Here is a 280100-nt window from a genome sequence, read left to right as displayed (position 1 = left end):
ACTCCCAACGGATCTCCAGCCTGCTGCCCTCCAGTCCAGCCTTTGGACACTTGCCATGTTGGGCTTTGCAAAACCCGAACCTGCTCAGGTCTCATCCCTGTTTCTGTGGCTTCCCATTGCTCTTACAGAAAGAGCCAATTCCTTAAGCTGGACTTCGGTGTCCTGTAAAGTCTGGCCCCCTGACCCACAGGCCTTAGCCCACAGCCTCCACCCCTGAAGCCTCTGGGCTCCGGCCACACCGGCTTCTGCCAGTTTCTTCTATTCCTTAAACACTATCCTCCCTTGGGGTTTTTGCACCTGCAGCCCTTCCCCCTGCCCTCTTGCCTCCTGGCCCTCTCTTTCTTTGCCTGTTCTCCCGCTACACACCATTCAGAGCCCAGCTCAAGCTTCCCAGAGGACGTCTTCTTCAACGATGGAGATCCCCCAGAAGCTGACCCTGGGACCAGGATTCGTTAAGGAAGTGACTCCAGGGGAGACTTGTGAGGGAGTGAGGGCAGCAGGATAAGGACGGGAAAGGAGCCACACCAGGTGCCCTTCCCGGAAAGTTCCAGCTTCAGCCTGATCCCCAAGGGGCTCTGGAGTGTAGCTTCCAGCAAGGTTTGTTCTCCTTGGGGCAAGGCACTTCCGGCTGCACTGGGGAGCTGTAAACTCCCAGGTCCCTCTAGCTCTTAGTGTGTCCAGACAAAATGACGGTAGGGGTCCCAGGGCCGTCTTTGTGGGAGGCGTCAGGTGCCACCCTAGGAGCGATGCACGCAGAAGTGGGGGAAGGGCACCCCGATGGGTAAATGGTACGAGGGGATCTGGATGGAGCGACGACAGTGTCTGCTACCCCTTGCTTCCCTAAGCAGGTGGCCTAGAGTGGACATTGACTGACAGAGTGGTAATCACGATGAGGAGAGCTAACATTTATCAACTGCTCTGCACCCAGCGTTCTACTGAACGCTTGATACAATTAAAGTTGATACATTCTGTTTGGTCCAAACATGATCGCCCTCCAGATGGTGATTATTCTAATCCCATCAAGCCCTCTACTTCTATTAGTAGGCATTCTCTCAGGAAGAATTTTTTCTTCTTAACTTGTTTATTTACATCAGTGTGAGCCTGTGGATTCTTTTTTTGAGTGGTTTTTTTGAATTAGTTATAATCCTTCACTAACATCATTTATTTTGATGTTCAAATTGTCTCAGATTTGGCTACTGGGAGCATCTTCAGACAGGTTCCTGTGTGTTTTGTTTTTTTGACAATTCATCATCATTTTTGAGCCCTTCCTTATTTTCTGGAACAATTAGATATTCTGGTTTCATCTTATACTTTTACCTGTTCCAGCCCCGGAATCGTCTATTTCTTCAAGGATCCCTTGTTTCTTTCAGAGGAGAATGGCTGTTAGAAACTGAGACTCTGGCTCTAGGTGTGCTCATTGCTACCGGGATGTTATTGCTTCTAGATCCTCTCAGCAGACAAAGCTAGGAAATATATATGAGTGTGTGCGTGTGTGTGTGGAGAGAGACAGAGACAGACAAGAGAGAGAAAGAGGGAGAGATAAAGAAAAGAACAAAGCAAAAGTAGTAAAACGCCAACACTTGGGGAATCTGGGTGAAGGGGATATGGGAATTCTTTGTCCTGCTCTTATAACTTTTCTGAAATTATGTAAAATTAAAAAGTTAAAAGAAAACCACTGAGTGCCATTTAGGGCAGTGGTTAAGAACCGAGCACTGGAAGCGGATTATCTCCATCTGGATTTCAGTCCCAGCTCCTCCACCTCCTGGCTGTGTGACGCTGGGCATTATTTGACCTCTCTGTGCTTTAATTTTCTTATCTATAAACCAGGATAATGATCACAGTACATGCTCTGTTGAGAAAATCTTCTAGACATCTGGCACTTTCTGAGTCCTCAATAAATACGAGGTACTTAAAAATGCACCAACATCGAACAGTAGTGAGATTGGACATACAACTTCAGATTTCTAGCTTCCATGGAAAACCAGGAAGTCTGGTGTTTGTGGCCACAATCCCACAAGGCACTCGGCTGGAACCGGGTCCTTGCTGAGAGGCAGGGCTTGTGCCTCAGGCCCCACCACTCCTGACCCGGCCTTCACTAGCTTCTATTACCTGCCACACCTCATTTTCAAACTCCATTTTGCACCTCCTAGAAACTGACTCCATTTTCCCCTTAGTCTTTATGGAATCTCATGGGATTTCACTGACAAACTAAATGCACAAATCTCTGATTAGGGTAACTAACCTTTAGTGAGCATGGTGTAAACTCTTTCCTGTACCTTGTCTCATCAATTCCTCACACAGCCCTGCCAGGGAGATGGGAGTCCTCCCATGGTTCATAGGCTTGGAGACGTTGGGGAAGCCCAGTACACAGAGCCCCCATCTCTCTGACCCCACAGCCCTGCTCATTTCCCTACACTTTGTGATACTGAAGGAACCTAGAAATGGGTCAGTCAATTAATCCATCAGCAAGAATTTAGTAGAAGCCTATGGAACAACTTTGGTTGAAAGCCAAGGCTGCATTTATGATTCAGCCTATTTGTTGAGTTTCTCTGCTCTCCTGGATTGGAAGTTGACCCAAATGACATAATCACTTGTTGCCATCCATGGTTGTTCAGTCCCGCAGAACCTCCCTTTACCAGCAAAAAAAAAAATATTTGCATAACTCTGAATCATCAGGATGCCTCACACCTGGGCCTTCCAGGGAGCATCAAGTCCCAAGTACCTATGCTTTAGAACTGATTATGAGATTTGCACAGTGGATGCTTTTTCCTCTCAAATTTGTTTTGCTTTAGGGAAAAGAAATATGAGATACTCTCTGCTCATATTGAGCAGAAAGCTGAGGTGATGGGGAGAAAAGAGGTCCAGAAGTCAAAATTAATATTAAGTCAAGAGTTGACTGCATATACTTGAATGATAAATACTTTGCATTTTTCTTTTTAATAAGGCAATTTCCTCTTTCAGTTCATTTAGTGTTAATGCTTCTTCGGTTATATTTTGCCCAGATCTCTTTATACCAGGTGACATCTACTGGAAGCCAGTAGATGTCCTCTGGTGTGTGCCAACACCAGTTGATTTGTATGGCGGCTTGAAACACAGTATTGAGAAGGATTCGAAAGTTGAATCCAGACATAGCTGGAAGAGAATCACGATCAACAGGCAGTGTCTGCCAACAGTGCCTGAAGAGAGATTTACAACCTGTGTGGTGTATTTGCCCATCCTCTACACAATATATTCTGAATACCAAACTTATAGATATATAATGAGAATAGCTTACACTTATTAAGCACTAACTGTGTGCTTGGCACTGTATTAAGTATATTACATTGATTTTTTCCAGTGTTTTCATTAAATGTGCATATGTACCCTCTCACAAGACATGTGCAGGATGAAGTTTGGAGATATGTGGACAAATAATCTTCCTTACGTACTGCTAATGTGTACATTTATAATTATCTTCTGGTAATACTAGTTCTTTTAAAATTTCTAGTCATATTATTAAATCTGCTTTTTAAATAAGTAGATTTAAATTTTAAAGGGGAGATGATAGTAAGTGAATGATATTTCATGAGACGTACAAATTAGGCAACAACCATGAAACGGCACAAGAATAGCCAGAAACTTGGAATTGCTGGAATTTAGTAGCCCTATGATAAAGGTGTGAGTAGACTCGTCATTTTACAGATGAGGAAACTGAGGCTTGGAGATTAATAATAGGCTTAAGTTTTGTGGTACTAGTAAGCAATGGGGCCAGGATTTGAGCCAGGAAGTCAGAGGCTCAGGTGGCCCCCATGTTTCCCACCTCCTGGTAGCCACATCTTTGTGCAGCCCCTCCCCTTGAGCATGGTCAAGACCTGTGACTTGCTTCTAACCAATAGAATATGTCACAGGTGGTGGGATGTCACTCCCCTGATCATGTTATAGAAGATTGTAACATCTGACCTCCCAGGGGGCTCTCTCCTTTGCTGGGTTTGGTGAGTCAGCAGCTATGCTGGGAGGCCCACATGGCAACGAACGGAGGACAGCCTCCTGTTTAAAAGGAAAGCCCAAAAAGGAACCTAGCAAGTCCTGAACTAACCACCAGAACCAGCATCATTCACTGATTCATCCAATATCTACTAAATCTTTATCCATTAAATTGCATACTTGTTAAGGATAAAGGAATTCTGTTCTCATGTTACAAGAACTGTTCCTTAGTCCCACCTAGAAATTCTCTGTTCTCCACAATGTAATTCACTAGGGGAACAAGCTCATCCCACCTTTCAAGCTTGGATTTATTCATTCTTTTTTAATACCTAAATTGTAGGAAATTATCTGAGATCATTGTTCTCAAATACTTTTAAGATTTTTAATTCCAGATACATTTTTTTAATTGGCCCTGAGCTAACATCTGTTGCCAGTCTTCCTTGTTTTTGTTTTCCTCCCCAAAGCCCCAGCACATAGTTGTATATTCTAGTTGTAAGTCCTTCTAGTTCTTCTATGTGGGACACCACCTCAGCATGGCTTCATGAGTGGTGCAAGGTACTTGCCCAGGATCCAAACCAGTGAACACGGGGCCGCCAAAGTGAAGCATGCGACCTTAACTACTCGCCCAGAGGCTGGCCCCTCCAGATACATTTTGATTGCAGGAAAACCCCACATATGAGTTATCTCACTCTCATTGAAAATGGATAAATGAAAGCAAGGAAGAAAACCAGAAAGTGAATAAGAAGAGAGGCACGGATGTTTTTGAGACATCAATGAAGTGGACTCTGCTTTTTATTAAATAACAGAAGCAGACTATTAATTAAAAAGAGCAACTGAAATCATAAAGCCACAAAGATTAGCTCATGATTGCCTTCTAGAGGTACAGTGTTGGCTAGATCAGAGTGATAGAAACAGCAGAATAAAACAAATATATTGCCATTGTGTTCTTAATGAAATTCCTGAAACTAATTCCATCTTTTTTTTCTTCTTAGAGTTTCCGGAGAAAGATGCTGAGTTTGACTTTGGACAAGCATTAAATCAACCTGCCAGATCTTTCTGAGGTTCACTAGCAAGTGACCTGGAAAAAAAATTCCTATTAAGGCTTTAAAAGTCTACAGGTGCCGGAAGAGCTTAAAATAGGTAACTCATCAACCAGCCCAGAATGAACTTAGGATAAGCTTGTCTAGCATGTTCCTTGTTGGGACCAGAAAAAAAGTCAGAAAACAACTTCGTCTGAGGAAAGGACAATTCAGTTGTATAGGTCAAGATCAAACTTAGGTAATGAATGACTATGGTAATTACTGATGTTCTGGCAGATTTAATGAAATCACATTTTATCCCTAAATTTCTAAATGACTTTGATCAAGAGACCTTGGGGGCTCACAAAGTTACATTAGTCTTCTAAAATGAAATGGATAACTTGCCTTCTTTTCCTCTTTTCAGAAAAGCTTTGGATTATTGGTATCTTAAAGTTGGTTGTAAAACTCACTTATAGAACTAGACAGGTATGGATGGGATGGGCTACATAATTTGCAGGGTCTTGTATAAAACGAGAATGAGGAGAACCTCATTAAAAAAAATTAAGAATTTCAAGATATTGGCACAATACATTAAACCAAGTGCAGGGCCCTTTTAAGCATGGGACCCAGTGCCACCGCCCCAGGAAGACCCACACCCACGGAGCCAGCCCTGACGTGGGTGTAGAGGTGTTTGACCACCACATCCATTCCTCAAATGGTTGCAGGCTTATTCGGATTTTCTTTTTCTTCTCAGGGTCAGTTTATGTAATTTACATTTTTTTCCTAAAAAATGGTCAATCTCATTTAGATTTATAAACTTACTGGCACATAGTTGTTCAGTGTATTCTCTTACACTTTTAAAAATATCTACTATAATTGTAGGATTTAAAAGATTCTTATCATTATTTACTTGTATGCTCTCTGTATCTCAACTAAAACCTGTCTTTTGAAAGAACGAAGCTTTGGGTTTTTTTCTCCATTTCGTTAATTTATTCTTTCATTTCTATTATTTCTTTCTTCCTATCTTCTTTTTCTTTATTTTTCTTTTTCCTCTGACTTCTACAGCCTTAGAAATTAAAATAGAGCTTGGAATATTTCCCTTCAAAAGTCACCAGTTTTAAAAATATATTTTTATTTCCCAAATTTTAGGTACAAGTTTTGTGAATTGGGAAGGAGCAAGTGCGTGGTGAATGAGAGAAGACATGTTAGCAACCGGGATGTCACAGCTCCTCACGTCAAACTGTCCTCACACAGGGTGACACAGGTTTCACAGTGGTGCGGCCCTCTTCCAGGGGATAAATGCCACTAGCTTCACAACTGCTCACACTTGTGAATATCACTATAGAGCAACATTTTCCCTGTAAATAAAAACAAAAGAAAATAAATTTTTAAGAAATGACCCTTTTAAGATGCTTAATGAGAGTTACTAAATTCACAGCCATGAGTGGCGAATTTCCAATAAAACTTTATTTATAAAAAAAGGTGTCCAGGCTGTGGGCTGTTGTTTGCCAGTTTGTTTTTTTAAAATATTACCTTAAAATATTTATCTTAACTACTGAGTTTTTTGGAACTTCCTTAAATTTTGTCTCCAGGCTGAGAGCCTCACTCGCCTCACCCTGGTCCTGGCTCTGGTGGGCAGCAAAAGCTGCTCAGAAAGCTCCGGGAGGGGTAGGCTGGGAGATCAGAGATCAGCCCCACCCGCCCGGTAAATAATGTGATTCTAATGCCAACCGCAGCAAAATGCCAGAAGACCAGACATTGTGGCCTTTGGGTTTCATTCCCAATCTTTGAATGGCAAGGTTGTGGACTAGAAAAATAGAATTATTGGATCTGAAAAAAGACCTCATTATATAACAAAGCATTTATTTACCCAATAAGCATTCATAGGGCACGTACCACCAGCCACTCACTGTGCTAAGCATTTTACATATTAATCTCTTGTAATTCCCACGGCCACCTTATCACACAGGTGCTATTGGTATGCCAGACTTAAAAACTTGGTGCTTAGAAGGGTTACTTGGCTGGAAAGTGACAGCTCTAGCTTCAAACCCAAGTCTACCGATGGCTGAAGCTTCAAACTCCAGCCTAATCGAACGGCTTGTACTGTATTAACGGGCAAGACACGTCATTGCCCAGATCTTCATTTCTTCACAAAATGAAACAAGAATATCTTTTACCCTTCCTCTTTTCCTCCTTGGAGTACAGAAAGACAAGATGGAACCAGTTGGTACAGAAACCACGTAAGGTACTTAGTTATCTATTGGGGCATATAGTTTAGAAGACTTTATCTTATCCAGTTTCTATGGGGTGGGAATTCATGTGCCGCTTACCTGGGCAGCTCCGGCTTGGAATCTGCCATGAGGTTGGGGTCCAGGAGTTGGCTGGAGCTGCAGTCATCTGAGAGCTTGACTAAGGCTGGAGAACCCCCTCCCAAAATGGCTCTGCCGTGGGGCAGGCAGGTAGCTGGCCTTTGGTGGGGAACCTTAGTTCCTCACCACGTGGACGTCCCCACAGGCCTTCTTGAGGGTGCTCACAACACAGGTGAACTCCCCAGGTGGGGGGCAATCCAAGAAAGAGCAAGGCAGAAGCCACATTTATCTTTTGGACGTAAGCTTAGAAGTCACACGTGTCATTTCTGCAATATCCTATTGATTACACAGGTCTGCCCTGCTCTTATAGGAGGGGACTACACGAGGACTTAAATACCAGACGGTGAGAATCATTGGGGGCCATCCTGGAGACCGCTACCACTGTACTCTACCCAGAGAAGCTAATAATAATAATATCATGTACTAAGTGCTTACTATGCCAAGAATGTGCTCAGCACTCTACACACATTATTTCATTTTAAATGCACAGCAACAGCAACAAGTCATTACTATTACCAATCCCAGGGTGCAAGTGAATAAACAGGTTTTAACAAATTAAGAAATTTATTTGAAGTTATCTTCCTGGTAAACGAGAGCCTAGACGTGGACCTAGGATTGGATTGTAAAACCCAACGTCTTAAAAACTATATTTTATCACTTGACTTATTAATTTTTTTAACAGAATTATCTAGACCAACCTGGAAGATCAGGGTTTCTCAGCCTCCATGTTAGTGATATTTGGCAATACATAATTCTTTGTTGTGGGGGTACTGTCCTGTGCACTGTGGAATATTTCGTAGCATCCCTGGTCTCTACCTACCAGATGCCAATAGCACCCTCTCTCTGTTGTGCCAACCAAAGATGTCACCAGACATTGCCAAATGTCCCCTGGGGCAGGGGGATCACCCTGGTTGAGTACTACTGCTCTAGATCTTTCTCTCACTAGAATTTTTCTCTGTTGAGATATCATTTAGGTATATTGCAAAATTTCAAGTGTTAGATGCTAATTCTATTCATTGAAACGATCATTTTAAAAGGAGCATGCGTTCACTCCACAAACATTTATTTTCTCCCTAGAGACCTGTACACATACCTTTAAAAATGCCTACACTGGCAGTCCCGAGCTTTCCAAGATATGTAGGAATGAGTTATTAATTGTTGGAGATTAAAATCTGCACTATGGATTAGCAATGGAACAAAGAATTGGCTTGTCAAATAATTAGGCTGACCAAACGATGAACCACAGGAGCGATTGAGTTAATTGTAACAAAAGGTGCAGTCTACAGAATGCATTCCATTTACTCAAATCAGAAGGCATTTCACCTGTCTTTGAAGCGAAGTTAGGGAATGTATAAATTTCCATGCCCGTGTTGAAATTGCTTTGGCAATCTATTCATTACTAACGTAGTTTCCTTGCAGAGAAATTTCCCATGGATCTTGTATCAGCTCTCAGAAAGTCAGCTGAGAAAAATGACTTGTGATCATGATGTTACTGCTGAAACCATGTTATTGGTAACTCAGTTCTAGACAACGGCTTTGGGAAACACGTTTGTCTCAACAAGTTAATGAATTTTTATCCATTATTGAAAAATTAGGTGGTTGATTAACTGCATAGAAATGTTATGCCTACCACTAACGCTATTCATTTGAATATAGATAGATGGAAATCCCTCCAATCTCTATCAGTTCTGGCAACTTGTGGAAAGTTAAGGCAGCAAACAGAATAATAAGGGCTACGTGCTCAGTCTAGCTGTTGACTTAAATTTTGAACACCGTGAGAGCTGAGGTGCAGGCGGTCTTGTTCTCAGTTGCTTTGCCAGAACCTGGCTTGATATCTGGTACATGGTAAGTGCTCAAAAACCTTAGTTGAATAAATGAATGATCTTTAAAAGTTCATTAGCTTCATTTCCTAGAAGACTCACAAGAAATGTAATTCTGGAATGGATTTGAAATCCTGTTTCTTATCCTCCACCACGTTCCAAATAATCTTTTAACACCTTTTGATATAAATGCCTGAATCATCAACTCATTCTTTGACTTTGAGAGTTGATTAGCTTTTGCACTGGGGTTGAATTTAGATGCTTCTATCAAGCAGTCCCAACGTTTGACTCACAGCTTATCTGAGGGTGAGTGGCAAGCCTGCCAAAGTTGACCATATCGAAGAGGAATTTTCTATCACAGGTCTGAGCTTCTGGTATCCCGAATATGCATTCCAGGGCTCATCAAAAACACCAAATTCACTATCCCTCCAATCTGAACTGATTGCACGCTTGGCTTCGCACAAGTGTTAGCAACTCACCAAACTGGATGAAACAGTTCAAGGACGAGCTGCATTCTGTAGAAATAAAAAAAAAAAAAAAGAACAAGAACAAGGGCAGTAGTTGATAACGTATACTGAGAATTCGCAGTGCCCATGATACGGCTGAATGTGTTATAAGCATTATCTGACTCTAATCCTCACACCCATTGTGAGCTGTGATGTAGGATTATCTCCCTTGTTCAGATAAGGAGATCGAAGCTTAGAGAAGTTGAGAAATGGGTCACAGGTCATAGAGCTAATAAGTGATAGACATGGTCTTTGAACCAAATATTTTTTTGTTCCCAGAGCATGCTTATAACCACTATGATTTATGTCCTCAAATGAGTATCTAAAAAAAAAGAACATCAAAATAGTAAACACCACGTAAGTTGGAGTTGACATCTAAAAGGAATGGGGAGGCGAGCTGCCCTCGTGTGGTGTCCTCCCCTTCTGCACTGAGCAGGGAGGACCTGTGGGACCAATAGATACTATGAAACAAGGCTGGATGATTTCTAAAGCTTTCACCTTGCACTCTCTTGGATCACTCTTTCTGGGGGAAGCCAGCCACCATGTCACGAGGACCCTCAAGAAATCCTATGGAGAGGCCCATGTGACAAGGAACTAAGGCCTTTTGCAACAACCAGGACTAACTTACCAGGCATATGAGTGAGTCAACTTGGAAGTGAATCCTCCAACCCCAGGCCAGCCTTCTGATAACCTAGTGCTGGCCAACATCTTCACTGCAGTCTCATGAGAGGCCCTCAGCCAGAACTGCCCAACTAAGCTGTTCTGGATCCTTGATCTGCAAATACTGCGTAAAATAAAAAATGCTTCCTGTTTCAAGCCACAAAATTTGGGGTAATTTGTACAGGTGCCCAGCAATAGGTAACCAATACAAAAGAAAAAGGAGTTTTCAAGGGCGTGATTATAATGAGGAACCATGGCAACTCAGATGGATAAGGAGGGAAGTGAAGAAATGCAGGGTGTGCAAAAACGGTTGGGTGGCTACAGCGGAATAAAATCACAAGTCCTCCCCGTGGTCTGCATCATCAGGGCCCCGGTACTCTCGGACACAACCTCCTACCCTTCACCCTCCTGCTCACTAAGCACAGCCACACACTGATTCCCTTGAGCTATTGCTATCGCTCCTTCAATAAACCAAGGTCATTCCTGCCTGAAGACTTTTTGTAATTGCAATTCCTTTACCCAGGACACTCTTCCTCCGGATCGTAATATTGCTGGCTCCTTCTCATTCTTTAGGTCTCAGCACAAAAATCTCTTATTCAGAGAGGACTGCCTCATCTGGTGTTGCCATCCTCCTACTCCCACCAAGCTACTCTACAACATGACCCTATTCTCTTTCCTTCATATTCCTTAGCACTATCGACAATTATTTTATTTACTTGTTTGTTTATTCATTTAGCTCCTCAACAAGAATATAAGAGAAGAGGGACCCTATCTACCTTGCTCACTGCTGCATTCCCCAGCATCTTCAACAGCGCCCTGGCCATAGTGGGGTCGTAATAAATAGCTACTGAATGAATGGATGAATAAAAAGTGAATAGAGAGAAGAGCTAAGTACTGACAACAAGGAAATGGCAGTTACTCAGTAACTGAGAACACTGAGAAAGCAGCAGTTGAGAGACTGAACAAGGACACCTTCAGCCCTGGAGGATGCCAAACCTCCATTCATGACTCAACTCTGGGAGGGAGGCCAAGCACAGTGAAACCAGATCCTGGCTTCTGAGTGGAAATGGCACTTCAGCCACATTAACAAGGGTTCAGGTGTGTCAGAAAAGAGGTGGGAAGGAATCTTGTACTTGACCAGCCCTCCATCCCTACACTGTACCCAATCCTGTCTCCAGAAGCTTCAGAAGCTCCTACCTTTAGTTCATCATGACTTTTTTGGCCCTCTGCACATGGCCACATGGTAAAGTCAGTGTTATCTGAGGAGCTGTTCCTTCACTTTCATAGAATATTGCAACTTCAAAGAAAATTCCACCAAAACATGAGTGATCTTGTATCATCTGCTGCCACACACTGTCTTACGTTCCACCCTAATTGGTCACTCTGAATCTGATATTAACACATTATTGGCAACTAAAGCCACAGCAGCCTCTCCCCAATTCTGAATTTACAAGCTTTTGATACATGACACGCAAGCATTTTTAATCATTAAAGACAAACCCAGGAATAGTTTGGATTTTACGCCCAACTGCTTGTTGCTCAGTGGCTGCAACTGGGCAACTTCCGACTTTAAAGGGGGTGAAACCCAATTCCATGTCTGTTCGGATCACTATCCCCTCAAAGGAGATCTCACACATTGTGGGACTGCTAAATACGTGTGTGATGTCCTAACCTGGAAAATAAACTCTTGTTTAGAAAGGGAAACAGTAACAGCCTCTTTCTGATGAAAGGTGTAAGTTTGTGTTTTATAAACTGTTGCCAGAGCAATAATGAATTCGTCTTCATATTCGGGAACTGCGGTGATTAATAACCAGTAATTCTTATAAAAGGCTGATGTATGTGGCACCTTTACCAGCGCACAGGCAATGCGTGTGGCAATTGGAATGGCTTCATTTCATTAAACCTGAAACGCAACTCCTGGGATGGGTCCCAAGGATCACTTGAGTGGTCTAACCAACACTTAGCATTGGAAACTGAAAACAGCAAACACAAAAACGGTGGGTAAAGGAAATGAGGAAACATATCAATGATCATCTTCCAAGAAAAGATTTACAATGTTTATGGTGTTTTTTCTTTTTCATTTTGGTTACTTTTTTTCCTCTTATTACATGATGTAAGTAGTACTCGTTTATCTAAAAGAACTCTACTCAAACTCTTGTTTCCTTTTGATAATCGAGACCTATGCTCACATCTTGAAAATGGAGTCTTGACCAATTTTTCCAGCTTCAAAAATGGAACTGTCTTACTGAATCCTCCAGCTTTTCACTGGAAAAAAAAATCATAAAAGAGCTTCTTGTGGTTTTCACTGGAACATTAGGACCTTTGTTAGGCTGAGAAAGGCTCCAAGAACAAGAAAGATGCTGAGCAGGAGAAGAGGAAGAATAGAAAAATAGGAGAGAAGAAAATGAAGAATAGGAGAGCTGCTGAGCAGGAGAGGAGACTCACCAGGCAGAAGCAAAACAAACCAAGAAAGTTCCTGTGCTGAATGAGGGCGGATCCATTAACTGTGAGACGCCATGGAGCCATGGCTGCAGTAAAGACTCTTGAGAAAGTATGCCCTAGGTGGAGGGCTTCTCTGGGGTCACAACACCCTCATCCATCTCTCTGCCTCCCGAGCCAGATCCATCTCTGCCCTCCTCTATTTCTGAAAGGCTGACATCCCCCATCCTCCAGATCCTTTGCCAGTGGCTGCATTTGGGTTCAGCCAATGGGAGGCAGGTGTCAGCAAGATATCAGAGGATGGGAAGTGAGAGAGGCCAAAGTATGGTTTCTATCACCTCTCTGGCCACGTGTCCACCACTGACTTCATCCCACAAGACTACAGTTCCTTCAAGGCAGCCCCTCCTCCACTGCCTCAGCTCTCACTGGGCACCTGCAAGAAATATGTCCTCTTCCTGTCCCTTCAGGCCATAACCCTAGTCCTTAGCGCAGGTTGTATTTCAAAAAGATCTCTCAAATGGATGAAAGAAACAAATGTTTGTTTCTGATAACAGGGGGAGTACATACTATCATGTACTCCCAACATCAATTCATTTCCCCCTGAAAAAAAAAGAATTAATGCTGTTTTCTTAGAGAAGCAGATAAATGACATCATCATTACACACTAGCACCAAGCTAGCAAGCTAATTCTTTTTTTTTTAAAGGCAAAGCAATCTACCAGACAAAAGAAACTTAAGCCCGAATACCATTTCTAGAAACGACCTCTAAGAAGAAAGAAATGATTTTTGATAAGAAGGAAAAAAACACTTAGAAATAAAGCAAAGGAATGAACCAGAACCCCAAACCTAAAGGTGTCAACTAGATCTACTCCCCTACGAAGCTTCAGTGGAACCATAGGCCCTTTCTCTGAATCACGTACACAGACCATTATACTAACTCATTGCCCAAGCCAAGAAGAGGGGCAACCTGGAAAGCAAAACCAGCAGACTGTTGAATTCCTCTGCTGAACATCTTGTCACCAAAGTACAGAAACCAAGGGTCTTCAGGTGTACTGGGGAGATGTTTTCCCCCACACATTTTGGCCCATACCCCCGTTACAAACCCCCTAAGTTCAATTTTGGCCCAGTATCACCTTTCCTAACAAGGATTGTGATAAAATTACTGGATGAATTCATCAGGAACTTTGTGTACAGAAAAAAAAAAGTCAAAATGAGGCAAATAATGTCCTGTTGTGGATGGGGCCAAAATTCCTTCTTATGAGTACTTTCTTGCAAGATATATTACCTGCTTTCCCATAAGGCACACACTTAGCTAACACTGGATTTGAACTCCGGAGTTCACAGCATCACAGGAATATTTTGAGGAAGACAAATAAAAATAAATCTATTTTTAATCAATTAAATAAAATGTCCAATAGGCACAAGTGGTAGAGAAAATGGAGGAGAAATTTGAAGGAAAATAAGTTAACTACTTTGGGAAACAATTTTGTAAGACCAACTACCCCTCTCTATGTTGAAGACTTTAATGTGTCAGCAGAATAAGTATCTAAAGGCTTGAAAAGATTCTGATTTCACAGTGATACTGTTTCTCTTGAAGAAAAGGCTAATGAGATACTGCTGCACACAGGAACCCTTGAGGCCTACTTCCCAAAGCCAGTTATCATCCGCAGTAAACTGAGATTGTGGGGTCATGTCACTGTGTCCTGTACTAGCTCTTAAACTCAGACTGGGATAATCACAGAACCCTACATGAGAGTCCTGAAACACCCCAAGGAAGGAATGCACTGCGTATAAAACCGGCTCCTCCAAGGAAATCCAGGTAAGTACGTCACGTCAGGTCTCCAGAACGTCAAGATTCCTTGGCCTTTCCTTCTCTCTCTCCTTCAGGATGCCTGAGCCAACTCTGTAATATTCGTGTGGCGACAGGAATTCATTCTTGACCTAAACATGATCGGTTCACAAGATGAAATATGCGAGATGAACATCCCTGAGTTGTCTCATTCTTCTTTGCTACCAGCTTTGTAAACAACCACAGATAGCACGGCCCTTTCTAAAATGCGCCCCAGAGCGCTTACCTCCATGACCTCCTGCCACACTGCTCTCAGGTGGGTACCGCTGGGAAGACATTTTCCACCCCTTTCTCCTCAGACTGTTGTCTTTCACACAGATATCGGCAATAATTAGAACACGCACATCCATGCTTTCTGCAGCACAGAAATTAGAAGGCGCTAGTTTGAACTCTCATTTCTCTTTCTCCTTCCTTCGTCAAATGTCATAATCTTTCCAAAATCCAATGCTGCTGAAAGACATTATTACCAAGTTACATTTTTCACATTGTTAAAATGAAATGTGACCCTGTTTTCTCAAGGTAAAGATGTGCAGGTCATGAGTAGTTAAAGTTTGGCTTGACACACCGTACCAGCAACTTAAAAAAAATTACGCACACAAACGCACACATATGTATATGTGTGTGTATATATATATATTCTCCCCTTCCTTGATCCAAATTTCTGGACTTATTTATTAAGAAGAAAATAACCAAAATCACTAATAATACATTTTAATGCTAAAAATACAAAGAGCATAGTACATTACAAAATAGTTAAAAGCATCAAGTCAACATGAGTGGAGACAGTGTGATTTACCAGAAAACAGACATAAAAAGGCAGCACAGCCTCCTTGTGAAGCAGGTACTTTTATTCTCCCCATTTTACAGATGAGGAAGTCAAGGCACGGGCAGAAGAAACCTACCCGAATGTAAGCGACAGAGCTGGGGCTCAAACCCCGAAGGTAATGACTACAGACCCCAGGCACACACGTGATGACCCCACTCTAATGCCAGAAAGTGGTTCGTGTGAGGATTTATGGAGAAATTTCTATGTGCTTGGCCCTGTGCCTGGTGCAGGGGATGTAACATGGGAAGCAAAAGGAGATGCAGTCCCTGCCCCCATGGAGCTCCCAGTCTGGTGGGAGAGAAAGACGCTAATCAGACGTCACCTGATCAGGAGCGGTGCTGGAGCTGGAAGTGCCTTGAACGGTGGCGTGGTTCCAATTAGGGGTGAGAGTCTTTGGTCCTTAAGAGCTGCTCTTACAGAGACTCTCGGATATGTTGCCCTCTAAGGAGGACATTTCTAAGAGTATCTGATTTGCCCCAATTCATATATTACTTAAAGACACACTCTCCTCAGTTCAAAATTTCCCGTTCAAGACCTCAGTGCACACACACACTGGACCTCCTTTCCATTTCTCCTGTGGGATGCACAGCAGGGGAGACCTCCCTCCTTTCCCACGTCAAAAACAGCACAGCATCCAACCAGCCAGTTACAGAATGGACCACTTAAATTCATCAACCGTATCAAACCAAGTGTAGAACCTCGGAATGCAAACTCTGGAAGCCTTGCGAATGATCTAGCCTTAGAAGAACCTCGGGAGTGTGTTCGTTTATTGATGAGGCCATAAAACATATCCCTCTAAAGGTTATTTATCTCAACTAGCTGAGGACTAGGTTAGAATTAGCATCAGGTTTTCACAGGGCCTAAGAAAATGATTGAGACCTGGAAAAAATTGTTTCTAACGTATGAAAAAGAAACATCAAAATCACAAGTGATAGATGTTTAATTAAATGTCTACAAAACATGAAACTACGTCAACAATCGACTGTTACTCAGATTAGTGCATGCATATACATATGTGTGCATATGCGTATATGTGTCTACATACATGTGAGTGCATGCATATATAAAAGTGCGATTTACTGTGGGATCTGGTTGAAATTAAACCTGTCATGGTATATGTTAGAACATTCCAGATGTAAGACGAACCTGACTTTGAGGAAAAGGAATTTGTGAAAAATAGTCGGGGTGGTTGAAGATTAAACTGCATTGTGGATTAGGTTTCTGAAGAGCAACCCAAAGCAATTATTTACTCTTTGCTGTCCATTACACTTTTTAAATATTTCTTTTAATTAATTGTCTGAATGGAGCGGCCCATTTTTCATGGGAGTGGGTCACTGGAATTCATGCTCCAGGTATTTATCGCGCGCCTACAATGTTGAATGATGGTCACATTCCTCTTTAAGACTTAAGCCTAATCGACAGCTTCAAAACCCTCTTGGGTTCTGCTCTGGCACCAAGAGACGGAGACAGAATCAACAGTGTCTTCTTGCCTGACTCTTTGGCATGAGGGAACACGACTCGCCGGCCCGGTGAGGGGGAGGAATGTTGCCGGGTGAACCTGTTAACCTCACTCCTGAGTGATTCAGACCAGACCTGCCCAGTAGGTCTCCCAACTGGGCTGTGGCGCCCAATAAACAGGCAGTTTGCCTTTTGATGTGTCTAGACACAGGAATGATTCAGAAGGCCTCTCTCAGGAGCTCCTGTAAGCAGAGCTGAAAAGCTCAAGAGGAAGAAGGCTGCCTTCATGCTGCACAAAGCGGGCTCCTGAGACGACCGCTCTCCAGTCACTCACTCACTTTCTTCCCCTGAAGGAACCAGATGATGAATCATCCGCTTGAAGGAGCCTGTTCTTACCTTCCTACTAAACAAAAAGAAAACTTTCAAGCCTCATTAAAAAGATCCTTCTAGGGGCCAGCCCCGAGGCCCAGTGGTTGGGTTCTCGAGCTCCACTTTGGCAGCCCAGGGTTTCGCCGGTTCGGATCCTGGGTGCGGACATGGCACCGCTCATCAGTCCATGCTGAGGTGGCGTCCCACATGCCACAACTAGAAGGACCCACAACTAAAATATACAACTATGTACGGGGGAGGTGGGCTTTGGGAGAAAAAGGAAAAATAAAATCTTTAAAAAAAGTTCCTTCTAACAATATCTGTTTACCTGTGTATCTTGCCATGGGCCAGAAAAGACTTCAGGTCTTCTGACTATGACGAAAGTGGCTTTCATATGTAAACACACGTTTCCTTGTCTCTTCCAGGTGTTCTTCTACAACAGAGGTTCTTAACCTGGGGGTTAGGGAGTATACGCAGGGGAGATCCGTGGACCCCTGAAAGAACATCAGAACTTGGGAGAGTCCATAGCTGGGGGCTCGAAAGTTCAGAATGTGCCAGCTCCCTGAGCTGACTGAGCTGGTATAGCTCACATTCTCAAATTTGTACTCGGGGCCAGGCATTGTTCCAAATATTCATTTAATCCTCCCAACCAAGTAATGAGTTGCCATCACTATTTTCATTATCCCCATCTTACCAACCCCAAATTAACCAGCCAATAAAAGGGGCACCCCAGGAGTCCGACCAGGCACTCTGTTCTGTCATTCGTGTTCCTAACCACCATACCATACTGCCTCGCAGAAATGAAATAGAGGTAAAGCGACTATTTACTCCCGTCTTAGCTCTACCCAGTCTGAGTGGGAGACTATGAAGAAAAAGTGGAGCCAACAAAGAAGAAATGCTGAATTATCTGGGCTGTTTGTTGGCTAAACTACCAGGATATTTAGCAACCTTTCCTATGCTTTATAGGCACGGCTTATGTGAAAACTCATGAGCAAGAAGCGCCTGAACAATTCATCTGACAGCCCAGGAACTGTGTTTCTTTACTTGGATCTTGCATGTCCCCAAAAAGAGATACTGTACCTCTCCACCAAGTCATTTCATAGAAAACATATGCTTTATGGGGACACACGCCTAGTGATACGGGTCTTCATAGGCACAAACATACTCACGTTTAATGAGATAAACATTGTTCACGGTTCACCATTTCTCTCTCCCAATGTGATGTGGTAAGTAGGCTCAGGTTATGAACTTTGCCATGTTTATCCTGGTCACCGGCTCTGATGGAAGGAGTATGAGTTCTGGAATTAGATAGGTCTGTCTGCATCATTTAGTGGTTGGAAGCGAGATACCTGTAAGAACATTAGTAGTGGAGGTATTGTTAGCACTAGGAATACTTAACCATTACGGACCATTCACGTGCCAGATTCTATGCAATGAGCACATGCTTTGTTTCCTTTTATCTTACAACTTTCTGAGAGAAGTACTACAATTAGCTATGTTTTGCAGATAAGGAACAGTAGCAAACAGAAGTTGAGTAAGGTGACCAGAGCTACACAGACAGGAAAGTTCAGAGCCATGAAATGAACCGATGTGACTGCTCACAGTAGATATTTCCTCATTCTCTTGTGTCTTGGAAGTGTGTGTGTGTGTGCACGCACACATGTGTGTATAATTTGTAACCCGAATTTTGGTAGATGAAAACTGAGATTTCAGGGGCCAGCCCGGTGGCGTAGCAATTAAGCTTGCATACTCTACTTTTACAGCCCAGGGTTTGCGGGTTCAGATCCTGGGCATGGATCTACACACCGCTCATCAAGCCATGCTGTTGCGGCATCCCACATAGAAGAAATACAGGACTCACAACTAAGATATACAACTGTGTACTGGGGCTTTGGGGAGGGAAAAAACAATGAGGAAGATTGGCAACAGATGTTAGCTCAGGGCCAATCTTCCTCACCAAAAAGTACACCTTTTAAAAAAAAACAATTCATATTTCTATCCCCAATTATTTTACGACAATGTATTTTCCTACCCTAAATTGCTTGAAGCATAGAAACTGTTTTAGCATTCCTTGGAAGGACGACATTCGTTTAATGACTTTATTGATTAGTATTTTAAAGTAAACACATTTGTTTACTAAATAGGAAAAAACAGAATCTGGGGAAATTGCTTTCTCTTAAGTGAAGGGCTTCGCTTGAAACTGAAGTGTGTGGGTTTCCGACTCATCTCTGACTCATTTTCAGGGTTTGCATGGGAATCAGAGAGAAAGAACTTATAATCAAGCTGGGTGTTTCACTGCTGTTTTTCTTGTTGTTGCCTTGAAGATGCTCCAGCAGAATCGAGAAATAGATTCAACAGAGCATAAAAAATGGAATTAGCTTCCCAGTCAGCGTCTTGTTCCAAGCACAGAGGTGGAAACAGTTCCAGTGGCTGCTTTGGTTGGGGGAAGGAGTGGTGTTTGGGCATTAAAGATTCACCAGATTGTATTTTTGCTACTCTATTTCGGGGGTCTGTTGAGCAAAAGTCCTGCACTTTATGAACCCGGACTCTGAACATCCTCTCTCTAGTTTACTATAAAAGGAAGATTCTTTAATAAAAAATAGAGCTGGATGAGAGTTTCAAAAGTTCCTTAGTTCTTAACAGACTTCCTGGTGGTTCCTGAATTTCTGGCTGAACAAGCACAAACCAGTGAATGGTAGGGAGTAAACAAAAGTAAAACATTGTCTTTATGTAAGGTCCTTATTCAGAATGAAGAGGTAGGGAAATCATCACACCAAGGGTTCCTGACTTGAGTAAACAGTGCTGCCTTGGAAGAAAAAACACCTAACAGGAAGTGAGATGAGAACTACATTGTCAGGAAATGTGTGGGGTACTGGAAGATTCTTTGACCCAAGTCACAATCTGGCAGGTTTTGAGCCAAATGTGGACCTCAGAAATGCTTTGTTTGACTTGCATGGTGTGTTTTAAACTTTTGAATCGGTTGACAACTTTTAAAAATTGGGAGGTTGCATCCTCAAAATTGGGATTTTCACTGCTCTTTAAAAGTTTGATCTGTCTAGTGGGGGCCTGCTTCCTGCCTGGCATGCGGGCTACAGCTGTGACAGAAGCCCCTTAGAGCAGGCCAGGCCCTCTGTGAAACCAGTGTCTCTACCACGCCCTGTTACCGCCCACCTGGTGTAGCGCGCTCATTTAAATCCCTTGTCTCACCCGCTATGTATGTGCTATGGGCCATGGGCAAGTCCTTTATTTAACTCCCACCCGCACTTTATTTATCTCCAAAATGAAAAGAAACAAAAATTGAACAAGTAGAGGTCCCTTTAGTTTCCTTCAGCTGTAAAATTCTGTAAGAGAAGCACCTCCCTGCAATCATGACAGATCTCACCGGGAACAGCAGGAGGAAAGCTCAACATCACTTCCTTGGTAATTTCTGGGTTTGGGAATTTCTCCAGAGTGCTAAAATTCGCATGCCTGAGTTGTTTGTTCTCTTATTTCACTCTCTTATTCTTTCCCCTAAAAAATCAAAAATCTGTTCCCTGGATCCTGCTTTATCCCTCACATTCCTTTGCCTTTCTTCCTGGTGACATTTTCAGGTTCCCAGACTGACATTTCCAGCAACAGTCAGACTCAATTGACTGAGAAACCCTTTTTTGCTTACATGAGCTGTATCCCAAATTAACCTTCCAGCCCCATCACTGAAAGCATAGGGACTCTTGATTAAGGATAGTCCTACTAACGCCACCAGGGCACCGACAACACAGGCAGACACGATCTAGATGTTTTCCATTTAGAGCAGATCCCAAACTTATCACCACGTGGGGCTTGTCCAGCTTGCAGGTGTTTCATTTGGCCCATTTTGTATTTTTAAAAATTGTAATCCATTGCTAACATAAAACAATAAATGAGACATTTCACATAAAATCCAGATTTCTGGCCCGTGTTTAAATCAGAAGGTGTGTCTAATGTGGGCCCCTCCCGGCTCTTTCTCCCACTTCTACCACTTTTCTAGCTCTGTAAAGCCATGGAATCTGCTCTGCAACTTCCCGTTTGGATGTGAAATGCTGCTGTGCTTCAACAGTAGGGCGCAAATCCAGTTCATGTTGAACGCCCACATCACTTAAGTGAAAGCGCATTCTAGCATCATTCCCATTTTACAGATGGTGAAATGAGGTTTAGAGAAATGGAGTCCATTGCCCAAGGGACGTGCCTAGTAAGTAGACCAGCCAAGGCATATCTGACTCCAACGTCTGTTTACTTAACCTAATTAGAATACTTTGTTCTTTTCCTTTTTCTTTCTTCTTTTTTCTCTTTATCCTTCCTTCCTTCCTTTTTTTTTTTTTTTTTTTAAGAATAGTGTTTGCAGAAATAGTGACTTTATTCGAAAGAACATTTGGATTCCTGGTGTCTTTTCTAAACTTAGAAAATTCACCAATTTGTCAATAATGAGCCCTCATACTCTGTCCTCCCCCCGCTTCCCAACAGCGGTCTGGAGCTGAACAAGAGTTGTCCCCTGGAGAAGGGACGTGGCTTCTCCAGGCTGCTGTAATTCCCGCCACATCATTTTGACACCTGACTTGCTCCAGTCCCGCATGTTTCCAGAGCTTACTTCTCCATTAGGCACAGTGCCTGGGGTCCACAAAATGTCTTAACTTTAATTCATTTTAGAATCCGAAGGAGAAATAAATATAATAATAATGACTATTTAATAATAAATCCAAACTGGATTGCGTGTGTCTTTATGCCAATGCATAAATATAATTTCTTATATTTTTAAATCATTAAATATAATTTCTTATATTTTTTCATTGGAGGAAGTGGCCCATGAAGGCAAAAGTCCCTATGACTGGCAAAATCATGACTTCTAGAAGCAGGTAAGTTTGCAGCCCCTGGTTTAGCAGAGTTGCAGCTGTTTTCAGAGCTTCTACTGATGAAGTAGATTGATTAATTTTCATATGGAGATTAAGAACCAGAGTATCATGTGGATTTGAAGCCAGGCTCTGCAGCCTACAAGCCCTGTGACCTTGAACCAGTTACTTGGCCTCCTCATTGGCGAGGCAGGGATAAAATCACCACCTCCGTTTAGACTTGTTTGAGGAGAAAATGAGCTCCTACATGTAAAGCACATAGAATAGTGAATGCCACGTGAGGGCTTGCTCTTATTCTTCGTGTTGTTCTGGACTGAATGTCTGTGTTCCCCTCAAATTCTTGTGTGAAAGCCCTATCCTGCAATGTGATGGTATTTGGAAGTGGGGCCCTTGAGAGAAAATTAGGTTTAGATGAGGTCATGAGGGTGGGGCCCTCATGACGGGATAAGTGCCCCTATAAGAAGAGACTAGAGAGCGTGTTCTCTCACCGTCTGTCCCTACCACGTGAAGACACAGGGAGAAGGCAGCTGTCTGCAAGCCAGGAAGAAGGCCCTCACCAGATCCAGGCCCTGCTGGCCTCTGACCCCAGACTTCCAGCCTCCAGAACTATGAGAGGTGAATATGTGTTGTTTAAGCCTGCAGTCTATGGTCTTCTGTTATGGGAGCCCACGCAGATGAAAACGTACTTCCAAACACGAAAGAGTTCTCTTTAGCTGTTGATATTTGGTGGCAACTCCCTGACACTTATTTAACTCAGGGCTTCTTGGCCTTGACTCTACTGATGTTTGGATCAGACGTATGTGGGGTCTGTACTGTGCCACGTAGGATGTTCAGCAGCCTCCCTGGCCTCTCCCAACTAGATGCCAGAAGCATGCCCTCACATCCCCAGTCGTGACGACTGAAAGCGTCTCCAGACACTGGCACACATTCCCCGGGGGGCAAAATTGCCACTGTTGAGAACCGCTCATCTAACACATTGCGTGTCCTGGAATGTCGGCCTCCGCCATCCACATAGCTCAACGCCCCTCAAATCTGCTTCTTCACTTACCTGGAATCCAAAGAGAAGAAAAATTACCCCACTCATTAGATTTTGTTTGATTTTCCCAGCTGTGAGCAACAAGCACCCTCACTGATGTATGTTTTAACTGAAACCTCCATGAGCAAGCCTCCCCATCTTTATCGTGTGATTCGCCATTATTAAAAAGCAGTCTTCGTGAAGGGCTTGCTTTATAAGGACAAAGGGTCTGGTTCTATGTTTGCCCTTGAGAAGCCCCTCAGCAGTCCCATTGTCGGTGAGGAGTCACAGAACCTGGGGGACCCGGATGATCGTCCCCCACTGGCCCCCCACCCCCAACACAAACAGCCCTCCCCATCTAAACGTGTCCTAGGAGATACCATCCGATCAGAGCCGGCACTGCAGGCGCTCAAACCCTCAGTGAGAGAAACTACGGTCCCAGCGAGTGGGCTGCTCAGCTCATTTATTCCTCCCCGTGCAGCCTTAATAAAGTAAACCCAGGCAGTATAGCAGAGTGATTGAGGCCTCAGCCCCCCAGCTGGAACAAACAGGCAGATAGCCTTGACTCTTGCCCTCAACCTTCCAGTGGCTTCTCCATCAAGTTGGAACAAAATAACACGTACCCACAGGATGGCCCTAAGAGTTAAGGACAATTAGGCATGCCTTGCACTTAGCTCAGACCTTTGACTATGGCTAGTCATCATCATAAGGGTAGCAATAATAGTAACCAATATTTACTGAGCACTTACTACATGCTTGGCTCTGTTAATAGCTTTACATGCATGATGATGTTTAACCTGCACAACTGGCCTATGCAATAGGTACTGTTATTACCATGTTCATTTGATGAGAACCAGAAACCAACCCAGAGATGTTAAGTAATTTTCCCAAGGTCACACAGTCATTATGTGTTAGACCCAGAATTTGAATCTAGTGTTTGCTATCCTAATCATACTGCGATTTACTCATTTAATGTTCCTGAAAACTTCACAAAATGGATGCTATTAATAGCCCCATTTTACAGATGAGGAAACTGAGGCACGGAAAGTTTTGTTAACTTGTCCCAGGCCACCCAGGTCAGGCAGTCTCTTATCTGCTGTCCCGGGTGCCAGGCATTATACAGAGTCCTCTGTATACGGTTCCATTTGACCTTTGCAAACACTAGGAGCAAGGGATTATCACCCTATGATAGCAATCAGGACACTGAGACTCTAAGACACACGTAAATTGCTTCTGGCTACACAGTAATTCCACAGCGTCACTGAGATTCAAATCTGGCTCTGGCTGACCTCAGAGCTTGGGCTCTCAACTGTCACAAAACCCAGTGACCTCCTCCCCCTGTCCCAGTGGCCCAGATCTCAAGCAGTCACTTCTCTCCCTCTTTTCCATGTCTCTCTTTCCCATAAATCCCAAAAGTTAGAATCCTTTAGATCTGGCCTCAAACAGGGATGAAACTTTAATCTCAGGAACTCATTGAAAGGTCACAGTTCCCAGACAGGGAAGCTGGGGGTCTACCACTCACTGCCAGCTGGACTTTGTCACCCCACGACTCACTGCGAAGTCATTCGCTTCACATATTGCAAAACCAAATCAGACATTTTCTTAAATTCCTCTTAGGCATACAAACAATTTAAAAACTGCCCTCTCACCAAATACCTATTAAAGTCAAAAAGAACCATGTTCATTCATTTGGAAACTCTTCTGTATGTTTAGATGAGCATTATTGGCGCCAGAATAGCTAAGAGATTGATCAGTTATATTTGTAATTTTTTTTTAAATTTAATAGTTTTCCCCTAAAACTTAGAAAAGTTCAAGAAACTCCAGGGTTAATACACACTCAAATTCAGACTGTTTCATTTAGGGTTTGTTCAACAAGCAGAACCATGATGAGTGATACAGAAGTAGGATTTATTATAGGATTAGACCTTATATAATTGTGGGAGCTGAGTAAGGAGTCTTAAGTTCTGTCCCTTCTGGTTCTGGTGCTAGGCCTGAAGTCAGAAGAAGTGGCAGCTGGCAAGATGGGCATGAAATAGGGGACACAACTTAAAACCTCTACGATATACTAGAACTTTGTCTTTTCTCATTGTCTCTGATCGCAATGATGTGTGTAACTTGCAGAAGCAACTGATCGTCCTTACCATGGAGTTATACACCTGCCCGGACCAGGCTGCAAGGACCAGAGGAATTGTTCAGCGGGGACGAGAGAAGAGGCTGCCCCACAACAACGAGTTGAGCCAGCAGATCAGCAACAGCTTGCATGAGCTGCAGAAGTGTGGGCTCTATACAAACCTTCAGAGTACTTAAAAGGTGGCTGCTCCTTCACCTCCCTCCTCTAAATCACGTGCAAACTGCTCCCACAGGGAACTCCAGTCTGGAAATTTACAGGAAAGCAATTTTGGGGAAATGTCCTACCTTAGCTAAATTGATGAAGTGCAAATCCACCATCTGCCGGATGAATTTCTATCCTTGAAAATTAATAACAATAAAGCTAATGTATTGTTTCATCCATCCATCCATTCATTGGATCATTTAACAAATATTGAGCAGCCCTTATTAGGCACGGGGGAGACACAGTTGAACAAAATGAGGGCATAGTTCTCATGGAGTCCATTTCTTCTCTCATCTGGATACTGGTACCTCTGCTTCCCTTGGGCATAACTCCTCCCACCTCTTCAATTTCTCTACAAAGTTGCAAAAGTAATATTTTTAAAATATGGGTCATGTCACTCCTTGCTTTCAATCTCCGGGTGGCTTCCCATTCTACTCAGGCTAAAATTTGACGTCATTGCCATGGCCTAGAAACGCTCCATGGTCAGGCCCCGGCCACCTCTCAGTTTTCATTTCTTCCTAGTCCTGCTGGCGCCCTCCACTCGGCTCGCACCCACGCCAGCCAGCCTTCATGTTTTTCCTCAGTCACACCAAGCAGGTCCCTGCCTCCAGGTCAGCGTGCTCACTGTCCCCTCTGCCTGGACTGCTCTCCCCATGAGCCTCCAGCACTCATCCTCACGTCTTTCAAGCTCCACTCAGATGGCACCTCCTGAACAAGGTCCTCTCTGTCCCCCTGTGTAGAACCCTCCAGGACACTCTCTCTGCTTCCCAACTTCACGTCTCTTCACGACATTCATCACTACCTGCCTCCCCAGAGATTTGTCCACTGCTTGTCGTTGGTCTCCCCCACTGCAAAGGAGACTCCAGAAGGGCAGGAACTCTGTTTTATCCAGGGTGACTTTGTCCTTGTCTAACCCTCTGTCTCAATTCCTTGTTTTATTTCCTTCAGAGCACTTACCACAATCTGAATCCGCATATTTCTTCCTAGGATTCACTTGCTTGCTGCCCATTTCTCCCCACCAGAAGGCAAGCTCTGTGGAGGCCAGGAGCTGGCCTGCTGGGTTCCACAGCAGAGGCTGGCAGCCCCTCGGCTCTCTTCGGTAGGACTAGGGACAAGCCCTCCCTAAGACAGACTTACTCTGAAGCAATCTTTATGCTCAAGGAAACTATTGCTTTAAGTAGCATTTGGGGATGGGAGCAATTGCGGACATTTGAATATGGACTTTACTGATAATAGCATTGTATCAATGTTAAATTTTCAGAATTTGACGATTGCATATGCTTATATAACAGAATGAATGTCCTTATTCTTAGGTGACACTTGCGGAGGTTTTTAGGAGTAGAAGAGCATGATGTCTACAATTTACTCTCAAATGATTTAGCAGAAAAATAATGTATGTATATATTATATTAACATGGATTGTACGTATTACGTAATACACAGTGCACATTACAAAGAGAGAGAAAGCAGGTGTGGCAAAATGCCAACAATTTGAAGAATCTGCGTGAAAGGTAAAAAAGGTATTTATGGTGCTGTTCTCCCAATGTTTCTGTAGTCTGAGATTTTCAAAACAAAAAGTTGAAAAATTTTTTCAAAGCACCAAGATGGACGAACGGATAAAGAAAATGCAGTGTATACAATTTATGTACTTACAATGGAATATTATCGAGCTTTAAAAAAGAGGGTACCTTGCCATACATGACAACATGGATGAACCTTGGGAACATTATGCCAAGTGAAAGAAGCCAGACACAGAAGGGCAAATACTGCACGATCCACTTCTAGGAGGTGTCTGAAACAGTCAAACTCACAGAAGCAAAGACAAGAATGGTGGTGGCCAGGCGCCGGGGGAGCGGGAAATGGGGAGTTGCTAATCCGCAGGTATAAAATTTCAGTTATGCAAGATGAGTAAGTTCTAAAGATCTGCTGTACACCATTCTGCCTACAGATGACAACACTGTATTATCTACTTAAAAATCTGTTAAGAGGGTAGACTCATCTTAAGTGTTCTTACCACAATAAACTTTAAAAAAAATTTTGTTAAACCCAATCCACCACAAACTCACCCACAGAGAACTGTTTTGTGTTTCCACCTGGCTCCCCTGGAAGATAAGCTCTTTAAGGGATACGAAAGCCTTCCCGATCTTTGATGAGTCATTTCACTGTTTAAATTTCAGTTCACGGTTAGACAGTTCACATTTCACACACTGAGTTGGGAACTGACAAGATATTATACATGAAGTTATTGACCTGAGACTTACTGCCTATCTTTTAAGGCCCTGCTTCCCTTATTCGCTCACACGCACGCACGGAGTCACCCCGTTGGCTCTGCCCCCGTTGACACTGCTCTCATTCATGAACTCGGTGCCTCACCTGCCCTCGTCCACCTCCCTTTCCTTGGTGAAGTCACACTTTAACCGAAAGGTCACAAACGTCCTTGGGCCCTGTCAACCCTCCCTCAGGAGGTCAGGAGTAACTCCACAAGCCCCTGATTCCCTCAGTCTTATCTGCGCTGTTGCCTAGTTGAGGCCAGCAGCAGAAAGAGTGACAGGTGACAGGCAGGGATGCTGCGGACCATGCCTTTCGTTCTCGCGGACCAGCTCACCTCCCGGCCCTCTTTCTCTGCAGGTGGCGTGTGAAGGAGTCGGCTGCAGGGCGTTTACACCGACCAAGCAGGAGCCGTATTAAATAATTAACTTAACCCGGACCCCAGCTTGCACTTTACGACCTCTCCTCAGAACCCGGGCAAAACCAAGTTCTTACACTCGGAACTAAAACCTACAAACCCAGAACCTGTCACAGAAGGTTGGCAGCAGGAAGAAAATGCTGTCCGAAAAATGCATGTCTAAGCATAAGGTGCTCAGTGTGTTGAAACTATAAAACAGAAAGAGAGAAAGAGGAGAAAGAGCAGCCAACACAAGTAATAAAACATGGTTTTTAAAACACTTAAAGCACACAGAAAAGCATCCACTGCCCAGCTTTGTCAAATCTTAACTTTGGTCCTTCATGCCCCAATCCTTTTAGAAGAAATAAAATATTACAGATGCAATGGAATTTCCCTGACTTCTTTCAGCATATCTATCTAGCCCCATTTCTCCTTTCCCAGAGATAATGGCCATCTTGAATTCCTGAATTTGGTATTCATTATCTCTAAGCATGTTTTATATGATTGCTGTGCAGGAACCTATTCATAATCAATATATGGTATTGTTTGCAGGTTTCATTTGGCACGTATCTTTCTGCAATTTGCTTTTTACTCAACATTATGCATTTGAGATCTTACCTTGCTGATACTGAGGGCTCCAATACATTTATTTTAACTTCAGTATAATATCCCATGGAATGATTTTATCTCAATTTATTTACCCAACATCTTGTTGCTGGAAACTCACTTTGTTTCCACGTTTTACTATTTCATATCCTCCTGCCGCCAGCGTTCCCGCCCACGTCTCCTTGTGCACATGCGAGAGCTCCTCCAGGGCATCATGGAATTGTCAGGTCACAGGGACGCGCATCCTCATCTGTGCCAGATTGTGTCCAACTGCTCTCCAACACTTTATGGCTCCCACTAGTATCTTAAGAGAGTTCCCACTGCTGTACATTTCAATTTTATTTTATTCCAAATTTTTAGTCCACTTCAAACTCTTAATAGTCTTAATTCATTGGGGAAAAACTGTATAAATGTATGACTTAGAATAACTTTTATCCCTTATCCCACATACACATAATTGTATTTATATTTTATATAAAAGGTACCTACCTCTGAGATAAAATAATAGACTTCTAACATATGTCAACATAGTGATAATAACAATAATTTGGCCACCCCCATGGCCGAGTGATTAAGTTCGCACGCTCTGCTTCGGCGGCCCAGGGTTTCGCCAGTTCGAATCCCGGGCACAGACATGGCATCGCTCATTAAGCCATGCTGAGGTGGCGTCCCACATGCCGCAACTAGAAGGACCCACAACTAAAAATGCACAACTATATACTGGGGGGCTTTGGGAGAAAAAGGAAAAAATAAAATCTTAAAAAAATATATTTTTAAATAACAGCTAACATATATTGAGTATTGATATATATATAACATATATTGAGGATTTGGATTGTCTTCCTATAAACTGTGTAACTTTGGAAAATTTACTTAATTTCTCTGCCTCCGTTTCCTCACCTGTAAAAGGGAGGAAAATAACAGGACCTGTCTTGTAGGATGGAAGTGATAATGCAATGCAAGTAAGACAGAATAGCAATGTACACACGGTAAGCACTTTAATAATTATTAGTGATCACCTTTTTCCTCTTTAGTAGTTCTTAAATATTCATTTAAGAATATTATTAATAGAGACAATATTAAAATGAAATGCTGAAACTACTTTGCCGTCACACTGTCCTGTTCTAAGGGCTTCGAATAATTCTGAATGTTCGTCATCTCGATGTTTCTTAATCAGTGCAAACTGTGCTCACTTGAGTTTGGTTGATAGCCATCTTCATGAGTTATTCAGAACACCATTACCACTAAAATCCACAGGAACGAGTGGTGCAGCTAATGTGCATGCCCAGGCCAAAAGAGGGAGAAAGAACTGAACACTCGCATATGCCTCCAGAGATGAAAGGTAAAGAGGCTTTGCCTTATCAACAGCCTTAACTCATAACTAGAGAAATGTTGTTGCTGCCCTCTAAAGAACCAGCCATTCTACGTGAGCCAAACATCAGAATCGTGGAATTTCAGGTCTAGAAGAGCTTCAGAGATGGTAGAACACAAGGGTTCCAAAGCGACTTTCAAATGAGTTTGGGAAACACTGTCTACCACACCCCATCTGGAGATGGATCATGTACTTTGGCTCACTAAAGGCTCTGAGAAGTCTCATCATAATAATTTTAAAATCTGTTTAGGGGCCAGCCCAGTGGCATGGCACCAACACAGCACAGACCTCGTTCACCTTGGGGGGTCACTGATGTACAGAAACTTTATCTTACACAGGAGAAGACTGAGACCCAGAGGCAAGTGGGCACATGGCAGGCAGGATTCACCAACGCAGAGTTAGTGCTTTCTCCGTCATCCTACTTATTCCCCTTCTAGAGGATAAGAGCTACCGACTGAACCCTCCCCCATCCCACTGCCCAGAAAAAACAAGTCACATTTCTTACAGAACTCAGCAGGCGTGGTTCAAGACAATTGCTTCTTCCCTCCTCTCCTACACTAATGACGACATTATGGTCACCGTCTGTCGAACAGTTACTAAGCACTGGACTAAATGACTTAAATCATGAATTTAATTGGTACAGCCTAGAGGTTATTATCCCCATTTTGCAGATGAGCTAACTGAGATCTAATGAAAAGACCAGCAGAGCTGGCATCTGCCTCGTGGAAAGTCCTGCTCCCTCTACGTATGGCAGGAAACTGACTCAGCCTGTTTATTAGGGATGGTTAGGAAGGCTTACAAGAGTACCCTAGATGAGACAAAGAGCTGTACAATTGTTTATCAGTTATTCTACTAAGAAAAGAGAGTATCTTCTCAATTTACCGGTGAGATAAAGGCTCGGAGAGAGGAAGTCAATTCCAAGGTTTCACGCAAGTAGAAGGCACAGCGTGGCTCTTCCTCACAAGTTCTCCTCTTCCAGCACGACAGGCAGGACATCAGCTCTGTTAGTGCCATCTTCTCAGTCAGTTCTCAGCATCACACAGTGGAGGCAACTTGAGTTTAATGACGGGTCTACACCCGATCGTGGTGCCCACCATGTCCTAGCTGTGTGCCCTTGGGGAAGTTATGGAACCTCTTTGAGACTCAGTTTCCCCATCTGCCAAACAGGCAGCTAGCACAATGCTTGGCTCATAATTGACCTTCACTTGAGGGTAGTTGATTCTCCTTTTATGCACACGGAGTCCTTGCCTCACTGTCTTATACACTCAGCTCTGCCTGCAGTGCCCCGGCCAGCTGGCATCTCCACCTCAGCATGTGTGCACTGACAAAGGGAATGCTTTCGCATCATGAGCAATCTAGACAGTTCCAGGCTGGGGCACTCCACCACCCATGCCCTCGGTGACCACAGTGATCTGGAAAAAATGATTGCTCAAAAACCCTCAGTGACCCTGCCCAGGGATGTGGACACTCCCAGCTGCAGCACATCCATTATTGGGAAATCCTAGCTGGACTCGCAGCTCGGCACCTACAGAAGGAAAACAGACCGTCAACCACCATCCAAAGGTCGAAGGAAAGCTCAGCAGTTGTCAGGTGCTGATCCTGTTTCTTTAGGAGTCATCTGCCCGGAATTTTCAAAAAATCTGCTCACTTTCATCTTTCAAGCTCATCCAAGTGGTTAATGCCACAGTGTGTGACTGGTCTCATTTCCTCTCAATTCACTCAGCTTGAAGTTTGGTGTAAATCTGATCACATTTGTCACTTCTACATCCTTGAGTGACGTTCCACTCAACTTGGGTCTTTTAATTTCACTTGTTGTATAACCCCAAGGTTTGTCTTGGGGCTTTGTTGTAACTTTGATGAGAAGGAAAATGGGGGTAGAGGGAAAGAGGAATATTTATCGAGGGGCACCAATGGGTCTTTGTGCTAGGATGTATTCCAAGCAGTTAATCCTCACATTTATTCTTGGGGTAGGTATTATTATCCTGATTTTGCTCAGAGAAGTCAATTAAGGTACCCAAGAGCACAGCTAGTAAGCAAGGTTCCAGAGATTTGGCCCGAGGTCCATATAACATGAAGCCCAAGCTGTTTCACCAGCCGGCACAGTCAGTATCACAGGGAGTCAATGTGGACTGGATTCTTACGATCAATGATGATGATGATGATTGAAACAGTATGATGTGACCCTAGCAAATCATGACCCATGTGGTTCAATTCCAGAAAGGAGTCACAGTACAAGAAACAGAATCTGCCGTCAAAACATAATTTCATTATAACTCAAGATGTTTTACATAGATTTCTCCACAACAATGAGGGAATTCACAGTCCAGGGGGAAGACAGTTGTAAAATTCGATTCAGCCTCATAAATGCTACAATGTGGAACAGCGAGGATAGAGAGATTAATCCCATGTGGATGAAAACAGAAGACAGTCAAGCAAGACCCCACCTCATCTACCCCATCCTTCTCCACCTTGCTGACCTCATCTGTTGCATTCTTTGTAGTTCTCTTTGCATTCCCCTCTTGGTCACAAGGTGGCTGCAGAAGTCCAAGAAGTGCATCCTCTCAACAGCATCCCAAGCAGGAAGGAATGAAGGAGAAGGGCCTTCTTCCTATAATAGTCAGGAAAGAAAATCTTTCCCAGAAGCACCCAACGGACTTTCTCATATATCATACAGGCCAGACTGGGTCACGTGCCCACCCCCAGGCCAGTGAGCTGGAAGTCTTCTATTTGCCCCCAGATCTACATTCTGCTCTTCAACATCCTACATAGACCTGCTGCTCTTTTTCCATGTCAGCAGTTTTCACCTATGGACCATTTATTCTCACAAATCAGTGTCACCAGGATGATTTAGAATCTAAAGTCTGCATCAGTGGTTCTCAAAGTGTAGTCCCTGGACCAGCAGCCTCCAGCATCTGGAACCTTCTCAGAAATATAAATTCTGATTTGCTCCAAATCTACTGAATCATAAACTGTTTTAACAAGGCCCCCAGAAGATTCTGATGCGCCTTACAGCTAGGGAACCACAGCGTTAGATGGTGGCAGAAATTGTTCGTAGCCTGCTCAAGCCATCAGTGCCCACCCTCCTTGCTAGCAGAATCAGTGTTTAAGTTTCAGGTGAGAAACATTGTTCTCAACAAGTTCATTCAGGGCAGGAAATAGAAAGATCTTTTTCCTCCATTCTTTGGTCCTTTTTCTCCTTAGCAGCCTGCCCTGCGGGGATTCAGGGTCAGAATTGTTGCTGAAAAAGAAGTGGGGATGGCCAAGGGAAGAGAAGGGGAAAGAGAGGAGAAAGAAAGAGGAAGAGATTGTGCAGACTCTCCGGGATCTGGTGAAAATGCAAATTCCGGTCCAGCGTGTCTGGGTAATTCTGAGGCTGCGTTTTTAGCAACCCCCACTTTGCTGTCGAAACTGCCGGTCCGTGGATTCAGCGAGCGCCCCTCTTTCCCTGCTCACATTTGGAGTGAAACTGAGCCTGGCTGCTGCGAGGCACTGCTCCAGCCGTGTGATTCTCCAACCCCAGAGCATCAGACTCACTCGGAGGGCTTATGAAAACACAGACCGCTGGGCCCACCCCGCAGAATCGGAGTTCCTCCATCAGCCCTGGGAGGTGGGGCTGGCGAACTTGCATTTCCCACGAGTCCCCCAGAGGGCGCAAAAGATGCTGACATTTTGAGAACTGGTGCGCTAACGAGCAGAACGTTTTCTTTGATATTTCATAGCATTAAATAACAAAGATAGCCTTTATTTGTTCCAGATGCTAACGATTCCAAGTGTTGATAAGGGGGAAAAAAAAAGACAACTATTTATTGTTTCACAAAACCCCCGGCTGAAGGAGCGCCAAGCCTGGACCATCTAAAATATAATCCAACCTCACCACCTGCTGGTCATCTCAGGAACTGCAGGGGCTGTCCGACTGTCCTGTTTGCAAATGGCTGGCTGCGAATTAATCTTGGCAAACACAATGTGACACTAGACGCTAACCACCATTCTCCACACCTCTATTTCTGTAGGGAATAGACCAGATTTGTGTCGTTAAGAAATCAGTCCGCTGATTGTCACCTCAACGGCGCCTGGCACATAGAAATAAAAGTGAAAGCCGATATTTGCCATGTGCTGGGCATCTGCACTTGGGCAATTTATGCATGTGGACTGTTCTGCTCCCATGCTTCCTATGGGAAACTGAGGTGCAGGGAATTTAAGGAACCTGCTTAAAGTCACACAGCAAAAAGTGGTGGAGACAGAATTCAAATCAGGTAATCTGCCTCCAGAGCTCCCTGCTCTAAATCCCCATGCTACACACAAAATAGCTGGAGGAAGTGCCCACGAAGTACACTTTGGATAAATTAACTCACCCCTCTCAGAAATTTAGCATTAGCATATGCTTTAGATCCAAACTTTTCCATCCCCTTTGTTTTATAAAAAAGAAAACAACCTGGAGCACAGAGAAGTGAAGTGACTTGCATAAGGTCACACAGCAACTTGGTGACAGATCAGCAAGGTCTCTTGGGCTCCTTCGGCCACATCACACTTTCGGCAGCATTTACTGAAGGTGAATTGCCAGATCTCCAGCACTGAGTTGTGCCCCATGGGAAAAGCAGAATTGGAATATGCCCCCACTCCTGGACCATTATGGGCTCTGATTATATTTGGGGACTATGATTCTAGAAATAATGACTTAACTCATTAAAAAATATGTAATCAGGGGCTGGCCCCGTGGCTGAGTGGTTAAGTTTGCACACTCTGCTTAGGCAGCCAGGGTTTTGCCAGTTCAGATCCTAGGGGCGGACATGGCACTGCTCATCAGGCCACGCTGAGGCAGTGTCCCACATAGCACAACCAGAGTGACCCACAACTAGAATCTACAACTATGTACTGGGGAGAAGAAGAAGAAAAAAAAGAAGATTGGCAACCGATGTTAACTCAGGTGCCAATCTTAAAAAAAAGGAAAAACATATGTAATCAAGGGCCTATCACATTTTTTATTCCACCACTTAAAAAATTATTTTCTAGTCATTCAAGTAAACTATTAAAATTTCTGACATGTGCTACCTGGATTATTATTTACTCAATACATTTCCTATAATCCATTCATTTTGTGTTTATTTGTCCTTGTCCTAAGTAGCAATATCTGTCAAATCACGGGATAAGTTTATTGTTTGATTTATTCATGCAAAATACACTGAATTCGAGCCAGCCCTGATGGCCTAGTGGTTAAAGGTCTGTGCTCGCTTCTTCAGTGGGCCAGGTTTGCTTCCTGTCTTGGAACCACACCGCCCACTGTCAGTTGCCATGCGTGGCAGCGGCTCACATAGAAGAACTTACAACTAGGACGTACAGCCATGTACTGGGGCTTCGGGGAGGAAAAAGCAAAAGAAAAAAGAGGGAGATTGGCAAAAGATGATAGCTCAAGGTGAATCTTTTCCTGCAAATAAATAAATAATAAAAACAGACAGAATCAGTGTGTGTAATGCCTCTCCACCAGAGACATCCCACCATGTTTTGGGGAGAGGTGACTGAGTCCTCAGGAGCCCTGAGACCTGCATTCCTCTCTTGGCAATGATATCTGTGTGATGTGGGGCAGGTTATTAACCTCACTGAATCTCAAGTCATGAATTTGACACTTCATCATTTTCTTCGAGGTTGTAGACTTTTCTTTGGAAGAAGTGACTATGTTACCCACTTAACAGCTGGACACACAGAGGCTTATGAAAAAGTCGTTTTAATGAATTCCCTAAAGTCTTTGCACAATTCAAGAGGAATATGGGCATCTTCAAGTCTTGAAATCAGTAAGAGGTTTTCATTCTTATTTATTTTCTAGATATGTGGGTTGGGAGTTTATGCTGTTACAAAGGTGCCTACTTTTTCCATATCAGGAAACAACAAACTATGAATTCTTAATGCTGCTTCCTAAGAAGGAAATGGGCTCTGCCTAGATGAGGATGCTCCCCTCCGTGATTCACAAAGGACTGTTCTTTCGCTCCAAGAATAAATTGTTCATATGGAGAAAGCACTTAGAATTCATAAATTCTTCAATCTATTCAGGAGAAGGAAATTCAATTTGACTGTATTCTTTAGGCTTTTTATGCCAGAGATATAAAAGTAAGGCAGGCTTCCAATTTAGAGGAGGACCTCATGACCCAGGGCGTTTAAATAATTATACACAAACAGAAAAGCCGGAATTATTAAAGCAGATTCAGATTCGAGCTACAAAGCCCATTCAATGAGGGTATTGTTCCTCTTTCCTCGAGGGAAGGTTGAGTGAAAGTGGATGGTTCCAGACAAAATCAGGGGAGCACACTGCATTTCTTTCTCCCCACAGCCAGTTATGCAGAGGAATCACACACTTGCAAGCCAGTGGGGGGAGGAGGGAAACAATACTGCAATTGAAAGAACACTGTGTTTTGCACACATGCCTGCTTTAATAATATGCTTTGTGTTTCTGCCTGTACATACTATTTGATCTTCGCTGGTTGTGAATGCCCCCAGCAAATTAGCAAAGCTGCATTCTCAGCCCCCACGGAAATAGGAAGAAGTGGGAGCCTGACACAGCTCCCCTCTGCAAGGACTCTCACTCTGGATGCAACTGAAATTACCTAAGTAGCCTTAAAATAATAAAAAGGACTTCTGCCCGGGCCCAGCTGGGAGCTAGGAAATTTAATCCTGGGGAGGGCAGCTCGGGTGACTCCAGTGTGCAGCCAGGGCTCAGAACCACTGAGCTAAGAGACCGGTGGGCGGGACTGACAGCTCTCCATCACGAAGCAAGCTGGGCTCTTGCTGTCCTCAAGGAGATGCACTGTGGGAGGCAGCAGGGCATCGTGGTGAATGCTCAGGCATCAGAGGAGTGGTCCAGTTCCAATCTGACTCTGATTGGCTGGGTTTCTTCAGGCATCTTCTGTAACCCACCTGAACATCTCTGAACTTCTATTCTGTGAACTGAGGATAAGAACTTGATCTATTAACGATTCACAAAATCAATATTGTAGCTCAGAAGAAATATTTTTTAAACGGACCAGGATAGAGTATAGTAGAATATAATTGCAATAGAACGTATCACAAAGAGTAAGTATAGGCATTTTTTTCAGATGTGTGTATATCCGCGTGTGTGCACGCACACATTTCTGTGAACAGGGTGCTGATGAAAACTGAACGTCTTAATTGTAAGCGACCATCAGAAAAGTGTGAAAGCCTCGGTTCTCGCCTACAGGGTTTTTGTGAGGGTTAAATGAGAGAACGCTGTGGCGCGTGGCGCATGTGAAGTACTAAATGGGTTAGGTAGATCGACAGATTGATAAACTGATACAGACAGGCAGTCTGAAGCACAGTATGTCTCACTCAGTGCACAGACGGCAGAAACAGCCGGATGGAAGTGTGACCACATCAGCTGGGCTGCCGTTAGCGGCAGAATTGGAAGGTCTGAGCTTCTGAGAGAGTGTGGTTTCCAAGGGGACTTGAACCCTCGATTGACTCTCTAAGGTAGTGAATGGGAATTTGCTCCACCACATTCAGGTTCAAGAAATGTCACCGCTCTTCTTTTCTTCTTTATTAAATGACCAGCTGCAAACCTTCACCTACTTGATTGCTGAGAAATTCCATCTCAGTCCTGGTTATGGGGACTCTGCTCTTCTTATAATCGTACAACATTAGAAAATAATATTACAATAACTATTGTTTATGAACTTACTATGTGCCAGGCATGGTGTTAAGCACTTGAACATATTACACTGCTTAATCCTATTTGTGAGGTAGATACTATTATAATCCCTATTTTCCAGATGGGAAGCTGGGCCTTCAGCATCCCTAAGGATTCACCTTAAGGCTACATTGTTGTTTCCGCCTCCTACCTCTGTTCCTGTCCAGCTCTGCTTCTGTCTGCAGAACCCAGATGCTTCAAGTGGGCTCAGAGATGCTCCTCCTGGCAGATCTCTCCCCTGACCACAGGCTCAGGGTCTAGAACCTCATTGCTACTCTTAGAACCTCTACTGTCAGAAGCGAGATTCCACTGGTACCCACAGCTGCCCTGCAACTGGAACATGAGAGCGAGGGTGGTGCTGGTCTCTGGTACCCGCCAAAAGAAGGGTTGTCCCTTTCTCAGTATTGGGCCTCGCCCTCTGTCCACCAGGGTAGAATCACTTCCCTTTTCTCAACCACCAGCCCCAGCTTCCCTCCTCTGAGCCTCCAGGCACCTCCATCTCCCAAGAAAAACCTAAGTGTTGTCCTTTGAATGTTTAGAAACCCCTCTCTTTGATCTCGAGACACCAAAGCGTCATCTCTGGGAAGCGCAAACACTGAACTCATATAGTGTGGCTAATTTCTTGAGGGACCTCTCATGATTTTAAAACTCCTAAATTAAAAGTAAATATCTCAATGTTTGAGACACGTTATGATAACAAATAACTTGCAGAAGCAGGAGACCCCGTCGGGTCCCCCACTTCTTTGCAAACGGAATCCAGTTTGTTTTTCCAGACAGTCCTGCGTCCAGCCCCAGGGGGTGCGCCACGCTTGCTTCAAGCCAATTGCAGTGTGTGGCAACCCATTACAGTTTGCCAGTGATTTGTCTGCAGGTGAGTAATTAACCCAGTTGGCTCAGTTCCGACCAATAAGGAAAGGGACACTCTGTTAGGGATTCTTGGAAATATTTTCTGTCCTCCATCAGAGAGAGCCACACCAAGAAGATGTCCCTTCCTGCTTCAGATGTTGCCATGCCAGGAGGTGATACTTAGATCAGTTCAACCACCAGATCATAATCCCAAGGACTAAAGCCAGTGTTCCGAGGGTAGTTCAGTGGAAAGATGGAAAGTCATACCTTCCTTGATGACATTATTAAGCCATGCTGTCGTCCCTGGGGCTGCAAATCTGTGGACTTCTTAAGTAATAAATGTGTATTTATGGTTTAAACCACCATTTCTTGGGCATCTGCTCTTGTGGCCAAGAATATTCCCTTCTGATACATAAATATTTCAAAGATGGGAAATAAGTCATTAGAAGGAAAACTCTGGACAAACTTTAGGGTATCAACTTCCCTCACCTAACAGTGTCTCCATCTCTTCTGTCTTTGCTTATTTAGTTATTCAGACCTGATCTTCAACGAGCTTAGCCCCCAATGCTCCTTCAAGTTTAAAGACTTTGGGTAATATGATATTACTTATAAATGTGAAGTCTTTGGGTCCCTCTGTGTCTCTAACGATACTCTTCAAAGACTTTTTAGATAATTTCGCAGGTATTTATTGACCAATTAGAGTGTTCCAGAAGATGCTGGGCCATACAGGGACCAAGATGCCTGAGACATATTCCCAATCTTCATGGGGCTCACTGTCTAGCGGGGAGATAGGCACGGAAAGAAAAAGTCTCAAATACAACACGGCAAGTGAAGAAGATTCCAAGTGAGCAGGAGAGGTGCTCTTACTCAAAATGTTCTCATTCCCCTCAGGGAATTTTGGTATAAAGCAGAAATGGTCAGGGCCTGGCCGGGTGGCATAGCAGTTAAGTTCACAGGTTCTGCTTCAGCGGCCTGGGGTTCGCCAGTTTGGATCCCAGGTGCAGACCTACGCACCACTTGTCAAGCCATGCTGTGGCGGGCGTCCCACATATAAAGTAGAGGAAGATGGGCATGGATGTTAGCTCAGGGCCAGTCTTCCTCAGCAAAAAGAGGAGGTTGGTGGCAGATGTTAGCTCAGGGCTAATCTTCTTCCACCCACAAAAAAATAAATAAATAAAAATTAAAAATAATTTTTAAAAAAGTAGAAGTGGTCAGAAGTAAAAGGCATGTCCCATCCTTGATAATGTTAAAAGACCAATGAAACATTTTTCCAGGTGTCCCTGAGGCACAAGAGGGAAAGGGGAATGAGGAAAGACTTTGGATGAAAGGAAAGGGGTATGGGAGATTCCATGAGATCACTGAGACTTTAGCAAGTGACCTCAGAGCAGAAGCTTCTGCCCTTCTTGAAAAATCCCCCAAGGCAAGAACATTGAAAGCCTGCCTGCTAGCTTGAACTGGGGACAAGGGGAAAGTACGGGACTAACAGCCATAGATTATAAATAGATCCTTCTAGATTCTCATGTTTTCCCCCTATCATTTCATTCGCTGTTAGCTTGTTCACAACTAATTTGACAGCAAGTGTTTTTTAAAAGTTGGCCTGTGCTGAGTATTTGCCCCCTGAGGAATTAAACTGAATTTTCACCAGAGGGACAAGTCTATTTTGATCCTTATAGTTTACTGGGTTATTCATTATTTATTTCAGTTATCACTAACAGGCGCAAGTGGGTATGAGAACAAACACAACTGAGTCCTGGGAAGGAGAAAATTCAACAGTGGGAACAAAGGGTGCCCAGACCACAGAATAACCAACTCCCACACACTGTCATCTGCTGGGCGCATCCTTAGGGTGTTTTGCATGCTGCGTGTGCACAAATAAAAGAATCATATGTTTACAGAGGGTTTGGAGTAAAAGTTAATCCAGAGGTGAATAATAAGGTTTGTTTTACTGCGATCATTCTCTTATCTGAGCTTGGCAACATGCTTCCCCGAGAAAGACATGCTAGTTCTTGGATTGGAATGCAGCATGATACTCCTGTTGTTTTAGAAGATTTGCCCAATGATAATTGGAACTTTGAGTTGCTAGCTCAACAGTCAATCAGTAATGAAATTGGTCCCATAGGACCAGCTTTTCCAATGCCTTCCAATCCAGGCAGTTCGTTAGCCTCGCCTCTCCTGGGGCATTTCTTCTGTTGCCCCTCTGGTCCACTTTCCATCACTCTCCACCTGAGCTCTGCCTCCCAAGGCCAGCCTGAATCTGTATCAACACGCCATTGATGTAGTGCTGGTTTCTTGGGCTTCCGGTTGGGTTTGTCCAATGGGGATACCAGGCAGGAAATTAGAGGAAAGGATGGGGGTTAGGTGACCTCAGGCTGGCTGTGTCCTTCAACAGAAGGTCACTAAAGCAGCCAACTTTATCCCGCTCTCTTCCTTTCTGGGTGCGTTGCTGCCACTCCTTGGGTTTCCATGCTGTCCTTGTCCTTCCGCTAAGCCCTGCCCATGAGTTGGTAACGAAGAGGCAAACCGTCTTTGAGTTGTCCTCATTGGAGTGTGCCATCTGTTTCTTCTTGATACGCCAGCGGATGGTTCTCTTGGATTCTAGCCACCAGCTTCTGATTCCACAGTCACAGGAGGAGCAACCCGATGGGGGAAGAGCCAGTTACTGACATGCTTTCCTTTTAGTAGTAGACATTGCCAAGAATCCCAAGCCGCTCTTCAGAAAACAAACTTGGTGGCAAGGGTGTGGGCTTGTTTGAGAAGCTCCTTAGAGCACACGCTCTCTGAACAGCTGTTCTGGGCTTTCAAACAAGGCAGGGTCCTTTTACGAACGTTTACATCCCATAACCCAGATGAGAAAATATACGATTCCCAGGAAATTGGCAGCAGTGAGTGTGTCATCACGGATGGCATGATAGGGCGAGGGAGCTGTAGGCCCTGGTTTTCAAAGGTCCTCTTATCTCTTCCCTTTTGGGAACTTAGAGCAATGTTGAGACTGTGCTGAATCGTAAAAGTAGTGAAAAATATAGTAAATGAATCATTGCAAACATCCACTAGGCGCTCACTGTGTGCCAGGCAGGCTGCTGCACGCTTCCTCCCCCTCCCGCTGGATCTTCCCCGGAGCCCCAGGGTTAGATCCTGTGTTCCTGGTGTTTTAGACGAGGAATGTGAGCCACAGGGAGTGAAATGACTTGCACTCAATCACACAGCCAGTAAAGGGCAACGACAGGATTCCAACCTGCGTCTCTCTGATTCCAGGGCTGCTGGGGGCATGCCAAGGTAGGGCGGGGCGCAGACATGGGCTCAAATGCTGTCTTTGCCACCTAGGGCTTATGTCCCCTTGGGCAGGTCACTGAGACTCAGAATCCACATTTATAAAAGAAGGCTTAAAAAAAAAAGCATGACCAGAGGCACTCGCAACTAGAATCTACAGCTACGTACCAGGGGGCTTTGGGGAGAAGAAGAAGAAGAAAAGAAAAGAAGGCTAATATTGTTTGTGTCCCAGGACTGTTGTCAAGATTAATCAGCGTCTCCTCTGGCCCCTGAAGAGATCTCTGTCACCTAGCGGAGCCCGGAAGACATGCCGGAGAAGGGCAAGAGATTGGACTCGCAAGGGCACAGAGTTCACTTTGCTTTTGCACATCTGACTTTGTAATTCTTTATTTTGGCCAACTCAGGGCTTAAGATGATGAATAATAGTAACACTGAACAAATAACCGCCCTTTACCTTGTGCCAGCACTACGCCAAGAACACTGCACACACCATCTCATTTCAACCACACACAATCCTAAAAGGTAGGAACTATTATTACCCCCATTTTATCAGTGAATAAACTGAGTACCAGAGAGGGTAAGTAATTTGCCCAAGGCTACTCAGCTAGGAGGTGGCAGAGCTCACATCAGAATGCAAATCTGCCTGGCTCCTGCACCTTTATTCTTAACCACTACCCTATACTGTGTACCTATTTTTTTATTGTATTTAACAAACATTTCTATGCTTACTTTATGCCAGAGACTGTTCTGAACACTTCAAATATTAACTTGTTTAATCCTCATAAAAACTTCATGAGGTAGGTATTATTATCATCTCAGTTTTACAGGTGGAGAAAACAGAAGCCCAGAGAAGTTAGGTAACTTGCCCAAGATCACACAGCCTTTCAATTTGAAACTCAACTTTTCTTAATTTTACAGGTGAAACTAGTGTCAGGCACTATAGTATTTGGGGTGTGACAGGTTTGAGTTGCCCACAGACTTATTGATGCACACTGCCATGCTATAAAGTTGTATCCTTTGCAGAAAGATGAAGGAAACAGATAGTGGTTTGCAACCCTCAGCCTCACCATAAAACAGCTGGGGGTGGATCATGGCCTCAGTGGGGATGCTGAGAAGATGCAAAAAGCAAGCTGTGTGCTGGTTTAACCTCAAACACCCAAGAGAACCTCCACACCATCTGTCTCTACATTAAATGTCTACCAAAAGGCAGCCCTGGGCCCGGAGAAATGAGCTGGAGAAAAACCCAGTCTCCTGCTCCACAGGGAGATGGTGGACATCCTGGGCTGCACACTAAAGGTTAATTGCTCTGAGTAATACTGTGGCATTTAATCCTGGTGCCAAAGGAACTGAGACAATATTGACCGAGATTCGGCCAACATCAGAATGCAAACACCAATGGAAATCCATGTCCTCAGGCAGAGAGTCCAAGCAAGAATCCGAATATCCAGGAAGCTCAACTGAGAGTGAGGCACTGTCTTCAGCACCTAAAATTTGGGGCCTCACATGCCAGCACATATGCTACAAGTATTGTGTGTGCTGGGCCTTTGCACATGCGGCTCTCTTTGCTAGAAACAACTTTCTCCACCCTGCCAGACCTTGGCTTTACCTAACCAATGCCATTCTTTCATTCAAATCTCGACTATAAGATGCTTCCTTCAGGAAGGCTTTCCCCCCACCCCACAGGGCATCTCCTCCTCAGCCTCGTATCCCCTTTGCTCACTGCTATTTGGATGCCGTTTTTCAGTTTATACACATGTCCTCCTCTCTGTTAGTCTGTGGCCCAGACAAGAATTACAGCCTTTTTAGCTCTGTATCTTTTTGCAATCTTAGCACCTAGTACAGGGCCTGACACATCATAAGTGTTACTAAATGTTGGAAGGAAAGAAGGGTTGGGGGATGGGTGATGACTGGCTAGATGGGTGGATGGTTGAGTGAATGGTGGTTGGATATTTGGATGGATGGATGGATGGGTAGATGGGTGAATTGATGGTTGTTTGAATAGATGGATGAATGGAAGGATGGATAGATGCCTCTAGGAAGCACCTGGTGAAGGAGTGACAGGAGCTTCCATCTTCTGGAACTCAAAGAATCAGGTCTTCTCCAACTCTAATTGGTCCATAATATTCTATAAATCCATTCCTGGAGAAGGCCCAAGCCACACTTCCTCTTTCTCAGGATGTAAGTTGTCTTATTTTGGGACTCTTGTTTTCCTTCGAGATGGTCTAGTTGCTAATTTCAACCAGATGTCATCTGGATAAAAATATAATTCCGTATGGATCACATTCGTGATTGATCCTAAGTCTGAAACCACACCTGCCCTTGTTTCTAAGGAAAAAGAACCCTTCTAGGGTGCTTTCCATCCTAGCTGTCTGGCTTGGAAAGCTACTGGAACATCATTTGTTTCTCAAGTTGTGGGAGATTGGAGACTGACAGAGCAAAACTGTAGCGAAGTCGGTGGTTGGTCTGAAGGGTAAATGATCTCAAGCCTTTACACGTAATGTCAGGTCTCGGTTTAAACTTCCACCTTCATCACTTCTAGTTGTAAGAACTTGGCTAAATTTCTTAACTTCTCTAAGCCTTGCTTTCTTCATCTGTAAAATGGGAAATAGGAATGATTATGTAAAATAGTGTGAAAGACTAGTTCAAAGAGCTGTGTCAGGATTAAAAAAATAGCACAGCGTAGGAATTGTTCAATCAGTAGCAGGTTGGCATAGTGGCTGGTAGGTGGAGTGACCCCAGTCGTAATCCAAATATTTTCAATTCCATTAATAAATGAGTAATAGTACACTCACAAATTACAGAATACTTACCAGTGGTGATAGAGAAGAAAATTTTACATTATAAATAAAGTCAGCTTTAAATAACATTAAATCACCAACTGAGCAAGTGAAAATCTTCTTCCGTGTGCAACTTTCTTTCAATTATGAGTTAATGCTTCTAACTGTGTCGAGGAGAAAGGCTGAGTTTGATGCCAGAATTTCTTTAACATCTTTTAGCAGAGTGAACAGGACTTAGTCGTGGCAACAGAATCTAGCTAGGCTGTAAGACCTCTCTTGACGTTTGTTACAGGTTTATCTTTTAATGTTACTTTTTAATTGTGAGAATAATACTGGTTCTCCTTTAACCGTAGTCATATCCAATTTCCTTTTTAAATACATTAAATAAAATTTGAGCCAATTTAAAGAAAATCTGTAATAGTTTAGGTGGCATAGGAGTGGGAGGAAGGGCAAAACCCATAACTAAAGTTGGGAAAATCCTGCACTGGGAGAAAGAAAATATAAATATGGCCATACACATAATGCTTAAATCCACCTATGAAAAACTTGCCACCCTGTTTCCCAAGTTTCTGTTTTAACCCAGCAGAGCAGCGCACCGTTTTGTTCTTCACGGATGGCTTCTCATTTTCTCAGCTCCAGTCCCTAGAGAGGCTGAGATAACCCAGACATCTGAAGACTACGTGGGCTGAGTGGGAAATCTCCTTCTCCCGAGGGGGGGAACCATACTTACAGAGCCCAGCTTAAGACTTCTACCCCAGTGCGCCAGGAAGATGGACGGACACCACTTGGCAGCCTTGTCAAGACTCACAAACTCCTGTGTCTACAGAGGTCAGAAAGACCCAGAACACACCATTCACACATTGGGGTAAACTCTCCATCCTAAAAGAGCTTGATACCTAAGCATTTTTTCAGAGTTTATGGGTTTGTTTTTTTATTTTTTTTATTTTTTTTAATTTTTATTTTTTTATATCATATTTCAAATTCTGTATACATTACATCATGTTCACCCTCACGTGTGAGCCTAATCACCCCTTTTGCTCCCCCCTTCCCCCTTCCCCAATGGTAACCACCAGTCCAAGCTCCATGCTATGTTGGGTTTTTTTTGTCGTTTTTATCTTCTGCTTATGAGTGAGATCATATGGTATTTGACTTTCTCCCTCTGACTTATTTCACTCAGCATAATACCCTCAAGGTCCATCCATGTTGTCACAAATGGCCGGATTTCGTCATTTCTTATGGCTGAGTAGTAGTCCATGGTGTATAAATATCACAGCTTCTTTATCCATTCCTCCCTTGATGGGCACCTAGGTTGCTTCCATGTCTTGGCTATTGTGTATAATGCCGCAATGAACATAGGGGTGCAAGTATCTTTATGCCTTTGTGTTTTCAAGTTCTTTGGATAAATACCCAGCAGTGGAATAGCTGGATCATATGGTAGATCTATCCTTAATTTTCTGAGGATACTCCAAACTGCTTTCCATAGTGGCTGCACCAGTTTGCACTGCCACCAGCAGTGAACAAGGGTTCCCTTCCCTCCACACCCTCTCCAACATTTGTTGTTTCCTGGAAGAAAACATAGGCAGTACGCTTTATGACATTGGTCTGAGCAGCATATTTTCAAGTCCCATGTCTGACCGGGCAAGGGAAACAAAAGAAAAAATGAACAAATGGGACTACATCAAACTGAAAAGCTTCTGCACAGCAAAGGAAACCATCAACAAAACGAAAAGACAACCTAACAATTGGGAGAAGATATTTGCAAACCATACATCAGATAAGGGGTTAATATCCAAAATATACAAAGAACTCATACAGCTCAACAACAAAAAAACCAACAATCCAATTAGAAAATGGGCAAAAGATCTGAACAGAGATTTCTCCAAAGAAGATATACGGATGGCCAACAGGCAGATGAAAAGATGCTCAACATCATTAGCTATCAGGGAAGTGCAAATCAAAACTACAATGAGGTATCGCCTCACTCTGGTCAGAATGGCTGTAATCAACAAGACAGGAAACGACAAATGTTGGGTTTGTTTTTTTAAATAGTAGTTTTATATTGGATGAAAAAATCATACTTGCTGTTTTAAACACAAACACACTTTTGCACACGAAGTATATCCAACAATATTTATATACATATGATATATAATACATGATATATTACATTAAACACATTGTATTAAATATGCAGCACATTAAATTATATTAAATATGTCACATGTGAAATATATGTAATTTCACCTTCACAAAGATGCTGTCACATTTTCATGGGGACATGGGGTCTCCTAGTCTTCTTTTTCGTACTTGTGATAGAAACTTGGGTATAAGAAACAGTTTATGGTTCTTTGAAGTTTACCCTAAGAAAAATGGCAGCAGAAGGGTGAGGATGAATGGCAAATGATGCTGGGAGTCAGGGCCGGAGGGGGAGGGGGTGCTGGGGACCAAGGTGAACTGGAACATGAATGAGAAACACATCCCTTTAAAAGGCTCACCACTATCCAGGCCCAGTCAGCCGTCATGAGAGAATACTGCCAAGCTCTTTCATTTATTTATTTATTTATTTATTTATTTATTTTGAGGAAGATTAGCCCTGAGCAAACATCTGCTGCCAATCCTCCTCTTTTTGCTGAGGAAGACTGGCCCGGAGCTCACATCCGTGCCCATCTTCCTCTATTTTATATGTGGGATGCCTGCCACAGCATGGCTTGACAGGCCGGCTGTAGGTCCAGGATCTGAACCAGCGAACCCCAGCTGAAGCAGACAGAGCGTGTGAACTGCTACAGCACCAGGCAGCTTCCAGACCCTTTTGTTTTTTAATGAGAAGTTAGAACTGTGAATTTTTATATGAGGTTCCCTCATTATTCAATGTTGGCAATTAACTCCTGCTTTTAAGAAATCCTGTTCATCTGACCACATCCTGGCAGATTAATCACTGCAATGTTGCCCCTCACTCCGCTTATCGTGACCTGTGCCTTGGTTGAGTCATGAGGACTGATCGGTAAGGAGCCCGCAAGCTGCAAGACGAAAAGGACCGGCTGTGACGCGTCAATTGTTTTGGCAGTTGACAAAGAATAAAGACAAATCTCCAATAAACATGTGACAACGTTTTCAACTTCATGTCACCAAGGGAAAAAAATTACAAGATGAAACACTGATGAGCGATCATCTTTTTTTACTAAGCAAATACAAAATAATTTTATAACTGCTAATGCTCAAATTTTAAGCTGAGTACAAAGAAACTGTCCCTCTCACACTTGATTCATTCATTCATCAGTGCATCCATCTGTGGAAATACAGAAGATAATCTTGAGTGATGGACACCCAGCCCCCGGCCTCATGGAAGGCGATTGAGTTGAGAGGAATTTAGCCATATGTATCAAATGCCTTTAAAACGTGATTACCCTACCCTTTGATCCAACACTTTAACATCTGGGAAATGTTTCTAAAAGAAAAATCTAGGAAATGATTGCAATAATATTGCAGCAAGGATGTTCATGTCTGTGGTGTTCATAATAACAGAATATGTCAAACACTCACATGTACAACATGGCCAGGTTGTTGATTCATCTGGGGGCACAACCATTCAAAGGCACTCCCAGTCCTATTTTAAATGAAATATTTGGCATTGTATAAAATGGTAAAAAAAAAAAAAAAAAAACACGTCTTGGCTTCAAAACAGTATTTCAGGATCAGTAATATATGTGTGATATTGATACGGAATGAGAGAAATACTGAGAGTATTTCTCAGAAATAGGATTATAGCTTATTATTCCTTTTATATGTTTGCTTTCTGAATGTTTTATAATGCATCTATTCCTTCTGTAATATAAAAATAAAGGAGTACTTTTCAAATTTTGTTCTCCAGAACCCTTTACATCGTTAAAAATTATTGAGGACTCCAAAATGCTCTTATTTATTTTTAAAATATTTATTTATAAATTTATTTTTAAAAAATAATAATAAACCAGTTCCATGTTAACAAAAATAACGTTTTTATGAAAAATTGCTTTTCCAATAATTTCCAACAGAACTATTTGGTTTGTTCCAAAATAGAAAAAAAGACAAAAATATGGTATGATTTTAAACTTTTGCAAATCTCTTTAATTTCTGCCATTAATGGAAGACAGCTGGATTCTCCTATCCGCTTCAGCATTCAATGTTTCCATACGTTGTTTTGGTTCAAGTGGATGGGGAAGGCCCAGCCCTACACAGTTATGTAATTGAAAAAAGAAGAAGTATGTTACCAGCCTTTTCAAACAACTGTGGTAGTGTGCTGTGACCCTACACCCAAGCTTGACACGTGATAGTTTCTTAAAGTTAGTTGTAGTATGAATTCTGAAACCACATAATGAACTTTTTCCTCTCTCTATACCCGTGAGAGGATGAGAGAGAAAAAAACAAAAAGCATCTTAATATTCCTATGAAGACCGTATGACCTCATGGACTCCCTGAAAGAGTCAGGGACATCCATGGATTCCTGGGCCACACTTTGAGAATCACTATCTTAAACTACACACAAGAAAATGTGTAGCTCTGGGGCAGTGACCCAGGACAGCTGGAATGATAGCCCCACATTGTTTGTCTGCATTTCTTTGGATCATCTTTCAAATTGTTGATTTCACTTTTTCCCATGTGTGTTTCAATTTAAAAGATGGACTTTCCATTGTCATAGATTGGGTCCATGGGAAGCAGCCTCCAGATGGAGATTTGCCTGTGGCAAGCTTTTGGAGTGTGATTTTGTAAAGGGCCCCTGTAAGGGTGGGAAGGAAGCAGGATGGGGTGGAAGGAGTAGGTGGGAGCTGCGGTATAGTCCCACCAGGACCTCAATCTGACTGGGAGCTCTGGAGCTGAGTCCACCCGTCAGAGCTGTCCCCACTGAAGCAAGGTGACCAAGTCCTTGCATCTCTATATCAACAAGTCGTTGGATGCTGACTGCCAAGGGGAGGAGCATGATCTGAGGAAAGGGCAAGTTGCAGAGAGAAAGCCATCCACAGTCAACCCTTCCAGAAGCTGGGAAATGAGTCAGTCCTGGAGGGGGGTCTCGGCCGGGCACCGAGCATCCACTGCAGCCACGTGGCTAGTCAATGCCAGAGCTGGGAATAGAAACCCTGTCCCTCTGTTTGATTCTGGAGACTCTGTAAGGGAACCCTCTGAACCCTTCCTTCATGTGATGCAGGCTCTGTTCATCCACACATTGCAGATGACAATCACACCGGTCAATCCTAAATTAACGGCAACAGGAAGAAAGGATGAAGTCTGTACACCACGGAGTCCTGCAGGCAGACAGCTGGCACTCTGCTGTCTGCCCCTCTTGCTCTGAGAATCATATCCCCATGTCATCTGCCAATATGATGATCAACCTCATGTGCAATTCACTCTGGGCTCTGATTGGATGTATTCTGGGAAATTGGAGGACTTTTCTTGAAGATTCACACACCTTCCTCATTGGAATGGTAATAAGCTAATTGACCAGGAAGGAGAAAGGAAACTGCAGACACTATGCCTTGAAAAAGCCACCTTGAATCTGAAGTCTAATATCAACAGAGTGAAATATTTGACATAGAAATATCCACACCCAGTATATAAGACTGGAGATGGGAGGGTACCCGGCTACGGGGGCTCCAAATGCCTCTTACATCCCCAGAGCCACAGTGAACACAGCGACTGCCTGTGTCTCTCTGAGTAACCTTTTCTCTGTTCTGGAAGCTCCCACATCAAGGATTCCCTAGTTGCCTTCTGTCTTATAGCTCACATTTGCTCAAATACAGAGCAGGACTGGAGCTGTCTTCTGACACCGCTGCCCAGGAAACCCTATCCGCCTTCCTGAAAGCAGAAAAAGAAAACAAAACAAACCCTTGCCTGCTCGAGTCTGTATTTTCTGCCTCTTATTTCATTCACTGTGAGAAGGAAAACCCCGTGAGAATTCACATGATGAGGGAAAATTATTAGCACCTCATAATACCATATTTCCAACTCTGCCTGCAGAAGTATCTACAGAGGCTTCTAATTTAAAACAGCTTTCTGACTGAAGTCTCCCTGTGGCGGAGTCCATTGACAACATTGCAATATTTATGGTTTCATTTTACCCTATGTTCACCATAATGAAGTCTGGGATAAGCTAGAAAAGTGGCAGAAAATAGATTCCTCTCCTTTCGTCACCCCCAAGAACAGAGTTTTGTAGGGAAGCTGACTAAAATTGTGGAGGTCTAACCTGGTGTTTGATTTTCGCGCTGGTCCATGTAGATTTGTCCACTTTCTCGATGCCTCCCCCTGGCTGTGCTGTCACTCTTATGGCTTTCATCTCCTTGTAGCTTCCGAGTAAGCATGGAGGTGAGGAGCCCAGCCTGTAGCTGGTGCTGGAGGCTGGTCTTGCAAAATCAGATGGGTTAGATTCGGGGAGCTCCCTTACCCTGTCCACTCGCTGAGAATTTGCTGTGTCCCCAAGTCTAGGCACAGATCTATGAGGCCGAGGTCTCCTTTACCATCAGCGCTGTCATCTGGGAGCTAATGCGGTCCCTCTCTTTCCAAACCCAGAACCAAAAGTGGCAGGAATTCTATCTCCCAAGAGTGTTGGATCACATAGGAGTGAGCCACACCTAACAAAAATAACATTTATCAAAGTTCTCTTCTAAGAGTCTGAAGAGTCTCTCTTAAAGACGTTGTTGGGCAGCTGTGCCAGTGAAGTAAGCACCTTCTTGTGGATTGCCTGTTAATTAAACAAGAAACCTCCGTACATCGAAGCCACTCTCAGTCAGATTTCCTGCTCCTTGCACCTACATGTGTCCTCACTGGTTTGCCTGTCACTATTCCCTTCCCCTCCAGTCCATCCCCAGGAATGACCCCAAATTACAGTTGCCAGATTCAGCAAATAAAAGTCAGGACACTCAGTTAAATTTGAACTTCAGATAAACAACAAATAATGCTTTAGTATAAGTGTCTGAAATAGTGCACAGGATATACTTTTGCCACGCCTACGCAATATTTGGAATATACTTACACTAAAAAAAGTTCATTATTTTAATTGAAATTCATATTTAACAAGCATCCTGTATTTTCTTATTGTGATAAAATATGCAGAACATAAACTTTACATTTTCAAGTGCACAGTTCAATGATATCAAGTACCTTCATGTTGCTGTGCAGACATCACCACCATCATCTCCAGAACTTCTCCATCTTTCCAAACTTAACTCTGTCCCCATTGAACAATAACTCCACATTCCCTCTGCCCCGCCCTCGCCCCCAGCCCCTGGTAACCGCCATTCCACTCTCTGTCTCTATGGATTTGACTACCCTGGGGATAAGGGGAATGGTCGAATATGTGTCCTTGTGCCTGATTTATTTCACTTAACATAATGTCTTTGGGGTTCATCTGTGTTGTAGCACATGTCAGAATTTCATTGTTGTATCTGGCACCACAACCCCAAATCCCCCCAGTGTAAACACCTTTGGTGGCCCTTCAGGATAAATTACAGGCTGCTAATGTGACAAGCAAGGTCACAATCTGGTCCTGGCCACATTCATAGCCTTATTCTCTGGTGCAAATAGCGATAATAATCACTATGGTCATAATGTTCTAAGGTGCAGCCACTGGGCGACCTGAAAGTCTCAGAGCCCTCTGTGTTCTTCCCTGCCTCTTGATCCTCTGGAATTTCCATCCTCCAGCCTCCCAGCCTCCGGTCCTTCTCAATTTTCAGGTTTGAAGAGGCAGTGCATGCCCTACAAAGCTGTCACCAGACTCTCACCCATGTTTCTACCCCAGGAGTTCTCATCTGGGATGATTTTAGCCCCTAGGGGTCATTTGGCAAGGTCCAGGGACATTCTGGGTTGTCATAACTGGGGAAGTGGTACTGGCATCTAGTGAGTGGAGGCCAGAGGTGCTGCTAAACATTCTACCATGCACAGGATGCTCCACAACGAAGAATGATCCAGTCCCAAATGTCAGTAGTGCAAAGGTGGAGAAACCCTGCTCTCCCTCAACCAACACAGGTGGCTTCTCTCTTTCTGTGTTACGTGCTTCGTTCCTCATTGATATTGATAATAATAATAAACAGGAGCTGCCGCCTGCTGGGACGCATCCCCCGCGTGTACCAGGCAGTGGGTGAATATTTTATATACAGTAGGCATTCCACCCCCATTTGACAGTGAGGAAACTTAGTCCCGGGGGGGTCTAAGGAACCTGCTGACATTCACATAGCAAGTCTGAGGCCAAACCGGGATCCAGCCCAAGCAGATCCTGTACTCTGTGTATTCAGCACTCCACGAGCCATTTAACAAGGGGGCGAGCACCAGCTTCCGGCTGGCATTCAGCTGAGCACCTAGGTTACAAATGTAAATAAGGTACTGTTTTTGTAATAAAAGAAGATGCATGAAAGCAGGGGAGATAAGATTACTCTCTGAATATGCGGCTGTGTCAAGGTCTTACTCATCCCCCTGGGCTCAGTGGTAGACGGTAACGGCAGGCAGCTCTGAGTGAACCCTTGCCAGGGGCCGGCAACTGGGCCTAGTTTCTTTCTTCACCTCACTGGATCCTCAAGACAATCCTCCGAGTAGACATTACTGCTCTATTTTAAGTGAGGACACGCAGTATGGCTGATTTCGCACAGCCTAGAAGAATGAGCCAGAATCCTTACTAGGGTCTGATGCTAGGCCCTGCTCTGAACCACTCTGCTAATCGTCAGCCCCTCCTAGAGGTCAACAAACAGCATTAAATGATAGACAGCACGGCTCTGGATCAGGGGGAAATGGCAGACGTGGCCTCCGCAGGTGACGGCAGTGTAAACCCCATTCCAGCTCCGGGGCAGGGCCTGAAGCGGATAAGAACCATGCTCCGAACTGAGGCCGGGCCTCCCCGGCCTGCTCCTTGCAAGGTGTTCTCACATTCCAGTGAGAGTCAGAGGGTTAGACTGTCTCCCTGGGGCAGGAAAAGGCCTCAGTGTAGTTCCTAAAATATTGCTTGAGTTACACACGTGACTCAAAGAGGCAGAGATGTCAAACAGATAAGCTCAGTCAAGTGGTCAACACAGCATAGTCTGCGTGTGGTTTCTAGATCACAGGTGGGTTTGTTACTGTGCTTTCTTTCCCTTTAATTTTATGTATTTGGGTTTTTGTTTATTCGTGCTTGTACGCACATATCATCTTTTTACGTATGCATGCTGAAAACTCAGCTGTTGAGAGTACAGGTCCTGAAGTCAGATCTTGTGGGTGTAAACCCCAACCCAACCACTTAGTGGCTGTGACATTTTACTAAGCATACTATGTGCCAGGCACTGTGCTAAGTATTTTCTGTGAATTATCTCATTTAATTCCCACAGCAACTCTATGACTTGGGTGCTGCCGATATCCCCATTTTACAGATGATACAACTAAAGTACAGAAAGGGCAAGACACTTAACCCAAGGTCACACAGCTAATCAGCTGCTGAAGCCAGGAATCTTTTTGAGATTGCTTGATTCCAGAGCCTGGGTTCCTACCCAAGGCTGGGCCCTGGGTTTAGCTTGGAGAGACTGACTCCAGCATCAGCTGATGGTTTGATTTGGGGCAGGACATTTGTCTTCTCTGAGCCTCTGTTTCCTCCCAACCCAAACAGACGCTTCTTGTGTATGGGATTGTCATAAGGAGTACATCGGAGAGTGTACAAGAAAGAGATCTGAAAGACGCCAAGCGATGGATGGGCACAAAAAGACAAAGGTGCACATTAGATTTACTGTCTCAGCCAAAGCAAGGTGGGTGTGCATGACCACACTCTAATGTCTGGGTCCTGCCCCGCCCTGGGCTCAGTGATCCAAAACACAGCTGACATTGGCTCCAAGTGAGTCACCTGCATGGAGGTAGAAGAAGGGCATGCAGGGTGGCTGGGGGAGGCCTGGAAAAGGCTGCTAGAGAGATTTCAGATTTCCTATTTCCAATGATTCTTTTTGGCACAGCGACCAGCTCCAGTTCAGGTTCCAGGGAAGCAGTCTGATAACAGGAGCTGACAACTTGGTGAGTTCGTCAATATTTGAAGAGGGGTGGAGATCGTGAAGAGAGAGTAAGCGGTGAACCAAGTCAGGAGATGTGACGATGAACACCACCCAAAACATGTACGGCCGAGAGAAACTCTCCTCTTAGTGAGCGCCTGCCGTGTGGACGCTGGGAAGTAAGTCCTTCCACCAAGAAGTTCGCACTCCGGAGAACTCAGTGCTGCCTCCAGCCCGGGCCCTGAGCTTCGTTTCATGCTCTCTGTTCACCATCTTGAAATCTGTAATAATTTGACCTTTGAACTCGTGTTGTGAAAGTACAATCTGCTGGGACAACCTGTTAGAAGAGCCAAATCCAGAACGCTGACAGCACCAAATGCTGGCGAGGATGTGGGAGCAACAGCAGCTCTCGTTCAGTGCTGGCGGGGATGCAAAAGGGTCCAGCTGCTTTGGAAGGCAGTTTGGCAGCTTCTTACAAAACTAAACATACTCTTACCATACAATGCAGCGTTCACGCTTCTTGGTATTTACCCAAAGGAGTTGAAACTTTTATCCCACAAACACCTACAATGGATGTTTATAGCAGCTGTATTCATAATTGCCGAAACTTGGAAGCATCCGAGATATCCTCCAGTAGATGAATGGATAAATAAACTGGTACATCCAGACAATGGAATATTATTCAGTGCTAAAAAGAAATGAGCTATCAAGCCATGAAAAGACCTGGAGAAAACTTAAATGCATATTGCTAAGTGAAAGAAGCCAATCTGAAAAGCCTACATGCTGTAAGATCTCAACTCTATGACATCCTTCGAAAGGCTAAGCTGTGGGGACGGTCGCAAGATCAGTGATTGCTAGCGGTTAGGGGGAGGGAGGGACGAACAGGCAGAGAACAGAGGATCTTTAGGGCAGTGAAACTATCTGTGTGATCCTCTAATGGCACATGTAAGTCAGTGCACAGAAGTCCAAACCCATAGAATGGATGACCCCAAGAGTGAGCCCTAATGTCAACTAGGGACGTTGAAGGATTGTGATGTGACCACTAGGTCCATTGATGTAAGAAGGGTACCATCTGGTGGGGGATGATGACAGTGGGGGAGGCCGTGCGTGTGTGGGAGCAGTATTTGGAGAATTTCCACGCCTTCTTCTCAGTTTTGCTGTGAACTTAAGACTGCTCTAAAAAAGAAATCTTTAAAGAAAAATCTGATGGGACAATGAGGCACTTGCATGAGCAGAGGAGACACGTGCCATACACGTGTCCACTGCTCGTCGCTGCCCCGTTCACAGATAGCATCCATGACGCCCCACGGGCAGAGACTTCCAGGGGACCCACGATGGGTGGATGTTCACGTGAGTACAAAGTGAGTACAAGGCAATGTGTTCCACCTACAACTGAGTTTGTAGGGGCCCTGATGGCCCTGGGAGGCCACGCTGTCCCTTCAAATGGGCAATCGCCTCAAGTGCAGAAAGAAGGCAACGCATCCTAGAAACATGAACAATACAAAAAGCTCATCACGTTCTCTCTCACTCCTGTTGCCTCCTTGGGATAGCCAATGTGCTGACAGTGATGCCAGAGAAAGGGAAACCTGGGGCAGCCATGGTTCTTTCCCTTCCACCCGCTCCTGATACATCAATAAACTGAAGGTAGAGAGTGCTGGTAGACGTGCAAGTATCTAGAAGGGAAATAAAAACCCGTGTTCATTTTGCACAGCGTTTACTGTATTTTAGTAAGAAGGAAATACACAGAGTTGTGTGAGGGGCGCTTCTGCACGAGTCCATCGCATTGAAAACTGGTGTTGCACAATACGAGGATAAATGGTAAAATTGATGCTAATCATTTAAAATTTTAATTTTACTTACTTAGAATGTCTTTGAATAGCAAATAAAATACATGGCAAGTAGAGAGAGAGAGACCATGGAAGAAAGACAAAGCTTTATGTTGTAGTGTCTTTCCCAGTACCTGTCCCTGCTTTTAGAACCAGGGCTTCGCATTTTCCCTTTGCACTGGGTCCTGCCAATCACGTAGCCGGCCCTGCCTCCACGGATGCTGCTGACTCAGTTAACACTGGATGGCAGGCTACAATATGCCTGAATAGCAGCTAAATTCCCTCCCTGAATGATGCTCCTTGATGGCCCAAGTCGCTCTTCTCCCTAAACCTCCTATTCTGCCTCTGTAAAATGCGTGCAAAAATCCTAATTACGGTGTGGCCGTAACTGGGAAGGACGGATGCAAAATGCTTTGCAAAGAGTTAAATGCCATCCACATGGCAGTTATTGTCACAAATAATTAAGAGGGAGCCAGGCCAAACAGAAAGTGCTTGTCAACCTCCTCTGTGGCAGGGACATGGCCATCTCATACTGCAGGGTGCTGGGAGTCAGGGAGACAAAAGTTGGCATGAAATAAACACAAGGGTGCTCAGAGCCAGGGAGGGAGCAGAGACTTGGGGAGGCAGAGCGGCCGGCTCCCAGTCACGCAGCTGGTCTGTAAGCGTGGAAATCTGAACCCAGGGCCAGGGCCCAAGCTCCTGAACCTACAGGCCAGGCTGCCTCTAAGCTTGTGTTGGCATGGTGTGCGTGCATGACAGCTGCTTAATAACTGGGTTTTATTACATTTCTGATTTAAATGTACAGCACTAAGCAGGAACTGAGTTTACAGCCCTAATTATGATGCGTCTGATTGTGAATTCAGTATTTATTTAAATAGTATTTTTGTCCCTTAAATGTTGCTTCCTGAAAGGGGCCTTCTCTGGCTCTTGCTGTTTCTCTCTCTTAGCTGCCTTGGCTGTTCTTTCATAATGAGGCTCACACTCTGCGATGCTGTGTTTATTTGTGGGACTCCGTGTTCAATTACAATGAGCCCCAGGGAGGGTGGGGACAGAGTCTCTTTTCCTCACCTCACTAAACTCAGGCCTGTATATAGCCTGGTCTCAACAAGTAGTCATGATGGGAACTTGGATAAACATATTTATGAATAAAGCCACAATAATTACGACTTTGCATTTCCCTGAATGTTTTCTCAAGAACACTGACTACTATAACTTAGCATGCTTCCCTTTTTGCATTGGCTATTAGGAAGCTCAAAGCCACATGTGTGAAGCCTTCGTAGCAAGTCTGTAGATCAACATTCACATTTATTGATGATCCTGGTCCCATTGATGTACCCACTCTTGTTTTTCTATCTTCCTTTGCTATTTTTGATTCGTGCTCTTATATGTCCTTGTGAGACACTTTAATAAATATCCTTGCTGAAATTAAATAAACTAAGCCGCCTGTCTCAAATTTCTAGTCTGGAGAGAAGAAGAATGCCCTTTCCAATGTCATGTTCAGTCTCCAGCGCAATAAGCCGCCCTTGGATTGCCTGCTATCCCGTGGCCAGAGCCCCTTGGGAGTGATGTTTATGTGACTGGGGGTCGTGCAGTGGGTGAGATGCTATTCCTTTCCAAATAGGTGGTTAGATGGCGGTGGAGCTGGTGTTCTGGAAGGAATGAAGGTGAAAGGCAGACAGAGCTGCAGAATCCTACAGAACATGTTTTCCCTGCTCTGACCGTCACCCATGGTTACTGCGGAAGGGAATTATGCGCCCAGGTCCACCGGGGCGGCCGCGGTGGGTGCGCGGGGCACTCGGCGGGATGTTTGGAGTGCCAGGGAGGCGATAGCGCGAGAGGAATCGGGTGCTGGGCTTTTCTTGGAGAGGTGAGGACAGCACCTGAATCCAGGAAGAGAACCTGCTTCTGCCGCCGGTCAGGGGAGAGGAGGGCCCCACCCACGCTCTGTTTGCCCTGCTCTGTGTATTCAGTCAGCAGGCCCCAGACGAGGAAGCAAAGGGCAGGGAGCTGAGCTCAGTGGACAGCCTGGGACTGGCAGCACAGCTGGAGACACGGCACTTCCAGCAGGAGCAGCCGCAGGTGACACCAGGGGACTGAAGACACTCCCACCAGGGGCTCAACAGGTAACTGCTTCCCGATCCTTAAGGCACGGTGTGAGGGTTTGCTGTTTGTGGCAGGCAGTGAAATATAGCAAGTAGGGGTCAGAGAGGGTTGAGTCTGACTCCAGCTCTGCTAGGATTCACTGCATGGCCCAGGCATGTGTGAGCCTCAGTTCCACCATCTGTGAAGTGGACCCAGAGCTAGCCTTATTTAAAAGGGCCGTACAAGGATTAATGACAGTGTGTGCAGTGTCAGGGACAAAGCAACAGAAACAGCTCCTATTTGCGTCGATCCGTTGAGGGGTCGTTTCAAGTGTAAAACTTGGGGAAAAGGTAGCGGATGGAGGAGTATGCTCTGCGATTTGGGGACCACTGTCAGGACAAGAATGCCCCACAGGAAAGCCGATTTTGCGTCTGCACCTGGGAGCACGGTCTGAGGAAGGGGAGGAGACAGGGAGAAGGACGCCTCAAGTGCCTTTGAGAATCTGGCTCTTTATTGTCTTATTTAACATTCAAAACGATCCTTCGAGGTGGGTACTGGATTCAAATCCTGGCTGCAGAAATTTGCATTGCCCTCTGAAACTCCAGTTCCTGCCTTGAATTGTCACAATGATTAGATGGTGGGTGCCCTGGAGCCAGTCTCAGCCCCACCAGGGGCAGGCTGGGTGCCCGAGGGCAGGTGACTTCACCCCTCTGGGCTTCAGGTTCCTCATCTGTAAGATGGGCATCATAATAGCACCGAGACCAAAGTGATGTCCGTGAGGCCTGAGAGGACTAACGTGTGTGAACACCTGTGCGCTTAATAAATAGCTGTTATTTTTGTCCTTGTCATCAATGCCGTTTTACAAGCAGAAGGATGAGGCTAGGGGCGGAGGTAGGAAGTTGTGGTCCTGGATTCAATCCAGGCCGGGACTTGAATGACAGGAATGAGGTGCGCAACTTGGGCACAGAATTTAAGAGACATCAAAAGCTCAGTCATCAAGATAGATTATATTTTGAGGCAATATTTAAAAATTTTAAAGGCAATGCCAATACATCCATGATGAACAAAATAACAAGTTAAGCAAAGATAGGATTAGTAACAGCATTAATTCTGGTTTTTTAAAATGTGTTAAAATATATTATTCATCTTGCTGGCTGTTTTCTGGCGCCTCCCTGAATTGTGCCCCGCGGGAGTCACGGCACCCTTGTCTGGGCGTCTGGGCCGGGCTCTGCTGTGATTGCGTGTTCGAGTCCTGGGGTGTATATATTGTGCTTTCTCCCCAAACAAAAGCCCAGAGGGAGGGCACCCAAAGCAGTTTTCAGTTTAAGGGAGAGCAGGGGAACAAGCCAACGTTCAAAATCACAGAGGATTCTTTTTCTGAAGAGTTCTGAACTCGGGAAGTGCTGTCTTTTTAGGAAAAGGGCGTGTGCTTCAGGAGAGCGAGGGGTCCGTAAGAGCAGATCCCAGCTGGTTTCCGTGACAAGAAGTGCACAGGGAAAGGGACGGAAAAGAACTAGGGAAGGTCGACCACCCGACTCCACGCAGGCTCAGTGTTAAACGTTTGTTGATTGTCTCAGTGTCGGCAGCTTCTCCTGCTGCCCAGAGCTGGGCCGGGAAGCCGGGAAGGATTTGAGGACCCATGTCAGGTGGACCTGGGTTCAAACCCAGCTCCGCCTCTTCTCAGCCTTCTGACCTGGGGCCGGTCACTCTTTTTTATCCGTTTAATGAGCAGATGTGAATTGAGAATTCACTGTGTGCAAGCAGGACAGAAGGCCCCTGCCCTCGGGGAGTTACATTCTGGGGGTGGGGAGTGCATCACCAAGCTGCAGTTTCTTTATCTGTGTAATGGGCTGCTGTAAGGAAAAAGACGGAAGCAATGGAAGTCAAGCGCCTGCCCCAGGGCCAGGACCGGGGAGGAGCAAGCGAGGCGCCTGGGGGCAAAATGCAGGGAGTCGCTCCCTCACAGGGGCCTAGTCTGCCCCTGCCCAACCCTGAGAGGGATGCCTCCTTGCATGTGGCGTCTGGGCGCTTCTCTTGCCTTACCCTCATCCTGGCCCTACCTGGCTCACAGTAAGTCTTGAGTTATGTTACCTGCTATCATTATTAGCTTAAGGATGTTCAGTGCAACACTAAGAATAAGACAGCGAGCTCTCAGCCTTCTAGGAACATCAACCATTTATACAAACATAGCTGAGTGTTCCAACAGCAAGGTATCAATTACCAAGCGTTCTTATAACACCCAGCACAATTTTGATGAAGGTGCCGCTTTCCCTGGACCCACACAGTCCACACAGGGTGCAGGGCTTGGAGAGCACAGCGAAGGCTGGCTTTCGGTCCTCATGTGCCCCCTTGTGCGGGAGGCAGCCTGCACCACTGCACAGGGCAGCCCTTGTGGTATCTGCCGTATTCCTAGCCCTGGGCTGGGGAACTCCGGGAGACGCAGGACTGCAGGACCTGGCAGAACAGGTCTGTTCTCTTTATCCCTATTGACCTTGCCTTCACAGCTGGGGAGGCAGCTGGCTGGTTCTGCTGGGTGTGCCAGCCTGGCCATGTTGGCATTGCCCTCAACTGGGTGGCGAGCAGGGCCCGAAGTTTGCCTACATTCCATTGCATTGATCAAAGGTGTTTCTGTTTACTCAGTGACTAATTCTGTCACCATTCCACCCTTCGAGGACCTCCCCCTTCCATTTGACAGTCGTTGAGCTGCCGGCTGGCCAGGTAGCCGCAGAAAAGCTCTTTCTCCAGGACAGCTTGAACTGTGTTTGCTGCCGATCTGTTCCCAGGCGGAGGGCTTACTGTTAACCTGTAACTAAAATGAGGCGACGGGAACACCAGTGATTGGAATGAAAGAGGAAGGGTTCGATGGGAACTTCCAGAGTGGGCGATTCACTCCGGCACGGGAACCCGGAGCTGACGGGGTCAGAACATTAATAAGAGAAATAAATAGTTTAGTAAGAACTAGCATTTTCTCATTTGACTGCTGCAAGCTCTTGTGCTAAATCCCTACAAAGATTAGCAATGACTCTTCAATTTGCATTCCTCACCCTAGATCAGACCACGTTCCTTGACTAGTTATGATTTTAATTTCTTACTGCAAAAGCAGATATACAATAAATATTTTCTATTCTATGTTGTATTACGTGACATATAAAAATTTAGTAAAATATAGCATAACTTCTATGGCCAAGGAGACAGCAGAAGGTGAGAAAGGAGACAGTTAAGAGTTGAAGTATGGCAGCAGGCCACCAAGGGTTGAGTCCTCCCACTCACTAGCAGAGGATGTGTATTAATCAGCTCGAGCTGCCATAACAAAAAGACCATAGACTGGGTGCCTTCAACAACAGCTCTTTATTTCCTCAGGATTCTGGAGGCCGGGAGGTTCCAGATCTAGGTCCTGGCCAATTGTGTTTCCGGAGAGAGCTCTCTCGCTGACTCACAGTCGCTGCCCTCTCACCCTGTCCCCACATGGTAGAGAGAGAAAGAGAGAGCTCTCGGTGTCTCCTCTTATAAGGGCACTAATCCTATCGGATCAGGGCCCCACCCTTACAGCCTCCTCTAACTTTAGTTACTTCCTTCGAGGCCGTATCCCCAAATACAGTCCCACCTGGGGGAGGGCTTCAATATGTGAATTCGGAGGGGAACCACTTCCGTCCGTAGCACCATCTGAAGCTCCCTGGGCTCTGTTTCCGTATCTGTAAAATGGGTACAGTAAAAGTACCTTCCTCAGGAGGTTCTTATGAGGATGCGATGAGTTAACAGAGGAAAGCAGTTAGAGCAATGCCTGGCACAGAGCAGGCTCTGTAGAAATACGAGGTATAATTATTACAAAAGCATAGCACGTTTTATTCACCACTCACAGCAAGAGCTAATCTTTATTCCTCAGCTGCTGCACACCAGCCACTGGGCTAAACGTGGCATGGACCGCACCCTTTCCATCTTCACTGACGAGGATGGATCTGCAATGATCTTTCCTCCACCGCTGGGCTAAACACGGCATGGACCACACCCTTTCCATCCTCACTGACGAGGATGGATCTGCAATGATCTTTCTTCCACCACTGATGAGGATGGATCTGCAATGATCTTTCCTCCACCACTGGGCTAAACACGGCATGGACCACACCCTTTCCATCCTCACTGATGAGGCTGGATCTGCGATGGTCCTTCCTGCGTCCCTCACCTCTGCAGACCAGGAGCTGAGGCTTATGCACACAGCTGTGCTGAGCCAGGACAGGAACCCAGGCGGGAGGGCTTGCTGTTTCACCCTCATGGACTCATCCTCCAACCAGCTCTTCAGAAACGTAGGTCCCTAGGGGTTACTGGGCTGTAAGCGTGAGGAGAAAACCATGAAGTCCAGCCCCTAGAGCAGGGGCCCTCAACCTCCACACTAGTGACATTGGGGCCAGATCGTTCTCTGTTGTGGGGCCGCCCTGTGCACTGCAGGATGTTTAGCAGCATCTCTGGCCTCCACCCACTGGATGCCAGTAGCATCCCCCGACCCTGAGTCGTGAACATCAAAAATGTCTCCAGACATTTCCAAATGTCCCTTGGGGGGCAAAATCGCCCCCAGTTTGAGAAACACTGCTCTCAAGTTATTATGAGTCAGAAATAGGAACATATTTCTAAAGAGAAATTTTCAACATAATAATGTGATTCATCAAGGAATATGACAGGATCTAAAATATGAAATATAAATTTATAGTCCTGAATAATTGGGACCAAGCCTCAGACATTATATACATGTACCCATATTTCTCACTACCACTCGTGGGTGCTCACTCCATACCAGGCATGTGCCTCCCCCACTTCCTTCCCCACAATACCGTGATGGATGAAGACTCTTGGGTAAGTGCCACAACCTCTCTGTGCCTCAGTTTCTCATCAGTAAATTGAGAAAATAATGGTGTCTAACCCAAAGGGTTGTTTCAAGGACCAAGCAAAGTCAATATGCACAAATCAGAAGCACACAGCACACAGAAAACACTCCAAACACGTTATTACTGTCGTCATCATGCATACTGTCATTTTCCACAGGAAAAATGCGTTCAGAGGGCCCAGGGCCTCACAGTCATGCAATTGGTGGGGGCCTGGTTCCCTCCAGAGCTCCTTTGCTTGTGGGGAAAGTCGGGGCACCCAGACAAGGAGGAGAGCGTGATTGCTCCCCACTCCAACAGCCCTTCGCCCCCCTCGCATGGGGCATTCCTGCTGACTGCCAGACGGCCCAGTGGAAGGCGAGGTGTCCAGGAGCAAGCACGCCCTGTGCACCCATTCTCGGGGAAGGAAAGCTGGAGACCCAGGAGGTTTCTCTTGATTTGCAGGCTGACAAAACAGAGGGCGCACAAAGGAGGGCCCTGAACGGTTGTGAACGTTTTCAGATGCCCGGCTGAGCTTGATTTGTGGGCCCTGAAGGCCAAGGCCCTTCCTCCATCTGAGAATTCTGAACCCGGGTCTCTGAGTCAGGGGAGGCACCATCTCAGAAAGATCCCTGGCCCTGGGGATGCTTACTAACCCCGAAATATCGCAAACAGCAGCTCTCAGCCTCGCTGTCATGGAAATCACCTAGAGATTTGAAAATATACCCGACAGTCTGATGGAATCGGTCAGGCTGGGGCCTGGGCTTAGGGATTTAAGTCTCCACAGATGATTCTCACGTGCAGTCTAGTTTGAGAACTGGTTTCCAGGACACATCCGGCAAGTGGAGAAGCAAAGGGACTGTCTTGTCTGAACAACCCCCAGGAAAAGACTTATCCCACCTTCTCAAAATGCTAGGACCTCATACACGAGTCCAATTTCGAAAACAAAACCCCTGCCATCTGGCACCTTGTGTTTAATGTCAGATAAGGGCATAAAAACAGAACAGCTAACACCATCAGTTCGTGAAAGAAAGGGCATTTTGACATCACCTTCAAATTTTGTTTTCTCAAAATAAAAGCTAGCTCTCTCAAATAGGTGTTTTTCTGGATGAAAAATTCCTTATCTGATTTGTTTCTCTCATTTGTCAGAGACTGGAGAAAACATCACCCACAGAATTATCGTCTGAACCTCCTTGCGCCTCAGTTTTGCCATCTGTTAAATGGGGATAAAGAGTCCTTGCCTCACAGAGTCCTTGAGTCAGCTTATAGGGTGATCAGCACATCCTAGTTTGCCCAGGACTTTCCTGGTTTTAACATAAAAGTCTTCCTTCCAGAACCCCCTCACTCCAGGGACAGCCTGGACAGATGGTCACCATCATGGTATTTTCCACATGTGCCTGATGAGGAGAATCACCTGTGCATTTGCTAAAAATATAGATCCAGGGCCACAGCCCGGACTTTTGATTGACAGGATCGTGGGAATCGGAAGTACTGCCAGTTTCCTCAGTTGATTCTCACTATCAGGCAACTTTGGCGGAAACGGAATGAAAATATCAACAATGGTAATGATGATGATCCTAATCATGGCTGACACTCGCACGTACTCATCGTGTGCCAGGCACTCTGCAGGGCAGCTTGCATATATTAATTTGTCCAATGCTCACAACACTCTCTTAAGGTGGGTGCTGTTATCATTCCCATTTTCCAGAAGAGGAAACTGAGGCCCGAGGCTCAGGGTCACTCATTCTGTATGTGGCCCAGCAGGGAGCAAACCCGGCGTGTATCTTGCGAGCTCACGCTCTTGTGCTGTGTTCTGCACCGCTCTCAACCTGGATGCTCACCCTGGGCTGGCACGTGGCGAGCGCTCCGTACGCGACAGACGTGATTAGCATGATTGTTTTCTTAGTTGGACTATCTTTTGGGCACTAAAAGACTTGCCCTTCTGTTGCCAACTTTTAACAGAAGGTTTCATTGTTAAACATAAAAGCGTTGCCTTTGACCTCCCCAGACATTTTGACGTCGCTCCGCAGGCTGAATATAGTCATTGCTGCTGCTACTCATGTTGGCCAATAGGTGGCAGTCACCTTCTGTTTTTGTCCCATGTAAATCCTGCTCTTCGCAAAACTGGAAGGAAGGGCAGGAGCAATTTCACGACACGCAAGTTATAACTGCTGGTGGAAAGCAATGCGATCTGAATCTAGGTCATCGCTCCAAAAGAGCACGAGTGGAATCTCCTTCTTTCAGTCCACCTGGCCCTGAATTTGCCAAAAGGCTCCTTATAATGTGCAACGATCAGAAAAAGTTTCTCTCCTGCCTGCACATGTCACCCTTCTCCCAGCCCAAAGAGTTTCCATAACCTCAAACATTTTTATTGAAAGAAGCCCCCGAATTGGACTGAATTTAAATTGCATAAGAGGAGCTTTCCATTTGTAAACCGTTGGTAAATCATTTTTAATTTTGTAAAAAGCTGGATTTAGATGGAGACATTGTCCAGTGTGTGTATATTCTTGCCTGTGACCTCGGTCAAGGCATTTCACCTATGAACCTGTTTTCCCATCTGTAAAATTGGCACGATGATCCTGCCGTCTTGGTGCTTTGCTGCAAGCAGTAAATTAGTTCACTGCAAGCTCTTAGAACAGAGTCTCAGCATATGGTAAGCACTCACCAAATTTGTTATTATTGTTACTATTTTATCGTTACTATGGTTGTTAGAGTTGTTGTTTTTATACACAGTGGGGTCAAATCCTGGTCAGTCTTATTACTGGCAACACTTAATCTCTCAGCTGCCTCAATCTCCTTATTTGCAAAATAGGTAAAAATTACCTACAGTCATCTTGGACAGGGTTGGTGAACTTTCTCAAAAGAGCCACAAAGTATATATCTGAGGCTCTGTGGGCCATACAGCCTCTGTGGCAGTTATTCAACACTGCCTTTGTAGCATGAAAGCAGCCATACGAAGAAAATACACAAATGAATGGGTGTGGCTGTCTTCCAATAAAATAAAATTTTATTTATGGACACCAAAATTTGAATTTCATGTCATTTTCGTGTGTCACAATTTATGATTCTTCTGATTTTTTCCCAACCACTTATAAACGTAAAGCCCATTCTTAGCTCCCTGGCTTTGTTAAAACAGGCCCCAAGCTGGATTTGGCCCACAGCTGTTTGCAGATACTGGTCTTGGGGATTCAACATTATATTTGTAACGTCCCATTTATAGATGGAAGTGATGGTCCATTGTAAGTATGCATTTCATAAAAAGAAAAGGTTGCGAAATAACAAGTGTCCTGTATGTTTTAGCACTGCTCAGCTTTATTACACGGCTTGATTAGAAAACATGTAAAGTCCCCAGATTTTATTATCTACCAAATTCCCCCAAGAGAGCAGGTGGTGAGATCTGTGACCCTTTTTGGGCCTCCGTAATTTACTCATCGAGTCTATTACCAGGGCATCGAAACTCAGACCGTGGGTCAGAGGCCCCAGGGAATCTTGGCGACGTGGTGGCTGCTTTTGGCCAGAAATCAAAAGTCCTGGCTTTTATTCCGAAAGCTGCCAGCAGCCAGGTCTGTGGAGACGGGCTAAACTGGAATCGTCTGTGTGGAAAAGGAAATTTGTAGGTAGCGAGGCAGTAGGTCTTAGTTGTGGCAGAAAGAGCGCCGTTTCTGGAACCAGTTGTACTCGGGGTCAGATCCTCACTTGGCCGTTTTATGGATGTGTGTCCTGGGTGAGTTTGGGAGACTCAGTGCCCTCCTTTCCAAGGGGAGGGAACAAAGTGCGGAACATTCCAGTGGCTAGGAGCACAGGCAGCCTGTGTTTGACTCTTGCCTCTGCTCTCATTAACTGAGCGCCCATTGGAAAGTAAGTTAACCTCGTCGTGACTCAGCTTCCTCATATCTAGAAGGAGCTGATGACAGCACCCATTTCATAAGGGAGCTGTCGGGCTAAACGAGACCATACCGGAAACGCACTTGGAAAACAGTGCTCGGGACTGAGCGCACGTGAAATCATTATTAACCGTTGTCAGAACGATTAGCACAAGGCTCTTGAGAGGTTTAGTGACCATGTAGCATGTGCCTAGCTCAGTGCCTGCCAGGTGGGGGGTCGTTGTTCATGATCCTTCCCTCCATTCAAGCAGCAAGTAATCGTTTCGCACCTGCAAATGCAGTGCTGAGAACAGGAGACACCACGGTGGGTGAAGACTGACAAATCCCGCCCTCGGATGCTTACAATTTATTGGGGAAGGGAGACAGAAGTTAAATATTCTGTTTTGCCCTCTAAATCTGGGTCAATGTTCCTTCATTCCAGAACCATCCTACCTAGCCCTGCCACCTCCTGCCCTCTTCCACGACCTCCTCTTGCTATGTTACCAAACTACTTTTATTCTTAGCATTGAACGCTATGTGTTTTGCTTAACAAACACTTACATATTGCTTATTATGAGCCAGACATTGTTCTAACCACTTTACAAGCATTAACTCATTGAGTCCTTGTAGCAGTCCTGTGAGGCACAGAGAGGCTAATTAACTCATCCAAGAACACACAGTAAGGAGGGGTAGAGGGTTCCAGCCCAGGTTGTCTTGCTCCAGGCTCTGTGCACATAACCACTATACCACGCTGCCTGGAACTATCAGAAATGCCTGGTTTCTGGATCTATTATCTATTCATTTACTATCTGTCCCCCCCCACCCCCCGACATTTCAGCTCCATGACGTCAGGGGCCCTCCTCTGTTTAATTCACAGTTGTAACCCTAGTGCTTGGCACAGTGTAAGGCACAGAGTTGGTGCTCAATATATATTTTTGAATCAATGAATGAATGAAAATATAGCCAAGTAAATATATAATTACAAATAGTGCTAAGTGCTATGAAAAAAAATGCCAGTGCAATGAGAGGCTTTAACAGGCGACCTAATTTAATTTAAAGATCAGAGAATACTAAAAATTATAAGTATTGTTTTAATTATCCTCATCCTAGAATCTTCTTGATCTAACAGCTGTGACCGGCTAAGGGGGAAGAAAATGTTATCTACACTGAATACACTTTTCACGATGGCAAATATTCCCTCAGCAATGAAATGCAATTGCAAATTGGGGCTGCATTGACTAATTCAGTTGAATATATGAGTCCAAAATCTCCTCTCATTCTCCAAATTAAATATAAGCAGTTGGTCTAACTTGGCCTTGTGACACCCATAGTGGCTTGTCAGATCTCCGTACCTGAGCTTCATAGGCAAGAGGAAGACTTTTGTTAATTGGGGTTTTAATTTTTCTCTCTCTTTTTTTCTGTATTGCAGTGACAATGGGTAACCAAATGAGTGTTCCACAGAGAACCGAAGACCAAGAGAACGAATTGGAAACAGACGCTTACAAGGTAGTGTAGTGGTGGTCACTGGGCCATTAGCTACTAGCAGGAAGAGCAGAATAAACAGCCTGCCCCGTGCTCACCGCGGAGACCTGACTGACGATGCGCTGCTGTTCCCATGGGTTGTTCAGTTGTGTTCAAACCTCCAGGATCCATCAAGGAGATTGTTAAAAATGCAGCTCTGAGGCCCCACCTAAGACTTCCAGAATCAGAAATTGCAGGGCTGGGAGCCTATGGACGCTCTGTCTTTAAGGACCTCCAAGAGGATCCATTCCTATGGGCCAGTTGGGTCACTGCTCCTAGGGGGGTTTGGACTGGTGGTTCTCAACTGTGGGTGATTTTGCCCACCTCCACCAGGGGACACTTGGTGATGTCTGGAGATATTTTTGGTTGTCATAACTCAGGTAGGGCTACTGGTCTAACGGGTAGGCCCAGGGATGCTGCTAAACATGCTACTGTGCACAGAACAGCCCCCACAATAAAGAATGATCTGGCCCAAAATGGCGATGGTGCCAAGGATGAGAAATCCAGGTTTAGATCAGTAGCTCAGAGCATTCGCTGCACATTAGAATCATCTGGGAAACTTTAGAAAATTGTGATGCCGGAGTTGCGCCCTGGACCAATTAAATCAGAATCGTGTGTGGGAGTGAGGGCGGGCGTCTGCATTTTCAAAACTCCTCAGCTGTAGCTCGTGCAGCCAAGGTGGAGGACTCCTAGTTCAGGAATCCCTCTGTTAGAGGACAGCGCTGGAAGGCCGGGCCAGGGACGCCCAGATGCTTCTCCTCGGATCTTCTAGGACCAGGTAGCAGAAAGCCTCATATCTGCCATCCGTGCTTCTGAAATCACTTCAGTTTAAGACTTGGAGCTCAGTTAAACATGAAATCCCTGTGGCAGGAAGATGATACCTATGAACTAACATTGATCATATCATAGAGGGACTTCCTGCCCAGAAAAGAAGGCTGGGTTTGAAGAAAAGGGCTGAAAACATAGGGGGTGTCAAACCTGATCCTATATGAGAACTACCTGGGAAGCTTTTAAAACCCCTGAGTCCTAGCCCCACCTGAGACCAACTAAAATGCAATGTCTAGGTATAGGCCCAGGCGTCACTAGTTGCTCAGGCTCCCAAATGATTCCAAGTCTGGGAGCCTCTGGCCTCCAGGGGCCGGGCAGTCACAAAAATGAGCGAAGCAGGAGGGTGGACCCATCCAGAGGCACACCATCGAGATGTTCCCAGAGTCTTATTTTTTACCAGAAGTTGGAAAACAGTGTTAATGAAATCTCCTGATTTTTAAATATTGCCAACTGATTCTAAAATACTTAAACTCTGTGAGCCAAATAAATCAAATTTGCACACCAAGTGTTGGCCGAGTGTTGCCAGCTGTGACCTCAGGGCCAAACACTCATATGGGTTTGATGTTTAGATTTGTGATTTCTCAGTAGGGTTAATGATAAATTCAGGAAGACAGGCTTCTTTTAAACAAAACTATACAGGACAAGTCTTCCATATCCCGTGGGAGGATCCCATCTTTAAGAGGTTGCTATTTAGTCTTTTAGTGTTTTTCTCTCGGCACTTATTAACATATATTGTACTGCTAACCGTATTAGCAGAGTGAGACGACATGCAACGTACTGAGCAGAAGATCAATATCTGATCAGTGTCAACTATTAGTGGTATAATTTAGATTATTTCATTACTAAAATGATAATATAACATACCTTCTCTTTTGCAACTTTTTTCTTTCCATGTGAGTGTGTGTGCATATTTCCACGTGTATATATGTGTACGTGTATACACCTACATAATCTGTTTTAATATCTGTAATAAATACTAGAAAAGGGAAAAAAATCAGAGCAGTGGCCTAAAATTGGAAAGAGGTTGCAACAGTGAAGGTGGAGGGCGTGGGTGTGGAGCAGAACAAAAGCAACCACGCTCTTCCTGTATGTGAGCGTCTGCTGACAAGGTCTGGCTGAGGACTGTGCTCGCGTGCGCAGGACAGTGGAGCGAGGTTAACCTCACGGGTTTCGGAATCAGTGTGTTAAATTCTTGTTCCCCATTGTTACACGAGCGCCCCAGATCAGGCCATGCGTCCCGTCTGTGCGACGGGGTCCAGACTGACTGTGCATATGGGGCTCATTGAGACAAAGCACAGATCCAGTCCTCGGAGTGGGTGGTTTAGCTTCTCTCAGGCAGGATCGGAAGCAGGGTAGTTTCTAGAAGTGCAGCCTTTAAGTTTAACTTTGTGAGGCACCCTTGTGGCCTCCAGGTCTTCTGCTTTTCCCGAAAGACTTGACTCCTAATGCCACATGTTCTGTTCCAGGTGGCTTCTGGGAGTGAGTGTGGTCAAAACGGGATGCCAGTGATGCTGTCAACCCACACAGTTCAACTCTACGACGAAGGTCAGTGCCACACGGGCAGGCAGGCTGCTCCTCTCGGGGTCAGGAAGGGACTGCCATCCTGTTGATGGGAAAACCAAAGGAAGGGTTGAAGCCACGGGCTCACTTGGAAAACACTTGTATTAGTTTCCTGGGGCCACCGAAACACAGTGTCACAAACTGGGTCACAAACTCTGCAGGGTAGTGGCTGTGTGACGTGGGGCAAGTCATTTGACTTTCTAAGCCTCAGGTTTCTCATCTCTAAAGTGGGTATAAAAATACCTACCTCATAGAATCGCTGAGAGGATTCAAGGATCCTTCATGAAGCTTTTTACATGTTACTCAACACTTAGGAATTCTTCAGAAACCGGTAAAGTATACAAAACAACAGAATTTTCCCTAAGTGAGGGCAGTTTTAAAACAGAACAATATACTTATCTATTTGATTTATCCCAGAATACAAAACAGTAAATTCAATGTATCAAAAGTGGCCAGCTTCTACTATGTGAAGAATACATATAAATTATACAGGAAGACGCAGTCTAGCCCAGTGGTTGCGGGTAAGCCCTGTGGAATCAGACTGCTGGCTTTGCCACCTACCAGCTGTGTGACCTTGAGCAAGTTACTTAATCTCTCTGAATCTTGGCCTCCTTGTCTGTAAAGTGGGATAATAATGGTACTTACAACATAGGTATCTGCTATAATAAATCATATTTTAGTACCTGGCACATAGGAAGTGTTAGCTATCGTTATTGCATTATGGTTATGGTTGCTGTCATTTTCATGTAAGTTTCTGGACCTCGATTTCATGTCTTGAACACAGAGGTTTTAGAATTTCCTAGTGTAAGGAAAAAGCCCTGTTTTCCCTCTCGACACTCTACTACTCACACCACTTCTGACACCAGATATGTGGTTTTTTCGCCATACTAAGCACTTCTGCAATACTAGGGGGGTGTCCTACAATTCGATTCCACTCTGACACTGTCTTCCTTGAGTTAACATCAGATCCCGCAGTTTCAGCGCTCAAGCCCACAAGACTGCCCCCAACTTCAGATGCCACTTGCAAGTGGTGGGTCCCAGGTTACCCATGACATCTGTCCTAGTTGGCTGCAAATCAGAGGTTCCCATAACCCCCCAGTCGGGTTCAATCATTTGCTAGTATGGCTCACAGAACTCAGGAAAACAATCTACTTACTAGATTACTGGTTTATTATAAAAGCATACAACTCAGCAACAGCCGACGGAAGAGATGCACAGGGCAAGGTGTGGGACGGAGTGGGGACCTGGGAATGGTAGAGCTTCTGTGGCTTTCTGGGGCCACCCTCCCAGCACCTCCATGTGTTCACCAACCCAGAATAAATCTGAGCCTACACGTTAAGGATTTTTATGGAGGCTTCATTACACGTAATTGATTAAATTATTGGCCATTGGTGACTGAACTCAATCTCCAGCCCTCTCATCTCCCCAGAGGTCGGGGAGTAGGGCTGACAGGTCCAACCATCTAATCACAAGGCTGGTTCCCCTGACAACCGGCCCCCATCCTTAGAGGCTTTCCAAAAGTCACCTGATTAACATAAATTCAGATGTGGTTCAAAGGGGCTTGTTGAGAATAACAGAAGACATCTTCATGGCTCTTATCATTTAAAAGTTTTCGGAACTCTTTGCAGGAACAGCAATGAAAACCAAATATATATTTCTTATAAATCACAATATCATACCTAGGTTGCTTATTAAAAACTTAGATGCCCAGGTCCCATCCCACAGCTGCTATCCAGAATCCCTGAAGGTGGGGGCCTGGCATCTGAAGTGTGAGACGCTTTCTTGACGATTCTGCTGCACGGCCAGGATTGGCAGCCACAGGACGAGACCCTGTCACAAGTCTCTTGCTGCCTTAAACCCTGTGAGTCAAACTTCCACTATGATGTACACAAAGTGGGCCGTGTTCACAGCAGCAGCCCTTCGATCGGAACAGGGTGAAAGCTGCCCATCGAGATACACAGGCTTTCAAATGAGAATCATACCGTTTTTATAATTTGCAAACTGTAGACGTTTGTTCTCAAAAAATTGTGAGGCACTGAGAATATAATATGTTCTACAGAAATAGTTTTCTTTATCATGATTTTATTGTTATTATTCTTATTATTATTATCCCCATATTTTTATATGGAAGAATTACATAGGAACAAAGCACTGGGAACTGAGAGAGCCTCCCTCCCTCCCCCCGACCAGCCCTCTTTCCCTCCTTCCTTTCCCCCTGCCTCTAACATTTTTATATATATATACACAGTCTTCCTGGAAGGAGGAAAACAGGTCACAGAACTACATGACAACAATCTGGAATAGTGCATTGCTGTGTGGCTGCCTCCGTGTGACAAGGGCAAAGAGAATGGCATTTTGCAGAGTCCTGGGTTGGTTGCACTGAGCTCTCCTACCCTGCAGCCTTACTTTCGACTTACTCCGTGCCCACTGGAGAATCTGTAGAGGTTAAGTTAATCCTCTGAGGTCAGAATCCTGCCTATCGTTCACTGACGACTTTAGCCCCATGCAACTCACTTCAGAGTGATTATCCCATTTAATGCAGAAGGCAGCTTATTGCCATCCTCATGCTGTTTTCCCCAGCTTGTTCACTAAGTTATAATTTTCAATGCAGTTTTAAGGGGGTATAAAAGTGGGATTCTGGGTGACTTTTTTTCTTTGTCCTTTGGACAGAATTTTCTGACCGTGTCTTTTGCTACACTTCTGTCTCCGTCTCTGTTGGTGTATGCATACATGCATGAGCACAGAGAAAAGTCACCGGAAAAAGAGATAAATGGGATTCTGGGTGACTGTTTTCCTTCTTTTTGTCTGCTTCCTCCCCCTTTTTTTCCCCATTAAAGTTAAAGGGGTTTGTTGCCGTTCGAGAACGTTTCCTATAAAGGCTCATTGAGAAGCAGTGACGGCCCAGAGGCTGCACGCACAGCCTGGGAAGCTGGGAGGCTAAACGTGCATCGTGGCTCTGCTGTGCGAGCTTGGGCAAGTTTGTGAGCCTGTTCATCTGTAAGACGGGAATAATAATAATTATTGAGTTTAACAAGCTTCTAAGATCATTGTGAAGCTTAGATGAACTGATACACCTAAAACACAGTAGTGCCTGGCATGTGGCGAACACATGAGGAAAGTTCCTTTTTCTGTGTCGGGTTTAATGTGGACTGTCATAAAGGCTGTCATTGCAGTTTGAAGTTGGCTGTATTATCTCGGCCTAGCATAACTTCTGCAAATTTAAAATCAGCTGTTAAAACTTTTCTTTTCTACATCCCTTATACTTTTTGAATCTTTGATTTATGAGTCTTCCAGACACAATGTGGGAGATATCGATCAGGCAAAACACTTCTTTTAAGCTGATCCATGAAATTACATTCTGTTTCGTCTCAGAAACAAATGTATCTCGGGGCGGGCCCCGTGGCCGGCTGGTTAAGTTCTCGCGCTCCGCTGCAGCGGCCCACGGTTTCGCTGGTTCGGATCCTGGGCACAGACTTGGCACCGATCGTCAGGCCATGTTGAGGCGGCGTCCCACATGCCACAGCTAGAAGGACTTGCAACTAAGATGTACAACTATGGATCAGGGGGGATTTTGGGGAAATAAAGCAGAAAAAGATATATCTCATACAGTGTTTTTTCTTAGTAAGAACAAGAGACAAGGGGATTTTGGCTCAGGGACTTCTCTCAGAAGCTTGGCATTATAATTCTTCTTAAATAACAATATCTTTGGGTTCGGCCCCGTGGCCAAGTGGTTAAGTTTGCGTGCGCGCTCTGCTTTGGCGGCCCAGGGTTTCACTGGTTCGGATCCTGGGTGAAGACATGGCACCGCTCATCAGGTCATGCTGAGGCGGTGTCCCACACAGCACAACCAGAGGCACAACTAGAATATTCAACTATGTACCGGGGGCTTTGGGGAGGAGAAAAAACAAAACAAAACAAAACAAAACCAATATCTTAGAAAATCAAAATATCTCATTTTTATTACCATATTATATTTCTAGATTAATTTCCCCATCTCAGATGCCGTTGAAAGTCTTATTTTGGAGTCAGCCGCTAATGATGTCGAAGCCACATGCAACGTGATTTACCCCGAATGCCACCGAGGGCAACACATTTTCTTGCAACTTTGGGTTAGAAGCTCATGTGTTTGCTCTGCCAAAACAAAATTGTTTACATTAATATCTTCAATTCCTCCCTTTCTTGTTCCAATAGATGTTTGATTTGAATTCCGAAATAGCTGGGGAAATATCCTTAATAAAGCAAAACGTCCATCAGTAGAATAGTAACCCAGCTGGGGCATACCCCCACGATGGGCGCTCCTCCACAAGAAGGAGGAATGGACTACTGTCAAATGCAGTGCCGTGGAGGGATCTCAGAACGACTAGGCTAAGAAAAGGAAGCCAGACACAAAATTCAACAGACTGTATGATTCTATTTATATGAAATTCTAGAAAAGGCAAAAATATAGTGACAGAAAGCAGATCAGTGGTTGTCAGGGCTGGGGGTTGGTGGACAGGGACACGAAAAGGGACACGAGAGAATTTTGAGGGATGACGGAGAGGCTTTATATCTTGACTCCAGAATGTGGTTGCATGACTGTATACATTTGTCAAAACCCATCAAATTGTGCTATAGTAGTTGGTGCATTTTATTGTACGTAAACCATACCTCAATCAGATAAATCTGATTTTAAAACACTATCAAGGGGCAATGAAGTCTTTAAAAAATCAGCAGTGTGAAAGCAACTCAGATCAACTGAAGACAAAAAACAATTAAACTCAATAAAGGATCTTTTGTATTAAAAAAAAAGAGATCACTTGTATTTTAGAAGGATGTGCTTTGCTCACCCAATTCCAGTCTTTCGTCTGAACTGGAGAGGGCAGGAAAGTGAGGCGATGGGAAGGTATTTTGTGAAGAGATGGCATCTCTTAGCTCGTTGTCATACTGTACACAGCCCAGGAGCGGGAGACCTCAGGAGACAGTCACCTGACACCTCGACATCCCACCCATACACAGGATGTGTGAATTTCTTGCCTCTCCTTCAATCAGACAATTTTTGAGGTGAACCACATCTTGACGGCTTAGCACATCCTGGTGAATGCCGGGATCTCCTATGCATTTTGCTCACACACAGACTGGCGAACTGTGAAGGAGAAACTAAATCCCCAGTGGCTCAGAGACCGGGCAGTTACAAGGCACAGAACATTTCGTGCCACACGCCCACCTCCAGCATCCTAGAAAGAGACCGCGCTCTTCCATTTAGTAGGATGTTAGCAGAGGAGATGTCACACCCCTATTAATATTCAACCTTCACTGTTCCAACGTGTAAGATAGGATTATGATGGCCGCTGCTCACCTTTTTTACCCAAAAGTAAAGGAGAATGTCAGAGCTAAGCCTGGAGATTCTGGGAAGGAAATACCTGAAGAGGCGTTTAACCACCTGAGAAGAGGATTGTTTTCTAGTTTATTTTTTTACAAAAGAGCCCTGAGGAGATATGTGGCAAGTATTAGCATATAACCAAGCTCTGTGAGAACGTAGATAAGGCTGCAATGATTTAATTAACATTTTCTTCTTTGACAACAAAAACACAGTTAAAAAGTTTCATTTGTTCTTGAGGGAGACCCTGAGCTGCTTTCTCACTAGGAGCTAAGATGAGGGGGCCGGGTGGGGGGTGGGGGGCGGTGGTGCAGATGAGGACTCCTGGAGCAAAGAAAGGGAGGTGAGCTGTGGGGTTGATGGCTCACCTCCCAGGTGGCTTCCAAAAGGAAAGGCTAAGATTCAGAGCTAAGCCCAGTGCCAGGTACAGGACGTGCTCGGGAGCTGTGTCTGCTGTGTTTCTAGACGGGAAATCTATTTCACGAGCGGCGGCTTCCTGCTCGGCATGGAGGTGGTGTAGAAGTCTCTTTAAAAAGGAGGAGGAGGTGCGGACCCAGAGGAGCCCTGATGCCCTCATTCAGAGAATGTATCTCAGGGAGCTGGGAAGCCAACACGGTTCCCTTCCCCGGCCCCTGTGGTTTTCTCTCTGCAGTAGAAATGGGCAACAGTCGCTTTCCCTCTGCGTGTTCTCAATGTTCTCCAAACCTCTGCTTTCCCGTCTGTGTGTGGAGCCATGAGAGCGCTCTCCTCCCCATTTTAACCAAAAGTTCGAAGCGAGGGTAAAAGTTGACTCTACAGATTCTGGAAAGGAAATTTCTGAAAAAGCTTTCAAATGCCCTAGAACAGTGTTTCTCAATCTATTTTTTAAATCCTTGCTCCCTGCAAGAGCCACAATTTTTCTAATCACTCCCTATGAAATTATAATGTCACAGATATGCTGAATATCTTTTTATGTGCTATATGTTTATCTGTGCTCTATACATAAAAAGAATGTTTTTTTTCATCCTCTTCCCAGAACCAACTTTCGCCCCTGGGGTGCAGTATTGCCCCTGTTGAGAATGCATGCCCGAAGAAATGTCGTTTACTTATTAGTTAGGCTGCAGAGTAGAATATCCAAGAGGCTGCGGGACACAGAATAATGCCCCATCGCAGATGTCCACACCCTACTCTCCAGAACCTGTGAATATGTCCCTTACATGGCAAAAGCCAGCTTTGTAGATGTGATCAAATTAGGGACCTTGACATGGGAGATTATCCGGGATTATCCAGGCAAGCCAATGTAATCAGAGGATCCTTATAAGAGGGAGGCAGGAGGGTCCGAGGCAGAGAAAGAGCTGTGACAATGGGAGCAGAGGTCACCGAGGGACTGAAACCTGCCACCCTGCTGGCCTTGAAGATGGAGGAAGGGGCCAAGGAATGCAGTGGCCTCCAGAAGCTGTAGAAAGCAAGGAGGCAGATTCTCGCCTAGAGCTTCCAGGAGTTGACCAATTTTGGCTTCTGACTTTTGAAACTGTAAGATAATATATTTGTGTTGTTTTAAGGCACAAAAATTGTGGCGATTTGGCACAGCAGCAGTAGGAAACTCACATGAGCACACTCAGGATCCAGAGGCTGACGGACCTGGGCGAGGTCCCAGCTCCGCCCCTCACTAGCTGTGTAACCTTGGCGAGGAATTTACACTCTCGGAGACTCATCTGTAAAGCGGGAGCAATAATAATGTCCACTCTGTAGAGGAGCTCTAAGAACAGTGGCTGGCACAGGCTGAGTGTGACAAAATGCAGGAGATGGGGAAACCACAAGCAGAGACTACTGGCCTGTGTGTCACTTACCACTGGCTTTCCCTGTCTTATCACCTGATCAGATTGTCCCCCCTGTGTATTTATGCCCAAAACCTCACAGATCTTTGGGGAAATAAAAATGCCTCACTTTTCTCCTTCTTTGATTCCTATCAAATTTATCACATTAGTTCCCTCTTTAAAAAAGATTGTTCAGTCCTCGCTGCTAATGGATGGCAGAGACCAAGGCATGATTTATCTGCCAGAACACATCGTTTTTCAGGAACAGAAGACTGTCTCTGTTTCACCTGGATAAGAATTTTCTAAGGAATTAATATCTTCTCTTTTTGTTCCTAGTCAATTGTTCCTAAAAAAGAAGAATTGCCTAAATTTGCTTTTTTAAAAAAGAAATAAGTGGAATCCTTTTATTGGATTGAAAATTCTTAACTTGAGCAAAGTGCTCCTGCTGATGCTATAACACAATGAATAGAAGCATTTGCCAGTAGTGATGCTTGGGCAAAGCGTAACGGGAGAACCAGCGCCAAAGATCACAGCTACCTGACATGCTGAAAATGCGGGGCCAACATCACCGGTCGGGAAGGGAGCAAATATACGTGTCCTTACAGCATCCATTCTTTCCCCCCAGTTGGCCTGCTTTTTTGATCTGTTTCCCCTGCTCCAAGACCCTGAGAATAGAGCATTTGCCTTCCTTTGTTGTTGCAATAATGCCAGAGTTTAGCACAGGCTCTGAGATACAAGAAGGGCTTGGAAATGGTTGATGAATCAATGTGGTGGCACATCAGACCAGGGGCAGCAGAGGAGCAAGAAAATGAGGCTTAAGAGCAAGTTCTAGATCCTGATGTGTCAGCTGAAAGTAATACAACCCTAAGTAAATATCACTTTTAATTATAGTCATGCATGGCATAACGACGTTTAGGTCAACAACAGACAGCATATATGACAGTGCTCCTATAAGATTAATACCATTTAGCCTAGGTGTGTAGTAGGCTATCTAGGTTTGTGTACATGCACTCTGTGATGTTCCCATAACAACGAAATTGCCTAACAACGCATTTCTCAGAATGTGTCCCCGTCGTTAAGCAACACCTGACTGTATAACAAGACATCTGGGGGTGGCCGTTCCAAGTTTGGAGCAGCAGCTCAAGAGCATCATCAAGACACCAAATAACTGTGCCAGTGATGTTACCACTGCTCACAAAATGGCTGCCACAGACCCAAACATCGCATCCTCAAGTGGTGGGATCCAAAAGCAGGAAGGGAAAGGCCAAGATTTGCCACCATTTTTTCTCCTTTTATTGGGAAAGAAAGGAAGATCCTTCCCAGAAGCCCCTGCCCCCAAGTAGGGATCCTCTTACATGTCATTGGCCAGAACTCAGTCGCACAGCCACCACTAGCTGCCTGGGATGACAGGAAGTCAAGCATCTCTCTGGGCAGCAAGCAAAGAAAATGGGGTAGGAGTGGATTGGCTGTTGAACAGGCAATCAGCCATGCCTGCCAGAGTTGATTTCAAAGAATTATGACTGAGAAACCAACAGTAGCAATGTCTTTACTCAGACCTTTCAAAAGACGTTAACGGGATCCAGCTCATTTCCTAAACACTCTTCTCTCTCCTTTCATCATCTTACTGTACATATCTCACTCAATAAGCTCCTTATTCTCAACTCTCCGTCCTGAAATGCTGCGAGACTCGCTATCCACGCAGGCGCTCCCCCCTCCCTCCCCTACATTGCATTGCGCGGCACGCCTCTCTAAGTAAAGGAGTTTCAGAGAATTCTGAAAACCGGCTCTCCGGGAGGGCCCCACAGCGCCTTGTTCCTCTGCCCTCCTTGGAAATATGCAAGAGTTCCTGGGCAATCTAATCCTTCGCCACCTCTTGGTGCTTTTTCTCACCAAAAATCTAGTGGAGAATTTCTGTCGGATACAGTTATCTTCTCTGCTACCCTGTTCGGTAGACAGTCTCCAGACACGCACCCCGCCCCCACCCCAATAATCCATGCGTCCCGGTATTCACTCGCACCGCCTCGGAGTCCACTCCTTGGATTCTGGGCTGGCCCTGTATAACCAATAACACGCAGGGGAAAGAATGACACATACGTTCCAAGGCTAAGCCTTAAGCCCTGCAGCCTCTGCCTTGGCCTCTGGCAGCACCAGCTCTGGGGGAAGCTAGCCGCCATGTCAGAATCCAGCCACTCTGGGACTGCCATGCTGGGAGGGAGCCCAAGCTGGTCATATGAAGAAGCCACGTGGCAAGAGAGAAATGGCCGGCTAGTCCCCAGATGTTCCAGCCAGCCCAGCTGAGGACAAATCCCTGAGCCGTAGTAACACAGACAGATCCCTGCAGGTCGCCTGGCACAACTTTAATTTATTGTTTTGTGACAACTACAAAATATTTTAAGGTGTGGATGTACTATAACTCATTCAGCCACTACCCTGATGTCTGCACTCTCTTTTTTTTTCCTCTGTTTTTCTCCAATCTAAACAATGTTGCAATAAACATTTTTTTTTTTTGAGGAAGATTAGCCCTGAGCTAACATCTGCCACCAATCCTCCTCTGTTTGCTGAGAAAGACTGGCCCTGAGCTAACATCCGTGCCCATCTTCCTCTACTTTCTATGTGGGACGCCTGCCACAGCATGGCTTCCAAGCGGTGCCATGTCCATACCCGGGATCCCAAACGGCGAACCCCAGGCCACCAAAGCGGAATGTGCACACTTAACCGCTGCACCACCGGGCCCACCCCAATAAACATTCTTATAGGTATTTTTTATGCTTTGCAGTTTAGATCCTTCCTTGAGGAGGGAAGTATATAAGGCAGTGGCTAGAGCAAGAGCCTTGGACAAACTGAGTTTGAGGCTTCGCTCCACCTCTTAGCAGCTGCCTGGACTTGATTTCTTGACCTTGTGGTGTTATGAAGAGAAACTAAGATAATGCTTGCAAATCCCTTTGCTTGGTGCCTGAAACAATAAATGATGGCCTTTATAATTATGTCGACTCCTCAAGATAGTGGTTCCCAATTTGAACGCACATTAGAATCACCTGGGGAATTTTTAAAATCTGGATACCACCCCTCCCCCACCCCCAGAAAGAGTGAAATCAGAAGCTCGGGAGGGCAGGGCCCCGGGGTGTAAGTCATTTTCAAGTTTCCCGGGGCATAAGTATTTTTATAGCACCTAATGTGTATATACCTTCAGCCAAGGTTGAAACCCATTTGGAATACACTCAAATAGGAAATTCCTTATTTACATTTTTCAAAAGTAAAACATCGGCATTTCTGTTTTAAACTCTTTGAGGCCTTTTTTGTCCCTACTGCGGCTGATGCTCCGGGCACGACATTTTGTTCCAGGGTTCCTGCAGGCTCGTTTCCTTCACTTCCACGCAGCTGCTGCTGAGTAACACACGAACTGCCCTTTGCCTCTCTGGACTAAGAAGGCAGTCTAAAGATAGGAACAGCGACCTGGTTTCAGGAGCACGAGCGATATTAGCTGTCCCTCTCTCGAAGGGTAGACCAAGAGAGCCAGGGAGAGATCAAGAGAAAACGTAAAAAACAGTGAAAAGAGAAACAGTATTGACGGGTGACAACTGCATGTTGTCTTGTTTCTGTTCCCCAGGGGGCATTTTTTTTTTTTTTTGCTTTTTCTCCCCAAATCCCCCCAGTACACAGTTGTATATTTTTAGTTGTGGGTCCTTCTAGTTGTGGCATGTGGGACGCTGCCTCAACATGGCTTGATGACTGGTGCCATGTCTGCGCCCAGGACCCGAACTGGCGAAACCCTCGGCCAGAAGCAGAGCGCTCGAACTTAACCACCGGGCCACAGGGCCGGCCCCAGCAGGGGGTATTTTAACCAGATCTTGAAATGGAGTAAACGCTGACCCCCACAGTTCTTGTCCTAGAGTCGACAGTTTTTTAACGCCTACTTTTCACATCCTTTTACCAAACCAGGAAGAATTTGCCAACACCTTTCATTTCACAAAAATAAAAATAATAAATCAGTGAGACCCACGAAATGGTGAGGTGCCACCAAATTTCTGGAAGTTTAATAATGAAAGCAGCATATTGGTGGGTGAGATCTGATATGCGCAAAGCATACCTCGGAGGCCAAATATTTCTGGGAATGAGTGCTGGAAAATATAAGCACAGTCTGGCTCCATTTGTAGGTACAAAAGCTGTGGACAGTGATTCTCAGAGTGGTCCCCAGACCCTCCGCATCCCATCACGGGAACTGGATAGACATGCAGATTCTGGGGCCCCAGCTTGGGCCAGAATCAGAAACGCTGGCCGAGGGGCCCTGCCGTCTGTTCTCACAAGCCCCTGTTCTCACAAGCCCTCCAGGAGACTCTGACACTCCCTCAGGCGTGAGGACCACTGCGGAACCGGCAGGAGGCTCTGGTGGACAGAGAGGAAGCAGAGAACTGGAAACGCTCCCGTCCAGAAGGCTCGGCTCAGCTCCAGGTGTGGCTGCTCTGTGGGAATCGCTCAGCCAATCATAAGACATTTCAGTGAAAGCCCAATGTTAGGACTTTCAAACGAAATTTCCCAATTCGAAAACATCCAAACACCTTGCTGGCCACACGCCTTGCTGGCCGCATCAGCAGATCTCATAGTTGCCAACCTCTGATATTGTAAATTTTGCTCCCTACTTCACATCCCTCAACAAAGATAGCTTTTTTTAATCGTCATCATTGCCATCAGGTTATCACAGCTTGAAACAATGAAACATTTAAATCCTAGAGGCAACTCTTAAGTGTGTTTCTTGGCTTCTGGGCTCAGCAGGCATCCTGCCCTTGATAATGTGCCCCCATGTATGTTTCCCACAGGCAGGGACCTCGTGGGTGGGAGGCTGCCAGTGGCTAGTCCCCTTTGAAGCCCTATTGCCTCATCTTAAACCAATAGGCTGCCTGTGTGGTCAATTGATGAGTACTTTTTCAAATGACCTGTGAGCAGTGCGTCGACTCCAGGTGACCTAAAAAGTTGGAGTTTCTGAGTTTGCTGAACAGGAGGTCAGACTTTGGAATATGCGGATACTCCCAAGGTCATGCCACTCACCGCAGGATGCAGGACGCACTCTGCATGACAAACCCCTCCAGTCAGAGCTTCGAGCTCATTAGTTACACAGCCTGCCACCGCAGCTGGGCCAGCCCCAGGTAACACGGGAAATGGGTCAAATGCTCCTTCAGTAGCCTCATGTTCCACCTCTCATTTCTAGACTTCTTCTTTCCCTTTATTTTTTTTTCATTATTTGTGCATTTTTAGGTGATATGGGTTGGGGCGGGGCTTAGTACATATCCATACTAAACACTCACTATGGTATACATGGTGAGGTCGGGCGGGGACAGTGTCCCTCCCTGACTCTCACTGCTTCTCGCCTCCTTACCCAAATTTCCTTCCTTAGAGGCAAGAACGCTACACCTTCTTGCGGCCAGAGGTATCCCACGAGGTAAACAGCTAAGTCCTCTGCTCAGCCTCTCAACACCATTTTTTAAAAACAAACGGGAACATGCTGTACATACAGTTGGACTGGGCTTTTTCTCACTTACTACGAGTCTTGGGGAATGCGCATGCCTGGGGAGTCTTCCATTGTATGGACGTGTGGTAATTTCTTTACCAGGCCCCTGTGGGTAAGTGGTTAGGCTGTTTCTAGTTTTATAACAGTAGTCCAGCAAACAGGGTGTATCTGTTACGTGTATCTTTTTGCCTCCGTATAATTAAATTCATAGGGTAACATTCTGGAAGTAGAATTTAGAGCTTACAGAGTTTGCGAATTTTTAAATTTTGACATATATTACTGAATTATCCTCCAAAGAAACTGCCAAATTGCACTCACCAGCAACATATGTGGCTCTTCTGTTTCATCCTCTTGCCCCCCAGCAGGTTATTGAATGTCGACCCTTTTGCCAGTTTGATAGGTGGAAAGCTGTCTCATTGTAATTTTATTTTGCTTGCGTTTTACCACTCATAATGTTGAACATCCTTTCATATGCTTAAAAGCCTGCTGTACAGTAGTCACCCCTTATTGGCGGTTTCAGTTACCAGTCAGCTGAGGTCTGAAAACATTAAATGAAAAATTCCAGAAATAAACAATTCACAAGTTCGTTTTTTTTAATCTACCCTTTTAACCATTTTATGCTTTTTTTTTTTTTTTTTGGTGAGGAAGATCGGCCCTGAGCCAACATCTGTTGCCAATCTTCCCCTTTTTTTTTCTCCCCGAAGCCCAGCACATAGTTGTATATCCTAGTTTTAGGTCATTCTAGTTCTTCTATGTGGGACGCCGCCTTAGCTTGGCCTGATGAGCGGTGCTAGGTCCGCGCCCAGGATCCAAACCTGTGAACCCCAGGCCGTGGAAGCAAAACATGCAAACTTAACCACTTGGCCGCCGGCCGGCCCCTCACAAGTTTTAAATTGCCCCCCACTCTGAGTAGCGTGATGAAATCTCGAGCTGTCCCGCTCAGTCGCTCCTGGGCCGTGAATCATCCATTTGTCCAGTGCACCCACACTGTATACATTACCTGCCCATTAGTCACTTAGTAGCCATCTGGGTCATCAGATGGGCTGTTGTGGGATCGAGTGCTTGTGTTCAAGTCACCCTTATTGTACTTCGTAATGGCCTTAAAACACAAGAATAGTGATGCTGGCAATTTGGATATGCCAAAAAGAAACTGTAAAGTGCTTCCTTTAAGTGAAGAGGTGAAAGTTCTTTACCTGGTAAGGAAAGAAAATAATCATATGCTGAGGTTGCTAAGATCTAAGGTAACATTTACTACAGTGTATTGTTATAATTGTTCTATTTTATTATTAGTTATTGTCGTTAATCTCTTACTGTGCCTAATTTATAAATTAAACTTATCATAGGTATATATAGGAAAAAAACCAGCATATATCGGGTTTGGCACTGTCCACAGTTCAAGGCATCCCCTGGGAGTCTTGGACCGTACCCCCACAGATAAGGGGGGACCACTGTACTTCTTTCTGTGAACCGTTTGCACATGTTTGGTGTTCATTCTCCCCACCCGACCTCTCACTGTGTTGATGTTTTGTTTTTTAATAGAATGTCTCTGTTTTCACAATTGAGATATAATTCATGTACCATAAAATTCACCCTTTTAAAGTGTGAACTGTCCCCTGAGCCCCTGTCTCATACTGCTTTCTGACTAACTACTATGAGTGCGCCAGAGTCCCAAGCTAATAATTGTCACTCTTTAGCAATTTTATGTGGCATGAATTCGACCCACCCCCACCCACCCTCTCCAAAACTTACTCTTGCTGCCCTAACAGCTGAGGGCCCTAGTAGAATGACATATGACCTTCCCTGGTAAGTTTTCTTCCCATTTAACAGGTGCTTAACATTGCATATCTGATCAATGCTCCTGCTGCTTCCCGTCCCTGCACCCTTGGGGGTGGGAGAGAGACTATCACATCGCTGCGGGAGATGTGAATTTCTAGAGCCTTTTTTGGGAAAGTAATCTGGCAGTGTCTGTTTTTCAAAATTAAATGCACATTGATTTGGGTGCAACAATTCTACACCTGTGCCCGTAATCTACAGAAATAAAGCCCTCGTTTAGGATTTAGCATTGTTTATAGTGCAGATGGAAAAAGACAATTTGGAAACTCTCAGAATGTTCACTGATCAGGCGATAGCTTAAACATCTTTTGGTATATCCACACTGAGGAATACTAGGCAGCTATTAAGAAAGATAAGAGATTTGGATATATTGACCGGGAGGGGTAACTGTGGTTGCTTGAGTCCATTCAGGCTGCTCTAGCGAAAATACCATAGACTGGGGGCTTAAACAACAACCATTTGCTTCTTACAGTTCTGGAGACTGAGACGTCCAAGATCAAGGTGCGGGCAGATTCGTTGTCTGATAAGGTCCCTCGTCCTGGTTCATAGATGGCCAGCTTTTCACTGTGTCCTCATGTGGTAGAAGGGGGAAGAGAGCTCTCTGGGCACCTTTTATGAGGGCACTAATCCCATTCACGGGGGCTCTGCCCTCACGACCTAATCACCTGCCAAAGGCCCCACCTCCTAACACCATCACACTGGGGGTTAGGATTTCAACGGATGAATTTAGGGGGACACAAACATTCAATCCATAACAGTGATATATAAAATCAATCAAAAACTATATCTAATATGGTCCAATTTTTATAAAAACCAACAAGGACGAATACAACCTCTGTACACGCATCTGGAATGCTTGTCTGTATAGGTATGAACGTGGACCCAGTCTAAAAAGCCATGCTGGGTTGCACATATTAGTCATATTGCATTGAGGGGCGATAATGGAGACAGGGGAAGAAAAGGGTTTAGAGCTTAATTGTTTTGGGTAGTAAACGTGTTAAATGTGTATTATTATCAAATTGACGGAAAAAAACTGCAAAATCAAACATCTAATGTGCTTTGAGTGACAATATTTGTTCGTGTTGGAGCAAAGGCTGGTTTTGCATTTGAATTATCTTTGTATGTTCCAGACTTTTGTAGGCATATGAATGGTAGGGAGAGCGTGAGTAAAGAGGAGAGTGGAAATCATGAATATCACCAGCACAGTCTTGCCCCCAGTGACTGGCAATTACTGTTGACGTCAGAGGATGCTTTCTCGAGAGCGTGGGGTGAGCAGTCACCTTTTGCCTACATTGGAACATAATATTCAAACCCAGCATTTCCATCACTAAGTGTTCAGACACACTGTATCAAGCTGATGGTCGAGAATTCTTCCCTCATGTCCCCAAACCCATTCCTTTCTTTTATTTATGCTAGTTTCTTGGGAGAGACATCCTGACTTTTTACTATTGAGATGGAAAGCATGAAATCTGATCACTCCATGAAATTTTCAAATCTAACATCTTCCTTCAAGCCCTAAGTATCTGCCACATGAATCCTTATTTCAAGACCTTTAAGACAACAAATGCATTTGCACAACACAGACAGCCACAGCTGTTTGAAGTGTCATTTGACTCCTGCAGCATGACCACAAAAGGGTCATTTTTGCATGTTTTTGAGGTCTTCATCAGTTTTCCCAAGGGCCCATCGTTATCCTTTGATATTCAAATATAATTCTCTTTTGAAGAACTAGGTTTGTCGTCATCCACTTTCTCTTCTATTTTATCTTCTTCTTTGGTGAATTGTTTTAACTCTGCTCGATCCTCATCCAACAACAGCTGTGTGATGGAGCAGTTCCTTTGCATGACTCAGCAAACGCCTGCATCTTTTGCATAATTTGCAATTTCCCTTCGCAGTAAGTGTGCATTATATTTCCTGATTTATCCCTTATCCTGACTGCTCAGGATCTTGACACACACGACAGTGTTGCATAGGAAGGGATGTTTGAGTGGGGAGTAACTTTCATATGTGGATACTTCGTTGTGAATAAAATTATGATGACAGTTTCTGCTTCCCTCTCTAACCTGAAGAACTAGGAGGATCTGGATGATGAATTCTTAGAAGAAAAGAACTCTGTCTCCGCCACCACCGTTATCACAAGGGCAGCTACTCTTGCTGCTGTTGCCATCCTGTTCGCTGAGTGCTTGCTCTGCTCCTTGCTCGGTGCTCACTGAGTCACCCTGACTTCATCCTTTTACATGCCCAGTACTGCTAGAGGCCCTGGGCATGCAGCTGTAATCAAAACGACCGAGTCTCTGTCCGCTTGGGGTTTCCATTCTAGCAAGGAAGAAACAAGTAAATAATGAATGAATGAGATCGTGTCATAGACAAGGAAGGTTGTGCACAACCCAAAGAGTGAATGGGGCGAGTGGGAGGGGTTACTTCAGAGAGAGTGGTCCAGGATGGCCGGACCTGAGGCCTGAATGATAACGAGGTAGCCATGGGAGGGCTTACTGGAAGCATTCCCAGGTGGAAAGAAAACCTGGCGCCAAGGGCTTCAGGTGGGAACAGGCTGGTGTGGTGAGAGGAAGAACACGGTAGGAGCAGAGGTTCTAGTGGGTGTGGCCCGGGGTAGAGCTTGGACTTGATTTGCATTGTGGTGAGGCCCTCTTTTTACAGTTTTAGGCAGATGAATGACATGACCTAATTTTTATTTATTTTTTTTTAAATCGCATACCGATGTTTCCCAAATGTGAGAAAACACAGGATTTTTCTCTTGTGCATAGTCTTTTCTTGAAAATCCACTAATTCTATCAACTAAACTTTGTCTGATTCTTTCATCTTCCCTCCCACCCTCTTTTCTATTCTGGCTTCTTCTACAACATGTTGTCAAGAGTTTGAGCTTTGGAATCTGGCAAACGTGGGTTCAAATCCTGACTCCACCACTTACGAGCAGGATGGCGTTACAAAAGTGACCTTCCTTCTCAGAGCCTCAGTTTCCCCAGCTGTAAAATGGAGAAATAGTGATGATAGTACCTGACTTGCAGATTTGGAATATATAAATAAAATGCTTCTTGTTACCTACAGCATTTATCATAATGCCCGGCACGCGGGAAACATTCAATGAATGTGATCTGTTGTGTTTATGGCTACACCAAGTGAAAATTTTAGCTCTGACACTTGAAAAAAAACCAAAAGATAATCCTTCCTCAGAAGTTCCGAATATTGTAATACAAACTTTATGTGTGTGTGCATATGTTTTTTAAATACATAATAGAACTCTGACGAAGCAGCTTGTTTTGATGAAGAATATTTGGTGCTTGGAAAATGAAAAGCATTCCTGAAACTTCTCTGGCCCAAATTTGTAGGTTTCTGAAGATAAATTGATTCATATCATTACAATTTTTAAAAGTCTTTCCAGAGGACTCAAGTTTGTAGGTTAAACCATTGGAATAATTCCTTTCCTTATGACTTATATTTAGGAATATAAAATAGTAACTGTGTTAATAATATATAAATATAACAAAAACAACTAGCCTTTATTGAATATCCACCACACACCAGCCTATGTTAAGCACCCTACAGGAAGTATTTCGTTTAATCCTCACAATCACTGTTTGAAGAAGGCTTGTTATTTTCTTGCCCATTTTAGATGAAAATTGAGGCATAGAGATATAAAGTAACTTGCTCAGTTCACATATTTAATATTTTCGCGTTAAACCCAGATCCCTCGGATTCACAACCTAAGCTCTTAACAGTTGCACTAAGATACCACTGGAAATAAGTTCTCAATCACATGTCTAGATAAAAGGACTTTCTTTAAAAAAACCACACACACAATACAAAATGTCTTTTCTGCACTAAAGAGATCAAAATTTTCAACTCTTCTAAATATTTGGGAGCTGCCACTTGCCTTCTTACTTGATTTCTTTTGATCTTCCTTAAACTCTTGCACGTTTTTTTTTCACAGAAAGTAAAATCTCTTTGGTATGTCATCTGTTTGTCTGCTTTATGAGAAGACTTTATTGGAACCAGGTTCAGGATGGGCTCCTAAGATTTTTCACAGGAACTGAAAGCTTAGTTCCGGTCATGTAGAAGGAACTTTTCATTCTTTCCATAATAATGTGGGAAAGGCACAGAAGCAATCCCCATCTTTGCGAGAATATAAAACCTATAACTCCAAAGGGTTTTCTTCCTGTTCACTCAGAGGGATTCGATTTGTGTGTGTTTAATGTTTTAGAATATATTTTGTTTTTAATGTTTATCTATGGCCTCAAATGACTATAATGTTTTTCCCCGACTGGATTTTTTTTCCTTCACTTTTACTGAGAAGACAAAATGTTGGTGGATGTTTTTTATTTCTATCCGGCTCCTTAGAATTCACTTCCTCTCATTTCATTCTCTTTACCCTCCTTCCTGCGATACTCAATGCCTCCTAGACAGATTTGAAGAGTCTGAAGACAATTTCCCAAGGAGAGGATTGATTGCTACTAATTGACAAGTGAAATAGTTGCTGTCCAATCCTCTGAAATTCTCTTCAAGTCACTGAGCATGCACTTAATTTAAACTAGTGTAAGTGAAAAAAATTGTTGGCCATTTAATGGTAAAGTCCAGTTCAGGCCCAGCTGGATCCAGTTGTCCAAATGCCATCATTGGGCATCTGCTCCCTGGATCTCTTGGCTCTGCTTTCATCTTGTTGGTTCTCAAGCAAGCACCTCTGCATATGATGGACAAGGCCACCAGCTTCAGATATAGGCCTTAATGTTTTGCCGCCCCCCACCAGCACAAAGTGTACAACTCTGTTCTAATAAGTTCAGCAAAAGTCACAGGATTTATTTTTATTAGCCTAGCTTAGGTCATGTGCCAACTTAGGAGATGAGTATTTTAGCAAGGGAAATGCAAGCCCCAGGTGATGGATTTGGGTACGCACTCACCCAAGTTTGAGGAACAGAGCTTCACGTTCATGGAATGTCCCACTCAAAGTTCCTAGTTCTTACAAGTTATCAAAAACACTTGAGCCATTCTCTGATATCAAGAGCTGTGGTTTGCATCTGCTGTAATCTGTAAAAGCATTGAAGTCTAGTCTAGATACCTGGGTATAAGGAATTTATCCTTTATCAAAGCAATATATTGGCACTTTTTAAAAAGTCTGTCCATGGGAAGATGTTTTTCAGAGACTTTTTCTCTGGCTATAACATTCTTACTCACCACTAGCTCCATTGGTTCCCAGCCAGAGAGTAAGGAAGAGAGGAAAAAGACTGAAAGAGATCAGTTGACGCTCTTGGCATTTTGAAAAGCCCTTCCTTGTTTTGAATCTTAGTCTCTCCCTTTTTGTCAACTGTTTCCTCTTCTCCTGGCATGGACCATCCCCACGATTCATTTATATTCACTCTGATGCTTCAAGTGCCTTACTTGCTGACTTGGCGCCCTGACACATCCATGTAGCACTTTCTTCTTCCCACTCTCTCCCACCCACTTTCCTCCCTAAGTATAATATTTACCAGAATTATGAATTCCTGGACCACAGAAAAAGGGTTAAGAAGATCTAGAAGATATAGCCAATGTTCATATAGGGTGATTTTCTTGAGTCCAAGTTTATGAGGAGCCCCTACTGCTTGTCACTGGCCCTCTGTACTCTCTCTTACTCTGCTCCTCAATGCTTAATGAGGAGACCACCATTCTGCGCAGGAATCCAGATCACTCGCTCTCCTTTTTGTTTATTCCTGACCCTAGACACTGGGAGATACTAGGGTTTGGCAAAAATGATGGCTAATGGATATATGTGTGTGTGTGTGTGTGTGTGTATTTGTCACTATACAAGCAATATGATCAGACCAAAAGAAACCTTGCTTCTCTCCTTTCTCTTTATCTTCCTGCAAACAGATATTAAGAAGTGGCTGACTTCAAATGTGTAAAGCAAAATGCAATGTTGGCAAAAGCATGGGAGAAACCTTAACAATAATCACAGTATCTGGAAAAGGCAGCATGCCAGCTCCTTGGCATGAGTTTTCTCCTTGAAACATCACAAGATCCCTGCAAGGGAGCCACTATTATTCCCATTTTATGTATGAGGAATTCAAAGATTTTTAGTGACTTGCCCAAGGTCACATAGCTTGTTAGCAGAGAATCTCGATCTTTAACTGTGATTCCAAAATGTGTAGTATATCTTTTCCCGTGCACATGGCACAGCTTTATCACAGGGACCTAGAAAACAAGGTGGCTCAACAGGTCAACACAGAGGTCAAAACAGAAACAGGTGGATGCTGGAAACAGTGCCCTCCCTGGAGGACGCAGAGCCTGCATCCCCACGCACAGCCCTGGTCAGCCGACCCCACACTGACTCCATGCAGGCCTGAGGTCTAATTTGCCTTCTTGGGTGGACGTCTGCTTTTCTGGCCTTCAATATGGAAAGTCTCTGAGTATTACACTTTAAAATCTCCCAGCATTCCCAACAGCCTGTGTTCATATAGGTCTTATGATGAGATTGACAGAACACAAACTTAGGGGTCAGAGTTCTGCCATAACCAGACTCTGCAACTTACCAGCTTCCTGGGCAGCCATGGGAAGATGGATCAGCCTCTCTGGCTGTCAAGTTTTCTCAGTTATGAATGGTGATAATAGCTGACATTCATGACATTTATTGAGCGCTTACTGTATACCAGCACTATCTGTGTGCTTTAAGAACATTAACTTATGTCATCTTCTTAACAAAATTAAGAGGTAGGTTCTACCATTTGCCTCATTTGACCGTGAAATTGAGGAACAGAAAATGAAGTAACTCAGATTCAAATAGACAATCTAGCTCAGTGGTTCTCAAACGTGAGTGATTTTTGCCCCCAGAGGACATGTGGCAATGTCCGGTGACATTTTTGGTTATCACAACTTGGGGATACGACTGGCATCTAGTGGGTAGAGGTCAGGGATGCTGCTAAACACCTTACAATGCACAAGATGGACCTCCATAACAAACACTGGTCTGGCCCCGGACATCAATAGAACCCAGGTTGAGAACCTTTGTTCTAGCGCCAGACCCCAAGGTCCTAAACACACTACTGCCTTCCAGGTGAAATCATGACAATTTGCTGCTCAGAGGAGTCCTGTGAAGATGAAAGAAGATAATCAACGTGTGTATGGCTCGTACAGCGCCTGTGTGCGCTTTCCACTCACTGGCTTTCCTCCTCACTCACCTTCTGCTCCTCTCTCCCAAGACGAGCGGAGTCAGGAGACATCTGGATAACTAACCTCCGCTTTGCGGAGTGGCCGCAGAACAATGGAGCCCCAGTTGGCCTTATGGCCTTTGTGTATAAAACGTTCAGAGTCCATTATCAATCCTCGAATTTCCTCGCCGGGTTGAATAACTGCTGTTTATGTTTGTGTTTACAGTCGATTTGGGAATAAGTGTCGAGGAGGATAATGTGGCCGCTTCTTCCCATGAGACAATGGAGATAAGCACTGTTGCGGATGCTAATGGAAAGAATCTTGGGAAAGAGGCCAGACCCGAGGCCCCAGCTGCTAAATCTCGTTTTTTCTTGACACTCTCTCGGCCTGTACCAGGACGTACCGGAGACCAAGCCACGGATTCATCCAATGCATCAGTGGCGCTCGATGTCAGCTCCAATAAAGCCCTAGGGAACAAAGGACTGAGTGAGAGCACTGCGCTTCCGGGAGCAGCTGCAACAGGGCACATCCCAGATAAAGCCCCAGGGCAGACCCCTGCCGCAGACCAAGGCTTCTCTGCTGCCTGGGGACCAGCGCCTCTCCCACCTGAGGCAGGGGGACCAGCCCCCTCCAAGCCCAAGGACGCCAGCTTTTTTGACAAGCTCTTCAAACTGGACAAGGGACGGGAAAAGGCACCAGTTGACAGCCAACAGGAAACCAAGAGTGCAGACCACCAGGACCAGGAGGACGGAATTCCTGGATTATCGAGGCAGTCCAATGATGTCCCTGCTGAGAGCGTAAGTCCCCAAAAGGACAATGCATTTTGTTCTTAATGCAAGCTCAGGGGGGCACTGGTGGGCTAAAGTGATTGCACATGTGTTCTCGACAGTCACCGAGGGGCCCTGACAAGGTATCAAGCCATTGACCCCTCTAGAACAAATAGCACATTGTAGCGTAGTGCCTCCCCATGTATGTCTGTGGGCAGAAACATCTGTTTGAAGAACAATAACACTGTGGCATCTGTTTTATGTAAAAGAAAAGAGGAGGGGAGTTACATACAGATGAATTCGTCCTTCCATTTATCAAAGGCGGAGGCAGACAGGTTGCATTTATGATCAGTGGAGTCTGGAGGGAAAGGAATTCACAGAATAAAAATGGTTCCTAAAAGACTTCATACCCTGCCTGATCTCGGTAGCTTGTTTCACACACAGTACGTTTATAGGCTTTTGTTGGAATGCATTTCATTTCTTACTTTTAACAGTCTGGTTTGATTTTTAATTATCTTTTGCACTAAAGTGTGGGTTTAAATAAAGAGCTTTTACAGCTTTGGACAGACTCTTTTATGTACTAATTATTTGCCAACAAGCTGGAGTAATAACTTTGTAAAAACCAGATTTTTTTAAAAAATTGTTTTGGTGAGGAAGATTGGACCTGAGCTAACATCTGTCGCCAATCTTCCTCTTTTTTTTTTCCTCCCCAAATCCCCAGCACATGTGTATTCTAGTTGCAAGTCATTCTGGTTCTTCTATGTGGGAGGCCGCCTCAGCATGGCTAGATGAGCGTGCTAGGTCTATGCCCAGGATCCAAACCAGCAAACCCTGGGCCCCTGAAGGGGAGCTCACGAACTTAACCCCTTAAGCCCTCAGCCACGGGGCGGGCCCCCTAGATTTTTTTTTAAGGATGTATCCCGAATCAGTCAGTTACTTTCTGTCCTGAGCAAAGAAAGGCAATGCTTTTTGGTCTTAAAAAGAACATTTTGCTTTTAACCTCGAGAGAGTCTGTTTATATTTGAAGCAAGAAAAGCACTTTTTGAATGAGGAAGGAAATAAAAGTTGATACATTGTATTTTGAAGCACTTGTGCCTTAGTTAGTGGGGTTTTAAATAACAGTGTTTTTCAAAAGTTGGGAATAAAGCGTCTCTTGTTGAAGTTAGAACCAGGAAAAAATTAGGTAGGCCCAGTTTTTTATTACATGGTTGTATATCGTGGCTGTCAATATATTTGTCTTAATAACAACTAACTGCACTGCCAAGTTGCTATAATAACCCTTCCTGTTATTTATTGAGCACTTATGATATGCCAGGCTCTGTGCTAAGCACTGTACGTATATTATTTTCCTTAAGGAAAATGAGTATCACAGTAATCTGGCTTTAATGCATCCAGGGTCATGTCAAGAATTATGTTGTAAATATTACACACCAGCTGAAAATTCTTGACAGTTAAAATTGGGAGAAGATAATAAGGTTCATGTGTTTAGGCTCTTACTATCAGTATTCTTGCTGTTTATGTAAATTTTCACTCCAAGAACTGATTTTCAAATTTTCTTTCAAAAGTTTAAAAAATTGCCCTTCAAATGCCCACTTCTCTCAGTGCACCAGTTCAGGAGCCAACAAAATAGTTTTCTGTAGAATTCACAGGACGTCGTCACATGCATCCAGGCACCAAATCTTTACTGAGTGTGACACTGCCAGGCACACTCGAGGCAAGGCCACGGTGGTGGACGGGACTGAGTCCCTGTGGTCCAGGGAGAGAAGAGGTACAAAAACCCCACAGTTATTATGCAAGGTGCCAAGTGCTCTGCTGCAGGAGGCCGAGTGTTGGAGAGGATGTCCAGACAGAAGGAGAATTGGCTTAGCTGGCCCAGGGAACATTCCATCAGATATGTAAATCTGGAGCCGGAAAGTTACTTGTCTTGGGGCTATAAACTGGTCATCAATATTCATGACTATTTGAGAAACTATTTACTACTTGACTCTGAGTAAGGAAACCCTTGTTGAGTTCTCCTTATTGGTCATGGTCTCCTAAGGCTATTCTGAGGTGGTGATTTTTTTGCATAGTCACATGTTTTGTTTACATGGCCTTCCAAAGCCAGACCACTGCCTGAGTTAGAAAAAGACTGAGTCATTTATGGGAAGAGAACGGTGGACTGCGCTTACCCGTCTTTGGACAGGTGTCCCCTGACTCATCCAAACCTGCATCTTAATTAAGGAAACCAGTTCAGCATCTGATAACCGACCCTTGAACATATTTAACCATAAAACCCCCAGGCAGTCAATCCATTCCTAGTCTAAGGAAAGTGCAGGAAAGCTTTAGAGCTGTGCTTGGTCCACTTAGCCTTTATTGAAGACTCTAGGGACAGCACCTCGATGGGAGTGGAATGTGTTCCAAAATGAGATTTGATTCAGAAGTTGGGGACTCCTGTTGGCACCAGGGCAGGTGTCTAACATAGTCAAGCCCATGGGGAATATTTTGAAGTTATAGTAACCTCTAAGAAGACCCCAAAATTGTGACTTATCTTCCTTTCAGAATAAGTAAGTTAGCTCCCTGAGATTCACCAATGAAATTTGCATCTCCTTTAGTTAGACTACAAATTTCCGTCTTTACTTTTATCATTGGAATTTAAAATGTTGACTGCCCATTCTGCGCTATATGCATCTAAAACATGGGAAATTATGAAATAGCCATTCGTTTCTCCGTCAGTCTGTGAACTTGTGGATATTCAAATACATATATCTGCAAAGATTTTTAAGAAAAAACAGCCTTCTGATTGTTAAGGTTTCTCATCTGATCCCTGACTTCACAGTCTGTAATTGGGGGTAAAATCAATTGTTCTTTAAGTGCAAGGAGAGAATTCAGCGCTCAGAAAGTAACACGAATAAAACTTCTTGATCAATGGCTTTCTCGGTTGGAGTACCACATCATGCATAAATGGCTGTCAATGTATTGATTCAGAATTCTTAGGGTAAATTATGCCTCAAGCTCAGCCGTCTCAGCTGGCCCTCCCCTCCCACCCACACAAACCTTTCCCCCCAGTTTCATTTCATGCTTCTTACTGGATTGGAATTCCAACCACAAACCCACAGAGCTGTGAATTGGGAGAAAGATGCCACCATTTCATTCTGGGGAAAACACACAAATCTTCTGTGTTTTCAGAACGACAATCTTATTTTTGTGCCTTATAAAACTACATTCAGAGCATAGCATAATTAAAACAAGGCCAGAATTCATGAACAAATGAAGCATTTACTACACAGGCCAAAGAAAAGAGAAATTAGATGCCTGAAAGGTCTCACTGAGCCGTGATTCACACAAACCAACGTGCTGGCAGGGAGGAGATTTTTAGAAAATTTTTCTCTCCCCCAACAACTGAATCAGAGCTATAACATACGCATTTAAGAGAGTCATTGCCAAAAAAGTCATATAATGAAAATTTGACCTTTTTTGGTTTTAAAAAACACAATTTCTGTTGTCAACCAGTACTTCCAGAAGTGTCGTTGTACAGGGAAGTGCTTAAAGTGTTGCCAAGCAGATTCATAAGATTTAAACAGGAATATTCCTTATCTTTTAAAAGTTTAATTAGGGGCCGGCCCCGTGGCCAAGTGGTTAAGTTCGCGTGCTCCGCTGCGGCGGCCCAGGGTTCGGATCCTGGGCGCGGACATGGCACTGCTCATCAGGTCACGTTGAGGCAGCGTCCCACATCGCACAACTAGGAGGACCCACAACTAAGATACACAACTATGTACGGGGGGGTTTGGGGAGATAAAGCAGGAAAAAAAAAAGATTGGCAACAGTTGTTAGCTCAGGTGCCAGTCTTAAAAAAAAAAATAAGTTTCATTAAATTCTGCAATTGTTATTTAAACACCAACCTTGTGCAAGGCATTTAAAAGCTGTATCATGGACCTAGTTCTTCACAGATCACGCGATCTATAAGAGCCATAATTCTTTTAAGGGAGGTTGTGATAAATGCATTGATCCTCAAATTCGTTCAGGCTACAGATGTGAAGAAAAATACTCGGTGTTTTTGCTTCTTCCCCGGCTTTTCTCTCTTGAACACACTCCATTCAGGCTTTTGTCCTCCACAAAAGCTGTTCCTGTCAAAGTTGCCATGATGTCGCACCTCCCCCACCCCTCACTGCAGCTGCCGAATCGCATGCATCTCAGTCCTCATCCTGCTGGACTCGCCAGGCACATCTGACACAGCCGGCCGCCCCTTCCGTCTTGACACATCATCCCCACTGGGTTTCTAGGTCAACCCACCATCCTGGCCACTGTTCCTTAATCTCCTCTGTTGGAGCTTACCCTTTAAACGCTGGAGTTCCCCAGAGTTCAGTTTGTAGACATCTTTTCTAACTACACTTACTTTCTTGGCAATCTCCCCCAGTCTCAAGCGTTTAAATGTAGCTATCTGCTGACAAGTCCCAAATTTGTATCTCTAGCCTAGATCTGCCCCTGAAGTCCAGACTTTTAAATATCCAGCTGCCTCTTCTACGTGTCTACTTGATGTTCGACATCTCTATTGGAGTGTTCACTGAGCATCTCAGCCTCAAGATGTCCAAAACGGAACTCTTTATTCACACCTAACAACAATAACAACAACAGAATGCCTAATGTTTAATCCACAGGCTTGCCCAACTCACTTAATGGCAACTGCATCCTACCACTGCCATTTAATGGTAGAACTGATATTAAAGAACCAAGACCTCCAGAATCCTTTTCTACATGTTATAAAGTAGAGAATTAAAGCATAAGCATTGCAGTCAAATAGCCTAAGTTTCAACTCTGCCTCTGTCACCTACTGGCTGTGTGACCTTGGACAAGTCACTTAATCTCTCTGAACCTCTGTTTCTTCATCTGTAAAATGGGGAGACTAATAGTATCGAGCACATTTTCACATTATTCATACTTGTGAAAATTAAATGAGATAATCCATGTAAATATTTTGCATGGGGATATTGCATTTTGAGAAAAAGAAAATTTAGCTATTATGAGTCTCATGGGTTTTCTCCCTGTGTATTACTCCACATTTTAGTCTTTGTACTCTTCTCGTCTGTAGTCCTCAACCCAGACTTGCAGAGACAGCACAATAGAATCTAATTTGAAAGCTGCATAACAAAAGGCCTAAGTCCTAATTTGTGGTAAAAAAAAAAAAAAAAGGTGGAGGAGTTGTAAAATTATTTTAGAAACAATGGCATTTAAATGCCCATGCCTGCAAACCCCAGTTTCTCAGTCTGACGCTCAGGGTCTCTACCACTTTTCCTCTGCCTTTTTTCCAACTGCATTTTCTGCCATTCCCCTAAGTTTCTCCAGTCAAGATGGTCGACAGGTGACCTGTGCAGACGCCATCTGCTTCCCAGTGTTTTCTCCGCCTCTATCTCTTTTTCTCTCTGTTTATCAAAAATTTACTTCACCTCTAAGTGCTGAGTTCTCCACGAAGCTGAGCAGATGTCCCCGCTCCTGAGGGGTTCTGACGACATGAATTGCTCTAGTATTTCTTCTTTGTACGCTGTATGTGAAGTCAAATTCTGTGATAAAATCACTTCGAAGGAATCTCATTGAAACATTGAAACTTACAAGAGAATTCCCATATCTATACCACTTACCGATGAAAAATTCAAAGCTTTGGAGAAACCAAGCCACTTATTCCAAGTTACACGGATAAAGAAGAATTTCCCATCACAAAAGCCCGTACAGTTTATGCTCAACGTTATGCTTTTACCAATTATTTGAAACATGTGCAATGATGTTGCAACTATCTGAAATTGAATATTAATTTGAGGAAGTGCTATTTAAAAATGTTAATAAGAGTACAAAATTGGAAATACCAAGTTGATCTCAAATTAAACACTATAAAAATCACCTAATTCCAACCTTAGAAGGCCAAGTGAATGACGAAGTGTGTTTTTTACTTTGTTTTGTTTACTTTATGGCCACAAGGCCATGTCATTTCAACTGATGAAGAGAACTTATCCGCCAGAAAGCCTGTCAGTATAAAGGGGAAATCCGTCTTAAATTATGCAAGTTTTGGAGTAAGCAAGATTTTCAGCTATAACTCTGTAATATTTATGAATTGTGTGCATTTCGCACAAAGAAACATTTGTAGGAAATGTTTACAGCAGCAGAGGGGCTGTGAGGAGTCAGGAGCCTGAGCAACATGGGTATGAGTTCAGATTCTACCACTTACTAGATATGTGATAGAGTCAAATAATAATAATTGCCTCGCTTTTTAATAACTCATTATTCCTAGGCTGTGTAGTAAGCATTTTGCATGCCTTGTCTGCTTTGACTCTTACAACAACACGAGCTAGATATTTTTATTGCCATTTAACAGATGCGGAAACTGGGGCCCAGAGAAGTTAAGTTACTTGCCCAAGGCCACACAGCTAAATTAGTGGCAGAACCAGAATCAAGGTCTGGCAGTCACCAAAGCCTGTTACTCTCAGGCATTTCAAAACCTTGTGTTTTTATCCACGAAAGGGAGATGCTGCCTGCCCGAGGGGCAAGGGTAAGGACGGAAGATGTTATAGGCAGTCAGTAGTAGTCATAAAACAGTATATTTCCTAAATTGTCAGAAACTTAGAAATAGAGAATTATGAAATAGATCAGACGGTCCTCCAGCATAATGGAGTTTGAGTGATATATCACCTAAGGTGCCTTTGGTTGCAAGTAAAAAAAGAAGTTTAGTTAATGAGGAGAAAGATACTATTTCTTGTACATAACAAGGATTCTAGAGGGCGGGAGGTGTGGTTTGGTTCAGCATTTTCACAGCCCCAGGATGCCTCAGTCTTTCTTCTCCAGCATCCTCCATGTATTGGTTTGGTTCACAGGCTTGGCCTTTTGTGGTTTTTGTTTTTGTTTTTGGGTTTTTTTTTTTTTGTGAGGAAGATTGTCCCTGAGCTGACATCTGTGCCAATCTTCCTCTAATTTATGTGGAACACCACCACAGCATGGCTTGACGAGCAGTGCTGGGTCCGTGCCCGGGATCCGAACCTGAGAACCCCCGGCTGCTGAAGTGGAGTGGGTGAACTTCACCACTATGCCATTGGGCTAGCCCCTGGGCTTTTGTGGTTTTCAGATAACTGTCAAGCTTCCCAGTATTGTATGTAGTCATAATGTCCTACTGGACGAAAGAGGAGTTTCCTAAGATTTACCCACAGGCAAAATTGAGTCACATATCTGTGTTGAGGTACAAGGGCACCTTGGAAAGTTTCTTCAGTAGAAAGCAGTCTCTGCCAGCAAGGATGATATGCCACAAATAGAAACCAGATACAGTCGTGTGTTGCTTAATGGCGGGGATGTGCTCTGAGAAATGCGCCCTTAAGCAATTTCGTTGTTGTGCGAACATCGAGTAAACTTACACAAGCTTAGGCGGTATAGCCTACTACACACCTAGGCTACACGGTACTGATCTCTGGGACCTCCGTCGTATATGCGGTGTGTCAATGGTTGAAACATCATTATGCAGTGCCAGACTGTACATTTTTTCTATCCAACTTTATATCAGGATCTCATTAAGTGAACGGAGCTACCCTATCCCCCTACGGTAACTTAGTTGAATGTACTCGTTGCACTAGCTTTCTAACTTGACTAAGACGGAAAGTAAGAAATAGATTGTACATCTTGACCTGATATACATGCATATACGTGAAACATAGAATTCACAAAATAACACTATTCTTACTGCATGGAACACCTGCTGCTATTTTCTATTCTATTTTGTTTGAAGTTTTTTAATGCCGATTTTGACCCACTAAATTCTTTTCCAATCCAGTAACACTGAAGTCTGAATAGCTCTGTTCTATATAATCACCCTTTTCATATCTGGAAACAATGATCTTGAGGGATGCGACTGTTTCTTATGCAAGGGGGTATTCCCAATGCCTGGCACATGGTGACATGCAGTAATGTGTGTTGGAGGAACCTGACAAGGATAAAGATGGTAAACATCGTGTTACGACTTTTCAAAGAATGTTAGAATATATTATCGCAATCTCATTATCAACCCCCCCAACACTACTTTAAATAGAAAATGATTTCAGAATATGAGTCCAGTATAGATGCTTTCCTTTAGATGAACTATGTAGACTCCTATATCTGTACCATTTACTTGGTATTTTTAACTCAGTCTTTCACGTGTTATGCTGTTAATCATAGTTGACATATCAAGCGAATTGTGTTTTGCAATGAATTTGCAAAATCCATTTGAGTTAACCTTCCCTTCGGCATTCTCCAGTCTGATTCACTCCTTCTGAGGTTATAGTTACGGCCCTCATTTATGGAGCGTTGACTAACTCCCAGCGAGGTGGAGAACTTGCATAACATCACAGGGCTGGACAGTGGCAGAGCTGGAGTTTGTCACCAGTGTCCACACGCTGAGTCACCGTGCCTATAAGCTCAAAAAGAGGGAGCACTTTGAACCTTTTGAAACATCTTGTATCTTTTAAAAACGTCTGAAGCTGGTACTTCCCGAACTGGCATTCTGTGGGACATCAGTCCACGGAGATTGGCGTAGAAATAGGGCTCCACCATCATATAGTTTTAGAAAATGCTCCTTGCTTTATACCCTCTCCTGAAGATTCACGGTGAACGTCAGCCTACCAAAGCTTCTAGAAATCCTGCAGCAAACACACTCACTGCTCTTCATTTAACTGGGGGTTTCTCACATTGAGCTACCCACGTAGCTCCAGGCTGTCTAAGCAGTGGGCACATCCTCCAGTGGTTCTCCTAGCAAACGCTGGGCCAGGCATGGTGACCAAGGTTGAAAAATAGCCTCTTGTAGGAAACAGCAACCCACAGAGAGGTTTTCTTTGACATATGCAGGGTTTTAAATAAGATTTTCATTGACAATATTTCTAAACTGACAAAGTTGGTGACATTTTAAAATTATGAGATTTCCATACAATTCCATATTTCAGACATTTCTGAAAAATGGGAAGTTTTGCACTGTATTCCCAGGTGGGATGTGATTTGTTGCTGCCCCTCGCACGGGCATGCTCTCTTCAGTTCACCCAAGTCCCCACTCCTCCCTATTGTTCCAAGCAGTGCAACATGTCAGTCGTCCTTCATTACAACATGTGCATGGTTATTTACTTGTGCTAGAGTTGAGAGGAAATGAAAATGTTTCCATCACAAAATGATGGAAAGGATGATGTACATCCTTTATAGCACTTATGACAATTTGTAGCTACTTAGGTGACCATCTGCTTAATAAACTGTAAATCCAGCCTGACAGTCAATTTGTTGGCAGGTGTTGAACAATGAATAGGAGGCGTGAATACTTTCATGTATTCATTCAACAAACATCCCAGTGCTTTCTTTGTGCCAGGAATGATTTTAGGGTGGATGGAATGATGTCCCTCATGGCAGCTCTCATTCTAGTGGAGAGACTAACAATAAACAAGAAAATAAACAAACATTTCCAGTGTCTAAAAAGGACTACAAATGAAACAGTTTCGAGATAGAAACTAGTGTGGAGAGGAGGCTGATGATTAGAATTGGGTAGGGGGTAGGGTCAGGAAGGAATTTGGCCTAGTCTAAAAATTCAGGAAAAATGATGCGACTGTTCTGTTTTTTTCTTTTTCTGCACAAGGCCAAACCATTCTTAGAAAGTCTGCAGCCTAATTTTGGCAGCATTCAAAAGAGTTTTCTCACTGTTGGGAAGTGTTTGTTAAGCATTTGACAAACATGGTCTAGGCTGTGAGTTGTTAGCTTTTGTATTTTGAAGTAGTTTTTTTTTTTTTTTTTTTTTTTTTTGCTGAGGAAGATTGGCCCTGAGCTAACATCTGTGCCAATCTTCCTCTGTTTGGTATATGGGATGCCACCACAGCATGGCTGGATGTGCAGTGTGTATGTCTATGCCTGGGATCCAAACCAGTGAACCCCTGGCTGCTGAAGTAGAGTGCGTGAACGTAACCACTACATCACCATGCTAGCCCCCAAAGTAGTTTTTTTTTTTTTAATGTTGGATATTTTTACTCTAATAAATGTGAAATGCCATCCTCAGTCTGGAGACTGTACATGTTGGAACTAATCATGGAACAGAAGAATCATCCACAAATCCTTTGCCCGATGTGGCCTAGGAATTGCTCCCTACCCACTCTTTGCCCACAGTGAGTGTATTTTTCCATTTTATATCGTACATAGTGGACTTTATTTAAAAGTATGCCAACTGATGTGTCCTTAGGAATATCCCCAAAGAAATGACTGCTGCCAAAAAAAAGAAGCAAGAAAAGAACATTTTATTGCTTAATTCTCTATCCACATTTCACTTGCCATTGGAATTCAAGTTGACAAATTCCCTTACCCCTCAAGTAGAGGAGTTGCCTAGAGACAAAATGGAAAATCCTTATTTATAGAAAGCAAGTGTGAATTGCTTTCTTTGATAGATTTCTCTCCCCCCTCCCCCTATGACTGCCATGAGCAACTGGTTTATTTAGTCTTGTAAATATAACCTCTCTGCCTTGGTCAATACTGTGGATTAATGAGGCCCTACCCCGTAAAGGTACTCTCTTAGACTTCTGCTGCCAAGATATGACACGAGCTTTTAATATTCTGAGGTTATGTCCACAGAGTATTAAAACAGGTGGTGATCTAATGATTTATAATAAAGAGCATCATACTGGATAACTGGTCCAGCTTAGCTCGATTCAGTTGGTATAAGCCACTAAAATGAACAATATTGCCTCTCTTCTTTCAAAAAGAGGAGGAAAATAGGTAAGTGGAGCGTTTTTAGACCTGTGTCATGCAATAAATTCCCCTCTTAGAAAACATGCCAAAAGACAATGGAAATATAGATTTCATGTTTCAATATTTTTATGTTATTTTATTGGCCTCTGAAGTCTGATAATTTCTCTATCAACTCCTGGATCGCTAGGAAGCTTGTTTCGACCATGGCACTTTGGCGGTACACAATCTTAAAGTCTTAAAACGCTCATGCTTTTTGAATGAGTAATTCGACATCTAGGAATTTATTAAGAAAATGAGCAAAATTTTATCCACAGAGCTTTTTTAAAAAAAAACTCCGGCATTGTCTATGAGAGAAAAGTTGGGAAGATGTAAAAGATCCAATTGGAGGGCTCTTATAGTGATTATGGTATACCCTCATGCTGGACATTATAAACCAGGATGACATCGAAACGGAATTATCAACATGTGAAGACAGTGAGAATATAATGTTAATTCAGAAGAATAGGTTTCAGAATAGTATATACAGAATGATCCCTTTTGGGTAAAAATGATGTCTGGCTGCCTGTCCACACATATTCATTCTTTCACCCAAAGAGAGGCATGGAATGAAAAATTGCAAATTGTTAGTAGTAGTTTCTTTCGGTAATGAGATAATGGGTGCATTTTATAATTTTACTCTTTGCTCATCTATATTTTCTCTTTTTTTTTATAAAAGGAGCAAGTATAGCAAACGCCTAGCTAAGTAAGAGAAAGAAAATACTACAATCTAGGTAGTTTCCTGCTGCCTCCACTAGACTGCGCTATGAGACTCGAGGCCCCCTGAGTTGTAGGAGAAATTGCAACCGGCTGTTGGTAACAGCTTCAACAGGAGCTGACTTCTCATTTACAACAATTCCCCAACCATGCGATCCAGAGCTAGCGTGGCAACATCTTGTTCAGAAACAACACTGTCTTTTAAAGTACGCTTATAGCCAGTGTGTAGTAATCTCCAGAAGGAGATCGGAAAGGGAAATTTGGTGGTGGATGGGCAGTTTTTGAAGCCCTTTCGTAATAGGCATAAGATTCTTATGTTGTGCTGTTTGTGCTCATTCCCTGTTTTCACCCTAGGGTTAAAAGATGAGAATGCGTTTTTATCAGTTGATGTAAACTGGGCAGGAAGAGTAGGAAAAATAAAAATACAAATTGGCTACAGGGATACACCCTTATTATGTGGCTTTGAGCTCTGTGGTGAAACAAAGTAGAAAGAAAAAAATCCCAATCTGTTTAGGAAATTCTAAAGTCCCGCAAAACAGTTTTAGTAGGCTTTGGTTTGGAGATCCTTTCTGCTCATTTATTAATTTTCTTTCCCTTCTGGGCAAATTGGAAGATAAATTCTATCTTCAAGAATTATCCAAATCCCATTTTTCTTCCTAAATCTGGCAATGGCTCTGTGCAGGTGATGGTGCTCTCAGAGGAAGAAAAGGGAAGACTAATGGATGGTCTGGAGACCATTGTTGCCAAGCACATGATGCCCTTCGTGCTGTTGGGCCATCCAGGGGGAGAGGAAGCAGCTCTTCCTTTTATCCCTGGCAGCACGTGGCTCAAATTTCTAACAGATGGAAAGGAGTGGAGTAATGGGTTTCTGGACCGTTCAACGGTTTTCAGACAAATTTTCCTGTGTTAAACTGTACGTTACGCACTGGCCCTTGGTACAAAGATTCAAAATGAAACCAGCATTGTCAATGGGGAAATCTACATGAGCTAGACATTCTTCACAAATTGTTCCACAGGAGACTTTTTTAGTCTTGATCATTCTGCCCTAAATTATATTTTCACCTTGACAATGAAGACCTTGCTTAAAGGAGGCTGAAATCCAGTTGACTATTGACAGTTGAAGGGCGGTGCCAGAAGTTCCATATGGGTTTTGTTAGAGACAATCAAATTATGATGAGGCGGCATTATTTTTCAACATGACAAATTGTGATCACTTAACTAGTGTTCCTGTCTGTTTGCCCTTTGAAGCCAACAGAAAGGGAAAAAATAGAGGCTTCTGCACAGACGAAAAACAAGCTGATACCATGAACACCTGTTTGCTTAAAAGAAGTTTCCAGATATTTCCTGGAGAACATTTGTGCTTCTGCCTAAAATTGCTGTTTGCTGAGAATGATCTGGAGGCCTGATGAGAATAGCAAAGATATATTTATAGTTAAAGACAAAGAGCCTACAAATAACCCAATATTTAAGGCATAGGCCTCAAACTGGTGGCCTTGGGCTGGATCATCTTCCAAACTGTGCTTAGTCTGGCCCCCCAGGTGTTTTTTAAAATTTGAAATTATTCACCCACGTTTTTCTTTAATTTTAATTTTTAACAGATAATACATGCATATGGCTCAAAAACAGAAATTATAAAATGGTATACTAGTCTACCAATGCCACCTCCAATGGATAATTAGTGTTTGTATTTTGAAATGTGTCCTTCTAGGGTTTCTTCGAACATGCACAAGCAAATACAAGCATAAATTCTTATTCCTTCTTTTTCACCCAAAGGTAGTATACATTCTGTTCTATTTCGTGCTCTTTTTCAGTTAATACTACTTTCTATATCTGTACAGCTTCCTCATTTGTAATACTTGCATCATTTTCCCTTGAATGGATGGACCATGGTGTATTTAACCAGGACCCTATTAAGGACATTTGGCTGGTTTCCAAACATTTGCTATTATCTCACTGCAGTGAATAACTTCGTGGATTTGTTATTTCACACATGTGTGAATTGAGGTCTAGCATCAACTCTTAGAAATGGAATTGCTGGGTGAAAGAATATGTTCTTTTTAAAAAATTTTGGTAGATAATGCCAAAATTTCAGCTCCCCATCAGGACGGAATTCATTTACGCTCCAGTCAGCAATGTGTCAGGTGCCTGCTCCTCACCCCAGCTTCCACTGAGTGCTTTCAAACGTTTGGATTTTTTACTTGAAAGGAAAGATTGACTTTCTTTCAGGTCCTTCATGAATTCTGGATTTTGAGTCAAAGTTACAAAAGCCTTCTCAATCCAAAATTTTAAAAGACTTTTCCACGTTTTCTTCTAGCGTTTTTATCCATTTGGATTTTTTTCCTGGTAAAGGGTTGAGTTATGGCACCAAGTTAATTTCTTTTTTTAGATGGCCACCCTGTTTTCCCTACATCTTTTATTTTATTAAAAAGTCCTTCTTCTTTGATAGATTTGAGGTGTCATCATTATCGTGCACTAAATCCCCATATGTCTTTGGGGAAAAATGTGTTGTATGTGAATGGTGATAAAAATGAAAAAAAGAAAAAAATATAGCCGGGCAGAGGAATAGAGATGAGGGAAACTAAAATAGAAAAATTCTTGGTGGGAAGAGGATGTTTGAAATACCTAAAGGAAGAGAGATGATTGAGGCAACGCAGTGTGGTGCTTAAAAGCTTTTTGCCTCTGAAATCATTTGAGCCTGGGGTCAAATCCCAGCTCCACTCAGTGACAATAGGCAAGTTATTTATTATTTTCATCCATCAGTTTATTCATCAGTAAAAAAGCAATTACAGATAGTACATACTTCATGGGATCATTATAAGAATTAAATGAGATCTTTATAACTAGTATTGGGCCTGGCACACAAAGGTTGGTCATTTTTATTATTATAATGGACATTTTTCCTTCTATTACACATTCCTCAAAGAATTCATGGCTGCAAAGTATTCCATCATATGGTCATAGGTAAATTTCACATGTTAATGCCACATGCTGCTTTACTTACCTATTCCAGAATTGTTAAACTTTTTAATAGTTCTTCATTCTTACTCTTCCAATATTACCCTATGATGCTTTTTTTAATTTTTAATTTTGAAATTATTATAGATTCACATGCAGTTGTAAGAAATTATACAAAGAAATCCCTTTATCCAGTGTCCCCTAATGGTAACATCTTGCAAGACTGTAGTACAATATCACAACCAGAATATTGACATTGATACAATCCAACAGAGAAAATTTCTATCACGACAGGGACCCTCATGTTGCCCTTTTAAAGGCACAGGCACTTCCCTCCCACCTCCACCCCTTTTTTAACTTTTGACAACCACTCCTCTGTTCTCCATGTCTAGAGTTAGGGCATTTCAAGAATGTTATATAAATAGAGTCGTACATTATGTACCCTTTTGGCATAAGCTTTTTTCCTTCAGGATAATCCTCTGGAGACTTACTGGCTCATTGGCCTTATCATTCCTTTATAGATGTCATTCCTTTCCTTCCTTTTTTATTGCTGAGTGGTATTCCATGCTAAGGATGTATCGCCTTTTGTTTAACAATTCATCCATCGAAAAACATTTGCTTGTTTGCAGTTTTTGGCTATTACAAATAACATTTCTGTAAACATTAATGTATAGTGTGAATATGTCTTCCTTTTTCTGGGAAAAAAGTGCAGGAATGAATGGCTGGGTTGTGCTGAAGTTGTATATTTAGCTCTTTAAGAAACTGCTAAATTTTTCCAGGGTGGCTGCACCATTTTACATTCCCACGGCAATACCTGAGTGACCTATTTCTCTGCATCCTTGTCAGCAGTTGAAATTATCACTATTTTTTGCGTTAGCCATTCTGACAGGTGTTTGGTGATATTGAGGTTTTAATTTGCATTTCTCTAATGGCTAATGAAATTGAGTATCGTTCACATGTTTATTTGCCATCTATGTATTCTCTTCAGTGAAAAGTCTCCTTGTGTCTTTTGCCCATTCTCTAATTGGATTGTTTGATTTTTTTTACTGTTGAGCTTTGAGATACTAGTCTTTTCTCAGATAAGTGGTTTGCAAATACTTTCTCCCACTTTCCAGATTGTTTTTCATCTTTTTAACAGCATCTTTCACAAAGCACAAACTTTCAATTTGGGTGAAGACCAATTTATCATTTTTTCCTTTTATGGACTGTGCTTTTGATATCAAGTCTAAGAATTCTTAGCTATAGATCCCAGAAATTTTCTCTTATTTTTTTCTAAAAGTCTTATATTTTATATTTTGAATTTAAGTCCTTGATCTATTTTGAGTTAATTTTTGGATAAGGTATAAAATTTTCGTTGAGGTTCTTTTTCTTTTCTCCCACGGATGTCAAATTGTTCCAGCACCACTTGTTGAAAAGATCTTCTTTCCTCCAGTGAATTGCTTTTGCATCTTTGTCAAAAGTCAGTTGGCATATTTGTGTGGGTCTCTTTCTGGGGTCTCTATTCTGTTCCATTCACCTATGTGAATGCCTCCGCCAATACCACATAGCCTTGCTGACTATAGCTATATAACAGGCTTGAAATCTGGTAGACTGATTCCTTCTGCTTTAGTCATCCTTTTCAAAATTGTTTTAGATACTCTAATTCCTTTGCTTTTCCATATAAATTTTAGAATAATCTTGTCTATCTCTACAAAACATCTTGCTGGAATTTTGATAGGAGCTGCATTGAATCTGTATATCATCTTGGGGAGGATTGACATCTTTGTTATGTTGAGTCTTCCAATCCATGAACATTGTATGTCTCTCCATTTATTTATACCTTCTTGAATTCCTTTCATCAGCATTGTATAGTTTTCAGCATATAAGTGGTGTACATGTTTTGTATTTCATTTTTTGTACAATTATAAATGGTATTGTATTTTTTTCCAGCTTGATTGAGATATAATTGGCATATAACATTGTGTAAGATTAAGGTGTACAATGTGATAATTTGGTACATGTATATATTGTGAAATGATTACCACAGTAGGGTTAGTTAACACCTCCATTGTCTCATATAATTATCATTTCTTTTTTGTGGTAGAACATTTAAGATATACTCTCATAGAAACTTGCAAATATACAATACAGTATTGTTAACTACAGTCACCATGCTGTGCATTAGATCCCCAGAATTTATTCATCTACTAACTGAAAGTCTGTACTCTTTGACCAACATCTCCTCATTTCCCCTACCCCTCAGCCTCTAGCAACCACTTTTCTACTCTCTATTTCTGTGAGTTCAGCTTTTAAAAATTCCGTATATAAGCGATATTGTACAGAATTTGTCTTTCTCTGTCTGACTTAGTTCACTTAGCATAATGCTCTCAAGGTCCATCCATGTTGCCACAAATGGCAAAATTACCTTGTCTCTCATGACTGAATAATATTTCATTATATACCTATGTACAGATAAAGATATAGATAAATATCACATCTTCTTTACCCATTCACCTGTAGATACACACTTAGGTTGTTTCCATATCTTGGCTATTGTGAATAATGCTGCAATGAACGTGGAGGACAGATACCTCTTTGAAATCTTTATTTCATTGCCTTTGGATATATACCTAGGAGTAGGATTGCTGGATCATATGGTAGTTCTATGTTTAATTTTTTGAGGAGCCTCCATACTGTTTTCCATAATGGCTGTATCAATTTACATTCCCACCAACAGTGCACAACAGTTCCCTTCTCTCCACGTCCTTACCAGCACTTGTTATCTCTTGTCTTTTTGATAATAGCCATTCCAACAGGTATGAGGTGATATCTCGTTGTGATTTTGACTTGCATTTCTGTGGTGTTGGGCTGGTGAAGAGATGTTTTTGTCTAAAAGTTTTCTGTCTTGCTTGCCTGCACCCTTCCTGGCCCTTTGGTTAGAGAGAGCAGGCTTTTTCAGAGGATTTGTTTTCATCAGTGCTCATTGGTGTTTCTAGGTTGCCGGCTTCTTCAACATCAACTCTAGGATAGATGAGGCAGAAAGAACACCCAGGGAATTCACCACCGGGATGTTCCTCAGGCCCCTCACTGGTCTGCTTTCTCCTCTCCACCTCTCAGTGTCCCTTCGTGCTTGTTTTCTATATAATGTCAGGTATTTTCCATCATGCTTAGTGGGAGGATAAGGAAAAGTACACATTCTATATCTTCCTGGAAAAGGAAGTCTTGTGTTCTTTTTTAAAGCCAGTCTAAGAAGAAAAAAAATATTTCAAGAAAAGGGCTCCAGTTCAGGCTGAGAATTTCAATTTGAACAAACAGATTTGAGGCAAACAGACACCTCCATGCACCGAGCCAGCAGGTCTGGTCATCCCTTGGCTGCCATACAAGTCTTGAGACAGTGCTGCCCCCAGGAAATCAGGGAAGCAGAGGATGGCATCTTCCGATGGCTGGAGAAGATGCCACAGGGCGTAGGAGAACACTGGAGCACTCCTCTATTCCTGGAGCTCCGTCGCTGGTGTTTCCTCCAGTCAGAGTTCTTTATCCTGGGTGAGGTAGTACAACTAGTTCTCTCCCTTGCTCAGAGGATATCTGTCTTCGCAGGTTTACCCTGATGGCAATCTAGACCCATGGGACCACCTTATAGTCTCCCCCTTCATCTCCTCTTCAGTTGACGTCACTGTATTCCATTTCGTTTCCAGGACGTTCAGTAAACATTCCCTGTGTGTTTAAACCTGGGGTCACAGAGAAGCATCATGGCCTCTTGCTCCCCTTAGGAAGCACCCAGTCTGGGAGCACGAGGTGACCTAGATGTCAACCTTTCTATTCACTGTGCTGAGCACTGGGAGGCCATGGGCTGTGAGACCGGAGTGGCTCAGAACAGCTGACCCAGCCTGAGAGACCAGGGGTCCTCACCCACCGCGACACAAGTTCTTAGAGGACTTTGCCCTCTGTCTAAAGTAGCAGCGCCCTGGTCGCCCTCCAGCCTTCATCTTCATTTTCCCCGTTGCAGTCTTCACCGCCTGAGTCATATGTTACATTTTTCGGTTTATCTGTATTTTGGAGGGGTTTTGTTCTTCCGCTCTGCTAGAATTTCAGCTGTCTTAGGACACGGGCTGTGTCTGTCTCATTCACCGCTTTTTTCCTCGTGCCTAGATCAGCACGAGGCGCCTGGCAGACCTTTGATAAATAGCTTCTTTCCTAATCCCTCGTGGTGTGGTAAGCAGATCCCAAACCTTGCAATGGTTCAAAAGTCCGTCTCCATCCAATTTGAAAACTTCAATCTTGTATTTGTTTTAACATTCATCCCAATTGCTTCTGGAACCAAGCTCTGACGTGACCCATGGCCTGAGGCACTTGGGTTCTAGGAGGAGTAGAATTTGTTCTTTTACTTCTCCCCTCAGGTGTGTGAGCTGAGGGAGCAGGGAGTGAGGAAAAAGAGCTTCAGTCTATTTCCCTTCCCGGCGCTACTGTCCTGTCTTGACTATCCGTATTTTTTCTGTCGTGGCATCCACATGATGTCGCTCTCCTCTGGGTGGGGTCTGGTCACGGGCATTGGTTTAAGACCGGCCCAAGTGATTCTAATATGCAGCCCAGCTGAGAGTCAGTGGGCTGGTGGAAGGCACTTATCTTTTTATCAGAGTTCTTGTCTCTCTCTACCAGCCTTCATTCAGCACGAGGCTGTAATCTCCTAGAAGAGGAACATGTCTGATTCATCTTGGTAAATCTCACAGGGTTCAACATAGTGCACAGTGTTTTAAATAATAATAACAGCTAACATTTATCGAATGCTCACTACTTGATGTATACGTTGTTCTAAATTCTTTATATGGATGGTCCCATTTACTCCCCCAAAACCTCTGAGAGGCAGGTACCATTTGTTATCCTCCTTTTACAAATGAGCAAACTGAGGCACAGATGGTAGGGAACATGCCTAGGGTTGCACTAGTAGGAACGGTGGAGCGGGCAGCGGAGTCGGGGCCGGCTGGCTCCAGAGCCCATGCTGACGCTGTGTGGCCTCTGCACAGTCAGTGCATGGTCAGAATTCCCCCACATCATTATTGAAGGAAGATGAGGAAATAAATAACTTTTTCCTAGGCAACACCTTAATCAGGCCGAGTGGGGCATTTCTCAGTTAGATTTACATCTTGTCCCACTTTCGTAATGGCTCATCTTCAAAACACCCATTCAATTATTTTTATTTGAAATTTTATTTTTACACAGCTTCACCTAAGCAAAAATACCCATGGTGCCAAGGGTTTGATGCTAGAAATATTTTTCTAATGCACATTAAAAGGGTAACCTCATATGTGTGTGTACCACCTAAAATAAAAAATAAAATCCCCTCACCTGTAGGTATGCCAGCACTCAACTGCTATAAACAGAATTTCCAACTATCCTTCTTGTCAGTCAGCTTAACAATCTAGATCCGAATTATACCTTGGAATTATCAACAGTTCAACTCACATTAGAATTATGATTCGTATTAGAACCCACTTTTTAAAAGGGCATCTTTTCCAAAGCAAAACACTTTTTGCCTGGAATTAACTAGGAAACCCAACAAGCCTGTTAAGGCCACGACTTTTATCTGCTTTGAGTTTTATGAAGTTCCAGCTCTTTATGAGCATTTCACAAGAAGCACCTCTCCGTTTACAATGAGTCCCGGGGCTGAATGAAACTCCTGTGGAATACGGGTGTGATTACTACCTTTTAAAATATTCACCAAAATGTGTTTATGTATTTTTCTAGCCGTTCCACAAAAGCCCCATTTTTAACACAGACTCTTCCTGCCTGGGCTTCGGCTTTACGCTGGTCTCCTTGGGCAACCTCAGTGCCGAGTGAGCGCAGGGAACAGTGGTGTAGAAACTCAGCCAAGGGAATGGGTTCCCGCGGGTGGCATGACCCAGAAAGACTTCAGTGGGAGAATGTAGAGTCAAGCCCAGGCCTGAGAATGGATGGGTTTGAAGTGACCTGGCTTCTGAAGAGAGAAGACAGAAGCCAAGGAGAGGACATAGTGTACACAAACGTGCAGGAAAAGACCTTACTCGTTATTCACTCATGCATTCAACAAATGTTGCTCACAAATCTACTTGTTAGACCTGCCTACGAGGAAACAGAAAGGTTTCTCTCTCTTCTCCTCTAAGTAAAGGGGTGGGAGATGATTTGGAGAAGGCAGAACCCCAAGGCTCTGGGATGAACAAAAGGACTACATAGGAGTGGCTGAGTCAGTGAAGAGGGAAGATGATGCTCGGAGCAGGAGGTGAGAGTCGGTGAGGCAGCTCTCCCTCTGTCTACCAGCCTCCAGATCAAGCTCCCCGCCGTAAATCCACGGCCCCGTGTACTGAACTGCTGCTCTGGATGTGTTTTCTGTCTCACCTGCCACCTCTCCCAATGAATCAAGCAGCTTTTCAGATCCAAAGACACACCTAGAGGACCTTCTTAGTGAAATCTCCCATTTTTTTTGCAGGAATATTTATAAAGTTATAAAATTTGCATACTTCTTGACCCAAAAATTTCACTTCTGAGAATTTACCCAAAGGAAATATAGATACATGTGCTTGATTAAAAATATAAGTGTGGGATGTCCATTTTGATACTGCTTGTAACATGCTAGATGTAAAATCACGAACACCATAAATGCCCATCAGTAAGGATATTAGACAATAACTAATGTTACAACTGACAATGGATTACCATGAGACATAAAGAATGATGCAGATCTAGCTGTATTGCAATGGAAAGGTGTCTATACTATTTCGTTCTGTGAAAAAAGTGAGTTGAAGCAGATAGCGCCATCCCATTTATATAAAATTTATTTACATCCATTCATCTATTGAGAATCAAATGATACATATTTTTTGAATGCCTGCTGTGAGCCTCCTTGTTCTAGATATTAGAGAAACAGCAGTGAGCAAGGTAGATGGAATCCTTGTCTTTGTCACGCTTACGGTTTAGCGGGGGTATGAGGAAGGGAGCAGATATTGAGCAAGTAAAAAAAAGCAAATGTTGGAATAGCTGAGATGAAAAAGGGCCAAGTACAATGATAGAGATGATAATGAGGGGAGGAGAGATGACTCTTAAGACTTGAAGGATGAATAGAAGTTACCCACAGGAAGACAGAGGAGAAAAATGTTCCAGACAGAAAGCCTTGAGGTTGGAAATAGCTTGTGGTATGTTTGAGAAACTCAAAGAAAGGTGGCCAGAGAGAATGGAGCGAAGGAGAGAGTGCCTCACAGAGGTTGGAAATGTAGACATGGGCCAGGCCATGTAAGACATTGGAGACCCTGTATCAGAGTTTGGACATCATTCGAAGAGCCATAGGAAGCCATAGGAAGGTGGTACGGAGTAGGAGGATGGGGTCTGCTGATTAATAATGGATTGAAGGGGCCAAGAGCCCCAGCAGACAGGGCAGGGGGCCATTGCAGTCAGGAAGGTAGAGAGATGACCATGGTTTAGCTCAGGGTTATGGGAGTGGAGAAGGAGAGAGGAGGACAGGTTCAGAATGCACCCTACCCTCCTGTGAGTTAGAGGAGAAAACAAGTCCTTACATCACGTTTTCTGTACCAATAAGCTCCTGGATCCTGACAATGGAATTATTATTTTTAAATATAAGTACATTATTTTAGTTGAGATGATTCACCATTGTGGAGATTGTGAGAAATCTAATACATACATCTCTGGGGATCATGTACAAATCATTAGACTAAGAGACCACAAAGACAGAAAATATTGGCATCATCCACAACCTCTTTGCAGAATTGGGAGAAAAGGGTTTTTGTTTGGAACGCAACATGCACTGCTGTGTTTGTTACCCTCTGGCTCCAAACAATGTCTCTCCAGCTAACTGCAAATGCTGAATGTGTTAGAGATGGGGGGAGGGGAAGGGAGAGTGACTCTCATAAGCTCCTGATTGTTCTACACACCCGTGGGCAGAAAAAGTATGGCTGGAATTAGGGGGTAAGGGAGAGAGGGGTGCGAAGCCAAAATCTTACTTGGAGAGTCCACATCCAACGAGTTGCCACTGTGAAAACTCTGTTTTGCTCCTAGGACGTAGTTGACGGCAAGGGAGAAGGACAGGAAAGCACAGCTGTGAATTGCTCTGTCCTGGGGGACCCACAAGAACTGGAGATTGCAAAGGAGGACCCGCAGACAACAGATATAACAGAGAATAACCCTTCCATCATGAGCTTCTTTAAAACGCTGGTAAGTAGTTTCTTTCCTTTTTTCCCTCAGTTCTATTGCTCGAAAGTCTTGTTAGTTCTAAGAATAATGCATTTGTGAACGTTATTGTACTGAATGGGGTGTCATCATGATGTGGCTGGAAGACTGGAGAACAGGGCCAAGATGTGTTCTGTCAGAAATTGTGTTACACCAGGCTTTCAATGAGGGAGCTGCAGATTTGGGAACCCTGATGTGGACACTAGGTGCCCAAGCTGTGTCACGAGCTGTTGTAATGGAACTCGATTGCAATCGCATGGTGATGGATCATAAAAATAATTGGAAAATACCTCCTCAAGCTGTTGACCTATCAAAGCAGTGTTGTCACTCAAACAGCAAATAAAACTGTAGACATCACTTTCTATCTCGTTGCATCTAAATCTACCACTTTATTTGGATGGGGGCAGGGACCCGTGTCTGGAATTGCTTGCTCATCTCTGACTCCTGAGGGCAGAGCCCACGGCCCGGCACACGCCGGACACTCAGTGAGGGCTGAGTGGATGGATGCTTAATGAAACAGTCTGCTCCAAGTGTGTCTGGGCTATTTCCAAAGGCCAAGACTAACTTCCAAAGGTAAAACCAAAAGCGTCAATAGAATGAGCCACAAACACCAAAGCGTGTGCATTTGTTTGGGTTGGTGGCAGAACTGATGGAAAGTCTGTGGCCTTCCAGGGGATAATTCTGAATGTGGTCAAACTCTTGGTGAATGTATTAGATCTGATGCATTTCATTATAAAATATTAATTTTGTTAACTTTTGTATACTGAGGTATTACCCAGAAGTCTGTAGGTTTCTATTGTACTAAAAGGACTTCCCATGACATTCTTTACCTGTATAGTGAACTGGACCACCCTAAAGAACTATGTATCTAGCAAATAAAATCATCCTAAAGAGCTGAGTTTTAACATTTCATTTTCTCAAACTTTTTAGGTTTCCCCTAACAAAGCTGAAACAAAGAAGGATCTGGAAGACACGGTAGGTAGTTTGAAGTGTTTTTACGTTTGAGTTTGTGTATAGAACTGGATTTGGACTCGTATCTGCTTCTTTGTCACTTAAATTTTGTGTGTGTGTGTGTTTATACATATACACAAATATACATATTTAGCAATTTAATAGTGCTGTTATATTGTCTTTAAATGTTTCATTTACATTAATGGTATTTCAGTGAAAATTTTTGTGGGGAGCTTGAAGTATATGCCAATTCTGGCTAAATAATGTTGCAATAACCAATTTCTTATATAGAATAAGAACAGAATACTAATAATTATATGTCATCTTAGTCCTTTTAGTTGTGTGTAGAGAGACCCAGGGAATAAAGTAAAAATTAGCCGTTGGAAAGGAGGAAGAGGTGAGACTCAATTTGAAGTAGAACTTAGCTGCTATGTTTTTGGTTTTTAGAAAATGTGTTCTTTGTTTTTCACGTAATTTGAAAAAAATAAATCTCCACTGCAAAGGCAATTGTTTGGTGACATGAAATAGTCCCCAGTGGACATTTGCCAAATGAAGGAACGTGTCGAGGAGTGAGAGCTTGAATTTTTCCAGTCATCCTAGAAATTCAGCCAATTCCCCTCAAAATAAATGTTGTATGGAACGGCTGCTTTCTAGAGATGCTTTTCCTTTATGCTCAACTGAACCGATTCTCCCTAGTGGAACATATGGTTTACATTTCACAGGAATCGTGAGGGAAGTTTAACTTGGTGACAGATAAGTGTCTTGTGTCCTTCTTGTAATAACTGAAAGTGCTTTGAAAAGACACTGGGACCAAATAAATAGCTTGGCCAGCCTGAGACATCTGCTACCCATATTTGAGGGGGCTAAGCTGTGAAAAGGATCCTAGAATTTGTCTCAGAAGACCTGTGTTTGAGCTCCAGTCTCGCTACTTGGTAGCTGTGTGATCCTCACCTGTCTAACCCAGATCTTTGCATCTGTAAAACTGGGACAATACCAATTCCATCTCATCAACCCCAGGGTTGAATGAAGGTGTGACAATGCCTGGAGCATGGAGCTCTACTCAAATGTAGGTGATCCTGATTTTCATAATCACCTCAAGGCAGACTGAACACCATGATTACATGTGTATTGTATTGATTGGTTCCTCTAGAATTTTCTTCTTCCATTGAAAAAAATATATATCTGAGGCATCTGCATGTGTTTTCCTATAAAATTATTCATTTGCTACAAGACAGCTAGGGTCAAGCTCAATGAATGGTTGTGTCCAAATGTTTCTCTTTGGGTTCTGTGTCTGGCATTGTTTGAAATCACACAGTCAGCACAAAAGGCTATAAACGGTGGGATGTGTGGATATGTCGTGTGGCTTCCCAGGTGACCTGAGGCACTCACTCTCTTCAGCTGCTCATGTGCCAGGACTCTTCACCCACTCAGAATGATGTCCCAACCGATAATGCCGGCTGATAAAATCTCATCGCCTTGGCCTTGGAGCTGTGGGGTCACTGCTAGCGGAGCCGGCTCTCCAAGGAGGGTTTTGTGAATGTAGGTTGTCCATGACACCCGCAAATGGACCTCTTCCTACAAACCTGGTTCTGACAGCTTGCCTTTTTGACACCCTTTCGACTGAAGTTCTTGGATTCACTCTTTTGAAATGTCTACACGATTTGTCTATCTTCCCATTTGGCTCTGGGCGATTTTTAGCACGCTACAAGCCCCACACGAAATCACCCGCCATTTATAACTTGAGTCAACAATTCTGAATGGTTGTAGCCGGGCTATTTCAGTTCCAATCTCCCCCAGTTTGGCTCAGTGGACTGACTCATACTAGAAAGTTCTTTTGCCTGGGAGATCTGCCCATCTAGAAGTCAGCTGAAATTTTTGTGGGTGATGCTGCTTCCCCAGAGTTTCTAATACTGAATAAAAGGAGATCAGTTTGAGATTGAAAGCCACTCAGCAGCAGTATTTGCCTTGACTCCAGGATCCAAAAATAAATCGTTTGTCTTTAGGTATTTTTTTCTTTCCCATGTGACAATAGCATTTAGATATTTAAAACTAGCAAGTAGGGATGGTATTATATCTTTTTAATTTTTAAAACTTTTCATCTGGGGCCTGGCTCAGTGGTGCAGTGGTTAAGTTTGCCCACTCCATTTCGGCAGCCTGGGGTTTGCAGGTTCGAATACCAGGCACAGACCTGCACACTTCTCATCAGGCCATGCTGTGGCGGTGTCCCATATACAAAGTAGAGGAAGCATGGTGCAGATGTTAGCTCAAGGCTAATCTTCCTCACCAAAAAAAAAAAAATTTTATCTGGATATTTTATACCATATAGATAGAGTTTTAAATGTCCTATCTTTGCCTTAGCAAATGGAGTTATGTTAATCTGGGTCGTTTAAATAGGTCGTCCTGTTGAAAATCAATGCGTACCTGAAACGAAGTGTGAATCTGCTCTTTAGCCAATCATCTTTGAAAGTTTAAAAAAGATAAACATTCATATGATGTCTTTTGGTTGGGGGATGGGGGTGATATACCAGCAGTTAATTGTCAAAATGTTTTAATGCACCTAAAAACAACAGAAAAAAATGGATTTTGTTTAAAAACAAAGTTTTAAGCTGTGACTGCTGTTGCCCGAAAGGCATCCAAAACAGAAAGTGTCTGTGATGGACAAGCTGGGCAGAAGACATCTGAGACCCAGGCCAAAGGCAGCAAGAAAAAGCACCTGCATAGCCCCAGGCTGGGCCTCGCCTTTAGAAAATTCTTTAGGCATAAGGTCTGTATCTTGTTAAACGAGAAGGGAAAAAAAGAACCCTGGTCTTCACCACGTGGTTCACGTGCCATTCCATATCCAGCACGCTCCACTTGGGTAAAGACAGAATCTTGGGTGGTTGGGATCATTAAATTGGAATTAAAGATTACGTAAATCAAATTCCAGTGATTTTTTTAAAAAGTCTCCGTAGTTATAAACGTCTCAGACTAGTTTGTTCCTGGTGTGGACCAGGGTTCTGAAATTCTTCTTCTAATCCAGTGTTTCCCAAATGTCAGACGTATGCATACCAACCTTCATCATTTTTGTCAGATATATGATAATTTACTTGATATTTTTATATTGAAATTGACTCATTTCCTATTTAAAGATATCTTTAAAAGAAACTTTATAATTACATCATACATGGAAAACCAGAAGAATTTTTCATAAGAGGAAGGTAACCATTAGTACGGCTGCTAAAAAAAGGTATTCTATTCTAGCAACCTCATTTTTGTTAAGCCCTGAATCTACTGCCCTTTCTAGCTTTATTAAGAGGCAATTAGCCGGCAGCAGAGAAATGTTACAGACGTACCAGCACCAGACTGAGATTTTCCCCTGAATGTTCTTAGAAAGATTAAATGAGAATTGAAAAAGGAAAAGCACTTTCTCTTTTCAATGTCATTTAATATCCTATCTCTGTACCACCTAAAATTACCTCTGCTGCCACCAATGGTATGCTTTCTATATTTTGGGAAATACTTTTCTAACCTCAAAATAACAGTTTTATCTTCTGCGGTCTATTCCATCCATCCCCACCGTTAACTAAACTTATACTGAACCCAAATAAAAGCCCAGGCAGAACCACACAATGAATGAAGGCAGATCAAGTTCTGTCTCCATGGGGACAGTGAGGGCAACACAGAAGTCAGTTTTGGCGATTTCACTCTTCCAACGTGTAAAAAGACGCCACTGTTGGTCTGAAACCATCAATTAAAAGGATCTCTGAATTGGGCCAGCATGCTTGGAAATTTGTTTAAAATATCAACCATTCTCCACTAAGTTGAATGAACTTATTAAAAAACTTCCCCAGCTGGATGTTATAGTCCCAGGATTGTGCATGCAAATAAAAGCTCCAAAGAAAGTTCTCATGGCCGAATCTATATTCGCATAAGCAAACTGTGTTATGAAGCCACCCTTCAATTTCCATACAGGCTCATTTTGTTCGGTAAAGAGAGAAGGGGTCAGAGTGCTGGATTTGCAATGGGGGAGGGGAAGTTAAGAAGTGGTACTACTGTATGTGGGAGACAATTTCTAACTGACAGCCAAAGATGTCAGAGATCTCGTGAAAAGGAATCTAGGGGAACTCCTAAATGGACCGGCTGTGGCAAGGGGGCCTTGAAAGTTTAAGAAGTGTATTCCCCACCCCCAGATCTGCATTTCGTTACGACATGCATTTCATGCACTGCAAAGTTTGATGTCTCCAGAATCTCCTCCCCTGCACAAGTGGAGCACCCAAGGTCAATATTCCTAAGGCTTCCCCAAATCATTGGCCTTATATCCTGCCACTGAGTTGCATCTTGGGGTAGAATAGCTTTCTGGAAATAGTGGGACGATGGAGAGGAAGCGCCCTTTCTGGGATTCTGTAGTGCAGACACAGAACTTGAGAGTTTTGCCTTGAGTTACATTCAGTCTATTTTTTATACAAAAATAAAGTGGACAATTCACAAACGTTCTTAATTCTCATTTACACAGCATTTTGGCAGATCTCACTGGCGCTTACCTCCACGGCTAGGACAATTTCTTTCTATTCCTCATTTGATTTTTCTGTTGTCCAAAAAGATAGGAGAATAGGGCCATTAACACTGACCAGCCAGATTGGATCAATGAACGTTGTTGCAGGAATATAGGAGGTGTGGTACTCATCCTCCTTGATTTCATATAACCTACGGCAGAAAAGAAGAAATTCAAGCAAATCCAAGGATAAAACAGCATCTTCTAGTTTTGCTCTAAGGAAAATACATTGGTTACCATTTCTGGTTAACCCCTAGGTTCATTTCTCTATATCTCAATTTTCCTTCCTATAAAAAGAATTTTCTTGGTTTAAAAAAGTAGAGAAGCCGGGAATTAATAGATGACACAAATGTATTGTTATAAATAATAAGGATGTCGACTTTCCTTTGCTGAATTTGAACCTTGTTTTCTTGGCTTAATTACGTGCAATGCCTGAGCATCAAACTTTTTCATACATCCTTCAAACACTGGACATGACAACACGTACACAAGATAAGGCATTGTTTTAGAATGCTTTCGCCATGCCCAGAAATGCTCCTCTCCCCACTCAGATGTTCCCACTGCCTACCCTCTCTGTAAGGCAGCTAATATATTAGCAGCCGGCTTGTCTGATTCACAAGCTCTGCGGCATATTCATTGTTTTTTGGTTCTCGGTGTCACGTTTACGTCTTACTAACACATCACCCTCCCACACCCAACTGTGAAAACAAGATGAAAACTTACTGTGGAAGACGGTAAGGAAAGTCACTTGGTATGCCGTTTCCAGATCTAATACATTAGAATTTCATAGGTAGGGTGGCCAGATAAAATACAGGCACCTAGTTAAATTCAAATTTCAGATAAACAGCAAATAATTTTTAGTATAAATATAAGTATGTCCCAGGCAATCTTTGGGACCTACTTAGGGTAAAAAATTATTCTTTATTGACCTGAAATTCAAATATAACAGGGCATCCTGTATTCTCATTGTTATTTGCTAAATATGACAACCCTATCCATTAGATTGACTCCAAAAAACACCGATAGAATTTTTGTGGTCTCCTCTGTAAGACAGACAAGAGTGTTAATTCAGTTGATGCTGGAAGAACACCATTTGGGGCACTTTGCCAAGTGAGGAGATGGGTGGGCAGGGAGAGCAGATTAATGGTGGTCTGTGGCTCTGTGGACTGGTAAGGAGGGGGTGGGGGGATGGAAACATGACACGGCAGGATCCTGTGTAGGTCTCTGTCTCTCTCTGGTCCCTTTCATACAATTAGTTAGTTATTTATTTAATGCCTATTTTGTACCAGACACTGGGCCTGATGGGAGCTAGGGCTGTAATGATGACCAAGACATCTAGCTCTTACCCTCAAATTGCTCAGAGTCTGGCCAGGGAGAGGCATAGTTGACAAACAATTAGGCAAATATATTAGAGTTATATTATATTACTATACATGTAATAGAGAGTTATGCCCTTATAATGCTTTTCAAGGGTCTCTGGATGTTTTCCCAGTGCAAAGAGAAGAGAATTGTCCATTTCCCAATGAAACTGATGAGTGTAGATGTGTTTCTCAACCTTTTTCTCATTATCACCTCCCCACCATGAAGCTTTTTTAGATATTTTCTCCCTAATTGCCCTTCCCCTCATGACGTTTTAATACGACAGATATACTGTCTAACTGTTTATGTACCGTGGCCCTTTGGAGGGCCATGGATGATGATAATGTCTAATTTTTTTTCATAACACCCCGCTAAGAACAAGGGCAATCACCTCCAACTCCCCCCATCTTGGAGACATATTGCCCTTGTTGAGAATGTGTGGTGTGGACGGTTCCATCCCTTGATATGTAGAATAGCACAGGGAGTGGGGACACCTTGGTTCATTGGAGGCAATGTGGTATAGAGCAGCTAGGAAGAGTTTGGGTTTAGGTGTCAGACTCCCTGAATTTTGATGTCAACTTTGTCTCCTTGTTAGTGTGATGGTTGGGAAGTTTTTTAATCACCCGGGACCAAAATTTCCCTAACTGTAAAGCGGACATAGAATTAGTTCCTTCCTCATAGGACTGTTGTTAGAACGTTCAATTGTTTAGAACAGTGCCTGGCGCTGGTACCTTTTATCTTTATTATTAAATCAAAGTGAAAAGTTGGACACTGTGTCTTCAAGAGGTGACTGTGGTCCAAGAGAGAGGAGACTGAAGGGACAAAACAAAGTAGTAAAACCAGCCAAGCACGTGATGATTAAGTAAACTGGACCTGTCCCAGAGAAATTCTAGAACTCCAGAACCTGGGGCCCTTTTTTTTGTAACCTCCATGTGGCTGTGGCTGAGCCGGCTGAGCACATATGAAGGGGCAGCCGTGAGCCAGACAGAAACTGCAGCATCTAGAGTGTAAAAAGCCAAGCAACAGATTTTAAATCAAAACAGTGAGGGCTCATTAAGCAATGGAGCATCTACTGTTGTGGCCTTAGCAGGACAGATAACTGCGTTAAACCAACCCCTTCTTAGAAATGCAAATGAGATCAGCCCCAATCCCCCAGGTTCTTGGTCCAAAATGGACCCCTGAGCAAATGATGATTCTCCCAGGCAAGCAGAAGGGCAAGGTGATGTTGGGAGGTGACCAGGCTTGGCCACTCCTTGCTCTTTCTGCTTCCATCCCACTCTTCAAATGCTTGTCAAGGGCTCTCAGAGCATGCTGTTCCCTGTGGGTGAAACACTCTTCCTCCCTTCTCTAGTTAATTTCCAGTCACAGTCATCCCTGTCTCAGTAAAGCCTCCCTGGTTGTCGTGACTGCATCTAATTCTCTGGTTTAGCTTTAGCTTTTTTTTTTAAAGCACCAAATCCTACCGCCACCCCTGCCACCCCATAGCACTTATCACAGTTGGAATTTTACATTTTTTGTGGAATTATTTGTTTAGCATCTTTCTCTCCATGAGGACGTGCAACCCCAGCACTTAGTACTCACCACAGCTCATAGAAGGCACTCAATGCCTTTTTTGTGAGTAAATAATACTTTCTCATATTTTCTGAAAAAGAAAGACAAGCCACTTGACAGAAGGCACTTCTCCTTTAATTAGTCCTCTTTAATTTAATTACCATTTAGAGCTAAAACAGCACCAGGTGCCTAAGACTGTTCGGACATGCGTAAATACAGAACATTATAAGTTCGGCCATTTTGATTTCGCAGTCTATAAAAGCAGAGTTTTTTAAAAATCCTGGCATGTTGCAGTTTTGTATGCTTTTAAATGGAACTGGGGTTATTTCAGGATCAACTATCACAAAAGTAATGTCTATACTTTGGTCCTTAATCTCCTGATTCAAACTTAGAATCTACTCAATAAGTGACTCCCTCTTAGTATCAGAAAAGTCCGCACAGAAGATCTTGTGTCTTGCATCAGAGTAAAATTCATGCTATTTGCAAATGCCCATTGGAGAGGCAACGTGCTGCGGGCAAAGAGCACGAGGCAGCAGCCAGGAGGCCCGCTCTGAAGCCAGGTTATGCCCCTCATTTCATATTGGGCAGATCACCAGCCTCAGTTTCCCCATCTTTGAAAATTCGTGTATTCCCCATCTCTAAAATTCTTAGAGACTAGATGGTCTCTAAGCCTCCTTCCAACATCAAAAATACTATCAAACAACCTGAGTTTTCCCGCACCCCATTTTTACTGCCAGAGTTTTTTCCTTTTAGTCAGAAAATGTAGTCAAAAATCTGACATCCTTAGAATTTAAAGGATTTGTGTCACAAGTCCCTGGTGTGAAAGTCATAAAACGAAGATGCTTAAGAAGACTAGGTTAGGTCAGCTGAACCTGGTGTTAAAATTTTTAATGTAATGTTCACTTGTGTCGAGAGAAACTGAGACTATAATTCTCCTAACTCACCTTTATCCCATGACTCAGGAGGTGGCAGAACGCAGGAAGTAACAGCCTAGTAACTGAGGAAGTCCTGGAATTGGGCCTCAGCATGGCCGGTCAGAGTGGGGAGAGAGAGAGAAGGTGGGAAGAGGGAAAGGGAGGGGAGAAGAAGAGAGAGTGAAAGCGAGAGGGAGAAGGGGGAGGGAGGAGAGAGAGACAAGGAGGGAAAGAGAGAGAGAGAATAGAGACCAGATGAATAACATTTGAAGTTTTAAGTCAATTACGATCTATTCAATTACATCTAATTTAGATGTAAAGGCTACATCTAAAAGGGAAAAAACGGGGTTTGTGGGTGCTCTTCCAACTCAAGACCCTTTCACTGAATTCCAGTCTAGCTGCCTTACACACACTTTATAGCCTAGATCAGTCATCTCCAAAGTGGGGTGTGGGAGGAAAATTTCAGAACTTCTATTTTAAAGTATTGTTATTTTAATTTCTAATCTGGATTAGTAAGTTAATACATGTTTCTAATATATACAGATATGCATGTATTGGAGGTGCATGTTCAAAATGTTTTTACCGATGGGAAGACGGTCAAAACCAGCTGAAGACCAATGGCCTCGATAAGAACTAACATTCTAACAGCAAAGTGCCTCTTACAATCACCTTGACTCCTAATGAGTTACTTACATGAACATGATAAATAATGGTTTCTATATATATTTTTTCCAAAAGGAAAATCCCTTGACTTTTTCCAAAATTTTAACACAAATTCACACTCACATAGAATATTGGAAAACTACAGAAAATTATGAAGAAAATTAACATACATGACCCCAGCCTATGTTTATAAAAATTGGATTTTTGTCTTTTGAAATCTTGAGTTCATTTTGAATTTTTTTAACTCAATAGGGTGCTGAAAAGTCACCCACCAGTGCAGCCGACCTCAAGTCAGACAAAGCCAACTTTGCACCCCAGGAGACCCAAGGGGCAGCCAAGAATTCTACATCCACTGAAACGGCAAAGGAAGGTGCCAAGGAAAAGGGGGGACCCACCTCTCTGCCTCTGGGCAAACTGTTCTGGAAAAAGGTAAGTCTTCTTTTCAAGATCTGAAGAGTGCTTGGGGCTAGGACGACTTGAGGAATTATTTCTATCAGGCTAATCGACGTGCTTGACAATGTACAGAGTTTCTTTTCCTTCTCCAAAGTGACGCGAATAGCGATGGAGTTGAAGACTTCTAATTTCCTCCTGGGAAGAATGAAATGCCTGTCATGTTATAAACATGTGTTTTGTGGGAAAGAAAAGGAAATGAACAAGTAGAATTTTTCATTCTTGGAATTACTCCTGTTCGTGACAGAGGGTTGTGGTATTTCATGATTTCATTTTCTTTCTAAAATGGTTTATTACTCTGGCTTCCTCCTACTTTCCTCTGAGCGCTCTCACCCTGGCGAGGTGGACCATCGCTGGGCTCTCTATCTCTCTTTCCCCAGCCAGATATAATCAGTCCTTATGAGCCATTAGGTCTGACTCTGCTTTTGGAAAACCAAAGTGCCCATCAGTGTACCACCAGGCAGGCACACACTGTGCTCTGTGATAGGAAAATTCAAACCACTGTCTGATTTTTTTCCCTTCTAGACTTAAGGTGCCGTGCAAGAAAATGGAGTGGGTGAGGCTGAGTAATTCTGAGAGCTATCCCTTGATCATCATTGCTGAGCAGACCCCAGCTGCCACACATGTTCAGAACTCTTGCCTGTTTTAAATGTGGCCAAAAGATGAGCAAGAAGTCAGGGGTGAGGGGGTGGGGTGAATTCACAGAGCTGGAAAAATCTAATTTAGTAACTTCATCCAAACATCCGTGCCACTTGGCACACAAAGCAAGCAGGTGATAAATACAGACGCCACTGTGGTGTTAGTTTTATTGTCTTGTCTAGAGTCCAGCTGGATTTCTGAAACTCTTTCCTCTCTGTTTCTTGTTGTACAGAAATCTTCCTTCTAGGTTCTGCCCGGAACACAAACTTCAATACATGATGAAAACTTTGGATGATGTCATTTGGCATTCTGTTCTAATCCTCTTTCCTCACCAGCCATCAATTACTCATTTTTAAAAATCTTTTATCAGCAATGTAATGTGGGGAACAGGTTTCAGGTGGGTTGCATGTGTATACTGGTGGCAAGAGGGATGAGTTAAGTGACCCATAGTCAAACATTTTTATATAAATAATCATATATATATAAATTTACAGTGTATTAGGAAGATAGAACTAGCCCATTAGGCTCAATTTAACATATATTTTGCTCAAGGTGAGACTATATGTATTTAGCTTAAAAAGTAATCCAGTTAAAGAAAAGGGTTACATAAATATTAAGTAAATAAAGGTAAATCTAGGTCCTTCAAGAAGCAGACACCAAGATAGAATTGATGTGTAAGGGATTTATTGGAGAGAAATGACTGTGAAGGACAAAGGGGAGGGGGCAGGAGAAGGTAGAGAGAGCCTGCAGACCACAGTGAGCGTCTGACACTTGTGATGGGAGAGAGGGAAGGAAGGAGGAGACGGTCAGAAGAGCCTCAGGTGGAGGGTGGTGCTGAGCCAGTGAGGAATCCCAGAGCAGAGATGGCCCGGTCAGGGAGTCCTGGTTGGGCAGGAATGGCCCAACACCCTGCTGTGCTCAGTCATTGCCTGGGAGCAGCTGGGGAGAGCACAGCCTCAGCATTAACACTGTAGTGGATGCTGAAGGCGTGACAGTCGGAGGCTGTTCTTCTTGCAGGGAATCTGAGCGGCACACTTCCACGGCTGCCACAGATGGAGCACATGATGTGGCAGAACCCACGTAGAAGGTCGGCAATTGCCTGTAGTTTGAGGAACACTTCTGTAAGGGTCAGACGTTTGGCATCAGACAGATCTGACTTTGAGCCCCATTCTACCTCCATGAGCCTCAGTTACCTGATTTGTAAAATGCAAATAACAAGAGTACCTATGTCATGGCAATGAAGTGAGGATTCATCGAAATAATGCTGGTAAAACCCGAACACCTCGCCTGGCACGAAAGCGATCAATGAGTGGTCGCTGTCACCTATGTCATTATTTCCTGCACACACAGGAGGGTTGACGCACTAACCATGTCCCCTCCTTTATCTTTCTGTACCGTCCAGTTTGGGGACACTTCTAAGCTACTAAACATCAAGAACTTTATCTTTCCTTATCTTTGGGATCTGTGAGGGGTATGTTGGTGCCTCCTGAAAGTCAAGCTATTCCCATTGAAAATAAAAGGCAGGACTACTTGACATTTATCTCCCTAATGAGAGAATTTCATTTATTTCAATCGCAGTGTTTTTTCACCATTGTCTGGCTTTATTCCTTTAGTAGATTCTAAAAATAATAAAGTTAAGAAAAACTAAAAACCAAATCACTTCTAAATCTCGTCTTTCCTTCTTTTACCCAGTCAGAAAGAATAGCTCTTTATGGAAGTAAAGTAGGGAGGATTCACTCATTTATTAGCATTTTTAATCACTTGCTTTGTGCTGAGTCTTTTTGTGCTAAATACTTTGTGTTAAGCAGTGAACAGACGGCTGTCCCCTTGTAGCTTTCAGTCTCACGGGGGACTTACGTTCTAGTGGGAAACAAAGCGAAGAGCTTTCTTTTCTTTTCTTTAAATTAGAATAAGCTTTGCATGTAAAAGCATTCTTATAAAAGTTTTGAAAAACAAAGAGAAATGCTAGAAAATGCTATTTCCACTAACTAACCCCAAGTTCTCCTTCTCTTTTAATTGAGAAGCTTTAAAAAGAAAATAATTTCAAAGTTTATAAGTCTGCAGTTATGAACATCAGAAACAAATTTTTCCCTTAACAGACTTGTGGATATAAAATTATAAGTTATTTTGACTTATAATCTTGATTGTTGACATAGTTCTTATTACAAAACAAAAATAAACTTTGAGAACTTAATTTCAAATTATGTTACTTGCCAAAAAGTGTTTAAAATCGAGTTATGTGGACTAAATATGCCCTTTATTGTTATGAGTTAATTGGAATACCATTTACTCTGGGACTTTACAAAAGTTACCTACCCTATTTGGGTTTCTTTTTCCTCATCTGTTGAACAAAAAACTTGGAATAGATGATCTTGAAAAATCTTATATATAGCAAGTCTTGCATCAGAGCCAGAATCAGAGAGATTGGGCTGTGTGACCTTGGACAAATTACTCGACCACTCAGAGCCCCTATTTTCTTATCTGTAAAATGAGGACCATGTTTATCACACAGTGTTGTTATGAGAGTCCAATAATTGTACATAGAGAGCGCCTGAGATATAGTAAGTGCTCAGTGAACAATGTTATCATTATTTCTTCAAGTCCGAATAGTCGAGGGTCATGATCTGAATAGCTGTGTGTGGTTTCTGGTGCCAACAGCACTCCAAGTATGAAACAAGTATATGACTCATTTGCTACCATCGAAAGACTTGAAATCCCTGTGGAGGAATGAGATATAGACACAATGCATTCATGCGTGCCTGTGTTTGCATGTGTGCATGCACACAATTAGGAAGTGATACATTTGGAATATCTTCAGACCAGCTCTTTCCCTGCTTTCCTTTGGGGGAGACAGATGATGGAGTGGAAAAGTAATGTGAGCTCTGAAGCCAAAGAGAGAGAATCAAGTCTCAGCCCTGACGGTTACTGGCTGTTTGGATTTGAGCAGAGGACTTCAACCCCCCAAGCCTCACCGTCCTCCGCTCTGAAAGTAGGCAGTGAAGCCTGCCTTTCATGATTATGGGGAGGACTGAGTCAGAAAATGAATGCAAAGGGACTGGCTTTCAGTGAGTGATAGCCCCTTCCGAAACAGTGAAGTGTGGAACCCAGTGTTAATCTGAGGAGTACAGGCTACAGATGCTATGGGAGTCTAGAAAAGGGAGCAGTCAGTGTAGGTCAAAATAGGCTAAGAGGACTTAAGAATCGTCTGGGTTATTTGTTTCAAATACAAAATCCTGTATTTGATCCCAGAATCCACAGGGATCCTGGTTAAGGAAGCCTGGCATATGGCTGAACAATTATGGAAACACTTGAAGAAAGATGGACTGAAATATCTCGACTTGATAGAAGAGGTCTTGGGGCTACTGTGAAATCAATGAACTCAGAACAGCTGTCACGTGATCAAATGATGCTTCCAGAAGACCTGCTAGGAACAGGATGAATGTCTGTTGGCTTAAGTGCTACCATGTGACAGTTTTTTAAAGAAGCATTCTTTTAAGAATTGACTGTGTTCTTCAAAGGAGAGGCATCCTTGTTATTCACATTGATGCTGATAAGTTTATGTGCTATTTCGTTCCTTATTCTTGGCAACATTAATCTCCAAACAGGATTCTTTGGATTTCAAGCTGGATTTTTGTTGTTGTTGTTGTTAATGAGGCTGGATAATTTTTAGACTCACCAGATGATAGCCAGATGTCCAGTTCTTTGCAGAAGATTGGAACTGTTTCTGGTTTTGAGATTCGAACGAAAATCCCACGCTCTGTGTGTTTCCTGATTCGCCCCTGAGCTAATTGTGTTCCTCTGACTAGAGAGCTTGAGACCCTAATAAATGCCTTTTGGTCTGCAGAAACCGAGCTTGCACTTGCAAATCGTTCTCTCTCATTCACTTTGAACTGAGTCACTCCATCAGCAGCGCCATCCACTCTTCCTTCTTGTCTCTCAAATTCCCTTCTCGAACACAGTCCCAGTGTGGAAGAGTCCTCTTTCCTGCTCTTCGGAGGTTATCCATCATGACGTACTCGTTGACGGTGGAAAATAATGAATTGGAATCTGGTACTGCTGGTTCCTCAGCTCACAGCCTTTCTCCTATGGGAAAACATCAGGAGAAAAGGGAGAAGCTGCCCAAGGCCTTCATTTGTCATTGTGTATCGGGCATGGAAACCATGCTGGGTACAAATACATATTAAAGGTGAGATGCAGGCTTGGCTCAGAGAACTGGTTCACTGGGGATGCTGTCACACATCAGTCAGCTCTGGAGGAGAACAGAGACACACCTCAAACCTTTTCAAAGGAAGCTATGGTTTTGGGGTGGCAGCAAAGTTTAATAGATTCTGGAGCAGAGGCCTAGAAATTAAGGGAGATGTGCTCCCATTTTGAAGACCAATATGGAATGCCAAAGTAAAACATTTAACCCACTGCCTCACACAAAGGCCAATACTGTGGGTTGCTGTCATTATAATTATCTTTGTTAGGATTACCATTTTTTTTCAGTTCTTTAGAGTTGTGTCTAATGCATCACAAGATGGATAGACGCAAGCCAACAAAGAATATTTATTAAAGGATCAAAACCACATGCCAGAAGTCCTCTTTGGGAAGGCCTCTGGAATCTGCCCTCAGCCCTGTTTATTCAAAGTTTCTATCTGTAACTTGGTCAATGACCTGTGAAGCACACTTACCAAGTTCAGAAGCTGGGAGAGCTCATTAATGCAGTCCAGAATATAAACAATAAAGAGCTCAAAATACTGGCCCAGTGGGCTGAAGTTAGTATGAGGTAGCATTTTTGTTTGACAAAGGTCAGTGTGCCACTATGCTATAGGGAGCAGATCCTCAAGATTTTAGTTGAGACCTGCGTTCCCCTGCCACCTCATTCCAACTCTGGAACTAATATCACCTGAGAGCAGTGTTCAAGCTGTCTGTGCACAGGGATTCCGGAGCAAACATGTATCTGGCTTGAGCAGACTTAAGGAAATTTCAAAAGCAACATGGAAGAAGGCAAGAAAAGACTTAAGTTGAGTAGGCTTGCTTATGCCAGTTCTCCCCAGCATTCATAAAAATTGCTACTGTTACACTATGTTCAGTGTCTATGCTAAGTGATTTACATATACAAAATAAATATCAGCAATTCTCATAGACTGATGGGTATAAATAAATCTACACCCCTGATCATCCCATCCAAAAAGTTCTAGGAATCCAAGAAAGGTCATCATGAATCAGTCTGGGCTGCCAGGTGTCCCTACTGGGTGATCGCTCCCCAGCCACATCACTGCCAGCAGAGCTGCCAAGAAGATCCATGCCAGTTCGCCTGACCCATCATGGCTGTTGGTCCTCACCAGGCTGCCGTGGTTCGTGTGCCACTTGCAAAGCCGTGGGGAGAAAGCTCTCTCTTCCTGTGTTGTGCTCAGCCCGGGGAAGAGAATCTCACTGCAGCTACTTGGGCCACAGAGCGACACTGTTTAACAAGACCCATCCTTGGCGTCCACACGGCCCTGTTCTCCCCAGTGCACAACTCAACTCAAGGGGAGCTGAGCTGAAAGGCTCTACCAGCCACCCGCCTCCCACCCAGAACCTGACCCTGCAGGTAGCTGGTGCGCCTGGAGTCCTTATTTCTACTGGTGAATTCTCTTCCTGGTGTCCATTTCTCAAAATCTTTATTTCTGCTCCATCCTATACATCCTGACTTCTAGAAAAGACTATAGACGACTGAACCCTAATTATAGACATGATTCAAGTTGTTCCTCCCCACCATAAATACATCCTCCAGTGTCTCCAGCTCCTATGTAAATGAAGGTCTTCATATATGTACCCAGAGGAGCTGTGCGGCTTGACTCCAGCCACCAGACACAGGTGAGTCTCGGCCTGCTTCAGCCATGACCTTCCCTTCACATGCTTTATTTTATTTATTCCTTAAAACAACTCTATGATTGATAGTCTAACAGCCAACATTTGAATAAGTGAACTGAGGCTCAGAGAGGTGTGATTGACTTGCCGAAGGTTGCACAGCTAAAACAGTGAATCTGAACCTGGCTCCCCAGTTCAAGATGCTGTAGACCTGGGTTCTGAGCAGGTTTTCTCTTCCATGTGGCAAATACTAAAGGCAAACAGGAACCTGGCCTCTCATTACCCAGTTTGGGGTCCTTATACTAACAGGATATTTCAGCCACTGCTGACATCAGGGCTGCACCCATAAACCAGTGTGCAAATGTACAAAAATGTGCAAAACGATTTTGAATGGTTTTGGACACAGCCCTAAAAATGTAATTGGTCACATAGTATGACGTCATCTCCTTTTCCATTCTACTCCAATTCCTCTGGTGACATTACGAAGAAAGTCTCTTCTTGATATTAAAAGGCATTTCTCACTGTGCTAACACTTGCTGATCTCCCTTTTTAACAAAGACAAAAATAATTAGAATTTAATGAGTGGTTTTGTTTTATTCCTTGCAGTCGTTTTAATACATACTTCTATTTACATCAAGGATGTTGATAATACATTCACATTATAATGATAAGATCTTTTCTTTTAAAATATATAAGTAAAATGGTAAGTCAATTTAAAGAAAAATATCAAGTAAATTCAGATGATACATGGACAGGTCAAGAGTCATGAAAATGGTAGGCAAATTGTTAAAGTTTGAGAAATGCTCAACTGGATGAATTCCCAAAATAAGAAATCTTGTCCTGGGTAGTGTAACTTTAAAATAGGAAATAGCAGTTTCTCTTGGAACAGACAATATTTGTAATGCCAAGTGTTGAAACCTCAGAAAGATCTGGAAGTCTGAAACTGTAATCAAGATGATGGAAACATCGGTTTCCAGAAGAAGCTCTTTCTGCTCCTCACCATTACCTGCGTCAAGTTCCCAGTTTCCCCTGAAAGCAGTGAGCAATCAATGGCTGAGAACTTTCCAGACACAGGAAACCAAAGAGACAAACTCATCTCATTACAACCAACTGGGACAGGAAAGAGGGTTTGAAAAATTAAAACTGCTATTCTTAAATAGCGGGAGGGTTTTCTCAGCCTAATGTAGACAGTATATTGACTCCTGAAACTTTTGTGCATCAGGTTTGAAGAGGTCTGGCTTTGAAACTATTGTTTAATTCTTTACCTGTTCATAATATTAAATAGCATCCACTGGTCTCCGGGGGAAGGTGTGTAATTCCAAGAAAGCTACACTACTTGCAATTCCTTCTAAATGCTCTATAGTCTCCTGAAGCTTCCAGAAAAGCCACAATCCTTTTTAGGGACATGTTTGCTCCCAGATAAGCTTCAGTGTGAGAAGCAGATAGATAGACAGAAATGATCCAAGCTGAAGAACTCAACCAGAGAGAAAACTAATCTGGTATTGGAGAAAGAAGCTCACAGAGTGACCAAAAAATGTGTTTCTGATCCTTGAAGTTATCATGGTTAGGGGAAAACTTGGCTCTTAGAACCATTTCCACCACCTTCTAGCAGCACCACCTTGAACAAGTGGCTTCCCTTCTGTGTACTCCATTTCTGGCTGAGCAAATCAGGTCACCATACTTACCACTTGGGGCTGCTTTAACTGAGAGAATGTGTACAAAGCACCAAGTGCAGAAGATGTATTTGTAAGTGTCAGTTCCCTTCCTCCCCTCCCACTGGATGTTTTCAAGGTAAAAATAAAGGCAAGACTTGGAACGAAATAGATAGAGGGACGAGTTCTTAACCTGGAATCCAAGAGAAGAGATGCAGGGGTCTATGAACACCCTGAAATCATTTGCAAAATATGTTGTTCATGTTTATTTTTCTGGCAAGAGAGTCTAGATCTGGCAAGTGAATCTCAAAGTGGTCTGTAAACATCACCACCATCCCAAAAATGTTTAATAAAGACTGCAAGAAAGATGGAAAGAAGACCTCCACAGGGGAGCTTGGCAAATTGATATAATGGTTGTGGCATTGACCCGTGCTAGAATCCAGTAACTGGTCCCCTATTTGGGACAAGACTGTGCATGCCAGAATTACTGCAAGGAGAAATACTATCTGAAGTTGGATGTGTTGGACTCCAGCCCTTTGGCCCTCCATAGAAGTGTTTTAACCGAACTAAACTTTGGCACGATGAAATTGGCCCATACTGAGGGCTCATGTAAGAAGCAGCTTCTGATGCTGGACACTGTGCTCTGTCAGGATAACGCTGAGGACCTGCTTATTACACAGTGCCTGCTTGCTCTGTAAGGACCACGGGATGAATTTCTCCAGACTTACTACCAAAATTTTCCTGAGCAGCTACTTGTTTTTACCTAACAGTGACTGTGTATTTTGTGATTGATCATAGTTCCCTCTTCATCAGCTACCAGAAAATGTCAAGACAAATGTGTTCATGTTGTATATTCTGTAGCAACCCCTCTCCTCGTTCCATTGGCGTCCTGACTGCATCTGTGTTTATTTTCTCTTTGTTACATTTGAAAACACATAAGGTAATTTATATTATCTTGCTGCACTGTTTACATTTGCGTAAGCCTCCTTCAAGTTCTTCTTGGAACCAGGTATACATAAGCAATTTGATGTCCATGAATTGCACCAGAGGGTTGTTAGCTCCACTAACCCATCATTTTTGGGTAACATCCTGACTCTTACTTTTGTTTTTATCTTCCCTTTAGTCAGTTAAAGAGGATTCAGTCCCCACAGGTGCAGAGGAGAATGTAAGTTACGCATGAAATGACAGAATCATTCCATTCTCAACTTCCGCATGTGGGACCACGGGGCATTTCAGCTCTGTGGTCCTGTGTTCTTGCATGCTCCAAGTGTTATCACCTGCTGTAGACTCTTTCGCCCTTTTACCTGATTAGGGACTGCTGGGGAGGAACTTTGGATGAATATTTTAATGCCCATTGAATCAGTGAGAACTAAATGCAAAATCAGAGTCTACATTTTTATAATTTGTTCTCATTTAGGGGCTGAAAGAGTCTACCAAACATAAGAACATCTTTACACTTCCTTAAGGGATAATGATGCTGCACCCTCTGCTTCATTCTACTTTGATTGCGCTTTCACCTTTATCTCCATGGCAACCCAGATTCTCAACTAACTGTGGGTGGTACCCAGGACAGGAAGTGGCATTAGGCATGAGAACATCTTGCTGCAATAGATGCCGGGATTCTTGGTCTTGGGCCAGAGAGCCACCTCCGTGGGTCTACACCTGAGACAGATAGGTTGAGCCTCAGTGTTGTTTTGGCCTTTAATCTTCTAGAGCAATGGTCAAAACTTTCGAGACAGTGCATTCACGTCTGAAGGAGATGGCTCTTATGAGACGCCACAAGAACATATCTTCCCAAAACATCTTCCAGTGAAATTGATTGGCCTCATGAATTTCAGACCCCAAACAGCAGCTTTCTGCTCTGAAAGAAGTGCAGTCTTTGGAAAATTTTATAATGGGGATAAGTGAGTTCACAGTTCCTTGAGAGAAAAACACACATTATCGTTTTGCCAAAGCAAAATATGTTTGCTCTTTCTAGATGTCTCTTGTTTGCTTGCCATGGATAGAGTTTGGGTTTTCATTTTTATTTAGTTTCTGGAACTGAACAGATGTTGGAAATCCAAATATGCTCCAGAAATGTTGTCTGTGGTGTAGAATGAAAACTGGAATGGCTATGTTATAATTCTTGCTGGGAGAAAGATCTCTGAAATCCGCTTTTTTGTTGTCTTTTTTTACCTCCCTCCCTCTCTCTTCCTCTCTCTTTCATTTTTGAACCAGACTTAGAAGCTCAGCAAAGCTTAGGGCTCTCGTAATTCCAGAAAATTCTCATGAATTTACTGGCTATTTCCTAGAAAGTCAAAGTCTCTATTTCGGCAACTTGTGAGGAGGACCTCCACGCGTCTTCTTCCCATGACCGTTACATTGAAAAGCTGCAGGTTAAATCTGGGGCATCAGGTGGCTTTGAGGTTCCGAGTGTTTTGAAGAGAAACTTCTTTTCAGAGGTCCATGCACAGTTGCCTAGCTGAGGAACCCATGTCTCTTGCAGCTTGCATACTAAAACGCAGAGTTGATCTCTAACAGGCAAACAGGAAGTGTTTCATTTTCTAGGTGAAATTTAAAACAAATCTAAACATGAACTAAAGTTAAATTATTGGTGCCAAAAGATAACACAAAAGCTGATGGAGAAACATAAGAAAGCAAAATATTTTCTCAAGAAAATAAAGAAGCATTATAAAAAGTCCTTTAAATTGCTTAGCCCTACAAATAACATTTCTATTTTTAAGCTTCAATGTTTCATCTTTTAACAGCCTATTAATTGGAGAGAATGAGGCTAAAATGTTGTGATCTTGGCCCCATCATCCCCAGGGTGTGCCACCCCTTGGACTTTAGTTTATTCATCTCTTAAATGGCCATGATAACATACCTACCCCTTGGGATTCTTGTGAGAATTAAATGAATAATGCGTGTAACGTGCCTACTTCAGTTCCTGAAGCGTAGGAAGAACTCAGCAATCAGGGGTCAGCAAACTGTGGCCCACGGGCCAAATCCAGCCCATCACGTGTGTTTGTATGGCCCAGGAGCTAAGAATGGTTTTTATAGTTTTGAATGATTGAAAAAACTTGAAAGAAGAAGAATATTTCATGATGTGTGAAGATTATACAAAATTCAGATTTCAGTGTTTATGAATAAAGTTTTATTAGAACACAGCCATGCTCATTCCTTCACGTATCTTCTATGGCTGCTTTCCTGCTTCAGTGGCAGCCGCGTGTAGTTGTGACAGGGCCCTCTGCAGGCAAAGTTTGCCACCCCCTGCAGTAACTGTTAGTGCATAGGAGTTGCAGGGTTAAGAGTGAGGGCCTCCCAGGACTCATTGACTATATTTCCTTGTGAAATTACACATCCCACAGCTGACTCAGTGCCCACGTAGAGTGAAGGCACATGCAAAACAATTAGTTTAACTTCCTCCTCCTAAATAAGAGAGATGGCATTAATCAAAACAACGTATAGTATTCTAAACCTTCAGAACAGGAAAATTAGGTTTGACTGATCACAATACAAGAGTCCTTTAGCAACTTCTGGCTAAAATGTGGTTGAGTTTAGTTTTTTGAGTGTCTCTACCATAAGTTTCTAAAACCAATCTATCAACCAATGCAAGCAAAGGAAAGAAGGATTTCAACATTTCTCAAAGTTTTCATGAAACGAAAAAGAAGGCTTTTGAAGCCCATGGAAATTTGGTGCTTTCCCAGAATGAGCTCCTGGTCCTATCAGAAATAACATCTATCTATCTTGATACAGAAGTTCTTGAATCCTTCAGTTGTAAACTGAAAATATTTTGACCATTGGTTAATGGAGTTAATTATTAGTTCTAACTAATGGGAAAAAAAGCTTTCCTTCCCAATGACCTATAAGATCGAGAAAACAGGTACTTCTGTTGTTTCTCTCTCTTAGTAAATAAACTCTCAGTTGCAAGTGAAAGAAAACCCAACTCAATCTGGATTAAAAAGAGAGTGGAATTTATTGGTGCTCATTGCCAAGAAGGTAGAATTTGTTTTAAGTAGCTCTCGAGTCAGGGCTCTTTTTGGCTCAGCCTTCCTGGCCTGCTACCTTCTCAACCCCACATCACCTGGTCCAGAGTAAAGGAGAGGTGGCTCCAGGACCAACCCTCCACGTCATGGAATTTGTCCTCTTCGTTGACTCAAATGCATTCAAATGCCCCATTTGTCAGCTTTCACCAGGTTGTGTGGCAGTGACAAGCAAGCCCCAAATTCCAGTGGCTTTCAACAGCAAAGATTTTTTTTCTCTCACTCATGCTGCATGTCTCTTGTAAGCTGGCTGTGGGTGATCTTCATGGCCTCTTCCTGCTGAAATCCAGACTGAAGAAGCAGCCCCTTTGACCGGGACATGCAGTTATAGTGGCAGAGAGAAAATAGTGCCATGGGTAAACCACGCAATGACGCCGAAAGCTTCTACTCAGTCATGCTTACATCATGTCTACACACGCTCCATTTGCAAAAGCAAGTCACACAGTGATGGGCATGGATGTACAATTCTTTTACGAGAAGGTGGCATGAGTAATTGGGAAAATAATAGGTACTGCCGTCCCTGAACCCGTATGGTCAAGGAGCTAAACCGTGTTGATTGGCTTAGACCTGCTCAACCAGCTTCATGCAAACACCTAGTCTTAAAGTTGGGGAGGACTGTGCCCCTAGAGCCAGACTGGGTGCTGTGAAGAGAATGAGGGAGCACAGTTACTGGGTGGAAACGTAAAATCGCTACAAGGTCTTTGTCATCAAATAATCATGTTACAAATCAAAGCAGAAAGAATCTAGAAAAGATTCTAAAATAAAACCTTTTTAATATCGATAGCATTGTGTCGTGGGTGAAGTTTAAGTGGAGGACATCTATTTTGCTATAAACCGGTTTCCAAAACTCACAGCTCTGGTAAAAACTGTATAAACCAAATTTCAAGAGTAAATATGGTATAATATTGGAGGCAAAATGTGAAACCTTTTACTGAATTGTACATTATCTGTGTTAAACACGCTAGCCACCTTCATGCAGCATATAATATCCCCTGCTGAAATCAAGGGGATCTGATTCAGTAATATAGCATGTGGGCCTGGCCTGGTGGCACAGTGGTTAAGTTCACACGTTCTGCTTTGGTGGCCCTGGGTTCACCGGTTTGGATCCCGGGTGTGGACATGGCACCGCTTGGCAAGCCACGCTGTGGTAGGCGTCCCACATATAAAGTAGAGGAAGATGGGCACGGATGTTAGCTCAGGGCCAGTCTTCCTCAGCAAAAAGAGGAGAATTGGCAGCAGATGTTAGCTCAGGGCTAATCTTCCTAAAAAAAAATATATATATATAGCATGAATCTGACTTTCATTATGCCCATCATATCCAAAATTGAAATGTGCAGATGCAGTCACATATTCTAAATAAGGAACGACTTTTTCCAAAGCCCTGGCCTGGAAGGACATCTGAAAACTATCCAAATAAAAATCCAATTCTTATGTCTATACATGCAAATCAGATCCTTATTTTGCTCAAATGCTGCTAGATTTCCACACCGGGTGTCAGTGGATTTTCCTGGGCTGCTGAAAGCCAACTTCTTGGCCTGACTTCAAAGCTAATGGGAGTCTCTAGAAGTCCCTTCTTTTGCTTCGCCCGCTGAAATACTTGTGTGTTGAAGAATGGGCTCTGGCCTAGGGTCTGTGTGCCGACACCTCTTGACATTCGGAAAGGCCCAGCAAGAAAACCACTGGCACTCAAATAAAGTTGCTTTAGCAAGTTATTGCCATACACTCTGATCCTCTTATTATACAAGCAATTCTCCCCCCAGGCCCCTGCACACAAAAAAAAGAATTTGCTGCTTCAAAGACAGAATAATTTGGAACCCAGAGTCAGTGAGTCAGACTCTGTTCATCACCTACTTAAGGGCCACTTTCCGTTCCTCCACCCTTCTTCCCTTGATCTTAGGCAAGGTTGGCAACTACCACACCCCCAAAGTATTTGGTTGTGGTTAGCCTAAATCAATAATCCCGTTTTCTTCACCAATAAGTAGTCTAGGGGTACGGATATGGCCTGCTTTGGGACAATTAAATGTACCCTGAGGTAGGGGAGAAAAATACATACGTTCATTTGGAGAAAATATTTCGCTGTGACCTTCCTTCCTTTTTAGGACATTGGGTTGAAGATGTGATGCCTGGAACAATGGCAGCTGCTTTATATCCATAAGGTAGCAAGTAGAAGGCTGAAAATCCAGCATGACAAGGATGGCAAAGCCAAAGGATAGAAAGAGCCCAGGTTCTTAGAAACATTGGCAAGCCACTGAATCAACCCTAGAACTTCCTGCTTTGAAACTTCTTGTTCCATATTGTTAGTGGTGAAGTCACTAGTAGATATTCAGTTACTCGTAAATGACTCCGTCTTCATTGAAATGGCTACTTACCTGTACTGTGGCTTTGGCCAAGTCATTCAGTCATTCAGATTCTTCATCTGTAGAGTAGGAATAATGTTATCTACTCTGACGACTCTTTAGTAACTCAGTAACTATTTACTAAGGTAATATGTTAAAAACACTTTGCACAGTGTCTGACATAGTAAGAGAGAGTTATTGATATCATCTCTAAATAGTGGACATGTGCATGCTGAGTGACTCCAGATAATTCATGCCCATGGAGGAAATAGCCCTCAACATAGGACAAGTAACAACCACTAGTATTAATTGATGCTTATGATGTGTTAGGCACTGCTCTAAGAACCTTACAAACATTGCCTGATTTAATTCTTAAAACAGCTTTCTGACGTGTATACTGTCCCCATTGAGAAATGAGAAAAGGAAGGCACAGAAGTGTTGAGTGCCGGCCTCAGGTTAGAGGCTCTGTAAGGGGGAGGGGCAAGGTTTAGACCCAGGCAGGCTGGCACTAGGGGCTGCTCAGAATGCCCATGTCAGACAGCCTACGTTTCCAGCTTGCCCCAGGGCTCTGGTGCTGAAGCTTACTTTTCAGAAATGCAACTGAATTAACTCAGGGCTAGATATGGAAATCCATGTCCACATTTGCCTGCCAATCTCAGTCTCTTATTGGCTCCAGGCTCAGCCTGGTTTCCTAAAGACAGGCCTGGGTCACAGACCGGCAGCTGAGCAGCAGACATGTTTCGCTTGGCTGGCCCAGTGCTTTTCTTCTTTCAGTGTCTTTAGATGGGGCAACTTGACTCTTGCTCACCATAGTCCCCACCTCTCCTTTTTGTCTGACATCTGATCAGTCCATGCTGATGTCACCTGCCTTGCCTCCTGGGAACTTTTGAGTCTGTCATTCCCCAAACTAGATCTTTGTTTACAAAGGGAAAATGCTAGAAGTTGTGTCAATATTTTAAGAAACAGACTGTGGGGAGAGACAGCTGTGACTTAATTGCCTTAATTTGGGGCGTTTCTGAATGCTGATTTGTCGCTGGACACCTTCCTGCTTCAGCTGACAACACAGAGATGAAGGCTTCTTCTCAATTCAGATCATTTGGGTCATTTGCAAGCCAATGGTATGTTCTGTACAAGGGAAAGGAAAGTGGTTTCTCCACCAGCATCTTGTGCTTTTGGAAATAACTAACTTGCCTCCCCTACTCCCTTACAGCAAGAGCAAGGTTCCAAGGAAGCTAGGGGTCTGGCACCAGCAAAGACAGAGGCAGAGATGCTTCTGGCTCCAGACTCCTTTCTTCTGAGGCAAAGGACAGCAAACTTGTCTAAAGAGCCAGAGAGTAAATATTTTAGACTTTGGTGGCCACATACAGTCTCTGATGCGTATTTCTCATCTTTTAAAAAATTTTCAAGCCCTTTAAAAGTGTAAAATCCACCCTTAGCTCAAGGGCCGTGGCTAAACAGGCTCTGGGATGCATTTGGTGTAGTTTGCCAACTCCTGGCCGAGGAAAGAAAAAGGAAATTATAAACCCTCTCCAGGCCGCTGAACTCTGTCATGTTGCAGGGACCAAGGCAAATGCAAAAACTGTCCCCAGTGTGACTAGGGCACAGCACAAATGGAGGGAGGCATACCTAAAACACAAAGTGGAATCAGAGTGCGGGTGAATCAGATCTTCTGCCTCGGCCTCTCGTTGCTGGCCGCCTCTTCTCCCCTCAGACTTTCAAGGGGCACTGAGCTCACCAGGTACCTTGCTGGGGGCTGTAAGGAACTTAGCCATAGTTTTCTTGCCAGGTTCATTTTTCTTCTAAAAGCCTGAACTTTGGTTAAATAACAATGGCAAATGACTGGTCTGGGGTGGGGTGGGAAATGAGTTACCGAGGACGTTGGGTCTATTAAATCTGGTGGCTTTCGCACTATCCTTTCTGCAAAGCAGACAGCTCCTCCACAGTTGCAGGGGGACTAGGATATGGAACGGAAGATGTCACAGTCACTGTCTCTAAGGTTGCACGCTTAAGGGAATGATTACTCCTGATTTCTACACAGGCCAGGTGTAATTCTCCTTGATGGCAGACCAAAGAGGTGGGCCTACCAGCATGGAAGGGGTACTGAGCATGCGCTGAAGGGCAGTCCCCAAAATGAACTTCTGATCTGAGCCTCGTATCTTCGTGGGGCAGGAATCTTGCCACTTCCAAGTCAGTCTATTTGCAGTTGTTCAGAAATTGGCTGTTTGAGAGCGCGTTATGTGACATGAGTGTTACTTCTTCAAGATGTGCCTGTGTAGAAATGGTCATAGATTCAAAGCTGTAGCCCCTCTGTGGACAGGGGGCAATCAGGACCCTGCTTTATACAACATGTTTGGGGAGAATGTTTGTTTTTCACTGTCTTATTACCTGGCAAAATAATCCAGGCGGTGTGTGCATCACCAGTAGAGGTGATAAAGGCCGAGGAAGTAGGTTCAGCCTTACAAACAGTGGATCTCAGCGAAGAGGGAGAGGCCGCCGCCGAACCCGCAGAAGCAAAACTCAAAAGAGAAGAACACAAGCCACCGAGAACCTCCCTGATGGCATTTCTCAGACAAATGGTAAGCCACTTGCTTCCAGTGCAGGAAAACTGACCTTCCCAGGCCAGCTTCTGAGAATACAGGACCCATGTCACAGGCGGCATGAGACGTCATTGTAAGGGGTGTAGATGGAATATGCATGGAATATGAATTGTGCATTGAGAAAATTCCCTTTCGTCCTTCTGATTCAATCACAGAGAAAGTCTCAGTTTATTGCTAATATTCCTTAACCTTCTTTAACTCCTGCTAACTCCCTTTTAACAAAGAAAGAGCTGGCCTTGGGTCCTGAGTTTTGGCAAACAACGGTATCTACCTAGAAGTTAATATTATTATTTACTTTTAATTTTATTTGTTTTTAAATTTTCCTTCTGCTTATGGCAAACGATACTGCTTTTCTCATTATGGCAATGATATGCAGTTTCCTTTGAAAATATATTTATTTTTTATATTTTCATAAAGAACATAAGCCATTTTTTAAAGGATTAAGTAATAAATAGTCAAGTTGTATATTGATGTTGGAAAAATCCTGAAGGTGAGATGTGAGTGTCACAAACGTGGACAGAGCTGACTTCTAGATAATTCCAATAAGGAAATGACAACATAATTTTCTAATAATGAATATGTATAACTTAGCTGGTGAATTTGCCATGCTTTTAGTTAGTACAGATTGGGAGAATGTGAGCAGACATCTTTTGGTGTCTGTGAAGAGTCATGGACATTAAATACCTAAACATGCAGGAATTTCAATAATATGCAACAAAACCCAAATCAGTTGGAAGACAAAAAACAAAAGCCCATGTAAAAGGTCACCGGTCTAATTCTCTTTTAATGGAAAACAAGAATTTCAATATCGTGTGCCTTTATTTTCGGGAGTAATTGGGAATTTAATCCTTTGAGAAAGCAACTCTCTAATTTCACAGGCTCAACGTGTTAAGGAATTCTTTCTAGTCCACGAAACAAAACAACACCCTCGCCAGGGGGAGTCGAGGCATTTTAGACGTGACCCTGTTAGAAATTGTCGGCAGGAATCATTTTCTTTTACTGTTGGATTCTCACGGAGTAAGAAACGTAGAGTGAGCCTAGAGTGTAGAGTGGACCGCCCGTATGGCTGGAACCCCATCTGTATTCCTGGCCATTTACTCAGCAATTTGGTGCTGAAAATGGGGATCAAGATTTGAGATGTTTAAACCAATTTTTACACGATGTGAGGAAAGAAAAGAACATTTGGCCTGTTTCTGGCAACCCGTCTAAATTACAAATAGGATCCCCAAATAGCTCATCATAACGTTGAGGGTGCTCCAGCTTTCTCGTTTCTGGATGGAGTTGAGAGACACAAAAAGATAGCAAACAGAATGATTTTCTCTTCCAAATAATCAAAATGAGACTTCATTTAAAAGAGAGGAAATACAAGAGACCCCAAATACAGCATGAAAGACCTCTAAACCACCACTACATCCATTCAAAACACCTTCTTACATTCTCACGAGGTGCTGTATTACTTAAGCCCATCCTCTGGAGCTAGCCATTAGATAATGTTCGGGAATATTTTCTAACAATACAAAGTGGGTAAGTCTCAACTGTTAGGGGAATAAATTGGAAACATAGGAGTTCTTTGGAATTAATTCTTCATAGGAGAAGGATAGAGGCAGAAGAGGATGCCTTTTACCCAAGCAATCCTCAGTCGGTTCACAGTGTCAGGTCTTATAATGTCCATTGTTCTTATTTCCTGTTGCCCCTTAAAAGTGCTATGCCTGGGAGCTTGAACATTATTCCTTCCTTTTAATGTTTACACTCCAAAGTTTCCATGATTGTTGGGATTTCCTCTAAAATTCCAAACTAATTATTCTTGTCTTGCGTTCTGTTTTGTTTTCATTAAAACATTATATTACCATTGCCATTAATTCAAATACACAAGACATGGGTTTTCCAGTTCACCACAATCCCCACCACTCCCCATTGTCACATCCAGCCCAGCTCCCTCTCATTTATATTCCTGGCCCTTTCCCTGTGGGTATTTGAGTTTGCAACCCCTGATAGAGAGCCTCTTCGTTCTTTACCGTAACTTCATTGCATCATATTGTCTGGGTTTATCATAATTTGATTCACCATTGCTCTAGTGATGGACATTGGTTTGTTTCCAACTTTTTGCATTTCATTCATTCACTTATTCAACAGAGAATTTTTGAGTACTAGATCCTAGGCCCTAGGAATACAACAGTGAGCATAAGTAGACATGGTCCCTGTTCTCATGGAGAATAAAACCTAAAGGGGAAAACAGATGTTTATTTTTAACTCTATCTCATATTCAGTGAGCACACACCATGTGTCTTACACACGTGAGCTCAGCTGCTTCACTAACCTACATGAACATCCTTGTCCACCTACCTAGATGCACATGTTCGTAGCCCCATAGCGTAGATTCCCGGAAGTCAGCTTCAGCGCTTATTTTCAGGAAACACTTTTGGGTAACGTTTCATGACTTCCAAACTGATTTAAAGTCTTTGGATTTATACAGGAAAAAAACAAACTGCTCTAAGGGCTTGAAACTAGAGATCTGGCCCATCACTATGGGAGTTTTATTTTTTGAGCTGAATAAATGAATGTTTCAAACTGATTTTAGGTATTGTTAGCCAAATACAGTTTTTTTAAAAGAATTGAGTAAATAGAGGAGAAAACTCAATTGCAAATGCATCACCCTTGTTGCGCAATCAGTGTCGCCATTCATCAGGTCATTGATTTTCTACATTTTAGCCTTTGCTTCCCTTAAATTTCTTTCAGATAACGTATTTCACTATCCCATGGCAAAGGAGCTCTTGGGTGAGTTTTTTTAAAACATAAATGCATTGTTCAGTTCATTTCTAAAAAGATCTTTTTCTTTCCAGAAATTAATATCTCATAAAAATAAAAATAGAACGAATATCATTTTTCAAATAATTGTTCTTCAGGCAAAAGAAAACAGAGTCACACAAGTCCTTACACTGTATTTGACACTTGTAGTTATCCCACTTCACAAAAATCCTATGGGCTCCTACCGATTTTCAAAATAATTGCAAGGGATCGAGAAGACATCTGTCATGCCCTAAATAGAAAAAGATTCTTATATGTATTAATTCAACTGTATGTCAAGAAACAGGATATTTGAAGTGCTAATACATTTTTATAGAGTGGGTAGAGAACCGGATTCACGTACCCACAAACCAGGTAGGCAGCTGAAACCCCAAATGTGGTAGACAGAAATAGAGATGTGTAAATGTATAATCTGTCAATATTAATAACACCTTGTACTTGAAAAGTACCTTCCTCCTCCAAACTATTGTCACGTACATTGTTTCATTTAATCCTCCTCCCGCCTCTTTCTTTAGACCGTTAGTTTTGTAAGAAATCTTTGTTGGAGTAACGTTCCTAGTCTTAGATAAGAAATACTGGGAGCTTTAGTATTTGGCAAATTAAAGACCCAAATAAAGAGACAGCCAAGAATTCAGAGATTTTTGTTGACTACATTCAATCTAATAAGTCTAAAAGAACCTGCTGAAATTTACTATCTGGGGGGAAAAAAGAGGGTGGTTTGTAATGGTAATTACAAAACAAAAAAAAACAGGAGTCTTCCAGCCAGAGTTTTTGATCCCAGATTCTTTCCTGAGTATTAAAATATAAATACTGAGTTGCTCTTTCAGGAAAGCTTTCTGAAAGTAGCATTTGTTTGGGCCATTCTTGTCTCCACCAGCGACTCGCACGCCTTCCTGCCCTAAAAGGGAATCTGTAGTCATTTGGTTCGTCCCAGTTATTAGTAGTAATAATAAGAAGAAGAACCACCATTTATTAATTGTGTGTAAATGGTACGGCCCGCACTGTGCTAATAATAATAAACCCATGTATGTCTTAACTCATTTATTAATATAAAAGCCCCATAAACGAGCGCTGCTATGGCCCCACTGAGCAGATGAGGCATGAAGACTCAGAGCGTTTAAGCCCAGGGTCACAGAGCTGGTGAATGGCAAAGCCAGAATTCAAATTCAGATTTTTGTTTATTCTAAAGCTCCCCCTTGTACCCATGTTATTGCTGCTTCCTGTGCTTCTGGCAGCTGGTTTTCTTTGAGAGTAAATGGAGGTAGAACAACCACAGGCTCCCATTTTGTGATTCTCTTGGTAATGTTTTCTGTGTAAAGAAATATCTTTTTTTTTTAAGATTTTATTTTTCCTCTTTTCTCCCCAAAGGCCCCCGGAACATAGTTGTGTATGTTTAGTTCTGGGTCCTTCTAGTTGTGGCATGTGGGACGCTGCCTGAGCATAGCTTGATGAGCAGTGTCATGTCCGCGCCCAGGATTCGAACCGCAAAACCCTGGGCCGCCGCAGCAGGGCGCACAAACTTAACCGCTCCACCACTGGGCTGGCCCCAAGAAGCATCATTTTCAAGCATTGGGCTTACCTGAAATTACATTGACCTGAAGTTACGACAAAGCAAAAGAGAGGAGAATTAGGACATGACTTACACAAAACTTGGGCATAAATTTTCTGAATACACTTGTCATTAAAATGAGATTTACCTCAGCTGTGTAATTTTGTCTCAATTGTCCAATTCCATTTCAAGTCGGGTAAAACACGAAGCTTGGACTCATTGCCTTTGTTGATCCTGGAAATTTCTAGCAGGTCCGGTTCTTTGGATTTGTTGTAATTAGGCTGATGTAGTCAACAACCTTGCTGATACGCTCTAACTAAATTAAAATGGTGTCCCAATTCTTTTAAATCTCAACTTCAGTTGGATTAGATCATCATCAAAATACAATTCCATTCCTTTCCAAGAAATGTGAACTGACCAGCAAACATTCCCACTAGAATTTTGAATATCTAAGTAATATATAGTGGAGATGGTTCAAACGTTCTCCAGAGTCTCAAGCTATAGGAATGCATGACACAATGAAAGAAATAAAAAATGGCTTTATTAATACGCAAGGCTTGGATGCCACAACCAGGTCCCGTCTCAACACTGCAGTCTGGCTGCCCTGAGATGCCTCGCCTTTGGTTCTCACGAATAAAAAGAAACTCCTTGAAGAAAGTTGCTCAGTATCACACTGGGAAATCTCTGAAGTGACTTAATGGTCTTCAAATTGTTCTTTAAAATATTAAAAAGTCTCTGAAAGAATTTTCGCCTCTTTAAACAGTAACTGCTATTTTTGACAGCTGGAAAAAATAAGCTGCTGTGGTTATGGATCTTTGAATGCAAAGCCCAACGTGAACTATTCTAATTTTTTTCTGAAAGAGGGCTCTGCAAAGAGGAATGAAGAGGGATAGAAAGAAAACAAAGGAAGGCGGGAGGGAGGGAGAAAGGAAGGAAGGAAAAAAGGAAGGAAGGAAATAACTGCAATACTAATAATAAATGCATTAATTATTAATGTTAATAACTGCGTTACTGAAGAGACTTCAGATGGACTTAATAAGACCCTTAATCTAAACTCAGCATACAGTCAGCTCTGCGTAAATACAGCTGTACATGCCTCAAAATGAACAACAGGGAAAAATTATAGAAAAGCTTGAGATTGTTTTTCTCCTTTTTTTTAAGAGGTTGAACTTTGCAATGAGCTCCCCGACAGCCTGAGGGTCTGTTTTCAGGATGCTAACTGACATCCACTGCTGCCAAGAGAGCCTTCTGATGTAATCCACATCTCCTCCAAGGCCTAGCAAAGAAAGGGAGGAGAAAGAAAGCAAATGTGAACCTTAAATTGGCAGAGTGCCCATCGGATACTAAATGGAAAGGACTAAAGGGAAGTTGAAGGTCTCTGTCTTAGGGGGCGAAGGGGGCAAAAGGGCCGGCATGACTCCCAATGTCCATGCACATTTTGCTTAAAAAGCCATTTTGTTTCTTTGGTTGCTTGGTTTTGCTTTTAACATTCCCCAAAGGCCAACGATATGATGCGATATTCTAAAGCCCACTGGAGAACGTGTTTGAGTAGGAAGGGCTCTTATGACACAGCCTGAATTTTGGAGGCCAAATGAATCCCAAAGTGGCAAAAGCTTTGGGTAAGATGGAGAGGCTGACAGAGCTGGGTGTAGGGAAAGAAATAATAACCAAGAGAGTCCATTTCTTTTTCTAAATGTTCTCAAGCAAGATTGGCCCTTGTAGAACAATCCAGAAGACCCAGAGGAAGAAAAAATCACTTTGCATCTAAATGGATCTAAAGTTTATGCAGAGGACAGACAGATCTTTATTGGTCTTTGGGTTGAACTCCTTGGTGAAACCCACGACAATGATATCCCTGAGAAACATACATGGCACTTCCAGACACCAGGAGTTCAGGCTGAAGGAAGACTTCTTCCATTCCCAACCAATCGAGAAGTGTGTATCAAGGTTCTCCCTTGGACCAAGCTCTATAAACATTGCTTTTGGAGTAGGAAAGGACATAGGAATTCCCATACTGTGTTAAATCATTGACAGTCTTAGTTGGGTCTTCTGAATCAGAGAGCAGCACCAAGCAATATTTACAGGTGAGCATGGTTGACCCCTGAAGATGGGCATGTCCCACAAACAGCCCTATTTGAGATTTATCAACCTCTATCTTATCCAAGTCCTTATCATTTTCCCTAATTTGATAGCTTCATATAGATGCTTAATAAATATTTATTCATTGAATGGTACTCCTACCTTCTAAGGGCAGCATGGGGAGGTGGTTGAAAGACGGAACACGGAGTCATCACCTTGTGTCAAATCCTGGCTCCATAACCTGCTAGTTCCATGACTCGTGCTAGTTTCCCTGGCCTTCCATTTTCTTGCCTGTAAAATGAGGAAAATAAAATTATTCCTCCATCTTGAGGTTCTGATATGATAAATAAATGAACTAATGTGTTATTATCTCATTTAGCACAGTGCTTGGCACTTAGTAACCAATTCACTAAGAGTTAGCCTTCATAAATAGTAATTTTCTCTCTGCTAATGTGAATACCATATGTCAGATTACAGAGGCACATAATATTGATCAGTCAAAAAAGTATTTGAGTGCCTTTAATGATTTTAACTATTCTTCATGCAGGTGTTGTAGATTTTGCTGTCTGCTAACAGAACAGCCATGATAGTAACAGTCAAATTGGAAGTCTTCCTCTTTGCCCCACATTGCTTGACCTCCACTTCCTGCTCCCTTCCTCCATAGCAGGGAACAGGAGACGATAAGCAATGACCAAAGATTTGAGGATTAGACCTGAGTCAAAATTGTCAATAAGAACTGAAAAATTCATTACGGGATCTCTTAGGTATTTTATCAAGCATCAGGCACAGAGCGTTACTAATGCACAGTTGAAACTATAGACCCTGGTATTGGTCTGCATTTGTCTCTGGCCAGTTAGCTTAAAGCAGTGATGCTCAAACTCTTGTGTGCCTCAGAACCACTTGGAGGGTTTGTTAAAACACAGATTGCTGGGCCCCACCCCCTGAGTTTCTGATTCAGTAGATGTGGAGTAGCTCTCGAGAATTCACCTCTCTAACAAGTTCCCCAGTGATGCCGAAGCGGCTGATCCCAGGACCACACTTTGAACCAGTAGCTTCGAGTATGGGTTTAAGAGGCCAAGCTGCGAATTCAACCCCATCTAGCCTTGTCACTGATGCCAGTGGCCACAGGGGGCGCTAAAGGATGGAAAATGGAATGCTCAACATCACCCCTCCACTAGGAGAAAGAATACAACAAAACACCCACCGCCTAAATGTTAGCAACGGAAGGCTCCCAATGCTTTCCTTGTCCCTTCGTTTACTTATTCAATATGTTCAACCACCTCTAGGTTCCAACATGAGTATTTTCATCATCATTTATTTAATCTCAGAATTACATAATCCTAGGGTTTAGGACTTCTGTCGTTGTTGTTATTTTGAATTTAATCAGGCTCTGGGTACAGACCACATGGAAATCATATATCTCATGAGAATTATGTTTCCAGCGGGTCGTCCATTTGTCTTGACTCCGAATCTCAATAATGAATGACTAAGGTCATCCATTTCAGAACTTCCCTCGCGTTCCCTATTTTGTTGTGCTCGTGGTGGCTGAAAGGTCATTGTCTGTTTGTTATTTTAGTCAGTGAAAGGGGATGGAGGGATCACCCACTCAGAAGAAGTAAATGGGAAAGACTCCAGCTACGAAGTAAGTGACCGGTGAACTCGGTTCGGTGGTGGGTTAGCTGGCATGTTCTCAGTTCTTTCCAGCCTCATCTCCAATGCAATTCTCAACACAGCCAATTCATTTAACATCTCTAAGTTAAGCTCCTACTGTATACCAGGCACTATCCTGAGCTCTGCAGATACAAGCACGAACAAGCTAGAATTCCTCTACTATTTCTTATTGCAAGGCTTTCACGCACGCTCTTCCCTCTTCTCCACATGGAAAATTCCTTCCTGTCCTTCAAGTCTTGGCCTAAATGTCACCTCCTCAGAGAAATCTTCCATTTCACCCATCATCTCTGCATCGTGTCCTTTTTCTTCACGACACTTATCCACACATTGTACTAAGTCATTTGTCTATTAGTTATCTGACTCCCCTACTCCTTCCAGCCCCTGTCTGGAGCATCTGTGAGCAAGGAAGGAGCCTCTTCTATTTTCTATCACCTTGCATGGTGCCTGGCACATAGTAGGAGCTATTTCTTGAACAGATGAGTGAAAGACCTGGAATCACAAGGTTCATTTCCATTATTTTTTCTATTCTAAAGAAACATAGCTGTGACATTTTTTTTTTAAGATTTCTATTTTATTTTTTTTTTCCTTTTTCTCCCCAAAGCCTCCCAGCACATAGTTGTATATATACATATATTTTTCTTTTTTTCAGTTGTGGGTCCTTCTAGTTGTGCCATGTGGGACGCTGCCTCAGCATGGCCTGATGAGCGGTGCCATGTCTGTGCCCAGGATCTGAACCAGCAAAACCCTGGGCCGCTGCAGCAGAGTGCACGAACTTAACAACTCGGCCACAAGGCCGGCCCCTAGCTGTGACACTTTTTTATAACCATATGTCTTCTTTTTTTCCCAATGGGATTATCTCATGCTCAGTCCCCTATTTTAGAACATGTACTTTTTTAACTAAAAGTTTACCTCCACAAAAATGTCATCAAATATTCTTCTACTAATTTTGGCAATATAGAGATGTGGTTCAGAGAGTGAGTTGCAGACTCAAAATGCCTGGGTTCAAATCCTAGCTCAGCCATTTTTTTAGCTGTGTGACTAAAGGCAAAATACCAATCTCTCTGTGCCTCAGTTTCCTCATCTATGTAATGGAACGTGGAAAACACTGCCTCACAGGATTGTCATACTTAGATGAGTCAATGCATGTAAGGCACTCAGAACACTCTTGGTACAGAGAGCTCAATAAATGTTAGTTGCTGTGTTAGCACAGCTGCCATAACAAAATATCACAGACCAACTGGCTTAAACAACAGAAATTTGTTCTCACTGTTATAGAGGCTGGAAAATCCAAGATCGAGATGGCAGCAGGATATGATTCCTGACGAGGAGGGTTCCCTTCCTGGCCTTCAGATGGCTGCCTTTTTGCTGTGTCCTCACATGGCAAAGAGGAGAGGAAGCGAGCTCTCTGGTGTCTCTTCATAAGGACACTGATCCTATTGGATCAGGGCCCCATCCTTATGACCCCAATTAACCTCAATTACCTCCTTACCCACAGACTTTCACACTGGGGCTTAGGGTTTCAACCAATGAAGCCATAGCTGTTGCTATTGTCTCTTTCTACTCCTATTGTGCTGCTGATTGGAAATTATTATCCTATAATGCTGTTCATCTCACATGCACAAAAATCAGCAGCAATGACTGTAAATCATTTATGATATTTCTGTTTCCACAATAATTGGATTATCCTATATATTTCAACCGGAAATATATTGCTTTTTACTGCATTCAAATGCTTTTCTTTTCTTTTTCTTTTTTTTAACTTACTACTATGCCTGCCTCTGAAACCCATATTCTAGACCAATTTGGGACCCAAAATCCCAAAGGTTACTACCTTGGAAACATAATAAACTTACTTTATTCAGCATGAAAAACTTAAATATGATTGTACGTTTTAGAATCTGACAGTGAAACAATTATGCCAATAATTTTGGTGACTCTAGAATCTAAATGAAGTCAGCGAAAATCTGAATGAGCTGGAAGCCTCATTCTATTTACAGTCATGTAGGAGTGTTTTGAGAATTCTATTTTCCAGGGCCTTGGATCCAGACTTGAGAAGATTGGTGTGTACTCATTGAGAGATGACAAATGCTTAGTTTAAACTAGGAGCTGGGAGTAGACGTTCTCTGCTCCTTTTAGATTTGCCCTCTCCAAGTTATTAAAGTCTTAGTTGACGTTTCTAGGAAAAGTCCAAGCCACCCCCGGCCTAGGCTTCTAGTGTCTGAACCAAATAGGATGTTCCCATGATCTTGTCCTCCAATTTCCTGCCAGCATCTCTGGCCTCTAGGAAGGGATGCACTCAGATGATTCAGCTGTGAATAATTTTTATTATAAATTTTGAAACAGAGTCAAACCCCAAGAAAGGTTTTGAATTGTCTGCGTTTAATGACAAAGCAATCATCGCAAAGTTTAGATTCTTAGCTTACTCTGAAAATAAGGAACGAGCCAACTGTTGCCTTCAGAAGTTAGTTTCTAAGACATTTAAAAGAAAATTGAAGCCTAATGGAGATGGAATAACCATGTGGTAAATGAGCATGATCCACTGAAATCTCCCCTCTTGAAAAGATCAACGTCCAATGAGACCTATTGGCCTATGTGTCCCTCCCAATTCCCACTCCACAAAGATTTGCCAAGGGAAATATCTTGGAAACATTTGGAAGGTGAGTTGCTGGTCATTCACTCAATCCATTTTGATGGAGACCTAGTGTGTGTCAGACTAGGTGCTGAGGATAAAGCAGTGGAAGAAAGAGAGAAGAGTTTTTTCTTTGGAGCTCCCCTTCCATCAGAAGGAGACAGACAGAACATTTCAAGTGAGCAGAGAAATCCCCAAGATGACCGCAAATATAAAGAAAATGCAGCAGTGTTCCACAGGAGAGGGGTCAGGCTTTGTCGCCCATCCAACCTGGGACAGCGTCTCCAAGGAGGTGCCATCCGAGCTGAGACTGATAGGAAGGAAGCAGCAGTCATTTGAAGCCCTGGAGACGTACCGAGCAGAGTCCCAGCAAATGTGAAGCTCTGCTTTGAGAACAAGCTTGTTTCTGGAGTGAAAGGAGGTCGTGTGGCTGGAGCAGAACGAGCAGAAGGGAAAGGCATAGGAGATGTGGCTGGAGAGGCACAGGGGACTCCATTCAACAAGAATTTCCTGAGTGCCTCGTCTGTTCCCAGCACTCAGATCCACACAGTCTCTCAGAAAGACTCAGCGCCGGCCACGTTAAGCCAGCATGAACCACTTGTCCCAGTTTGCCCTGGACTTTCCTGGTTGGAAACTGAGTTCCATGTCCTGGAACCCCCTCAGTCACAGACAAACCAAGATGATTGGTCCCTTGACATTTGGCATTTCACATGGGCCAGGCACCATGTCAAACAGGCTTTCCATTACGAGCTAATTTAATCCTCAAACGCCATGAGGTGTGGGGTTTTTTTGTTACTCCCATACAGAGACGAAGTTGAGAGATCAAACAATTTATTCCGGTCACACAACGAGGATGTGATGAAACTGGAACCACACCACGTTCCTCTGACTCCAGACACTGAGCTCTTCGCCACTCACTGCATCTTAAAATCTTCTACACAACGAAACCAGTTAACGAGGTGTTGGAACCCGGGTCCCTGGGTTCTGGCCTTCCTGAAGAGCATCGTGGTGGCAGTTTCTGTCTCATTCTAAGGGAAGTTTCTGCTCTGGGCTGTCTGCTGTTCTTGGATATCTGTGGCTTAGCATTTTCTACAACTTGGGTAGCTGGGATCTGAAACATTCAGGACGTGCGGTTGCAGGACAGCACTGGATGGCTGATGTTTCTTTCTCCAAGGGCTTCTGCCCTCTGAGGGCTGCAACTTGTGGGGGCCTTCGGCCTGGGGAATCCTCTCCGTCTGCTCGCTTATTTCTCAGGGGTGTGCTTGATCCACTGCTGTAAAATGACAGTTCTGATTGCTGCTTCCTTGATCAAAACTGCCACTTAGTCACAGAATTTCTGGGCTCAGGGACAACACATAACTTTATGAATCAGAGATTGTAAACATACATTCAGTAGGTCAAAGGCCACCCACAGGGGTCCGTGTGTTGTAGTTGTTTGCTGTGAACAGAGCTTTAAAACTTTTGAAGTCGACATTCAAAAATGGACATATTTTGCATTTAAAAAATTCAATTTCAAGTTTCTATTGAAAAAACTAAAAGATCCGACAGCACTGGGGCTATAATCCTGCACAGGATCTCGCAACTGGGTCTGAGCAGCTGTTGCCCCTTTAGACAGGTGATGTGACATTCAATTCACCACAGTCCCCCCTACTCCAAATTGTCTCCCCAACATCAAAGCCAGCATTGCTTGAACTGGTGTTTTTCTTACACAAGGGAAATATTTCTTTGGCCCTGTGTTGCTTTTACAACTGGAGAAATAAGGTCACCCTGGGATTATTCTTAGCTCTAGCCTCTTTCATTTTATTTTATCTATCCACCTCCCATAGGCATTTCAGTTTGAGTAAATTATGGGAAAAAAAGCTTTAACTTCCTAACAGATTTTTTGTTGTCTGTAATTTGCCTACCATTTTCTGGAATTTTGGATTTTACAGCTTCATCCTTCCAAATTGTAGGAATCAAGTAGGATTACAAACATTTCATTTTATCATGAAAGATGTATGTTCACAATTAAAAATAAAACAATCATCTTCTTTTGCCACTATTTTATGAAGTGAAAGGACAGTTTCACACCAGAAATTAAGATAGACATAATCATGGAGAATAGGCATCCCCAAGAAAAGAGTCACATGTGGTTGCAAGTGGGAGAAACCTTCTCAAAGCTTGCATAAGGACAAACGAGCTTCAGGAACAGCTAGATCTAGGGGCACTCATAATGCCATCAGCAAGCGGGCTCTTTCTCCCTCTCTCTCCTCATCTCTCAGCTCTGCTTTCCTCTGTGTTGCCTTCCTTTTCAATTTGATTTTTTCCTGGAAATGGTGATGGCTCTGGAAGCTCCAGGCTTTTATCTTCAAATCCAACAGAAAAGGAGCTGGATTCTGTCTTGGTTGTTTTCGCAAAGCTCTGAGATTAGCTCAGCTTTTATCTGCGTTTGGGCATCTCCAACCAATCACAGCAGCTGAATCACATGCAATGCTCTGATTGGCCAGGTCTGAGTCACATGCCCTTGTCCAGGGGTGGAATTAGTTTGCCCAAATCACAAAACATAGACGAGAGAGAGGCGGTTCCCCAAGGAGAACCCAGGTTCTAGTACCAGACGAAGGAGGAAAGAATGCTTGCTGGGAAAGCATGAAATTAATTAACGAATTATTGGATAAATAAATAAATGTCCCCTGCTGCAACCTTACACCATAATAAGTATTTGCACCTGTTTTTTTCTTTCTTTCTTTCTTTTTCATTTCACCCAGGACTCATGAAAATGTAGACACCATCCAACATTTGAACAACTCTGTAACATTTTTTCACTTGCTATTGAGAGTTGCAACCACTAAAAATGCATTTTGTTTGAACTTGCTGTAGACGTCAGACTCCGCGGAGAAGGCCATCCCGCCACCAGAGCCGGAACCGGCAGGAGCAGGCCAGAAGGGCAAAGAAGGCGCCTCCAAGGACAAGAAGGCGGCCGCCGAAATGAACAAGCAGAAGAGCAACAAGCAGGAAGCCAAAGAGCCGGGTCCATGTGTGGAGCCGGCCGCCGGCGAGGGGAACCTGCAGAACGGCGACAAGTCCCAAAAGAGACCTGAGAAGCGGCGGCAGTCCCTCGGGGGCTTCTTTAAGGGCCTGGTAGGTGGATTTGCCCCTCTTCTCTCCGGGCTCTTAGGCCGGGGGTGTGGTTCCCACCTCCAATGGGCGCCGATTGGCTGGACATTCGTCGAAGAGATATTTGTTGAGCACCTGGTGTGTGCCAGGCGTTGTGCTGGGCACAGAGAGCGGAGGCTGTGCTCTCCTGGAGCCCACAGGAAAGTGCAGGCTTGATGGGGGCGGGTGTGGAGTGTGGGAAGAGCCAGGAGGCAGAAGCGGGGCATGTGAAAGGAGCCTGAGAGTGAGGACGTGGCCTGGCCTTGGGTTTGAGAGGAGTGTCAGAGACGGCATGTCAGAGGAAATGTGGGATCTGGAGTCAGCCTGTGGAGGTCTGCAGGCAGAGTGGTTCCCGGCAGTGGGACCCCAGGTGCAGAGGTGTGCTGGAGAGACAGCACCCAGCTGAAGTGTAGTCTGGCTGGAAGAAAGAATTCAAGGATGGAGGAAGGGCGGGCAGGAACAGGTGCATCGCTGCTCAACTGTGGCCAAAGGGAGCCTGGAAGAGTTTCAACCCGGGAAATTGCTCTAAGCCTGCCCCTGGGGGCTGGATAGACAGAGGCGACTACAACTTAGCCCCTTCCTTCCAGGGAAGCCCAGGCGGGGGTGAGTGGAGGCCAAACATTAAATAATTCATTAACCTCTTGCAGTCTTTCTCTGTGGCTCTGTGGTTCTTCTCTGCCTCCTCCCTTAGACTGTTAGCTGTGCGAGGGCCGTGAGCACACCTGTCGTGGGCAGACGTGCTGTCCTGCCAACATGGTGGCTAGAACATAGTAGACACCCAATAAGTCTGTTGAATGAATGGATGGATGGAGTGAAATAGGACACTAGTAGATGTTTCATTACATTTGGGATGCTATAAATCCTGGCAAACAAGGAGAGTCTGAAGGGTCATTACTCACATGATAAGCAAGGCGATCAAGCATAAACCAGGAGGAAGAACGAGTGGAGTCATGTCTGGGACCCATGGGAATGTGGGTTGAGCCAGGAGGCCAAGGCAAGCAAGGAATGCTGACACCAGCGGGGGGCAGTGACCGGGAGCTCCCCTGCGTGTTGCAGTAAAGATGGGCTAGTTATGGGAAGCCCACTGCTCTACACCTAGCTGATCATTCATGATTGTTCCAGTCCGTGAATATCTGTGGATATTGGTGACCTCTAAGAGAGAGAAGTAGGTGGGTGAGATGGTTCCCTGGCCCAATTTTGGTTTCCAGCATCTCTGGGGAGCCTAATGCAGAATCTCAGCCCCCGAGGTTAATGTTTTATGGTAAACGTCGTCATATTTCTATCCAGTCTCCGTGTCTTTGAGTATGAGTGTAGAACTTCCATTTGAGATAGTGTTAAAGTCACGACTTGAGGCTGTTTGGCAACGTGAAGCCCTGATGCAGAGCCCCGCCCCTGCCACTTTCCCCAGCGCCTCAGGTGAAGGCTTTTCTCCAGTTGTAAAGAGGTGATGAAGAAAGGAGACTGACCACAGAGAGTGTGTAAAGACTGATCACATTTTGAGTAGTTTTGCTGGAGGAGTTGTCTCCATGCTCAGCTCCAGCTCCTCGGTGAGGAGTGTGAACTCGAACCACACTTTTCTCAGGCATTTCCAAAGCGACTGTGCATTTTTTTCTGCCCAAAGTTCTGGTCGAGCCATTACCTGCCAAGTTGCAGTGCACTGAGTGGCATATAGCGTGGGGAAGGTGGTGTTCTGGAAAGTTCTGAGCTTATACACCCAGTTCCCCTCTTTCTTGGTAGTTCTTGGGATTTTTTGTCAGAGGCCCATGGGGTATTCTCTGCATATCTCCTTACCCATGAAATCCCTGGATCTAATGGGACGGATCTAATCCAGTGGTGATTTTGTACGCAGGGGACATTGGCAATGTCCAGAGACCATTTTGATTGTCACCACTGGGAGTAGGTGCTATTGGAACGTTGTGGGTAGAGACCAGGGATATTGCTCAATGCTTTATAGTGCACAGGACGGTCCCCTTCAATGAAGAGATATCCAGACCAAAGTGTCTGTGGTACCGAGGCTGCGAACCCTGATACAACCAGGCAGCACGTAGGACAGTGAAAGGAGAACAGAGCGGTGCCTAAGAGCCTGTGCTGTGAAGTCGGGCAGCTTCTCCAGAGTCTGGAAACTACCACTCCTAGTTACGGGACTTTGGCTTAATCACTTAACCCCTCAGAGCCTCAGGTTTTCCCACTCAGCACCAGCCATTGTTGCCTTGCAGAATTATGAACACAGTATGGCAGGATCTCCCCATTTTTCAAGAGAAAAGAACAAAAGTACAGATGTTTATGTGAAAGTATCTAACTTTTAAGTGTCAGCATTTAATTTATAAATTAAAAAAAATAAAGCCCATCTACAAGCCAAATTCAGCTCAAGGCAGCCGCTTGGCAACTCAAGTTTGATGTGCTTAGCCTACGAGGACCCCCGTCATGGGACCTAGAGGAATGAGACCTTGGAGGGTCGGCTTTGACGGAGGTGATAAATGGGAGGGAGGGGCTGTGTAAACCAGGACGGACAGCACGAAGGCACCCTGGGTGAAGGGGGCTCAGAAAGGCTCACTTCCCCAGGGCCAGCCCGAGTCCAGGCCTAGAAACCTAAGAAGCTCGTTCCTGGATTTGAACCCGGCTTTACCACTGAGTGGCTATGTGACCTTGGATGTCACCTTTCTGAGTTTCAGGTACCCTGTCAATGGGGCTAATAGTACTGACGTGACAGGGTTTGCAGGAAGATGAAATGAGATCACATGACGTCAGAACAACGCCTGGCCCGTTTTAATTTGTCAGGAAGGAACAAGCATTTTGTGAGTGATTTTTGGTCAGCCCCTACCCCCGTTGTAGAGGTGCAGAGATGAGAAAGACACTGCCAGCCTTAAGGAGCTTGTGGTGTCATCACAGCACCAAGTGTTTACAATGCGGTGCAAAGGGGCCATTGGGGATCGCCTAGGGCTTAGGAGACGAGCTCGGGATTCAGGCGAATCGGAGACAGAACTCGGATCCACCAGCTACTAGTGAAGAACTTGATGTCAGTGACTCGCGGTCACCGGGCCTCCTCCTTTGTAGGGTGAGGATAGTGGGGTCAACTCCACAGGATGCTGTGAGGACCAGGTGAGGTCACGGGATGAGACAGGCTCACAGGGCAGGGAGCTGATCAGAGGCACAGAGCAGTCCTCGGCCCCAGGTATGGCTGACTCCTGAGCCCAAGCTTTCAATGTGCCATGGTGTCCTGGTCATTGCTGTGTTCCCAAAGACTACTGCAATGACTTACATACAGTAGTGCTCGATATATGTTGTTGGCTGAATGAATGAATCCAACCACCACCACTCAGAATGATAACAATCACTCTTTTCTAGCACTTAGTAGGTGACAAATACTGTTCTAAGCACTTTACAGATACTAACATTTAATCTTCAGACCCAGCCTGTGAATCTCCATTTTACCAATGGTAACATTAAGGTGCAGAGGGCTAAGCCCCTTGACCAAAGTCACACAGCCAGGAGGTGGCAGATCTGGGATTCAGACCCCAGCAATCTGATTCCAGTGATAAACTACACTACGTCACACTACACTATATAGTATATCCTACATACTATATTACCCTATATCCTACCATGCTCTATATGCAGTAGTACATTACCCTACATGTGTGCTGTATATACACTGTATATACCTTATATACAATGTATATCCTACACTACACTACTCTACTTACTGTACAGAGCACACTGTGCACACTATACTAACCTATCCTATCCTGTGTATGCTCCACTGTACTACAGTATATTACACCATGCGTATATGTACTATACTATAAATACTTTTCAATAGTATATTGTACTACCCTACCCTATACTATACTATTGTACTCTATATACTGTACTATATTTACTGTGCTATACACCCTGAATATGTGTGCTGTATATACTAATGTAATATATACTATGCTGTATGGATTATGCCATACTGTAATACACTGTGCTATGTTTACTACACTAGACTTCACTCTATATATACTCTATATACTATGTAATATATACTATGCTGTATGGATTATGCCATACTGTAATACACTGTGCTATATTTACTACACTAGACTTCACTCTATATATACTCTATATACTATGTAATATATACTATGCTGTATGGATTATGCCATACTGTAATACACTGTGCTATATTTACTACACTAGACTTCACTCTATATATACTCTATATACTATGTAATATATACTATGCTGTATGGATTATGCCATACTGTAATACACTGTGCTATATTTACTACACTAGACTTCACTCTATATATACTCTATATACTATGTAATATATACTATGCTGTATGGATTATGCCATACTGTAATACACTGTGCTATATTTACTACACTAGACTTCACTCTATATATACTCTATATACTATGTAATATATACTATGCTGTATGGATTATGCCATACTGTAATACACTGTGCTATGTTTACTACACTAGACTTCACTCTATATATACTCTATATACTATGTAATATATACTATGCTGTATGGATTATGCCATACTGTAATACACTGTGCTATGTTTACTACACTAGACTTCACTCTATATATACTCTATATACTATGTAATATATACTATGCTGTATGGATTATGCCATACTGTAATACACTGTGCTATATTTACTACACTAGACTTCACTCTATATATACTCTATATACTATGTAATATATACTATGCTGTATGGATTATGCCATACTGTAATACACTGTGCTATGTTTACTACACTAGACTTCACTCTATATATACTCTATATACTATGTAATATATACTATGCTGTATGGATTATGCCATACTGTAATACACTGTGCTATGTTTACTACACTAGACTTCACTCTATATATACTCTATATACTATGTAATATATACTATGCTGTATGGATTATGCCATACTGTAATACACTGTGCTATATTTACTACACTAGACTTCACTCTATATATACTATATATACTATGTAATATATACTATGCTGTATGGATTATGCCATACTGTAATACACTGTGCTATATTTACTACACTAGACTTCACTCTATATATACTCTATATACTATGTAATATATACTATGCTGTATGGATTATGCCATACTGTAATACACTGTGCTATATTTACTACACTAGACTTCACTCTATATATACTATATATACTATGTAATATATACTATGCTGTATGGATTATGCCATACTGTAATATACTGTGCTATGTTTACTACACTAGACTTCACTCTATATATACTCTATATGCCATACAATATACACTACTCTATATTATACTTATACTGCACTACACTTTCTAAGCATACTATACTATCTATAATTTACTATACTATATGTTATACTACTCTATACCATATATATAGTATTGTACTGTACTATATAAACCATCTATGCTCTCTGTATACTGTACCATATATACTATCCTATATTCTACTGTGCTGCCCTACACTATATACTATACTGTAAAACAGGGCCACCAATAATCGTACCCTGACACATGCAGCCACATGGATGAATGTCAGACCAATCATGCTACATAAAAGAAGCCGGACTCGAAGGCTAGGTACTCTATGGTTCCATTGATGTGACGTCCTGGAAAAGGTCAAACTCCCGGGATGGAGAGCCAGTCAGTGGTTGCCAGGGTCTGGGGGTGGGGGACGGGGTTGGCTACAAAGAGGCACAAGCAGTATTTTCAAGATGGTTGAATATCTTGACTGCAGTGGTGATTACATAACTATTTGTGTGGCTCATAGAACCGTACATTAAAAGGGTTAATATTACTGTATATAAATTATACTTGACAGAAAAAGTAAAAAATAATAACAATAGTCATAATAGTACTTGAGTCAGGGTTTGTTCGACCATGTTCAGTCCACATGAAGGAGTACCTACTCTGTGCCAGGCACTTGTTCGGCACCAAGGATATAGCGGAGAGAATCCACAGAAATTGCATTCTGGTTAGACAAGTACCATAGATCATAAGATCATTTCAGATGGTGATATGTTTTATAAGAAAATTAGACAGGGCAATGTGGTTAGAAAGTGATTGGAGAGGGTCACTAAAGTGAGCTGTAATTGTGAAAGGCCTTCGACACCCCAGCACTGTTCTGAGGGCATTACAGGTGTGAACTCACTTGATCTTGAAACATCCCCCTGAGATAAATTTTAAAGATGAAGAAACTGCAACATAAAGAGTTAAATAATTTGTCCACGATTTCACAAAGCTGGAAAGTAATATAACTGGGCATTGAACTCGGGCATCTGATTGGAGACCATTCTCTTATCCACCACCCACGAATAAGGTTTATTTATTCAGCACAGCACCTGGCACAGAGTAAGCGCTAAATAAATGGCAGTTGTTGCTGCTGCTATAACAGATCTTCATTAGGATGCAATTTCTTTATATTTTTCTCCAGGGACCAAAGCGGATGTTGGACGCTCAAGTGCAGACAGACCCCGTAGCCATCGGACCCGTTGGCAAATCCAAGTAAACAAATCACTCCAGTTCCCACCAAGTCCTCCTGCCACCAGGATGTCTTCTCCCTACCCCATCTCCTCCCCAAACCCACTCCATGTATATAGTTTTTCTTCTGATGGCCATCAAATGAAATTCTGCCTACAAATGAAGCCTGAGCTGTTGTATATTGAGGTGTATTATTTACGTCTCTGGTCCAGTCTTTCCTGGGAAATAGCTGTAAAGATGGTTTAGCAAGTTAACTAGTAAGGTCAGAAGAGTCAGTTGTCAAGCAGGGGAGGGAGAAGGCGGAGGAAGTCTTTCTGGTTAAGTTATGAAAAATGGCAGTGACAAGTAAGTTGCAGAAGAAAAATGCCTGTTGGAAGGAATTAAGCTTTGTAGTAAATACGTGTTCATCCTCTAAGCTTTTAGAGGAGAGACGAAAATCTGTTTGTTTAAGTTCACATTTCGAGGCGGGAGAACACGGGCTCTGTGTTGGGAGCTTGCCAATTTCCTGGAATGGAATGTGTGGGGAATGAGAAAGGGAATGAATAAGAGTCGTCTTTCAAATAGGGTCCTTGAAGGTTACTGATGAGAGGGAAAAGATTGACTGGAGAGGGCTTGAGATGATTTGGGAAAACGATTGCTTTCTGAGGCTCAGTGACAAGGCTGAGGATTACAACTTCCAAAAAACAAAACAAAACGAAACAAATGAAGTTGCAGGTTTACTTTGCAACACGAGGGGGCGCCGAGGGCTCCATGTTAATCCCGCATCCTGTATCCCTAACAAAGATTTGGTCTCTGCAATCTTACATTATTAATGTTTCTCAGATGGCTGAGGGGCTTGCTTCATCTGTTCTGTCTGACACTTATCTCAAGTCTGTCTGTAATTTCCTAATGTTCTCAGGATGTGCTCTGATAAAACCCTCCCCGTAACCCCAGTTAATAAAAATTTACAGAAGATTATTCAAATACCTGAGTTTTTTTAATACTTGTACAGAGAAGTAAATAGGTCCATGAGTCTGTTAAAATGTAATTCAAAGTAGCATATGATTGACTGATATCATGTATACTGTATCTTTCTTTTTCTGATTTAATAAAAAAAAATACATTTACATCTAAAGCATCTTTTAATTTTCAACTTTTAAAGCAGGTCTCTCATACTCTGTCTGAGATGACTTGATCTCCCACAGTATAAAATCAGTGCTCTTCCTCCAGCTTCTCTTCTCCCCTAGATCCTCCTAGATTTCCTAGGTGCACACACCTGCAAAGTGTGTGCAGGTATATTTGCATATACACACACGCACATATAGAGAAGCGCTGCTTAGGCCAGGCTCCCTAGAGCAGAGCCAAGACAGGGATCTGGATGCACGCACGTGATGCACTGAGGGAGGGCTCCCAGGGGAAAGGGAGGAAGAGAAGAACAGGACAGGGAAGGAGCTGAGCAAGGATAGGTTTCAGCTGGACTAGAGTCTCGTCCTGATCCCCTGGGAGACTCCAGAGCATGAAGTGCACCACACAGGTGATCTGCCTTCAGGCAAAGGGGCCAGGCTTTGGATCCTTGTTGGTGAGTGGTAGGCCACCCTGGGAGGTGGCAGGACGGGCAAGCTGCTCCCACTGAGCTGAGAAGGTGGGATCCCTCAGCAGCTGGAGCATGAATGCATCAGCAGTGTCCGCTACAGATACACACACGTATATTCAACTATGTATTTATACCACATAGACACACATTCCTACATATAAATGTACACTGCATACAGGAATAGATAAATGCATGGACACATTCATACTTATATGTTACGTACCAGAATAGATAGATGCATATACGCATTCATATTCACACACATACAAAAGATACATGGAACTAACACAGAGCCACACAGACACACTGGCTCCTACAAATCCATCCCACATGCAAACCATCACACACTGATTGGAAATAAACATTGAATATACTCTCCTGACGTCTGCACTTTAGGTAAATAAAACCATGGCTTTGGCAACAAGGTGTTTGAAAAATGTGTTTGGAAAAAAACCCAGCATCTCTAAAAATGAAGATTTGGGGGGCCCTTTGCCGCTGGGGCTTGCTCGCCCCCAGCTTGGACTGGCTGAATGCTGTGTTTCAAAAAAAGACGGGAGGTCTTTTCCTCGCAGCTGGCTCAGCTTCTTCAGACCTCCTGCCCAAACCTGGAGATTACTCAGTGTCTGTGACTCACCCAGCTGAGAACAACCTCATGTCACTTCATGTCCGAATGCTTAACTTGGCATAGATCAGGAAAAAACCCTTTGGGGAAGCCCTTGGTGGGGGGTGACCTTCCCTCCTCGCACGCCATCAGAGAAGGTGGGACGACTGAGGAAACCAGGCAGCTGGTTCTTCCTTTGTCTCCAAACACCAGGGGGCTTGCCTGGTGCGACCTTTGGTGAGCTCAGGCCACACTAGTCCATTGAGAAAGGGCGACAGTATCACTTCCAAGTTTCACCTCACTGGGCTCGGGGCTTTTTGCCCTGATGAGAAACACCCCCAGGCGGGACTGAGTCACTAATTCAGACGCAGCCCTCCCATCCCCCACCTCCCCAGGAAAAAAACGAAAAATTTTTAAAAAGAGGTTCTTTGCTGAGAATCTCACTGCAAAGAATGCCAACAGTTTCTGTAACTGGTTTCCCATCTGCCCGGCCAAAAAAGAGAGTGATCTTTTAATGAAATTGCTTGTTTGTTTTTTTAAAGGCAAGAAAATTTAAGCCAGAGCGGACTCAAAAAATGAGTTCTTTCGGGGATTCTGAATCCAATTGTAGCCTAAGAAGCAAGTTTTAAAACTACATTTTTGAGTTTTCTGGGGGTTTTTTTGAGTTGAAAGCTCATTTCTGATGCATCTATAGTAAATACTAATTCCCATGCCTCATGCTAAACTAGTGTGAACACCAAGCAGAAACTCTCCAGTGAACTCAAGAAAGCTCCTGGGACACAGAGGGACCGAAGTTCCTCAAAATCCGGAGCCCAGAAATGCCACTCAGCAAAACTTGCACAGAGAAAACATTAAAACGCCCTGAAACCGAAAGAGAAATCAAGACCTGGGGGAGGGCAAAGGTGACTTTTTAAAAATTTACGTACTCATTTACTTATTTACTTATTTACTTTTAGGTGCGCAGGGAAGTATGTCTTCTCCAATGTCAAGAAGAAGTGGTCTTTTCCAAGAATTGAGCTATTGCGCTGAAATGGCCGCCATTGGGGGAAAAAAAAGCCCTCTGCTTTCCAGTTCCAGCTGACAGTGACTTTTTGATTGATATTCATCAAAGTATTCCTTCAAAAGCACAGTTGTGCTTAGGAGCCTGTGAGGTCCCTCATGAATTCATCATCTTGAGGCAGGGGATATATACCCAAAGAAATGCCAAAAAGGGAAGAAAAAGAGAAAGGAAGAGAAGTTCTTGTGTTTTTGTTGTACCCCCTGCTCTCTAAACAAATTATCAGGCATTTAAACACACACACACACACACACACACACACGGGATTGTCCTTGTTTGTTTGCAAACAGTCCAGATTTAAATTAGATTCTAAGAGACTAGAATCTGTGTCCTGCTGGCTCCTTCTCAGAGTGCCTGGAAGGGAGCAGATTTCGACACACTGGACCTGACAAATGCCATTTCTCATGTCAAATACTCCCGTGTTGATCTTACAGTTTGAAAAATAAAATCAGCTGGCCTATCTACCTGAAAGAGAAGGAAAGGAAAATGATTTCAATGATTAACTCACCCAAGTTGCAAACGCAGGAAATGCGCTTTGCAGAAATGTCAGATGATAAGGGTTGGTTTTAACCATCCTCCCAAGGTCCCTTTTTAAGCCTTCTAAAAAGGCAACTCGCACGGTGAGTAGAATCAGTCTCCTCTGTGGTCTAGCTCTCGCTCACTCTATCAGGGAAAATAAAGTGGCACAGGCCCACTGGAAATTACAGGCTCCATTAGGAAGAAAAGAAATTACTTACTGAGCAGCAAATTGTGTAAATTTGTAATTCAGATCTTTAGCGCTGGCCTGAATGCCGTCAGGATCCAGCCCTTTGCATAAATTGGTTTTCTGGGGGGTTTAACCCTTTCGGCTCTGTTTCCCTTTCCCAGAAAGCTGCTCATCCAGCCTCTGCATCCCCTGGCCCTTTAACTTGCACAGCAGACTAGCAACCCATGCAGTTTCTCAGAAGTAAATATAATAATAATAATGCCTTACATTATCACACTTTACAGTTTATGGAATGCTGTCTGAATACGTTATCTAATCTAAAGCTCTACGCCCCTAACTGAACGTAATTGCCCCCTTTGTTACATCTTATCCTGAGGGGACTAGCAGGCACCTGTATGGATTTTTTTTTTTCCCAAAGAAGCGCTTCTTGACAAAATGGCCCCCAGCTGCATTTCTGGCAGTCGCCGCTTTCATGTTTGCTCTCGCTGGAGGATGTTTTCTTTTAAATCCGGCCACATGGGGGCGTTCCAGGACCTAGGGTCCTGCAATCTCTAGCCAGGCCCTTTTCCCTGACTGTCTAACGAGGAGATTGGGCCAAAGAAGCTCTGAGGAATGTGTTGATTAACTTCTAGAAGGCAGTCAAGTTTAATGAAGAGGACTAGAACAAGAGGGCCAAACTGGGCTCGTCAAGTGCCTTCTGTGGTTTCCTGCCTCCCCTCCCCCAAGTCAAAGAGAAAGTGGGTTGGTTTGTTTTTCTATTCTTATCAGCTCTGTCTTGGACGAAGCTTAAGGAAGGACAGTGTGCTTGCAAATCATTTAAGTCAGCGTCATTGCAAAGCATTTCAGTCAAGCTCACCAGCCCATCAGGCTCCACGGAGCAGCCTCACCTCTCAAGTCCCCACACCCAACTAGAGGACAAGTGGCTTCACCTCTCAGGTTCCTCCCTAAACAATGGGATAATAATGGCGCCTACATCGTGGAGTTGCCATGAGCATGGAGCGAGATGCAGCACGCCAAACTCTTGGTGCAGAGGCTGGCGTATAACGAGCACTTAGCAAAGGAGAGCTATCATATCACAGCAGACTTTCAGCACCAAGTAACGGAAAATTCCTACTCAAATTGGCTAATAATAATAATAACAATAAGGATATTTATCATTTCATATAACAGGTGTTACGTCACAGCCTGGCTCTGAACCGCTGGGACTCTGCTCTGCCATGTTCCATGAGTTGATTTCATCCTAAGACGGGTGCCAAATGATGGCAGCAGTTCCAGACAAGGGGATTATGTGTTTACCATAATCAGTTTTGACTTATCATTTTGGCGAAATCAATATTGAAAAGGAAATTATAGCGATGCAATAAACAGTAAAGCAATTATTAATATTTTTAAGGTTAGTCATTCTCCAAACAGCCATGCCCCTTCAATTCAGACTGATGAGACCCGTGTAATTGGAAAGCTGGGCCACTAGACTGTGAGCTCATCAACCTCAGGGGCCTTCTTGTCTGTCTCATTCACCGCTCTGACATCAGTATCGAGCACTATGCCTGGACACAGTAGATACTCAATAAATATGGGCTGAATGGCTACATGGATAGATAAAGGTTCTATGGCCATATCCATTGGTGAGTGAGTTGCCTTCTGCTCTAGTCTGAGTTTATTTTAGCTCCAAGTGTTCGATCACTCTAGCCAGACATCCACCCTCCCCAGATGCCTACCCCAGCGGTTCTCAAAGTTGGTCCCATAACGATCAGCATCACCTGAGAACTAATGAGAAATGCAAATTCTCAAGCCCCACTCCAGTCCCACTGGATCAAAAACCCTGGGGGTGGGGCCCAGTAATCTGTTTTAGAGAGCCCTCCAGGTAGTTCTGTGCAGAGAAAATTCACTTCACTGAGCACCACCTGTAAAAAGACCAGCCCTGAAGATGCAAAGATAATAAGAGCTAATATTGGCCCTTACTATATGCCGAGTATTGTGTGTCACATGAATCACCTTGGTTACTGCCCATTTTACAGATGAGGAAACTAAGGCTCAGATAGGAGAAGCAACTTTGCCCATGAAACACATGTCTGAGCCAAGGTTGAAACCCAACCCAAGCTCTTAAAGGCATGTTTTCGTGTCTGTGGAAGAGACAGACAGGCAAAAAGACAATAATGATATAAGATAAGATAAGTAAATGCAGTGTGTGGAACTCAGAGGAAGGCACTGCCACAAGACTACAGGGGACAGAAGGCGGCCATTTGAGGAGGTGACAGTTGAGTAACTCACAAAGAATGAATAAGAGTTGGCCAAAGGGGCTCCCAGCAGAACAGGAAATGCAAAAGCCCAGAGTCTACAGAGAGAATGGCAAGTAGTTCAGTGTAGCTGGAGTGAGGCTGCAGGAAGATAGGTAAGACAGTGGGGGCTGGAGAGGAGGCACAGAGCGGATCTTCAAGGACATGTAGTAAGGAGCCCATAGTAAGAAGTTTAAACTTTTCCCAAGGGCAATAGGGAGCCATGGAAGAGATGTGAGCTGGAGGGTGACATAATCAGATTTGTATTTTGATTGCAGGTAGGATTTAATACAAACTCAATTCAACTCATTGGATTCATTGAGTGACCTGAGCTATCTAGTAGATACAGATCTTCCTCGACTTAGGATCGGGTTACATCCTGATAAACCCGCTGTAAGTTCAAAATATCATAAGCCAAAAATGCACTTAATACGCCTAAGATGCTGAACATCCTAGCTTAGGCCAGTCTACCTTCCATGTGCTCAGGACACCTACATTAGCCTCCATTGGGCAAAATCATCTAACACAACGCCGATTTTATAACAAAGTGTTGAAATCTCATGTAATTTATTAAATCCTGTACTGAAGTGAAAAACAGAATGGTTGTCTGGGTGCAGAATGGTCGTAAGCGTATCGGTTGTTTCCCTTCGTGATCGCATAGCTGGCTGGGAGCGACGTATATCGCCAGCGGAGAGAAAGATCAAAATTCAAAGTTCAAAGTACAGTTTCTACTGAATCCCTATCAGTTTTGCAAAATCATAAAGTCAAAAAATTGTAAGTCAGGGGCTGGCCCCGTGGCCGAGTGGTTGAGTTCGCGTGCTCCGCTGTAGGCGGCCCGGTGTTTCGTTGGTTCGAAGCCTGGGCGCGGACATGGCACTGCTCATCAGACCACGCTGAGGCAGCGTCCCACATGCCACAACTAGAAGAACCCACAATGAGAAATGTACAACTATGTACTGGGGGGCTTTGGGGAGAAAAAGGAAAAAATAAAATCTTTAAAAAAAAAAAAATTGTAAGTCAAACCATCGCAAGTGGGGGACCATCTGTGTTAAAAAGTGTAATCAGGGGCCGGCCCCGTGGCCGAGTGGTTAAGTTCGCTCGCTCTGCTTCGACAGCCCAGGGTTTCGCTGGTTCAGATCCTGGGTGTGGACATGGGACCGCTCACGAGGCCACGCTGAGGCGGCATCCCACATGCCACAACTAGAAGGACCCACAACTAAAATATACAACTATGTACTGGGGGGATTTGGGGAGAAAAAGCAAAAAGAAACATTTTTTTTTTTGAAGTGTAATCATTTTCTTTTTAAGTATCTTTAAAGACTATAAGAAATATCCACATAGATAAAACCTTTACATGGCTTAGGTCCTTAACAAGATGCTTAAATGCTTATTGCCAAGTGTCATGTATGTGGATTTGGAATTTGGCTTCACGATCCACTCAGATGAGCCATACCTATGACCCAAGGCTGTGAGACCTTGAGCAAATTGCTTCACGTCGCAGAGCCTTCATTTGTTCCTCTGTAGAATGGGACTAATAATGGTACTTCTCTCAGGGAGTTGCTGAGAAGAGTAAGTGAGACAAGGCATTTATAGCTTGCAAGTACAGTGCCCAGCAAGTAGTAAGTGCTTGGTCAGCATCATGATGAGGATGCAGATGACATCTGCTCAAGCTAGAAATATGTCTTCTACCATCCAACCTTTGGGACACCCTTAAACTGTGTCCCAGACTCTCTCCACCCTGGTAACCAGGTAGCTGGCTGGCTGATCCAAGAAAATAGAAAGGAGGGACGAGAGAGGAAAAAGAAAGAAAAGATTTTCCCTGGTGTCCATCCCATTCTAAAGTAAAGCAGAATTTCTGGGAAGGCGATGCTGGTCTGCCTTTGGGTTTCCTTGGTTGTATCTACTTATAAAATTAGCCAGGTTGCCATGGTAGCAGACACTGTGGATGCCCCGCCTGATTTCTCTTCAGCCTAGCTCTGAGGTCACCTGCAGTACTGGTGGCTTCCCACCTCAAAGATCCCTCCGTGACTTGCTTTTCTTCTTGGTGGCTTCCTCCAGAGGCTGTGAAGACTTGTTCAGCCTGCGTGCAGGGCATTCTGGATATGCCTGAAATTTTATGGCCCCCAGGGCAACCCTCATCCATTGAGGGATGGACAATGGCAGATACATGTCTCAGCTTCCCCATCTCTCAGACGGAGAATTTTGAGGTGCCTTCTAAATCTTCCCACAACAGTCCCCAGCAAGACTGAACCCGAGTTGCCCACAGTAGTAACACACCTATGAACACACTCTGCCTCGCTTATACTTTCTGGGATCGCTTCCCAAATAAACTACTTGCATCTAAGTTCTTCTCTCAGGGTCTGTGTCTAAGGCACAAACGTCTGGGTCTCACTCAGGGTCCTGTCAGGAAAACCTCGCTTGTGCCAAGTAGTTCAAAAAAGAGAAATTATATGGGCACTAGTTTTAAAGGTGCTGGAACAGCTAAAAGACAGGCATGGAAGGAAGCCAGAGATTAGACACAGAGGCCAGACAGACAAAAGGAAGATTCAGAGCAAGGAACCCGGAATCCTGTGGGAAATGGAGCGCCATGGGGGAGTGGGAGGCCGCCTGAGGGTAGCTGGGACCAGAGTGGGGCTATCCCGAAGCTGGCTTTCTGCTGACGAAGGACCTTGGACAAATACCTCAGCACCAGCACCTCCCCCTGGGTAAACCCAACCAGAAGCCAGTTGGCAATGGCACCTGGGAAATGCAGTTTGAAGAGAAACATGGAAAGAGGAACTAAAAGCAAAGAGGCAAATGCCAAGCACAATCTGAGGCCCTGCTGTGAGAGGAAAAGAAATCAGAGAGCAGCTTTGGTTAGGGCCCCATCCCCCACCCTGGATCTAAATAAAAGAACACGTATATTATGGTCCCAGTGACAACCCTGTCACCTTCTTTATCTTCAGAACCGAGTCGTGGTTAAGAACACAGGCTCTGGGGCCAAAGGCCTTGGTTGGAATTCCAAGTCACTTAACTTCTTCAGGCTTCACTTTCACGTCTATAAAATGGAGACAGCAGCAGAATCTACCTCATCTAGGTAGAATCTACCTCAGGATATATTCCGCGCCAAGCAGTCAGCACTGTGCCTGGCACATAATAAGTGTCTAATAACGTTCCTGCTTATCAGGACATTTTGAGATTCAACTGCTCTTCGAGTATCTGGCAGTCCATTAAAATTCCTGCTCAAACTTGTTGCTTCTCCTCTCTACCACTCAACCTCCCCGTTTCAATGTTTAGAATCTGCCTCTGGTCTTTATTTCATTGCCTATAAAAAAAAATCTTTCCACTTTCACAGAAGTTCTGCCAGAACTGAAGAAGGAACAGCCTTCTCCTCCCCTCTTGGCTCACAACCCTCTCCCCGCAGCCCCCACCCCCTCCCTATCTTTGCCGGCCAGTTGTTCGCAAGTAGCTTAGCAGTGTCGAGGATACAAAAACAGGAAATTATGCACCAGTCCTGACTAAGGCTAAAAACTCATGTGCAAACCTTTCATCATACAGATTTCTTCAGTTCTCAAAAACTAGGGCCTTGAAAAATCAGGTTCCCTAGCCAAAATCTCTGGATTTGCTTAATCATTTCCTTTGCAAATTTATAACGTCTTTAACCATGAAGAAGAGATGGTGAGAAAGAGGGAGGCGGGAGTTGAAATGTTTTAAGTCAACCACAAGACAGGACAGGAAATTCTGGATTGGGGGGTGGTGGTGATTTTTCTTTAATCCCTCAGTGCCCCAGCAGCCTAAGATAGCAACTGTGGAAAAAATGACCGTTCTAGGAGATTCTTTTGCTGGTAACTCCGACCCAGAGGGAAATGTTGCAGTCTTCTTCATTCAAGGACTAAATAGAGGATATTAGAGCAGAGAAGACTCTCTGAGACGCCCCCTCTGACCCTTTATTTGACTCAGGCACAAACATTTATCGAGTGCCTGCTCTGCCCCTGTGCTGTATAGACAGGGCTAAGATGCGCTCCCAAAGAGCCAACGTAACATCCCCACTCACTCAATGCCAGCTCCAAGTTCAAGTACCTACTGGAGGCTGCCTACTTACGGGAACCTGAAGTAGGTGATCCAGAGCTGTTCTGTTAAATCTCCGAAAGACAATAATGTCTTCTTTTGCCCTTCCTTCTCAATTTGTGAGCTTTCCCTGGCAAATCAGGGCTATGCACTTTATTAATCCTTAAAGTAAGTCATTATCTTTAGCAGTGATTTTTATCTGAAACTAGTGACCAACCCATTAATGTTGATCCAACATATAGAGTGGCATGGGATGGGATGGGATGCAATAGGAAGAATAAAACAGGATAGAATGGAATATCTCATGATGTATTCTGGGTAATATAGGTAATATTGATTAGCGAAAGGTTAGCTTTGATTATGAGTATGAATGTATAGATTCACGATGTATTTCTTACTATGGTTTATAATCAGAAAAGTTTAAAAGTGTCTGGTCTTTACTATAGTTTATTGAAAGTGTGTGCTCTGGAGTCTACTGGCATAGGTTAGAATCTCAGTAAGTGTAGTAGCTGTGTGAGATTGGGCAAGTTGATTAACTTCTCTGGATCTCCATTACTTCAGGGAAGTACAACACAGTAAAGAGAAATATAAAATGCAATATTGGATATCGCAGTCTCTGAGGTTCTGGGGCCACTTATTTTTAAGAAAGTACCATTCTGTCCCCTATATCTTTCCTTTGACCCCAGCCTGCTGCTAATCTTCTGGCATCTACTCCTCTTAAGTAAAACTACTCCTTCCATCTTAACCTCTCTCTCTCTGATCGTCCTCCACTCTCTCAACCTCCAGTTGCTACCTTCAACATCATCTGGGGATAATCTTCTTTCTGGAAAAATGCCCAAATAGCTAGTTGCAGACCAACTCAGCGACTGAGAACAACTATAAAAGTTAGACCACAAAATTGGTCAGAAGTCATCCTAGAACAGACACAATGCTCCACTTCTGTGGAAAGCAAGAATGAGACTGGCAGGTGACTTTTCAGCAGAACTGATGGAAGCCAAAAGATAAAACCCTTTTAAAAAAAATTAAAAGCTAGAAGAAAATAACTGCCAACCTGTAATTCTACACCTAGTGAAAAATATCCATCAAAATTTAAGATGAAATAAATATATTTTCAGAAAAACAAAAACTGAGCAAATACATTACCAGCAGACTCTAACAAAAAGAAAGACTATGGGGCCGGGCCTGTGGCCAAGTGGTTGGGTTTGCACACTCTGCTTCGGTGGCCCGGGGTTTCGCCAGTTCAAATCCTGGGTGCAGACAGGGCACTGTTCATCGAGCCATGCTGAGGCAGTGTCCCACATGCCAAAAGTGGAGGGACACACAACTAAAAATACACAACTATGTACCTGGGGGCTTTGGGGAGAAAAAGGAAAAATAAAATCTTTAAAAAAAGAAAAGAAAGACTAAAGAAAGTCCTTTAGGAAAAAGAGAATAATCTCAGGTGGAAGAATAAAAATTTAGGAAAGAATGAAGAGCAGCATAAGAAGAAATGTGTTGGTAAATTTAAATGAATACTGACTGCATTAAAAGATAATAATGTTTTGTGGGGTTTAAAATATATGTAGAATTAAAATTTATGGCAGCAATAGCACAAAAGGTAGGTAAGAAGAAAAGGGAATCAAACATGTCTTAAGTTCCTTGCATTGCCTGGGGAGTCGTAAAAGCACTGATTTTATTAGACTTTAATAAGTCAAGGATCATACTTGTAATCTGTAGGTAATTTAAAAAGAGAATATATGGAAATAATAAGCTACTAAAGAGGAGAAAATAATGGTATAAAGAAAAGACTTCATTAAAAAGTCACAAAGGAGAGAAAAGGGAACACATAACAAATGGAACTAAGTGAAAACAGCTATATTGGTATTGTGTTAGTAATGTATTAGTAATCACATTAAATGTAAATGGCCTAAATCCTCCAATTAAAAGACAGATTGTCATGCTAAATGAAAAACAAAAACCTAACTATATTCTGCTTACAAGAGACAAAACTTAAACATAAGTATACAAAAAGGATGAAAATGAAAGAATGGAAAAACATACTGCATGCATATAGTAACCAAAAGAAAGATGATTATTATTCTAATATCAGATAAAATAGATTTTAAGAAAATCTTTAAGGTCAGAAGCAATATAATAGATAAAGAAAGATATTTTATTATAACAAAAATGGTCAGTCCCGTGAGAAAGATAGCAGAATTCTAATTCTAAATCTACAAACACTTGTTAATATAGCCTCTCTCTCTCTCTATATATATATATAAAGCAGAAATCACCATATCTAAAAGGAGAAGTAAAGAAATCCACAATCACTGTGGTAGGCTTTAACATTCTTCTATTAATAACTAATAAACAAACCAACAAAAATAATAAGGACAGAAAAATTTTGACCAATGCTATTTTACAGATTTGACCTAATTGACATTTATAGAGCAAAGCAGCCAATAACTGCAGAATATATATTCTTTTTCAAGTGTACATGGAACATTTACCCAAACTGACATGTGCCGGCCTATAAAGTAGGTCTCAAATTTAAAAGATGGGGTGGGCGGGATTTGCTGTTGGATGGTATGTGAGTATGAAAGAAAGAGAGGAGTCAAGGTTGCCGATGAAGAATTCTGTGCTCTGAAGTCAAGAGTGACTGATTCATGCTGCATAGTTAGCATTTTGGAAAGATAGGGGTGTGTGTTTGTGTTTGTGTGTGTGTGTGTGTGTGGCAGTCATAAGGTAGTCAGGAGTGTTTACATATGTGAGTCAACCTGGGAGTGAACCTGTGTCCAACTGAACATAAAGCAATTATTCAAACTTGGTTTCTGGAATACTCCCAGGGTGAAATAATTTCCTGTTTTTGTCACCATCTTCTCAGTTTAAGTTTTTGCTTGTCTTGTGAACTGGGTTGGTATCATCTATCTCAATTTGGAAGGGTGGGCACACAGAAAAACTCTATGAAAGTCTCATGAAGTTGAAAGACACTATGAAAAAATGAAATGGACCACCCAATTCCTGGCCACTTTTATCAAAGTGGGATTGATTTCTTCATCGACTGATGGAGTGTCAGCTGTGAGTCTGGGTCTGGGGGAGTAGTAAACAAGAAAAGCAGAGAACACTCCAGTAGAGCTGGAGGCATCCACTCCAAAGGCCAAAAATCACTGCGGTGCTGTAGGAAATCCCACCTGTATCATATAATTGTGTTATGTGCCTTGGTGTGATATGTTTGGAGTGGTAGTTAAGAACATTCTGGAACTCAGTTCTCCTATGAACCGGATCTAAGACATTGGGCTTGAGAGGAAACATCGTGTCGTGTCTCAGTCTCTTCACTGTGAAATGGGAGTGTCATTGTTGATAATACCATCATTATAGAGGTAAATCAGGTAACATACACAGATTGCTCAGAGCAGTGCCCGGGTTAAGTTAGCACAAAACCAGCATTTGCAACTTTTATCATTTGCTGTTTCAAACATTTCCTTCCCTTTTTTTTTATTATGAAACCATGATTTTCTTTTAAATGTTAGGGGAGAATAAAGGTAAAACAGTCCATTGTAGTCCCGTGTCCCCGATTCAAGCCCATTTTTACGTAGTCCCTTCAAATATTTTGTTCTAGTGATCATTTCATAGTTATGAAAGTGCCTGGTATATAGCAGGTGCTCAATAAAATGCATACTGACTGCCTGACTGTCCAATTCAATGCAAACTATTTTGTTTCAACATTTGTATAACTAAGTTCTGATTATATTATATTGTGATATTATAATTATATCACATACATTCATTTCCCTTATGTTTTTTCATAAGTTACGTGATTATAATTTTTACGGCTTCGGGATATCTCATTGTGCCTATGTGCGAACCGTGGCTCTTTTGCTGTCCTCTTGTGCGTAGAATTACTACAGACTACGTGACCTTAGACACCACCACAGTGAACAGTTTACATATAGCGTTTTGTCTTTTTTGTAAAATTTCTTAAGACAATTGTAGTATATGAAATTAAACATTCCAAGCTAAATCTTTAGTTATCTGAGAAGGGACCCCAAAAAGATTAAACCAAAATGAGATTCCTTCCATAAGACCAGGTCATAGGAAAATGAACTGCACAGCACGATGAAAGCATGTGGGGATGCTATTTTCATTTTGAAACATTGCTTTTTTCACTCTTTCAAAAAAAAATTGCATTAAACCACAACACCTCCAACACAGATCAAGAAAAGATAAGAGTATTTTGATGTATTCGTGAACAACAACAATGACAAATTCACCCTTAGTAGATACAAGTAAGGAAAGATCTCAGCAGACCTCTGGTTAATTCAAAGATTGGCTTTAAAAAGCTGCGGAGAAAGATTTTCGGCTACATATTATGTTTCCTGGAGCAGCAACCCCAAATCTTGCGATGTGTTGAGCGGATTAACTTCTCCCTCTGGTGCTTGGAGAACAGGGAAGGAGAGGGAGTCACACAGTCTACCTAAGTGAGAGGCACTTACCCAGTGGTGCAGAGAGAGCCAGCCGCACATGGATGCTCACTTCTCATGGCAAGGATGGGGGACTGCAAGTCTGGTGGTCCACAGTGGGGTCTCTGGAACCAGCAGCCATGGGCGTCAAGAGTGGCTTTGCTACTTGCTACCCTTGTGACCATAGGGAGGTTAGTAACTGACCAAGGCAGGGCTCAGTTCCAGGTCTCTGGGCCTCCAAAGTCTGTGGCCTTCCACACACACCGCTACTCACTCCAAACTGATTCTTCCCCTATTTTGGTTGAAACCAAAGTTCACTGGAAATGGGAAACATGAAAGCGAGGAGGCCAAGAAGAAGCTATTGCCGTCACTTCTTGAGAGAAGATGTTGGCTTAGACTAGTGCGGTTGCTGAAGAGTGGCAAGAAGCGGCTGTTTGCAAGACTTATTTGAATAAAACATGACAGGATCATGTACTCTGTGTGAAACCTTGTCATGTTCCTGAAACGGGCCTTAAGCACACTGCCCGGAAGGTAATAATGCTCAACAGATTGGTTCATTGGCTCCAGACGGATCCCAACCTGGAACTGGGATGCTTGACTTTTCACAGGAAAATTTGCAGATGAAAAAGACTGTCTTTCTCCCCAAACTGCCCTTTCTGATTCCATCCCCTGAATTATGAGTGAGAAGAAAATAAAATTAGACAACCTGAGAGGAAAACCACTGATCGAATGGTTGTGTTCTATTCCATTTAACCTTCAAAAGAACCCAGTGAGGTGGAGATCTTCATCCCCTTTCTACACACGAGAAAACTGAAGTGCAAAGAAGTTACACAATTTGCTGGAAGCCACAGAGCTGTTAGGTAAAGAGCAAGGATTCCATATGGGTTTGTTTGATTCTGGAATTTTCAGGCTTAATCATGAGGCCGAGTTGCTTCCTCACGTCGAGGAGCAACGGTCTTCTCTCCACAGATCACATAACTCTTTCAGGGTCAGCCCAAAGAGACGGGGCCAAACCTCAGTTGCCAGCTTGTGTCTCCAGCCTATTTGAGTTCTGTTTTCTCTTTTAAATTTAAGTACACTCAACAGGCCTTGGGTTGGGAGGGGGGAGAAGAGGGGAGAAGTTGACATCTGTCATCCAGTGTTGGAGAAGTCGCTGGTTCTAAGTCCTTTTAACTGTGTACAAGCCTGACATTTGACATTTGGGCAAAAGGGGAAAAAAGCCTCTAAAAGGCTGCTTGGGGCCTGCCTGCCTGATTTGTTGCCAAGCAGGAATCCTTTCTTGGCTGTCTTCCCCCATAAATGATTTTCAAACTACAGTTTTAAAAACAGATCCTTTGGGGAATTATAAAAGTAGTAATGTTTTTGATAGAAAATTGTTGTGTCAACAGAAATGCAGGAAGAATAAAATCACCAATTTCCCCATCACCTAGAGAGAAGCACTGTTAACAACAGAGTGCTTTCCTTCTCTTTTTTCCCTGGTGCTATATACTCATTTTTGCAAGTGCCGTTGGACTCAACCGCGTAAAAAGTTTTTTAACAGGAATTTTTTAATCAAACATTGTATTACCAGTATTCCCTCATGCTTTCAAATAAAAGAACTTGGAAAACATGATTTTTAATAACCACTTAATAGCCTACCACACCGATTATTATAACATATTTAATCATTTTTTCATCGGACATTCCTTTGTGTCTTATTTCAAGCAACATTTTCCCCCATACGACAGTTTCACCTTTATCCAGGGTTTACGGTCCTATCCCACCAATCCATTTTAATTTCCCATCAAAATCCTTCTAGAATTTTCTACATCAGAAAAGTCAGAATGCAAATTCCAGGTGTCATCTCGGCTCAGAAGTAAACACCAAGCTCTACTGCAGAGGCAATGCCCTGGAAGAAGAAGCCGAAATGCCCTTTGATTGAGTTTTTCAGTCACCCTTGTAAAAACCCCCCAACTGGAGCTATTCCTTAGCCTCATGTTCCTCTTTCCCTTCGCTTCCATTTCTGCCTCTTTACCTCCCATCTACTCCTCGAGATGCTGTAATCTATTTTTCACTCCCACTGCTCTGCCGAGACAGTCCTTGCAAAATGCCAGACGCATCGTCCTATGCTTTCAAGTAATTTTTAATCACACAAGTGATACAGAAGTGCATTTTCCTACTTAAATAGCAAAAGTTGATTCCATTTTAATCACTTACTCCCAATCTTGGAAACTTTCCCCTTCAACAAGGATATCTAGTGTTATAAGAGCGGTGGGGAGTCTTCAGGTCCTATTTCTACACATAGAGAGAGAGAAGGGAGAGAAAGAGAAAGACAGAGCGGGACAAAGAATAGATACTATGTCTTCTTTGTTTTATTTGGAAGTTGTTCAGTAGATCTTATCTTTTTAACTGTCCCTTGGGTCACTAAAGCACAGATCATGGACCACGGTTTATTTAATTGTAACTCTCCTGACGGTCATTATGTTCTTTCTAGTTCTTCACTATAACAAATAAGGATGCAACAAAAGCAGTCTTTGCCTTGTCTCTCTGTGCATCTGTGTGGGAATTTCCCTTCTCTAGGGCAGATACAGAGAATTGGACCTCCAGCCATTGAGGGTGCACTATTTCCTTTTAACATTAACCCGCATTGACAAATCCTCCTCTCCCAGGTGGCAGCACGAACTTTCACGGACAGCCTGTTTCAATCCCCCTACGAGGAGCTCTTCAGCAGCATCATGCAGCAGCAGAATCAGGCTCCTCTGTGGGCTAGATCTTATTCCACTTCTCCAGCCTGTTGGTTTTTCGTTCTCCCAGTCGACCTTTTCTAAATGCCCTTTGCAATGCCCCTGTCCCCCACCACCCAAGCCCCAAACCCATCCCAGCTCCCGCTGTTGTTGCTTTGTTGGAATCCATGCCTAAAACGCTCAGACTTTTATTTTTTTTCAAAAGGAGCTGGAAATCTAGATTTGTATGTAAACGCTCACATCTTTTAAGAGTTGAAAATTAATTTAAAAGAAATTTTAATCCCAGGTGCTCTGCAAAACACACCTATAAGGCAGATTCGACTGCCAAGATGCCAGATGGTAACTTCTGCCTCAAACAAAATCTCTCCCCTCCTCAAACCCCCTTGTTCCTAACTTCGGCCTGTCCCTTACCCAATCAACCACTAATCCTCTGATTCCACCGGAGAAACTGTTCCAGAATTCAGCCCAGCCTTCTGTCCCTACCGCCACTGCCTTAACTCCAATGCTCACCAAATTGCATCCTGGCTCTGCCTAGAGCATCCCAAACGCTTTCCTGCCATCAGTGGATACCTCCCCCCTCCGCCCCTGAGCTATCCTCCGCTCCATTCTAGAACATACTCCCCATGGCTGACCGAGAGGGAGGAGGAGAAGGAGGGGGAAGTATCCATGTCCCTCTCCTGCTGAGACAGCCTTGCTAGCGCCATATTGCTGAGAAAGCAAGGTTGCCAACAGCGGCCACATTTGACCAGCACTTGGCCCAGTATCATGAAATTTGATCCAATGTCATCAAATCAGATTTCATATAAGCATTCAGATATCGGGCTTTTCCCAAAAGATCTAACTGGCTGGCAGCACTGGGTTTGCAGTCTCACACAGAATCAGGAGGCTGGAGCCCCGCAGTGACCGTCACCTTAGGGAGCCAGGCACTCTGCTTTCCTTATTTCCCTCCCCTGGCCAGCCTCATGCACCCATGTTACTGCCTGGCCCTGAAAGAGTTTGATTCCACCTGCTAATGTGCACATAAGACCCTGCATGATCCGGCCCCTCTGCCCCCGCCCCCAGCCTCATCTCCCAGCCCTTCTCTTCACCCTCTGCCTTTTTTCCATCACTAATAATGGCTGACTCGCAAAGAAATTGTTTCAGACCTGAACCTAACCACCACTCGAAAGCCGCAGCTGTTTTCGTTACTTAAATCAAGATAGACACACTCTGTTCAGAGATGTCTTCCCTTTGGCTCAATAAATCTCTCTTCAAGTCACTAATGAAGTTGAACCTGCTCTAGACAGTGTGGTTCAGGTTTAAGAAACTCCTACTGAAGCTCTTTATTTAGTTCTCAGGAGTAGCCGACTCAGCTCAGATTCTAACAGAGGGAGACTGAGCAGCTGATGGACAAAAGTCATACCTAATTCATTTCAAGCCCAGGAGAAATGTGCCGAAGACGGTCCGGTACGAACACCGCTCGCCTTCTTGGAGAACACACACAGACACACGCACAAGCACACCCCTTCACTTGCTCATTTTCTTTCTTGATATACGAATTTAATAATATGCACGATCATTGTTTTACTGTACGGTAATCAGTTACAAATATAAGCTGTTCACAAAGACTGAGTTAGGACTATTTTTGCAAAACCAGATAAAAATTTTATTTTTTTAAATTCATTTGTTTTGTTTTAACATTCTTTGAAGTGGTAAAGTCTACTGGATGCTACCCCATATCTACATATAATGGGCAGGGTTGGGGAGGAGGGAGTTTTAAAAACTTCAGCTTTAAAAACTACATTTCCCAGTTTCCTTTGCAACTAGATGTGGCCATTTACCAGGGCTCTGGTCAATGAGAGGTTAGAAGTCATTGGGTGGACTTTCCAAAAAGCTCCTTAAAGGTGAGGAGGTGGGAGGTGAAGACTCAGGTGACACTTTTCCCCTGTTCCTTTTCTGCCACCTGACTATGACTATGACAAAAAAGCCAAAAATCTGGCCTTAAAATCTATACCACACCAACACCAGCAGACACCTGCCTCTAGATTTCATGACTGAAGGGGAAAAATAAATCTTATTTAAGCTGTTGGTATTTGGGTTTTCTCTTACAGATAGGTAAACTATATTCTATTCAAAGCTACTTTGAACAACTGGAGGAAATAAAAACACATTTCCCACATTGGCTAGCCCACCCAAAAGTCAAGAGAAGGGCGTAATTAAGGGACAGCTGTAACTAATATTACTTTATTCATAGTATCTCAAAATTCTTAACGTGCTGTTTTACCATTTTCTGTCTTTTGGCCCAAATGCAACCCAACATGGAATTTATCAACTGTGCATATAATAAACAGTGATGTGGACTCCTGACGCATCTGAAAAACTTAAACCTAATCCTTATTTTCATTTTGGCTGAAAGCAAGACGTTCCTTTCAGGGGTGGGAGGCCCTCAATTTCCCACTTTACTCTTTCTGTATGACTCAACCTGAATGCACTCCCATTGATATTCTGGATTTTTCTGTAATCTCTCTTCCTTCATAAATTCAAGATAGCTCCCCAAATCACAAACATTTTATAATAGTGTTACTGTTTCTGGGCTAAATCGGGGATGCAACACTGGCCAGTAGCTCCGTCTGAGGCTATCTGAATAATTGCTTCAATTCCCCACTTGTTTCTGAGTGAGTGTAGGCCTGACCTCTGGGCATGGCAGAACATTACTCAGAGTCAGACTGAGAGTTTCAACGCTAGATGTGACAGCGTGTGCTATATCTGTTTTCTCGCTGGCAGATTATTCAAATACCAGTGAGTTGAAGTCAAGTTGTCCCAGAGCCCAGTGCATCTTTGCCCCAGAGGTCCCTGTAGGAGCTCTTCCTTGAAAAGCTGCCTTGGCTATATTGTAATCTGTTTCTCAGTGACTATGTGATGACTCGATGTTTTCAGTCTGATTCCTTTCTCCTGCCTGGTGTCCCCTGGAGATCCCACCGCCTCCTTATAAAAGCCATGTGTATCTTATCTCTTCCAGGGCAGTTGCTAAAACCAGAAAGCAAGCTGGAAAACATTTCCCCCAACTGTACTGTTTTCCATCATTTCTTTCTGACACCTCCAGATAACTTATTAGCATATTGTCCCTCCCTAGCCAGTAGAGCCCCACTGGGAGCTTGGGGACTGAATGACATCACCCAGGAACTTATAATTAGAAACAAAAACGCCTCTTTCCAAATCTATAACATCAGGAGACAACTAGAGAAATTTTAAAAGTTGCTGGTGAAACCCCAAATGAAAGAGGTCTTTTCTGACCAGGCGGAACCCCCGCTGGCTTTCAGAAGGCTACTGGGAAAGCACTGGAAACAAGTGGCAGATAATCCTTCCAACGGCTGATCGCAGTGCCACATACCAGGGCTGACACTCTGGACCTGGAGTTCGCCTTGGACATTTGACAGGAAATGTCACTGGGCTCTTGGCTCTCCCTCGGGGAAGCTGTGTTTCTCCAAGTTCCTGGAAGTCTCTGAGAAGTGGTCTGAATTTCTGCCACTGTGGAGACAGAGCACAGTGACTTTCGATTATCGAATTTTTATTTGCTCAACAAATTCTTATTGAGGGTCTCTCCCAGCAAGTCCTACGCCTGGGGCCTTAGCTGCTGTCATCCAGGATTCTGGTCTTCTCCTATGAATAACACGACCAGAGCCGTACAGTCTAATACGCTAGCCACTCGCCACATGCAGCTCTTTAAATTTAAATATAGATTAACAAAATTCAAGGAAGTACCAATTCAGCTCCATGGTTGCATTAGCCACATCTCAAAATGCTCAGTGGCCATCTGTGGCCAGTGGTTACCATTTTGAAGGCACAGATCTAGAATATTTTTATCACCGTGGAAAGTTCTTTTTGGACAGTAATGAACTACACAGTCTGACTTGCCTAGGATACTCTTGGGTTACACCCACTGACCTGGTGTAAGCTCAGCAGCATTCTCTTTCACTCTCAGAACGTCTGGTTGGGAAATACAATTTAACAATGACAATGAACTTGGCCACCGTCTCTGCACAGCCTCCTGAGCCACAGTCTTTGCCAGGACTTCCCTGAGACCCCAAACCTTTGGTCTGGATGAAAAGATTGGCAGTGTCAGCAATCCTTCTGCTTTTTTCTTCTCATTCTAGCCCACCTGACAAATCCAACCATATTAGTAACAGGAAAAAAAATCCAGGTAAAGAAACTGTCAGTTCTGCAGAAGTCAATGATTTACTCATAAGCAGTTTCAGTTTTCTATCTATTTCCCTTTGCCTGAAAGAGCTCAGATTGCCTCCTTTGCCCTGAATGATGCCCGGGGGACAAGCACGGGGGCGGCAGGTCCCCCTGTGGCTTTTCCTCTGAGCCCCCGGCACAGCCCCTCTTCCCCTTCCCGGGGCGCCTCGGCTTGGCCCCCAGCCCCCGCCGCCTGCCCTCGCTGGCCGTGACCCCTGCCAGTCTCGCCCGGCAGAGGGCATCTGAGTTCAATATTCTAACGAAAGAGTATTTACACAATCGTTAGGGATTTTTTTTTTCTTCCAGAGATACTTTTTCTGTGAGCAGCAGTCCGAGGTGCCAGATAATTATAGGTCACCTTAAGGACATGTCGTCCAAAGGGGGCGACAAGCGCCATTCCGGTGGCCGCCAGCTCGGAGGGCAGCCCGCTGCTCCTGCTGGCGGGGACGGGGACGGGGATGGGGACGCAGCGGCGGGCTCCATTTTGCAGAACTCTCGAGCCATGAGGGGCCAGCTGTGAGAGACACAGGCCGTCCCGCCCAGCCGGTCAGGCCTGGGGGGTGAGAGGGCTGCTCCCGAGAAGCCCCCGGGATGGGGACAGTGCTCCTCCGGGGCTCCGGAGGCAGCCTTGCCCCTGCCACGCCTGCCAGGCAACAAAATGGTGGAGGCTGGCAAGGGAGGCTGCAGGGACCCGAGGTGGACATGACACAGCTTGTCAGGCTGCCCTCACCCACCACCAGTCAACATCTCGACATCTGTCCGTCTATCATCTATCCGTCCATCTCGCCCTCTCTCTCAACCTCTTTCTCCGCCCGCCACCCAATCTCTCTCTCTCAATCTCTCTCTTCCCCCTCCCCCCTCAATCTTTCTCTCTCAGTCTCTCTCTCTCCCCACCTCCCCCTCTCCCCACTTCTCTCTGTTTCTCTCTCTCTCCCCCCGCTCCTCTCTCTGTTTCATTCTCCCTCTCCCCACTCCTCTCTACCTCTCTCTCCCCTTCCTTCCCTCTCCCTCCCTTTCCCTCTCTCTCTCTCTCTCTCTCTCCTCCTGGCCTCTCCCTGCCTCTCCCTCTCTCTCCCTCTCTCTCTCTCCCTCATTCTCATTGCCATATTCTCTGCAGCAGCCTTCCCCTCCCCCCGCGGAGGGGGCTGAAGTCCCAGCTGATTAGATTCCTGCCCTCGGCTCCTCCGTGTTCATTGCTGAGCATAGTTTGTGATTATTTGTTTTCATGTATCTAAGGGGTGAGGTGCCGAGGCAAGTTCTGAGTTCGGGTTATTTGGTTCGCCTGTTTTGGCGCGTTCAACATATTTGTGAGACTAAAAGCTCCTTTCCATGTGGATATTCACTGCTCTTTTTAAGATTGCCAGAAAACTTTTTGAAGTGGCTTCTAAATGGCCACCACCCAGTAGTCCTCCGTGTGTCTTTTGGGGAGAAGACAAGCACGTTGCTGGTCTCTTGGGCTCTGGTAGCTGTGTGGCAGCAGGCGATCTCTCTGCTGTGCCCTCATTTTCCTTTTCTATAATAATCGCACCTTCCTTAAGGAATAAATCAGACAGTGCGGGTAAAGGGCTCAGCAAAGGGACACGGATGGTTTCAGCATATACCAGCTATTACTATTTTATGATTTCTTTGCCTCGAGCTCCCTCCAGGAGGCCTGGAGCTTCACTTCTGCACACAGATGCTTGGCGGAGGGAGCTTTGCAATACCTGAACCCAGCAATCCTGCTGGAGAGGTTTGGCCCACATCGCCTGTGACTTCCTCTCTGTGACTTTGTAAATCGTCGCTTTGCAATTCAGTTTTTCTCTGAATAACACAAACGCGCTTTCCTCACCAACCCTTCCTTATGGAGCCTTGTGATGAGCTAAGGACTGAGGAGAAATAAATGCCTGGCCACCGCTCCCCACCCCATCCCTGGGCGCCTGGGGCAGCGCCAGTGTGAACCTGTGTACTTTTATCCCCCAGTGTCCTTGATTGGAGGATAAATAAGGTCACTCCACAGAAAACATAACATCAGATCTGGGTAAGTTCAAAGTCAGGGGTAAGAGACAAAGATACAGAAATAGATGATAGATAGATTGATGATAGGTATATGGACGATAATGTTATTTTTGTCTTTTAGTGAGGAAGATTGGCCCTGAGGTAACGTCTGTGCCAATCTTCCTCATTTTGTATGTGGGACACCTGCCATAGCATGGCCTGATGTGTATGTCCACGCCCAGGATCCGAACCCACGAACCCCGGGCTGCCAAAGTAGAGTGCGAGAGCTTAACCACGATGCCCCCGAGCCGGCCCTGGATGATAGATAGATAGATGATAGATAAATGGATAGATAGATAAATAGATAGATGATTGATAGATTAGATGATGGATGGATAGATAATGGATAGACAATTGATAAATGATTACTAGATAGGTAGATAGATGATTAGATAAATAGGTAGATAAGTAGATAGAAAGACAGGAGATTAAGAGAACTCGGCCTGACGTCAGACCTGCCCCCAGCGCTGAGCAGCCACGTGGCCATGGAAAATGGCCTCGCCTGTCTGCGTCTCCACTTCATCTGGAAAACAGGGGTCTCCAGGTCGAACCTACTGCCAGGGCCATTGGGCTGACTAAATGGCAGGTGCTTTGGCCTGTGCTGGGTTCTCAACAGGCGACTAGTGGCACAGGTGAGGCACCAGCAAAGAAGAGGCCCCACTCCCCAAGAATGAGAACATCTCAAAAGAAAACAACTTAATTGCAGCATATAATTGTATGTCGTTTCAAAAAATACAATTCTATTTTATGGTTGAACACTTTTTCCTTTTGAACTCCATTTTGGGCTGGGGAGAGAACCCCATCAGTACGTGAAGATGGCCTTGTAAGTTGCTAGGGCTCAAGCTGCCATCAGCTGTTAGATTATGTTTCACGTAAAGTGCCAACTACACAGCAGATCAGGAGGGTGAGGGCTAGAGTGGAGAACTTACACCATGCTGCCGGGCAAAGATGATGGAGCCATGGCTCGTGCCTAAGCTTGGGGACAGGAGAAAGAGAGCACAGAAAGTGGCTTTGCAAAGAACAGCCCAAACCTCCTGCCTGTGTCCTGTTCACACAGGCCCCAAATGCAGAGGGGGAAGTGGTGGCCAAAGGAGGCACAGTTTTCATTTTAGAAACATCCATATCTCCTGCTCCACCACCTTCCCAAATGCCTTCTTGAATTATGCAGGCTCCTAAAAACGGCATCAACAACCACCCACTGTGAAGGGCCATACCAGGCTGTGCAATTGAATCTTGAGGCAACACTGTGGTCAGCTCCACTATCCCACTCCCTACCTCCACCAAAGGGGCAGCTAGAGCCCAGGGTGACTAAATGACTGTGATGTCCCACAGCCACAGGCCAGAGAACCAGTGTTCAGACTCTCCTTTTTCAATAAGGTTTTCCCACCTCTGATAACCTTCCACGTTAGGTCAAGTTATCAGCTCTTTATAGCTGATATTTGTCTTACCTGCTTCTTAAACCTCAACCCAAACTGAATTAAGCAAAATAGGAATTTATTTGCTCATATAACTTAAAGATCTAGGAGTTGATAGCTTCAGGCATGGCTGGATCCAGGATTGGTGTTCAAATCATATCCACCAAGTTCATCACTTTTTCTGTTTTATCCTATGTTGGCTTCACTCTTGGGTAGATCCCCTTCCTGTAGTAGCCCCTGGTAACTTCACGTTTACATTCTCTCAGTTTTAAGCTCCAGCAGAAATAAAATACCTCTTTGCCAATAATTCCAGCAAAGGGCTTGGCTCAAGTCTCATCTGACCAACTTAGATCATTCATGAACCAATCAATTTGCCAAGCCTAAGAATCAACGTCTATCCCTGAAGTCAGGATTCAGGGTCAGCCCCCGAAAAACACATGAGCTGTGACGGAGGGTGGTAATTAGCCAAAGGGAGACCGGGGAGCTTTTTACCCAGAGAAGAAAAAGTGAATGCTGTGAAGACAAATTCTGCGGATGTCCGTGATACTCAAACTGTGCTCAGTAAACTTTAGCATTAAAGAGAGCATTCGCCCCAAAGTTAAAGAGTGTTTGGGGACCACTGAAGCTCCAGAATCACACCTCTCAACTGGTGGTTCTTGACCTTGGCAGGACACTAGAATTTCCTGCAGAGCTTTTCAAACTCTTCCATCCCCGCCTGCAGAGGTTCTGATTCAGTTGATCTGGGGTGGGGCCAGGGCAGCCCCGGGTATCAGATGCACCCAGGAGAATTCCATGTACTGAACGTCACTGCTTTCAGCTCACGCATACACATGGCTGCGGCCCTCCAACCTCCCACCTCCAGCACCAAAGCCTTGAAGACCTAAGGAATTATTTGAGGTAGTAATATTCATATGTGGAGCCTTAAAGCAGAATTTGAAAATCTTTCCAAATTATTCCTGCTAATGCCCTATGTGCGAAAACAAGACTTTGGGGGTGGACAAAAAAATGTAAAATGGAACCGAGCTTTGGTCTGTGCGTGTGTATGTGTGTGTGTAAGCATGCTTGTCCTTTGTGATTATACAAAACTTTGCTTTGGGTGGTTAATTCCGCAACACAGATGACTCAGGAACTTAACTAACACTGAGTCATGCGCCTCCTTGTTTTTTCAACTTTCTTCCTCCCTCCCCCACCTCAAGTCATCCACAAACATTCGACAAAAGTTTGAGGGGATTTAACATCACCAATGACAGACCGTGGACATCATGTGCCTGCAGAGGTGATGTCCTGAGAAGGATACAACATCCTCCCTGCCCACATTCCAGCCAAGAAAGCCTAACCTATATCTAATCGCAAGGAAACATCAGAGCAACGCGAAAGGAGGAACATTCTATTCTAATGGGGCCGGGGGCAGGGGAGGGATTCTTCAAAAATGCTAACATCACAAAAGACAGAGAAGAGCTGTGGCAACGTTCCAGGTTAAAGGAAGCTGAAAAGACAGGACAATTAAATGCAAATTCTGCCCCTGGCCTGGAGCCTGTCCTAGAGGGGAGTGTCATAAAGGATCATTTAAGGTTAACTGATGAAATTGGAATATGGGTGATAAGTTAGATCAAACGGTAGCGCCAGAATAAAAATATAAGGTTGTTAACTCTACTGACCAAGAGACTGTCCCCATTCTTAACAAATACAGACCTGGAGGATTTAGGAGTAAAGGGTCATGATGAATACAACAACAACAAATCGGTCCAAGAAAGACTCTGTGTGTGTGTGCGTGTGTATCTGTGTGTGCGTTGAAGAGAGAGAGTACCCAAATGATCAAACAAATGAGTAAAATATTAACAGGTAAATCTGATAAAGGATATACAGGTATTCTTTACGTTATTGCAACTTTTTGGTAAATTGGAAATTATTTTCGAATAAAAAGTGTTTTAAAAGCTAGGCACAGAGAAAGACTATAAACAATAAACAGAATGTTCGTTTAGTTGAAATGTGGAAATACACTTGATGACTCACCAAGATTAAGAATTACAAACACACAGGCACACACACACGCCCCATGTATCAAAACTCATTCCTCATCTGAATAAAATGAAGAGTTCCGGTTTGCACCCAAGACAATTCAACAAGCAAAATGTGAACACAGCTACCCTGAACGTTTTCATAAATTCTCCCAGATTAGGGGGTTTACAGGAAGCTTCCAGATGGCACAGCCACTCCCCAATGGTTTCTCAGGACTCCAGAAATTTCTGAACTACAGGCCACTAAGTTACACTGAAGCACACAATCTTTTAAAAGCAGAAGTTGATCTTGTCACTCCCCTCCTTAAAACTTCCCAGTGGTGTCCATTGCCCCTTAGAATAAAATCCAAACTTTTCCCCTGGCTCACAAAGTCCCGTGGGCATTTGGTCTCTGTTTATCTGTTAGATTTCATCTCAGAGATTCTCCCATATTAGCCTGCTTTCTGGTTCTTGAACATGCCAAGCCCTTTCTTACCTTGGGGCCTTTGCACTTGCTGTTCCCTCTCCTGAAAAGCTCTTGTCCAGTGCGTCACATAACTGCCTTTGCTTCTTCATTTGAGCGTCCACTCAACTGTCTTCCAGCTCTCTCTATTTATTTTGTTGATAGAAATGACCCTGAGTGGAATTTTTTTAAAACTTGGATTGTTTCCTCCATACAATATAGTGCAGAAAACTCATCTGGACATTCTCCCTCTGCTGGGGCTCTGGCACTTCTTTTCCCATCCGCCCTGGAGGGAAGAAGTTGCATGGCTCAACCCCTCACTGCTTTGGGGTTATGCTCAACTCTCAGCTCCTCAGCGAGCCCTCCCTCACCCCATCCCTCTTCCTGTGCTTTATTTTCCTTCATAGCACTCATTAGTATCTGACACACACACACACGCACACACACACACAGAGTGTATATCTGACTAATGTTATATATATATATATATATTTCTGATTATCATTCCAACTCCCCACCTCCAACGCACAACAAATTCCATGAGGCAGAGAAGTTACATATTTTTATCACCACTGTATCCCAGCACCTAAAGTCAAGCCTGGCACATAGTAGGTGCTCTAGACATATTTCTTGAATGAATCAGTGAAGGAAGGAGCAGGTCTGGACACAGAGTTGGCACTCCAAGAATGAATGTTGAAAAGAAGAACAAAATTGCAAGACTTCAACCGCTGCGTTCTAGGCTCACTGTAAAGCTGCTGTAACTAAGGCAGTGTGTTCTTGCTGGAAGGATAGACCCACAAATCAATGAACATCTGGAAATATACCCACACAAATATGATCAGTGGATTTTCTAAAAAGGTGCCAAGTTAATTTAAGGGAAAATGGTAGTCTTTCCACAAATGATGCTGGAACAATTGGCTACCCATATGCAAAAATAATGAGCCTTGACCCTTTCCTCAAAGCATACACAAAATATTAATTCAAAGAGGACCATAGAGCTAATAAACCTAAATGTGAGAGAGAAATTTATAAAACTCTCCGGAGCGAACCAGCCCTGATTGCCTAGTAGTTAACATCCGGCCGCTCACACAGAAGAACTAGAAGGACTTACAGCTAGGATATACGACCATGCCCTGGGGCTCTGGGGAGGAAAAAAAGAGACAGAGGAAGACAGGCAACAGATGTTAGCTCAGGGTGAATCTTTCCCAGCAAAAAAAAGACTCCTAGAAGAACATTAAAAAAAACCTTTGTGACCTTGGGTTAGGCAAATATTTCTTAGGATACAAGATCATCCATATAAAAAAAATGGATAAATTCATCCTCACAAAAGTTAAAAACTTTTGATTTTCAAAAGACATTATTAAGAAAACAAAAAAGCAATCCACAAATGGGGAAAATATTTGCAAAGCATATATTTAATATAAGACCTCTGTGCAGAATATATAAAGAACTCCTTACAACTCAATAATTAAGAAGACAACTTTTTCTAATGGGGAAAATATTTAAACAAACACCGCATAAAAGATGAGAATATCAAATAAGCGCTTGTACACGTGTTCAGTATCATCAGTCCTTTGGGAAATGCGTATTAAAACCACGACGAGGGGGCCGGCCCCGTGGCCGAGTGGTTAAGTTCGTGCGCTCCACTTTGGTGGCCCAGGGTTTCACCACTTCCGATCCTGGGCACGGACCTAGCACAATGCTGAGGTGGCATCCCAAAAGCCACAACTAGAAGGACCCACAACTAAAATATACAACTATGTACTGGGGGGCTTTGGGGAGAAGAAGGAAAAATAAAAAATAAAATAAAATAAAATCTTTTAAAAAACCCACGATGAGATATTACCATGCACCCAGTAGAATGGCTAACATTTGAAAGATTGATAGTATCAGTTGGCAAGGATGCTGAGCAATTGGAACCTCCAGACAATGCTGGTGGGAATACAAAACGGTGCAGCCACTTTGTCAAAGAGTTTGGTATCGGGGCCGGCCCTGTGGCCAAGTTTGCACGCTCTGCTTCGGCGGCCCAGAGTTTCACCTGTTCAGATCCTGGGCGCAGACATGGCACCACTCCTCAGGTCATGTTGAGGCAGCGTCCAGATAGCACAACCAGAGGCACTCACAACTAGAATATACAACTATGTACTGGGGGGCTTTGGAGAGAAAAAAAAAAACAGCTTGGCAACAGATGTTAGTGCAGGTGCCAGTCTTTAAAAGAAAAAAGAGTTTGGTATCTCTCCTAAAGTGAGACAGACTCTTAGCATACAACTCAGCAGTCCCACTCTGAGGCGTTCCCCAGGAAAAATAAAAGCATATGTCTACACAAAAACTTGTCCTCAATCATTCATGGCAACTTGCTTCATAATATGCAAAAACTAGAAATAACCCAAATGTCCATCAACTGGTGAATGAATAAACAAATTGTGGTACATCCACATGATGGAATACTATGCAACAATATAAGGGAAGGAATTACTAATATGCTCAAGAATCTCAAAAACATGTTCAGTGAAAGAAGTGTACAATTCCATTTATATGAAATTGTAGGAAAGACAAAACTATAGAGACAAAAAGCAAACCAGAGATTGACATGATTGTAGTGATGGTTGCATGGCTGCATATATTTGCCAGAATTCAAAACAAGATTTAGCACTGTTGAATTGCGTTGTATGTAAATTGCACCTCAGTAAAATACATGCACGTTGGATGAAAAAAATGCATTTCTGCCAATGATGGTATTTCGTCACTTTCCAGAGAAGCCTCAGCAGTTGTTCCCTGTCCTTGCTGACAGTCTTGTTAAGCTGTCGGGTCATCATAACCTCCTCAGGTGTTGCCAGAGGACAAATATAGTGATGACTAACATTCATGCCTTGACCCAATCACCTATCTTGGCGTCCTCGTCCGTAAAATGGGATCATGACAGTGCCTGCCTCATAGGCTTGTCTGGTGGGGGCAAGTAAGACAGATTAAGTAGGATTTGGTTGGTGCACAGGAAGCATTAGCAAGGACTATGCTAATTATAGGCTGGGCGTTTACTAATGTGCCCAGTCCTGTGCTAACGTAACTTTGGAGACGTTATTTCTCTTCACACTCACAAGGCAGGGCTTCTCATTCCCCTCCTTTAGATGAGGAGGCCAAGGATCAGACTGGTGAGGGGATGTAAGGTCACACAGCAGGTTAGTGGTTAGAGTGCGGATTCAAATCCAGACCAGCCTGACCGCATGCTCTGAAGCGCTACAGGAATCTGATTCTGCTTATCACTGCTCTCTCCTTACTCTTTTCTTCCCCTCTCCTCTTCCTGACTCACCAGGAAGTCGTTTCCTGTATCCATTAGCTCCTTCAATAGCCCTTCTGCCCACCGAGTCCTCCACCCACCTCTATGGCACATCCTTTGTTAGTGTCTTGCTAAAACAGTAACACATCAGTTGGGAAGCGCCAATGGTCATCTCTTCGGAGAGGCCTTCCTTGACCACTCTCTGTCCGCTGTCATTGCTCTATTGTTCTTCATGGCATTCACCCTCTCTGACATTATGTAGTTATCATTTTTGCTGATTGTCAACATACACACACACCCCTCCACTCCCATCTCCCTATCCCCATCCCCCACCCCACCCCCACATAGAATATAAGCTCCCTGTAGGCAGACACTGGATCTGTGTGCAGTGGGGTTCTTTTTCCACCACTATACGCCTAGCACCTAGACTGTTCACATGGAATTCATGTAATCATAAAGTTTTAGAAGGAACTTGCAAATCCATCATCCGACACTTGCCTTTTTATAGATGGGGAAATCCAGAGAGCTTAAGTGACTTCCCCAAGGTCGCACAGCTGGTTGGGGCAAAGCCACAGAGCAAGCACTGAATTCCTTTGGGTCCCCATCAAGTGATGGTTCTGCTACTTCATGTGGCCCTTAGCTTCCAGGGCTAAGAAGACAGAGGCAAGACACAACTTAGTCATTTTTTTAAATCTTAATTTTTTAAATTAATTTTAATGTCATGTAGTGGGGCTAGCAGTGAGGTGTCTAGGGGACATTTGACCTATGGCTCGCATCGACCTTCTGACGTCTTCTCCAAAAAGATCATCCGCCTTCACAGGGATGCAGTAATAAGACATCTTTACACTTGTGGCCCACCCACAGATCATGGTGCCTGTACTTCATTCTATGATGCCATGTCTCAAAAATCGTATAATCCTGGATACAGCACAGTGTCATTTCAGCGAACAGTCATTTCTGTGTGTATTCAAGCTCTTATTTTGTTCAGTGTAAACACTGAAAATATTTCATAATTTTTGGGAATGCCTGTTTGGGCAATTCTTCATTTTTATTTCTTAGGATGTCAGAAGTCTCACTAAGTTGGCACAGCCTGGGCCTCTCCCAGCCTTGGTGTGGTCCTGGACCCTGTACCTGTTTAGTGTCCAAATTCTTCAAGATCGATCCCCATCATACTTGCTCCCTGGGGGCACTCAGCTCTCTAGAAGTCTGAGAGAGGAATGCAGTCTCGGGCACAAGCTCCAACAGGAGGTGATGGTTATGCAACTGGCTTACAAAATTTTCCTTTTGCATCTCTAGACAGCTCAGCCCTGTCCCTAGTTGCATGCTGTTCTGTGGATGACTTGGCATGAAGCGTTATCTCTACAAGACAAACAAGTCACAGTCTTATGCCTCTGATGGCGAAATCAGCACTCACTCAGTGGGCAGCCATGGGAAATGGGTACCTGGTCATACCCAAGCCACAGGATTACAGAGCGACATCCCACTTGCCAGAGCATTACATAGAGGCTCATTAAGGACAGATATTTGGGAGTGTATGTTTGTCATAAACTCAAACTGTGGGTGAATAGCCATCACGAAGCAGGGGGGCGGGGAGAGGAACTATTAGCCAACCGGTGACTCAGGCGGTGAGTCCACACTTCTGTGATAAACACTGGTAGTTAAAGGAATCCTTCACACTCATCACAGATCTCAACATTAGATAGCATTGACTGATCCCAAGTTATGCCATAAATGACTGTCCAGTAGCAGTTAGAACACCTTTCCATTTCCCCTTGGACAAATTGTCTGTGATGAAAGCAGGCCACCTCTTTAAAATGAAAGTCCAACCTTGAGCATAGATGAACCTAAGCACTTGGTTCTTGCGTTAGTGGATTTTCTCTCTTGCAAAGTTTGGTTGTTAACCAAGATAAGTATTTACCTATCCATTTAGAGTCCAGATCAGAAGGAGAAGGACGTAATAGCCACGATGACTTTAGTTGCAAGTAACAGCAACATAACTCAATCTAGTTGAAGAATAAAAAGGAATCTATCATCTCAAAATCTCATGTAACTAAAGCATCGGAATGCTGATTTTGGGCATAGTTGGATCCAGGCGTCAAATATAGTTATCAGGAGCATGTCATTCCCCATTTCTTGGCTCTCTTTTCTTCTGTGTTGGCCTTATTTTCAGGGAGATTCTCTCCATGTGACTGCAAAGCAATCATCTGAAGCTTCAGGCCTAGATGATCCTCAAGGTCTTTGAGCTCAAAGAAAACCTACCCACACCTTTTTCTCAAGAGATCTAACAAAAGTCCCAGTTAAGAATCTCACTGGCTATTGGGTATGTGACATGGGCCACATACCCAATCCAGAATACATTCTCTCTTTGTCGGCCATTTCGTGCCTATCCAATTATTTACCATCACAAACCAGGCTGCCATGACGATGCCTTTCCAGGTCTCCTTAGACATTCATATAAGGTTACTCTGAAGTACAGAGGTGACCATTTCTTTTAAAACCAGATGCACTAGTTGACTTACGTTGGTACCATGATCTAAGAAAAAAATGAATTTGTAAACTATGTTTACACACTAAGGAGCAAGAGGGCTCTCCCTTCCTAAAAGAAAAGCAGGTGTGAACTCCCAGTTCAATCTCCCTTAAGAATTGGCAGGCACCAGGGCTGGCCCTATGGTGTAGTGGTTAAGTTCAGCGTGATCTGCTTCAGCGGCCCGGATACGCAGGTTTGGATCCCGGGCATGGACCTACACCACTCGTCAGCCATGGTGTGATGGTCACACACATATAAAGTGGAGGAAACTGGTACAGATGTTAGCTCAGGGCTAATCGTCCTCAGGAAAAAAACATAAAGAGGAATTGGCAGGCACCATTGCCAGCATCATGAACATTAATATTTCTTTCTCTCTCCTATTACTACCCCTGGCCAAGCTTGAGATCCCAGAGTTGGGCATAATGATACAACTCCTCTGCACTGCTGAGAAGGATGTCAGAGGAAAAAGAGAAAAGGCTTGCGTGAGCCCTGAGGTCTCACCTGTCTCTCCGTGAAATGCCAGAATCGTCAGGCCTCATTCTGGGGATGGGGTCCAAGCAATTCCCTCCTGAACCTGTGGAGGGGGCAGATCCGCCCTGAGTTGTGTTGAGAGTGCTGACAGATGGAGACTTCAGCCAGAAAAGTGAGTGGAAATGACCTTTACACTCTGCCTCCTTCTTCCTTTAGAAGGAAATTTTCCCTGACATGGGTGCTTCATCTTAATAAATCATGTGCCTGGACGGGAAAATCTTCACACTGGCTAACGTGACCAGCAGTAACAGAACTTCCTGGAGCCTAAAAAAAATTTCTTGCGGCTTCCCGCTTGTATTCCTATCCGCCTTCTCTTAGCCCTAAATAAATTTTTATAAATGATAATAAATATTTTTAAAAAATGGAGAGTGAAGTACTTCTCAAGATCCTGCCCAGTTTATTTATTTTTTTTAAGTCTACAGTAGTCAGAATAACATTTCAGTATTAGGATATTCGTCAAAACGAAATCCCAGATTTTCACCCTGAGTCAGACGCAGACTGGACACCTGCCCTCGTTCTAATTATGCACCTTCTGACCCAGCTCAAGGCATGGGATTCAAAACTGTGATGGAATTTGAATCCATAGACATTGGTCCTGACTCAGCCGCTCTGAACTCTGCTCTACTACCGGGCTCGGGGCATTTCCTTCTCTCATTTCCTCACAATCTGCTCCGGAGTGTCCGGGGGAGGGTGTCACGAACAGAGTTGCAATAAAAGTAATCAAATAAATGGAGAGCATGTCTATTTCTGGAATTAGATTTTTGTGCTAGTAAAGAAATCGAATGGGATATGAGGCAGGGGGAAGTGAGGTGAATCCAAAATTACCATGTCCACATACTTGAATTTCACTCCTGTGGGACTCATCGTTACCAACAATGGCCCTTTTAGCTATGGGACACAGAATGACTAATCTTTTTCTAGCCTGCCAGGGAGAACTACCCCATATATCGGTGAGGATTTCTGTACCAAATTCACTTGGAAAGGATATTGTTTCAAGCCTGGACAAAGCTCATATTGTCGTGTTCCAGTTCCAGTTATTTTAGACGAGGAAAGGGAATTTCCACTCCTCCCTGCAATCAGTTGCGAGCACTCCGCTCTGAGTAACCACTTCCTTGTAATCTGTCACAGCCCAAGTTATTTAACAGAAAAAAAAAAAAATCCCCTGTTATTAGGCATAAAATCCTTAGCCAAGCAAGCCACTATAAGAATACGTCAATGAGCTCATGCAGGAGCAAAGATGTGACCTCCTTCAGTGGTGGGAATGCAAGAGACAGGATTTTGGAGGAAGGAATGAAACGGGTCCATGCAAGTTCTCAGGCAGAACACAAAAGTGACCGCCATTCGGTATCAACGTGGATGGTGATAACACCTCTCATCTGTTGCCAACTTACCAAGCGCCAGTTCATGCAAACCATTATTGCACTCGTCTTATTTGCGAGTTTACAGCGTTTAAGGTTTTTTTTAGAGTCACTAACGTATGTTAAACAAATAAGATTACAAGTGGTAACAGACAACGGCAACAATCCAAAGTAACATGAAATGGACAATTGAGCCACAGTGCACTAGACAATACCATTTCTCAAAAAAACAAAAAACACCACCACAACAAAGAAAGTAAAAGAGAAAAACAAATTAGCATGCATTAAACCTTTGTTAGGTGCCAGGCCCCGTACTAAGTATTTTTATAAGCATTAACCCTAATCCTCACACAAACCCTGTGAATTAGGAAATAGTGTTTTCCCCATTTCACAGATGAGGCAACCAAGGCTTAGTAATGCCAGGTAACTGACTCGGGGTTACGTGGGTAAAGTGGCAAAGCTAGGCTTCAACCCCACTCCCACTAGATGCCAGAACCCCAGGCAGGCGTTAACTGTGACGTCATTGTCACTTGTGCCAAGCACAGTTGGATCATCTGGATGTTGCCTCTCACTCCTCCGGGCAAAGGAAATGCCATAGGCCACTGGGAGAGAAGCCACTTCCTGTCCCTGCAGAAGGACAGATCACCATCAAGGTCTCGCCATCCCTGGGTTCAGCCTCCAAGCTAAACAATTAAACTTTGGAGTGACAGGTGATGAGTTATTCACCCCGGCTCTGCCCTCCTCCCTCGTCCCATAAGCCAGTTGTGTTTTGTGGGTAGCTTAGAGCCCCACCCCAGAACACAGGCTTTTACATAACCAACAATAATTGTGCACTGTGCAGAAAGACACTTTGGTGTTCCCCATTAAGGACAGAGCACCTTCCAGGGCTGCTGTGTTGCTGATGGCTAACAGCTCCCAGCTGCTCGTTCTCGGGGATGCCCTCAGCACAACAGGGGCCACTTCACTGTGGAGATTGTCCCTCACCCTTACTGGGCTGCCCACAGCGAGTGACCGATTGTCCCAGGATGTGAAAGGCCAGCCCCTTTGCCTCCTGGTAAGACTAACGCTGAGGTACAGTACGTGCCCCAGAGCTCCCGTGGGATCAGGCTGCAGCCAACCTCCGGGGAGGAACAAGCTCTGCTGGGATCCTTCCCCTGCCTCGTCCTGCTTCCCTCACTCCCCTTCTCCTGGCCACCTGCCCTCCCTAAATCACATGCACCCAAATCCCTGTCCCACTTTTGCTTTTAGAGATCCTGCAAGACAATCACCCACTATGTGCCAAGGTGGTGGGCACTGGGACCCTGCGAGACAATCACCCACTATGTGCCAAGGTGATGGGTACTGGGACCCTGCAAGACAATCACCCACTATGTGCCAAGGTGGTGGGCACTGGGACCCTGCGAGACAATCACCCACTATCTGCAAAGACATAGGCACTGGGACACGGGTTCAATAAGCGTGTGGTCCTTGAACTTGAGGAGCTCATGCTAGTGGAGGCAACAGTTCCACAAACCCAAGCATAATGGGATAAGAACCTAACAACCCCTGCATTTTTTTCACCCTTCTCTTATTATGGTTCTTGGACATGCCCAGGCCCCTGCTAAACATTCCTCAGGCATTGTTCCATTTGATTCTGAGAACAAACGCGTAATCCCTTTTTAAAGTCAGGAAAAGTGATGTTCACATAGGTTAATTAACTTGCCTGGGGTTACACGGCCAGTAAGAGGAGATTTGAACCCAGATCTCTCAGAACCTCCTCAGCCTTTTACACAGCTGCTTTCCCACTTCTCCAGACCAGGGGCCAGCAAACCACGCCCCCTGGGCACTGTCTGTTTTTGTAAATAAAGTTTTATTGAAGCACAGCTATGGGGGTTATTTCCATACTGTCTCTGACTACTTTCAGCCTGCAAAGGCAGAGTCGAGCAGCTGACACAGAGCCTGGAGGCCTGCACAGCTAAAAATATCTATGATCCATCTCTTTTAGAAAGAGTTTACCAACCCCTACTCTACATGATGAGCTTTGTGTTGTCTTAGCCTCAGATAAAGAGAAAATGTGAATTCTCTTCCCTTGAAATCGAGGTTCCCCACCCAACTTGGGTCTATAGCTGAGACCGGGCACACTTGCTCACCCTCTGAGGAAGGGAGGATCTTACCCATTCTAGTAAGTTCTCATGCAACACTCGCTGGAGAACAAAATCTCATTGTCTGATTGGCAGCATTCCCCTTGCTGTTTCACCTACTAACTCTCTAAAAGGAATTCTATCATTTCCTCAACAGATTATCCTTAGAGAGAACCACGAGGAAGTTTCCTCTTGAGATTTCACCCTGGAATTCTCATTGTTCAAGTGTATCCCATTACCTTTGAACCCTCTCCCCCAAGGAGTTCCTCTCCTAACCTTTATTTACTGAATTTCAATGCTTGGAAATGGTGATCACTTCCTTCCAGGGTTTTCCGGCGCACAGCTTTCAGACTTTGAGCTCTTTTCATCTTTTCCCATAAGTCAGTCGCTTCTTAATTATGTTTTGTTGCCCAGTGTTTGAACTGTGTCCTATCTGTTCGCATTCTGGGATGATTAAAATGCGAGTGCCACGGGACTGATAGAGAGGAAGCATACCCAGTCCATGCGAGTTCAAATGGCAAGTTCAGTTTGAACCCAACATACCATTCTCCTCTTTCTGAAGGCTTCTCTAGTCACTAGAATTTTCTAGATGTGTTATTATTAGCTTGAACTAGCTGTTTCTTAATTAATACCATAAGACTCCTGATTTTTAAATGTAAACTCCTCCACTAAGTAAAACTTGGGACAACCTTTTTTTTTTTTTTAAAGATTGGCACCTGAGCTAACATCTGTTGCCAATCTTCTTTTTTTTTCTTCTCCTCCCCAAAGCCCCCCAGTATAGAGTTGTATATTTTAGTTGTGGGTCCTTCTAGTTGTGGCATGTGGGACGCGGCCTCAGCGTGACTTGATGAGTGGTGCTAGGTCTGTGCGCATGATCCCAACTGATGAAAACTCTGGGCTGCCAAAGCACCGCGCGTGAACTTAACTACTCAACCACGGGGCCAGCCCTGGGACAACCTTTCTGCAAAGCAATTTCATCATGTACATCAGGGATTTTTTTAAGTTTCTACCCTTTGACTCAAAAACCTCACTTCTAGCATGAACCCCAAGACTTAAAATCTAATGAAATAATCAGAGATGTCACAACAATGTGGATATAAAGTTATCCATCACAGTATTATTTTAAGTAATAGGAAAAATGGAAAAAATCAATTTTCATATAAAAAATAGCTAAAATTAATTTCACATCTTTCTGAAGGAAAATTTTATAGGCATAAAAATCATATATTTGAAGAGGTATGATATTATAAAACGTTCATGAAGCAATGTTAAGTGAAAAACTATATAGTGAGTTAAACCAAATTTGTAAAACACATGTCTGTGTGTATATATATTGCATATATTTTATAAATGCATATTAAACAGATTAATTTTTTATTGCTTTGTTCATTGCTGTATGCCCAGAACCTAGACCAGGATTTCTCAATCATGGCATTATTGCCATTTGGGGCTGGACAATTCTTTGTCATGGGGCCGTCCTGTGCGTTGTAGGATGTTTAGCAGCATCCCTGGCCTCTCCTCACTAGATACCAGTAGTGTCCAATGACACTACTTTTTTTTTCTGCTTTTTCTCCCCAAATCCCCCCAGTACATAGTTGTATATTCTAGTTGTGGATCCTTCTAGTTGTGGCATGTGGGATGCCGCCTCAGCGTGGCCTGATGAGCGGTGCCATGTCCACGCCCAGGATCCCAAGCAGCGAAACCCCGGGCAGCCAAAGCGGAGCTCGTGATCTTAACCACTCGGCCATGGGGCCGGTCCCGATTATTTTCTTTTTAATACTTCTCTGTATTTTTTCAAATTATTTGCCATAACCTTGTGCAAATCCCATTCATAATCTCTCACCAATGATTCCAAAATCTGCAAAGCTCGTCTCATCTGACAGCAAATCTGGACTCCTCTGAGCTTACCTGTGGGCTTGAGTGATCTCAGGAAGTGTGAATATTCACACAGTTCTCAGAAGAAGTATTAGCGTCTTATTTGATATTTAGTGTAAAAAAAAATGCATCTAAAATCTGAAAAAATCTGGCTTACAAAATGCATCTGGCCCCCAGGTTTTGGGACAGAGGATTGTGGGTCTGTATTACTTTTATAATCAGCAAAACAAAAGCATATGAAAAGTATCATTGATACCCTCTCCTCAACGAGATACAATGAATGAAGGAAACATTATTAAGTAAACATTCACACAAAAAATTCTCTCCAAAAAGTCAATTATGGAAAAAATAACGATGGGCAGTTTTAGTAATCTTATTTTACAGATAAGAAAACAGATGCTAGGAGGGTTTCAAACCAAAAGTCCCACAGCAGAGAACGCTGGTGCTGGGCGGGGGCCTAGTCTGTTTGACTGCAGTGTCCCGGCTCTGAGCCGTCACACACCCCTGCTTTCTTGTTCCTGTAATGCAGCACAGCACCTGGCATGGAGTAGGCAGCCATGGTGTCAGTTTGATGAATGAATGGATGAGCACCTTGCTGGCATGAGGTTAATTTCTTAGAAGACCAAGGTCATCTGCATTCTCTCTTAAATAGGAAATAAAGCAAGGTGGGGCTTGGCAGGGGCTAGATCAGACCTGGACCGGACAGATAAATGTTCCGTTGCGGAGAGGAAACTGTCACGGGCAATGACCTAAACAGTCATGCCATCTGCAAGGTGCCTTTATCAGTTGTGGAGATGTAGACCCTGGTGCCAGACCCCTTGGGTTGCAAGCCAGGTTCACCACGTACTAGTTACGAGTTAATTAAAGGTTCTGTGCCTGAACATTCTCCTTCATAAAATGGGAACCATAACAAGGCCCCCATCACAGGTCTGCTATGAGGACGAGATGAGTTGACACCGAGTGCTCAGAAGTGTGTCTGGCCCATGCTAAGCACCATTAAATATCCTCCCATCTTTTCCCCCAGTACGTCTTAAGCACTAGCTAATTTGGTCGCTCTCAGCCACCATGAAGTGGCTAGCACAGAGAAACAGTATTGTATAGTCAAGGGTTTGTATTCAGATGGGCTTAGGTTCACATTCCTGCTCTTCCAGTCATGAGCTGTGTGAAGGGGCAAAGCCACTTCCCCTCCCTGTGCCTTGGTTTCTTCATGGATATGACCTCCATAACAATACATCATTATGGAGACTTTGTGAGAACTGAATGAGCTATTGGGTGTACACTGCTCAGCTCAGCCGTTTCTGAATAACGGTGGCCACTTTTATGAACATCCCAACCTCGTGATGAGAAACAGAGCAGGAAGGTTAGGCATCAAGCATCTAAAGGGGCCGAATCCTCAGTTTTTTCCCTAAGAATGGTACATCCCAAAGCATGTTATGCCGACCACGGGTGGGATACAGAATGACACTAGGAGATGTATGGACCAAATTTTTTACATACGGACAAAATTATTTACTACTTTTAATACTCACGTATTTATTTTCACAGTTTCTTTCTGCCTGCAGCAAGTAAATCAGTCTCCCATTTACTATAGTGACATAAAGTTTCCTTCTTCACGTAAATGTAGTTAAGTAGTGGATTGATTTAAGGAAAAATATTAAGTAAATACTAGAAAAGGCAGTGACAGATATGGAGAAAATCGTAAAGTTCATACGTGAACAGCTGTGTGTGAGAGAGTCTGTGGTAGACCACATCTGGCGGTTAAAATAGCCCAGCAGGATGGTCGAGGGGCCTCTTCAAGGGCTGCAGGCGAGGACGGGCTGTGTGATTCACCCTACATTCTTTATCGGTGAATCCTTCCCTTCTCTGAGTACACACTGACCTCGTCCTTCATGGATTTCCTAACCACAAATTAGAACCATGTTATCAAGTCTCTTGGTCTCCAGTTTCCAGTCCTTCCTAATTTCCCATTTTACGTCACTAATTGGTATATGTGTGCGTGTGTGTGTGTGAAAGAAAGAGATCCTTGTGAACAGAGGTCATACTTCCTTTCCTTACTCACACTACCTGCTTCAGTCATGGGCACACAGGAGTGGCTTAATCATGATAGTTTACCATGTGTTGTGTGCATGCATGATTGTTTTTAATACTCCCAACAGCTTGGTAAGGGAAATATAATTACCTGCCAACTTTTGCAAATGGAGAAGAATTGGAGGCATACAGAGGTGATGGCGACCCAAGTGGAAGCAGCTAAAACTAGAAGTTGAACCCGGGTAGCCTGCACTTCGAGCCTAGATCTTAACTATTACATCATGTTGCATCCACTTTAAAAGATGCCTTTGAGGGATGGATGGATGGATGGAAGGAAGGAACAGGAGAGGCATAAAGAGACAACAAACTATCTATGAGCTACTTAGGAAAGTCCCATGTCTTGGAGCCTCCCGTGTGCTAAGCATTGGACAGACATTCTCTTTATCCTCATGAAATCTCTGCTCAGAGAAAGGGTGATTTGGAGTTGTAGCAGAGGTTTGCTATTAAGACGTTTGCTGTTACGACCAATGACTCTAAAGTCAAACAAACTCGGGTTCCAATCTTAGATCTGCCATTTAAAAGCTGAGCAACCTTGGGCTGGTTATTTATAGGCCTCAGTTTCCCCATCTGTAATGAGGATGGTGATTTCTACTCGATAGGGGTCCTAGAAGGATCAGATGAGACCATGTGTCCCCTGTACCTGCTTTGTATTACATGTTCAACATGTGGTCATTATAATTGTTGCTATCATTATCCACACAACTTGTAAATCTCAGAACCAAACCATCAATCCAGGTCCATTTTAAGAGAGTGAGGAGGGTGTGAGTTGAAGTTGGACTTGAACATCAGGGAGCGTAGTTGGCAGAATAATGGTCCCCCGAAGATGCCCACGTCCTAACCCAGAACCTGTGAATATGTTACCTTGCAGGGAGAGGGGGAATGAAGGTTGTGGAATGAACTAAGCTTGCCCATCAGCTGACTTTAAAGGAGGGAGAGTATCCTGGATAAAGTAGGGTCAGTATCCTGACCCCAGCTGGACCCAGTGTAACCACAAGGGTCCTTAAAAGTAGAAGAAGGAAGCAGGAGAGGAGTCAGGGGAAATGTGATTATAGAAGAAAAACACACAGCGATTCCATGTTGCTGGCTTTGAAGATGGGAGAAGAGGCCACGAGACAAGGAATGTGGACAGCCTCTGAAGCTGGAAAAGGCAAGGGAACGGATTGTCCCCCAGAGACTGCAGAAGGAAGGCAGCCCCGACAACACCCTGATTTTAACCCAATGAGGTTTGTGTGGGATGTCTGACCTCCAGAACTGTAAGATAATAAGTTTATATTGTTTTAGGCCACTTAGTTTGAGGTAATTTGTTACAGCAGCCACAGGAAGCTCATACAGCAAGGAAAGATTCAGACTCTGGCTTCGGATGTATAAGGAAGTCAGAGGTCTTGACAACTTGCCTCACGGAGGCAGCTTTGTTTCAGTCGCCTCTAAAAATAAAACGAAAGACAGCCACTGCTTCTACTTCTCCACCTCCCCTGCACGTTGGGGCCTGTGTGCTCACTCATGGGGTCTATGCAGCCCGCGGGGGAGTAGGCTGCTGGCTAGTCAGAGACAGACGAATGCTGGCCCTCAGGTGGGCCCCACCCACCAGCAGGTTCCACGAGGGAGCAGGTGGAAGCCGTTACCAGCTGAACGGAGGGTGCTGTTTTGCAAGGCCAGGAAATGGCCTTCTGGACTCCAAATTCCAGGGCTCAGAGGAGGAGCGATGGCTTGCATTTCCTTCACAGGAGAGCGCTGGCTAAAACAGGAAAGGAGTTGTCGGGCCATTGGCAGCCGGCAGACATCAAGGCACCACGGTTTCTCCTTTTCCTTTGCAAATCTGATCGGGTTCATCAAGGACAGAAGGAGAGGCTGACACTTAGAGACCGGTCCATCTATAGAGTGTTGTCCCCGCCTTCAAGGTCAGCTGATCTACTTTCACTATTTAAATGGCAGTATAATTTACATACAATACAATGCCCAGTTCTGAAGTGTGCTGCGTTTTGACAATTATATTCACCCCTGTAATTAATGTGCACCCAAAACAAATTATGCAATGTGTTCATTACCCCAGAAAGTTCCGCTGTGCCCTTTTATGGGCAATACCAACCACCACCACCCGCCCCCAGAGGCAACTACTCATCTGCTTTCTGTCCCGATCCATAGATTAGGTTTGTCTTTTCTAGAATTTCATATAAATGGCACCATCCAAGCATGTGCTTCTTTGTGTCTGTTTCCTTTCACTTTGCATAATTTCCGGGTTCATCCGTATTGTCGCGTATATCAGTAGTTCGTTCTATTTTATTACTGAGTTGTGTTCTATTGTATGAATGTACCTGGTCTTTAAAAATCTTCTTTGTTGTTAATGCCATTTGAGTTGTTTCCAGTTTGCGGCTCTTCTGAATAAAGCTGCTGTGCACATTCATGTGTAAGTCTTTGTATGGACGGTGTTTTCACTTCTCTTGGGTAATACCTAGGAGTAGAATTTTTAAGAAACTGCCACACAGTTCTGCAAAGCAGTTGTACATCCTTCAGCTGTTAGAGAACAGAACCATAGTAGATGTTTAGGTTGCTCCTCCCTTTCCCAATCTTGACTGTCTTTGTTTCCCCATCTATTGTAATATGTGTGAAATTGTATCTCGTTCTGGTTTTAAATTGCATTTCCCCAATGCAAAGCACCTTTTCCTGTGCTCATTGGCCATCCCTACATCTTTTGTGACTATGCCTGAGTCTTTTGCCCATTTTTAAAATGAGTGTGTTTGTCTTTTTATTATTATTTGTGGGAGTTCTTTGTATATTCTGGATACAAGTTCTTTATCACATATGCGTATTGCAAAAAGTTTCTCCCAATCTGTGGCTTGTCTATTCATTTTCTTACTGATGTCTTTGGATGAGAAGGAATTTAAAATTTTAATGTTGTCCAATTTATTTATTTTACAACTAGTGCTTTTTGTGTCCCAAGTAATCTTTGCCTAACCCAAGTTTACAAAGGTATTCTTCTATGTCTTCTTCTAGAATTTTCTAGTTCTAGCTTTTACATTTAGATTTCTGATCCATCTCAGAATTTTTTGTGTGTCTGACGTTAGCATGGGAGAATGCACCAACAAATTCCGAGGCCGGGACAGTGGAGACAGCAGGATGATTGTGTCTAAGTTCAGGATCTAGTGTAGGATTTGGCAAATCTTTTCTATAAGGTCCAGCTAGTGAATATTTTTGGCTTTACAGGCCATGTGGTCCCCGCTGCAACTTCCCAACTTCCCAGCTTGGCCTTTGTAGTGCAAACCGAGCCATCAGGTCTGTGTAAACACGAGGGCATGGCCATGTTCCAATCAAACTACTTTGGGACAATGAAATTTGAATTTCAGAAAATCTTTACATTTCACAAAATATTATTCTTCTTTTGATTTTTTTTTTTTTTTTAGCCAGTTAAAATGTAAAAATCATTTTTAGCTTGTGGGCTATACGAAAACAAACAGTAGCCGGATTTGACCTGCAGCCTCAGGCCATAGTTTGTCAAATCCTGGGCTACTCAGCAAGGCAAACATTCAACAAACAGAAGGACACGCTGTGATAACAGCATGAAAGTAAAGAGCGGTGTTCTGTGGGTGAGAGAGTAATAGGCAGTGGATAATCTACTTTGGATGAGATCAAAAGGAATTATAACTAAACCACAGTGAGATACCACTTCACACCCATTAGGATGGCTATTATGAAAAAAAAAACACACAGAAAATAACAAGTGTTGGTGAAGATGTAGAGAAATTGGAACCTTTGTGCATTGATGCTGAGAATGGAAAATGGTGCAGCCACTGTGGAAAACAGCAAAAAGTTAAACATAGGATTACCCTATGATTCAGCAATTTGGCTTCTAGGTATGTATACCCAAAAAATTGAAAGCAGGGACCTGAACAGATATATGTACACCAATGCTCATGGCAGACTATTTGCAATTGCCAAAAGGTGGAAACAACCCAAATGCCCATCAACAGATGGATGAATAAACAGGTATATACATATAATGGAATATTATTCGGCCATAAAAAGGATGAAATTCTGATATGTGCTACAACATGGATGAAACTTGAAAACATTGTGCTAAGTGAAATAAGTCAGACACAAGGATAGTGTACGATTTCACTTATATGTAGTACATAGGATAGGCAAATTCATAGGGAAGTGGAATAGAGGCTTCCAGGGGCTGGGAGGAGGGGCAGTGGAGAGGTATTTAATGGATACAGAGTTTCTATTTGGGATGATGAAGAAGTTTTGGAAATTGATAGTGGTAATGATTGCACAACATTGGAAATACGCTAAATGCCATTGAATGGCACACTTAATGGTTAAGATCGTAAATTTTGTGTATACTTTACAATAAAAAATATTAAACAATTAAAATTGAGAAATTATAACTAGAGGTCTCACTAGGTGTCTGTCAGTCACTGTACTAAGGGTATCACACATTAGTTCATTTAATCTTTACAATTCTATGAGGTGGGCTCTGTTATTATTATTATCCCCATTTTATAGATGAGGAAACTGAGGCACTAAGGGTTTTGATAACTTGCCCAAAGTCACACAGCTAATGAGTTGCAGAACCAGGGCTCAAAGCCAGCAGCCTGACTCTGGGGTCTAGACTTCCGGTTACCACCACATGCTGCCTCTAAAGGCAGTGCCTCTCAACCTTGGCTGAACACCAGTGTTTCCTGGGAAGCACTCAAAAGTCCCCACGTCCAGGCAGTGCCTGGTTAAATCAGAACCTCCGGGGAGTCGGACCAGGCAGCAGTAGCCATAAAAGCTCCCCAGGCACTTCCAATGTGCAGCCAAGATTAAGAATAACCACTTCTGAGGACAGGCTTCTTTCAGGAGATGACATGTCAGCCACGACCTCAGAGATGAAACAGGCATCAGCCATGAGGGGAGTGGGAGGAGGGAAAGGGAGCATTCCAGGCCGTGTATTTTACGAGTCATGTATATTTATCAAACCATGTTGGTCTTTTTCCTGTGTGAGAATGCCACATGTCCCATTGTAATAGTAGCTGATATTTATTGAGCAATTATGCCCCAAGCCTGAGACTGAACGCTTCTCATACTTTATCTCCATTGACGTTCACGCCGATCTTAGGAAGTCAACGTCGTCATCCCCATTTTACAGAGGAGCCAACTGAGGCCTACAGAGAGTTAACTGCTGGCCCAAGGCCACACTGGTACTAAGTGGCAGTCTGGGGGTGCCAGGCACATGATCTCCAAGCTCAGCTCTCCAGCCCCCTTCCCAGTGGAGCTCACCAAGGGTGTCCCAGACGGGACCAGTGAGACAGGACATGACCTACGCACTTCTGGTTGGTTTGGTTTGGTTTGGTTTCTGCACATGTCTGCCTATGCGAAGCCCCACCGTCTTCCCCGCCTCTTAGTAGACTCAGAACATTGGTACTTCCGTAACACCACTGGGACCCCAGGGAGCTCTGAGGAAGAAGCTGGTTAATGCCTCTGAATAACCTCACTCTGGGGCGAAGAAGAGGCCCAAGGCCAGGCGAACTGTCTTGGAGAAATTCAATGTATTATCAGTTAGAAGCCAAAAGCAGACTTACAAGGCCGCTGGGCCAGGGAGAAGGTGAGTGCGTGTGTATGTGATCCAGTTTCTAGGTCTGGATGACGTGGATTATGTCCGCCACCCAGAGCAGGCCTGACGGAGAGAGGGGGTCACCCTGAGGGACACCATAAGGCAGCAGAGTCCCCTTTTTCCTCTCAATTCTGAAAGCCCAAGACCGTGTTTAGCTTATTCGTCACCCTGACTCAGAACAGTGTGGCAGGCAGGATAGATGCTCATTAAAATTTGTGGAGAAAATGAACACGTCCGATGGGGGAGGGGGAGGGCTGCCCTGCAGAAGCAGCGCTGGAACCGGGCCCCCTGGCTGAACACGTGTTAATAGATGGCACAGGGGCTAAGGAAAGAATGTGCCAAGGAAAGAAAAATCCACGTTCAAGCTCAAATTGAACTTTCCCATTATTTTCTGTCACCTATAGCTGATGAGAAAACTGAGGCTTGAAGAGGTATAGTGATTTGGTCAGTTATCATGTGGCTAGAAAATACCAGAACTTGGGCCCCCAGACTCCTCTCCCAGTGCTCTTTCTACTGCACATTAGCAAACAGATGACCAGAGGATAATGTGGGTGAATAAATCTATATATCGTAGTAACACAAGGACCCTAACGATCATAAGAATCATAAGGATAACAGCATTAACTAACATTTATAAGAGTTTACTATGTGCCAAGCACTGGTCTGTGCCTTTGAAATGTGTTATCTCAATAGATCTTCCCAAAAAAAACCTATGGCATGAAAGCTATTATCATCCTGATTTTGTAGTGCTGGAAACGAGGTCCAGAAGCATTAATAAGCCTCAGTTTACACAGCTAAGGAGCAGGCAGAAGGTCAAACTCTGAAGTATTGGACCCCAAAGCTTTGCCAGGGTTCTCCTGGCCTGTCAGTCAATTCAGTGCTGGCATCAGACAGACTGGCCTTTAGCTGTCATTCGAGTAGATGATGATGATAATTATTACACCCTCCTTTCTGGGGCTTTTCAAGTTTCTATTTTAAGAGAACTTTCACAGTCCTTTGACAGGATTTTTCACTTTTCCAAACTAGGTGTTATGATGTCATGTCTCGGGTGATGGAAATTTTTCTAGTCACAAGCTGTGAAAATGTAATCAGTAGACAGAGAGCCACAAAGAGAACGAACAGGACTGCAGAGTAGATCGTTATCAGTTTGGAGTCAACTACTCCTATGCTCCTTCCCCAGGCCCCAGGGTGCCTGGCCAGGAAGCCAGAAGGGAGGGCTTCTCCCCGCTCCTGGTGCTGGTCTCTGTGGGGAGACAGTCCAGCTCCTAACTCCTGGCCTCTCCCGGACCCTTACTGGGAGGGGAGTGATCTGTCTGGTAGATGTGTTTGGGAAGAATAAAGCTGTCCTCCACTGCTGGTGTCCTTGTGGAGGAGGGAGCTGACCTTGAAGCTCATGTTCTCTGCTCCTGTGTTGGAACGGGAGGGACCATTTCATTCTGGGGTCAGCTTTGGGAAGCCCAGTGACCCACAGATACCTAGATTTCTCAGCAGTAAAGGTGATGTTTGGGCTCCCATCTGTGCTATAGACTGAATGTTTGAGTCCCCCCCAAATTCACATGTGGAAACCTAATCCCAGTGTCATGAAGTTAGGAGGTGAGGCCTCTGGGAGGAGATCAGGTCAGGAGGGTGGAGCCCCTGTGAATAGGATAAGCGCCCTTACGGAAGAGGCCGCAGAGCGCTCCCTCACCTCATCTGCCATGTGACAACACAGTGGGAAGTCAGCCATCTGGCACCCAGAAGAGAGCTCTCCCAGGATGGAACCGTGCTGGCCCCTGATCCTGGACTTCAGCCTCCAGAACCGTGAGAAGTAAATCTCTGTTGTTTATAAGCCATCTAGTCTATGGTATTTTAGGTATAGCAGCCCAAAAGGACTAAGACAACCTGCTGATTCTTTTGTCTTATTTCTCATTGGTTAAGAATTTGGACAGGGAAGGGTGCTATTTTTTGGAATTCCTCAACAGCCCAACCCAGGGGAGGCTGGCTTTAGTGAGATGTGATGTCTGTCTACAAGCAGGAGAGCTAGTTCAGCATCAGAGCTGTGTTTTTTCTTTTCTATTCATTTATTTATCCCACATTTACTTGGCAAGCACCTGCTCTGTGCCTGGCACTGCACTAGGTGCCCTTTAGACAAGGATGAGCCCTTGACAGTGGGAGCAAAAGGCAGAACTGAGACTGAATGGAGTTTGTACTTCCAACCTTCGTACAGCGGGTGAGCAAGAGGAAGGTAGAGTGGCTATCAGTTGTTTTCGAGGGCCCCGCATCCATTTCCCAATCTTTGCATTACAGCACCGTAAGTGTCCTTCAGGGAATGACCCACCCCATTGTGAGCCAGCCCAGTGGGACTGTCAATCAAGGTACCCTGCCCTTCCCTAGCCAAGGGATGAATCCATGGCCAAGATAAATCATCAAACTCTAGAGTCTGGGCCAGCGAATCTTCACCGGGCTGACGCAGAGTGGAAAACAGCCTGCAGTTCACCCATCGAGAAAAAACCCTTGTGAAGTCTACTTGCTACCTAGACACAGGAGACTGCTCCGGTTCTCGCTTCCTCTCTCTCCCTCATTTCCTCTCTTCTCTCTTCCTCCCTTTCCCTTCCTCCCTCCCTATTTCTCTCTTTCTTTTTTAGTTCTCAGTTCCCCATTTGTGAGTTACTCAACATCAGTCCATTTCAGCACAAGTTAGCCAGAGTTGGTTGCCTTTGCAAGATAAAATATGAACACCTCTGTCTGTACATGGACTGCGAGAATTAGAACTTTGGGCTCAACACCGTCATCTGACAGCTGGGGAAACTGCAGGTAAGAGGAGACTTTCAAATCTGGGGTCCAGAAGGCCTGTGGCTCGATGATTAAGAGCACAAGCTCTTGAGTCACCCAGTCCAGAATCTAAAACCCACCTCTGCCATTTGTTAGTCACTGACTGAGGTGGGACACATTATTTCGCCTCCCAAGCCTCAGGTCCTCATTTGTGAAAATAGGGTAATAATAGTATCTACTCCCAGTGCTGGTAATACAGGGAAGTGCTTAATAACCCTTGGCTGTTTTTTTAGTTATCATTCTTCTAGATTTCTTCTGACAAGTCATGCAAAACAGGAGTGTAAATTGCAAAAAAGATGCTGAGCAGGAAGGCACTAAAGAAGGCCTTTCTCCAAAGGGGATGTTTATTTCAGAGGTGCACAGGGGGAAGCTCAACCAGCTGTTTTCCAGGAAATCAACCACTTAACCTAGGGTGAGCTCTAAATTTTAATGACTAGCCAGTGTCAAAGGACTGAAAAAAGAAGAAAACAAACAAGGATGACGTCAAAACCCAACCACATACTACATAAACTCCGAGGTTGCAAAGATTTCATCAGAATCCTGAGTTTAAAGGTGCTTCCCATGTCCACTGGGGAAAGAATCAAAATCCATATTCTATTGAGAACCCGTATTCCATTGACAGCTAAAAAATGAAATTAATAGTAAATATCAAAAAGCAAATACTGAGGCTCATTAGGATCTTGGAAACAGTAAGATGTAAATGATGAATCCACACCCAGGGCCTCAGGGCCCTTGAACTGAAAGTTTCTTCTGCCAGAAACGTTTTCCCCAACTCCCTGCCTCCCCCATCCTTGCCCCTATTCCCTGCTCAGCTCAACTGTCTCATCTCAGCTCAAATGTCACCTCCTCTGTCACCTTCCCAGTTCTCTCTATTGGAGCTAGACGCTCAAGAGCGTTCTCTACTTTTCCTTGCAGCAGTACCAAGTTTGCAGTGAGATGTTTCTGTGATTGTTGGATCTGTGGCTTTTCCCAAGTATACTTTGAGCTCCAGGTGGCCAGAGATCTCGTCTGTTCTATTCATTACTGTAGATCAGTTCCAGACCCATGATAGAAACTCTGTATATCTTTGTTGATTTAATGACTTGTAAATTTCTTTTAATGGTCATTCATTTACTCCCTTAACGAGGACTTAAATCCTTAGCATGTGCTAGTCAATGATGAATCCCATCAGTGTATTCAATTAATTATTATTAATTAATTAATAACCTATGAGTGCTTACTATCTGCCAGGCACTGACATGGGCAATGAGGACACAGCCATGACGAAAAGAGACAAAAACCCCCACCCTCGTGGAACTTACATTGTAGTGGAGGGGACTACCAACAAATACACAAATATGACATACGTCCAAGGACTCACAAGTGCTTTGCAGAAAAATAAGTAAGGGAGAGAAATAGGGGGACCGGGGTGGGGGGACTTGAATAGAAATGCTGGAGAAGGCTTCATTAGACAGAGACCTCAACAAGTGAGGGAACACAGCATGGGGCATTTGGGGGAATCATTCCAGAGAGAGAGAGAGCAGCAGGTGCAAAGGGTCCGAGGGGGTATGTCTTTGGCTCATGTGGCCAGAGTGGAGTAAGCAAGGAAAAGAGGGGAGGATGGAGGAGGCGGCCTGAGAGGAGTGGAGGGGTGTGGGTCGCAGAAGGACTTTAGAGTCTACTCTGAGATGGGGAGTCATTGGGGAGCTCTAGAAGACGAGGCATTTAAAATTATTTTCAAATGATCCCACTCTGGAGACTAGATGAAGTGGGGGCCCCGAGGGATGGACGGGGACACTATGGAAGCTCCTTTCGCTGGCTGGACCAGGACAGAAGCAGGATGTGGCGGTGCATTGTCAGACTCTTTGACGGGAAAGCTGAAGGTGTTGATGGGTTGAGTGTGGAATGTGAGGGGAAAGGGCGTCAGGGACGACTCCAAGATTTCTGACCTGAGCTACTGAATGAATGCAGTTGCAGCAGAGACTGGAAGACTATGAGGAAAGCAGGTTGTGGAGGAGGGGTGATGGTGCGGAGTGGGAAGTTCAGGAATTGGGGTTTGGGCATGTGATGCTTGAAACTATTTTTATGCATCCAAATGGAGACATTGATGAGACAGACACAGTCCTTGCTCCCCTGGGCACCTATATCCTCATGAGGGAGAAATCCAATCAACAATAAAACCAAGAGATAACATAATACATCCAATCGTGACAGGTGTTCTGAAGGTAATGCGATGGGGAGTGATAACTAAGTTGCAGGTGATCAGGGCAGCCTCTGTGAGAAAGTGACATGAGAGCTGAGACCCAGGACAGGGACAACAAAGCCAAGTCCCTGAGGAAGGAATGAGCTTAGCGAGTTTAAGGAACAGAAAGGAGGCCAAAGTGGCTGGGACAGAGTGAGCAAGAGGGAAAACAGGGGCGAGGGAGAGGTGGTGAGGCTTTCCTTGTACGACTCGAGAAGGCTTCCCAACAGCTGGGTCTCACTTTAAATGTGATGGGAAGCCATCAGGAAGTTTCCAGGAGGGAGAATGTTGTCACCTGATTTCCATTTTTTAAAAGGTAACTTTGGAGAATGGCTTAGTGTGAAAGAGAGTTGCCTGGAAGCGGGAAAACCCAATTGGGAGTCGATTACGGTTGTCCGGCCAAAAGTGACATTGACTTGGAAGGTCGGAGGAGATGGAGGGGATCAGAGAGATCTGGGACCTGTTTTAGAGCTAGAGACACCAGGGGAGGCAGATTGGTTGAGGGGATTAGAGAAAGAAGAATCCAGGATGACGCTGTCAGAATCCAGGAAGGCTACCGCGACTTAAGGAGGGGAAAGATGGCCAGAGGAAAGTCCAAGTTCTCTTTGGTCACGTTAAGTTAGCAATGAACGGAGAAGCAGGAACAGGGAGATGCATATTGGCATTTTTTTAAATGTTAGTAAAATATTACACATACACAGAGTAGCGGGAAAATGGAAAGTATTCAGCTTGGTGAATTTTCCCACAGGTCATCAGCACCCCAAAAGTCCCTCGGGGCCCCCTTCTTGTCATTATTCCTTTCCCAAAGTAACCACTGTCCTAGGCTTCCATGATAGATAAGTTTTATCGGCATTTTTAAACCTATGATTAAGAGAGAATAATCAGAGTTACGTGTGGGCATTGGCTCATATAATTCTCAGAACAATACCTCATTTGTTTTTTCTTTTAGACTGAATAAGGTTTTTTTGTTTTGTTTTTTTTGTTGTTGTTTGTAATTTTGAGGTTTGCTTGTTTGTCTTATTCTCCTTCTTCCCACAGGGAGGTGCTGATGCGGAGTGTGAGGGAAGCCTCACCTGACCCCCCGCTAGCAGGCTGCCTCCCGTCCACACTCCTTTTTCTTGCCTCTGTGAGTCAGAGGGGCATCAAACCGCAACATGAGCTGTAGCCACAAAACCCTGCTCCTCACAGTAAGCGATCCTCCTCCCCACCCATCCCCTTGCCTTTTGAGGTTCATTTCACTCATCCAACCTCAACAGATGGCTCTTCTTAAGGCATCGCTGTCAGTTTATAGCTCTCGCAGTGTTCTTTTTAATGTTTTAAGGAAAATACAGCCAACTTCGTTCTCTTCTGAAAATCTATTTCTCCTCTCCCTCTCTCTCTGTTTCTCTTTCTCTCCCTCTGCTTCTGTTTCTCTCGCTCTCTCCTCTCTCTCGCCCTCTCTCACTCCGTCCCTCCCTCCCTCTTCCTATTCCTGTGATTATTTCTTTTGGAAATAATTCCCCTCACACTCTGCCTCCGTAAATCTCTGAATCCCAGCAGATGGAACAAGGCTGCTATTACGAGCAAACAGAATCAACAGGCAAGCTACAAGTGGGAGGCAAGCTTTACGCTCTGGCAGCTTCACCCCAGTAGGAAGATGTGGCAACACCTACAGAACAAAAGCTTCATCTTTTTCATCTATTTTTACTTCTCAAGAGACCCCAGTCCCGTGGCCTTTTTATCGGAGAACTGTTTTAGCTCTGCACACATGTTTTCTACATAATATTAAACAGTAACCTTTGAGTCTCCCACATCCTGGTATGCTCTGGACTCACAGACCACATTTTTTGAAAGACACACACATACACACACACACACACACACACACAGGCACACACACACGGCCCGAATCTGCACCGGCTGACTGCTAGAAAATAAAACAACTTTTAATTTGGCTTCTTTTTTTTTTTTTAACAGTCATTGAGAATCTATATGTGTACATGCCATTAAATTTCACCCATTTTAAGTGTGTAATTCAATGGTTTTTGTTTATTTCCTGAGTTATGTTTGGCTGTTTCTGTTTGAAAACAGAGCCACTGGGTGAACATTCTGAGCCCACATACTCCGTCCTCACTTTGCAAGGTGACATCTAAACAGCAGAATGCAGATTCTGTTTCACCTCCCAAAATAGTTGTTTTATTCATTATACCATTTACAACTTACTTCCTGTGTTTTGATTCTGAGCTGCTCAGGCCGCCTTCTCAGAAGTCACGTTGGTTAGTTTTTGCACTGTCCAGAAGTTTCTTTGGTGTTCGAGGGGTTTTCTGTTTGTTTTGTTAGTGTTTATTTAGAGTCTTAGGCTCTTTGCTTTATCTGCTGGGCTAATTAGAGAGACTTGAAATGTATCTTTGCGGCGTGACAGACTAGACAGAAATATTTGGTATTGAGAGCTAAGCTTAAACGTTCATAGCATTCTGGTGTTTGAGATCGGTAAAAAGGAAGATACTTAGAAATATGCAAAGGGCATGGCGGCCTAGAACATTTTCCTAATATTAAAATCTTAATCTGTAGTCTGGCTTTGACTTCTCTGAGTCCTCGTTTCCTCATTTGAAAAACAGGAATTAAAATAACCACCTTAGGAGATTTCCCTGAGGATGGCATGAGATAATTCATGTGAAAACACCAAACCACCATCAATTTTTTTAAAACAATCTATAAATGTTCATTGAATAGGAACCTTAAGGAGCTTCATTAACGGAATCAGAATTCTGTAAAAGCACAGCGCCTGCTGTTAGAGAGGCATGAACCGTTTGACCATCCGCTCGGCAAACAGGTGAGGAGGCTCGCCGTGCGTCAGCCTCTGGGCCTGGGTGGCAGGCAGATGGAGTCAGGAAAAGGAGAGGTGCATGTTCAACAGACAGTTGAACAAATAAATATCTAAGTACAAACCGTGCAAAAGTTGCAGAAGAAACTCTTCTGGTGTATGTGTGTGTGTTTAAAACAAATTAAGAGAATGTATATTTTCCTAGTAAATTTATGCCTATGGACATATTAGAATTTTCTGGAACAATCCACAAGAAATTGGCTACAGGTCTTTCTTCTTGTGATAGGAACCAGAAAAGTAGATAGGGGGATGTCATCTACTTTTTATTCTATAACTTTCTTAAATTTGAGGTTTGTAACTATAAGCAAGTATTTCTATTATTTATTTGCTTGTTGAAATATCACGGCTGAGAGTCCATTTTTATTTTCTTCATTAGACTTTTCTCTGTTAAAAAACCCAACCTGTTGTCTAAAGTGAATAAATCATTAACAGCTTGAAATATTAAATTTGTCATGCCAAAGCAATTCAATATTAAATATAATATTGTTACACTTGAATAGACAAAGGTCATTGACAAGAGTGCAAGAATTCATCAATCCACACCAAATTCTTACCAGCCTGCTCGTGCCCACCAAGTTTGCCCAGACAATAACACTTTCATTCAGCAGACATTTATTGAGTGCCTACTGTGGACCAGGCATTGTTCTGGGCACTGGTAGATAAAACACAGGCCCTCAGGGAGTCACAGCCTAGATTCAGTTGGAGGAGACAGACAATAAATAAGTAAACCAAATATATAATACATATTATATATAACTATATAATAAGATATGTGCTATGAAGAAACATTAAAGCAGGGCTGGACAGGGAGTGACCAGGGCAGGGGGACGGCGTTCCTTGTTTGTTATATGGAATATATTTTGCAGTGGCATTCACTATAAAGAATGGTCAGGAGGCCTGTCGGAGGAGGTGCCCTTCCGCAGCAACCTGGATGGAGCGAAGGAAGGAATGAGTCATGCAGATATATGAGGGGAGAATGTTTCCAGCCAGAAGGCCCAGGATAGGTCCCGGAATGGGAGAGCTGGAAACCAGTACCGCTTAGCAGCGAGCACACGCCTGTTATATTATTCTGCCCCCCCTTGTCATAGTGCTCAAAACATTTCATAATTTAAAACTTATTTTTTAAGAAATAAAAGTTAAATACTGGTAGCTTTATGATCTTTGTGTATATAGGACTCAGATTGTGTGGTGCTGGACACTGCTTCTCTTTTTTTTAGATATGTAACAAAAATAGTCAATGTGAACTATAGAAACAGATAGTAGAGAAACTAGTGTTTGGAGAAACAGATATACCTTTATATACCAAAACATTTTTTCAACTTCTTACAGCCATGTTGACTCACAGTTTTTAAAATATATTTTTTCTCTATTATCCTAACAGTATGTCATGAAATACATGTGTACCTTATTATTGCAGTACATGCCCATTTTTGTCCACTGGAAATTAAATTAGTAAATATTACTTCAAGGTCATAAGGAAAAGGACTGTGACAGGTTATGGTCAGCCTAGTCTAAGATGTGTGCCAGTAGGAGGGTCACTATGATAGGTAAGTGAAACCATGCGCCACTAGAAAAAAATAAATAAAAATAATCATAACAAGCCTGAACTCCCCATCAAATTGTGCACCTTGGAATGCCCTTCCCACTGTGGTCCTCACGTGTAAAGTGAAGAGCCAGCTAGTAAATTATCTCTAAGTCCTCTGATTCATTCTTTTTCTGTTTCTCTCTCATATTTTTCGTTCTAACTCTACGAATTCTAATGAAAATAACTGCTTTGTAGCCAGTCATTTTCCCCATAACCAGCTGAACACTAAATTAATTGTCTCTTCTTTCTTCAAACAGGATGCTGTGAGCAGGTTGATCTAGAACAGTGGTTCTCAACCAGAGGCAATCCCAACCCACCCACCCCACTTCCAGGGGACATTCGGCAGCACTGGGAGACATACTTGCTTGTCGTGACTGTGGAGGGAGTGCTGCTGGCCTCTAGTGGGTGGGGGCCCAGGATGCGGGTGAACACCCTACAGTGCGCAGGACAGCCCCCCACAAAGGCGAAGGATCCAGTCCAAAATGTCAGGAGTGCCGACGATGAGAACCGTGGGTCTAGAGAAATCGGAAAAGATGAAGAAGGGAGAAAATGATGGAGGGCATTGTCTGCTTAAGATGTCCATGTGGGATTTCCCACCTAAGAAGTAGCGCAGCAACTTTTGTCTTGGTTGGTGCTCTCCTCTTCTATTGATTACTCTATGATTCCTGAAGACTTGGGCTTGTGACTTGAATAACCCCGTTAGAGCCGAGCATAACGGGATCAATGAAAACGGGAGGGCAAATTCAAACATGTGCCATAACTATGAGAGGATTCTTTCTGTTGTAAGACTTGAAAAAGTCCTCAGATCCTTGGTTTAATTTAATCAACAATACGTTCATCTGCATACGGCATTCAGCAGCAAAGTAAACTTTTTTTCCCCCGGAGTCTTTTGTTTCCAAATCAATGGGAAACAAAGGACATCCCGCTCCATTCAAGCAGTTTCAATGATTCTCAAATAAACGTGGGAGCAATAGTTGAGCCATTTAAAATATACAGTGATGAAAAAGCATACTTATTAACCTTGTAAACATTCTATGAAAGTACAAGGGAACCTTCATAAAGAATATCCAAGTGTCCTTTTTATATAATAGCCCTTTGTACTTTGAAATGTTCGTGTGTCTATAAAATACAATTGAACAGAACAGACAAGAAGAATGAAATTTCCAAGTCTCCTGGTAATGGTGCTGTTAAAACATTATTTTTCAGTTTCTTAACACTAAGAGGATTAAGTTTCCTCACCTCAAGATCAGTTTCACTTACAAAAAGCACTTTGGACCCATATTTAACGGACCCTCAGAAGGGATTCAAAAGAAGCCTAATTGAACACTGAGTTTTCAAAGTTCTCAAATGATGACCCAGGATTTTCCCTGAAAACACCAACAGTCGCAGCTCGGCAGGAAGCAGGAATTAGACAAGAGAATTGATTGAAACCTGCCCTCCGAACTGGAAGAAAAGCTTCCAGTAAGAAACTGGGACATTTGAAATCACTGCATGTTATATTATTTATCATTCAAATGGCCTCCAGCCTTATCATGTGGCATTTTCTCTGGCTCCTGAGCTAATTCAGTAACTCACCAAGTAATTCACCAAGAAATGTCGTTTAGTAAGAACAACCCACCCTTTCAGAGGAAAGGGAAACCTCTTTATCTCCTTTCTGTCTCTCCTGTCTATCTCCATTCTCTCTCTCTGTTCTATCTGCACATTTTGCAATCCCCTCCAGGGTTCCAAGGCCAATGAAATCAGTCTCCAGGAATGGTACTCAGCCAAATATATTCACTGCTTAACCGTATTTGTCTCTTTCTTAGCCCTTTCACCCACTGATTTCAAATTTCTCTTTAATAGGCCAGCTATGGCAGACCTCAACTGAATCGAGTTATGGAAAGACAAGCTGGAAAACCACACAGGGGAGACTTGAGGAAGAGGGGAGCAGTCTGATGCTTTCATCTAAATCTTCAGGCCTCACTGCCGCCTACAAAGACAAGTGGAAGGAAGCTAACAGCGATAATCGAATGAGCTCAGCGGGCCTGAGTTGGTTTTTTAAGAAAGCGTGTGTGTGTTTCGGGGGATGGGGAGGAGGGAGATACAGGCATTCTGCCCAGGAGAACCTAGAGAGACAGAAACCTCTCTCCTAAAATCCCGAAGTTCGTTGCCAGTGATTCAGTACATACCTAACCAAAAAAAAAAAAAGTCGCCTAACTGGTTTGGCTGTTGCAGCTGGCTACTACCAAGAGAAGTAAACTGAACTTTATCGTTTCAGTTACATCTGCCTTGGACATTATTTTCAAATAAATATTTGTGATTTCAATGCTGTTTGATTGCTGCCACTGCTGTCTTGGAATTGGGTTGACTGACACACTGCCTTGGATGAAGCCGGCTCCATAGCAACAAGCCAGGAGAGGCTGCACCATCACAGAGCTACGCTTTCTGTGGCCCCTGGGAGGGGATGGGGGCGTATTTGGCGACTCTGGCCAGCAGGACTTTGCAGTTATCTTGTGAGATTGTAGCTGAATTGAGAAACGTTCTTCTTTTGCCCCCTGGCTCCTCCAGTCGGTGGGGATCTCTGCTGATCGCTTTGCACATCTCAATGAATTCGACACAGGCATTTTCCTCTCTCTCTTCATTCAGGAAGTGGCGAGTGGAGCCTGAGATTCTTTCTGCTCCGATGATATAAACAAATTGCAGAGGAAGTCAAGTCAAACTTTCCCTGCTTCTTTTGTTCTCCCAACTAGCAATTCAGAAAGCAGAGCCAATTTCTTTTTTTTTTTTGGATGGCTTTTAAAGATTGCTCTTAACTGGAAAGGGAGAAACTCTCATGGTTTTTTTTAAAGACAAAGATACTCCTAAACTTATTTTTTCAAAAAATCAGAAACGCCCTAGAAGTTTTTTTTTTTTTTAAGGCTGTTTTTTGAGACCTTTTCAAACCAGCTGGTTCCCTTGACATCACACAGTTACCTAATTGCTGTTCTTTCCTTTGGATTTCAACCAGGAGAGCGGCGATGGGCTTTGTGTGGACAGTGGCTAAACCTGAATCAATCGAGGCTTCTGGTGCCCTAATTCATGGCCAAGGAAAGCTAACAGTCATGTTTCACTAAAGGTGCCTGTACAAGGCAGGCACCAGACAGAAAGGAGACATCTAACTGTTTAATCTGCAAGTACGGCTTGAAAAATCACACATAATTAATCCCCTCTCATAGTGGAAGCTATTTGAAGCTTTATCACCGGCTTGTAAGATCTCATCTCTGAGCTTCACTGATGGCCCTGAGAGGGAATACTTTCAAACTACAGGCACCTGATCACCCAGGTGACATGCTTACTATGCCTATTCTAATCATCTGATAAAAGAAGCTCTGTGCTAAATAACCGAAGGAAAACAGAATGGAGATACATCACAAATATTTGCAGGGTGTCCCGAAGGTGGCTTCCCAGGTTGGATGTTCTGTTAGGTTAATCTTGGTGCAAGAAATAAAGATGCGACAGCCACGTGAATATCAGTGTACCTAACTGGTTGTCCTCAATGGCCCTCGCTGTAATGGGTGGGCAGTCAACTTTCAACACAGCCCTATTTTCTAGGGAAGCATGTTAGAGGTCAAATGCAAGCTCTAATTACTTACTGAGCCTCAGTGTTCCCTTCCGGAAAATGGAGATATGTTTTAGCATGCTAGTACTGTTATATGGGTGAGAAACAGAGATATGTTACCCCACGGTGTGACAACTGTTAGCTTCTCAATTAAGGTAGTTATGGTTATTACAATTCATAACATTATGTGAGTTCTCCTGGGTCAGGAAAAGCTAGCATTAGTAGAATCTGAACTTTATAGTATTTGCAAAGTTACTTCTATGTCAGAACATGTTTGCTCAATCATGAGCGTCTCCTCCCTCTTTATCTATAAATACATATATACTGTAGATATTTATAGACTAACAGGTTTATAAAATCATTTATGCAAGTTGCAATTGACTGTGTAATTATTGCATAAACAGTGGATGAAAGGAAAATGTGAGGCTCTGAAGGTTGACTTTAATTCATGTTTTATCTACTATGCATTAAACTGTTTATTTACTTGTCTACATTCTCCTCTCTGTTGATTATTTTCCAGGCATGCATTTCCCGTGAGCGACATCAGATGAGAAAGGGATTTCATTTGCATTGCAGAGGAGACAGAGAGAAAATAGAAAACTCAGAGGCAGAGACTTGCTTGGAGGCCTCCAAGGTCAGTGTTAGAAGTTGTGTGTACCTCCGCACCACACAACTGTGTTTGAAGCGTTGATGTAGAAACATGTGATGCCTACAATGCTCCTAAGTTTCTGTAAAGCAAAGAGAGCTACCATGCACTGACGCAATTGCCATGCATTTATAGAATCCAACAATTGCCCTCAACAATCTTTATCAAATATCTACTGTGTGCCAGGCACTAGGTTCCAAAAAGGAATAGTCATCGCTCTGGCTTGTCCAATATGCAGACTAGACACACACTTAAAGGACCAGAAAAGCAGGGCCACCATCACAACCTCTTCTTGCCTGCCGAAGGAGACAATGGGAAAATTCAGAAAAGTTATTTTTAATTTTGACATACACATGTATTTTTGTCTCTTTGAAAAAACATAACTTTATTTTTCATTTTAGTTTGATTTTAATTTTTATTTGGGTCCAGGTCCTGGGATAGTGTGGATTATTGTTCAGAAAACACCCCTCTCCCACTCCTGCTCCGGGTGGAATATATTTCCCTGCCCCATTGATGTTGGACTTGGCCGTGTGACTTGCTTGGCTAAGAGGCTGTTAGCAAGCACGATGCAAGCAAAGACTTGACATGTGTTTGCACAGCGCATCTTGCTCTTTGGCACATCCAACATTGCCATGAGAAGCGTATGCCTGCTCATCCAAGGAGGATGAAGGATATCTGGAGCAGACCTGGATGCAACCCACAACTTGAAGCCCAGCCCAGCACAGCGTAGGCCATCTCAACACCAGCCAACCTGCGGATGCTTTTGTGAGATTAAATACTTAGTTTTAAGGCACCGAGTTTGGGGGTGATTTTGTTACATGGCATTATTATTATAGCAATAGCTGACGGATGTAGGCCCCATAATATTCGTAGGTCTTAATTTGGCCATGAGTATACCAATACAGAAACTAAATTAGGGAGAAAAAAAAAAAGCAAATTTAATTTAAAAAAATGCTTCAAGCACTTGCCTTACTGATTTGACTTTGTTATGTAAATCAAGGCCAATTATAGCCTTTCATGTACTAAATGAAACTTGAGGCCCATAATGTTTAAATGAAGCAACATATGGTTAAAGAATAAGAGAAGTATGAAGCATTCATTTATTTATTCAGCACTAGATAAAGCCTTCATTCCACAAATGCTTCAATCCAAAAAATCTGTTCACTCCTTAAAGAGATACTCATGAGCTATTTAGGGCTAGACCTTGAAGACACAGTACTGAGTACTAATTCCTAACCCTTATCAAGTGCTTACCATAGGCCAGGCACTGTTGTTAGCGCTTTATCTACATCAACTTATTTAACCTCAAAACTTAACATTCTAGTTACTATGATTATCCCCATTTTACAGATGAGAAAATTGAAGACTCAAGGGGATAAGTGACTTCCCCAAGCTTCCACAACTTGTAAGTGACCAAGCTGGGATTCAAACCCAGCCTGTCTGGTTTCAGAGTCAGTGCTCTTAGGTACTGTGATAACACACGCCAGTTGTTCCACATCCCTGCTAGCATTTGATAATACCCATTTTTTAAAATTTTAGCCATTCTAACAGGTTTATATCTCACTGTGGTGACTAAAAAGATGTTGGCCATCTTCTCGTTTGCTTATTTATCATCAGTCTATATTCTTTATTTGTGTCTGTTCCAATCTTTTGCCCATTTAAGTCTCTGCTGGCTTTTTCTTACAGTTGCTACTTACAGCTGAAAGCGTCCCCAACAGATTTAACGAAACTGAAGCAGAGAACTATTAGATGACTGAGGTCACAAAGCCGATGAATGGAGCCATCAGAAATTAAAACCAGGTGTTACTGACCCCAAAATCTATGCTCTTAATCATGATGTTATATTGTCATTATGGTTTCTACAAGTAAGCAAAAAAAATGACAGCAAATGTATTTATCTAGTTTCCCTGCTTTGATCCAAATGGAGTAACAAGGCTATTTAATATTGCCTCAAACTATAGGACACTAAATCTACATTCAAATTTAACAAATACTTAGTTGGAAATTGCTGGGCGGTCATGGGAAGTACTAAGGATCTGTGACTATTGATAACGTTGTTGGAAATATGCTAAGCATGGATATCTTTCAGAAGAGTTAATAAAGAAAGATCCCATTCCTTGAGAGTCGCTTCAACAAAATATTTATGGAGCATCTACAATGTGCCTTATAATCTACTTCCATTATCTCACTTAGTCTCTCCATCACCCAGCGAGTCGAGCCAGGCACTCCATTTGAGAGATGAGGAAACTGCAGCTCAGAGAGGTTAAGTAGCTTGTGCAGGGTGACTCAGCTTATGGTAGAGTCAGGATTGAATTCAGCTCTACCTTAGTCCAGAGCCTGCACCATTGACTGTTAGGGGGAGGAAGTGGTAAAATGTGCTGCATCTGTGGTAGGAATATGTGATAGTAGAAGAAGTGACATTGGATATGACAACAACTATGACAGTTTATATATGAATGAATAAAGTTTGGGAAGTTGGTGATGGATATGGGGTGAAATGAACATGGGTCCATTCCTGCTCCAGCCCCATCCAGCTGTGACATTAGGCTAGTTTCACAATCTCTCTGAGCCTCAGTTTCTTCCTCTGTAAAATGGAGCCAATACTAATACCAAACTCAAGAGTTGTTCTGAGGACTCAGTGGGGCAAAGCTACTGGGCTCGAGGCAGGCTGTCCAGCCAGACGTTGGAAAATACAAACAGTTATTATTTTAATTATTGTTCCACACTCCCTCCCTATATGCAAAGGAGACTGTTTTCTTTGTTTTGATCTGGGTATTTCTCCTGAACAATTATGTACACTCTCAGTAGCGGAAGAAGAAATATGTGATAATCCAGAAAGCAAATCATCTCTGCAAAAGCAGGGTCCTGAATTTTGCTGAAAGCGGTCTGTCAGTTTTCTGTGCCCCTAGCAGAGTACACAATAAAGAGAACACCTGGGAGGAAGAACAGAGGTTTTTGTTGTCCTGGCCTGGAACTTCCTTTTGCGACCCTTACCCTGTCCCCTGCCACTTCTTTCCTTTCTTGTCCTCCTTGATCTGGTTCTCTCTTCTCAATCTTGTCCTGTAGTTACATCAGCACTTGTTTTTGTGTTAAAATAGATCCCTGACCTCTCCCCTCAAAAGCAGTTTCCTGGTTTAGAGGAGAAAGGTCAAGTATAAGTGAGGATTTCCCATTTTCTGAGAAAGACCTTGTGGTGGGTAATATTCTAAAATGGCCTCCAGTGATCCCTACCTCCTGAATTCATGTCCCCTTGAGTGTGGGCTGGCCTAGTGACTTTCTAACAAAGAGAATACAGCAAAGGTGTTAGAATATCACTTCTGTGATTAGGTTCCAACGGATTGTGATTTCCATCTTGCTGGCAGCCTCTCTCTATTGCCTTCTCAGCTTACACACTTTCAGAAGCCACTTACCGTGTTGGAAAGCCCCATGTGGCAAGGAACCAAGCGTGGCCTTTGGCCAACAGCAAGAAAAGACTTGAAGTCTTCAATCCAACAGCCCTTGGGGAACTCAATCCTACCAATAGCCACATGAGCTTGGATCCAGACTCTTCCCCAACTGAGCCTTCGGATGAGACTCCAGCATAATCTGACACCTTGAATGCAGGCTTGTGAGAGACCCAGCTGGGCAGGGTCCAGATTCTGACCTGCAGAAACTGTGAGACAATAAATGTCTTGTTATATGCTCCAATTTTTAAAAAATAGTTTATTACACAGCAATAGATAACTAATACAGACCCACATAGTCAATAAATAATGAATAGAGAGGAAGAAAAGAAAGAGCTGGATCAGGAGCTGGTATCTCTGGATTCTGGCCACGTTCTGCCACCTGCTACACAGGTGATCTTAGGAAAGGCACTTCCCTCCCCTGCCTCAATTTCTTCTTCCATCAAATGAGAGGGTTGAATTAGGGGTTGTAATTTTTTGTAGCTTTTCTCTTTAAAAATCTAATAATGTTCAATCCTGGGCTCACATTCCAACCGGGCAACCATCAGTTAGAACTTGATAGAAGCTGTCCCCATGAAATGGGACATAGCTTGCAGTTCACCTCAGGCCTCGCCTGAACTGCTTTACTCTCTCACACGACCTGGCAGGCACAGCAGCTAAGGCGGTGATTCCTGACGTAAGCGGTTCCTTGCATTGGTTTGGTTCCTTTGAGGAGAAGACTAGCAGATGCCAAGTTAGGAAAAGACATACAAGACATTTACTGGGGGAAATTCATACGAGGGGAATATGGGCAGGAAGCTGGAGGAACCCAGGAGAGGAGTTAGACCATAATGCTAGTGTAACCCCTGCAGAGGAGAAAAGGAAGAAAGAACAGGTGGGTAGGAAAAGTCTGAGACTGTGGCGGCATTCTACAGAAGCTTTGGCAAAGCCCCATGTCTCCCAGGGATGAGCCTGCTGTGGTATCCCCGTTGCATGCAGTCATGAGTCGGGAGCAACCCGAGGGAACCGCAGGCTAGGCACAAATGTGGATTTCAGAGCACAGTGTCTGGGGCCCATGGTCAATTTCAGTCCCTGCTGTGGGAGACCTTAGAGGCACATGTTCATGGCCTCCACATCCACTGAATTTCCTTCTAGCTTAAAATCCCCCCCAAATGTAGGGTCCACAGGATGAACGTGGCCCACAGATGCATGTCGATTGGCTTATGGTGTCTAACAACATTAACTCCACTAAAACCATGATCCACAGAGGAAAAATTGGACAAATTGGACGTCATCAAAATTTAAAACTTGTGCTCTGTGAAAGACACCGTTAGGAGGATGAGAAGACAAGCCACAGACCAGAAGAAAATATTTGCAAACCACGCATCTGATGAAGGATTTGTATCCAGAATATGTTTTTTAAAACTTTCAAAATTCAATAATAAGAAAACAAACCACTCAATATTTTTAAATGGGCAAAAGATTTGAATAGACACAAATAAAGAACACATACTGATGACAAATAAGCAAATAAAAAGATGTTCACTATCTTTAGTCACCGCCATGAGATGCCACTACAAACCTATTACAATGGCTAAAATTTTAAAGAACAGATATAGCAAGTGCTAGCAAGGATGTGGAGCTACTGGAACGTTGACACGCTGCTGGGGGGAATGCAAAATGTTCAAGCACTTTGGAAAACAGTTGGCAGTTTATTATAAAGTTGAACACATGCCTACAATATGAGTCAGCACAGTCCCATTCCTAGGTATTTACCCAAGAATAATGAAAACTTATGTTGACACCAAACCTGCCTACGAACGTTTACAGCAGTCTTATTCAAAACTGCCAAAATCTGCAAACCAGTCAAAAGCTCATCAACCAGTGAATGGATAAGCAAACTGCGGTCCATCTATAGAATGGGTGGCGAGAACAAAAAGTAATGAACTGCTGATTCCTGTAACAATATGTATAAAGGTCAAAGGCAATTTGCTAAGTGAAAGAAGCCAGATAAGAAAAGCACCTACCATATGATTCCATTTATGTAACATTCTAGAAAAGAAGGATCTATAGGGATGGGTACAGATCGGTGGTTTCCAAGGATTAAGGATAGGGGTAGGAATTGAGTATAATATGGAGCACAAGGGACATTTCGGGGTGATCTGAGGTGATGGAACTATATTTATTTCAATCGTGGTGGCAGTTACCTATCTCTATGCATGTGTCAAAACTCATTGCCTGTACCCCAAAAAGAGTGAGTTTTACTGTATGTAAATTTAAAAATACTTCTTTTTAAAATGCCCCACACTTTATCCCGGCTGAAGATGTCAGAATAGGTCAGTACTATTTTCATTGTTGTGCTAAACAAAAGCAACCCCACAAATCCCCAAAACGTTTTTTTTTTTTTTAAAGATTTTTTAATTTTTTCCTTTTTCTCCCCAAAGCCCCCCGGTACATAGTTGTGTACTCTTTGTTGTGGGTCCTTCCGGTTGTGGCATGTGGGACGCTGCCTCAGCGTGGTTTGATGAGCAGTGCCATGTCCGTGCCCAGGATTGGAACCAACGAAACACTGGGCCGCCTGCAGCGGAGCACGCGAACTTAACCACTCGGCCACGGGGCCAGCCCCCAAAATGTTTTTTAGAAGGAAGTTACTGATCCTTGTTGAAACTTGGACCTTAGAACAAGGGGTTTGTGATGGACTTGATCTTCAGCAACAGTATGCAAAACTGTGCACAGATGCGTCATTTTCTGGGCAGAAATTCCTGGCTTACATCAAGTTTTCATGAATACTATGGTGGTAACAAACATGGGGCTTGGCCAGTAGCGTGGTAGAATTCACTTCTTCACTACCCACTGTGTGATCTTGGACCATCAGTTCACCCTCCAGCGCTTTAGTTTTCTCATCAGTAAAAGAGCAATAATATCAATACTTACGTAGTTACTTAAGGTTGTTGGAGAGAATTAAATAAAATAATGTGAGTGTGACACCAGGCGCATAATGCGTCCCCAGGACCATGCATCATGGAGAATGACAAGAGAAAATTAAGAGCCAGAGCTTTGAAAAAGAGGGCTAGAAAGAAGAGAGAGGGACTCAAATTGGAATAAAGTGTCAATGTCTGAGTTCACCTCAAAAGGAACCGATTTCTCTTCCTGAAAACTTCAACCACTACTGGGTCATCTGCCCTTTTATAGGACCAAAAGAATAGTGTGCCTTTTATAGCCCCAGGTTATCGATGCGGCTCAGAGGGGTCAGTAGCTTCCCCAAGGTCACACAGCGAATAAATGGCAGCCCCAGAATTCCCAAGGTATTTGTTCTCTTCTCCCTACACAAGACAGCCTTCCAAACTGGGAAGAGGAAGAAGCAAAGAAGATTATGTTGCCACCTCAAGGGGAATTCACACTTTATCTAACTTACTGCGCGCACAGAATCCCTATTCTCACCACCCACCGACACGTTCCTGCCCTCTGAGAGCCCTCCGTTTTTATGGTCTTATGTTGGGCACCTGCCCCTCTCTCACCCCCACCCCATTATGTCAGTGTTAGACAGTGTAACGCAACATGTTTTTTATTTGCACCCCAATAAGGAAGCTTTTTAGATATTTTTTCTAATTGTCCCCCATAAAATGTTAATACCACAGATACACTGCACATCTGTTTATGTACTGTACATATATGTGTGCTTTAGCTATAAAAAGAGTCAGAGTTTTCACCCCCTTCCCCCATGAACCAGTCTGACCCCCCCCCAGGACAGTTCTGTGCCCCTTGGGAACGTAGGTGTCGGGACAGTGGCAGACACGGCAGCATCAGCACCATATGCATGGGGCTTAGTCGGTGCCTGATGTTGTCATAAGAGCATCTCACGCACTGATTCATCTAGCCCTCTCCTTGTATGCTGGTTTCCCAGTTCTATCCAGAATTGAGAAGCTGCCCAGCTCCACTGGCCCCTTCTCAAAAATGGGACACTTCCCCACTTCCATTTGGTCTTCCTTAAATTCCTTCCATCTTTGGCCACTTATGAACTAGATGCATACGTGATTCTAGGAAAGGAAAACCACAGGAGGCTGTTGGTTTCTCTTTCCAGTGGCAAGATTATTCCTGATCATCCCAAATTCCACATTTTCCCATCTTTTTAAACTTGTCCTGAATTGTCTCTTTAATTTTGACATAGTCTGTCTCGCTCCCTGTTTCCAGAGAAGCTTGTGGACTTTGAAAATATACTAAACCAGCCTTTTTCTAGAAATTGATAGCTAACCGTCACCAACCACTGAGCTAGATTCTTTTCAAGGATTATCAATATTTCATTTTGCAACAGCTGCCATTTTACAGGTGAGAAAACGGAGGCTCAGAGACGTCAGTTAATTCACCCCAGGTCACACGAGGATAAGTGGTGACCAGCCCAGGCTGCAAATTCAGGACAGACTGGCTCCAAGCGTATGTTGCTAACCACGATGAAAAGCCACCACTTAATTTCAGTGTATCACTTCCCTCAAAGCAGGGAGGAAACAGAAGTTGGAGATTTTCAAAGGGGGAGGGGGTATCTTTGTTCTTTATATAAGTTTATTCTCCAGCCACAAAAGGATGCCCTGGTGCAGAATAGTTCATAGAGGTATTTTTAGTGGTGCTTCTGATAACTGATTAAGATTTGCTACCCACCCATTTACTTTACTGCTTTTAGCAAGAGACTTCTCTCTTACTACTCAATTACTATATTATAAAATGCTTCCCTCAAGGGAAAAACTTCCCAGGGAAGACAAGGCTCCAAGGAGAAAAGCTCACCCTCTTATACTTTGCCAGATGTGCCCGAAATCTTTGGACAGATTTGAATCATGAATTATCTTTTCTACATGGCCCAAATTGGCTTTCCAAATAATGTTCCTCAGCTTGGTTTGCACTGGGTTAACCTTGAATAGTTTCCTGTGTTCTTATAGAATTAAGTGAGCATTCTTTCGGTTTCATTTTATAGTAAAGGAAAGAAAAAAACTTTACTTCTATAATTATCTAGAATGTTTCTTTTCTCTTATGTATAAAAAAACTGGGAATATGCCTTCTGCTATGCACTTTATGCAAATTACCTCTAATCTCCAGCACGGCTTCCAGTAAATGTCCCAATACCCCGTTTCTGGATAAGAAAAGCAGTCCTACGGAAATGAAGTGACTGACCTGGGGACGCACAACTGGGTATTGAGGGAAGCGGACTTCAAGCTCACCTCTGCTGGCCCCAACCCACGTGCTTTCCAATAACACCATTTCCCAGATTGTGGCCAGCGTATCAGTCAAAACTTTCTCTTTCAGGCACTTTTGAAACTTCCAGCAGAAGCCTAAAATTTCCACTTCTAACCCAACAAATGCAAAAAAAAAAAAAAATCCTCTGCCTGACATTTCCAGTTAATCACTTTTCTGATTCTTAAAATTGGCAGGGAGACTTCCGGTTTCTCGTCCCATAAGGAACTTGGAAGTTGCCACTTCATCCTAACAACGAGCGTGGACAGATGTGAGAATCAAAAAGTCCTGTGATATCCAGTCACTGGGGGGTCCCCACACTTTTGTGAGTTTTACCTCCAGGAGCTTGGCCAGCTTCTCACAGTGAATAGCAGAGAAAAATCCCCTGTGCTTCCAGCAGGGGAGGGAAAAGGAACTATTTTGAAATAGGCCAGAGCAGTCTGTCTTCTTAACAAGGTCTGCCTTCAGGAGAAACTATTTAACCAGGACTTAAGCTGCTGGGGTTTTACCAGGGCAAGGAAAATACCTAACTCTGGGCCACTCTAGCCTTCCACGCGGAGGGAGGGAAATACCCACCTCCAGCCCACTCTAGCCGTCCTGTCCCCCCAGAGGGGGCAAGGGAGATGAACTGAAAAACACTTGTGAAGGTCACAGTCCAAAGGCACAGGCTCACTAAGAGCCTGAGAGTTAATCACAGGACTGTGGAGCCCACCCCTGCCCCTCCCACCTCACCACATTACTACAGCCCTGTGTACAGCAGTGCCTTTCACCCAGTACATCATGTCAGGCTATTGGTAAAAAATTACAAGGCGTACTAAAAAGCAAAAAACACAGTTCAAAGAGACAGAGCAAGCATCAGAACCAGAGTCAGACATGGCAGGGATGTTGGAATTAGCAGACTGGGATTTAAAACAACTATGATTAATATGCTAAGGGCTCTAATGGGTAGAGTAGACAGCATGGAAGAACAGATGGGCAATGTCAGCAGAGAAATGGAAATTCTAAGAAAGAACCACAAAGAAATTCTAGAGACAAAACACTGTAACAGGAATGAAGAATGCCTTTGATTGGCTTGTAGACTGGCTATAGATGAGGAAAGAATCTCCGAGCTAGAGGATATATCAACAGAATCCTCATAAACCAGAGAGAACGAAGACTGAAAAAAAACAGAACAGACTATCCAAGGACTGCAGGACAACTACAAAAAGTATAACATACGTGTTATGGGAATACCAGAAGGAGAAGAAAGAGAGACAGCAACAGAAGAAATATTTGAAGCAATCATGACTGATAATTTCCCCCAAATTAATGTCAGACACTAAACCACAGATCCAGGAAGCTCAGAGACATCAAGCAGGATAAATGAAAACACAAAAACAAAAACAAAAGAAACCCGCCATCAGGCATATCACATTTAAATTGCAGAAAATCAAATATAAAGAAAAAATCCTAAAAGAAGTCAGAGGAAAAATCACCTTACCTTTGGAGAAGCAAAGATAAGAATGACATCTGACTTTTAGAAGCCATGCAAGCAAGAAGAGAGTGGAGTAAAATACATAAAGTACTGAGAGAATAAAAAACACCAACCTAGAATTCTGTACCATGAGAAATTATCCTTCAAAAGTGAAGGACAAATAATTTCTGACAAACAATAATTGAGGGGATTTCTTGCCAGTAGACTTGCCTTGCAAGAAATGTTTTTAAAAGAAATTCTTTAGAGAAAAGGAAAATAATATGTCAGAAACTCTGATCTACATAAAGAAAGGAAAAACATCAGAAAAGGAATAAGTGAAGATAAAATAAAAATTTTTATTTTTCTTATTCTTACCTGATCTAACAGATAACAGTTTGTTCAGAATAATAATAGCAACGATGTATTCAATTACGTATACTTACGTATATGTAAATGCTTACGTATAAGTGAAATGAACGACAGCAATGATACAGGCGATATGAGGGAGGAATTAGGATTATTTTATTTTGTTATTTTTAGGATGCTCACACTACCTGTGAAGCTGTATAGTGTTATGTTAAAGTGGACTTGGATCCACTATAAATCTGTATATACATATGTAAACGTATATGTCTATAAATGTATATTGCAAATTCTGGGACACCCACTAAAAGAAGTAAAAAACACAGCCCCACAGCCCACTTAGCGCACAGCCTGGGAAACCACCATCCCTCTCAGAATGAGAAAGAAACTGGGCTCAGGACCCAGGAGGCAGCTGTGCTGTCTGGGGCCTTTAGCTAGAAAGAGGTATTTCTCCTTCCCGCGTGGCTGCCCCTGGCTCCCGGCTTTACCCTCGGTTGCACAGTGGGGGCGCCCCGCAGTCCTAACCTCAGCAGCTCCCCCACCTTCTGGGACCTTTTGCAAAATGATTGCGGCTTGCCATTTACTTACCTGTTGGCTTCTATGCCTGCAGCATCCTAAAGGGAGGTTTCGAAGAGGAAAACCACAGGTGTTTGTCTGTTCACACCTGTCTCCCTGTGCCCGACACAAGGCCTGGCTCAGAGAGTTTCACAAAAGAGTGAAAAAAAAGGTGAATGAAGGATGAAGGAAAGGAAAAAAGAAAGGAAGGAAGGGAGGGAGGGAGGGGAAAAAAATAGGAGGTATGGGGGGGAAGGGAAGGGAGAGGAGGGGAGGGAGAGATGTGAGAGGAAAGGAGAAGAATGGAAAGAAAAGGAGGAAGGAAGGAGTTTCTTAGAAGTTAGGAGGAATCTCTCTGGAAAAGTTTGCCATGAAATGTAAGCTAGAGTAAGGATCAAAGTTCTGCTTTTTACTGCTTCAGTGCTTATAAAATGTGTGTGTGTCTGTGTGTAGACAGTACAGCATACTAGTCAAAGGTAGAGCCTCTTAAGTCAGGCAGACCTCGACTCAAATCCCAGGTCCCCCGCTTACCAGCTCTGTGTCCTTCAGGTAGCCTCAGTTTCCCCATCAATAGAATGGGGGCTGGGGGGGGCGGTGAGATAGCACCTATGATGTAAGGACCTCATAAGATCACATGTGTGAAACCCTTAGTACAAATCTCTCACGCATAATAAGCTCCTAGGTGATGTTGCTATCATTATATAATTATTGCTTAATTATTATTGTCAACTGATGTAAGCTTCCAGATTTGGTGAGGCGGGGGGAGGGGGGCAGAGAATAGGTAGGGGTGGGTCTGAGGGACGGAGACTTTAAAAGAGAAAAGAACATTTCTTGCTCTCCATCTTTGGGCTCTAGCAGGAAGTCGTTGACTTGCCGGTTGTCGTGTTGGTAAGAAGAGGGGAAGGATCATACTGCACTTGGACAGCTGAGACCAGTGTGCCCCTGGATGTTCTCTCCGGTCGCCACACCCCATCATGGAGTTGGGGACCAGCCACAGCAGGATAACGCCATTGATCAAAGGGCTGAGGGAGGAAAGGGAGGCTGAGGGGCAGGGGGATGCTAGGATGCTGCTAAGAAATAAACCAAAAACACTTAAGTCTGGGATGATGAAGCCTGACCAGGGAGGGGATAAAATCGAGCTGTTCTCAGTCACAAAAGCTGCCTCTCAGCTGGGCACCGTGTTGACCAAAACCCTGAAGCCTGTACCTACAGGCCAAAGTGAAAAACCTGAAAGAGGAACACAGGACAAACAGGATCGGGGAGCAAGCATTGCCCTTGAGCAAGAGGACAGGTGAAATGGCTCATTCATTCATTTAATAAATATCCGCTGACTGCCTGAGGCACTGCTGTAGACAGTGGGGTTCCAGCAGAAATCATCAGCCACCGTTCCCTCTCTTGAGAAGTTCACATCTTTATTTACATGGAGACAGTCCACAAGTGAGTAAAGAAAGAAATGGGATAAGGTCGGATTGTCATAAGGACTGGGGAGAAAATGCAGCATGATTATAAACCAGGGAATGATCAAGGGGAGAACAAGTGGGTGGCATGCATAGGACGGACCTCTGGGCAGAACAGAGCTCGTGTGGCAGCCAAGACTGCTGTCCTTAGAAAGGCCTGCGTGCAAATTGGCCCTTGGCTGCTGTCTGGGAACTTGGACTTCAGGAGGATTCCCACCGTTCCCTGATGAGAATGGCTTGCTGTGCCTACACAGGGCTCGTGCTGACCACCTGGTTTCCTTCCGGGAGTTTGGGATTTGGGTACGTGGTAGGCAGAGGGTGCCTACTTAACCAGCCTCCCACAGAAACCCTGGGCACTGGGTCTCTAATAAGCTTCCTTGGTAGATAACACTTCACACGTGTTGTCACATGTGTGTTGGTGGAATTAGGCATGATCTGTGTGCCTCCCCTGGGAGAAGACTCTTGGAAGCTCGTGCCTGGTCTCTCCTAGACTTCACCCCACGCAACTTTTTCCTTTGCTGATTTGTCCTTGTATCCTTGTATCCTTTCACTATAATAAATCGTAGCCATGAACCCAACCATATGCTGAGTCCTGGGAGCGCTCCTAGCAAGTCCTCGAATCTTGGAGCGGCTTTGGAGACCTCCAACACAGCCTCTCTGAGGAGATGACATTTGAGCTGAGACCTGAATGAGAAGGAGCCAGCCTTGTGATGATCTAAGAGAGAAGGATTTCAAGAATCACCAGTGCAAAGGCCCTGAGGCAAAAATGAAGTATAGTTGGAGAACCAATGGCAGAGGCAGACTGGGGGCGGGAGGGAGGTGGCTGGGGCGGATCAGGTGGAGTCTTAGAAACTGTGCTGTAGAGTTTAAATGTGATCCCAAGTGTGATGGGAAGCCCCCAGAGGGCTTTTGAAGGAAATGACTTGGAATGATGACGGCAGCAGGCAGGGCAAGAGAAATTGAAAAGAACATTCAATAAGGCACTCCTAAAAAGAAATCTTGGACTCAGAAGTCCAGCCTCATTCCTGCCCACCCCGACTAAACTCTGCGCTGAAGATTAGCAGCTGCTGGTTAAGGAGCCACATTCGGTCCACAAATGCTTTGGTCCTTACTGTGCCCCCTCCCAAAAGATTGAGCTAACATTTTAAGACCAAAAGACTACGTGTAAAGGTTCACTCTGGGGACTTTTCTTTAAAAATGGGCGTCAGCGAGTCTGTGGAATCCCACGGGGCCATGGCAGCCACCAATGCCTGCAGGCCACCCCTTTGCCTGGGTCCTCTCTTCTCCACAAGTCCTACCAGCCCCGTGGCAGCAGGTGGTCAAGGGAGACCCGGTCTTCTGTGCCATGTCACTTATCAAGGAGCTTGCTGCTGTTTTGGTTTATGTTTTTGTTTTTTACACGCAGCACACTTTAGCCATAATATTAGGCTAAACTTAGGTAATTGCCATTGTTATAGTTTGAAAATAGTCAAATATCAACAATTTCATGTAATTCACTCTAATATGTTCTACCTGGTCCCCAGGGGACTTTGGACTTGGGCTTTAGCCAGCCTCAACTTACTTCAGTTCCTCAAAGCGCTCGCTTCTAGGTCTTTACACATGCCTCTCCCTGCTTCTTAAATTCTTCATCTGGCCAACTCAGACTCATTAACAGGTTTCCTGGAGATGGTGCTCCCCCTAGGAAATGTCACCTGACCCTTCAATGTCTGGGCTGGTGTGCCCCCTGAATTCTCCAAAAGGGCCATCTTCTTATAATAACAACAATAATAGTAATAATAATAATAATAGCCAACACTTAAATGGAACTTACTATATGCCAATGCCAGACGTTCTTCCGATATGTCTAATATATTGGATATATATGTCTCTTAACCACAGATGGCGATGCTCCAAGGCCACCCCTTTACATGGGGCGTCAAGGTGCAGTGAAGATATGTAATTTAATCCTCACAACACCATGTGGTACATACTGTTATTATCCCCATTTTACAGATGAGAAAACTAAGGCACAGAGATGTATTGTGACCAGCTCAAGCGCATATAGCTAGTAAGTGGCAGCCCTGGGATTTGAACCCTCTGTCCGTCTCCAGATCCTGTGCCTTTGCCACCACGTTTTCCTGTGGCATCATTGTAATTACCATGTGCTTGTCTTTCTCTCCCACTGGGCTGAAAGTTCTCTAAAGGCAGGGCCAGTGTCTGTGCTGCCCTGACATGTACCCCGAGTAGCTACTTCAACGCTATCTGGCACAAAGAAGGTGCCAAATGCATTGTTTGTTTACTGGACTTAAGGTAAGGAAGAAAGTAAAGGAGGTGGGCCAGAATATCAAGGGATGTGTGACCTTTTCTAAACTATCAACCATGGCTGATTTGGCAGCTCAAGCATCGACTGGGCATACTGAGGTTAATAAAACATACTATTATAATTCATTTCACCTGTTTCTTTTTACCTTTTTAATGTGGTTCCTAGAAAATTTTAAATTTCATGTGTGGCTTGCCTTGTATTTCTATTGGGTAGTGCCGTTCTAGAGGGTTATACGCTGGTAAATAAGTACATGTATCAATGTAATACCTCGTGCTGGTGAATGCTTTGAAGAAAAACGAAGCAGGGCAAGAAAATGGAGAGAGACAGGAAGTGGGGGCTCAGGCGGTGTTTCATATAAGTTGTTTTCTGAGGAAGTAATATTTGATTATCCAAAGAAGTAGATAAATCTTGATTTCCAGAAAAACTGCTTAGAGCCTGCTCTTTCATTGCATTAGCAGCCAAGATATTGAGTGAATTCTCATAGGGAAACTACGGGAATAAAATCACTTGAAATATTTTGTGCCTCCTTCTGTGATAGACTTCTAGACTTCAGAGCCAGGAATAATGATTTTCTCTTATAAACAGTCAGCAAATGAGCAGAGAACAATCTTACTTAGGCACAAGGAACAAAGATCTTACAAATAGATGTTCTCTTCCCTGTGGCTATTTGCAACCGCATCATCCATTTTTGTTTAATTCTGACAAAACAAAACCCATGTCTGTTGGGGGTGGGGCGGGGAGGGCGGGAACAAACCACCAGAGCTTCAGGTCCCTCAAGGGTCTAGGTCAATTCCAAACAAGAATCGTGTTTCCTGTATCTACAGAGTAAACGCACAGTAGTGGAAATTCTGTTTAAAGTGGCCTTAAAGAGACACTTCTAAAAATCTCCCATATTAAGAGTATTGCTATTATTGGAATAGGGTAATTTGAGCACTTCTCAAAAGTATAGCATAAAAACTGAAGCCCAGATTAGAGAGCTCTGCCCAGGGGAAATGAAAGTAAACAAAAATCGGAGTGGTAGAACTGTTGAAACTCTAAAATGTGGTTGAACTTTGATCATGAGGAAGCCCTTGAAATGTCAGGTGTGCACAATCAGAGAGCTGTTTATTAGTTGATGGATTCCATCATAGACAGTCGCCCTGGGTTCATTGCATTTTAATTAAACCTGACAATGGACGAAACGTTTGTCTGATATTAGAACAATGAGATTTTGTACATGACCCAAGGGCTGTATTTAGTGGATTCAAATCCAATAAAATAAATCACTTCAGTGTTTCTGCTTTCGCATTTAGGGAACCCTAGGCATACCACAGATCATATTGTGTCGTGACACCGAACTCCACACACTAAAACCTTGATGTAGACCAGATCCCTAGACTGTGGGAATTAGGACGGTGCCTGCCACTTACGAAAGAGCTCTACTGTATTTGTTTTATTCCTAGATCTTGGCTGTACATGAATCAAAGACTCTGTCTCTTCCCAACCCCCAAAAGAAAAGGAAGAAACAAAAAAGAAGAAGAAGAAAAGAAAGAACAAAGAGTATTTCCTTTATTTTCTAGAATTATTACCAGTTTTTCCTAGTGATTCTTAAAAATAGAAGTGTGGCCAGTGGCTTAATGGTCAGGCCCTGAGACTGACTCATGCGTATGAGACATTATTCAGGGAGGCATTATCCAAGGGGGCCCTGGGAAAGAATTTTGTTCTAGTCACTAATATGGTATGCTTTTAAAAATGAGGTTGTGGCCAGAGTTCTCAGATATCCTTGAACAAGAAGAATGATTTGGGTTCTTATTTCTGTTTGTTGGCACTTCAAAACTTAGAAGCAGTTGGAATAACCAATTCTACACACCATGTGTGGACAGCTATTTGTGTTTGAGGACATATTTGGAAAAGAAGTGACTCCTTCCTTCCCCTGGACAGCACGCTCCCATCTACCTCAGCTCTAACTCACCCACGATTCATGTGTCTGCACAAGTCCGCAGATAGAAGATCAGCAAGACAGTGGAAATAACAGTATCGGCAAAGGAAACCCCCAAGGGCCCAGAAACAAACAATCAAACAAGAAAGTCATATAAAATTTCATTAGAAAGGAAATAGATCCTTATGACAAAACAAAACAGAAACTGCTGGAAGATGCAAAGAGGAGAGTATTAATGTACTCAGCTAGAAAGTGGTTAATCAGGCTCCTTGCTTCCTTAATTTCCAGCTGTAGAAATATGCCAAGGGAAAAAGCATTTCCCCTAGTCCTGTTAAGTGTAGAAAGAGTGCTATTTTGACTCCACAGCCAAGGCTGCAGATGGGTGTGTGGGGGTGGGACGGGAGCGTGGGCGCTCCCTAACAACAACAGAAAGACTAGTGCAGTATGCCTTCCCAGACTATAAACATTCAGAGCCTCCTCGCCAAGCACATAATAAAATTTTCCCCTCTCTCTCCATGATTTCCTGTAGTTTGTACTATTCGCATGTAAATTGTGATGCGTATTAGTGTGGTCTCTGACTTAAAGAATGCTGAATTTTTCCAGAAGTGTCCAAAGCTTCCCACTGAGAAGAAAATATCTTTTAGGAGCTATTTTACTGGTTGAGAAATGTATGTGTTCATTTCAGTAATTCTTAGTCTTGAAACACGAATATGAAAAACGATCCACTGATAGTGATCACACCAAGAGACGTCACCCAGGAAAAGCCTGTTTCTACAAACAGAAAAGGAACAAACACAGCATTATGAATCAAAAACTCTAAAGAGGGTCTTGCATAATGAATCATGAATCTAATCCAAAAGTCAAACAATGTTCGCTCCAAAAGGTGACGCTCTGAAATTTTCCTACAACTGGTTTAGATCAAGAAGCAAATTTTCTCTCTTTGGCTTGGGAAATAAACACTGACTATAAGTCTCTTTTAAGAGATGAATCATTTAGCCCCTGCATCTGACATGGGATTAGCTCATTTGTTTGTCTCTGGGATATGACTACAACTGGGCTCCACAATGTGTCCAAACGTTTTCTGGCAATTTCTGATTTGTTCAGACAAAGGCCAGAAGCTTAAATCCCACTGAATTAACAGGTTGGGTTATTACCAAGGTGGAACAGAGCCAGAAAGCTGAGAACATACCTACCGTGCGTTGTTGGGACATAATAGCTGCCTTCGTAAGGATAGTGTCATTTCTAGGACTCTCACCCACCAGTTAGCTCAATGAACTGGAAATGTTTTTCTTTCTGATCTTTTTTTTTAACTGCAGGAACAGAAGAGATTGGTAATTAACCAGGTGAGTAATTCTTTTGCCTCTGGGAATATACTAGAAAATTAAAAATAACTATCTTCTTTCTCATAACATTGACATCTCTGCATTAACCAACAAATCAAAAAAAAAAAAAGAGAGAGAAATGGGAGGAGAGAGGGAAGGGGGAAGGAAAGAAGGAAGAAAGGAAGGGAGGGAAGAAGGGAGGAGTGAAGAGAGAGAATAAAAATTAAAATAATATGATGCTCAACAGTTACAGAATAAATAACCCAGAGACAACATCTGAGAGGACTATTCTAAAAATCAGAAGTCACCCAAGCAGCTTCCGTATTCAATTAATTGAAGAGTACATTTAAGCGATACCTCCAATCTGACATTTACAGCTGACTCAGGACTTTCGCGTATATTATTAATTGGTTGGTCTGATATCATTAATCACCTTTTGTATTAGAGGAAGCCAAAGATTAACGAGATTAAGTAATTTAAGAAAGATTGTACTCCTACAAGTACAAGGTTGAGCCAAAATAGACCTTGGTCTTTCAGTCTTGGTTTACAGTTCTCATCACGACACCAGAGGGTTTTCATCTCTTCTGGTTCTGCTATGACATTCATGTATATCTCACATTTTCACAGGTATCCCCCAATTTTTATGAACCCAGTCACAAAATTACTTTATGAGAATTAAAGCACTGCCCTGAATTGTAACCACTGTGAGGGTTCATGGAACAGTAACGCATTCTAGCTGCAGGCCCACCTCCTTCTGTTCTGCTCAGAGAACACATTGGAAAGGGTGGGAGGCCTATTTGCCCACCCAGCATCTCTTCCCGTAGAAAACTACTCTTGCTCCATAAAAGTGGTTTTCAATGAGGGTGATTTTGCCTGCCGGGGGACATTTGGCACCATCTGGAGATATTTTTGATTGTCACAATGGGTAGCATCTAATGGGTAGAGGCCAGGGATCCTGCTAGACATCTTACAATGCACAGAACAGCACCCACAACAAAGAATTATACAGCCCAGAATATCAGTGCTGCGGAAGATGAGAAATCCTGCTCCATAGAAGTCCTGCTCAAGTCACATGGCCTTGTGGGCCTGACCCCACACCAAGGATGGGCATGGGACCCAAGTCTGGCCAGGTGGGATCCCCCTGCCCACAGGACTTTTGCCAGAAATATTGGAGAAAATATTTTCTATTTCTCTCTGAGATGAAGACCTTAAGGCCAACAAAAACTTGGTCCTGCCAGGCTGAGATTGAAGACAGGGAGAGGCAAGCAGACTAAGAGGGAGAGAGAAAAAGAGAGGGCAAGAGAGAGATCTGCAGACTTTGTTTGAAGCAGGCCCTGCCTCCCTACAGCTTAAGCTTTTGAGCTAAATGAGTCTATGTATTCCATTTTTGTGGGGGGAGTTTATTTTAGGAGTTTTGCTTAAGCTAGTTTGAGTTGAACTTCTATGATTTGCCAGCAAGAGTCTTGGCTAATACAGAAGCTAGAGAGTGAGAGTGATATTATTACAAGAATACCTTAGATTCTTTCTAACTATTATTTTTAAAAGCATATCATTCACCAATGCCAGTACTCTAGCTCTCCTATTAGGAGCAAATAGCCCTGGAGCCCATTCATCCAGAGTAAAATCTCTTCCATGTATTTTTAAAAGAGAAGATTACCAGAATCATCAATTTATTGTTTTCCGGTAGCTGAACAGGGAAGAGACAAAGCTAAGGTTTTGAGGCTCGTGGAGCAAATAAAAGACCTCGTACTTGAAATAAGTTAAGGAGTCACAGATGCCAACTTGATCCCAATGTCAGATCCCAAAGTCAAGGCAGTCCCTTGAGAGGCAACATTACGTTTCACAGGAGACCCATCTGAGTCTTTGACTCATCTAGAACATTAGAAGTCTGAGGTATTATAAGGGACCCCTTCCAGACAACATTTCAAGGAATCTCCACTGAGAGGGTTAAGAGGCATCTCAAACTCAATATGTGTGGGGAGGAAGAACCCAGGAGGAGCAGGATGGACTCTCTTAAGTTGAAGAGATGGAGCTGAAAGGCCAGGAGACTGAAGCAGCTGGAGTTCAGCCAACAAGGTACCAGAGAGAAAGTATTGCAGAGAGAGAAAGCTCCAGAGATCTGCAAAAGGCCCGCTTGAGGTCTTCAGCTGAGTACTGATCAGCACACACGCCAGAAGAAACTTCTCAGGGCTGCAGAAGGAATCGTCGCTGGATTAGAGGGAAGAGCATTGGAGCTCACACAGCCAGGTGGACAACCTCACAATTCCTGGGGCACTGGGCAGAGCACGCAGAAAGGTCTTTCCTCAGCAGTGGGGAATAATTAGCCCTAGATGCTAAATACTGCTCTGATCCCACCCAACAAATCTTAAAAGCAAGACCTGAAAGGATCAACTGTTTCTGGGTAGCTCAACTGCATCCCAGAACAAAGCCTGAGAATATTCGTAGAAACGTAAAAACATCCTGCATCCAAAGAGGAAAAATGCATGTCTGGTAAAAAAAAAAAAAAAATCTCACGGCATGCAAAGACGGAGGAAAGTATGACCCGGTCCTAAACCTGTGAAGCAGAGGAACTGCCCATGCAACCCCCAGAACCATGAGAAATGATAAACCATTGATGTTTTAAGCTACAAGTTTTAGGGTGGTCTGTTAAACAGCAATAAATAACAAAGGCATCTCCCCTTGCCTGGACTGTTGTACCAGCCTCCAAACTGGTTTCTCTGATTCCGTTCTTACACCCATAAATGTCTCAATAGCAATCAGAGCAATCTTTGTACTTTAAGCCAGGTCACTTAAATCTTGTGCTCTCAACGCTCACATGGCTCCCTATTTCCCTTAGAGTAAATGCAAAATCCCTACAACAAGCTACAAGGCCCTCCGTGAGCTGCCTCTCCACCCACCCCGCCACACACACCCACAGCCACCTGTGCAACCTCACCTCCAGGCTCCTCCTCGTGGTCCTCTGGCTCGAACCCTTTGGGTCTCATTCTCATTCCTTGAACACGCCCTGAAGGCTGTAGCCCCAGGGCCCTTGCTCTTGCTGGGGCCTCTTCCCAGGTTGCTCTTCCCGTGTGTGGCTACAGGCTATCTTCTGAAGATTTCCCTTGTACAGAAGCCTCCTCCCCCTGCCTGTAGAAAATAGGACCTCCCCCGCCCCACACCCCCCACTGGCATTCCCTGTCCCCTCAGCCCACCTCCTTGCTTTAGGTGGCACCGCGCTCATTTGACATGCAATATGCTTTTCTCATTCATTTGTCTGTCCGTCCCCGAGAGCAGGGGCTTTACTGGTTTTGATTCCTGCTGTCTCCCCACCAGCACCCTCTATAGTCTAAGACTTGCAGCAGGTAATCGATCAAAACGTTTGTTGACTGGAATGAACGAAGAACGAAGACGAAATGAATGCATGATTGATTACTAAATACAGAACAAGATAATACCAAGTATAAATTTTCTCCCACGGAGGTCTGTACTAAGAGAAGTCAGAAGGGTGACGTTCTTGTAAATGTTCTTAGCCTCCAACTGCATCGCATCAGCAATTCTAAATGTTTTAATTTCTTGTTGTTGTTAGAATTTTGTCTTCTTGCATCTGCTTCAACAGCCCTCCTTATCTGCCCAGAGCTCCTTTTACCAGTAACCGACAACTAGCAGGGCTTACTGTCCCAAGGCTGTGGGCGAGATTCCATTTGCTAAGGCTGAATCTGAAAAAGAAAGAAAGAAAGAAACAGCCCCTACAATGACCACAAAATAAAACAAAACCAAATAGAAACTTATACATGAACTATAACGGAATACAGAGGAGTTTCCAAGGTGCTAGAATAGTCTACGTCTATATCTGATCGTTGGTTACCCAGGCTTGTTGAGTCTGTGAAAATCCATTAAGCTCTACACTGATGACATATATGTATTTCCAAATGTATTTATGCATAATAAAAAGTTAAAATAATAAACAGATAGTCATCTCAATATCTACTTCTTAAAACGACTACAGAGTGTGATCAATGTGTTCACGGAGCTGTGGCAATCGGCCGCTACCCGCCGCTGACCGCTTCCCCTCTGATCTTTCCCATGGAGTGTCCACCATATGCTCAGTGTTGTTTGTGGGGGGAGACCTCAAGGCAGAAAGCAGGAACTGTCTTTGTCCTCAAAGTGCTTCCCATGGGGTCAGGGCCAAGAGAGCAACACACTCCAATGAGCCAACAACGACAATGAAAATGTCAAAAAATAAAAAACTTCAATTTTCACAAAGGTTTTCCCAAACCCTATTTTGTTTAGTAAATAGATGTTTTTAAATGCCAAAAAGAACTGCAATAAATAGTGACAGATGGAAAACAACCTACATATTTCACATTGGAGGAATAATACATTATAGTCCCATCATAAAATAGAATAATAGATAACCCTAAGAACAGAAGTAGTAGAAGTATATTTAATGGCATGAAAATATGTTCAAAATGCATTTGACTAAAAGGTGGGGGAAATGGTGTGTACAACATAATGCCATTCACACACAGAAAGAACAGTTCTAAAGAAAACGCACCACCCTATTATCAGCAGTCATCTCTGGGTAGTGAGAACAGTAGGAATTTTTTTCCAGAGTTCAGTTCTCACGGCTGCTTCTGCTTTACCCCCTTCAGTCCCTCTGGAGTAGGTTTTACTACCAAACTCATTTGCTCATTCACACACTCAAAGATGGAAACACCATCGACGCCCATAGAAGATGCTGAGGATCCTCCCAAGCCAGGATTGTCCTTGGATCTTTGTCCCTTCTTTTGTGGATGAACACACATCCGCTCAACCACTTCAGATGTCTTTGCTTCTTCTCGCTCACACACTCTCACACATGCGTGCCTGAGCCCTTCGCTTCCACAAAGCTTTCTTGCTGTCCTCTGCCTACTGAGTCCCTTGGTACCAATTTCAGTATCACACAGCACATCAAATATTTGAAAAATAAAACAAGACACCTGTTTGCACACCTTTTAAAACAAAAGTAGTGATGAGAAATTCAGAAGAAATCTGCAGAGCAATGTGATTGAAACTTTGGTTTCTGTGCACCAGAAACAGGGTGAACACGTGTAGGATCTGGGGACCATATGGTGAAGCCAAGCACACTGTTAATCAGTAAAATTATTCCTGTTTTCCTAGATCTTTTTTGGCATGAACTCCAGCGGTGGAGCCAGCACTCATGATGCTGAGAGCAAGTAACGGTAATTTGGGCATTTGCGTGACTCTTTGAGAGTATATAAAGCCGCCGATCTAAGAGAAGCCAATGAACAAACACGTTCCCAGTTCAATCCTTTACTCCTCCACCCCAACCCTTTTCGTGGAGTATGAAGACACACGTATGCTCCCCTTAGGTGCTATAGCAAGTGAAAGCCACACAGTTTTGCTCATGACTTCAGTAAATCATATTGTAAGACTTCAGTAAGTGCATATTGAACACAGCAGTGCCAGGCATTCATACTAGACACTGGGGATGTGGATTGTCCACAAAACATGGCTGGTTGACTTCGTGTGGTTCACAGTCCGCGGTGGGGACAGATAACCAGGCAAAACAGTGCAATGTGATCAGAGTGACTATAGAGGGTAGGAGAGTGGAGATGGAACCCCAGGAAGGGAGCTGGGGAGGATTCTCAGAGGAAGTGAAACTGGATTCCCACCGCATCGCAGAGGTTCAACAAGGGAAGTGGGCTAGGCTATTCAAAGACCTGACGAGCAGACATCAAGTGTGGGAGACAGCGGATAGAGAGAGGACAGTGGGAAAAGAGACCATCCAGAACATGCGCACTTGGTAGGTCAGTGAAGGAGTGTAGACAGCGAGGGCAGTGAGGACCCCTGAGAGGCTTTCATCCAAGACGTGAAGTGGTCTCCATTGTTTCCCAGAAAGGCCACGTGGGCTGCAGTGTGGAGAACAGACTAAGAGAGGCAGAACCAGATCAAACAGTGTATGTATTAGGATGGAATATTTGGGGTTGTTTTAAAGCATATAAAACATATAAATTTAAAGCATATAAAGCATATAAATGTCAACACCAATGCCAAATCTTAACAGTAGATTGCATTGCAGTGGATTTTTGTTTTTGTCTTTTAAAAATGTAATCATACTTTCTGATTTTTTTTATGGTAAACAAGAATTATCTCTAGAATTGGGAAAATTTGGGGAGACTGTTTTCAGTGTGATCGAGAGCAGACACAGGACATTGCTGAGGGGAATGATAGCCGGTAAAGGACAATCTTCCCCCTTGGGTATGGTCTTATAGAGTTATGTTCTCGAAAGTTTAAAGGGCTCCCTGGAATTACACACAGACCTAACAGCACCGCGAGTCGTCCTGCCAGGCCACAGGCGCTCCATGTGGGTTCACTCAGTTCCGCTCAGCGGCTCTGCCAGATTGGACTATTGCTCCTGTTTACTGATGAGGAACCTGAGGTTCCGAAAGGTCGAGTCCATGTAGCCAGTTGTCAGAAGTGCCCTTTGTTACACCACAAATTGCTGTTGAAAGGGACCCGACGTTTAGCTCCTTCTGTTGTCTTTTTATCATCTCAGGCTTCCTCACAGCTTCTTGTCTCCATCTGCGTCTGAGTGTGCTTTTGGATGAGCACGTGTGTGCACTCACGACCCTGTGTGTGGGGACGGTGGGCGTCCCTCCCATTCTCCTCACGTCTCATTAGGACTTGAAAAGTCCGCACAGTAGCAGCCGCAGGGCCCCATGGAAAAGGGTCTGAATCGCAGCACTGCCTCTGACTTGCAGGCAGCCTGTGGGTCTCGGTTTCCCCATCTGTGCATCGAGGGTGATAAAAGTGCCAGCCCCACAGCGTCCTTGGGGGGACTGCAGGCTATGAGACGCGTAAAGCACTGAGCCGGAGCTCAGCTCTCAAAATGTCATCTATTATTATTTTTCATTCCCCACAAAAACAGACTCCAAGGAAAAGTTTGATAATAGGCTAATTGAAATGAGAAGAATTCATGCCACTTGACCCAGGAGTTCCAGGGTTAGAAATCTGTGGACATACTCAAACAGGGACAACATCCAACAAGGATGGCCAGGAGGACCACACTGGTGGTTAAAATATAGGAAGATTTGCATACCAGTCGGTCAACAGCTGCTTTCCCAAGCTGGTCAATGTTTCTGGGCCACCCAGGCCGCCTTGGCGTCTCCTTGGAACCATCTGGCTTCCCGGGATCCAGCAACTAAAAGGTTAACAGAGGCTCTGCGGGGGACCCCCCCCAGGACCCCGCACCCCACCACTGCCTGTTTCCTTCTGATTGATTGGCGCCTGGGCCAGAAACAACTACTTTGAAGCTACAACACCCACCCCCACCCCCACCGGCTCAAGGATGTTTCCATGTTTCATTTGCTTCTTCCTTGCTGTTTATTTTTTTATGGCACAAATCTGGAAGCAACCTAAATACTTTCCAAGAGGAGACTCGTTAAGTAAGTTATGATACGTCCTTCCTATCGAATAGCGTGCAGCCTTATAAAACGGAATGAGTCGGCTCTACTATGTAGACATTAAAGACAGGATGTGACGAAAGCAGGTCACCTACGCGTATATATTGCATAATTCCATTTGTACAAAATAAATTGAACAGACGTTTATGGGTGACTATATCTATATAAAACATGCAATGCACTTAGAATGACTGTACCTAGTATTCAACTTACATCATTTATTATTATTTAGAAAAACAACATCAACAGAACAAAGACTGTATCTTCCAATTTGGGGCTATAAATATGCACGTGTGCTTACAGACTTTATAAATATGTGTATCAGTTGTTTGTGTGTAGAACATTTCCCTGTACGTTAGAAACTGTCAGTGGTTGTTGCTTGGAGGGAGGGGAGCTGGAATGCAAGAAATGAGCGTTCAGACAACTTTTCAGTCTCAATTTTCACTCTGTCCTGTTTGCAATTTGTGGCCTTGAGTATCTATTGCTATTATTATTACATGATTGTTATTGTTGTTTTATAATGGACTGACTGTAGTATGTTCTGGCCACAGCGAGGGAACAACTTGGCAAGAATGGCCACTGCGGCCCCTGGGGCCTGTGATGGGTGCGGGAAGTACAGGGTTAATACCCCTTCCCGGGCAGCCTGCTGCCGCTGCCAGCAATCCTGCAATTAGGCTAATTAAGCAGCAGTTTCACAAGTGGGATGGAAATGTAACTGGCAGCAGACACCTGAGCTCTCCAAGGTAGACGCTAGAAGGCTGCCGGAGGGTGGAGGCAGACTGAGAGAGGCGCTCAGCAGGGTTTATCTGAAAGTATCCTCTTTCCAGACTTCAGGGAAGACTTGGAACAAACTGGTCCCCCGGTGCATTCGAAGGATTGCAACCCCAGGTACAGAAAAGAGGTAGAAACACAGATGGGACTCTCCATGCGTTGAACTTTTTAAAGAGGGGTATTCTAGTCATTGAGTAAAACGAGGGGTCTCTGTTCATTGAATAAATAGCATTGGGTTCCTCCAGTGTGAGAAGCTGTGCTCCAAGCAGTGGGGATGGAAGGGTGAGCCCCCTGGGAGCCACAGGCTGGTGGATATGAGTCTTAGAACCACACCTAACATTTACTGAGCGCCTACTATGTACCAGCTGCAGATTGAAGGCTTTTCCTACTTAATTCATTCAACTCGTACCTCCCAATGAGACATACGCTACTGTATTTCACTGAGTCTAGGACCTACATTTTTGGCCTCACAACTAGAGTTACCAGAGTTAGCAAATAAAATAGGGGACTCCAATTAAATTTGAAATTTACATAAAGAATAAATAATTCTTTAGGATCAATAGGTCGCAGGTAGTATGACCCCAATGTGGTAAAATTATCCTAAAACATTATTCTTTTTTTTTAAAGATTTTATTTTTTCCTTTTTCTCCCCAAAGCCCCACGGTACATAGTTGTATATTCTTCGTTGTGGGTCCTTCTAGTTGTGGCATGTGGGACGCTGCCTCAGCGTGGTTTGATGAGCAGTGCCATGTCCGCGCCCAGGATTGGAACCAACGAAACACTGGGCCGCCTGCTTCAGAGCGCGCGACCTTAACCACTTGGCCACGGGGCCAGCCCCAAACATTATTCATTTTTATCTGAAATTTTAATTTAACTGGACATCCCGTATTTTGTCTGGCAACTCTACTTGTAACGTTTCTAAAATCTATATCAGTCTTACAATCCATGGGCTATATATAATTAGTAACAATTTTTTCTTTCTTAGGGGCTCATAAACTAATGTTGTGCTGCGGTGGCTTCTTGCATGGGTTGAAATGTGACGTTATTATGCCCGTTTGACAGACGAGCAGGCTGAGATCACAGAGGTTCGCAAAGCCAACGGCACAGGCAGAATTTGAACCCAGACAGGCTGCGCCAGGATCACACCGTCTCCTATGCTTCTGATCGAGGGGCCTTCTCCTAGTGTCTGACGGCAGTTGACCCTGGGTCGTTAGGAGCCACTTTGTTGCATTTCTGCTGTTTCTCTTTTTCACTTCAAAATCCTGTAAAGCAGTTTTGGATCTGTATCTTTAGTTTCTTGGCCACGGAGGGTTGAGATTCAAGTCAGAGATTAGAGTCTCGACTCCAGGAGCCTTTCTGCCGTCAGGAGCTGAGCTCTGTGAGGAGCGCTCACTGCCTGCGGGTCAGTCCAGCGCGGGCTGCAGCACGGAGCGCGGGCTGGGCTGCGTCTCCTTCAGCCACCAGGGGAGAGCAGTGATGGAAGCAGACTTTAAGATCATGGGTCCACGCCTAACTGGGTTCAAATGCCAGCATTCATTCATCCAACAAACACTCACTGAGGCCTCCTCTGTGCCAGGCTCAGTTCTAGAACTAGAGACTTCCCAGGGAAGGAAACAGGAAAAAAATTCTTGCCCTCATGGAGTTTAACCTTATAGCATGAAGGCAGAAAATGAATAATCAAATTATGTAGTATGTTAGAAGGCGATAGAGACTACGGAGAAAAAGCAAGCAGGAGAAGGAACTAGGACGTCACAGAGAGCTGCAATTAAACAGGTGGGGTGTTCAGGAGAGTCCTCAATGGAAAAGTGACATTTGTGCAAAGACTTGAAGGAGGTGAGAGGCAGCTAGAGAGCCATGTGAAGATTTTAGGGGAGAGCATCCCCTGCAGAGATCGGTGCAAAGGCCCTGAGGCCAGTGCACAGTTGTGGTCTCTGAGGAAGCCAGTGAGGTGGCTGTAGGGTGAGTGAGCAGGAGAGTGAGAGGAGGTGAGGTTGGAAGGGCAATGGAGAGGGGAGAGGGACCTCATAGGGCCATCTTACAGACTTTGGCTTCTGCCCTAAGGGAGATGGGAAACTTGCCAACTGTGTGGCCTTGGGCAGGTGACTTGATCTCTCTAAGCTTTACAGATGTGTCCTCCTCTGAAAAATGGAGCTGATAATAGGACTCACCTCTTCCAGCAGTTGTAGGAGTTAAGCAAGCAATACAGTGACCAGTATGAGAGGGGCCATGCCTTGTCACTGGGCTTATTGTGGTACAAATACCCAACTTCTTTGTCCCTTGGCAATTGCCTGACGTTGTTCATCGACCCCAAAGAGAACCGATAGGTCAAGATGGCCTGTATAGATTGGAAAAAATTTTAATATCTTGATTGAGCCATTCGCCCATTTAGTCATTCAGCAAACATTTTCTAAGTGCCTCCTTGTACCAGGTTCTGTGCTGAGTGCTGGGAATTTGAGGATGAAGATTTGGATCTTCAGACTCAGAAGAGTTTCATCCAGAGCTTGGGCTTCATCTGGTCGCCTGTGGTGCTCACTCATCTGGGCTGCATGGGGTGTTTTTACAATCTGGAACAGTTGCAGCATTTAAGGATAAAAACATGTCACAAAAATCCAGATTTACAGTTCTCTTGAAAAATCAGGAGCTCTGGCTACACTGAGCCATAGTCCCACATGGCAGTCCCCAGCCAGGCCTGAGCACCACCCTGGGACCCCACATGGACCCCCAGTTGCCTGGGGTCCCACCGTTCCCTGTTGTTCACACCCAGCCCTCTTGGTTCATTTTTTTAACCTTCTGTGGATAGTGCCTGTCTTGGGCATCTGTGTTTTGACCGCCAGGAGAAGTGCCACAGTGGAACGATGACCCTGGATGGCTTCATGGAGGGTGGGGCACCGAAGCTGGGACCTGCGGGATGAGGGGCATTGGGGGCAGAGGGAGCTGCTTGTGCGGGGGCAGAGGGCGCACCTGCCGTGCCTCAAGGATGCCAAAGTCAGGTGACGTGATTTTCCAAGGCAGCACCTTCCAAGAGCGCTGGGCTCAGTGGCTATCAGTTTGCATATAAAACGCAAATGGGAAAATTGTTTGCATTAGAATTTCAGCACAAAATGTGCTCAGACTACATGACCCCGAGCTCCAGGCTCAGCGGGGGAAAGACAGGAGGAGGGGATCTAAGGCGGGCAGCTTGGGGTTCAGGGTATCTCATCAATGGGTGTAAGTAAACCCAGGAGTGAGGCGGAGTCTTCTCGGCAGAGTCCTGATTCCTTCCTGCTCTCCTGCTGGGAATACCTCCTGTCACTGAGTGTGATGCTAGTGTTAGAGGAACAGAAGATGTGGACGACGTGGCCCCAAATATAGCCCACATTCTTCATCTGGCGCTGAACAGAAGAAATAGTGAAGTTCTACAAAATTTGGGATAATCCGGCCACATTAGACATTATCAGCTTATCTCTGGTTGTTTGTTATAAAAGTACTTGAGGATAAATAGTGTGAAGGGGCAAGGAGTGTGTATAAACTTGACTCTTTATCCCGGGGTGAGCTGGTATTTGAAGTAGCCTAATCGGGAACCCACCAACCAGCAGTAAGTAATTAAGCCCTTGGGATGTTATAGGATTCTACACCGGAGGGTTTGCTGGAAAGGGACGCTACCAATGATTTTCACCTGTGAAATGAGTAGCGTTGAAGACACAGTTGGCTAGAAAGATCGTGTGGGCACGGCTGACGTTGCGTGGTGTAAGGACAGAGCAGCCCCACCTCTTAGGACTTCTGGAGCAATGCTAGAAGTATTTATTTTCTTTTCTAAAATATAATTTATTTAATTGTAAGTTTATTTAACTTAATTTTTAATTAAGGCTGTGCTTTTTTAAAAATAATTTTTAATAATGGCTGTGTTTAAGAACTGGCTCACAAAATTCCTGAGAATTGAACCGTCGGCTCTCGCAAGCCTGGGGGAGCCAGCTCCAGCTCCCCAGGCCTGAGCCCGGCCTTCCCCACCCCCTCTCTGCCTCGTTAGCGCCTACCCATCCTTCAGCTCTCAGCCAAGCAGTATTTGCTCAGGGAACTCTCGGTGTGGCCCACCACCGCCCCATCACACCTGTGTCAGCCAAGTATATCTATAATTGTTGTTTTAATGTTCTTGACCCTTTAGGATATCCCCTCTGTGAAAGCCGAGTTCTGGTCCGTCCTCTTTCCTGTGCCACTCACAGGGCCTGGTACACAGTAGGTGCCCAATTATTCTTGTTTAAGGAATGAATGAGTGAGTGAATGAGAAATCTCCATTAAGGCTTTCTCTACCTTTTACATGTGTAAATTTGGGTGATACTCTAGAGAAATTATGTAAAATTTTGTGTTCAAAGAATGAATCCTTTATTAAATAGATGGCCTCCTTCCCAGCGCTTTGTGGAGCTCAATCTTTTTTGTGCCGTGGGCCCTGCTGGGGTCTGGGAAGCCTGTGATGTTCTCTCATAATTGTTTGTAAATGTATAAAAATGCATAAGCTTGCAAAGGAAAACATTTATATTAAAACGCAGTTATTAAAGAATTTTTTAAACAAATGTATGTTAATACATGTGCTTTTTTATTAACATACTAAGTGACAAGATCCAGTGGGAAGTCTAATAACTGTAATTTTGAAATAGTAATAACTATAAATGATATTTCAAATTATCTGTAACTCTGACGTGATATGAAAATATCTGGTTTCCATTGGTAACAAAGTTTCGAGTACTGCTAACACTGCTGCAGTTTGTCTACATTCAAAATGAGAAAAAAGGATCAAGTTCAAGTTGGTGTGTATTTATTTATCCTGAATCCTATCCAAGGATCTCTTAGAGGGTCCATAGGCCCTGAGTTAAAGGATTCCTGTGAAGAGATCAATAGCCCAAGGGTTCAAGGGGATACAGATCAAAGACCTCCACTCAAGAAAGAGCCTATACAGATGAAGAACCAGGATTTGCTGTCAGACATTCCCAGATTCAGATTCTTATGTCTGCCTCTTACAAGCTGTGTGACCTTGGACAAGTGTCTTAACTACTCCGAGCCTGAGTGTCCTCATCTATAAAATGGGCCTAACAGCAGTTGCCTCTAAGGAATGTTCTGATGCTTAAATGACTCAGAACCACGCCTGACATGTAACTGCTGCTCACAAATAATCACTACTGTTTCTACATTACTAACGGAAGTTCTTTTTGACCTGAGAAGCTCCAATGCTTTTAACAGAATCACACGGGGTCACTGGTGACTGGGTCATTGGAGATCTTGTCCCTGTGACTATGGAAGCTTGAAAACTGGAGCACGGACGCAGAGCGGAGGCTCATTTACCTCAACTGTTTTCTTCCAAGAGAGCTTCGAGTTTCTTATCAGAGAAACACTTTGATCAGAGCTCCCAGGGCCTAACAGCCAAAGGGAAACGCACACAGGTGCCAGGGCCTTGCTGATGCAATCCCGATTCTGCAGTCAGATACAGACTGCGTAGTCCTCCAAACCTACTTGCCCGGGACTGTCCTGGTTAGTGCCTGTGGTCCCGAGTGATTATTAACAGCATCCTTTTTACTCATAAAGCATCCCAGTCCGGATGATGCAGTAGATGGTCGCTGTAGGTGAGGACCGCCCCTCTCCCTTAGCTGCTGAGGCCCTGGTTAGATTCTTTTGAGGGCACAGTTAATACAACGCTTTTGTTCTCCTTGACAGAATTCAGAAAGGAAGCTTGCAGCCCCTAGAATTCTGGTTCTTTTATTCCAGGCTTCTGGAATCATTATTGCATATGGGCTTTGAGGCAAAGAAACCTGGAATTAGAGTGACCAGCCGTCCCGGTTTGCCTGGGACTGAGAGGTTTCCTAATATGCAGATTTTTTGGTGCTAAAACTGGGCGCGTCCCAGGCAAATCAGGGCAGTTGGTGACGCTGTCTGGATCAAATCCCGACTCTGCTCTTTATCATTCGTGCGACTCTGGACAGGTTATATTTTTCTCTCTGAGCCTCACTTTCCTGATGTTCCAGTTAAGGTCACAATGTTCACCCGCACAGTATTGTTATAGGGGTTAAGTAAGATAATATTCTGGGATAAGGATTAAGGGAAGTGATATATAGTCACCCCTCCAATGACTTCCATCCCACTTAAAATAAAACCCAAGATCCTTCTCGTGGCTCATGATGTCCTACACAATCCAGCACTCTTCAACTCACTCCTCTGTATCTCCCGCCTCCTTTTGTTCCCTTGCGGTAGTCACTGGCCTTCTCGCTGTTCCTTGCACATCAAGCTTATTCCTCCTCTCGGCCTTCGCACTTTCTGTTCCCTCTGCCTGCAATGCTCTTCCCACACATCCTCATCACGCCCAGCCTGTGCACCCATGACATCTCCTCAGAGGGGCCTTCCCTGGTCCTGCCACCCAAAAGAACCTCTCCTCCTCTCGTGCTCTGTTGCTTTCGTCTGCCGCATTCTCCCGTCGCAGCATTTGCCATTACGTGACCTTATATATCAAGATAGTTATTGCCCGACTTCTCCATTAGTCTATGAACGCCCTGAAGCAGATATTTGATTTCAATCACCAATCCCATGTCTCCTGTACCCTAAGCAGTGCCCAGCACAGGCTAGTTAGTACTTTTTGGAAGAAATGAATACATCGTACACGGCCACAGGGCCTTCCGAGTTCAGGATATTGTTTCCATCCTTGTGGCGACTTGCCTGCTGCCTTTGGGAAAATGCTGGGAAAGGTCTGTTGGTACCTGTGTGTGATGCTCGCCGGCTCACTTCAGCTTATCAATGTGACTGGCAGCTGCTGTGTCATTTAAAAATGAAAGACTCAACGATGACCCCCAATTAAGTACTCAAGCCCTGTTCTATTGCTGGAGTCCATTTCTGGAATGACAGTAGGGAGGCATCTTTTCTGAGGCAGGATGTGGGGTGGGAGATAATTTTGAAAGTCAGGATTAGCCTGAAATCACATTAGCCAAGTTACGCTTGAAAATTCGTCGAGCCTAAATCTCCATGCTGTTGCGTACGTGTGGCCTGGCACAGGCGGCTCTGGGATCCTTTGAATGCACGTTCAAGTCTGAAGCTCCTCTGAGCTGGACTACAGAAATGAGCACAAGGAACCTATCTGTGCCAGTGTACCTCTAGGTGTGGCATTCGCATCTCCCTGTCTTGAAGACAGCTGCCACGTCCCAGCGGTAGGTGACGGATGGTGGAGTGCCAGAAAGGGCCCTGCTTATTGTGAGGTTTCTCGCCATGTGCTGTAATAGAAAGTCTCTGTGACCTTGACGCGAGTTCGTGGATTTGTTTGCAGCTGTGAGAATTAATTAAGCGGGAGAGTGGGGTTTGTTCGTGCCTATGGACTACGTGTGTTTGTGTATGTGGCGATGAGAGGGAAGGGGGCTAGGGACTTGAAATTCAGCCTAAAAATTAAATGCACATATGATGCATTTCAAACTGACTCTGCAGCCACCAGTCTTTTCAAGGCGCAACAATCTCCAAGCCCATCCTCTACGCCGAGGGCTGTGCGAGGTGCCGGGAAAAGAAGAGGAATGGAATCATTCATCCAATATGATTACCCACTACATTCCAGGAGGAAGGGGTGAACAGCTCCAACAAAGGCCCTTCCCTCAGGCCACTTATGTTCCAGAGGTGGAGACAATGGACAGGTAAACATGTGTATCCTGGCTGGAGAGGATGTGGAGAACGGGACCCCCATACACCGCTGCTGGGAATGTAAAATGGTGCAGCCGCTTTGGAAGACAATCTGGCAGATCCTCAAATCATTAAACATAGAGTTACCATATGACCCAGAAATTTCACTGCTAAATATATACCCAGGGGAAAATGAAAACATATGTCCACACAAAAACTTGTACATGAATGTTCACAGCAGCGTTACTCATGACAGTCAAAAGGAGGCTACAACCCAAACGTCCATCAACTGAGGAATAAATTTTTAAAATGTAGTGTATCCATGCAGTGGGGTAGGCCCTGAAAAGGAATGAGATATCGATCCACGCTACAACACGGATGAAGCTTGAAAACATCATGCGACGTAAGAAACTAGTCACAAACGACCGCATATTATATGATTCTATTTATATGAAGTGTCCAAAATAGGCAAATCTAAGACGAAAAGTACATTAGTGGTTGCTTAGGGGTGCGAAAGTGGATATAAGGAGTGATATCTAAAGGGTACTGGGTTTCTTTTTGAGATGATGAAGATGTTCCAAAATTGACTGTGGTGAGGGTTGCACAACTCTATGAATATGCCAGAAACCATTGAATTGTGCACTTTAAGTGGGTGAATTATATGGTATGTGAATTGTATCTTGGTAAAGCTGGTAAAAACAAAACAAAACAAATACATCCTGGACCATCACAGAGAAAATTACTATGGAGAAATAGTGCAGGAAAATGGGGATAGAGTGACTTTGGAGGGGGTGCTTTTTCAGAAGGAGTGGTTAGGAAATTCCCGTGTGAAGAGATGCCATCTGGGCCAAGACTGAATAAAGTGAGAAAATGAACTTCATGGGTGTCTGGGAAAAGAAGACCCTGCAGAGGACGCTGTGAGGGCCAAGCCCCCACGGCAGGGGTGTGAGGTTGTGTTAAGGATCAGCGAGGAGCAGGAGCCTGAGCAGCTGGGAAAACTGGTGGGAGTGGCCGGCCCGGCAGCCCCTGGCCCAGGCCGGCGTGGGATGATGACTAACTGAGGCTCAGAGGGACTCAGCAACATGCTGGGAGTCCCCCAGACCAGATCCCCCACAGATGTGAAGATCTGCTCTGTGTAAGCGCCCAGTCCGAGCTCCAGCCACTGGGAGGGGTGTCCGCCGTCATTTACCATCTTCCTGGCTGTGCAAGCCTTCTAATCTCATGATCAGATGCAGAAATTACTCAGTGAACTCAGTGACAAACTGAGTAATTTCACTATGAACCTGTGTGTTCCTACGAAGAAAGTTGCTAGACTCTTGGAAAAGAAAATGAAAAAAAAAAAAAACAACCCACTGAACTATAGTGTGTAAGTCATGTCCTGTGCGAGATATCCCAACATCCCAGCCCCGTCCAGCCCCTGCATGACAAGCCCCAGCCGAGCTGATGTGGGGCAGAAAAACTGTCCAACCCAGTCAACCCTGAGAATCATGAAAGAAATAAATTATTGTGTTAAGCCACTACATTTTCATGTAGTTCGTTACTCAGTCATAGACAACCAGAGCAACTGCTTACCTTCAAGCTTCTGTGCACAAGAAAAATAGTTTTCTACCACATTTAAATCATTAAAATTGTGGGTTTTCTTGCACCCAAACCGAATCTCTACTAATTCAAGTTGCGTGAGGCTGGGTGATGGTATGAACAGCAGCATTACCAGGAGACTTAGAAACTTAAATTTAATCCCTGACAGGCTGTGTGACTTTGACTGTCCTCTTCCTCTCTGGACCTCAGGGTTCTCATGTGTGAAATAAGATTCATTCATTAAATTGAAATTTACTAAGCAGCACTGTGTGTCGGGCATCGCACAGAGCTGGCCCTTCTTTATGAGGCTTCCAGTGCAGCAGGGGAACCAGTCAAGACAAAGATAAAGAAATAAGCCATTGAAACAATATCGAGAAATGTGTGCAAGTAACAAAACGAGAGGAAATAAGAGAGGGATGGGTGGAAGCACGTTTGATTTCCACGGAGGGCCAGAGAAGGCCTCTTTAGAGAGGTGTTGGTTGAGCATCGATCTGATTGGAAAGGTGAGCTGGCTGTGTGAAGAGCTGGGAGACAAGTTTTCAAGGCAAGGGAACAGCAAAAGAGGGAAGAGCTAGTTGTGCATGGTTGGGAAACAGCTAGAAGGCTAGCACGGACGGAGCAAAATGAGTAAGTGAGAGAGAGGTAGTAGATGAATTTAGAGGCATAAGAAGGGACAGAATTAAGCAAGCCCCAGGAAAGCTTCGTGCATGCAGGGTCTTGTATTACAGGCCACTGATGACCTTGACCCCAGCCCTTGGGCCATAGTCCCCAGCAGTGACGGAAGTTGATGGATTTGCAAAGACAGGAAATTAGCATAAAGATCTTGTGATTTGGTATACACACAAAATAGTGTCTGTCAACTAAATAAATGCATCTTGTATTTCGTGTACCACTGGCTTTTAAACGTATTGGCAATGCTGTTGTAATTTCCCAAAACACAAATCCGCTACGAAAGCACTTGGGAATTTATAATTAAGCATTTGCCATTATATTTTCCTCGAGCAATGAAAATGAATAGTTTCACTATATCATGTGACTACAAAGTGTCTGGTGAAAAAAAAAAAAATGTGCTCATAGTCCAAACTGGAAGGACAAACCTTGAGAATGTCCAGACCCTTCTATTACTAAAATCATAGAAATTTCTGCTACAAGAAAATCTATTGAGGCAAAAAGAGCACGTGGTGATTCCTTATAATTATTATTACTATAGAAAGAATTTATTGAGTACTTACTATCAGCTGTTACATTATGGAACTGTTATGTTCTTTCATTTCAGTTATTAATCTAATCTCCGAAACAATTTCATAAAGTAAGCATTATTCCCATGTTACAGATGAAATATCTTAAGGTTCAGAGATGTTAACTAAATTGACCACGTTTATACAAGTAGTAAAAAATAGTAGAGGAAAATGTGAAGATCTGTCCTAATAGAAAAGTGTCAGCTAGGTGTGACTGTGTAAACTACAACCCCGAAACTCGCCCCATGGTGTAGTGGTTAAGTTCAGCACACTCTGCTTCGGTGGCCCAGGTTCATGGGTCAGATCCCGGATGCAGAATTACATCACTTGTCAGCTGTACTGTGACAGCAACCCGCGTATAAAGTGGAGGAAGACTGGCACAGATATTAGCTCAGAGCTAATCTTCCTCAGCAAAAAAACAAAGAAAGGGGGGGAACGAGGGAGAGAGAGAGAGAAAGAAAGAAAAAGAAAGAAGGAAAGGAGAGAGGGAGGGAGGAAAGGAAGGAAGGAAGGAAGGGAGGGAAGGAGGGAGGGAGGAAGGAAGGAAGGAAGGAAGAAAAAAAGGGAAAATTAAGATTCAATTTTTAAAAAACAATAAGCATTTATTGTTTGTGATCAGCCAAGTGGTTCTTCTCTTCAAGGTTGAACTCACTCATGGTTCTGTAGTCAGCTGTGTTCAGTAGGTGGTTCTACCAATGTAGAGTGGGCTCTCTCACATTTAGGAGGTCGCCTGGCTGTAGGGTGGTCCGGGACGGCTTCAGCTGAGATAACAGAGCTCTGCTCCACGTGGTCTCTCATCCTCCAGCAGGCTATGCCACGCTTGTGCCTGTGGCCACAGCTGCATTCCAAAGTATGCACGGAATGATTGAGGCCTCGTGAGGCATGGGCTGGTTATTTGCACTGCATTTTGCTGGTCAAAGAAAGACATGAATCCACCTGATATTCAAGGAGTGGGAAATAGACGCCCCCTCTTAATGGAAGGCACTACAAAAATGGCATTGCAAAGGGTATGGACATAGGGAGGGATAAAGAGATACAGCCTTTCTTCTGCACTCAATCGAAGCAGACAAAGAGGAAAACAATCTACTGTGTTACTACAGGCAGGTAATGAGGCACACACTGTAATCAAGAATCTCCAAACCAAGTAAGTCCCCCACTTTGGAGAATAGTTGACAGTTTCGTATACATACATTAAACACGCATCTACCCTCTGACCCAGCGATTCCATTCCTAAGTATTTATCCAAGAGAAATAAACATACATGTCCTCAAAAAGAGCTATACAGATATGTCCATTGCAGCTTTGTTCTTAGTAGCCAAAAACTGGAAAAGGAATAATAAATGTCTATCAACAGATGAACGGATAAATGAAGTCTATACCCACGCAACGGACTATGACCCAGGGATAATTTTAAGATGAACTTAAGGATACACACAGCAACATGAATGAATCTCAGAAACGTTATAATATTGAAAGAAGCCAGACACAGAAGTGTATATTTTGTCTGGTTCCGTTTATATGAAGCTCCAGAACTGGCATACCTGAGCTATGGGGGTAGAAATTAAAACTCTGGGGGTGGGTGGGTTATTACTGGGAAGAGGCAGGCGGGAGTAAACTGGGGCAATGGAAGATTCTAGATCAATTAAGGCAGTGGTTGCAAAGTTGTAAACATTTGTCAAAACTCATAAAACTGTACTTAAAATCTTTGCAATTTATTGCAGGCAAATTGGACCCCAATTAATAATAATAGTGATAATAAAGTCAGGCCTCCGAAGGCTTTCTTAGAAAGGTCTGGAGGAACTGGCTGGGTTTCTCTGTGAGCATGAGGCTCCGTGAGTCACAGCATTAGAGAAGCAAGAGACAGGGGCCTTGAGGGCCGTGGGGAAACCTGTAGCATTCAGTGTGTCCTCACCTGATCCTGCTTCTACAGAAAGGAGGATAATTCATTGACATTTTCAAGAGACACGCAGGAGATGTCAACAAAATGTGCACGTAAATTCATCCCAGCTAGCTGGGGTTCGGGGGATTTGCCTTAAAGTGAGGCCAGCCTTATTTTCCCGGGACTTTGCTGGCAGAGGCTTACAGGCCCTTCCTGGAGTCGGGTGGCAGGAAGGACAGTAAAGATCCACGGGGAGGCTTCTGCAGGACTCAGACCCCGGGCAGAAAGTTGTGAATCAGGTTCCTGGTGTTTATGCTGCGCAGAAGCCAACGATTCCCTTGCTTAGAAAATCACTCAGAATGCATCGAACTATTTTGCTCAGGAAGACTAACAAGTGTTCTGCGCTCACACTGAACCATACCCACGAAAAGGAACACAGATCCTGGTGCAGGACGCTCCAGCTACCCCTGCGCTAAGTGGGGCGAAGGGGACACCATGGAACATGGATCTTTGCTTTGGGGCCTTTATTTAAATGTAGCTCCTGGTCCAGTTTTGGAATGCACCATTTCTCCTGTAGGTCTAAGTCATTTAAAAATCCCTCAGAAACCCATTGAGGAACTGAGAACATGTTTTAATAACAGTTTTCATGCTTTGAGCAGCATTCTTCATACCCGGTCCATGCCAGGCATCCCACGAGGTGGTTACTATTTGCTCCATTTTACAGATGAGAAAATTATGCCTCCGACTCGCTCACAGTCTGTCTCCTCCTTGCTCTAGGCTTTCAAAGTTTAGCAAAGTGAAGTTTTTGAGTTGCCTTTAAGAAAATAATTTATATTTTATGTTCCCTTTTGCAAAACATCTAAAAATAATCTTTCCATCTTCTAACTGAGCATCTCGCTGGCTCCTGCTCTTGGGTTTACAATTACTGGCCCCGAGTCATATTACTTTATTTGCGGGGTGAATGGGAAGACAAGAGAGGCAGGCGGAGCATGTAAAGGATGCGTTTGTGCCCCAGGAAGACTTTGTTTCTCTCTGGTTCCAGAGGAGAAAAGCGGTGGGCGGGCTGAGTCGCTGCAGCATCCAAAAGCGCCCATGGCAGGCGTCCCAGCTGCCTGCGAGATTTGGCGATTTCGCTCCTGTGCAATTGTTTCATCCACCACATTAAATTATTGCTGATAATTTGGGTTCAACAGTCTTCCTAGTTTTGTTTGCACTCATTTGTAAACTTACTTTGATCTTAGGGTTCTTGAAGAGCTGTAAGTGTAAAGAGACTAAGCCTTCTGTTGCGGTGCATATATGTTGTATAGTTAAATGTATATGTTAACACTTTGAGTCGACGAGGTTTCTTCCCTTTGAAATGAATCTGAATATTCCTCCTATTTCAGAGAATCTGTCTTTCACCACTACTGCCACTACTTTTTTTTTAAAGTGCATAAATTTCTCATATGTTTCATAAGGAAATTTCAAACTTACTAGTAGTCAAAGAAATGCAAATGAAAACCAAATATGATTTCCACTGTGATATCTGCCAGTGTGTGTGTATGTTTTTTAAGTTAAAAGCCCTGAATTTCTTGGAAGAAATAAATATATCCATCCATATAATGCAAATAAAATGTAAATCAGCATAACCTTTGAGGGGAATGTGACTTGACAGCACGCAGCATCATGAGCCTTGAAAATATGATAACCACTACTCCCGCATTCGACTGCTAGGAATTTACCCTGAGTAAATAACATGGAAGAGAAGGATAGAAAGAAGGAAGGAAAGAAGCAAGGGAGCGAGGGAGAAAAGAAGGGAGGATGGGGAGAGAAGAGGGAGGGAGGAGAGAAAAATACAAGCAGAACATTTGACAATAGGAGATTGTTTAAATGTTCACCACTAGGATATGATATAGTCCTTTTAAATGATGCTTCTGAAGAATATTGAACATCATAATAGAAAAGAAATCCCAAATGTCAAGAGAAAAAGTAGACCTCTAAACACGTCCCATCTTTCCTAAAGTATATATATGTTTTTAAATGTGGAGAAAAAAGACTAGATGCATTCACAACAAAATGTCAACACTGGTAATTGCTAGATGGTGAAATTAGCCATGATTTTATTTTCCTCTTTTGGTCTTTAGATTTTTTGTGCGTGCGTGTAAGGAAGATTGGCCCTGAGCTAACATCTGTGCCAGTCTTCCTCTATTTTGTATGTGGGAAGCCACCACAGTGTGGCTTGATGAGTGGTGTGAATGTCCATGCCAGGGATCCGAACCTGCGAATCCGGGGCCACCAAAGCAGAGCATGTGAACGTAACGACTACACCATCTGGCCGGCCCCTGTTTTTAGATTTTTAAATGGCCTGTGAATGAATATTAATTTTGGAAATCAGAATGGTGAATGAACCCCAGCATAAAACAAATGTGGGTGAAGATTCCAATTTTTCTGAGTGACCTTGAAGAAATTATTTAATCTTTCTAAATCTCTGTTTCCTCTTCAGGAAAATGAGGATAATTGTTTATGCCTATTTTAAAAAGCTGTATTCAGATAACACGCATTGAGGTACTTAGCATTGAGATTGGCAAATAGTATGAGTTCAGTAAGTATCCTCTGTAATGAGAAGATGATAAAAATGTTTTCTTTTAATCAACGATTTAAGTAAACATTTCTCAGGCTTCTAAGCATGCTAATCAAATATTTAGCTTCCACTTGGAAGTTCTGCTAGTGGGAAAAAAAGAGGGAGAGAAAAAAAATATCCTGCTGTGTTTTTACTGGCCTTGTAATCTAAAGATATTTCTTTGGAGCTCTGAAAGTCATTGTTAAGCCTTTATCATCATAGATCCACGGTTCTTTACCAGGGGCGATTCTTCCCCCCAGAGGACATTTGGCAATGTCTGGAGACATTTTTGGTTGTCACAACAGAGCATCTAGTGAGTAGAGGCCAGGGATGCTGCTAAACATCCTACAGAGTACAGGACAGCCCCACCGCAAAGGATGATCGGCCCCAAATGTCAACAGTGCTGAAGCTGAGAAGCTCTGTTCGTAGTGTCATCATGTCCCATCTGACTGGGGAAGGAGTGGGTGACAGGGTCAGCCCATTGTCTTACTACTTTGTGATCCATTATATGTTTGTATGTGGGACTGAGTGAAAACATCTTAGAAACACCTCCTCAGCCCACCTCTTAACCCCACCCACACAGACCATTTTTCCTCTTCAATGCAATAGATTTCAAGGCCTGTTGTGCACAGAATCTTAGGTTTGTTATCAGGATTAGAAGATGAAGCGTGTTTCTATCTTTGTCTGTTAAGACAAAGACAAACTTATAAGCAATTCATCGAAACCTGGGGTGGTAAGTGGGAGGCAGTATGAGTTTTGGAGTTTGACCAAGATGAATTCAAAACTCCTCTTCCAGGCAGGCCCGGTGGTGTAGCGGTTAAGTTCACACACTCCTCTTGGGTGGCCCTGGGTTTGCCGGTTCGGACCCTGGGCGCAGACCTACACACCGCTCATCAAGCTACGCTGAGGCAGCATCCCACGCAGAAGAACTAGAAGGACTTACAACTAGGATATACAACTATGTAGCAGGGCTTTGAGGAGAAAAAAAAAAAGAGGAATGTTGGCAACAGATGTTAGCTTGGGGCAAATCTTCCTCACCAAAAAAAAAAAAACAAAACTTGAGCCTGGATAAGATTGTTTACTTCTCCAAAAGTTAGTACCCTTATATGAAAAAATGGAACTAACAGTGCCTAGATCACAGGGTTATAAGAATTAGATGTGAAATATATGTAAAGCCCGTAACCCAGGAACAGGCATATGGTGAGACACAGTGAGCCCTCGATAAATGATGGCAATTGCTATAATTGAAATAAAATAAGGGAAAGAGACAAAAAAAGGAGACTCACTCTTGACAGTTATTTTATAAAGAGTTGAGTGTTTTGGTGACCACCTCAGGATGCCCATCAAACCCTAACGCATTTGACCTGTAAGCTAAGAGCACCTCTGCCCAAGACACAATAGTCTCGCTCAAACAGATCCCACGGAGGATTGCAAACACAAGTTGCTGGACACACCTGTTTTCTGGAATAACAAGTGCTGAAGCAGTGCTCCTAGGTGCCAAGGAAGGAATTCACTGGGAAGTGCTTGGCCAAGACGTAAGTTACCAGAGCAGAAGTAAATGTCAGGGGCTGGCCCCGTGGCCGAGTGGTTAAGTTCATGTGCTCCACTTCAGCGGCCCAGGGTTTCGCTGGTTCGGATCCTGGGCAAGGACGTGGCACCGCTCATCAAGCCATGCTGAGGTGGCATCCCACATAGCACAACCAGAGGCACTCACAGCTAGAATCTACGACTATGTACTGGAGGGCTTTGGGGAGAAGAATAAAAAAAAAGAAGATTGGCAATAGTTGTTAGCTCAGGTGCCAATCTTCAAAAAAAAGACCAAAAAAAAAAAAAACCTCAGCTCCAAAATGCAAAGCTGGAAAACATCTTTGTAACCGACATGATAGACTCTCATTTCATAGCCTTAATACATAAGGAAAGCATATAGATGATTTTTAAAAAGCAACACCCAGAAGACGTGGCGTAGAAAAGGCTGATGACTGAATACAATAATGCTCAGCTCATTAGCGAGGCTGCTGCCTTCACTGCGCCTCCAGGGGTGCTGTTCACGTCCTAGGCTATTTGGACTGCACTCCCAGGATTGCGCAGTTGATGATACTCAGTGTACCTGCTTAGTAAACAACAACGACAATAATAGTAATTGACACAGCAACAAGAATGCTATAATATTTGCGGGGATTTTTAAAAACAGCTTTGTCGACCTGTAATTGGCATACAATAAACTGCGCGTATTTAAAGGGTACAATTTGCTATGTCCTGTCCTGTGTATATACCTGTGAAACTGTCACCGCCAATCAATTTAGTGAGCATTTCCTTTCTTCCTAAATTTCTTCGTAATCCCTCCCTTCTGCTCCCCCACCATCACCAGGCAACCAAACCTGCTTTTTATCACTACAGATTAGTGGACACTTTCTAGAGTTTTGTCTGTTGTTGTTGTTGTTTTTGTGGAAGGTTAGCCCTGAGCTAACATCCGTGCCCATGTTCCCCTACTTTATATGCGGGACGCCTACCACAGCATGGCTTGCCAAGTGGCGCCATGTCCACACCCAGGATCCGAACTGGCGAACTCCAGGCTGCAGAAGCGGAACGTGCGCACTTAACTGCCACACCACCTGGCCAGCCCCTAGAGTCTTATATAAATGGAACCAAACAACATATACTTTTTTTTGTCTGGCGCTTCTCGGTATAATGATTTTGAGATTTATCATATTATTGAATGTATCAACAGTCCTCTCCTTTTTATTGTCGAGTAGTATGCCATTGTATGGATAGACCATAATTTTTTTTATCCATTCATCTGTTGATGGACATGTGGGTTATTTTCAGTTTGGAGCTACTGCAATTAAAGTGACTAAAACATTCGTCACAAGTCTTCACATGGACGTATATTTCCCTTTCTCTTGGATGAACACCTAGAAATAGAAGGGCTGAATCACAGATTAGGTGTATATTTAAGATTGTAAGAAGTTGACAAATTATTTTCCAAAGTGGTTGTACCATTTTGCATTCCTACCGGTGGTGTATGAGTGTTCCAGTTCTTGCTAACCCTTGGTAAGGTTAGTGTTTTAATTTTAGTCCAGAATATCATAAATAAGAAAGCAATATAACAATGGGAATATTTTTACATGTAAAAGTGGCAGAATAATGTTTTCATTGTTAATAACCCAGTGTTAGAAGAGTATAGAGGAAAGCACTCTTATATACTGATGGTAGAAACGTAAATTAGCATAATTTTCTGGGAGCCAGCTTGGCAATATACATCAAATGGCTTGGAACCCTTTACTTTATTTTATTGAGCAATACCACTTCTGAGAATTTATTCTTAAAAAATACGGCTGCACGCAAATACATAGACCAGAGCCCCGGTCCCTGTGGAGGGAGGTTTGCATCCATTAGTCTCCTTAAGAAGCAATCAGCATTGAACATCAGAGACTGACAGCTGGCAGTCCACAGGCCAGATCTCCCCTTCAGACCTGATTTCCTTGACTCTCAGAATGTTTTTAAATTAAGGGAATTTTTGGCCAGTATTTCAAAATGAGGAGCCATCACATAAACACCTAATTTCCAGGCATATCTTGAAAAATTAGAAGATTGGACACTCCCTGGGCCCACGAGAAAACAAAAACTGGGTGAAGTGTTCTTCTGTCTTGGCTTAATTCATAGAATGTATTGCCCTGTAGCACCTGCTGTGCGTTGGCTCGTCCCAGCCCCTCTAGTCTATTGTGAGTATCTTTGAGGGTAAACACTAAGATTTATTCTTCCCCTCCCCACCCCACCCCAAGATCTGACGCAAAGAATAAATATTTGTTGAAAAATGAATGGTTGGAGATTACAATTGGTTTAAAGTGCGTAATTATTTGAAGCTAAGTCAATTGAAAAACAGAGGGTCATATTCTGTTGGTAAAGGTGTCCTCTGGAGGCAGTCTCTGCGTCACTGGTGAGAATGCAAATCAGTTGTCTTTGGAGGAACATTTTAAAGCCACATACTCTTCACCTGATTATTCCACTTAGAGGAAGTCTCAGACAGACATGCTAGCTTATGGGCATTCGTGAACAGGAATAATCATAGCAACATTGTTTGTAGAAGCTGGAAACAATCTAAATGTCCCTCAGGAGGGGACTGAGTAAATAAATGATCCATGTATACAGTAGGATATTCTGCAGCTTGAAAGCGTCTATTTGTGCAGATACATAACAATTTCCATGGTAAAAAGAAGGGGACCAGATGAAGTAAAGTGTGTGATGGATCTACCATCTGTATGTAAAAAGGGGGGGAGGGGTGTGCATGTGTTTGTGTGTGCATGCACACTTGTATTTGCTAATATGTGCATTCAACAAGTTTTCTCAACCTCAGCACTACTGACATTTGAGGCCAGAGAATTCTTTGCTATGGGGGTCTGTCCTGTGCATTGAAAGATCCCTGGCCTTTACCCACCAGATTCCAGGAGCCCCTCTCCCTCAGTTGTGACAACCCAAAATGTCTCCAGACATTGCCAAATGTCCCCCAGCGTCAAAATCACCCCCAGTTGAGAACCCCTAGCCTAGAATGGAAGAACATACTAGAAACCTACAACTGTGGCTTTCTCTGAAGATGGAAGCTAGGAGACCCTGACAAAAAGAGGAAGGGAAACTTTATTTTATTGATTTAAGTTCACCTGTTTGAAGTTTTAACTTTTAAAACATAAATATTATACAACAGTTTCATTTACATTCTTTCTGGTGTCCAGCTGCCTTCAAAACAGAAAGCACTGGGGCTGGCCCCGTGGCCGAGTGGTTGGGTTCGCGCGCTCCGCTGCAGGCGGCCCAGTGTTTCGTCGGTTCGAATCCTGGGTGCGGACATGGCACTGCTCATCAAACCACGCTGAGGCAGCGTCCCACATGCCACGGCTAGAGGGACCCACAACAAAGAATATACAACTATGTACCGGGGGGCTTTGGGGAGAAAATGGGAAAAAAATAAAATCTAAAAAAAAAAAAACCAAAAAAACCAGAAAGCACTATTTAAAATTGAAATATATTTGACATATAACTGTGTAAGTTTCAGGTGTACAACTGTTGATTTGATACATTATATACTGCAATATGACTGCCATTGTAGCATTAGCTAACACCTCTAGTACATGAAATAATTATCATTTTTTTGTGGTGGGAATAATAAAAATCGGTTTCTTGGAAAATTTGATGTTTATAATAAAATATTATTGTCTATATTCACTATGCTGTGCCTTAGATCTCCAGGGCTTATTTATCTACAAATTGCAAGTTTATACCTTTAAACAAGACCTCTCCTCTTCTGTCGCTGCCCCCAGCGCCTGGTAACCACCATTCTACTCTCCAAAACAAAGGCCAATTAAGAAAATATGAAAAGTTCCGAGATGTATTAGCAAGGAATTCCCTTGTCTCCTTTTAGTCCATTTTTTAAAATAACGGGATAGATCATCGATCACGTGGTCTCATCCAATTTGCCCCATTTGCCGGGTGGGAAAACTGAGTTGAGAAAAGGAAAAAGTCTGAAGGGCATGAGAATGGTGACCGGTCTACAGCTGGCATCCAGATGCCCTGAGACCCAGCCTTGGCTGCTGCTTCAGACATGTCTCCACGGTGGAAGGCGGATCTTTACAAGAAACTCAAGAGGGTAATGGTAATGCCCGTAACTCTCGGGTAGACCAACAGCTGTTTCCCAGCCAGCAAATGTCCATCTTTGCTGGAGGACAGTTGAAATCATGCAGTGGGAGTTCCCCTCCAGCCATGAGAGCGGACATGTGACTATTCCTGGCTGAGAACTTTGTGTCTAATCTCAACCTTTTACTCACAGAGGCCACAGTTTCTGTGCTGCTTACCTGGTGACTCAGTTCATTTGGTAAGTTGTCTCTGAATCATAAGTTATATTTGTATAGTGCTGTAAAAAGTGCTTTCACCTACAATCATATTGTCACAGCAAATCTACTGGAAAACAACGAACAAACTTTGCAGATGAAGAAATAGCTTCAGAGAGGTGCATTAACTTGCCCACCATCACAGTTCATTGCACGGTGGAGCCAAGTTTGGAAACCAAGATCACCTGAACCGTTGCTCTTTAAGACCCGTCATGGAAGTCTTGCACTTGCCAATAAGAATCCTATTAAAAATGAAAATAACTTCCCAACTAAGGAATTAAATTCTTGAGTAAGAACACATACTAGTAAATAAGACACCAAATCATGTAGCATCATGCCAGGCACATAATAAACGTATAAAAGTAACTCAGCAATTACGATGTGCCAGATATCCTCAAATACAAGAAAAACACATAGTATAGTATTGAAGACATCCTTCAGTTGGTAGTGTAGGAGTGAAATGTACCCATCAGCCTATATTATTTGGCTGCACCAAGTTTTTTAAACATTTGAATTGGTTTCTGACATTTCAGAATTGGGACGTTTCCCATGAATAATCCAGATGTGTGGCATCTGGTGGAAAGCCAGCACCTATGGGCTGGAGTTACAGAGCCACTGCCCCCATAGGATAGTGTGCAGCCTCTCTGGTTCCCCACTGAAGTGAGGCCTGCTGGGTGGCCATTTCTCCCTGGTGGTTAAGAGAGAGGGCTCTGGGGTGAAATGACAAGTCTCGGTTCTTGGCGTTGCTGCTTCCCAGCAGAGTGGCCTCGGGCACATACTTTCCCCTTTCTGAGCCCATCTCCTGGAACTGTGGTGATGCTTAAATAGAATAATCTGCACAAAAGCATTTAGCATGGTACCTAATTCATGGACAGCTTTCAGTAAAGCTTCGCTCTTTGTATGAGTAGGCGTGGGAGGCAGAATAACGGCCCCCTAAAGATGTGATTAAGTCAAGGATTGTTAAATGGAGAGATTATTGTTCAGCTATCCGGATGGGTCCAGGGTAAGCACAGGCTCCCTGTAGGTGAAAGAGAAAAGCAAAGGGTCAGGGTCAGAGGTGATGTGCCGATGGAAGCAGAGGTTGAATCGACACCCTTAGAAGGTGGAGGAAGGGGCCACAAGTCAAGGAATGTGCATAGCCTCTAGAAGCTGGACAAAGCAAGGAAGTGGGTTCTAGAGCCTGGACGGGACAGTGCCCTGCCAACACCTTGACCTTAGCCCAGTGAAACCCATTTTGGATTTCTGACCTCCAGAACCATAAGATAATGAATTTGTTTTTTTTAAGCCACTAAATTTGCGGCGATTTCTTCCAGCAGCAATAGGAATGCATTAGGGTATTTCATCCTCAGAACAGTCCTATGAGGTGTGCCCTATTCTTGTTCTGCAGAAGAAACATTCTCAGTAAAGAGGAAGAGCAGGGCCCAAGGTCCCACAGCTAGAAAGTGACAGAGCCAGAGTCGACTCTGAGTCTTTCCGAAGCCCAAGTCCAACCTCCCTCCTGACACCTCCCAGTTATCAAGGGTCATCCAGCGTCTGCTTGAATGATCCCAGAAAGAGAAATATCCTTACTTCCTGAGGCAACTCTTTCAGTGGCTGAATGGGATTCTCTGCCATGTCTTCTGTATACTGAGCTACTTTCTGCTGCACTCTGAAATAGTTAAGACACTTTCGGTTGCAAATGAAGAAACCCAGTTGAACTAACAGAAGTAAAAGGGGTGGAGGGATTTATAACAAGGACACAAAAATCTCTCACAAAACCTATGTCCAGGAAGGCAGTTGGGCTCTGAGAAGAACTGAAACCAGGAAACGGGAAGCTGAAAAGAATCCAGCCAGGGAAGACCCTGTGTCTTCCATCTCTGCCTCATTCTTTTCTCTCTGTAGATTGATTTTCTCGGCTACTCCATTGTCATGGTGGCACATGGCTGCCAGTGTGCTCCAAATTTACACATTACAGATCTAACTCTATGGAAAGGCAGACTGGTAGACCCCATGGCAAATTCCATATTCCCCAGAGAGGGAACCTGCTTGCTCTAGCTTCCGGTACTCATCCATCCATTGTCGGATCAGATATCAACAGGAAGGCGGGGTTGCGAAGAACAAATAGGGGTTCCAGGGACTCACCTCATTTGTGACCTCGGACTTAGTATGCACAGGGGAGGAGTGAAGGAACTGTTGTGAGCTGAGCTGATCCCCCAAAAGATGAGTACATCACATTCATTTGCCCAAGGTTTGCCAAAAAGCAATAGAAATACTAAGGCAGGTCTTCCATATGGAAGACCTTCAGAGCTTTCAAAAGCTCTCTCTTCCTTTGTGGTCATGTCTTTTCCTGGGAAACATCCCTAGATCCTTCAGTCATTCCTCATTACGACAGTTCCCAGATGACTCATCAACATGACTACTTCCCTCTCAGCCTACACAACTTTGTCAACATCCTCATTAAAATTTGTAATGTGTCTCCATAAGTAACTTCTCTTCTCCAAATGTGGACTGTCTAGCTCATTTAAATTGTTCTCTTCCTTTACCTTCCTTAGACCCACAAGGCATATACTGACTCTGTTAATGCAGCCCAAGATCGTTTGCAGCTGTATACATCTGGCTCAAATTGAGCTTGTGGTCAACTAGAAGCCCCAGATCTACTTCCCAGGAACTGCTGTCTGGCCGAGTCTTCCCATTCCCAGACTTAAATAATTGATGCCAGAATCCACATCAATCCTCGGTGAATGTTCTCTTATTTCTTCCAATCCTTCGTTTGACGCTGTGGAGACCATTGTGAACCTTAATCCAATCATACCAATTTTTTGTCTCCTAGAAATTTCATCAGTATACTTTAATTTTTCAGTCCTGAGCCAAAATGATATCCAGAATAGACCAAAGACAGTGCCCCATGGGACACCAATGGACACTCCTAAGTTGCCTCAGCTCTATTAATCAACGTCCAATATGCTGAAAATATGCTGCAAGTATTTTATGATCTTTTATTCCTGGAACAAGACGGGTGGCTGCCCAAATTCCTCAAATATTTTTGATGTTTAATTTTTATAAGAACAGAAAAGATCCAGTATGATTATAATCTAAGGCATCAAGAATATGGGAAAACCTCTGAAACTCTTTAATGTAGATGAATCATAATATTGATCACTGAGTAAACACTTACTAGGATTACTGAAATTACTTCCCACATAACCCCAGAGCTGTTCATATTCCATTTGATAGGCATGTAACCAAGTTTACATACACAAAAGGGAGCAGTAGAACTGAGATTTAAATGCAGGCTGTTTGATTCACAGCCTGAGTGCTTAGTCCCTACACTCGAGGTGGGCAATTTTTTTCTGTATAGGGCCAGAAAATAAATATTTTAGGCTTTGGAGGGTCACACAATCTCTATCTTTGTGGACTGAAAGCAACCATAGACATTACATAAACAAATGTACGTGGCTGTGTTCGAATAAAACTTTATTTACAAAAACAGGCACTGTGCCAGATTTAGCCCACAGCCTGTAGTTTGCCAACCCATCCTAGAATGCTCTTCCTTCCTAATCTGCGTGGCAAAAGCCTACTCAAATACACAGCTCAAACATGACCTTTAAGTGACAAAACTAGACACAAACTGGGTTTGCCCATGAATCATAGCGTACTGACCCTTGTCCCCAACTGCCATGCCTTCTGATTTGGTGGGTTAATTTCTCTCACTGAAGAACCTTGAGTTACTGGCTAACTGGAGCTCATAGCCAGAGCCAGCAAGACTGACACATTTCAAAATACATAAAGATTCACTCATCTCCTTTTAACGCTGCCCTGAACAGCAGAAGTTCCTTGTAAGGCTATTTGTTTTGACACCTTTGTCCAAAAATCCCCAAAATAAATTCATAACAATCTAACACAGACACACACACACACACACCCCTCCCCATGCTCTGAGTTCTGGCATCTGATCTCAGCTTTCTGTTCCTCTCTGGCCAGGGCATTTTAGCATCCCATGATACAGACCTGAGCCCTATACTGAGCCTGAGTCCTGTTTATCCTTTCACATGCCTGAAAAGTGGGGAAGGGATTCTACTGGAAGTTAGGGTGCAAGCAGATACAAGAAAATAGTCCAGGAAGCAGAGTGAAGATGGATTCAGGCATGATGGCCGTCCTGGGCAGGCTAAAGGGGCCATAACCATCAACAGTAACCAGGGGAGAAGTCACCCACAATTTTGAAGAGTGGGTGAAAGAAATAAGGTCCAGAGCCCTGTTATGAACTCAAGCAACCTGAAAAGAGCAGAACAGGCATTTCATGCTGATGCAGAGGAGGCTGCCATTTCCAGAGATGCATTGTCCTGCTAATGGGAAACGCAAACACTTGCAATTCAGGAAGTGTTGCAGGAAGGACAACAGCATCAGCCTCTGGCCAGCTTACCCTTGTGTTTCTCAGTGTTAACACTTTTCAGACAAACTGTTTGGGGGGATGCTTTAACTTTGGAAACAGGGAAAATATAACCAGTAACGCTCGGCTGGTTCTAATGGCACAAGAAGACATAGGTAACAATAGCAGAAACCCTGGACATCCTTTATCAGATTTATTTGTATTTTTTTAGTGCTAACTTAAGATTTATTTGTTACCTAATCACCTTTAACAGATGTGCTATGGCAGAGCCCTTAAGGAGCTAACGTCAGGCAGATCTCAGGTCAAATCTCTACTCTGGCGTTCGGTAGAGATGCAGCTGTGGAGTCAGCCCCACTGCTCTGAACGTCACTTTCCTCATCTGTAAAATGGAGTATGAATAGAACCTCCTCATTAGTGTTGTAATGCACATCACCAGGTGTCCTCGATTTCTCCAAGCTGTGGAGGCTCTAGATATTTCCCTGAAGGCCTTCGAACGTAGCAGAAATTCACCAAGTATATAGAGGAAGTAGAGGTGGTTCCTGAAGCCCCTCAGCCATCTCTGCCACTGGAGTTTTTCCTTAGACATCGAGGGCCTCATTTCCCTGCCCTCCACCACCCCACCTCCTCTCCCTCCCATCCCTGACCCCTCCTCCTGTCTTCAACTCTCCCAGCTTCATGAGAGTTCTGCCCACCTTGAAATTCCCATTCGAGTGTTCTACTAATCCTCATCAATTTTCCATCTCCCTCCACCCCACTGATACCAGGAAAGTTGGATTCTTCTACTCAAAGAAGCCATCACAATATCTATGGATAACAATGTCCTTTTGACCCAGCAATTCTATATAAATGAGGATTTATCTCTTTGATCGGTTCAAGAAAATAATGCACATTGTGTCTATTCATGTCAGCACTGTTGATAACAGACAAGAAATAACAACCCAAATATCCATCAACAGAGAGCTGATTAAGTAAATTTGAGAGTGATCATAAAGTGGGATATTTTACAGCTGTAAAAAGAAGGAAGAAGTTCTCCCTGCACTAACGCGGAAGGACATCAGGATAAGTTAAGTGAAAAAAACAAGATGCCTGAGAGGTTATATGGTATGCCCGAGTTTGTCTTGAGAAAGTGAGAGAACGGTTGAAACAAAAAAATGTTGGTGTGTGCTTCACGTACAAAAGAAGACTCTTCGAGAGGGACACCCGAGAGGCTAATAAAAGAGGTCTCTGGGGGTGGCGACAGGTCTGATGGAAAGAGGAATATGGCTTCTCACTAATCCCTTTTTATATTTTTTTCTTTTCAAATCATGTGAATGCATTAGCTATTCAAAAGCTTGAATTTTTTAAAAAGCTATCAAGGTGTTTAGAACAATGATAATTCTCTCTCACAGGATGTTTCTGCTAGATGTTAAAACAATATATTTATTTCTCTGCACTGTGTAAAAATTAGATGGATAACCTGCTTAGAATGGCATCTCCTGCGAAGAATGTAGTATAAATTGAGGCTGTTCTTAGTAGCACTAGAGATGATCAAAAGGGAAAGCACCTAGGTAGCATTATCATTGTATTGTCTGTATATTAAAGTAAAGAGATTGAACTTGGATTTCACACCAACCTGGGGGGAATCCACCTGCAACACTCGCTGGCTGTGTCACCCTGAGCAGGTCACGTCGGTTCCAGAGCCTCAGCAGCTCTGTGTAATGGAGACGGAAACACCTACCATTCAGGGTTGCTCATTCATTCCTTCAACAAGTAAACTGTTAACTACTAATTATGTGCCACGCACTGTTTTAGTCCCAGGCACGACCTTAGATTCTAGACCAGTGCGTCTCAGTAGAGAACAATTTTGCCTTCTGGAAAACATTGGACAACGACTGGAGACATTTTTCGTTGTCATGACTCTGGAGGACAGTGGAAGATGCAACGGCATCTGGTGGGTAGAGACCAGGGATGAGCTAAAGACCCTGCAGTGCCCGGGCCAGCCCCCACAGCAAAAGCTATCCGTCCCCAGATGTCAAAAGTGCAGGGGCTGAGAGCTCCTGCTCTACCCCATTCTAGAAAAAAAAAGAGAGAAGAAAGTTACAATAAACAAGTAAAAGACAATTCCAAATATTGCTCAGCGCTACGAAGGCAATGAAGCAGGGAATGGGACAAAGTGACCTGGGCGGCTGCCATAGCTGGGTGGGGGAAGGGCGTCAGGGAAGGACGGTTAGGATGGAGCCAGGTGAACTGGCATCTGGGAGAAGAGCACTAGAATGCCCAGAGAAAAGGAAGGGCAAAGGCCCTGAGGCCGGGACAAGCTTGGCTTGTTCAAGGAAGAAAGAAGGGGAGTGTGCCTCAGAGTGAGCAGAGGCAGCTGGAGACGATGTGGCACAAGCAGACTGCCTGGCGAGAATTTTTATTCTGTTTGAAGTACAACAGGAATCCATGGAAAGGTTTTAAATAGGGAGCTGGCAGGATCTGCTGCGCATTTTAAAATACCATTTTGGCTGCTCTGTGAGTGATGGATCGAAGGCGGGTGGGGATGAAACAAGGAGGGCAGTGAGATGCTCCACAAGGTGAGAGAGGATGGCAGCTTGTGGGCAGGGGGGGAGGGGGCGCTGGGGGAATGATGTGAGAGAGATTTTTGGAGGTAGAAGCCGAGAGGACCCTGTAGAGAAGAGAATTAACTGGATCACACAGATCAGGTAAGTCATATAGAAGAAGAGCCCGTAAACGGGAGCACCAATAAACAAAAGGAGTGTTAATCCTGCAATCTGAAAATTAAAATGTAGCTAAAACCAAAATGATGATGCAGTTTACAATATTCAGTTCTCCCCAGGTGCCCCAGGGTGGTGAAGGATCAGGGCCAGCTGCCATTTTGATGTTTGAAAGTTCTGAGCGAAGAAAATTGAAGATGAATACAAGGGATGATAAGAAAAGCAGTGGTAATTCCAATTTTTGGAAGCTTACAAAGGCCAGTTGATATGCCCAAATTCTTCAACAGGAGGATAACAGAAAACTAAGGAAGTATTTCAAATAAGAAGAGAATATTCTAGGAGGTTATTTAGAGTATGTAGAATTTTAGACAACAGCTGCAGTCTCTTAAGAAACATTTCCACTAAGCTAAAATAGCATGATGAAGCGCCCTTCTCTGCTGTAGGAATATTTCTGTAGAAAGAACAAGTTTGTTTGTTTTTTCCTTTTATGTTACCGTTTGTGAATGTTTACTATATACCAGGCTTTTTAAAAACATGGTCTTTTATAATTCTCAAAAAGAAAGAAAAGAATATTCTGAACTATCGGGTGTCTCCTTAGGCGTCTGCGCAGGCATCAACAGGCGATCGTCAGCCCCGTCAACAGAAGATGCAAGTCAAACAAGGCGTTAACTAGAGTCCACACGAAGCCACTTACAAGTGGCTGTTTAAAGTTTTTTAAACATAGGGGATATTGTTTATGAAAAGTAGTCTGATCATCCAAGCAAAAATAACGCAAATTCCATGGCAACCATGGAGATTAAAGAAGCGTTTTAAGGACAAACTCCGCATGAATCCCTTATCTGCCACCCCTCTTGTAAATTTCCTCACCAAATAAGAACTTTCAGGAAAAACGTTGGTGGATAAAGACAATTCACTCTGCAGACTTTCAGAACCTCACTTTGAAACTAGTGAAATTACTGGGTAAACACCACTAATGTGGGATTAAAAGGCATCGTTTGGCATCATATTTTGTATAGAATCTAAAAATAATAATAAAGCAATAATAATAGCAGCTGCCTATCTACTGAGCTAGGTGTTTTATGTGCATTAACACTAATTCTCGAGTGAATTTAACATATTCCTTTTTTTTTTTTTTTTTTTGCTGAGGAAGATTGGCCCTGAGCTAACATCTACTGCCAATCTTTCTCTTTTTTTGTATGTGAGCTGCCACCACCGAATGGCCACTGACAGATGAGTGGTGTAGGTCCACACCTGGGATCTGAACCTGGGCCGCTGAGGCAGAGTGCACCAAACTTAACCACTAGGCCACCAGGCTTCTGATCCTATTAAGTCATTCTCCAAATCACACTCCTTGTCACAT

General features: G+C 43.6%; 1 protein-coding gene and 2 long non-coding RNA genes across 17 annotated transcripts; 2 read left to right on the top strand and 1 right to left on the bottom strand.

The window, feature by feature from the left end:
- The first annotated feature begins 57955 nt into the window (after positions 1-57955).
- Positions 57956-165008, top strand: BCAS1 (brain enriched myelin associated protein 1). 14 transcript variants are annotated; one of them, XM_014832230.3, is made up of 13 exons: positions 58002-58092; positions 58468-58620; positions 68725-68801; positions 71111-71189; positions 93055-93626; positions 116019-116174; positions 117120-117164; positions 126411-126587; positions 135858-135899; positions 143495-143668; positions 151699-151764; positions 157279-157539; positions 163999-165008. In XM_014832230.3, exons 3-13 carry the CDS (start codon positions 68730-68732, stop codon positions 164071-164073), a joined length of 1719 nt encoding a protein of 572 aa, XP_014687716.3. In that variant the 5' UTR covers positions 58002-58092; positions 58468-58620; positions 68725-68729; the 3' UTR covers positions 164074-165008. The 14 variants fall into 14 exon arrangements, with proteins under 14 accessions (XP_070342255.1, XP_014687716.3, XP_014687746.3 ...); XM_044748208.2 differs by lacking the exon at positions 58002-58092 and adding an exon at positions 119770-119904 and having other exon boundaries at positions 58228-58620; XM_070486154.1 differs by lacking the exon at positions 151699-151764 and having other exon boundaries at positions 57956-58092.
- On the bottom strand, positions 148563-168072 carry LOC123277161 (uncharacterized). Its single transcript, XR_006513890.2, has 3 exons — positions 167785-168072; positions 150285-150413; positions 148563-149319 (listed from the first exon to the last, which is right to left on the bottom strand). It is a non-coding gene; the product is annotated as an uncharacterized lncRNA (long non-coding RNA).
- A 45521-nt stretch (positions 168073-213593) lies between these two features.
- On the top strand, positions 213594-223924 carry LOC106825479 (uncharacterized). Of its 2 annotated transcripts, XR_011494695.1 has the most exons (5): positions 213594-213753; positions 217031-217179; positions 218705-218804; positions 220698-221901; positions 222283-222743. It is a non-coding gene; the product is annotated as an uncharacterized lncRNA (long non-coding RNA). The 2 variants fall into 2 exon arrangements; XR_011494696.1 differs by lacking the exon at positions 218705-218804 and having other exon boundaries at positions 213604-213753; positions 220698-221067; positions 222283-223924.
- The last annotated feature ends 56176 nt before the right edge of the window (positions 223925-280100 follow it).

This window comes from Equus asinus, chromosome 15, assembly GCF_041296235.1.
Source record: "Equus asinus isolate D_3611 breed Donkey chromosome 15, EquAss-T2T_v2, whole genome shotgun sequence".
In the NCBI taxonomy this organism is placed as follows: Eukaryota; Metazoa; Chordata; class Mammalia; order Perissodactyla; family Equidae; genus Equus; species Equus asinus.
This window is presented reverse-complemented; position numbering and strand designations above follow the sequence as displayed.

Bases quoted from the DNA above. Each gene is read 5' to 3' on its own strand.
- BCAS1 (XM_044748208.2), top strand. From the start codon at position 68,730: ATGGGTAACCAAATGAGTGTTCCACAGAGAACCGAAGACCAAGAGAAC. The intron at 119,905-126,410 runs GTCTGTATCTTG...TTAACTCAATAG, and splicing joins GAAAATTCTTTAGGCATAAG to GGTGCTGAAAAGTCACCCAC. The intron at 143,669-151,698 runs GTAAGCCACTTG...TTGTTATTTTAG, and splicing joins TGGCATTTCTCAGACAAATG to TCAGTGAAAGGGGATGGAGG.